The sequence below is a fragment of the Barbatula barbatula genome, assembly GCF_947034865.1.
Source record: "Barbatula barbatula genome assembly, chromosome: 18".
Classification (NCBI taxonomy): Eukaryota; Metazoa; Chordata; class Actinopteri; order Cypriniformes; family Nemacheilidae; genus Barbatula; species Barbatula barbatula.
The window spans coordinates 12,830,223-13,101,611 of record NC_136781.1 but is presented as its reverse complement, the minus strand read 5'-3'; the positions used below and the strand labels follow the sequence as shown (position 1 = coordinate 13,101,611).

Below are 271,389 nucleotides of genomic sequence, written 5' to 3'. Positions count from 1 at the left end.
TGTCTGATATTTGACCTGTGTTTTGAATTCCATAACCTTTTATGTTTTACTTATAGTCATTTTTTCTTGTACAGCTGCTTTGTAACAATGAAAATTGTAAAAAGCGCTATATAAATAAAGCTGACTTGACTTGACTTGACTAATGCACACCCTCCAGCCAATCAGAATCCAGTATTCAAACGGACCATGATATACAGTGGGTACGGAAAGAATTCAGACCCCCTTACATTTTTCAATCTTTGTTATATTGCAGCCATTTGCTAAAAACATTTAAGTTCATTCTTCAGAAGTTCACCCCATATTGACAGAAAAACACAGAGTTGTTGTCATTTTTGCAGATTTATTAAAAAAGAAAAACTGAAATATCACATGGTCCTAAGTATTCAGACCCCTTGCTGTGACACACATATATTTAACTCAGGTGCTGTCCATTTCTTCTGATCATCCTTGAGATGGTTCTACACCTTCATTTGAGTCCAGCTGTGTTTGATATTACTGATGGGACTTGATTTGGAAAGTCACACACCTGTCTACATAAGACTTTACAAGATGGCTGCAATATAACATAGAGTGACAAATTTAAGGGGGTCTTACTTTCCGTACATACTGTAAGTGGTAATAATGAACAGCATGTTTGTGTAATGTCACTGTGATAATTTTTTGGTACATTACGGGATTTACTGTGTATGAGTGGTAATAAATGTGTAAACAAAAAAGAGCGTGTGCAGATGCTTCAAAAATAATACATAATTCGATCACAAACATCCTTAAGATATAAGTCATAGATCAAAATAATTTTGGATATCATATTAACCACAACACATTATTTCTACTAAAAGTAACTTTGCAAGTTTTTATTGACTTCCAGTCATTAGGCCATTATAAAACTGTATCAATCGCTAGGCCAAGTGGTCTAAATATATTTGTATAAATAGATACGTATCGTCTGTGGAAGGCGTAGGACCAAAAAAACTATCGCCCGATACATTATTCATTTTCAGTTAACGTATTTTGCATACCACCTTGTTCACGCAGAAATGATGATGTCATCAGCGTGCTCACATACACTTCTGCATAGATACTTGATTCGATTTGGATGGATATAGATGACAGCGCATTATATTGCTTATACCTTTACGAATTATCTCAAAGACAGCATGACCTGGCGTCTAACATGGAACCATTATTTAAACAGTGATGCGTTATGCTTCACAACTAAAAACCACACAACTTGTGTGTTCATGTTTTGGAGGAGGCGTGGCTTTGGGTGGCGATCTGCAAGGATTAAGGCATCGTATGACTTCAGTAATGAAACGTTAGCTAGCAGGCCCGGCCTTTATATCTGCTAACACCTTGTTTTGATGGTTTTCCAAAAGACATTCTACTGACTATAAGTAAAGTCACAACTACATGATAACTTATTCTGCTAACCTCACATAGGCCTACCTACTTGCAGACTAATGAGAGTTAGTTAAACTGTTATCCTCAAAGATGATTGTTTTTTTAATGATCGAACATACTGTAATGAAGAATTGAATCAAGCCACAGGACAGCGCTACTTAACCCACATAAAACTGCAATCTAGCAGAGTATTACCCGGACCTCTCATAAACATTCTACAGCTGTCTAAGTTCACAGCAGAGCACTTACATTCCCATCAGCAAATGTCCCAAAATATTCCAGCGATAAACAAAGGAAGCAGGGCAGAGGTGACAGAGCTTAACCTTGGGGTCGTGGTCTATAGCTGCCAGCCAAGGGACATAAGCAATGCAGCACACTGAGTTAATTTAATCACATTTGGGCCATTTTGTCGGTGGCTTCACTGTGTGGGACCTCCGCTTCACACTGTGTTAGCGCAAACCTCACGCGCACCGCCAGAAGGTCTGCCCATGGCAGCACATACTGCACCTGCCTGATCGCGGTTTCTGAGTCTGGATTTGAGCCTATGCTGTTAACAACTTCAAAAGATTAATTTGATCTTACCGTGCATTTCACAAGCGCACCACGGTGCTTTGCATAAGTTGACACAGTATAGCCTTCAGCTTGAGAATTTGTGAAGCCTTTGAGCGTCTTTCCAGACTCGTCTTTTTTAATGTGTATAACAAGCTTTACATCATTTAGCGAGCCAAGTCATTGTGTGGATATTTAAAGCCGGAAATGTAAAAGTTTGGGCACTTTTGTTAAGGCAATAAATCTATTCCTTTCAGTGGGACTTTTTAAGGGCTCAGTGTTTTCATTCCATCCAGAATACAGAAAAGCATAACAGACGTCTTCGGTCAGGCATTCTGAACATCTATTACATATAATATATAATGTTACTTATATTATTAAATTACATGAACTGAAACAATAATAAATTACATAAAAAAACATTACCGTCATATTCAATCGTAATGAATTCCTACATGCTAAGATTCTCTTACTGGTGTACACTCGATAGCACGATTGTAATTCATGCCTGCCTGCAGTCTATTGTATTTTCCCACATGAACCGTAAACAAAAGCAATTTTATTTCCCATTTTACGAGTTTAAAAAAAATGTCTATGTTTTGATTAGGTCTGAGATACGTATTTAAATAACGGAAAGAAATGAAAATTAAATATTACTTCTGACATAACTGTTATTATGTTTTAAGTCATGGGGTTCTGGGAGCTATACGATATTAAAGCCAATCTCAAACACAACAAAGCTAAACTTCTGTGTTTTAGATGTTGAGAAACTCTTTCCATACCTCCATCACACATGCACGTCCTTGAATGTGAACTCCCCGGCATGGGTCCCACACGACCTTCATACAACATCTCACTGCTTGAGTCTCCCCGACCTTAACCCATTCATCGCCCTTGGCAAAACACAACATGTACACACATTAATCTTTTGCCCCACACAAAATAGACTTCACTGGCAGCCCTTTGACTAAAAGAGACTGAAACAAACTCTTAACTAAATATGGAAACGTCTAGATCCTTCAATAAGGGCAACAAATATGGGTAGCACTTTTCAATAATAACAAAGTATTTGTTAACATTAGTAAATGCGTTAACTAACATGAACTAACATTAAGCAATAGTTTTAAGCGTAAACGTTTGTTAATGTTAGTTAATGTAAATATAATAGGAACTAAGATTGATGAGTGCTTTATAAACCGCTAATTCATTATTGTAAAGTGTTTGGATCTAATATTCGGTTATATTCTCCACTAAAAGGTGAATTTTCAAAGCCATCATTTTGGCTTTAAGAACCCTGAATGATTATAACAGACTCAACGGTGATTATCTCCAAGCATGAGTCCAATTCTTTTTCACCTGACCTTCTACAATAACAGTCCTGGGGTTTGGCTTTAGACGGCCCTGAACGTCAATTCACGCGACACAGTAACAACCTCTGCGCCCGCAATATCGGTAAGTTTTAGACGTCCTGTTATAATTAAAAGCCAAGTTGTTCTTTAAGAAAATGGAAGAGATTTTACACACATCAATATAATAGGAGGGTTTGTCCAAAGGTCCCTTTAACTGACTTATCCACACGGTATATAATCCACCGAAAAACTATGCCTGCAATAAAAAAGAAAGTCTTGGGAAGATGCAATTAATTTAAAAGAGAATTATTAGGTATGATGTAGAGAGGGACAAATTCAAAGGCAAGTCGTGCCTGCCAGTGAGGGATATGATGCCAATGCCTCTGAGCTTTGCAGTCACACTCCAATCACAGGGAGCTGAGCAAAAGCAACCAACAACCTCTGTGACACAAAACCCTCTTTTATTGTGTTTCAAGCTCTAACGCTCTCGCAAAACATGCCCTTCACGCTATTTTGAGGAAAAGCACCTGGAACACGCATAGCCACTAGGAGAATAGGCTACATAAAAGGTGAATGTGCAGCATGGTGTGTTAAGCTCTGATAATCTGCTATGGCACAAACAAGACACACTGCCGTATAACTAGGTATCGCCGTGACCCTGCAGCTGGTTGGAATTTCAGATGGGTATGTTTTTGTAGGAAAAAAGCCAACGAGCCGACATCTTTCTTTTCTTCTGGTTAGAAATCAATCACGTCTGTTGACAAAGCCAAACCATGTCATTTATATCATATTCAAAGGCCTCCCAGCAATGTGAGTCATGTAGACGCTGAGAACGTCCTCCAAAACGGTCGGCGAGCGATCCATCTGCTAACAGCTGAGGCTCGCTGCAACGACAAATCTAAGAGCAAGGCTTTCTTCCAACACGCTCCCATAAGCTTAATAATGTGCCATGTGGAGAATGATGTAACATCAAGACAGAGCAAGACGCGCTACCGGCTTAAAAAGATGGACTCGAAGGAGATGATTACTGTGGATAATCTTGAATGCAACAAGCACCATCCAAATCTCCAGCGGGATTCTAAATAGTGTTTGACGACAGTCACAGAAACAAGAGAGGCTTTCAAAACTCTCTATGCTGCAGACGCGCAACAGCTGAGAGTGTGATCATTATAGCAGCTCCATAAGGCAAACCGATGGCAATTGGATTTGCTGAAAGTTTTTTCTTTTCGTTTTCTTTTCGTTGTCAGTTTCTCAAATCCACAGCTCTGTTCAACCCAATGTACCATTTAACTGAGCTGATCATAATTGCCAAATGCACCCCATAGGGGTGATAACAACACCATTTCAAAGCAGATCAGGGTCTCTTATCATCCTGAAGGGGTAATTTGCTATTATGATGCATACATTATTCAGATTATTACATGGCTACTTAACAAACAAGTAGATCACCAGACGTGAAATATAATTTTAGGTGAATTTATTTAGTATTATTTCAGAATGTGAAGGGATACACAAAACTACAATCAGAAAAATGTTGGGTTATTTCAATCCATGGTTGGGTCAAAAAGAGACAAATGAACATATGCTGAATAGTTTGAACCCAAAATACTGGAATGTTTTTACCCTATTCTTGGGTCGAATTGGGTTGTCCATTTCTGACCCAATGCTGGGTTAAGATAACCCAACATTAGTAGAAATTATAATAAAGATGAATACCCTTCGAAAATACATTTGAGAAGTTTAGAGTCTCCCTGCACATGTTTCAGATAATTCATCTAAATAACGTGTCACATTCTGTCAGCGGCTAATACGTGTGAGTGGGTTGTGAGCTTAATTCCCATCGCTTATCACATTTATTTTATCATAATACATACATCTCTGTTTTGATTTTCTATTCAAAACTATTCTGATGTGCAACACCCAACATTTGAGCTGGTCTTGTCACTTGATATTAGCTTTCCACAAGATGGCAACATTGACTCATCTTGCTCCTTTTTATAAGCCTCTAAAGAGGGCCGTCTTGAATAGCCCTGTGATTTTATTTTCCTTTTCCACCTATAGTTACAACAAACAGAAAATGATGTCGATCCATTCCATGTGTTCTTTTCACTCTGCAGCCAATATTTGTTATTCTAATTCCATTACAGGACACAAAACAGTGCTTTATGAAGATGTTGTGAGTCTACGCGAACAGACTTGATTCAAGCTAAATGTGGCCGCATGGATCTCTAGTATGTAGGTAACTCAATCACCAGTCATAAAGATCTGAAATGAAAGCACAAATTTCTCCCCTGTTTTCTTAACTTGTTCCAATCAATAGTTTGCAATGAATAAAAAGGTGCTTTTGAAAAAGCTGAATAAAAAATGAACATTGCAAGATACACTACTTGAGCTTCCCATAAATCAGGAATAAAAACTGCTGGTCAGGATCAGGCCTGACCCAAGTTAATATTTAGTCATTTTACAATTTGCTTTTAATTCTGCTTTAGTAGTTTTAGAAAGTGCAGAGTTAATAATTAATACAAATTCAGTCCGTACCTCTGCTTAAAAAATATTGATCAACCAAAGCTCCTTGAAGTCAGCCTGAGGCGAACTTTAATGCATCTGGATCTACTAGTATGAGGACATTTAACATAGATGAATGCCTAAATTATTCAAACAAAATGAATTAAAGAAATACATTTATACAATCCTTGAAGCTATGCGAGATCTGTGGACTTCAACAGACTGGACTTTTCACATTTACAGAGCACAAAAAAAACATTCGTCAAACTCCTCCCACACAACCTGCTAAACTCACAGACAGACAGACTCCACCCACAAATGCTCACGTCAAATCTTTTCAGTGACTTTAACATTTCCAACGCATTTATCCTCGTGACTCATGTTATCATGCTTGACAAAGGTTGTTTGGATGTAATATGCCCTTGCGTGATAAAATACTTTTTACATTTTTGCAAAGGAAGTCACAAAAGCGGGTCTTTGAAAAAAAACGTATGACAGCATTGATATGTAAAGCATACTTTAGGCGAATCTATACGTTATAATGTGGGTAATATAATATACAGTGAGTTGGGGTTAATCATATTGAAACCGGCACAGGATCTATTTTTGGCTTTTAAAGGAAGCCCACGAAACTTTTTTATTTTCTGTCACTTGCATAGTTTGTTGAACATCTAACCACACAGAACAAAGCACAATCATTTATATTCTGTTATACTACCATTACTTTGAAAGATGCTGATTTGTGCACAGGCGTTTGATTACAGAAAATTCTGCCAAGATCCTCATCACATGACATTTTGTTTCATTATCTTGTGCCTCTCAGGACAAAGGCAAAGACCGAACGCCAAAGCATTTCATTTTATGCTCCGTCTCATAACCTCCAAATGTTCACCTCTAAAACATTTCCACACAAACAGGTAGAGCTTAATGACCCGGACATCGCCTGGAGTCCAGGTAATGAAGATCAAGCCCTGTTCAGTTTTAATTGGGAGTTTAAATTGAGACTGCGAGCTAATGCTTTCCATGCATCACGAGTTTAAAGGATCAAGACTCTGGCTACAGATATTTTGTTTGTATGAAGACAGACCCTATTCGTGAACCGCACTTCATATAATTGTGAAGGGGGACGAGCTGTGTCAAAGAGGTGAGTTAGCCGAGACCACACATCATCCACAAAATGTCATCTTGACTCCATAAATATTCAGCGCTCTAAAATTAGACATCAGGGTTTTCATGACAAGCACTGGAAATAAGGGCTCATTGGGCAAGAACATAAAACACGCTTGCCCTTTGAGTCACGCTTGTTATTCCCCTGACTATTGACTGCTTTTTTGATAGCACAGTCAGACGCTTATAAACTGTTGATGGGACCCACGTAAAGGGTGTGTTTCTTCTCTACAGAGCTCATTGTCAACAATTTGGAAGAGAACATGACTGATGGTACAAAAATAAAGCAAGTCGGATATGTCCAATAATTACATGAAATAGTCGGATATGTCCAATAATTACATGAAATAGTGTGTAAAGCACACATTTCTCAAATCAACACTGTCCTACGTTACCACAGTATCTACTTACAGTCGGCAGTGTCACTCTTCGCTTCTCTTGTGCTTAAAGTCAGAAAATAAATCAATTAAATATTTGTTCTGAGTTTTCATACCATAGAAAAATGTGTTATTAATCACCTAACTACACGTGAAGGATAAAAAAACTGCAGGTAAATATAAAATGCTTGGTGGCTCCAGTTTGAATTGAGGAACTGTTAACATTGTTCACAGTCTTTGTTAAGTGTTTTAGCAAACTATTTCTAACATTTGTGAACCAGTTTACATAATCTGAAAGCTGAATAATAAAGCTTTCTGCTGATACTGTATATGGATTGTTAGGGTATGACTATAAATGGCGGAGATACAACCGTTTAAAACTCTGGAATCCGAAAATAATCTAAATATTGAGAAAATTGCCTTTGAAGTAATTAATCAGAGGCACTGTAGCAGGCCATCTCTCACAAAAATCTAGTTTTTATATATTTAGCGTAGGAAATTTACAAAACATCTTTACTTAATATCCTAATGATTTTTGGCATAAAAGAAAACCCATTCATTTTGACCCATTCAATTTATTTTGGGCTTTTACCTAAAATGTTCCCATGCTACTTTTTGTGATCCAGGGTCACATTTATAATGTGTTTAGATACTATTCTTGGAATTGTCTTTATATTTACTTAAGTGTTTTCCAATTGAAGTCGAAAAGTGTGTGTGGGGTGGAAGAGTGCAGTACATGTGAACATTCAAGATGGCACTTAAAAATAGTGTTCACATGTGACATAGTAAAATAAAGTTTTATAAACGTTACATTATAACGTATACAAACAGAGTGTCTTGATAAAAACAACAGGGCGCACGCAGTGTTAGATCCTACAACTCTTACCTCCGCATTTTTTCAACAGACACTGTATTTCCAAGAAGTGTGTTCTCTTCTATGATTTCTAGGGCTTTAAAAGCAGAAACCTAGGATACGGGGCATGACCCCTCTGACAGAAAATTAACGTTACACTTGTTTAAATTGCAAACATCTCTGGATTAAAACATTGTCGGAAGCATTTGGTATAACAACAGAATAAAACATAACATAACTGTACTAGTGGATTTGGAATTAAAATTTAATCAAAAGTCTTACATATTGCTGCTTTAATGGGACTTACATTCATTGCGGTCCTTCTGAAACCTTAGATCTCCAAATCACTGTTTTTCAGGAAATGGAAAAAAACACGATACTTTTTAAATGATCGAATTCTTTGCTGTCAAAGTTGCCAGCACTTTTGAATGCTTTTTATTGACTAGCCAGTATTGGAAAACCCAGTAACAAACATAAAGCATGACTAATAATAATGATTTATGGCAAAAAAATGTAATCCCAAAATTTGGAGATACAGGGTTTCAGAAGGACAGCAGCGATTTGATAACATTAATATATAAACCAACAAAAATAGGCTAAGGATTTGCATGGATGCTATGTATTCATGCAAATAACACAACACACATATACTTTAGTTTTAGTTTCCAGCTGCAAGTGTAAGAGAAAGACATTTACCCCTGAAATCACATCAAAAAGATCTGGAACATGTTCACCATGTTACTCCGACACAATCTTATCGGATCAATTGAGAGTACATTTTTCATAATGGCTTAAATGCCTCACGTCTGGGGAAAAATTAATGTTGAAAAACTCCTAGAAAATGAAACTCAATTTATCAAAACAAGAATTTCACAGCAGAATCCAAAGAGCCATCACTCTTACTCTGTGTCTGACAATCCTCTAAAGGCGTAATGATTGTTCCCCTTCAACATAAGCTCACAACGCAGGATTTCACTTGCTAGTTAAAGAAGCTTGCATGACAGGCAGCTGTTGATAACCCAAAGCCCAGATGTTCCTGCTCCACCTCTGTTCAGCTGTCCACAGTCGAGTCGCTTTGAACAGCCTATTACCTCCACACAGCACCGGGGAACGCAATCAGCACAACCAGAGCACTTCTCTTGGACCAGATGGCGAGAGAGATGAATCGCACCATTATTTTAGTGCTTAATAATTCCTCAGTTGAAACTAATTAAGCTTGTTCTCCTTTCTCTCTTCAATCACCAAACAAGGCTGACGGCAAGGCCACACCCTCAATGATTTTGAAAAACTGACGCTTCAACACAGAGGGTAAAACGGGATTTGACCCTTAAGCTCTTGGTGCGTTGGGTTTAATGAGGGCGATATTAAAGTTTCACCTGTGTGTTCATCAAATACATCAAGCTCGATTTGATTTGTGAGCCAAGTCATTCATCCCAGTCAGAAAGTTAGCTGAAATGTGTACTTTCTGCACCAACAGGAGGGGCAAAAACAGGGGACGGTTTCAAACTGTTAGTTTTATGCCATTGGTTGAAAAAAGACATAGTCCTGCCCCAAACTCCTCTTACACAAACAAAATATATTTTCCTTCATATTAGCTGTCTATATATGAAAACATTTAATATATATTTTAAAGTATGTAAAAATATATAAATTCATATTCGTACATTTAAGTGTGATTTGCTACCGCGCCAGTGACATCAGATTTAAGGACGGGGCTTCAGCATTTCTATGTTCTAGTAATTGTACATTTTATAACAATTCACAACGTACAAATTCATATAAATTGGCCACCTCGTAAAATACATACAAATTCCCGTTATATCAGGTTGAACAGTGTCACCTTTCGCTGCTGCTCTTCTGAAACCTCATATCTCCATATTTTTTGATTTTTATATTTTTCTGAATCATTACTAGTCACCATTTCCGTTTGTCACTGGGTTTTGCAAATAGCCAAGCAATAAATAATATTAAAAACGTCGACAACACAGTATTTAATCATTTAAAAAGTACAGTGTTTTTTCCATTTCCTGAAAAAAAGCTTATTTGGAAATGCAAGGTTTTGGAAGACAGTGACGGTGACATAAGGCACATTATTATGGATAACGGTCAAGGACAATTACAATCTGTAATTGCATATAACAACATCATACTTTAAAAGGTTAAAAAGCCTTTAAAATATGCTTTACTGCGGTGCACATCATGCACTCCTTAAATGTGAATCAATTGAAATAACAGAAAGCTCAATCAATCCTTTTAAATGCTTTATTTCTTAATGAAAATATTAGAAATGGAATATTTTGGGGAAAAACCTACTTGAAAGATTGAACCTGGATTGCAGTGCAATCTGTCATATACTAATTAGAGCCAAGAGATTCCTCATACTCGCAGTCAGGTACACCCCCTTTGTAAAATCCACAGCAATTGCCAGCACAGGTCTGGATAAAGATTAAAACTGCTCACTTCATTGATTCCAAGACCAAGCAAGCAATTTCCAACATTCAAAATAAAGCAATATTTATTAACATTCACACATTTGAACAAAAATTCCACTCCATTATCCCCCTCATGTTGGCAGTACTGAGCAGTGTTTAGTAACTGTGTGCTGCTTTAGAAAAAGCATAGGTTTCAATGCTTTCTCGATATGTCTTGAGAAAATGTCACATGTTGTGTGTTGCGCCAGTAACATGACCGCATAGCAACGCTGCACATCCTCGGCTGGATGTCAGACATACGGCTTGACCTTTTTCTCGCTCGAAGCACTATACTGTTATAATGGGCACCCAACAAAGGACGCCTGAGCTTACCTTAGGCATTTCAAACTTGTGCCTCCTGTTCCCCTCGCATTAAATCACATAGCAGTGCAGAATAAGCAGACAGCCGTATTTCTGAGGTGTATTAACACACACATAAAGTACAAAGCTACTAATAATAGTCCATTAGTTCTTAAGTGCTTGGAGACTGAATTAATTTGCATTGCAGTGTAAAAGCAAAGTACCTTTTCCTCTCTATTTTCATCACAATTCTGTTGAAACGTCTTTATTTCAAGTCCTTACCAGCCATTGATTTTTTTCCTCTTGCCTGGTATAAAGAGAGGTAAAACATGTCCGACTGTACAGCCACTGGATATGAATCAACGCTGGCAAAAGGACAACAGTAATCACATTCACCTAATCTCCCGTGACAGATTCAGGACATGCTTTTCATTATACCCAAACTGAATAACTGAGCAATAAGCACTGATTCAGAGTTTACTCAAATCCCGCTCCAAACCAGCAAAGAGATTGCCGCTCCTGTGCGATTGATGACACACGATATTTGCTCAGGTTCATGTTGAGAAAAGATGTGACCTTTCTTATTCATTCTCTCTATGAAGTAACTTATATCATATATGTGACATATCTTACTTCTGTCAATGGCAATACATTGTCTAAATATACTTAGTAATTATTCCTGTCTTGTCTATTCTTTGACAGGCAGAATGTTACTAAGGTTTACAGTAAAAATAGAATTAACCAATATGGCAAAAAAGTTGATGAGCTTTTTGTCCATTTCATGATGGTGGCGATGCAGCCACGGAGCACAGTGTGCATTATTTTCTAAGAATTAGACTTGCCAGAGTCCATTATTCCGCTTATACCACAGTTACCAAGTTGTTCTGATGTTTGCTGTCAAGACATTTTCAAGGTATTTATCCTGGAATGCGCTAATTTCTAATGGGTTGGGAATATAATAGGACTAATGGGCTAGTTGCACAAGATGGCGCTGGTGAGCTTTTTCGGCGCCAGAGTCCGCAGGCAAACTTCCGGTCTTATCACGTTGTTTTGGCCTTACGAAGTGCTCAGCAATGTAAAGAGGATCTGCCATCTTGCTTATATATTACTTTCTTCTTTTTATCCCCAAATCCTCCTTTTCCCATACAGTGTCATACGACCGGAAATCACACCAAAAGCTCACAGGCGCCATCTTGTGCAAATAGCGAATTTCTTACGCGTCTTATCTCAAGCCGTTGCTTGAGCCTGTGTGTCGTGAGAGTGAGGAGGTAAGACAGCACAGAGCATATGCACATCCGTTAGACAGAAATCCAAGTATCGATATTTAGTTATCGCAACATAGCACCGTTTTCTGTGCCAGCTCTCACAGTGCCATGGAAAGCTTGCTGCTGTGTATTTAAATGTTGTTTTATCTCTTCCACAGAACAATCATTAAACATATGTTGTTTTTTGTTATTTTCATGTTTCTAAGTATTATATTAAACCCACTGATTGTGTCATGTGGTTTGCCGTTCCCTTAGATATACGCTTTCGATTTTCATCTGGACAGTCTAGGACAGTCTAGCACAGCGCTGCTACCTGGAGTCGTTGTTGAAATTGTCATGCTGTCCATATATATTAATAGTCATTTTCTCCTCAGACAATGGAAATTACCTTTCATTTTGTTTGTTGTTAGACCCTTATTTAGTGGTGGACAGAAGACTACAGTATAACCTTATTCAGTTCAACTTGGCGCAGTGATATCGAACTGTAATTGGATCGAAAGATCTGCAACTACATCATAGGTGTGTATTTGACACATAATGCACACCCGTAGAACCTTTGTGAGCCAAGCAGAATGAAGCATTCCACAGTCCTGTGGTTATATATATATATATATTTACAGTATATGCTATTTGTGAATAAATTACTGCTGAACGCAAAGCGGAGTGCCAGCAACCCCTTTAGCCAATGTTTTTTCACTATCAAGCACTAGTCTCGAGAAAATTATTACTTTTTAAAATGGTAACCACACAATACAAATATTAAATCCCAAAAATATGTAGCAATGCAACTCTCATTAATTAAAATCTTTAAAAGTCTTCCTACCGCTGGAAAAAGACCCTGATCGACAGTGAACAACAACAAAATGTTTCATTTATGTTGCTAAGGGTGGTTGCTAAAGGTCCTTTATCGTGAATAAAACACAGCTATTGATCAATCAAAATCAAGGACTGCAACTGACTTTTATAGACTGTGAAAAAACATTTATACATATCTATTTCGCTCATTTATTTATAACTGGCATTGTTATCCAGCATGATAAATATACTAAATTCATTACCATATTTTGACATACTCTGGCTTGTAAACTTACATATGTTGAAATGCGGTCAGTGTAACTCATGATCTTCTCCAGAACTGTGCACGACAACCTTATTTGAAAGTCAAACTTGTGTTCAATAGATATACAAAAAACTGGATGCCACAAGCAGCAAGGGGGGTGTGGAAATGATTCATATAAATTGTGGCAAGTGGCATAGCTGAACTACTGGCACCAACACAGGATAATGTCTGAAAGTATATTTCACAGCCTACTGTCATTCCCTTATAGCCTTTAAAACAAGTTAAGTTCAAGTTAGTGACAGCTGAAGCCTACTGGCCAAACAGAAAATCTACCCATGCATCAACATTACAATGGTCTGAGAAGGATTTAAATAGTTTCAGAGATAACTGAATGCAAAGAAATTACACTTTAGGTGGTAAGAATAATTTGCACAATTTCCATAACTGTCTATAAATAATTTTACAACATAATTTTTATTTCATTATTTATAAGTTTTGTCATGAATTACTTCCAAACCTGTATTATTTCTATGTTCTGTTGAACACAAAGAGAGATATTTGGAGGAATGTTAGCAACTGAGATTTTACTTATAAACGTTCTATAAACTATAAAAACGTTCTAAATTTACCTAATATTACTAGACTTATTAAAATAACAAAAAATGATTCAAATAGCATGTTCCGTAGACTTAGCACATAAGGAGTGAAATCATCACTTACTTACTTACTTTTCTGAAAGGTGCCAGATAACAAAAAGCAGAGATCCTTAAGTGATTTCATAGTCTTTTTGACAATTGCTTTGACATTTGTGGGACGTTTATAAAAAAAATTTGAATAAAAGAGGTTACATTTTACATTCACAGTTTCAAGTGCAATTTAGCCTCAGTTTTACAGCCTCCCTCATATGTTCTCGTATAATGACAATGTGATTATAACAACAGCATAATAAGCAAGCGCATTAGAACTAATCGGGGGCTAGAGATAAAAACTGAGGTGTGTGAGGTATAAACTAAGTTCACTTGCCCTGCCTGCTGCATGCAGGATGTGCCGAATATAATTGCATTGCTGTAACTAATAATTAGAGAGTCCACATTTTATCTAATCTATAAATTCCATAAATGCCTTAAGAAAAGAAATCCAAACCATGTTGGAATGGGGTTGTGATCGGTCAGGGAATTCATTTCAATTGTACACAGTGGCACACGGTCTAACCTCCGGGGATAGGAGCGCTAATGACAATAGCTCATGTGATTATTTTTCTTGCAGCAGACTGTACCTCTAATCATTAAAGCCCACTACACACCATCTCAAATTAATCTCTCGGACAGGTGGCCAAACTTATGATCGTGTCCTGTTGCACTCTCTCAAGGGAAATTTGTAGACGTGTAACAAAAGTCTTATGCTTGGACACGCACTGTTGAAAGTTTCAGTGTATTTGGCAGACAACAGTGATCCAATACATTTAACACAGTTTGTATCAAAATGGGAAATGTTGCATGAACATGCAGTACTTAAGATCACACAAAACAGAACAGGTATAATAAATCACTTTGGGAAGTGAGCATGCTTCAAAGATGGATAACTCTTTATTTAAGATTTTATTTGTTGACATTAGTAAACTGCTTTAGATAATTTAAATGAATGAACAATAATTCTACAGCATTCAGCATTCATTAAAGCAAGTTTATGTTCATTTCGACGTTTACTAATACATTTTAAAAATCAAAAGTGATATTTGCTAACAATATTCGTAATCAACATTTTTACATAAATGAACAATGAACAACTGTAGGTTTATTAACTAGAATGCATTTTGAAATATATTGTTCATTCTTAGCTAATGCATTAACTCATGTTTGAGGAAAGTTCACCCAAAAACAATGTTTTATCTTTTTTTATTTATTCACCCTCACGTTGGAACATAAAAGTAGATACTCTATGTCGAGAAACGAGTCAGTTGTTTTGTGTCCAAACAATGGAAGTCAATTGGAGGCCAATGTTTTTTGGATAACACATTCTTCTTTTCTGTTCTGCAGAAAGTTTTGTAATGAAATGAAGATGATTAAATTATTTGTGACATTTTTTCCTTTTCTGTAATTTTCCTATTATTTGTGCCTATTCCTGCTAAAACTAAGCCAAAGTAAACTAAACATATAACTGTTATTGTGTGGGAAAGAGCTGTATAAATATTTTTCTAAATGTCTCCCTTTGTTTTTGACGGAAGAACATAGCAGCATGTGTGGAATAACAAGAAGGTTATACACAATGCAAATTGTGAAAAGCGCTATATAAGTAAAATTGAATTGAATTGAAAGGTGAATAAAACAGACTTTTCATTTTTGGGTGAACTGCTCCTTAAACACACTTTAAAATTCACCCATTACCATTCACATGAAAGAGAGTCTGGGACTTTGCAAGGGACATTAGTGCCCCGGACTCAATATATCAAGCTCAGATAGAAACATATGAATGGAATATCTAATGTACAAATAACGCTTTCCAGGTTCAGGCCCGCTTACATGCAAACCCCTTAGGCTTAAATTTACATCATTTGTGTTCTATAAGTTGGCACAACCATTAGTCTGGCTAAAGTTTTGTTATCTTACAAGTTGCAAAGCGGTGCCAGGGAGGACAAGCGTTTACTTACCTTCATATTTCTTTAAAACATATAGTTGTTTACCACAGTAGCTGCAATCCCCTCTCACTGAAGCAGATCGTGTCTAAGAATCTTGTCTGTAACAATTCCAGCACTCCTACATGAAATAACATCAGGAGACAGTGAAGACTTGCAGAATTACAGTCATTTGATCACCGGATCTAAAGAAAAAGAGCCTATGTCTGTCGATCAGTGTGCAGCAAAAAGCGTATAACTCTAGCCTATAACTGAACCATTTTGTCGTCATTATGTGCCAAAATCATTTGCATTAATGGTTCTCCTATGATCAATACCCATCTAGATATTTAATGCACGCAATTTGCAATATTTGAAAGCACAACAGAAAAGCAACTTTTTACATGCAGAGATTTATTTTTTATTTTGGCCCAGTAATGCTCCAATACATCTGACTGCCCTCTCTCTCCCCAAGACTAAATGAGCTTCAAAAATTCATAGAATATTGATCAGCTGGCAAAGTCAAACACGATATCTAAGATCACAAAGACTTGGGGCGAGATGCACTATCAGCTAGAAATAGTTGTGTCACACAGAGTACATATGAGAGCTTCAAATGAGACACGGATGAGGCCAAGTCAATGGTGTCCGCTATCAGACCTGATTTGGAAGGTCATCTCTGGGTTGGGTAAATGACTGCTGGCTCGCTTATGTTAAAAATTCTGAAGTTCATTTAAATTGATTAACTGCTCTAGTTAGAAATAGGAAAAACTACAATCTGTGTATCATTTTGGCACCTAGAGTTGCTAAACATACATTTTCACCTTCAATTTAAAATGCATGCTTTTTTACAACTTTGTGAGGCGAGTGGCTTATTTTCGGCATGTCACGGCGCATTTGTTACCTGCTCTGAGCTGGGGGACCCGCAATCTGCCTGATTTGTTCCTCGACGTCGCTTTGAACCAGAAGCAGCACTATAATTTCGTACAGATTTCCTCAATAGCTCGGAGTAAAAAATGGGTGCATTATTATGCGCTGGCAAAATAAATCTTGCAGAACGGATCAAAAATGATTTGTGTCACTTTCAAGCAGTGAAAATAAACAATTGGCTTTAGATTACAACACTCCATATGTTATCAGCAAGTGTGCGAAATGAAAGTTGTAGGATGCATGCAAAACACACAATCAATGCAAAAGTAATTCATGAATCAGCTAGACACTTCCAAGAGGGTATAATTTCCATTTCAATATGTGATTGCAAAGGCTGTTGAGTGAATTGGATTGTTATGTTGTCTGTTCAGTGTTGTCGTTGACTTTCTTCTCCAGACCAATTGTGGGGGAATAAAGATTTCAGTATCCTAGTCTTGAGCCGTGAAGTGGAAGTGTTTTGTCGTCACCAAAATAAAAAGGCCAAAAGTACATTAATCGATTGGGTATACTTGATGCAGTGAAGATCTTGCCTGTTGCTTATGTTTTCTTTTTGTGTTTATATGTAATCATATCTTTCATCTCTTCATCTATTTTCTTACAGAAACTGGTGGATGTAACTAATTCCCATCAAACAGAGTCTTGACAAAACAAACTTTAAATGCTAATTCTCTTCACTGTTTTGGTATTAAAATCGCATCCCGTTGACAGATTTATTATTTCCTTGAGATAAAAAAATGATAAGATAATAATAATAACACGAGCATGTCCATTCCGCTGTCAACTTCCATGCGGTGCTTTTGGCACTACTCAATTTTCTAGATGAGAAACACAGACAGCTAATTTAATCATAGCTATGCACACACAACCAAGACACTTTTCCAGATCAATTCTTTCGCTAATAGCTTCAGAATGAAAATGATAAGAAGCATGAAAAATTAGACAAAGGAATTTGTAATAAGGAATCAAAAGCAAAATGACACCAAGCGGTAGGTTGTGAATACAAGGCTTGATATTTAAACACGCATTTGTAATGCATTATAGAATACATACGGATGAAAGTAGCATGTCAAGGTTGGCCAATACTGTTTTTCTCCCAAGAAATGCTCTCTGGGGGAATGAGGGTCTTTTTTCTTTTCAAGCATCGCATGCATGAACGCAAAGGCAAAGAGAACATTTGCATGCATAGTGTAAGACTCGAGGCTCTTGAAATGTTTCAAACTTCCCTTGATGTACACGATACAACGGTTGTCCCGTTGGAAAGAACCAAATGTGTTCCTTTGTCACATTCCTGTCAAACACCACTGAAAGAAAAGGCTGTTTGATTTGGCTGTAATGCTCATGCAAAGAAACAGGTTCCTCTGAAGAGACTTTTATCTGATTCCCTATAGCAGACGGAAATGAGAGGCTTGACTCATTTGAGCGCTGCTCCCAACGCATAAGAAAGCAAAGAGGAGGGGCAGTTGACACAGCAATGCCAGCCCAATGAAATATTGCTCACAAGATTTCCAACATGAGTTGAGGAACTTTGTCGAGCAGCGTGAAAATTTGTCTGATGAAGAGTGTGAGATAAAATAGACCATTCAGTTGATCTGTTCGCCTGGTTTTAAGTGAATAATATTTAAATGCTCCAGGTCCCGGAAGATGGTCAGAAGCTTTTAAAAAAATAAAATTCATACCAGATATAAAACTTTGTGGTGCATTATCGTCAGAACTCATTGTTCTCAGGCTACTAGGCCATTTTTAAATGAACTGGAGACATTTGGACCTCAAGCAATTATTTTTATGTGTTTTTTGATGTGCTTAAAGCATTCAAAGACAGTCGATGATGTGATATTAAAGAGCTTGTAATTTAGCAGCTGAGGGACTCACGAGTGCGGACAAGGCCTGGTGACGGCGCCATGGCAAAGGCTATGCTGTCTCTTCCATTTAATTTTCCAATCCACTTCCTCCACGTAGTTAGGAGAAGTGAGTTTTGTTCTGGTTTGATACCCCGTCTAATGAGAGGTACTAAGAGCTTGTTGAAATTGTTCTTTGGTAATGCATTCTGAAGTCTAAGAATGAAGAATATTTCTTGCTATCTCCTCGTGCTGTTTTTAATGTATTCCCAAACTCTTGACTTCTGCTCTCTTTCAACTTTTTAAATCACCACAGTCTAAGTGGGAGAGATTTTACCATAAAATCCTTTTGAAGCTGTAGTTGTGCAATGTGAACGTGTTGAACTCTTTCGCTCAATGTGATGGTCGGCTTTTTGGAGTGATAAGTTCCCAGAATGTGGCAGGTAGGAAATTGCATTTTTGTAGTGTAAAATATTGTAAATGAGCATGTTGATTAAGTCAGACATGACATAAGTTACCATTCGATCATCACTGCACATTTCTATCATGCTTCGTTGCAAAACCTAGAATCCAATTCACAGTTATTTTTATAGCACTTGTCACAGTGCATACTTATTAAAGCAGCTTTAAAAAAACACATTTTAATGCTACCTGACAAAACCAATTGTATCAAGATTTTGAGACATTTAAGGAAAAGTAATGCATCCATAAATCATTATGGGTAGAAAGAAACACACTCTTAAAAATAAATGTGCTAACAGGTTCTTCACATGGATGTCAAAGAGGAACAATTTTGGTTCACCCTCACCCAAATAGCTTAATAACATTTAGAAATAGAGTAAAAAATGTCTTTGTAAGGCGTTCCAAACCAGTCACTAACAGTATGAATTCCTCTGGATGCTATTTTCAGCAAGACATCTCACTAGGTTTTGGAACAGAGCTAATATATTGTGTGGGAGCACACGTTTTATTTTCACCTTGTAGATTTGAATGTAGGAAGTTCTTTAATTTGCAGTTCATTTCCAATTACTTTCATAAAAGACAAGTCGACTTAGCGCCAGTAAAGGAAGACATTACAGAAGGAAATTCCTAAATAATGCACAAACAATGGTGTTATTTAAGTGAACTCCAATTACAATGCTGTGTTCATTTCCAAACATCTGTGGCTCTACTCCAAGCTCCTCCCGGGTGACCGAGCTTCTCATCCTATCTCTAAGGGATTGCCCAGCCACCCTGCGGAGGAAGCTTATTTCGTCCGCCTGTATCCGGGATATTGTCCTATCGGTCATGACCCAAAGCTCATGGCCATAGGTGAGTAGGAACGTAGATTGACCGGTAAAATGAGAGCTTCGCCTTGCAGCTCAGCTCTTTCTTCACCACGACAGACCAGTACATCGACCGCATGACTGCAGAAGCTGCACCGATCCGTCTGTCAATCTCCCGTTCCATCCTTCCCTCACTCGTGAACAAGACCCCAAGATACTTAAACTCCTCCACTTGAGGCAGGAACTCTTCACCAACCTGAAGTGGGCAAGCCACCCTTTTCCGACTGAGGACCATGGCCTCGGATTTGGAGGTACTGATTTTCATTCCTGCCTCTTCACACTTGGCTGTAAACCGTCCCAGTGCATGCTGAAGGTCCTGGCTTGAAGGGGCCAACACGACAACATGAAATCGTGTGTTCCCCAAACCTGACACCCTCCGGCCCCTGGCTGCCCCTAGAAATTCTGTCCATAAAAATTACGAACAGAACCGGCGACAAAGGGCAGCCCTGCCGGAGTCCGACATGCACTGGGAACAAGTCCGACTTACTGCCGGCAATGCGAACCAAGCTCCTGCTTCGGTCGTACAGGGACCTGACAGCCCTTAGCAGAGGACCACCAGCCCCATACTCCCGAAGCACCCTCCACAGGATGCCACGAGGGACACAGTCGAATGCCTTCTCCAAATCCACAAAACAAATGTGGATTGGTTGGGCAAACTCCCATGAACCCTCCAGCACTCTGTAGAGGGTGTAGAGCTGGTCCAGCGTTCCACGGCCCGGACGAAAACCACACTGTTCCTCCTGAATCCGAGGTTCTACTATCGGCCGTATTCTCCTTTCCAGTACCCTGGCATAGACTTTCCCGGGGAGGCTGAGAAGTGTGATCCCCTGTAGTTGGAACACACCCTCCGGTCCCCCTTCTTAAAAAGAGGGACCACCACCCCGGTTTGCCATCCCAGAGGCACTGTCCCCAACCGCCACGCGATGCTGCAGAGGCGTGTCAGCCAAGACAGCCCCACAACATCCAGAGACTTGAGGTACTCAGGGCGAATCTCATCCACCCCTGGAGCCTTGCCACTGAGGAGTTTCTTGACTACCTCAGTGACTTCGGCTTGGGTGATGGACGAGTCCACCTCTGAGCCCTCGGCCTCTGCTTCCTCAGTGGAAGACGTGACGGTGGGATTGAGGAGATCCTCGAAGTACTCCTTCCACCGTCCGACAACATCGCCTGTTGAGGTCAACAGCTTCCCTCGAGACACAACATTTCAACAGCATTTACTTATACATTACATAATATAAATATAGATATAGATTTATCAACAAGGTTGTATAAATGGCGAAAAACTATATTGCTCCTTGTTAGTTCATGTTAGCTATTGCATTTACTAATGTTAACAAACAAAACCTTATTTTAAAATGTTACCTCTGAATCACTTTTCTCCTCCACAAACCGTATAAAGGTTCGCGCAGTGTTTGCCCAAAAGTGCAAACCATCTATTTTTAAAAGAAGTAATATTCATTCGGTCCTATCAGATACAGTTAGACGTTTTATCTGCTTCAACAGGACCCCGGGCAATGTGCATTTGTTTCGCAGAGCTCTGTCTAAGCACTGAATTCGGCAATTGTGTTTTCACCTTGATGTCTGATTGGATCTTTACAAATGCGTGTACATGCAAATGCAGTAATATCAGTCTTGCTTCAGGCAAAATAAATAGAGAGCGGTAGCATCCTGAGAAAGGTGTGCCAACTCTGTTATAACAGAGAGAATGGTGTTTGGTGCAAGTTAAATCTCTTCACTTCTCCATGTGTATTCTCTCAGAGGGAAAATCGATAATGTATGTCAATTTCATCAAACATATATCCACAATAGCCTACATCTTATTCACTGTGTTTCGGAGAGTGGAGGATTTGAGTGGAGCAAGAGATATTTCTTATACAAACCATAGAGAATGTTTCTATACATTACAATGTTGCAGACTAATCTAGCGTAGGGCCATAAAGAGAATCTCATGTCAAATCTGAAATGTGTAATTTAAATGGAATGGAAAAAATAACGATTGTTTCAAACACATTTCTGCAAACACGTCTCTCCATCTTTGTTGATCAGACATACACCCTCCACCCATTCTCCAAATCTTCTTGTCCTCTAGAGGGGCCCAAACAAACAGTCATGTCCACAATTCTCATTCTAAATTTAACCAATGTTTCTATGTCTGCGGGTTGAGAACATACAGTATAAACAAAGCAATGTTTTCACAGTGCCACAGAGTTTACACTTTTCAGGGAAATTAATCTTAAAATAGCTTACATATTAAACTGGGGTATGAGAAAATATCTGGACATTGAAAAACATTACACTTTGCAAATGCAATCTGGGAATTAAAACACACAAAAAAGAAACCTTTTTTAAATCAGTATGTTTGTCTGGTTGCTCAGCAAGAATTTCCCAATACAAAAAAAACACCTGAGGTGATTTTCTTAATGTTTCACATCAAGTAAGTTAATTCTTCGTAACCATTGGCAAATAAAAATAAATCTAATTCAAAAAATGTTCTCGGATAAAAAGATTATCTGAGAAAGTCTTATTGTATGACACATTTTTGCTTCTCGGGTAAATTTCTGTTGTTTAAGAGTTAAGATATGTTTTTGTGTAAAACAAACCACAAAATTAAAAAAATACCCTTGAGCTTTGCAAATGCAATCTGGGAATTAAACAAATACACAAAAAGAAACCTTCTTATAATAATTACTTTTGTATTGTTAGAATATCCAAACATTCCCAATACAAAAACTCACACAAGGAGCAAAATTGCATAAAACATTAAGACTTGTTTTTTAGGGAATGTGCCAAGTGCATTCTTCTTTCCACATTAGCGCATCAATCGAATTCAAATACTTGTATTCATATTATCCTAGATAATAGTCTAATTATCTTACACATTTTAGCTTCTCAAGTACATGTCCGTTGCTTAAAAATGATATTTCTTTACTGGAAAATATAGCACGAATGAAAATTTTGCGGTCAATTATACTGGCAGCAGAACGTTTCTGCAGACCCTTTCGATTGTTAGGATGTAGACACAAATTGGTGATTCCATACCAAACCCTAGCTCACCTAACCTTTTAAGAACCTGTAACAAAACGAAGTTAATTGAAGTGTTGCTGACACAAAATCCTAGCAAAGACAAGCAGATTTCTTCGGAGGTCAGTGAAGCAGCAACCCGAAACGATCAAAGTCGTGCCGTTGACCCACCGTGACCCAATTTCGTAGCACGTAAGGCAACTTCAGAATCAAGTCACAGTTCAATTTGCTACATTTCAGCTAAGATGTACAGTCGAGACACAAAGCTCTATGATCTTTATACAAAAACAAATGCGTTTAACAAGACCGATCATTCAAACGTACAATTGTAGTCTCAGATCTGCACCTCCAGGAAGCAGAACAGCACAATCTGCAATCTCGGTTGCCCTTTACATCACACAAGCTCAGTGTGCACAGGGAAGGCTGATCTGTAAGATCTTCGCGCATTTGTCACAGACGTCTCTCGCGATTTAAGTAGCGATGATCATTCAGTAACACATGCTATTAATCTACCTTGACATGATCATTTGTTTCTGCTCTGTTTGGGGTTTTAAGTGAACTTTGCCTCCGCAGGGTTGCCGTGAAGCTCGCGCCGACCAAGCGAACAAGAGGCAGCTGCTCTCCGTTCGCTCTCTGTCATAACAATTGCATTGTTAACAAAGCAGAGAGGGGCTTCACGCACAGTGAGACAGCAATGCTTTTGACAAGTTAAGGAAAATGATTTGATTGATGAACAAAGTCATTTCCCACTTGTAATTAATACTAGGACGTGTGAAGTTCTGTTGAGAGCAGGCGTGGGGATATTATATTAATTCAAGGTTTCGGAAAAGAATGGGAATCCCACCAGACACAGGGGGCAGGATCTCATTTATCAAAGCACACTCTAAATATCCATGACATTATTAATGGAGTCTTTGTTAAAACGAGGCGAAATGATTAAAGGGATACTGCACCCAAAAATGAACGTTCAATCGTCATTTACTCACCTTCAAGTTGTTTCAAATCAGTTTAAATGTATTTGTTCTGATGAACACCGTGAACGTATATTTGGAAGAATGTTTATGCTGTATAACGAAATTATATCTATTTGTACTTCACTATTTCCACTCATGTCTGCAGACAGTCTCAACCTTTCTTTTCATGTCATTTTCTTGCCATAATAGAGCTATTTTGTGGCTCCATCCAATGGCAAAGAATAGGGATATAATGGCCTAAATTGTGTTCCTGATACAGTTGACCTGATTCAATTTACCAGACTAAATCTGACTCGCTTTCTCTCACTTTTTCCACGCACGCACGCACGCACGCACGCACGCATGCACGCACACGTAGTGAGTGTGTTGCAAACTAGTTCACCAACTTAACTTTTTCAATTACTGCTCTCCCACACAAGTAGCTGAAATAAGATGAACTGATTTTTTCTTCCTCAAGGACACTTCTATTTTCGATACAGATGTTTGCGATGAGTCTGCCTTGTGTCAGAGCTCTTACAATAAATACTTTTTATCTGAGCAGAACATTCATCATCAGAAAACCTGAATTCAGATTAGTGACCTTGAGAACAGCAGTATCTGTAAGAATTTAAGCTATAGACAGACAGACAGACAGAACATGTCTTGCTGAGTAAAAAAGTGCATTTACTATGTTAAGCTTAGTAAACACTCTAAAGTTGTTCTGAACGATAGCCCAATGTGCTTCAAATGGTTCCATATTGACAGGTTTTCAATCCAAGTATGATTTGATATGACTGAATTAACCTGCATATCGTTGCTGTCCTTCTGAAACCTTGTACGTCCAAATTCTGTGTTTTTCAGGAAATAACAAAATAGTTTTTATTGTTTAGATATTTACAAAACCCAGTGACAAACATTAAGGTTGACTAATAATGCATTTTACTCTTTGGCAAAAAAATTACGAAATATGGAGATACAAGGTTTCAGAAATGTAATTTTAACTACAAAGACATTTTTTTCACAATTGACATCATTGAACTTGGTGTGTTTTACTTCTGTTCTTCGCAAATACAAAACCAAATCTGCACACACATCATAGCCGTTTTCCTTTTGGTTGTACCATACCTTACAGACCAAGAATCACATTTTATCCACCTTTTCCGGTGTACCCAGGTCTTTCCAGCATAAAGTCAGCGCCTACAGTGCTGCATAATTTTGATGGCTTTGCACAAGCCAGGTTGGTGCTATGAATCATTGATTATACATCATTTTAGTATGCCGCACTGCAGACCCCACGTTGGGTTCAAATGGAGGAAAGGCAACCTCAGGTCCCTGATCAATATGAGCTAACCTGGGAGAAAGATGTCAGGTTCAGGCGAAGGACTCCCTCCTGCTTCTCAGGGCTGAGGACTAACCTTTTCAAAAGCAAGGTGATAAAGAAGCTCATCATTTTTAATGAGGAATTAGCAATGCTTTGGACATGAAAGAAGTATCAAAAGAGCAGTGAACAGACAAAACTGTCTGAACGATGCACGACACACAGCGTTTAAGTAAAGACATATGCTTCCAGTAAAAAAAAAGTGACAAAAGCAGCAATAGATGCATTTAAATATCTGGCAATTTAGTATGAGGTAATCAACCTACCATGAAACCTCCGATGCTATACAGCAGCTACAGCATTACATTTCTCAATGTCATGGTTCTATCTTACCCGATCGGAGGAAATAGATACGTTATTTAATTTCATTGAATGCACACCGCCTCACGTCGCACTGTATATTTCCTAGGAAAATGACAAATTGCTGCAATTGACAGAAACAGATTCATGGTTAATTAAAAATATAATTACATGCACTTAAGCCATTTAGAGTAAGATGAATGTGAAATCATTAGGCACACGTTGAAAACCAGATGTTCCTTAAATCATTTTATACTGGCAACACCATACAATAGATCGCTGGGATGTGTGTGCTCAAGGTACATCCTACTCCACAATATGCAATCAGGTTTGCTATCACAAATGGCCAATGCTTGCTTTTGGAAATGTATAAATTCACTATCTTTTATTTTATCTGTCTTGTTCACTAGCTCCTATCATACAATGCTACCCAGCTAATAAACATCTGAGAACAAAATAGAAAATGAAATGCTTGTCAAACGTTAACTTATTTTTCCTTAGTATCGCAATATGGGAGCAGTTGCTTTGGACTTGTTTATTTGTCAAGGGAGCAGAATGTCCGATGCGTGTCCTCAGACATGTGGCTCTGCCTGATGCTTATAATTATGGGTGTGTTTTTTTCCCTTCCTCAATTAGCACCTGCTGTTTAATTTATAAGGATGATTTAACAACTGCACAAAAAGTAAAACGTCGGACTGTAAATTGAAGCACTTGCCACGCAGAAAATCAAGGACACCGATGCAGGCAAAACAACAACTTCACCCGTTTGCCATGGGAGGTGTCGATGAGTTCAAAACGTACAGTAGAGGTCATTTATTTTTACTTGTGAGATTGCCGTTCAAACGACAAGCGAGCCAGAGTACTGCGAGCGCTGGAACGTTGACCTTCGGCGAAAAGCTAGCAGCAATCTATGCAAATATCCCGCAGGATTAATAAAACTATGATTACCTCTCTGTTTTCTTAAAAGATAAGATGGACTGTGCTAGCGTGCTGCTAAAGATCTAATATCTGTTCATTTGCATGCAGCACTGGTCGTTCTGGCTTTCTATTTTTGTAACTCGCTCTGTTCTCCTCTTCTCACTCCTGACACTTTAGCTGCTGACTCTGAGCTCATTGACACCTGTGTTATTATTCTCTGTCAAACACACAGGGTGTCTGAATCACACTGCTTTATTTCCTTTATAAAAGACAAACTGAGTAATTTAACATTTTCATGCTTTGATTTTAAGTTCTTACTACGGGCCCATATTTGCTCTGCTTTTACTTTTCTCGGCTTCCACATCAATAGAGCAGATTTGTGCTGTGGTAATGATGCAGAATGTGCACCTTCTGTACAGAGACCGAGGACTGCTTATAACAGTGTTAAAAGTTATTCTTGGGAGTAAATTATAATAAAAGTGGAGTAAATATGGACCTGTTTAGTGTTTTCTTAATTTTTAAATTTATGCTAACTGTTTTATTTACTTTTTCAAAGTTCTAATAAAATAAAACAGCAACTTTTAAGGATGTTCAAGTGAGGAGATGATCTTCAATTGCTCACAATTATTTCAGTTAAATGACTAAGTTACTAGATATAATTGTTCCAAAGTTTGTGGATTTGCAAGAAATTTCAATTTGTATTCGATTAAACTTTTTATGTTTTTCTCTTTGGGCTTTCATATAATACTTTTTCTGTTTTAATGTACATCATTTTGTTATGTACATGATTGACAGGGCTGGTCTCTGCAGAACAACGGGCGTTCTCAATTATTGGGACTATTTTAACCGTCCAATCAAAAAGGGCATGAAAAAATAATTTAGAGATTCACGATTTTGTGACCCCAGTCTCATTGCCAGAAACATTGGAAATATAACATTTTGCTTTCTAATTCCGGATTTACATTTTCTGCATTATGTGGTTTAATTTGAATGTTTGTGAGGGGTTTGAGCATTGCGTTTTTAGCGCAAAAGGTGTTTGTTCAATTCCAATGGAACACATAAGGTGATTATGGAGCGGTTTCCCGGAATGGGCGTAGTTTAAAACGGGACTAGGATTAGGATATTTGAATCCTTTTTTAAAACATTAGACTTTAACAAAAAAAATGTCTCGTATGCATATTGAGACAAAAGAATCGCACTGATATGTATTTTAAGACATGTCAATGCAAGTTATTTTCTATCAAAACAACTAATATTAAAGTTGGTCTGGGAATAGGCTTAAACCCTGTCTGGGAAACCGCCCTAAAATGCATTTATGTCAAATACATAAACGTAAATGTACTTATTTAGTTATCCCATTAATGTTTATGATTGAGTGCATGGCCTTTAAGCATTAAGATGGTGAGTATTTTAGAATGGGGCACGTCCATGCTGTTTCTATAAAAGTATGTATTTTTCACATCATCAGGAGCACAGGGTGAGAGAACATTTGTCACAGCACTGTTTTTTTTACGAGTGAACTGCAGTTTATAAAGCTTTCCAATTAGGCTGCTTCATCTTCGCAAACACCTCCGTGAATGGAAGGAAAAATCACTTTGAATGTAGAACTTTTATGTAGAACTTGAACTTTAATTCAAATCCTAATGTAATGCACCAGAAAAAAAAACTAGCAAATGAATCAATGAGGTTAAAGAATGTTACAAGAATTAATTAATCAGTATTTAGGTCCCCAATGTATGATACAAAGTTTTGAAACTATACATTGCCATCATATAAATCAGAAGATCTAATGTCTTCCAAAAAAGCACCAGTAGATCCACCAGTTTAATTTGATTTAACTTTTCTTGCGCATGTTGTAACCATAGCAACATCTAATTGCTCTATGTGATTCTTCACCTACATTTTCCAGCTGCCATGGCATCACAATTAAAATCATCTGCAGACATTGTAAGTCAATAAAAACTCTCTGGTCCTTGTCTTTGTCATCTTAGATCAAGCATAATATTGTCACTAAGCTAGACCGCTGGTCATTCTTTTCATTCTGAAAACTGTAAACGTTTGTTCTTCGTATCACAGACTAGCATAGCTCACCAGGGGGCCATGCATTTAACCAATGACGCTGTCTGTAGTGCATGTAAACTGTTGATCAAGCGCAATAGCAAGCAGGGATGAACCACTTCTGATTGATGACTAGATTATTGATCAAACAGAAAAAGTCCTTAAGCTTGTTTTTAAGTTCGGCTAGGCACATCTTTCAAACAAATCCCCAACCCATAAGACTTTGGTGCTGTGGGAGTCTTTGGCATTCATATTAGATCCTTTGAAGCTTTTTTAACCAATCGCTCTCATTCCTTTTTCATAAGCGTCCCTTTAAATATGTTTTTTTTGTGGTCCTAGTCAACAACTTCATTATTTCACGCAGAGCATCATTCATAATGCATTATTAACATCATGTCCCGCTATTGTTACATCGACAATCACTTCTCAAGATTAATGCAGTTTGTCAAGTAATAACCTTCTGTGTCAACCAATACACTCTGCAGATTAAACATTTATTACGACACGACTACCGACAGCATTACTTCACAAGTGTGACAAGGAAAACAGTAAGTGATGTTTACTACAGTGAACATAATGCAAAGTTCATCAGGCTTTTAAATAACCTCATTCGGTGCAGGTGATGCTTTTCACAATATCCGTATTCGTAGTATCCCATAAAAAAAGGTTCCCATCTAAATTCATCTTGCGCCCAGCACCAGCTTTCAAACACCATGTTTTTACAGCAGTTTTTTCCTTGATCTCAGATCATCTCTGATCTTTATGGGGACGGCAAGAGTGGCCATCACTAGGTGGCAATGTAGTGACACGGAAAATGAACAGTGTGCGTACTGTCTGAATGAATGTGGAGAGACCGGCGGTTCAAATCACAGAACAGCATCTATAGCATCTCCACTCGTTTCCTTAATCCAATCTGAAGCCTTTCAAAATCATTTGTCAGATCACTTGACAGGTTCCTTAAAATGATAAAAGAGCTGCTAGATTCAAAGATGCATGATACTTGTACATAAATAGACTACATAACTTACGTAAATGATATTTTTTCCGCATATGCCCGTAACATCTCTAATATTATAGAGGATCGCAATGTTGAATTTAATGACTTTCAATCCTTTTTATGTGAAATAAATAAAGATATTCATTTAATCAATGTGACTTCTAAAGTCTGGCTCCTATAGAAATATCTATTGACAGCTGGTCTAAGACATGGATGAGGTTCTAACACACCGTGCTTTTTCAATATCTCACAGAGCTGCTGTCCTGTCTACAGTGTCCAGAGCAGTGACAAGTTCTGGTACGCTAGCTGAACTGGCAATGCATTTCAGATCTCGCAGTGGTTTCTCAGAGAGCTCTTCCACATTAGCATTAAAGTGGTCCTTATCAAAAAGGTACAAACAGCCTGAAAAATACTAGTATACTTGAAAAGTGCATTATACGCTGTATGAAGTCTTTTAGTGGTTCAAAGACATAGATGGTAAAAGGTATGAATTTGATTTTAACAACGTTCTTATGTTTGATTTATTAAAATCAGTATGGATGCTTAGGATTCAAGGGAACAGGGACAAAGCGAAGAAACTACTACAAAACCGCTCATGCAGCAATGTCATGGCGGCACGCACACTTGCGGCATTAGAACCAAAGCCTCTTTGTGATCTGTGCATGGATGTCAATGTTGACAAGGGCCACAGACACCAAAAATCCTTTCCCTGAGGGAATATGCAAGCTAGGCACTATCATAAAGGGATCTGGCATAAAGTAGAATAGGGGTTTTAAGAAGGTTATCTTGAATACTTCCCCAGTCCATCACATTGCCTTATGTCCCGTTTCACAGATGGCACCTCTGTGAGGTTCGGAGACGAAAGCATTCTATTCCTCTCTTTTGACTGGAGCCAAGCCGTGCCTTTTAACATATCTGTGCTACTTTGCCCCCTCGCACTCTATGGGATAACACATTCTCCGGAATGAAAACAAGTAAAGCACATCAAAGTGCTTTAATAATGCAAATCCCACAGGACTCTTTCTCCTATACAAAAGAAGCTCACAAAATATGAGGTGGCAGTGGAAATTACTTCATATACTGTATCTGTGAACTGCTGCTGGTAATCATTGAAGCTAAAACACTCGAGCTTTCCTCTACTTAAGGGGTAGAAGGAGATTTCTTTAGCATAATGGCATTTATAGCATGGCTATATAGAATACATATTAAAAAAGGCAATGGGGCTAGTTGTCACACTGTTTACTTGATGAATATTTCTAAGGGTTGGAGATTTTGGGAATGTCAGTATTGGTGTAAGCACATACATTTATTTATACAGAAATACAAATATATTCCTCCAGTAAAACAATTCAGGTAATATACAAATTAGCTGTGTCTCGTTTCGGAAGGCTGCATCCTCCGGAGGTCTCATTTGAAGCCTGCTTCATCATCGAGGTTGTCTCGTTTCATAAAAGCAGGTAGGACACTACGTATGCGCCCATCTAATGCAATCTACTTAAATAAGAATTTGGAGGACACATGTTGTGTCTCCTTCGTTGCTAGAGATAACCCACAATTCTTTTCGTCGGCCAACGTCTGGTATTTGAATAAATGGCAGCAGATGCACATTCAATCAAAAACAGTATGTGGTGTTGAAATATTAACAGTTTACAATATGTGCTGCATTTTTTTCATCTTAGCAGGCATATGTAGTAAATAGGTTTACAAGTGTTTAGTGATTTTTAAACGTTTTTAAACAGTTAGGCAAAAATGGCACATTTGTTTTTAATCTTTTGGCTTTTTCTAGGCTAGAAAGTAACCAACTTTTCACCTCTTAAAATGATGTAGAAATAATTGTAATTAATTAGTCAGGTGTGCGAGTGCAACGTGTTGTCATAGCAACGTGAAACTTCCTGTTTCCTTTTCTGCCAGTATGTTCTAAGGACATCTTGTTTAATTCTAAGTTGAGGATCCTCTGTATACTGCATCCTCTTGAGGATATACAAGGATGCAGCCTTCCGAAACGAGACACAGCTATACATAAGAAAATAGCTCAACAAAAGTGAAACAGTTCTCTGCAAAATAAAATGTTTTTGTTGTTTCTTAAGTAGAGCACAAAAGAAAATATTTTGAAAAATGTTGGTAAGCAAAAAACGCTGGTACCCATTCACGTCTAATGTATGGAGTCAAAACCAATGCAAGTCAATGGGTAAAATATCTTCTTTTGTATTTTGCAGAAGAAAGTCATACAGGTTTGAAATTACAAGAAGGTGAGTAAGTGATGACAACATTTAAATAACCTTTAAATAACTAACCCTTGAATATATACCTTTTCACCCGAGAAATGTACCAATTAAAGCTATTTAGGATCAGCTAACTATGCCATTTCTCAAGGATTCAAGATTTCCATACATTTTTAAACTTAATTTCTTAAGTTATTTCTTACTTAATTAGTCATTAAAAATATAACTGAAATACTTTAGAAACAAACATGACAGACAAGGCACTTCATAACTGAATTGTGAATATACACTCACCTAAAGGATTATTAGGAACACCTGTTCAATTTCTCATTAATGCAACTATCTAATCAACCAATCACATGGCAGTTGCTTCAACGCATTTAGGGGTGTGGTCCTGGTCAAGACAATCTCCTGAACTCCAAACTGAATGTCAGAATGGGAAAGAAAGGTGATTTAAGCAATTTTGAGCGTGGCATGGTTGTTGGTGCCAGACGGGCCGGTCTGAGTATTTCACAATCTGCTCAGTTACTGGGATTTTCACGCACAACCATTTCTAGGGTTAGCAAAGAATGGTGTGAAAGGGGAAATACATCCAGTATGCGGCAGTCCTGTAGGTGAAAATGCCTTGTTGATGCTAGAGGTCAGTGAAGAATGGGCCCGACTGATACAAGCTGATAGAAGAGCAATTTTGATTGAAATATCCACTCGTTACAACCGAGGTATGCAGCAAAGCATTTGTGAAGCCACAACACGCACAACCTTGAGGCGGATGGGCTACAACAGCAGAAGACCCCACCGGGTACCACTCATCTCCAGTACAAATAGGAAAAAGAAGCTACAATTTGCGCAAGCTCACCAAAATTGGATGGTTGAAGACTGAAAAAGTGTTGCCTGGTCTGATGAGTCTCGATTTCTCGAGACATTCAGATGGTAGAGTCAGAATTTGGCGTAAACAGAATGAGAACATGGATCCATCATGCCTTGTTACCACTGTGCAGGCTGGTGGTGGTGGTGTAATGGTGTGGGGGATGTTTTCTTGACACACTTTAGGCACCTTAGTGCCAGTTGGGCATCGTTTAAATGCCACGGCCTACCTGAGCATTGTTTCTGCCTTGTCCATCCCTTTATGACCACCATGTACCCATCCAGCAGGATAATGCACCATGTCACAAAGCTCGAATCATTTCAAATTGGTTTCTTGAACATGACAATGAGTTCACCGTACTAAAATGGCCCCCACAGTCACCAGATCTTAACTCAATAGATGGGGTGGGATGTGGTGGAATGGGAACTTCGTGCCCTGGATGTGCACCACACAAATCTCCATCAACTGCAAGATGTTATCTTATCAATATGGGCCAACATTTTTAAAGAATGCTTTCACCTTGTTGAATCAATGCCACGTAGAATTAAGGCAGTTCTGAAGGTGAAAGGGGGTCAAACACAGTATTAGTATCTTGTTCCTAATAATCCGTTAGGTGATTGTAGTTCAGATCACTAACGTCTATTACAGATTCGTACATTGTCAGTTGACGTCAAAAACTTTGCGGCAACGATTCTGTAAGAAAATGTCTCAAATAAAAGAGCTAAGGAAATCTGTCAGACATCCGGTGGCGCAAATCTTTCAGTAATGGAGAGAAAAAGAGAGAGTCACTGATGCAAAGGCATATAGAGCTTGTACTTGAATGATTGAGGTTATGCAGGTGACCTCATAAACTAAAATCCATGGCAGCTTCCCAAGGTGAACGCTGAATTATGCTGTCATTAAAGGACAGACCCTGGCAGCCAAGGTTAGTATGTAAAACATAATCATCATCTTCCCTCTACCAGTCTGTCATTAGTTGTTCTTATGAAGCAGAATTTATCACACCTTCAACTAGCTTTGCTATTGCAAAATTGAAAAATGCTGAAATTGAATCTGCGGCTAGCAGTCATATCAGCTCGATGGTGGGTTCAAGAATGACATCTAATGAGACAATCACCAACTCCGTGCTCAGAAATTGACTTGCGATCAACTCTCAGCCCTTAACGTTAACCGTGAGGGACATTACCATCAAGGCAAAACTATTTGGAGACCCAGTCACACAATGAATTGCAAAGCTAGAGTGTATTTGATCTAGTCTGTAGCGTATGGCAAAATGTTCAAAGCTTGCAGACTTGATTTCATGTTACAAGCAATGCAAGAGGGACTGTGCCTCTCAGTCCCAGCCACTAAGGGCTCTCGTCCTTCATTGATCTTCCCTGCTGACTGCACTGGTAGCACGCTGCTGCTTCTCCCTGTTCCAAAGGCTTGCAAATGTGCTAATGGTATTGCCAACCCTAAATCTGCAGTGACTGGGAATGTGCCATCATGTTAAGCAATAATTCTTGCTGAGGCTTTTCAGAGGTCACACAGTGTGAGAGAAAATATTAAACATAAGAGTCCCGCGACAGCCGCAATAGTCTTTATTTCATCGGCCAATTAGGATACTTAGGATGCGTACACAACACTTACGTATAGCTACAGACTATATTATTTTCGATAATGAGCTATATGTCAAACTTTGGGATTGGAGCTGTGATTTGCAGACTCTGGAACAGAAACATTGCCAGTGTTCCTGTAGCTTAACTGATAGAGCGTGGCGCTAACAACGCCGGAGTCACAGAATCGATTATGAGGAAATGCATAAAATATACACGCGAGCAGCTGGCGTTCTTTTTGCACAACTTGGGGCAGAAAGCTTAGCTCATATCCGCCTGCAGCTGGCGATTTCAGCCAAGCTCCTGGCGTTTTCAGTCACGTATAAACGCCTCGGTGGACACAGCCCCTTAGGTACTATTTGGACGGAATCGGTTTCACATGGGGAGGTGGGTAAAAATAATTGGACCACGGGACATCTGTATTATTAGTAGCCAATTCGTTTGGCAATTCGTCGAAATCTACCCGAAGCGGTAGGTGGATTTCACACTGGATTGGCGTTACCTGAGATAATTATTCTCGAGCTTTTTACAGAAGGCAAAAGTTGCCTAATTTTTACCAACACTGTCCATAATTATACTAAGATGGCACATTTGGATGGATTGAAATTTCTGTGATGCTCCGGTTTTCCCAACCTCCCCATGTAAAACTAATTTAGGCTTTCCTGTAGCTCAGTGGTTAGAGCATGGCACTAGCAATGCCAAGGTTGCGGGTTCAAGCCCGGGGGATTGCATATACTTAGAATCAAAATGTAGAGGACAATGCAATGTAAGTTGCTTTGGATAAAAGCGTCTGCCAAATTCATAAATGTAAATCTTGTCCTAATACTAAAACATGAAATCATGTCGACAACGGAAAAACATTTTCTGTATGCTGCAATGTGATCTTTCAAAAATATATTTGTTAGTAATATGCTTGGATTATTCTTATTTAGTACTTCCAAAATAATACAATTGAAAAAAGTTCTAGTTACTTTATTTTCTTTGGGAGAATATTTTAGACAACAGGACCCAAAAATCACCTTCAATAACACAAAGCATCTCCAATGCAAACTTTTTGAAAGCATCCTCAATGTTCCAACTGGGAAAACCCATCGATTACAACTCAACCTCCACACTAGACTATAAACTCCACCTAGTTGTGAGGGCCATCTCCCGAAAGATAAAAATGGCGAGAAATGAATATAACAATATATCATGAGTCAGATGCTAAATTTATTTTTCATTTAATGTGCTTATGTGAAAATCCTCTACATAATCGCTCAAGGGTGAGTGAGAGGTATTACAGGAGTTTTGTAGTACTAGTATTAATCCACATAAGGAACACTTTCATTTACAAATAGCATTTGCTTTCTAGGTAACTAGCATCATATGCAGTCTTTGACAAATCTCCTTTTCCATAACCTCCAGTACAGGCTTCTTATTTTTTATTATAGCAATGAAATGAGGGTAAATTATGAGTCCAGTTTTTGCGCAAGCAAAACAACACGAATAAAGCAAGCAAACTGTCTGTCAACTGTAAATTTGACAGCGTTTTTACTAAAATATAAAAATATATTTTGAGAAGTTTAGGAAAGCAGAGAAAGTTCTGGGGAACCTTTGACTACCCTTTACATTTTTTCTACTATGATACTCAATGATGTCCCAGAATTGTCAGTTGCTAACATTTTTCTGAATATATTCCTTTGTGTTCAACAGAACTAAAGACATAAAAAAGTGCATAGAAACACTGTATATTCCCGAAAAGTATTCATTGATTCCAAATCGGTATTGTCAGCTTTTAACAAACTCTGCCGAAGGGAACCGAACTGATGACATTATTTTATGAATGATTTAGTGCTGAACTTTGCATTGTGCTGACACCTGAGATGTAATGGCTAAGCTGTGAATTAAGTCCCAAATCCCTTTGATTCCTTAAAGCTGGCCGCACATCACCATAACTGATTTTTTCTGCACAGAGAGCCACCACTCAAGCTGTACTATGTGAAAGTCCGGCTACTTGTTATAATCCTGTATAATGAAAAGTGGAATGTCACCTTGTCTTCAAGGTACCAGATAGCCTTCTGTAAAAATGTCATTTAGCTCAAGAGCAGATCACATTTAATTAGAAGAGGGGATTTAAATTGCCATGCATCAAACACTGTGGGTGACCGAATTGGGTTGAAAAATAGGCTTTGGGCCAGACTTCATGAGCTCTTCACAACCCATCAAAATCCCCTGTGCCACACAGGTCAATAAGCCAACGCAGAGCAGTCTTAATTAATGATGACCAAAGCACCGACAGAGCAGAATTGTAATGTTTTGTCAGAGAAAAGGAAAGATTCAATAAGGGAACTAAACAGGTTGTGTATTATAAAATGTGTCAAAACAGAGCTCGAGGATAATACCACACGCTTTACTTACAGGAGCTCATACGATCACGCTTTGTATGTTACCCGTGTCAATATAATCTTCACACGATTCGCTGCTTTGCTTAAAATGCATCTGTTTATCAATTCAGGTTCAAGAAGGTTGGGGGTGTTTTCAAGGTGTCTGTCAAGCACTGGCAGCTAATTTCTTGATGCTTGTTAACCTGTCAAACAGGGTGCATATTTTTATCACATATTACCACCTTTTGTCGTAGAGTAATTCTGCTTTCATTAATCTTCACTGTACAATCAATAACAACAGCCCAAGTGTCGGAGTCAGTTAACATGTATCTGTTTATGATGGAATATCACCTTCATATACAAAACAATGACACAAAGTGAAAAGGATCGGGAAAAAATGTATAAAGAACTTTCACTTGAGATCTACCACTATTTTGACATACAGTGATGTTATCGAAAAATAACGCCAGACATGTGAAAGACAAAACCCTTGAATCACGAATTGAATTAAAAAGGACAGGCCTCACTTTTCAAGATGCACTCTGAAGGACAATTCAAATGTACAGTATATCATTACTGTAAGGTAATAATCTGTAAACAGACAAGCATTTGAATCATGCAAACATTCAGAAAGAGGGTAAAACGAATAAAGGCACTAAATATCCAAGAGAGTTATACAACGCACGGTTACATCTCCTCACAGCGCATTTTTCTGAAAATGAAACTTAATTAAATAATATCATCTTTGAAAACAGCGCTATCTTTCAGGTGTATCTAATCCCTTTGATGCGTGGGAGTTTTTACTCAAAAACCATATAACTTCATCAACTTTATTTGCAATGGAGTGTCAATTATAGGAGCCCTCGCAAGCAGGTTTATATTGGCCACTGGACTCCTGCCAGTTTAACCGCATTGATTTTCAGAACATATTTTAATGGGAGAACAAAGATTTTGTCAAATGAATAGCATCTTAGCAGGTTTGTGACAGGCTGAAACACATGATGGTCCTTCTGATGCCATATGTTCAGATTTGTCATAAACCTTGATTTTATAATTCGTATAGATTTTGACGAAATTAATATATGTGATAGATCTAAGAGGCATGGTAAATTATGATTACCGGAAATCAGTTATTCTTTTACACTAGACTCTTTTCATATGTTTGCCACCGTTGTTGTAAAAAAGCAATAAAACACTGTTTGAGTGACTTAAAAGGGGGTAAACATACACATTAGCGGTGGTAAAATCTTCGTAATTCTGTATTTACTCAATGCCATTCCAGTTATCGTTCCAAACCGGTGTACGCAACTAAATCTCCTTGCAAAAACGTAACTATTTTTTACGATGTGGCAAATTTTGGCTAATTCGCATACTATATCATTCGTGTATTGCCCCAGCAATGTTAGGGTTGGGGCTTCAGTATTACTTTTTTTAGTAAACGTACGTTTTTCGTACGATTCACAGCAGGCAAATTCATACTTATGATTCATATAAATAGTTTCTATTGAAGCTGGTTAGATACTTACATTCCAGTTAGTTCAGGTCGGTGTACTTGCGTACTTTGTAACTTGGCATGTGTAAAAAACATGTCCTTTATCTGAATGTTATATCAACTTAATTTGTCTGAGAGAATTAAAAGCTCTTGCTAATAAAAGACTCTATTGCAACATTACGATTCTGAACTGTAAGACATAATAAGTTCCTCATGAAATCGTTTATTAGTTTTTTTAGAAAGTCCTCCTGTCCCTTTCTGTAAATGGAGGCAACATTGCTCCTTGGAAAAAAATTGTTCAAGAAGCCAATTTCCTTCAAAATGATGAGTCACTCGGTGTCGAGAGCTTCAACAAATGAGTACAATACTGTTGGCTGTCAGTGATTGCAAGTTATGTCATCTCACTTATTCAGAGGCCTCACAAGGACAGTCCGTACTTTAGTACCGAATACTTCCAATCTCTTGAAATGGTTGTATTGTATCGTACAGTATGCATCTATACATAAGTTGTTTGTTTTCTTGATGTATAGTTCTACACGACTACGTCCTCACAATCCTCAGGAAATGACATGAATTGAATGCTTGTTTCCAAAGGTAGGTAGTAAATGGCTTTATTTATCATAATGCTTATATCTTTGTTTTGTCAATATGACATACTTGCCTCGACCCAGAGGATGTGTTATTTTATACACCAATCAACTGACATTTTTATTTAAAAGAGAGTTAGAAAATGTGTAAGAGAAACTAGATACCACAGAATACTTGTTTGCAATCTTTAAAAACTATAGTCTGAATTGGAAAGATTTCTCGACTTTCGTTTGTCTTTTAGGTCTTTAAAAATGACCTTGTACAAAGTGGCATTTTGTGACTAACAGATAAAGGACGCTCTTTAATACGTGGACAAGCAAAAATCAGTGACAACAGGGTACGGTCAGGGTAAAGGTTTCCATAGCAACTAAAGACTCAAGACACCTTTCAGAAGAGGAAGAGAGGGCAAGTAACATGTCTGGTTTAGAAAATTGATTGCCATGGTTGAATAATCTCACAGCCTTGCAGAGAAAGAATCGAGTATGTCTATTCCTATTTATCTAGCTGACCATGACTACGTTTACTTTGTATTTCTCGTGTACCCAGGAGATGACATATTTTTCATAAGATGAATAAAACAGCAATGTAAGGTTTAATTGCTTGAAAAGTCCATCCAATATAAATCAAATGTCAATATTTCTAATCATTTGTGCACCACTTGCAATGAATTGCGAGCCATTGTTCACTTTAGAATCTGTTGGCCATTCACAGAAAATTGAAGCATGGGCTGTGTGAACAGTGACCTGTTCACTAGACCTGTTCTGAATGTGACATCTTTCAGCTCAGATATTTTCTCACATTTTACCTTTTAGAATAAAGACGGTAGAGATTGTGTGGTACGATTATAGGAATCTGTGATGGCTAAATAATGCATTTTCACAGCGTTCAGCTTAACGTCTTATCATTTCTCCCTTCAGTTCCATAAGATCAACATTTTCCACCATATACTGTGCAGTCAATCCAAGTTTGCCAAAATTTTAGAGGTGAAAAAACTACTTTTACGTACATTAGATATACCGCTTTTTCAAAGCACAAACATGCTACAGAGAGCTTTTTTATATCACACTGTGCTGTCTGCCTCGCATCTTAAAGATCTCTAGCGACTGCATGACTGTGGTAACTTACCTACAGGGTTCAGAGGGGCTTGTTTTCCCACAAAAATGTTTAACAAAATTGGCTTAACCTTCAGAAAACATTGTTTATCAATCTCAGAAAGTCAAACGAATTATTATTAGATTATAGAAGTTTTATTTTCTATTTACTGAACGAGGTTTTCTATTTTTGCAATCTTGATGCCAATTTTTTCGAGGTCTTAATAAAATGTAAACCTGTTTTTTGTCAATTTGTTATTTTAAAGACTATACATATTTAACAGGTTTAATTATGAAAAAATCTTGCCTATTGCTTTCTGAGGCATAGCTTATTTGTGACCAAATGTTAGTGTATATACTGAAAAACTTTGATTATAATTTAGAAAAAATTCATGTAAAAATTTCATGTAATAACTGAAAAAGTGGGAAGCTTTTTTACTTCTCCCACCATGATGAGATGTGGATTAGTCTAAAGGTGTAACAAGACCAGGTGGTAAAAGGAACGAGGACGCCAGCAGGTAAAATTCTTGGATTATTAATAAATGTCTTTTGAAATCATAACTGGTCAGTGTTTTCCGAAAATATCCGGTAAGTATCTTTGGAAACAATCATCAGGTAAGTATCAACAGAAGTCCTTCAGGGAATCAACAGCAAGGATAATAGTTACTTCTTTCATGGAAAGGTATCTTCAGGAGGTCGGGTTCAAAAACACAGCGTTAGGTAATCCACAGAACAAAACAACAGGATACAACAACACTCAACGAAGTCCTAGATGAAAATGTCCAACTTAAATAGTGTGACAATCAAACAGTGAATAGGTGTGCCGAATGTGTAATCAAAGATGGCGGGTGAAGTGCGTGGTGCCTGATGGGTAATGTAGTCTTCAAAAGTCCGGGATTGAGAACGGAGATAAACGGAATGGGGTGACGATCTCGGGGGCGTGGTCGGATGAGGTGGCGTGCTTACAAAAGGATGTTCACTGAATAATGAATTCCATGCAAAGGAACCTGCGGTGTTTATAGAAATAGCCCATTCTAAAGTAGTAAAAAACATAACGCTCCATCAAGGTCTTTATTAACACTTTAAAAATACTTGGTGTTCTGCGACAAAAGGGCGAGAAAATGATGTCAGAATTTATTTTGGGGGGTGAGCTATAACTTTAATGTACTGCAGCTAAAAGCTGGCACATTGTCATTATTATATGACATCATTCAATGCGTTACTGCTTGCCTGATTTTCATTTAATCTTCTTCAGCGATGCTTCATTGCTTACCCTTTATGGTCTCATTTTGTTTTATAGAACATGAATGGTGCCTCTCTGGAGATATTTTCATTAATTGTGACCATCAAGAAATAAAATGACCAAAGATTAATACACAGCGTTCGTGTTGCTTCTTACACACAACAAAACAGATTAGGCATAGCCGATGTCTGTTTCAAACTATTAAATCGGCCTAGTTATGTACATCTGAATTGTCATTATGCGACTTTGAAGACAAAACTCTTTTCTTAAGGATGCTCTCAGAACCATAGATAAAACCACGGAAAAAAAACAGACTAAAAGAAGACGGAGACCAACAAACAAAAAGCTATTGTGCAGCTCAACAGAGTGAAGTTACACACTGAGTGAAGAGCATAATCTAAATGCAGTCCTGAAAAAAGAAAATTGATCAGATTCTTTTGTGTCTCTGCTTCCTGAGCGAAGTCTCACATTTTCCCCTCTAAATTCATCTTACACCTCCTCAAGTACACCAAAAATAACTTCACATTCTTAACCACAGACTCATGGAAAATGGAAAGTGCATTTTCCTGTATGCCGTGGACAACAAAGAGAAGCACTAAAGCTTAACTATTAATACAGATTCCTTTCTTTGGCTCTCTGTTTTCAAAACAGACAATAAAAGTTGCTTTTGGTGACATATGTCTCATTTGTGATTGGTAAAACTTCATCAAAGTATGGTCATGGTTTGTACACTGCAGTGTTAAATAAAAAATAAGAAAACAAAACTTACGTCCTACTATGTCATTTAGCCCTATTATGATTTAATAATTTAGTCATTTTTTGTGTCTGGATCTCCTGAACCAAAATTAAATAAAAAATAGTTTTCTGCTTTCGCCATTTTAAACAACTGCCCCAGCGTACGAAACAAATCATGTTGAATGCATTGCAAACTTTAAACATTATGCAAGTATGCATGTATGCAGTATGCACCTTGACTGCACTACACCACTGCTGACACCAATACTGCATTCGTTAGCATTTCAATGTAAATTGCAGATAACTTATTTCTTACATCAACTTAAAATGTTACTATCCAAATGTACACCTTGAAATGAACGGTGATCTTAAGGCAAAATTGCATGACATGGTACTTTACATAGTACTTTACTGCATTGTGATGCTTGTCAGGAATGATTCATAACAATATCATTATATTTTTATTAGTTATTAATTAAGTCATTTAAAACAATGAATACTCATTTCTTTATTCAGGGCTTATTAGTTGAGGGGTAAAATGGACGAAGATATCGGTGCACAGTTTAATACTAATGAAGAAAATGATTGGAAGTTTTCTGATAGAATGTTGTTTAGGAAAGTCAATCTCACCAGATGGATGGAGTTTTTGAGAAACGCTTTAAGCACTTCCTCATGGCTGTAGACACTGGAGCATATGTTTAGAGATTTTTCTTTGTTCCTTTGAAAGATCTAATAAGTGCATCTTTATATTCATTCACAATGAAGAGTTACTTGAGTTGTAAGCCGATTGCAGTAGTTCTTTGTTTTCTTTAATGCTTCTTTTAATTTAAAGTTAAAGCAGCTTTCTGCTGGCTATTCCCTGATGGAGTAGTCTCAACCTCAGACATCACGCCACGGACCGTTGGCTAAACGTCTGATGCATAAGGCACACTTTTCTGGAAACACTTCAGCACCTTCAAAGTCGTCATCTGATTGGTTAAATTTCATAGGATTTCCGGGTGACGTACATTTCACGTTCTTCAACGGTCCGCCTGGAAACTACACAAACTCGTCTGATCTAAGAGGTAAGCTGTCGTGTTTACATCGGTTGCTATAAGAAAAAAAGTTTCTGTGGTTCACAGCAAAAACGTATAATCGTTGTTGCTGTTAACTTTTGACATATTCGTGAATGTATTTGATGTCTAATACCTTGGGGACATTTCCACGCCTCTAAACATGACGCGGCGCAAAACTAAACTTGATTGGTTGCTTTACCTGTCAGTCATATGACCTCTTGAAAGAGACGATAAGATCCTGACCTTCAGTATGAAGGACTGGCTAAGCAAACTACTGATGGAGTAATAAACTGTTTCATGTTTAAGATATTTCATATTTTGCATTCGTCTCTGACACAAAAGTTCCCATGTTTAAATTTTTTTGCAGCATGGCTATAACCGATGCCAAAGTATATACCATACCTGTTGACATCCCAGAAAATCTATTTATTTGCTATTGTGAGCATCCTGACAAATTACAGGCTTTTTGTATAATTATGCAACTTTTCTGACATCTTTATTATTCTTTTCCACTAAGAATCTGACCGTCTGATAGCCATTGTCAGTGTTTTAAGGTTTTCAATTTGTATTGCCTGAATAATAACTCACAATAACTTAAACACACTAAAGCTTTCACATTAGAAACGTTTTTGGTTGTATGTTTTTAGTTAGTTGAAGAAACTTTTATACCAAGCGACAAGAATATATTAGCAATATCTGGCCATCAGCTGTGGTCATGAGCTAGATTTTCTGTATATTTGTTTGAATATAGTAGGCCATATGCACACCAAATACTTGCAATATGCTATTTGTATTAAGATTCTGTTCATATTAAAATAACATCTGAAATGCGGGGAATGTCTGTTATAATAATGTGTGTGGGGGTTCAATATTAAACTCTTTAAATCCTTTTCAGGGATTCATTCAGAATTTATCACAATATGCAAATAGTGATTTTGCATTCAATTGAATAAATCTAATCAATTGAATTAATCGACGTGTTAATATATCACTCAAGCAAACTCGTTTTCAATACATATTTTATAGCCTCGGGCTAAATTCAGTTTCTCTGATGCTCAGCACGCTGTTGCATAAAGGATTATAAGGAATTGCGCCATTAGGGTGATGGAAACTGCTGCTTTAATCAAATACATCAAAGTTTAGCTGGTGCCTATTAAACATACATGTTTGTTTCTGTAGACACACAAAATATGAGCATATGTGGAAGGACAGTATAGTAAAGCATAATCGAACATACACAAGGCGGGTAATCCGTCTGTCTATCTGGACTACATTTCAGTTAAACCTCAGATCAACAGCTTATAAATGTAGCGGAGTCAGTATAATCTGAGCAAGGGTTGTTAAAAAACCAGACCGCTTCTTAAAGACTTAAAGCAAGAGATTGAACCTGAGGTTAAACACAACAAAAATACATGTTATTTAAGATAATATTAAAGAGATCAGTAAAACCAAGATAAAGTCATACAAATGTATTTTAAAACATCTTTAAGTTCATTTTTATACGTTCACCCAAAAATTTAATTCTGTCATTCGAGTTTTATCAAATGTATAAATGTCTTTGTGCTGATGAACACAAAGAAAGATATTTGGAAGAATGCTACTAACCAAATGGCTATTGACCATCATTGACTATCATAGTAGGAAAAATGACGAGGTTTGCTCTCCTACATTCTTCAAAATATCTTCTTTTGTGTTTGACAGGATAAAGAAATGTATGCCACTTTGGAACATGGGGGTGAGCAAATGAAGAAGGATTTATCATTTTTGGGTGAACTATTCCTTTAAGACTGACACTGATATTTTTGTTTATTTGTATTTTTTACTGATCTGCAGCCAATGCGCTTTAACATTATTCCTGCACTTTAAATAACCTTCATATATTGACTTAATTAATTTAGTTAAATGCTGAGATGACTACGTCTATTTACAAAGGCAAACAAATCTTTTTAAAACATTTTAATGATAATAATGGGACCCGTGTCAAAGAAACTTGCACAGAAAGCGTTTGTTTGTGTGTGGCTGTAATGCTTTCAGCGGCTTTCGAAAGCCCACTGTTGACCCAATAACAACAGAGATACCCTTTGAAACGACACATGGCCTTCCTCCTTAAAAGAGCATTCGCTGGAGTTTCTGTGCCTGCTCTCTAATGATTCTGGCAGCTGTGCAGAAAAAAAACATCGCCACAAATTAATCCTTTATCACCTGGCCTGTCTATATGTCATCTCATATGTGACATCACTTTGTGGTCTTTGATGAGCCACACATTCTCTGTGTACACTGCAGAACCAAACAAGAGAAAAGCCCCCGGATGAAATACTGCTTTGTGTTTGTTTTCGCCTGGTGCTGGAGGATCACATTGCTTCAGAAGATGCTGTCGCTCTCGGCAACAACATCTGCCTCGTGTGTGTGGGGCAAGTCCCTTTGGAGCAGAAATGCCATTTAACAAGACTTGAGGGATTTGAGTCAATGAGTGCTCAATGTGGTGAACTTCATCACAGCAATGAATCTCTCCAAAGAGCTTATGGTGATGGCCTTTTTCTCGGCTTGCTGACATTCTCTCATAATGGTGGGACATCTAACCCGTCACAGTGCGTTTAATTCGGGTCTGATGCCAGACTAATCCTTTGCTTTTTTTAGCTGTTTTAGTTTAAACTGTACTATAATTTAGTTTAGTTAATAACTGCACTATAAAGAGAAGAAGAGCAAAATTTGATGGAAAGTATGGAAATAACACATGCAATTCACATAAAAACATTCATGGTGTTTTTGTAAGGGCTTTTTACTCATTGCAAACATTTTTTTTATAAAACAGTATGTGCATAATTTGAAAAATGGTAGATAGAATACATAAATATATAGTGCTTTATACGATGTCAATACTTTCAATAGTTAACTGCAGATAAGGAATATATGTTTAATGATTGTTGTATTTCACTAATTTCCCTTTATGCATTTAGGAAAGCGTTGGTAACACGTTACAATAAGGTTCCATTTGTTAAGATTTGTTAAGATAAAACTAACAATGAACAATAATTCTATTGCATTTTTTTATTTTAGTATATACTATTTCATAATATACTAATACATTTTTAAAACCAAGTTTTGTCTGTTTAATGAATTTATAAACAACAATTATTACAACGAACAAGAATAAACAAAGAATAACTGTATTTGTATTAATTAACATTAACGTTAATGCTGAAACAATATGTGGCTTATTTTAAGTATATGTTAACTAGTAACACATTTTCATTAATGGAACCTTATTTTAAAGCGTTACCAATGTGTTAAATCTAAAGATTGAAGTTACTTTTTATATTTGTTTCTACATCAACTTGTTTGTTTTGTATAGCATGTACACATTCAGATGCATGTGTTTTTGTTGTTTGGTACAAATTAAGAGTTTGTTGAGATAACTCTGTTTTATCGCTTTTTTATTGTGGATTCCAATTAATCAAACTAGAGTTGGTTTGTTTTGAGTAAGTAAGCCATTATAACAAAAAATACAGCTAACTAACACCATAAAAACATGATAACATAATAAAAACATGATTTTTGAAAAATTGGAAAAACAGAATTATTATTGGAAACAAACTCTTCAAATATACAACAGCACCTTTATGATGTAACGGGTCTTTTTAAACCTTTACAGATAGTTTACTTTATCTGACTGAAGTTAAACATTTTATTGTCATTGTCTTGATTTGCTTTATTATTGTGGTAACCAATACATCAAAGCTTTTCTTCAGATACTGTATAGTACTTTTTACAATGCCAAACAATCAAACAAACAGCAGGAAAGAAGGATGGGAGCCAAAGAAGGAAATAAAGGAAAGAAGAGAAGCCAAACCCCAGAATTACTTTGGCAGTGTCATGTCCAGTGCCCAAGAGAGCTAAGAATGAAGTGTTCTGTACTGTATACTTGCATGTGCAATTACAAGCTCTGCAAACCATGTGAGTACGCTACTAAACTGTAGTCGTGAAAGCCTGTCCTCCTGCATGACATCACAACAGTACACATGTCACATGAGGGACTTTGAGACCTTCCTCAACTTAATGAGCCCCATGACAGTCTTAACCTCATTTTTGTTAAATTGGCTAATTAAAAAGACATTTACGACACAAATAAAACTAGTGTGCATTACGCGAATGCTGCTTCAGTGGATGTACCTTCTTTTAAACAGAATAAATTCACTTTTTTTGAAATCGTATAAATAGCAACAATAGGACTTTTTGTTTTATTTATAATTGCAGCGGTGCGATGATAGAAAACAAATAGAGAAACGTATTATTCAAGATAAAAGTGAATCAGTCAAAGATTAAAACTATTTGTAGCAATTTGTAGTGTGCCTTAGTTCGGTTACTTATGTTACGTAAGAGAGAGTCTCTGTTTGTTTCACATGATTCAATCTACACATGAAGCCCTGATGACATTAATTATACCAGAAATGCCAGGAATACTGTGAACTTTTTTCCTCACACTCTTCTCTATTGTATGATCTTTTAGCAAGAGACAATTTGCATTATGTGGCATTAGTGAAGGGATTAGGGAACATGATTTATGCCGGCAAGACATTCTTCATTTTCGCAAATGAGTTTCCATTCCCAGTTGAACAATAGAGCGCTGTCTGACCCTCCCTTAATCTCAGAGAACAAAAAGGGCTTGCTAAACCATAACTTTGGGACCTTGTTATTCAGACCGTGATTAAACCGGTGCTCCTAAATTAACATTAGGTTGGATCTCTATTAATTCGCTGTATTATCAGCGTTAATCACAAGTTAGCGGCCAATCACTAAGGAATGACTGAAAGAAAAATGACGGGCTTTTCAAGCATAGGCATCTTGCATTTAAAATGATAACCTGATAGCCAATTCACTGCAAAAATACCATGAACAATAGATGTATATTATTACAGATACTGTACATATGTATTATGTCCTTAAATATTATTGTTTGGGCTTTGCTATATATTGCTTAACTAGCTTTATATATATTGTGTTAAGGCAGATACTAGAGAAAGGACAGGAAATAATGGGGCAGAATATCGCACATGTCAGCCTTTTTTTCTTTTTGTTGTGTATATTTTAGTCTTAAATTATATTAATATAGCATAAAAAAATATGACTGTTTTGTGGTTCAGGGTCACCGGCGTCTCTTGCGTTCCGTGGAAGAAAGTCATACAGATTTTAAATGACAAGACGGTGAGTATAAGTTATTAAAAATATTCATTTTGGGGTGAACTATCACTTTAAACAAATACTGTAGGTCCAAATCATTGAGCAGTAAACGTTTGTGCTTCTTGGCAGCACCAGTCATATAAAACAAGTAACACTTTTATGTTATGCTTCACTTAATATGATTTGAACAATTTTAAACAAATCATATAAACATGTGTTATGTAAGGAACTGTGATTTAATGTGACATTTAATTCATGTCAACTGAACATGATGTTAAAGCTCAAATAAATGTTCCCTTGTACATTGAATTGATGTCAATTGAAAATGATCAAATTTAGGGGAAATATATGTATGTATACTGTATGTATACTGTATATACAGTAGATATATATATATATATATATCTGTGGCACATTGGAATATATATATCTGTGGCACACTGGAACTCCCAGCACACCCACTAAGCCACATAGCCCTGACAATTCATGCTGCTTTAAAATCGCTCATTCCTTTCTCCGTGGTCCTCTTGTGATGCATTAATTGCCTCAGGTGGACAGCAAATTAAGATGTTTGAACACATCCCCGTGTTGTTCTATCCAGTTTGTTAGGTGTAATCAATGAGGGAGGAAAGGCGTGAGAAGGAGTCAGAATGACTGGCAAGGCCCTGACTGCACCGGCCAGGTGCGGAGTGAGTAGGGACCTCCCTGTTAACACATGGCACACCATTCAGCCTGTGAGATTTATGGGTCTGACTGCATGGCAGTGGAGCGGCCAGGGATCAGAGAGTGTAATTGCGCCGGGGCAAGTATGGACATGGACAGCTGCGCATAGCAGGAGCCAATCACACCTCGTCATCCTTGCCATACCTCCAGTTGTTCGCCCCGGGTACGAGTATCCCAGTCCAAGGTGTGATAGGATACAAAGATGAGGATTTTGGGTGAGCGAGGAGGTGTTTTAACTTCTATCAGAAAAGCAATTTCTTGTAATAAAAGTTCTATTTTGGTTAAATGATTGCAGAACCACTTTTGTGAGTCCAGGTCATGTGTTAAGACTCCGGGAGAATCAGTTTCTGCTGGGATTCAAGTACTTCGGCAAAAGCTACAGTATGTTTTAATATCAGAGCGCTGCACAGAAACGTCGGGAGGAAAATCCAAATGTTTTCCGCATGGAGTATGTAGGAAATGTAGGTTGGTGCCTTTATAGATGAGCTCACGTGCATAATTGAGATTTTGCGTTTACAAAAACACTTTATTTATCATTCGAAATACATTTCTCGTTATAGATATGAGACATTCACAATGAATTTTTCAGATGCATAATGCGAAACCGCATTTTTGTCCCTACCGAGAGAATGTAACACCCTTCTCTTATAACAATCTGCCTCTTGCACTGCATAAACTGTTTGACACCCACATGATTGTATAATTTCGCTAAAGTCCTTTTACCGGTGACAGATGTTTAAGACAATGTAAATTCATTGGTGACATTGAGATGGCACTTTGCTATTCAAATGAGCTCTGTCTCTTTAATGCTAAACGGCCCCTGTATTGGTTGGAAATGTCAACGCCTTTATAAACAGCTGTGACCCCACGCAGGAAGTCAGACATCCCACTTCCTGTGGCAAGCTGTGCCGCTGGCTCTCCTGGCCAGAGATGGCTTTCTAATTGGTGTCCTCTCACCTCTTTATACTGAGATGCTCCTGTTTGACAGTTCTTGGCAGCGGGGGAAATGTCCTTGAAGAACAAAAAAGTCAAATCAGAAACCTGTTAAAGTAAAATACTTTGCCTTCAAGGTTTTTCAGGAGCGTAACTGACAAGGAGCAATGCTGGCAGCATTCTGTAGAGGGACAGAAGATTGTTGAAGTTTGTTGAGTGGTGAAAGTGTGGGAAAAAGTTGAACTGTCTGAAACGTTTGAATTTAAGATAACTTGGAAATTCAAATTTAGAAAAGCTGATACATAAGTTACCACCCCAGCAATAAAAAAAAAACGCACATTAGGTGTAGAAAGCACTTGTACTTGTGTGTCAATGTGTTATTTTCGATGTAAAACTGTTCTGATGTATCATCCAAACACTCAATAGTGATTAAACATTGAAATTTGATTGATCACTGACGCTGCTCTTTACAACCAAAATAGACGTTGAAGCTAGAAAGAAAAAAAACATGCAATAAAATACAAAAATGCAATAAAATACAAAAATGCAAAAATTAAACAATATTAAGCAATAATAAACAATAATATAATACAATACCATGCAATACAATTGATGTAATAAAATAAACTGTTGAAAATGCATGAGAATAAAAGTTCCCAAACATGTGTACAGATCACTGAAGTTTCGAACTTGTCATTGTAAAACAAATTCCCAATGGCAGCAGAGTTAAGATGAGGCTCTGGGTAAGAAGAATTTACACGTCACATGCAAAAGCCAAGATAAATAATTCATTTGACCCAGGCAAAGGCTACTTGAAGAGGTCATCATAGAGCTTCTAAGCAATGAGAGAACTGACAGCAAGCGGGTCAAGTGTTGTCCTCAAAACCTTGTTTTTTGAAAGGGTTATCCTGCAAGCAGCTGTTCAAGCAAGCAGTGAAGTGACCTGCTCACTAAACCATAAATAAGTCAGAGGAATATGCAATGACTTCTCTAAAAAAAGAGCGTTGTTTACACCTCGCGTTCAGCGGGACTTCACGTGGCGCTATTTGGATGCAGCCACCAAATAATTACTGACTTTAATTATGTTATGTGAAACTATAACTCAGACAATATGGTCGTAAAACGGTTTAGTCCTACCTTTTTAATACAGCAGTTAATGTCAGTCCTGTTGAAAATTATATAAAACACCTGTATCTTCATCAGCATTGCCAGATTCCCTTTTGAGAAGTCCACTTGCAAAACATCGTTTCACCTGTTTGACACCATCACATAGCGGCGGCTCGTGTCCATTGATTGCTTCAGCCTTGGTTTTTGTTGCAGTCTCCTCGGAAATGGAACAATCTGTTCATTCTTGGTAGAGTACTTTTTTAATGAAAAGCATAGCACTGCTGCCTAAGCTGTTTGGCAAGCCTAATTGTGTGTGTGCCAGAAGCTGCATTATGCTCCATTTTATACTTGAACAGCATTTTCTTGGCTGACAACTACAAGTCAAATGTAGACTCACATCAAATATGTCAAGTTCATAAAAAACCTTATGAATTTAATACTAATAGATCACTTATCATATGCTTCCCTAGGAGACTGCCAAAAAATTCAAGGCTGCCTTCAGAAAAGTGATGATATATAGACAAGAACATTGTTTTTTATGGTTTTATCCGAAGAGAAGCGATCTAGTTGTCACAGGTGGTATTAGGTTTCGAGTCAATTACACAAATTCTGTTTCATCCAGCACTGGTGTAGTTTAAATTCTTCATACATTTACCGATTTTTTTTCAAATTCTGTCATTTATTATATCATCTTTCCAGTATAATCACAGTTATGGAAACTACTGTACTTTTTTCACTGGTGTGACAACTAGCTCTGCTTTACCAAGACAACTTAATAGACACCCATGTAAGAAGAAACGGCCTCAGACAGACTGATCATCGCAGCAAGAAAATGGGTGAATGCTCCCGCTAAAGCGACAATTGTGAATCAATTTTATTTCTGTATTGACTGATGTGTGGGTGAGCGAGGCCACCTTTTTCTATTAAGACAAATCATTAGCCATCCCTGTTGGCATGTGACATGAAGCCCCTTCAGACATCTTCGAGAATGGTACGCAGAGTACAGTAAAAATTGACAGCTTTATTATTCCAGACAGGAACACAAATTACTTTCAATAAAGCGGAATTCTCTGCCGGTCGAACGTAACGCTAACTATCCCACCGAAAAGAGAGTAAGAGAACATCACTCCTTGAAAAGCGTACGAGATATTTTAGTCTGCGTATGCTTAAACCAAGATAATTCATTTTGTTGAAGGCAGGCTGACTGTCAGGAAGCACCGTTTGACAAGGAAACCTACCCTGACCTTCAATTAGACTCTGGAATGATAATGCTGTGGGGAGAAAGTAGAAAGCAGAAAAAAAGAGATAGCACAAAAAATCAATAGCTCATTTTCTTCTTTTTTGTATAGGGATTTTGATGTTTGCCGAGATAAAGGCTGACGAGACTTAGAGATGGAGTGTCAAGTGAACTTGAAAAACGGAGAAATTGTCACTGTCACACACGCATGGGGCTCAATATGTTTTTCGTTCACGTTTTTCAAATTGCGTGCAGCATTTTGCAAATGTTTCGCAGGGGTATTAGTACCAAAGGAAAATTGAATCTGGTTTATAATTTGATTTGCAATCATGTTAATGGTTTTTAAATGACAGATGTTTGTGTGGTTGGTTGAACAAAAAGCGCTGTTTCTACTCTATAAATGTATCCAGTTGAAGGATAAAAAATTTGAGTTCTACATTGCTTTCATATATACAGTAACAGATAATATGGAACATGTGGGCTTGTATATCTGAGAGACAAAGTGCAATAATACTAATAATGATACTAACACTATGAATATTATCATAATCCTTATTATTTTCAATATTTTTACAAATAAATGAAATTACAGTATTTTTTTATAGTGCAACATAAAAAATATTTTTGTGTCTTTTTCTTCTTATTTTTTATGTACAGTCTTTAAAGTGGTCCAAATCACGTCTGCATGTAAAGAAACCGAGTCTCTCAAGCATGCGTTCCCTATTTCCCTGATGTGTCTGTCTCTCTTCTGCTCTTCTGACAGTCCTGTTGCCTGCTAACACTGTCCCCACGGGCCAGTGACAGAGATATGTGTGTGTGTGTGTGTGTTTATAAGAAGAATCCTCAACATCGCACAAATCTCTACGCAGAATTGCAGGACGCATCGGTAGGCAACCATGCTGCAATCATGCCTCACTTTGCCCATGGCAATCAATTTCTCTTTATCTCTATACAACCTGTGTTGTTGCTTTTTTGTTTACCTGTTCTATCTTTAGGTGCATAAGCTCTCAGTATAAAAACTAAATATGGCAAACAAATGAGACGGGGTAGAGGAAAAGAAAGTGAATTGTGAAGGAGAGTTAAGATATACTTCAATAAAACTCAGATTGTCTACTAATAGCGCAAACACAGCGTTTGATCTGAGACATTGACGACATAAAGATTAAAACCCTGGTACAGATGCCACAGTCCCTAACCAGGCTGCTCGATCCCTAATGATCCCTAACCCTGTGAATGTTAAGTGGCATGTGTAAGGTCCCCAGGTACAGTTGTTTGCAGTCGAGGAATAGAGCTGAACTCCCCAAGCACCTGCTTCCTGACAGATCTGCACCTCCCATCCAACTGGAGGAAGCCGTCTTGTGTGTTGCCAGATCCCCGGTAAGCAGCTTGCGCTGCATTTTTAAATAAAGTAACGACACGGAGCAGCACAACAACATGGAAAATTAATCAGTGAATTTAAATGATTAGGGTGGTTAGTGTCTTCCTGTTGAAGATGAGGAAAGGTTTACTATACATGACGGTATTATGAATCCGGATTTGTCCAAATTTTATGCAGAAGTGCCTAAGTGCAGAAGTTTCCCCCCCTCGCCTTGAGCGCCTTGGGGGGACCAGGGACTGGTGTCACATACTAGACCGCCGGGAATGCATTTAACTTCCGGTCTGTGTTTGGCTAGTGTCTTATAATATAACTATTTATATTTTATTTTATATATGTTCATATTAATTAGAAATTTTATTTTATTGTATTATGAACTTATTAAATAAACAATTTGATGAATTTTGTTGTATTTTCATTTTATTAAATAAATCATTTGCTGAATGGGTCCTGTAGCATGGTCGCATTTAAAGAAACCGTATGGTACGTTGACATCAAAATATTGAAGAGACAAGTTCAGCCAAGTAACAGTTCTTCTCGGTTTCCTTTGCTTGCTATCAGAAATAATCAGGCACTCAATTGTTTGTGAATGTGTACCGGAAGTTAAGGGCAGCCCACAAACGTGCGCATGCGCAGTTACGTTTGTTTATGTTGTCACTTTAAAATCGTCTATAGGGCTGTCACAATAAAAAAAATCACTTAAGATTCGAGTAGGGATTAGAAAGAGAGTTTGTAACTATTAAATATTTTAACACAAACAGTTTTTTTACAATATTATGTGTAGAATAACAAAATATTGATGTTGAGGGTTTATAATATCACAATTATTTTCAATACTGATATATGGTGACAGTCAAATTCATGGGTCAAGGTTTTCCACATGTCCCACATGTCATATTCACAAGAGTAGTATATATGATTCCTTTAGTATTTTTAAGGCAAATGTTTTATATTTTTAATATCATTATTTCATGAATTATTTGAAAAAATAAGTATGCATCAAGTAGACTATATTGTATGTAGTTGGTTTACTAATATAAACACTGTATTAATGTGCAATATTTTAAAGTACTCGAAGTATTTTTCTTATTTCTCGATCAAGATTGAGTACATAGGCTAAATATACTTCGACTTTTCTGTCAATATAAGTGTATTTTAAAGCATATTTCTGATAATTACATTAAAGGTTGACTGAAAGTTATAATTGTATTACACCTGACTTGAATAATGTTTTATAATTATTCTTTGAATGTTTTCTGAACGGCTTTTAGTAATAGCAGGTAACCATTGTGACAACTCATGTCCTATAATGTGACAGCCCACTCTACTTTTTGGGTCAAGTTGCCTAATGAAATTATTATTTCAGTTTTTGGGCAGTAAATGTGGAAAAGACCAACAGCTGTTTGTAACCAATGGTTTGAGCGACACTTCCTTTTTACTTTCAAAAATCGCGCTGTACCATAAAAAAACATTCTATGGAATATATATAGCCTGGGTCACACACATCTAAAAACATCTCTTAATTTGTAATTTTTATGTCACGAAATTCTCTTAACATCTTTTCTGTCACCCGATGATTTTTATGGCTGGTTTTGTAGCATGATCAATAGTCTTCGACAGATCTGTCTGGCATCCGAGAGAAATGCATTTACTGTGACTCTCACGAGGGAAACCTCTGTCAGCAGATATATCTTTGAGTTTGTGCTTTGCAGCTGTGACACATGCCAAAACAGTAACAGAAATGTGACTATGGTATGGAAAGGAGGTGTCAGTTATTGAATGACCTCTTATATATTGGTGGAAAGGAATGAGGTGTCACAGCAAGCATTGGTAATAGACTGGAATACATTAAATAATGGGAAGGATCCATTGAGGTGGAACCAATCTGTGCATTCTTGAAGGTTCAGGGACCACCAAAACCTGACTGCATGCTGGGTATCATGATTGTGTGTTAGTGATTGTGAACGCATGGAGCAGACAGGCATCAGCTGTACCGTTGACGTTCACTCACAGTGTATAACATTTGGGAAGAATAAAATTGAACAGGAAATTGAAAGTTTTATTTCACATTTTTATCCAGAGATTTCTCACAAAAAATTATATCTGTTCTATCCATTTTTAACAGATGTACATATAAAAAGTTCTATTGTATGCACTTTTCAAATTCTTTTTTTTGGAAGAGGAAAAAATGTAAATGGCAAAGATGCTTGTGCTTTGCACACTGTGTTTTTTTCCATTTAAAACTACTCAAATGGCACCACTCATATGTATATAAAACAACAATCAGAATAATTTGCATTCAATATTCTTGCCATCGTAGTCCCCTGAACCCTTTTTTCAATAAATGTGCATCACTGCAGTTTAGTGAAAAAACAAAGAATATTTTCTCCGTGTGATCCTGTGGATTGACTTTAAAATAGATCCTTCTGGCACATTCACCAGTGAATCATCAAAGAGATTCCCTTTTCGCCATATCTTATGTTTATTTCTATTATAATGTCCAAGAACACCTCAAAGGTCTACTTAAACAACAAATCTTAATGCATCAGGGCTGTTTTGTGCTCCTTGAGACTGCTACTTTTACCCACCGATCCAAATAGTGAGTTTGGAGAGGGACAAATGTGTTGCCAGGGAACAATAATATAAAACTAAATTCAAAAGACCTCATGTTTGATATACTGCAGCAGTTTGCTGAAGGACTACACTCCACTCGCAGATATTGTAACACATATTTCATGGAGTGACAGGATGGCGGAGAGTGCCTAAAGCTCTCAGCTGGTAATCAAGAGTGTTATTTGGGTGGGGGTCCAAACACATGTCTACCACAGATTTCACAGTCTGTTAAACGAATACATTTTTGCACCATAGTAATTGCATTGAGAGTAGAGAAACAATTTAAAGCTTGATGGAATATACAAGATGGTCCTCACTGCAGAACACAAGATCCAGGGGGCGAGGTTGGATCCAGATCCAACTCCTCCCACTTTATCTAATTCCGCTATTTGGAGAGTAATGGCGGATTCAGATTGTACGCGTTGAGCGGTGGAATTGCCACGCTAGTTGAAGCGTTTTGTGCAGTCTAGGCGGTGCTCGCGTCGCGGTGTCGGGACGGACGTTGCCATGATGCAACCTTACAACAATTTAATTCAAATCTGTGTTTTTGTTATTAATTGTTTAATTTTACTTACTGTTTCAATGATTTAATAAACATGTTTCGTTTGGGCAAACTAATATTGCTTAAATCGATTTTCCCGTGGAGTGTCATCACTTGCTGATGTAAAGAATTTGTGGGAAATACGTATTAATACAAAATAATAATATTTTGCATCAGGTAACACATGTAGGCTTATCTAAGAAAGATTTTCTACGTATCGTACAGTTTTGGGAAGTCAAAAACAGTTAAAACTATCTTTTACTCTATCTTTTCAACGTTCGTCTACAAGATGAGTAAAATGTTCTATGATTGGCTGGTAATAATACGTTCATTGATTGGTTAAATATGACGCGGACGCAAAGAGCTCTGCCCGTGGAAGCGGCAGGATTTTGGTTACATGAGCGACGCCTCTACTCCGCCAATGAAACCGCCGCGTTTTGCTGCTTACCGCATGTTTCCCATTGAAAATGAACCGGACAAATGCGACTGCCGCTTACTGTCTGAATGGCTCATAAGTTGCAACTGGTGGACGCAAACATTTGCTCTTATCAATGTTATCATTTAGTGTGGCCTGTAAGGAATGATCACAGTTAAATATTTGTTAACCCAAACCCTTACCCTAAACCTGATAAAATACACTATTAAAAATACATTAACCTTTCACCTAAACCTAAATCTAAAACAATATGATATTAAAAATATCTTCATAAATAAAGTTTGTCTTCAGCAAGTTTGTTTTCAATGCGGAAATGGTAGGGCAACAACATGGGTATGACATGTGCTGTGGCAAAACTGCGGAAGTTAAAATCGGTCGACCAATCGAAATGCCATGGGAAGAGACTGGATCTGGATATTTTGCAGTGAGGATTTTGCAGTGAGGAGCTACTGGACTATATGAGTCATGAGTACCAATCATTTTTAGTTTCTTTGGTTATGAGGAATTACATTAAAGGAACAGTCCACCCCCAAAAATCTGTCTGCATTTACTCAGCCTCAATCTGTATACATTTCTCGGTTCTGGTGAACACATTTCATATTTGAAGACATTTTAGAGAATGTAGGAAACAAACTATCATTGTTATTTTTCCTACTATGGGAGTCAATGGGGACCAACTGTTTGGTTGCAAGCATTCTTCCAAATATCCTTCTCTGTATTCATCAGAACAAAGAAACTTGAATACAGATTTAAAACAACTTGAGGGTGAGTAAATGATGATATCATTTTTATTTTTGGGTAAATGGTCCCTTTAAATATTCTGATTTATGTATATGTATTTAATTTTAAATTAGCAAAACTGTCTTGAATTGAATAGTAGGATGGCTGGAATACTGCAGGTTATGAATGTAGGTCATGAAGTCAGACCTTCAGACTGAACCACTGCTACTGTACTTTGAAAGGCCAAAGAGTGCCTAAGAGGCCATATGACAGACAGGTCAAAAACCAATCAGGTTAAATGTTTGTGGGGCATCAGGTTTAGGGGCGTGGAAATGTCACCATAATACCAGACCAATATGGCTTATGATTTTCTCAGAAGTTTACAACGTTTATGAGTATATGCTGTGAACCTCTCATACACTGCAAAATCTAATATTCCAGCTGCTGGTGCGCCAAAAGAAACAGAATTTCTGTATTATGACATTGACATGTTTTTGTTATTTTACACACGACATAAACATTTGCGGTGTGTTTATGTAATATGACATTTTAACCGCTTTTCAAAAATGAATATTCAATACAATATATCAAAAATCATGGGCATTACGTCTGAGTAATTTTTGAGAAACAGCATATTGAAACATGTCCTTAGCTGTTTAATATTTAGAAGTTTATTGAATCACCTTTGTTTTCTTTTCCGTGCTTTCATACAAGCTGCAAGACTTAAGTTAACTTGTTAATGACAGCTTTGAATTGTCAGTGTGCCTTTGAATCTGCGTCCTTGGAGATGTGTTTTTGATTCTGCAGTCGAGAATGAATCTTCACTGGGTGAGAAAACTGTCTGTCTTCAATCTTCATTTACAGAATCCTGTCTAACTCCTGTCTAGGCGATTTTACAAAAACTCAACATACAGTAACAGTTAACAAAACACTGCCAACAACACATTAGCACGATGGCAATATTTGGTATTGCTGTTGCTGAGCCACCGCTGATAAAGATTCCTATTGTACCGCGATTGAAAATGAGTTCTGCTGGTGATTCCCTTGTTGAATCTCCACAAGAAGAGACAGTTCGCACTCCATCTGGACTGGCTTCCAAGCCAGCCAGATTTTAGCAACTCGGAGGCAGAAACTGACACTCCAAAAAATAACTCAGAGCAAAGACGCGATTAGCCAAACGTGAATATTAAACAATGCTCAGCAACGAGACTGATCTTTTTTATGACCCTCCCACGAGCAACCGAGAACAATATTTGGCATGATGAATATCACAGGTAATGAACTTTTCACACCCTTGAACAAGGTTACATTGTGAATCAGATGACACAATTAATGCACATTTTAGTGGAACAATTTGAAACTAATTTCCCATTCATTATAATTAAGAGGCGGCCCCGTTGCCGTCGTGGTATTAATTTTATTGCCACTGGTCCCTCTGTATATTACTTTACTTCCTGGTGATCTTAAATTGAAGAATCGTCTCTCCACTTGCATCAGTAAAAGCAATTATCCCCCCTCTGATACCACCTTTTCATTCCCTCTTCAGGTCTTCAGCTGTTTTTTTGTTTCAGTCTTAAGCAATAATTCAATTTGTATGCGAGAGCAAAATGTTGCATTTTAAGTTCATGCACTTCGGCGCAATATCGAGTGTCCTTTTGCATGTGTTCCAAAAAGCGTTTATTAAAAATTCTGTGTGAGACGTTTTCTTAATTTACACACTCTCCGATATAAAAGCCCCCTTTTCTGCTGCGAGGAGCGTTATGTTGTGTACTCTTCTCCATGCTTCCAGAAGATGAATCATTCTGGCTGATGCTATTTTCTCAGCAGCATGCAATGAGCCCATCATTCAGAGGGAGCGTAGTCTACATAGTGCCATGGCAACAAGCCATGAGCCTGCATGGGAAGTTATGTGCCTCACAAAGGTTATACAAGAGGGTCATCCTCCTTTAGGGCCACGGAGACAGAACTGCAATATCACAACTGTCTACCTTTTCTCACAGCCTCTTTTTCCCTTTAACTCTCGTGCCAAATAAATGATTCTCAGACTGGCATACAAATGTTTTGAAGATTTTTAAGGAGGTCACAGAGAGCACTGTGGCTGGTCATTAGCATAACGTACTGTAATACGATTATTTTCTTTCAACGTTCATGCTGATTTACATGAACATTTATCTTAGTAAAGAAATGGAGGTGGTATCTTCAGTTGCAGGCTGTTGCTATTGTCCTATATGTTCATATACACTCATTACAACAAAACAATGTGGAGATGCTGTGAGAACAAGACCTTGTAGAATGTCTTAACATATATTATTCACAACTCACTCATCAATTCACTTTCTAACCTTCATACATATGTTTCTGTCGTTAGATACTTTGTGTTAGATGTAAAGGCCCAACATTATATTGAGATCCACAGCAGTAGATGATAACATTGTTTATTTCAATCTGGCATGCTCCAATTTTATATTTTAATGCATCTCTAAATTACTTTATCTATCCACAAATAAATGTATTAAATTATTAAATCGTAATGATATTTGATGATATAGAAAGTGTTCATGCCCTAAAACAGTGGTTCTCAACTGGGGATCCGGGGGGGGGGGGCAAATGTTGTGGCAGTCAAAGCAATGTTAATTTAGTTTACTGAAATTAAAAACATTTTCATTGAAATCAAATAAAATATTGACCTTTAAATGATTGGAAAACCTTGCATTTGAAATGTTGCCTAAAAATAAACGGAAATAAGTTTAGCATATACAATTATAATAATAAACAAAAATGAATTAATCTTATGTAGCAACATTAAAAATAATCTAATAAATTATAAACTGACAAAACCATATACCAAAACTTCTAAAAAATTTACAAAAAATCTAAAAATAAAAGCTAATTTCAAATATTAACAAAACTAAATCAAACTAAATCAAAACTATAATAACTCTAAACATATAAAAATGTTTCAAAGGTTTCATGCAATCAGACATCAGAAAAATAAGACCACCAACCCAAATAACTGATGTTCCAGCATTGTATTACTGAATATGCTTTAGGTTTAATTAAAATTCTAAGTTTAAGACTATACGTTTTTATTTGGGGGGCCGCAAAGGAATGCACTCTTTACAAAGGAGGGCTTACAACGGAAAAGTTTGAGAACCATTGCTCGAAAACAAAGAATTAAAATCGAAGTATTTTTTAATTTTAGTCCATTTTTGCAACCCAGTGCAGCTGTGCGGCGACACATCGACATCTCTAGAAACCCACCTATCACAGCATCGCAAGGAGCTTCGCTGTCTCTAATTAAAGGAAATGTACGCATCATTATCCCATTGGCCAATTAGCATTATTTAAATCAGCCATTAATCAGCACATGCTGCGTTGACTTTCCAAATGTTGTCGGTCTGATTTTTGTAGCCCTTATTGTCTAAATCAAACACTTGACCCAATCCACAGCTCAGTTTGTGTATTTGGAAGAGAGCAGCTCATTTCTCATCGGCCCATCCACTCCTCAGTCTGAGTTTAAGAATCTTTGAGGTGGGTTTTTGTTTGCCCAGACACAGCCAATAGATCTAGAACCTGTGAGTGAATTCAAGGTCTAAGGGCACGTTTTGAGTAATGAACAGGAAAGTTAAACCAATTATTTATTTTCTTGACGGCGTGAAATCCATAAAGAAACAATTAGAGATATTTGAAAGTTTCTGCTCTTTCATTGGTTTTATGTTCCCTAGCCATTCCAAAATGACACCCAGATGTCCATAATCACCTTCAATAATTGAAATAGATTTTCTCCTTTTAAGACAAAAACATTCATGTTTCTGCTAAGACAGTTTATGAAGCATTATCCGTCAAGACTAAAAGAAATGATCAGCAACTTGTTTTTTTGGTGCAATAATAAAACCATAAATTGATAATACGGTGCCTTTCACGAGAAAATCCAATCCTGCCATCTCAGGCCGCATGTGCTTTAAATCCACTGTGAATGTGATGAGCACTTGCTGCGTGCTGGTCACAGTGCCCTCCTTTGCTTCTCGTGGAACAAATGAATTGGCCCATGGCAAGACAGGGGAAATTGAATCCCGTGTGTGAAGTAAGAGAGACTGGACAACATCGTGCAATTACAGTATCGGGGGCAAGGGCCGATGTGCATTGAGCCTAATGATTGAATTACTTTGACCTGTTTTTTTATATTAAACTCGGTGTCAGGATATGAAGAACAAATCTAGTTAGACCGGGCTTGTACACTGTGTGCACCCTCTAAGGGTTAACGCTACAACACAGCAACATCAATAAAACGTCTGTCTATGAAGAGTGAGTGATTGAATTTATCTTTACACTGTAAAAAAATCTCATGTTTTGGCTCATGGCGCAACATATAGCCACAGAAAAAATAAGAAACCATTCCAAATTTTTATTTAATAATCATTTCTAGATTTATTGTGGCCTTTCCAGTCAAGTGTATGTTGACTTCAACAAAATCAAACCTCAGGATTGACATAAAGTCATCCAACTGCAATGTGAAAGACTGACAGCATGACAAGACACATGAAAACTGTGATCAAAATCAAGCTTATCACATAAAGATTTTTTTTTACTTTTCCTAAATACATAATATTACTGTTGTATTGCTTAAAAGTGAATATGAATTAGTTTTCTTAGCAGTATCTTAGGTCTGAAAAAATACAAGTATATTTTCTGTTATTTAGACCTGTTTCTCCAGTTTTCAATTTATAATTATAAATGCATTATAAATGCGTATGCCCGCAATGCGAATGCAAACAAAACTTTTGCCCCCTCTTCCCCCCGTCTACCCACGGGCCGATGTGCTGGAGGGCCGATGTGAGCCAAAAAATCCAGGCCCTGCACATAACTATATAATCTAGCTTCTCGTTTTGTGCGACATGCGTCACGATAGATACAGTAAATTACATGAGCGAGTATTGTCTACAGTAAATACATCACGTCTTTCTCCATTACAGGTCTGTAATTCATTTCCCACATACAGTACTGTACTGCTTGAATACTGAATTGAAAATTCTTTTAAATAGTTCAGAGCGTGCAAAGTTCACTCGAGTAAGAGAGCGGCTGTCTCAAAAGCAATCTCTTGAATTATGAATTATTCACCAGATATTATTCCAAAGGTCATCTTCTAGTAATTAGTATCCTGCTGTAGACTAAACAGCCTCAAGGTACCTGATGGCCAGTTTAATTACAATTTAAAATGAGCATGCTGTTTGACACTCCCTATATGTTCAACCACCGGCCATGCAGATGGCACTTTGAAAACCAAGTGCGTCGCCGCTGAAGAAACATATTTGCCAAGTTAACAACTGTTCTTGAAGCCAGATCGGAATGAAAAATAAGAAGGTGTGAGTCGCTTGCAAATGGCCCCTTCAATCAATTTTACATTCAGAATATTTAAGGCGTTTATCAACATCACAGTGGTGTGCCTCATAGCGTTGCTTTGAGATCTATTTTATTTTTCTTCTGTTGCCAAGGACAAATTACAAACGACTTGCACTGTTATTCAATAGTAACTTTGTTATTATTGTGTCACTGCACCAGTCTCTGTTTGCCTGTTATTCCGTTGTGATTTGAAAACTATTGCCGGACGTAAACGTGGGAATGGGGCGTGAACCGTGTTTCTGTAATGTAAAGAGAGCTTTGATTCGGAGATGTTCAGCGGTGATGTGATGACCTCATCTACACGCTTCTGATGAGATGCTTCCTGCGTACACAGAAGCTCAACCGAGGTGTGGTCCTAAAGTAACCTCGAATCTAGCAACTCCTTTAGCTCAGATCGCCGCATCCATTGGGACTTATCCACAGAATGATCCTGTGGACTTTAGCTGCACAATCTGTATCAACAGGTAAGGAACAAAGCAGCCGTGCTTTCTGCAAGCCGCTGCAAGTTTTCTGGTTCTCGATTTGAGGCGCTATTACAAAGCAGGCTTTATTAGCTCTGTGCTGACCAGCCATGTTTCATTCATCTAATAAAATGGCCAGAGGGAATAACGCTGGTGAAGTGTGGAAGGCCTCCCTGCATGTGTGACTTTAAGACCCCATCCATAGCTTTTGCCTATTACCTTTTCTCAAGTTCCCCCATGCATATCAACCCATTGTCACAGCCACTTAGCATCTCTACATGCACTCCTCAGTCGCATAGTCAAGAATCGCAGTTTTTAGGCTGGCATTGATGCCTTTGTGTTTAAAATACCACTTTTCATTGAATGTTTGCACGCTTATTGTTCAAATGTACTTTTTTTGTATTGCCATCTGTGTAGCCTACCAACTATTTTATTTCTTTAATTGTTCCACTGCCGGGCACCAGATTTTATTGATCATTTTCATTAGAGATGCATCGAAATATCGGAAAATATAGTATTGGTCGATAAAATACATTTTTCACACTATAGGCTTTAAAAACAGCCGGCAGGGAGATCTTTCCAGTCAATGAAAATGTCATGATTCTGCTGCATCATGTCATGTTTCTCTTAGTGTAGTGGCAGGATCATGACAGAACCTCATGTTTAATGTGGAGAGAGGCAATTATTATGGTCTTACAGACACTCTCTCTGGTCTCGTCTTTTTTCCCATCGTCTCGTTACCCACGTTATTGATTAATGCCCTACACCTGTTTCCCTGTTGATTGGCTCCCTTACTTAATGCCCTTGTGTCTTCTGTCTTCTGTCTTGTGCTGGTTCATTGTGATTTGGTTGGTGAGTTCATGTCTTGTCAGTTTAGTTATTTGTAGTTCATGTCAAAAGTTAATTTAAGTCTTGTTTAAGTGTAGTTAGTTTTAGTCCTGTCCTGTTATTGTATCCCTGTTTTGTTCTGTTACCCCCACGTGGGTCTATGTTTTATTATTTATTATTAAAATATGTTATCCCCTTACCCGCTGTCTGCACCTGGGTCCTCTCTCCGTGTCTCACCACGAGAACCATGACAGAAAAGAGGACTTGAAAATGCAATAAATTTGTGCTGTGTATAGAACATTTTAAGACAACCATTGGAATACTTTATGGATTTATTATTTGTGTACGATTTAAAAACCAATAAAATAATGAAACCGGAAGTGCTGCTGGACCAGTGTTTACATATTGCAAAATACAGTATATGAAATGCGAGAACAAGAGCCTATATGATTTATACATTTAATCTTATCTTCATTTTTCATCAACTCTCAAACGTGGGTAAGTTTCTTCAGTAATAAGACATTTTTAACAAAAAGTGTGTTTTCGTCAAAGACATTGTCAAAGTCGGAGTCAGAAAGATCATCCAAACAGATTGTTTGCTTGTAACAGCGCCCTCTATTGTATAACAGTGAAAACATGAATTATCGGAAACACCAAGTAGGGCTTGTTGCATCATGCGGTGGATATCCAACCCACCTACATCAAAGTGTGACGTCAGTAGCCACGCTCATATCTGAGTGGACCGGGAGTCGTAAATGTATCTATTGGGAATGGCCGTGGCTTCTTGCGACATGGGCGTGACTTCTGACATCACACTTGGATGTGGGTGGGGTTGGATGTCCACCGCAGGCTGCAGCGAGAATGGAGTCGAGAGGAAAAATAAGTATAATTTAGATGACCTCCATATACAGTATAAGCGCATGCTCACATTCACATACGTGTGCATATCATTGAGCATCAAAAACGTGAAGCCAGCAGAAAAACTTCAGCTCATCGGTTTATTCAAGATGAACTCTATTGTCTACCTATGTCCTGATATGGCTGCAGATGCTCAAGCGATATTTTATTGCCACATGTCCGAAAATTCCACCTAAGGCGCAAAATAACCCAAGACACCCCTGATCCAGACGATCCAGACCATTTTGCTCGCATAGTCTTTTTTCATTTGCTATTCAAGGCTTCATTTGTCCCCCCCTCTGCTTTTGGTTCAGTCCAAAGCTGGAGTACTGGCACATTTGCAGAAGAGATAATGGTGGTTATATGCCCAGACTCACCAATTATTCTTGAAACCACCTAGGTGGCTTCTTCCCTTTCGACTAAAATCTCTCAGACGCGCTTACGAACTCCACCTCCTACTGAATCAATGTCTCTAACAGCCGCGTAACTGCTATTGTCTGCGCAGACAGACTTTATCAGAGTTCCCTTTGCTATTCCTGCAAACAGACACTATTTTGTATGCACGTTGTCGGTTTCCTAATGGAGGCTGGTCGAGGAGGTTCATAACCGAACCTTGTTTCTTTCTTCTCCGTTGTTAGTATTCTCCACCACCACCTGTTTTCAACATCAAGGCTTTTTTGCACTCCTTAAGGACGAGTTTTCAAATAACAGGACACACAACTGATCGTCTAAAGATACACAATATTTAATGGTTCAAGAAAAATTCAAGACAAGAAAACCATTACACCAAATATAAATGAGCCTTTTTTCTTTCTTTTTTGAAGCATCTTACAGGGGTATGCCAAGATATACAGTACTCGAACCGTTCAACAGTGCTTAACCGCCAGCACGTGAAAGCTCATCTCCAGAAACGAAACTGTGAAATACAACAAATGATATTTAAATTACAAGCAGATTTCATATATCAGCAGTTTTATATTCTTTTCAAAGTCTATACAAGATACGTAGTGTGTTCATGGCCAGCTCGGTGCCAGTATACATACATGCACACACACACAAACACGCGCTCACACATAGAATAATATACAGTATGCATATGTTTTCAATAGATTACAACAGAGATTGTCCTCTCATTTTTCATACATTTTGTCACGGTTGTCGTTTCATGTATAAATTCGACTATTTTCAGAAAGTATAACCACATTTCCTGTTGTTTACATATACGGTGTGTTAACATTCATGTCCCGGGGTTACTGTTAAGTATATCTATGTACACTTTAACCTTTCCGCATTTTTTATGGTAATGAACCGGTTTGATTTGTGCGTCGACGTGCTGAAAGAGTGTTGCCATTATGATCCCTCATTCCTGTCAGCGCTAGATCCAAAGTATAACATAACCCAAGGGAGATGACCGCATGACAGCACGGAGCTGCAGATTAGTGTCAGAGTGGGACTGGAGCGGCACGCAACACGAGCAGCCAGCAGAGGTCAACTAGAACCACATGCAAATGAAGATCCTGAGAGGATCTGTCATCCTATTTTCCAGCAATCCAACGTCACTAAATCGAAGATATCAAAAATATCAGAGGAAAAGAAACACCTCATTACCAAGGTTGTTTACATTGTAGATTGGGAAAGAAAGTTTTTAGAAAAGTACAAAAGTGCTAGGGGGCAGATTAATCATGCATATTGAGACCTTTTATGCATTTATTTATCACAAACACTCTTGTTTTCTTTCCTCTCTCTCTCTCTCTCTCTCACACACACACACACACACACACACATCTTTTTTGTCTTTTTTCTCGGTAAAGCTTTGGCACTAATGTAGCTGCTCCACTATTCCAAAGTGTCCATTTCTGACTTCAGTAAATGTTTATTTTCGAACTGCGTCTATCTTTGAGAATATAAAGGGAATACACAAACAGAATGACTTATTTTATAAGTTTTCTCTGTTCTTCTACATTCACTCTCGTTAATTATGGGGAGCTCCAAAATTCCTTTCATCCATTTGTAATATAAGACCATGCAAGAGATGTTCAAGCTGTGGTATGCAGCACGGAGGCCAAGGCCGACGTTAGTATATCGGACCTTGTCCTCCACGGTTCCCTGATCTATAGATTAGAAGAGCGAGAGTTCACTCGCCGTCCTTTCACTGTCACTCAATAATCTTGTCCGAGCGATACTGTCACAGCTAGCAGACGAGTGAGTCTTTCAAGTATACGACCGGGGCACAGTCTGCATCCCTTGATAGAGTTCCACACTGCAATTATTCCTCTTAATCAAGAATGTCTGACAGATTTTAAAAGCTACTGTTGTTGAGGGAACATCTGCCGGGGTGATTGTCAGTTCTCTCGCATCAAAGAGCAACACGTCGCGCTGTGGCGCACCGAAAGCAAACTTCCTGCCACTGCCACGTTCACTATCTTACAGTGAAGTAATTTTTTGGATCACTGACCCAAATATTTCTGTGTCATCAGTATATACTAAGTAAAAGTGTTGCTGAATTAAACTTTCACGGTGGTTTGTCAACCAGCATGGGTCTTTGTGGGATACGTATTTGTGGGAATCGTTTTTGAATGCGCATGATTTTTATGCCGATCTACAAGCAAACTTACATCAGTTATAAGTCTACATCCACACAATGCACATCTAATTTTTAAGGCTGTTTCTTTGACATCATTATATAGAAATTATACAAATGCTTGCGCTTTTCATGAGTTTTAAAAGAGTAGTATGCACCATTTATGTCACAAGCACGCGAGCACACGCACGTCCGCACACAAAATGTGTCTAATTATACTATTATAAAACAGCAGTCTGATTCTATAGCCTGTACGGTGATTACTGATCAAAGTAATTATACTATTGGGAGATTCTCGTAATTGGTTCCATAGCACTTATTACGGCGCAAAATCTGTATATATGAATAAGAAAGGTTGATATAGCGGAGAGAAAAAACAAAGGGTGTCTTTTTAGCCATCTGTACCTTCCTAGGTTCAGCTAATGAGATAATGTTGAAAATAAGTGGGTTGCTTATTATGGGAGACAAAGGGTGTCAGATATGTGGAACTTCAGAGGGTCGCTCAAAGCGCGTGAGGGAGAAAAACGTCAATGAATATATAAAAGTTTTTAAGTGTTAACACAGAGCAAGGCTAATTTTTACAGAGAGGCTTAGCTGTAGTCTTGACAGTGAAAGCGGCACATTCAGGGGACGGGGAAATCACAAGTGACTGGGGGGGATTTCCAGCTGCACCTCACCGAAGCCAAATAAATATTGCAGTCACCCAGCGTTCACACACAACACTTAACCTTATCGACTGTGTTTACATGCATCATAATATTCCGCATGTGGTTCTTAACCCAGAGTCGAAGTTTTACTGGAAATGAACTTTTATTGTTTGGTTTACGAGTGTGTACGAATTCACAGAGAAAGCAACGGTGGCTGGAAGTGAGCGCCAATTAAAACCACAACCGCTGAATTCAGGAGTATGCCGATAATGTGCATTAACCACATAATGTTTGCACATGTTTTTTTATAAACTAAACAGAACTTGTGCTTGAATTAGTTTATTTTTCTTAACTAAAAATGCATAATTAGGAATATTGGTGTGCATGTAAACGAATACAATGCTTTCTTTCAATAGCATACACTTCATAGTAATTCAATGTCTCGATTTGCATTCAAGAGGCGGCAATAAAATCATAATGTATATGTGAAGAGTTTGGTTCCAAAATGCGATAACTAAATTTGTTAAAAAATCATGTTTTTTTATTGTGCATTCCAATGAATATTTATCAAGCTGCATTTGGTTTGTTTTTATTTAAGCCACAGTAACTCAAACATACAGCTAACTAACACCATAAAACACAATAAATCACGAACATAATAAAAAATGATTTTCGAAAGTTATCAGTTACCTAATTTTGGGACCAAACTTTTCATATCATCCCGTTTGATCCACAATAAAGCTTAATTCATTTGCCACTATTCTGTTACTAACATTCAGACACACGTAATTTTTTTGTACTCTTTTTCTTTTTTTTTCTTAAAGAGCTACTTTGGTCTACATCTACCGTTTGTCTACTTAACATGTACTCAGCTTCATAGAGGATGCTTCTGAAAGCTTCTGTCCTTCGCTCGAAACCTCCTTTAATCCCACATTTAAAAAAACATCACGTCTCAGCTGTCGGAAAAGGTGACATATGCTAATAATCGTCAGAATCCGTCAGCTATTCTGTTTCAGCCGTGCTCTGAGGCCTCGTGCCGAGGCCGGCGTGGCGCTTCTACAGCTGATGCTCGCTCAGGAAGGCGGAGGAACCACCGCTCATGGACGTCTGGGGACTGGACGTGGCTGAAAAGCTGGCTAGAGGGATGACCTTGACGGGATCTTCTTTCTTGCTGCAGTGTCTCTCAAGTGTGTTGTAGAACTGGGGCCGGTTGCTCCCTTTGTCCAGATCATCTTTGGGCACTGACCTGCCGAGGGTGTGACGCCCATCTGCCTTGGTCCCCCGCATCCAGCTTTGCTGAAAACCGAAGGAGGGCAGAGTGGAGGCACCTGACGTCTGGAACTGGGTCAAGACTGGAGGCATCCAGCAACTGTCAGAATGACCCAGGATCAGACATTCCTGGGTGCAGGTCTCCGAGGCCTCCGCCAAAGCCTTCTGCAGGTTAATTTCAATAGCTGTGAAGGATGAAAAATGCGAAAGTTAGCTCAGTTGGAAACTGTACGCAAAATCAATGCAATTTTCTCTCATTGTTAAAGTACTTGAATAGCATAAAAGGTTTATAGAATAAAGTCTAAAAAGGACCTGTTAATGTCAGCTTTTATAGAAAAATTAAAGGCAGTGATGAATCTTTAATTCATCTCATAATGAGAAAAACAACATCGGTTCTTTTCATTTGAATAGTATTCCCATGGTCAGAAATGTTTACCTACAATATGCAGTGAATTCCCCGTGGTTTAATTAAATCTTTAAAAAAAGCTTGTGTTGTTTGTATCTGAGATTGGCTTTTTACAAATAAACAATTCATGAACAGCTAAAAAAAACCCACATTGTTTATTTTAATCACTGTCAACGTGCACACCTTACTTTCACTCCAAACCAGGCAATTAAGAGAAATCAAACAGAACTCATTCATTCATACTGCACCGTCTACTTGCTCGCACATTTGACACGTATTAGTAACGCGGCTGCAACAACGTGATGAAGAATGCGATCCGCAGGAAACAGTAAAGTACTGAACTTTCTTATCTCATTAAACCTGCTCTGACATCACATGTGAGATGTGCCAAGGAAAGGCCTCACTATTGAGCCTCAGTCATAAAAGCTGTCGACTCCAATAATTAGAATGTAAAACAGCGCTGGCGGAGGCGAGCAGCAGCCCTGCGGTGTCGTATGTATATCTTAACCCAGTAAAAAAAAGGGAAGAAAGCCCTGCCTAAACATCACTTTGCTCCTGCAGGCCTCCACCCCGAGCTGTCATGTAGAAATTATTTAGCATATTTGCATAAGTAACGATGTTAGAAATAATTGAAAGGGACTGGGTCTGATTTTCCTTCAAGTGTTTGGCATGCCTGGGTTATTTAAATTTTCTATCATGAGACAGTACTTTTTTTGCTGTTTTGCATTATGTTTTCCTTTTCAGTCCAGAAATACAAAGTTTTAACGTAAATATTTATTCATAAAAAAAGATATATATATCAATTTTAATCTAATATACTAAATATATATATTTACACTGAAAAACAACTAGTAGGATTCACTTTTTTGAGTCTTTGCAAGCATTAAGTAAATTTACAAAAAATATAAATACATTTTGTATATGTCATATAAACGCACGCATACACACACACACACACAGACACAACGATATCATTTTTTATATAATATAATTTCTATTTTATTTAATTCTAATTTATGTCTATGTATGTATTATATAATATACTCTAACAAAGCTGACAGTTAATAAGTCTCTCCTGTGCTCGTCATTCTCCTTTATGGGTTTTTGTTTTCTGTTTACATATATTAAAGTCCTTGTGTTAACCCCTTCATCCCCGCTGCCTGCTATTGGGTTGTTCCACCATGTTCATGACACATTTGTATGCATCTTTAATACAATATTTAAGCAAAGAGTGAAGAAGGCAATTGTCCAAAGTTGGACATCCTTTTTTAACACTTTATGGATGACACTGAATAAAAACAAGACATTCATACACCATGACTGTTAAAATCTTTGGAACATGACCATGTGATCATCCCCGTGGAGGGGAATACATCATACATCCACATATTTCTTTTAAGTAATATCCGATAAGTGTCTAGCATCATTTTCAACATCAAGTTTGAATACAATATACTTTAATATTATTTTTTTCCTGTAAAAAAATTACCTCCACAATTTTCTATTTTGTGTAGCATATATAAAGAAAGATAACAGAAAAATGATTAAGAGAAAAAAACAAGAGAGAAATAAAGAGAGAGATGTGGCTCTATCGTCCTGGTCTGCTGTGCTACTGTGTGCCTCAGAGCATCAGTGCATAAATCAGTGGAGCGGTAAACGTGTCACCTTTCAAAGGGTCACTAACTTCATTAAGGAAAAATGATGCTGCTCACTCACTCTCTGAGCAAGCAGAATGAGTCTTGGCCAGGTCGCTCTCTGAGCAGGCCGTAAATCAGCCCAGAGCTGCTTTGAAAATTGGAGGTGTCTTTTCTAGCCATTGTTCTTTTGAGGACCAAGCGCATCATGCAACACTGGACAGATTCATGCATGAGGCTGCATGTACCGTAGCAGCCCACTGCATTCACTCAGGATCACATCACCAGCATGTGTGTGTGTGTTTAGTAGGTAATAACCGCAAACAGCTGAGAGTGTGTGTGTAATTACATTATGTGAAAGGTGCTTTGGAACCGTACTACTTTCCGGCATACAAAGGCACAGCACGAGCTGTCAGTGGCACAGTGTCAACAGCCAGGAGAGCTATTTTTTTGCATGTGATATTTCACATTAAACAGCTCCAAAGATGCAGTCCATAGCCTATCAGTTTCTCCTCTGTGGGGACCGGTATAGCTTGACTGATGTGTATGACAGCACTGAATGCTTTCGCCAGCCGGAGGCAGAGACGCTGTTTAAGTGCTTTTTGTATTCAGTGGGAATCGCTACTCTCCCGTTGAGCTTTTAAAAAAGGATCAGACCCCACGCGCTCAGGTCTCAACACGCGTAAACGCTTGTTGGCAAACCTTGCATTTGGGGTGAAATATTTTTTAATTCCGTCACAAAGATCTCCTGCTGATGGCTTTGTAAAATTGAATGCCGCGTGGGCCAAATGATTATTTACCTTATCGCAAAATATACTCTTAAAATGTCAAACCTATTTACTCTGAGAGTAATAGGGGTTCTAATAACAGCTCGCATTTAAAGCAAATTGTCTGTAGATTGAAACATTTTGCAAAATGGCCAGCGGTTATTGATTCGGGCCTGGGTTGATTCAGACTTGTAATTACAGCAGTGCGAACGAGCTTGAAGATATTTTCAATCTTCCCCGGGAAACATTGTCCGACACTGTTGTCAGAGATTGGCCCACACACTGATAATCAGATAGCTCCCGAATCACGTACAGCAAAGGCCTTGCCTTTTGTTCAAAGACCTTAGTTTAATTGTTCTTTAAACAAAAGAAAACTGGATCTTTTTTTAACCTATGAAGTTAACACATTAGAAAGTGAGTATTTAAAGCTGAACATTGTGGAGTTTGTTAAATCTCGCTATCTGCCAAGTACCAGACTGCACGACAGTGATATCCTTGGGGAAAGAAAATAACAACAAGAAGTTTTCGGGAAAACAAACAATTTACACGAACAATAAAGACTAGTTCAGGATGTGACATATGGCATTTAAAAAAAAACACACAAACAACAGTATTTGAGAGAATTGAACATTTCAAGCCAGAAAACAGGATCTGTGCAAAATTTCAAAGGGCCCAAGACAAACATTTATTACAAGCGGGACTCCCAGGTCCAATACAGAATGTACTATATATAGACACTCATATTTGATTATGTTTTTGCAGCTAAAAACCTCTATAGCATAGAGGACCTTTGCATCATAAAGTCTGGAACAATATTCCTGATTGTCCCCCCGATGATAGCCCGACCGGAAGCTAGAATAAAACACACGACTTGTAGTACACTGACAAGCTGGCGTGAGACAATATGCACAAGTGACAGTTTGTGACAGGGCTGTTAAGCAAAGCAGCACGACCTGAATATATCTTGATGGGATTTACATCAAGGATGCCACAGAGATGATTACTCAAGTCATTATGTTAGCATGTGCAAACCCATTACTACCAATTAGAGGGCTAATTGCATAAATATAGAACATCATCTCTCTCCCTTTCGCTCGCTCTCCCTCGCCTGTCTAAACATTATCTGTTAGACTGTAGAGCTTAAGAAACCAGGCTCTGTACCACCTACAGCATGTTTCTGCATGAAGCAGTGAGCTTTATGTCACAAGAGGGAATTCTGCTTTGAATTTTAATGAACTAAATGTAATTTTCTTGCAAAAGTGAATTAGAGGTTTCAAAGGGCGTAGACACTGACAACCATCTTCTGCAAAGAAGAGGCCTATAGTCATTCAGTTTCAAAGGGAGTTGGCGCATACGGGCAACACGAGTGACAGTGACCCTTGGCAACGCAGTGTGGGCATGTCCAGCAATATGACAAAGTGAAGAAAAGTACAACTCTATGCAAATGAGGAGACACTGGAGCATGTGATCCAAGATGCTTTAGTAATTCAATGATACTGCGTTTTTATATTACATGAATTGTCTCTGACAATAGAGCATCATTTTATTATGTACATTGAGAAAAACATTTATTTTACCATTACTGTTTTTGAACCTTTACTGGGTATTACACAGTTGACAGTAACTTGACATTAGTGAACATATTCAACATGAAAGCCAAAAACTACTAGGTACATGGTATAGATATACTCTAAATACATTTTGAAAGGAGATTTTGACTAAAACTTACCTTAAGTCTTTTTAAATCCGTAGCCATATAAATGTGTGTAACACTGCAAATTCTAATGCAATATAAAGCCTTTTTGAAAGGAGTTTTACTAGTGAGGAGTTTTAATGGTTTTATGCACACACATACAGTATCACGATGAATTTTAACAATACCCGAATATCTTAAATATTTAATATAAATGTATACAAACTATGAAATGATACAGAATTACTACTGACGTTTTATATTTGAATACCGTTTTGTTTTTGTACCATGAAAACAAGCAATGATACCTTCTATTGAAGACAGATGAGATCCCACAATAGATTATAATTATAATTATAGAATGACCCCAATAAACTAATAGATTTCCAAAAGCTATTCATTGTGGCTTTTTGCATTAGATGGGAAGAAACTGTCTTTGTTGAACAGCACAAATGAAAGCTTCACAAGAGCTCATGGTAAGATAAGTTTAAGGGTTGTGTTTCAGAAATGCAAATTATCAAGTAATGAGTCCTAATAAAGTTCATTGAGCCAAAACATATCCACAGAGAGGGTACACTGTGGCATATTTGATCAAAGTTTAGTATCATTTCAGCCATGTATGCAAATTTTACATGCGTTTAATTGGCGCTCTTGATTTCAGTGGAGCTGTAACCCGTGGGGAAAGAAAAGGAACAAGACAGGATAGAATATCGGTGCTAAATTAAAGATAAGATTACAGTTTCACCATCCTACAACTCGCGAGCATCGCTGGACTTTCTCGATCCACATAAATTGAGAGGAATTGATATACATTAGACTGCATGTGCATATACGTCTGCCATATAGATTAAACAAAGGGCATGGGCTACAAACTAATCCAGTAGCGAATAACTACAGTAAATGAAATTTGAAAGATAATAATTGAGTTTGTAATTACATGGACTTCATCATTTCATTACACACCCACTCTGACTCTACATCTAGATTGGCAAATGGATGATCATTAATAATAATGGAGCTATTTAACCCCATGGGTGTTTTACAAGGGGAAAGATGCCATTTTTCACTCAAGGGTTGGACACAACCATCAGGTGAAATAAGAGCCCCACTTTTCATTCCCATGAATCAGGGAAAGGCCACTTACTGCAGGCTAGATGCATTTCATCACCAGCCCCACTCCAACAGCACTCTCATATTTCATCGCTGCTTATGAGTGATTTACACTTTTACTTTTGCAGAGGAGATCCGTATGATTTCACACTGCTCTCTGCTATTATATATTCATGAAGTCCCAAATGTACAAATGTACAGTGGGATGTAAACTGTGGCATGCATCGCAGAAATAAATTACAACCGGAGGCCAGGGGCATGCAACACTCCGGCGACTGCAATATGTTAAGGAAATTCCAAGATGCATGGAGCTATGTGACATATTTTATGCACCGCTGAGACTCCTGTATTTGAGCACCTGAAGTGCTAAACCTTGCAAAATCATTTTGATGACAACTACGTAACGCTTTGTAATAGTTTTAATTGACAAGTCTAGAGTCGAAAAACTGCAAACACTTTACTTTATTTGTTAAAATTAGTAAATGCATTAGCTAACATGAAATAACAATGAGCAATATGTTTTTTTGCAATGTGCAAATATAATTGTAATGTTAGTTAATGCCATTAGTTAGTTTAACTAATGTTAACAGACACAACGTTTAACTTAAAAAGATTTAGTGATACATGCTGAAATTAACATGGACTTAGTTAACTAATGCAATAGAATGTAACGAATCAAAAAAAATCTGAAAGCCAGCAATATACCGTAGTTCATATACAGTTATTCTTGTTTTATTTGTAAATGTTTCATGTTAGTCTTTTTCTGTGATTTAACATTTAAAAAATTCGCGAAAATCAGTTAAATTCCATGAAATTACAGTTTTTTGTTAGTTAATGTCAGCCAATGGACATACAAAACATACAGCATATTGTAGTTTTCTCGAAAATATTTTCAACATAATTTTGCTGCCATATTACACATCTGTTTTTTTAAGGTGGAAAGGAAGTGATGTTTTCAAACGTTACAATTTATGTTGTAACCAATATACAGTATGACATGTTAAATATTTTGTTCAAAACAGTGGAAATAGTAAAAGAAGTGTAAGAAACCAACGTGTTTACAATGATGACATTACTAAGAACTTGTATCTGTGTGAGTCATCAATTTTGCTAAATAAATCTAAAAGTAACACAAATTCTATAAATCATTTATCACAAATCACTCGTATATAAATTGTATAAATTATCTTGATAAAACACTTTCCTGACTTGCTAATCAGTGTAATTAATTACTTCATAAGAGCTGTGGAACTCTGCATACAGCAGAAACATGAAGGAAAATTCCCTTGTTGGGATGAAATAACTAATAGACAGAACAGCATGACAATTTCAGAAGAAAGCTGTGATTCACTATTGCACAGCTGAGTTGCTTTGGGGTCCAGCAGACGACAGAGTATGTTTTTGAATAATGGCCCCCCAAATACGTAAGGTACACATCCCACCATCTGTTACTCCGCCGCACTAAACTTCAGGGCAGCACATGTTCAGTTCCTGTGTTTGAATGAAAATCTGGCACAAAAGACGGATATTTCTCTCTGTGAAAAAAGAGCAACTTGCAAGCGGAAGCATCAACTTTTGCCTGGCGAATGTTCAGACTTGCATCTTCCCAATTCCCCACTTGTTTATCATTTTTCACACCTGCACAACAAATATAGTCGACAATACGAGCATATTCACAGCATCCAAGCCTACACAGGATTACAGCATTCACACTTTCTAACAATGTTGTCAAACTTTACAGATTTATCGTAACAACGGTGACCCAGGCTTTGTTACTGACAATAAGTACATTTTTTATTTTAATCATCCAATTATAGTGCTTGCTTACATTTATTCTACATTATAAAGTATTTTGATGGGTCTGGGAAGAATTAAGACTCCAAACCTAATTTTTTCGAACCTAATTAATTTAAAGGTATAGTGTGTACTTTTTTTTGGAGGATCTATTGACAGAAATGCAATATAATATACATAACTATGTCTTCAGAGGTTTATAAAGACCTTACACAATGAAGCATTATGTACAGTCAGGTACATAAATATTGGGACATCATCACAATTCTAATCTTTTTGACAACAGTTTGTATATGTGCCTCCCACTTTTTAAGGGACAAAAAGTAATAGGACAATTGGCTGCTCAGTTGTTCCATGGCCAGGTGTGTGTTATTCCCTCATTATCCCATTTACAAGGAGCAGATAAAAGGTTCAGAGTTCATTTCAAGTGTGCTTGAACTCTCAATATGACATCCAAAGAGCTGTCACTATCAGTGAAGCAATCCATCATTAGGCTGAAAAAACAAAACCATCAGAGAAATAGCAAAAACTTAAGGTGTGGCCAAGTCAACTGTTTGGAACATCCTTAAAAAGAAAGAACGCACCGGTGAGCTCAGCAACACCACAAGAGCCGGAAGACCACGGAAAACAAGTGTGGTGGATGACCGAAGAATTATTTCCCTTGTGAAGAAAACACCCTTCACAACAGTTGGCCAGATCAAGAACACTCTCCAGGAGGTAGGTGTATGTGTGTCAAAGTCAACAATCAAGAGAAGACTTCAGAGGGAATACAAAGGGTTCACCACAAGATGTAAACCATTGGTGAGCCTCAAAAACAGGAAGGTCAGATTAGAGTTTGCCAAACAACATCTAAAAAAGCCTTCACAGTTCTGGAACAACATCCTATGGACCGATGAGACCAAGGTAAACTGATGGGAAGTGATGGGAAGAGAAGAGTATGGAGAAGGAAAGGACCTGCTCATGATCCAAAGCATTCCACCTCTTCAGTGAAGCATGGTGGTGGTAGTGTCATGGCGTGGGCATGTATGGCTGCCAATGGAACTGGTTCTCTTGTATTTATTGATGATGTGACTGCTGACAAAAGCAGCAGGATGAATTCTGAAGTGTTTCGGGAAAAATTATCTGCTCATATTCAGCCAAGTGCTTCAGGACTCATTGGACGGCGCTTCACAGTGCAGATGGACAATGACCCGAAGCATACTGTGAAAGCAACCAAAGAGTTTTTTAAGGGAAATAAGTGGAATGTTATGCAATGGCCAAGTCAATCACCTGACCTGAATCCGATTGAGCATGCATTTCACTTGCTGAAGACAAGACTGAAGGGAATATACCCCAAGATCAAGCAGGAACTGAAGACAGTTGCAGTAGAGGCCTGGCAGAGCAACACCAGGGATGAAACCCAGCATCTGGTGATGTCTTGTCTATGCGTTCCAGACTTCAGGCTGTAATTGACTGCAAATCAACCAAGTATTCAAAAATGAAAGTTTGATTTATGATTGTTAATTTGTCCCATTACTTTTGGTCCCTTAAAAAGTGTGAGGCACATATACAAACTGCTGTAATTCCTACAGCGTTCACCTGATTTGGAGGTAAATACCCTCAAATTAAAGCTAAAAGTCTGCAGTCATTAGACATTAGAATTGTGTCGATTTTTTATGGACTTGACTGTATCTTTCCCTTAGAATGGAATGCCTAAACTGACAAACTGCTCTACAGAGTGCATTTCGTAAATGCATTATCTCCTTTGGCAAAGAAGCAAAAAGGCAATGACATCTTAGTCCTGTATCATACACCATAGTGCTTCGAAAGGGAGGGGCGAGCGGTTAGCCGTTGGTTGCAATTAACACCCTCACCGCTAGATGGCGGTACATTTCCTACACTGGACCTTTAATCCGTATGAAATAAAAACCTCAGTGGCAGTATAAGGATGCTTTATATTTTATGAGCTGGCTAGTATGAAAAATGGCAGCTCTCTCAATAAGGTGGAGTCTACTGACGGCACTTCAACACAGTTTAATTTAAGGTGCGTATTTCACATTGCGGCAATGAAAAAGTGATTTGTTCATTTATAGCAGTCACAATGGCTGAATCACAGCGGAGAGTCTGCAGGTCTTTTCTGTACGTATATCAGCCGAGCTCTCTCGACCAGGCCCACATACTGTATAAATCACTCAAGGAGATAAATGGCTTTTTCATTTTGAAAGTGATGTTTAAAGTTGAAGTTTCTATTATTTCGAATATAATGTTAATACATGTGCTAATAAAAATATTCTGAACAGGAAGGAATGCGATGGGCGAAATATAGCTGGGAAAAAGGGCGGAAACTCTGTAAGCTTGATGTCACTTCCTCTTCAAATTTAAAGTTAAAATATGTTTTTTTTTCTTACAAATATCTTCTTTCGCTGAATGTCTTACAAATCAAACATCTCGTGTCTCTTTTTCCTTTCAGAACCCCCACCCTCCTCCACTCCACCTCACTCTCTTCTCCATCCATGCTGTGTTTGACCCAATGCGATGGAAAGTAATTGCGGCCAGAAAACAACATTTAATGATTACTTCATCCCGGAGTACCGTGGAGAGAGAAGTCACAGGCAGGTAATTTCAACAAAAGAGGGAGACCTTTTTTCCGACACACCATTTTCAGACAACAAAGAATATTATTGACTAGGCTGAGATTAAAACAGCAAAACAAATAACAGAACAAAATCAAGGACAAAGTGACCACAGAAAGAGGTTGGTCCCCCAACACAGCGGGTCAAACTCTCTCCACTGTCTTCCCTTTTGTTAGCGTTGATTAAAAACAAGCATGGGATAAAAGATTCCATTCGCCGTCGGATCTGAAAATAATTATATAAATCTCCACGCTGCCACTCAAAGAACAAGACACCGATCTTTCCAAACATCCTTCTCTCCGCGTGATTTACGGTGGAAAGGAGAGGTAAAGAAAAATTGAAGCTGTTTTCGGTGGGGAGATTGGCCATGCTGTACTCATAGAGCTACTTGACTTTTTTTTGTCTCTCTCTCGCCGACTGATGCTCTTGATTGTTCGGCGTTCATTATGTCTGGTGGGGCTCCCGCTCTCATCTGCTCTTCTGTGTTCGGGCTTCTACTCCATTAGGAAGGTAAGATGGGAGGGGGGGGGGGTGTTAGCATCAACACAATCAGCACTGGCCAAACACACAGCATGGGTTGAATAGACGAGAGGTGCAAACACCATAACAATCAGCAATCAGCACTGATCATGATAATAACATAGAGAGTGCTACAAGATCCACGCTGCGCTTTGCCTCTCAGCCAAAAGGACTTATTGTGTGCATGGGCCGGCATGTGAAGAGAAACAATACATGCAAGCAAAATCTAAAAAGTGCATAAAAACATTCAATGAAGCCTTTATGTGATTTTTTGGTGCGTTATAATATACCTGTTTTATGCGCTCATAAAAGAGCAGGTCATGCATAACATTGCTTCTTTTTGTTTAAATCAACGTCAAGATTTTATGTTTAGGATGTTTAAGAGACTGTATTGCTAAGGTGCCGTGACTGATCATCTTCTCATTGTTTTTATTGTTTGTAAAGCACCTTTTTGCCTCCACTAGTTTATTTTTGAAGAGATCCTGCGGTGTGATAAATTAATTTGATGTTCCGAATGCAAATGTAAGTACAAATATTCCTCGTAGACGCTCAATTAATATGGGGTCATGAAAACTGTTTGCATAATACTTATGAAGTAATGAGCAAAACGCTTTTTTACATAGATTAAGTACAGCGTGTCAAACTTTCTGAAACTATCATCAGTCAACAATCCCAATAATTGTAGCCATAGTTTAAATACGGCGTGATGATTTTTTTATATGATAGAACATAATACAACATCGAAGGAAAATAGTGATCTCATATATAATGATGCATCTTACTCTTGTAAATATGTAACCAGGAACAGGTGCTGGAATGCATTATAAAAAACTTGTTATTAATGAAAAGATGCAATGCAATCCGTATCATAACGCATAAAGATGCTGTGTTAGACATCACATATACATGTTTTATAAAAAATACTAAAATAAATAACTTTAAAGCAAAAATTTGCATATGCAGACATCTGACAGTGGAGTGAAATGTTCAATGGGTAATGTGTCTTGAAATGTAAAAGGAAGGAAACAATTTCTTCGGGGTAAAATATCCGCCTTGTATACTGAGACTGTGCTCTTATGAAGAGATAACAAAGATGGATGAAGCAATATGTTTGAGAGATTATAGGAAGCTTTGGAGGTAAGGGCACAGACAGAGCCGCGCACTGTCTATTCCAAAACTCACTCGCCATTCATATCATTTTGTAAAGCTGGGATGTTCTCCACGGTGCCTGATTTGAACTCCGTTACCAAGGGTAGCCCTCAGAAATATGTTTTTAGACTTAGCGAGAACATCTGCGGATAGGCTTTAAGGTATACCGTTAGGGTTGTTTTTGATGTGTTTACCACAATGCGACGTTGCTTTGGGGAAATAAGATATCAAATACGAGGAAAATATCATAAAAGACCTAAAACGGGTTTAGACGTCAAATTCATGCACATTGGTTCCGTGTGATGTGCAGATGTATCGCTTTGAACTCCACGGCCATAGAAAAAGCATCTATAGAGGAACACCAAAGTAGGCCTTCAACTCACCAAACGCTCTACACCTTCAATGAATTCCTTTGGGATGGGAATAAACTATGCCTCTGGATGTGCAATATATCTGTTAGTCACTTGTGATTTGTTCTTTTTCCCTGAGCAATATATTTTGGTAACTGCCTCTATGGTCAGGCAGATAGTGAGTATATAGCATCAAAGGTGGGCCATCTTTTACGCCTTTACTGGCAGGACAGAAAGCCAGTTGCCAGACTCGCTCTATTGTCTCAGGAAATGAATGTACCTGCTAATGATAGAATCTGTAACAATGGAGATCCCTGAGAACTGGGGGCGGTTAATTAGCTGTTAGAAATATTTAATAAACAACCTTCCGAGTCTCTTTGTGTCTGTGATATATGCCCCGGAGTGATGCGCTTTCTATTCGACATCCGCTTCAAGGAAGGGCCAGATCCAATTCTTTGAGACGAGCTAAGAATAACTGCGATGCTGTGGGGTGAGGGCTTTTATTTGAAAAGGTTCTTGCATCTTCCAATAAAACATTACCTGCCGTATGGTAGAATACACAGGTCGGAAAAACGATTGAGCTGCTTCGCTGCACATCGCATAAATAGGCAGCATCCAAACCGTCATGGGATCTCTGGTGACTGATTTGGGGTGACTTACATTTGACTTAAACACGTTGCTGAGCTAACTGAGCACTACTCCAAGAACCAAAAACATGTGTACCACATTTTCAGTCTGATATTGTCATGGTTCTCGGGTGGTGAGACACGGAGAGAGGACCCAGGTGCAGACAGCGGTTAAGGGGTTAACATATATTTAATAAATAATAAAACAAAGACCCACGTGGGGGTAACATAACAAGGGAATATAATGACAAGACAGAACAGGACTAAAACTAACTGCACATAAACAAGACTTGAATAAACTGTTGACATAAACTACAAATAACTAAACTAACACAACAGGAACTCACCACACAAACCACAATGAACCAGCACAAGACAGAAGACACAAGGGCATTAAATAAGGGAGCAAATCAAGAGGGAAACAGGTGTAGGCATTAATCAATAACGAGGTAACAAGAGGATGGGAACAATGACGAGACCGGAGAGAGTATGGAAGGCCATAAGAACAATAATGTCTCTCTCCACATTTAACATGAGGTTCTGTCATGATCCTGCCACTAAATCAAGAGAAACATGACATGATGCAGCAGAATCATGACATAAGCCTCTCCTAAAGGAGCAGCAACCTGATGCTCCTCAAGGCACAAACAAGACAAGACAGACTGTGACAATGGCAACAATACAACATGACAATACAATAAATCAAAACGGGCAAGCACAAGAGTCCAAGGGAAGGGGCACACAAGAGTCCAAAGGGAAGTCCAAACATGGGCAGACACGGACTGGGTAGCTCCGGCAGACATGAAAACACTAGCCGGCAGACATGAACAGGATGGCCGGCAGACACGAACACGATAGCCGGCAGACACGAACAGGAGAGCCGGCAGACACGAACAGGATGCACTGGGCTGGAATGGCCGCATACACCGGGCTGGAATGGCCGCATGCACCGGGCTGGAATGCCCGGCTCCGCCAAGCAGGAAAGCCCGGCTCAACCAGGCGGGAATGCCTGGTTCCGCCGGGCGGGAGTGCCCAGCTCCACCGGGCGGAAATGCCCGGCTGCACCGACCTGGATGCCCGGCTGCACCGACCTGGATGCCCGGCTGCACCGACCTGGAATGCCCAGCTGCACCGACCTGGAATGCCCAGCTGCACCGACCTGGAATGCCCGGCTGGGGATCTTTGGTGGCCACAGGATTCCGGCGGCTTCGACCCTGGAGGGAAGACCGGCGGTCTCAACCCTGTAAGGCAGTCCAGCGGTCTCGGCCCTGAGCAGGAATCCGGCAGTCTCAACCCTGGTAGGGAGTCCGGCGGCCCCGACTCAGGAGGGAGTCCGGCGTTCTCGACCCAGGAAGGGAGTCCGGCAACCTCTAACCCTGGAGGGGAATCCGGCAGCCTCAACTGCTGCCACAACGATCCCTCTGTCTGCTGGGTCCGATTATGGCTGGTTCATTCTGTCATGGTTCTCGTGGTGAGACACAGAGAGAGGACCCAGGTGCAGACAGCGGGTAAGGGGTTAACAAATAATTTAATAAACAATAAAACAAAGACCCACGAGGGGGTAACAGAACAAAACATGGATACATAACATGACAGGACTAAGACTAACTACACTGAAACAAAACTTAAATTAACTCTTTGACATAAACTACACATGACTAAACTAACATAACACAGGAACTCACCACACAAACCACAATGAACCAGCACAAGACAGAAGACACAAGGGCATTAAATAAGGGAGCAAATCAAGAGGGAAACAGGTGTAGGCATTAATCAATAACGAGGTAACAAGAGGATGGGAACAATGACGAGACCGGAGAGAGTATGGAAGGCCATAAGAACAATAATGTCTCTCTCCACATTTAACATGAGGTTCTGTCATGATCCTGCCACTAAATCAAGAGAAACATGACATGATGCAGCAGAATCATGACAGATATAATATTGTTGCTTTCCTTGCGAAACCTCGAATGTTCACATTGACTCACTGTCAAAATTGATTTGTTGTTTTCGACTTAAAAATTAAGTTACCTAAATTTGATGCAAAATTGTTATGTTAGCTCATATTTTTAAGTTGAATTATCTACAAATTTTAAAGCAGGTGAGTCACTTAACTTTTTATGTTAAAAGAACAAATCATTTTTACAGAAAGGACAAAAAAACCCTGTAGTTGATAAATTATTAAATTAAGTACCTTTTATTAATCATAAAACTAATTCTTTATTGGTTAGATATTTGCAAAACCCATCGACAAACAAAGGATGACAAAAAATAATGCCACGCAAAGAAGAAGACGCCGATCTTTCCAAACATCCTTCTCTCCGCGTGATTTACGGTGGAAAGGAGAGGTAAAGAAAAATTGAAGCTGTTTTCGGTGGGGAGATTGGCCATGCTGTACTCATAGAGCTACTTGACTTTTTTTGTCTCTCTCTCGCCGACTGATGGTCTTGATTGTTCGGCGTTCATTATGTCTGGTGGGGCTCCGGCTCTCATCTGCACTTCTGTGTTCGGGCTTCTGTATGAACACGATCTTGTTGTTTACTTTCCTGTTGTTCAATGGAAGGTCGTGGGCTCGATCCCAGGGGATGGGATTTGGATAAAGATGCATAAATGTCCTTTCCAAAGTCATAAATGTAAATGTAAATGTAAATATGTCGTCACCCTTATTTCATCCTCAACCTCAGAATGATTTGCTAATCAAGCTTGTTGCAATGAATCTAAGATTGCATTGTCTGTTACTGAAACCATTCTGCTCATAATGCATTACAAGGTTTTGGAAGAGAGCAATCGTATCACGGCGACAAAGCGCTGATAAATCTGTGAATCACTCGGCAGTGTTGCTGTAACAAATAGGGAGTTGATTTTTGTAATGACTTCAAATGCTTTGTGACGGCATCCTGCAGTTTGAAGCTTGAATTATTAAAGATGGCCTGGGATACCTCGGGGGTATGATGATTTCAATAAATCAAATTGTAAAAAATGAAACTGTTTATTGAAAATGTAAGATGTCAACATTTCTGCTCCTCTCAGTCTCAGGAAAATAAAAGGCGAGGATTGTTCCTTTTTTTTCTTTTTTTTCCGAAAACACATTCATACCTGTTTCTGACCTAGCACTCTTTTAAAGTCTCTCTGTCTGCCTGTGTTCTCCAGGGAAAGGAAACTCTTTCAGACATCAAGACCGCATGCTATCAGTTTTGGAACGTCTGAATATGTTTTGTAAGTTTGTCATGATACTTTTCTTATTGGTATGGGTAATCCACACATATACGTGCCTTATTTCACCTGATTAGCTCAGGAAATGACTTTGCATAAATAAACATTCAAAAACATGTTTGTTTACGCTTCCACCCAAACAAAGCTGCTACGTGAGTCTCCCTGTGCATTTACAATTGAAAAATCACACCGCATTGTAAAATAGTAACCCAATGATAACACAATATCATTGTTTGTCTTTATTTATTGTACAACATAACATTTGCTTATATAAGACCAGCGTACTGAACACTTAATATCTTGAGATAATATGAATATATATTTAGAGTGTCCATACAGCTCACAGTTTCAGGGTTTCCATTTTCAAAGACATGTTTTTCTCCACTCTCTTCCCCTACACTCCACTGTCTACCTGTCAGACGCCTGTCACCTGCACTTCTGCAAGGCCCAGAATATAGATAAGATGTTAACCAGAATTTGATTTCTCACACTTAATCGCACAACAGGCAGCAAGTGTAATTCTTATTTCTGAAATACTCCATTTAATCTTTGGTTTTGTCTTTTGTGCCATGTGATATATTTCCAATGGTGTACATGCATGCAAGCCAGCACTCTCACACACATACATTCTCTCTCTCTCTCTCGCTCTCTCTCTCACACGCACACCAACAAAGCCACTAAGAGAGTTTACTGGGTAGACATCCAGTATGTGATAGATGGGAATAGAGTAAAAACATCACAACGCATTTCAGGGGGAAATTTTCATTTTGGGCCGTGCAATTGTTTGGGTAAAACTAATTCCAAGCCTGTATTTGGGTCAAGAGTGGGATATAATACAACCTTATAGCTTATAAAAATGCCTCAAGATGTTATTCACCCAAATGTATTACAGCCGTAATATGTATATTTGTTTTATTTTCTGCAAACCAGAATAACTAATTAGGGGTAATAAAAAATAAGAAATGAGCAGGGTGTATTTTTTGCATGTTATGTTAACAGTTAGATGTGTAATTTTATATAGAGATGCACTCATATTTCAGCCAATAATCGATATCGGTCGTTATAAGCAATTTTTCACATACACTCTTAAAAATAAATTTGCTTCAAGATACCATAGAACAGTGGTTCTCAGCCTTTTTTGGGCCAGAGCCTCCTATCCATTTCCAGGGCTTACAAATAAGTATTTCATGCAACATTCTGTTCATGCAAACTCAACTGTCGTATAATGTGCACACCGTTACCCACAGCAAATGGAGAATTTGTAGCCTATTTTCTTTCACATTTTTACACTCTCAATATTAAGTTGAATCCGCCCCCACAGTCAGCTGATGTCAAGGTAACATGACAGAGCTCTCACATGACAGAGGCGCTGATCCCAAAATGTGTATGATACTACATCAGTGTATTTTGGTGTGTTTGCCGCACTTGGCAAACTACATCAAAGCACCGCGAGAATGATTCAAAAGCTTATAGAGCAGTTTAATCTTCAATTCTCTCGTGTTGAATGCCGATCGTTCTGTGCAACTCAATATGTCAAATGCACCTTTTCTATTCATGGATGACTATGTTAGTGGTGAAGTTCTATAACACATTACGTTTAAAAACTTGCTCGAATTGCTCTGGGAAAATTAAGACCTCCAACATCCTACATGAGGATGTCGAACACCCAGCAGAAACATAAGTAGGCGCAACGCTTGTACAAACACATAAATTACTTTCACATTCGTGCACTGTAGAGAAAATGTAGAAATCATAGATATCGGTAGATACATTTAGTATCAGTCTATCACTAATTTTATGTATTTAAAAGTCACGAAATCACGCCTGCATCTTCCCAGCAAAATGTTTGACATTATTAATGGGATGTCTACTGTAGGTCTGATTGAAGCAAAACCTGAAGAAAACAGAGGTACATTATATTCCTGCAGTATTTTTGTCTCTCCTCTCAATATCACATTTATTCTTCCCTATAATGTCTCAGCTGCTGTTATTCGTCATTTGAAGCATCAGTTGAACCGAAGGACAAACGTTTCTTCGCTCCGACATTTCTCTGACTATTTTCATTATGCTTATCAGGGTAGACTGAAGAGCACCACATTCAGTCATGTCCTACAAAAGACTGAAGTATGAAATAGAAATACAGTATGGCGATCAATACATGAGCAAACTCAAAAGAGGCAGATACACTCCGTAAGTCTGAGATTTAAAAGCAGCAGACACACAACAGTTCTGGGAAAAGACACCCAGTCACGATGAAGGGGCCTCAGAAGGACACGACATCCAGAGAGCGCACAGAATAGAAAATAGCCAGAGGACCGTGTTCAATAGACTGCCCAAAACCTATTGACCTCATTGCCTTGAGTTTTTGTGTCTTGCCCGAGGCGACTACTATCAAACATTAACACCATACGCACTGGATTGTGTCTCTATCCACCTCTAGAAAAGCTCTGGTCATTTGTCCTGCAATGCCAGAGGAGTCGAAAGGCACGGGATGGGAGGGGCGTCTTGTTCTAGGTATTTTCTATTCCCCAGATAACCCTTTGTCTGTCGCATTTTATGCTTGGCATCTCTTACAGCTGTAATGTCAAGACACATTAGCGTGCTTTGGCGATGGCATGGAAAGACAGAAAGTCCACAGACCAAATGTCATATGCTTTTGTCATCATGTTGTGAAGCCATGGACATGGCTTAGCATCGCCACTTGTCATCAAAACCCATTCGGCTGCCTTCTCGAGCTTCCTCAAGCTCTCCGCACAACTCTACACCGAAACCGATATCATATGCATGATAATGATGTTTCGCCCCCGTACCGGAAAACCAAGACAATGAGCCCTATTCTTGGGTTTGAGGAGCTAGCAATTCTGGAGAGACGGGGGCTTTTTTATTACATTCATTATTATGTGGGATTTGTATTTCTGGTTCGAGGACAGACAGCACAGGCTTTAATTTGGAGCTAAGATTAGTTGCAATTGGTCAGCAAGAGGCTAATACATGACCAACCGCAATATTCAAGGTGATCCCTTCATCATTTCTCACTTTCTTGATCCGCGCTCTCCACTCAAATATTTCATAATTAGGTGAACCCATCAGGTAGACAATTTCATTTTCAATTAAAACTCCTCGCCCCTCGTGACCTTGAGCATAACAGGGGAGCGCTGCATATAGACCCGTGCCGGGTACGGACCGGTCCTGGCACCTTTTAAAAATACATTTTAATTTAGGTTGAACCCCTCAGCATCTATTCTTAATGCTTGTTCACCTTCATGGAGACCGCGAGGTAAATTCAGGTAAGAGCAATACGGGGCCTGTTATTTTGCATTTCTGGAAAACCTTAACATGAGTTGGCTACGAGCGCTATGGGTGGACTCATCCATTTGGATTTGGCCACACATCCCAGAATCCATTTCCAAGGGTTTGTTTTCAGTTAAACTTGTGTATATAGATTGTATGTGTGCCACGCTCCACTGTACATGTACACAACAGCTGTACATATAAAACTATTTTGAAATAAGCAAATATTTTTGTGCTTTGTTAAATGTTTGAGCTGCCAATGCACTAGTAGAATAAGACAACTCATTATTTTGGCAGTTTGTGTTTGCATTGTGAAATGTATGCAGTACATGGCCACAAGGCCACATGCACATGAAAATAAATCATTAGAGATTCATATGTGCTGATAAAAATAGTCATTAATGGACACAAATGGGGTTTTCATTTGATCAGATTTTCATCGTTTCAAATAAACACTACATATCAGTGCAATGTAAACGTGGTAAATATAGCATCTAACAACATAAAAGTGTTCCTGATCCCTAAAAAGCATGATGCATTCGTTTCTACGAAATGCCTAAATGTTTTGTAAATGCGCATAAATAAATCAAACAAACCTAAAAAAATGACTTGTGATAGTTCACCCCCAAAAAAGAAAGTTCTATCCTCATTTAATTCTGTCATTTCAAAACCTGTATGACTTTTTTTCTACGGAACACCAAAAATATATTTTGAAGAATATCGGTAATGGAACAACGTCGGTACCCATACACTCTCTCATTTGTAGTCTTTAATTTGGTGTTTCCATTGTGTTCATCTTCTTTTGTGTTCTGCAGAAGAAGGAAAGTCATACAGGTTTGAAATGACAAGACGGTGAATGAAATGATGACAGAATTTTCATTTCTGTGTGAACTATCCCTTTAATACAACATAATAAAATACAGGATTTCCCACTTAAGTAGCACAACTGTTCCACATACTGTATTCGCCATCGCCACACAGTCACCTATAGAATGAGTCACATATAAATCAACTTTAGCATTATGCCACAAACACATAATATAAAACCGCCTTGCAATCAAAAAATCCACAAACTCAATGTGGTGCCAATCATCTGAATGTTTATTCAGCAAGCTCCTGCCTTTCATTTGGAAATCAGCAGAGATGTCGCGGTGAATCATCAGTCAATTGCTCTGAGCTGATAGAAAAAGTTGATTTCTGATGATTCCCCCTCTCACCCTCCATGTGCCAAATACGCTGTCAGGCAATGCTGGAGCCACAGCCAAAAATAGCTATTATGTGCGCTAAAGCAGTCAGCTTTCGTGGGCCAACAAAGTATGAAAAATCCAAGCTCGGTATCAATTCAGCACTACAGTACGTTTATATAAACATTATTGTAAATAGACTTTGACGGGTACGCTAAAATATGCTTTGTGGGCTAATCTATTCAGAGATTTTGTTCAAGTTATTTGATTTGATTTAAATTATTTACATACAGGTTAGATCAGGAAGAAAAAACTCCACCCACCTGCTTTCTGCCTTTACTTATCTTACATTTCAGATGCCTATAAACTTCATTTAAACAGTGTTCGAGCGCAAAGAGATTGATGCTACAAAACATCACACTACTCTTTCTCTTCGGTGATTGTACCCAACAGACAAAGAAAAGGACAGAAAGAGTACTATCTCAATGCAGTAATTGACTATCTGAAAATTCGTACCATAGCACCTTCAATCAATACGACTCTCTCAGATAAGAGTCTTCATTTTCCATCCCCAACCCTGCGATAACATGAAATGATGTGGTTGCAAACTGATTGTGACATTAATTTTGTACAGCCTTTTTTGTGACCACAACGTCCATTTTAGCACTCAGATCTTGTATTTTCAGTTTGGAAGACGATCTATAGCTCTGCTCGATTCTCGTCATTCGTTTACATTGTGCGCAAGCATCATATAATCAGATACGATGGCCATTAAGATCTCGGCATTCTCTTATACGGCGGTTTGAAAATGCCGCACTGTACACTTTACCGAGATGAATTCATTGAGTTTGACATTTTTACTCCTTCCTGCCTATTTCCCCTCTCCGTTACCGCATTATGAGCCTTAAAGCTGTTACGACTAGTTCATGACCAGAATAATGGACTGATTTCAGTAGCTGAAAGCACAAATGATAATTTTTCTGGAAATGCGTTAATGTGAACTCATGTGAAACATGACGGTGTAAAGTCATAATAGACATTTTGCACCCCAGAAATGTCAAGAACAAAGAAGACAGGAGTGACAAAACATGGATTCTCTGCGGCGGTAAAATATTGAATACTGCTTCCCAGTGTTTTTATTGGATATATCTCAGACTGTCAGAAAAAGAACTCTGGGTAACAAGCGGGATAATGCCAAGCACTGTCATTACAGAGAGTAGAAAAGGAAGAAAGAAAGAAATTTTGCACGACACATCACATTTACAGGACATGGCACATTTTAAGATGGAGATTTGACAACTTTGCGGTTTGGAACGACTATCATCTTCCTTTTGTGACCTGTTATTTATTTTCTTGAGTGCAGCTGTTCATCCCAACGGTGTTCTTCAGGACTTGTGTAGGTTGACTAAAGCCCATCCATCTCTCTGGCAAGCTGCAAACTAATTTACTAATTTGCTCATGGCTGACCTGGGTCATTTTTATTTATGATCCATTAGTGAAATATATTCAGACATCAAACCTCACATTAAGGGAATGATGGAGAATTACACAGCCAAGAAGTGGAGAAAGCTAACACGATACCTAAACGTTTGAAGGAGGAGGCGTGGTGACAGACACCCTTTAAAGTTAAAGCAAAGGCCGAATCATTTGAAACGGGGCTGGCCGGCGGGAGCATTCGGGGAGAGGAGCTCGCAGAGGGGTCTCATTTATAAACTGGACTGCGTTTCATACAAGGCACTGTAAAGTAGGACAATTACCATTTATAGTGGTTGCACGCCCTTTGCAGTTTTTTCCCCTTGCCTTTTTATATGAAAAATACTATACATTTTGCTATTACCTAACATATTGAGTGAGGGACACTGGCGAGGTGGTGTTTGGGGTATTGAACTTTGTAAATGGGCACAGATTGCACCAATGCTTCAAGTGTCAGCTCCTTATAAGATGAGAGCCAAGTAAAGTAAAGTCATTAAAAACTGCTCCAACAGGAGTTTCATCTTCATTTATATCGAATGCTGTAGTTGATCTTTTAAGTGATGGCCTAAGTCTGTGTCTGCACCATGTTGTTCCCCGTTGATTTATGGAGCATCTGTTAGTTCATCAATCATCGTGCCCAGAAGTTAATGAAAATAAAACTGACAAATAACACGCAAACAAAATTAGCCTCCATATCTGCGTGTTTAGCAAACATCACTGGGCACGCTAGAAATGAACTCGTACTGCAGAGGATGACAGAGAACAGATCTGGATGGAGGGTCACAGCGAGAAAACCGTACACGTTTATAAATAGAAACCCAACCGTTGCCACCAGCCACGGATGCAGGAAGGAGCGTGAACGTACGATGTTATTAATTTTACGGAATATTTGAGTAGCATGTCGGTGTCTTTTGAAGACCTAAAAAGGCTTGTGAAGTGAATAATTCTCCTTTTCAGTTTAAGACTTTTTTCTGTCAATACAACTTGGTGTGAGGTGTTTCTCACAGTCTGCACGGTTGTGATAAGTGTCTTATTCCAAATGAATAGCAATTCACCACAGCGCTCTGTGTACAAACGTTCAACTTCAAATTGTTAATTAATTCATGCGCTCTTCTGTTTGCCTTTGATGTTTTTTTCCTCCGTTTTGAATGAGAATCCAGAACGAGGTGAGCGATGGACCAGTGTGCTGACTTACTGTCGTGTACCGGCCGATATATGTATGGATGCTGCATAGAGAAATCAAACAAGCCAAATCAATAAAGCTGAAATATGGAAAGTCTGATTCAAGGCGGTGAGTCTGTATATATGGTAAACATATCCTCCATATAGGGGAGGTTATATAGACACAATGTTGTTGTCTTATTTTTGACTGCGGTGGATATTTCTAAAGCGATCGAAAATTTCTATGATTTAAAAATAGAATAAAATAACAGCCCTGCCATTAAACAGCTTATTGCAGCAAACATATTATTTTAGAAACACCGTATCCTGTACAAACATACCCAATTACTGTTCGGTAATATCGAATTTACTGTATTAAACCTACGCTTATAAAAACAATTCATAACTAATTTGTTTTAAACCAGCATATAAAACAACAGGAAAAGTAAGCATATGTGTAAATACACTTTCAGCCATGAAAAAAGACCATTTCCATTTTTCATATGGACAATGACAAGGTCATTCAACAATAATGTGAAAGACTGACAGCATGACACAACACTTAAAAACTGTGATAAAAACATATCACATACAAATATTTTTTGAACTTTTAATAAAAATATGTACACATATCATTTTGCTACTGCTTAAAAGTGAGTATGACCTTTTCTGTTATTTTGACTTGTTTCTCCAGTTTTCATTTTCTGCAGGTAAATGCAAATATTGTTATTTATGTTGTTAGTTGTTCACATTATGTGACAAAAATTTGTGACAACTTTACCTAAAAACACACCTTTAAATAGTACATTCAGAAAAACTGTTAATGAGATATACTGCACCCCTTCTGAAGACCTGTCTGCGTGACAACTTGCCCCAGTCAATCTTATAAAGATACATATATAGCTTACGTACCTGACAGCATCATCTTCAGACAAGCTCAAGGACGTGTGGTGTCTGTGTGTATATACACACATATAGATCGCTATATACTGTCCGTTCTTCTAGCCTAACAAGGATGAGGGCTCTCTCCTCCACACAGCATGTAAAAGGCGAAGGCCTGCTCATACCGCCGCTCTGAGCTCTTTGATCAGTGCGTAGCTATTCCACGCCCTGCTGAGCCCCTCCAGCCAGTTCTCAGTTTGATCAATGAAGATGAGTTTCTCTCCCTAATGAAATCTGCACTGGATCATGGGTTTGTCAATGACCATCACGAAAGGTCAGGCCATAAAGAGGCTGTTTTCCTCCTGCAGAAAAACCATCGTCGCTAATGAGTTTACATTAATTTACGCGACACCCGACGCGAGAAACTCTATGAAAACGTATGCCTTCGGTTTTAATTAGGTCAATAACTTCATACAGTTGGAGAAAATCACTGTGCTAATTGAATTTGACCTATGAACTAGTCAAGTCATTACCACCTGTGTCAAAACAGCACAGGACAGACTCGGCAGCACACTTGGGGGAGGCGTTAGAGAAATTGCATCAACAATACTAAAACATCTGTGTTTATATTCTAATTCAACGCTTTTCTCTCATTCTTTCCATTTTTCCATGGGCGTGCAGGGCAACCATTCAAGAAGCAATTTAATAGTGACCCACAGAGCCTATGTCGTTTTTCCAATCAGTAATTTTTCCAATTCTTTGTTTAAAGATGTCTCAATTAGGTTGTTACATCTTGATCAATACAAATAGGTCATAAACCATTAACACCCCGAAGCCAAATCAAATTAACACCGATGTGGACGTTCACAGGTAACATGATGTGTCAGACACTTGCAATGCAGACCGAAGCATACAGTATGGAAATACTCTTGTTCTTTTTACATCCAGGGGTATAGAGGCCAGCAGTATATCTCCAGCTGCTGGCATTTTTGATTCCCGCAACATTAATATTTGATTACTAAAGGAAGAAATATTACAACACACGGGGAACAAAAAGGAAGCATCTCTCCCTACCAAAGCCGGGTATTGGTAAGGCAGTGTCAAGCAATAGCCTGCACGTCGAAACAGATATGCAAATACATCATTGTGAACTATATCCAGTACCGCCGTGATAACCAATGCATTTTTTTCTCTCCCCTCTGCGTGGAACAGCTGGGCGCATTGTGTAAGGGATCATTTTGCACATCTAAGAAAAGCTTCAAACTGTGAACACATTGATGCTACTCAACACATCTGAAAAGCTCAAGCCCAGAGCACCAAGCCGAGCTTCATCGCATCCTATGACCTTTCAACACACTCTATATCTCCGCAAGGTTCAGACGCATTGACAAGCCAATGTATTTTATGCGGTAATAGGGTCCCGATTATATGAGGCTGCTATCGCAGAAGAGAAGAAAGCAGACTCCAGCGGTTTTGAGTTAATGTAAGAGAGAGTACTATATCTGCAGGCCTCTAAAGGAATGAAAAGAGACGCCGAAAAGCTATTGATGAAACTAAAATCTCTCGATCGATAGAGCGGCGACTCCATGTACAGTAAACATGTATCATTCTTCATTATGTGGCCTTTGAAAGTGATCAAGCAAGTAATCTGTATTCAGCAACGACACAATGGTGGCAAAATGTTGTGCGACACGGAATAAGTGCAAGAAAAGGTCTTTGAAGTTTGTTCCTCAACTTTCTTTCTTTCTTTCTGAACTGCCTCATTGCTCTTTTGGATGGCCAGCAGAGGGCAGATGAAATCTCTGAAAGGATGCATCTTCACATTCACACACTGAATGTTTACTAGAGGCATTCGCTTCTCTACCTGTTCTTTGAGGTCCTGGAGGCAGAGAGCATAATAAACAAACAAATAGACATACAGCATGTCATTTGTCATTTTTAAAATAAATCCTAAAAAAAGGTAATTACAGGGAACCTGCAGAAGAAAGGTAAGAATGGCTACTGAAAACACGCCGGTAATTCATACATGCCAGCATAGGAGCACTGCTCCATTTGACAAAGTAATTGGCAGAAAATGATGTGCTGTTTCACATGTGACACTACATAAGATGTGTCCGAATACAACATGTGATCACTCACACACGTCCCGTCCGTGAGACAGATAAGCGTGTCATTCAATAGCGGGCGGACAGGCTCTCCTGTGACAGGTGAGAAAGGTAGCACAAAGCTGTAAGGTTGTAAGACATCAGTTAAAGTGCTGTGTAGGTAACAGTACACAGGTCTGTGTGTTTGTCTGCGATCACTGCGGGCCCGGCTCCACCACGCTCTAGTGCTGGATGTGACAGCATGGCCCATGGACGGACTTGGATTAATGGCTTGTGACAGCTTCGCCAGCCAGAATATGAAGTGACATCTTGCTGCCATTATGTAAGTGGAAACAGCTGTTATTTCAGGGGAGGTTTCGGCTGGTTAAGGTCTTCGGCAGACAGGGAACAGAGTTCAAACATACTTGAATTCTCAAAACAATCACGTAACACAAAAGAAACACAAATTTGTCTAAACGTGACATAGTGTGTTCGAAAGCAGAAAATGAATTAAACACGCTAACTTTATTTTATTTTAAATGTTCTTCGAGTTCCCTTTATTACAGGTTTGTGTTTGTTTTATATTTGCGTCTGTTCTGTACTGCCGTGTTCTCATCAGAGTAGCTTCCTTATATAATATGATAACGTTCATCTTTATTTGGTTCAAATGTAATTAATATAAATTTATTATTCATTTGATCAAAAATAGTTCGTACAGTAGATGCACTATTTCTTTCAAACACAAAACCCACTCCGACAAATATTAACAAAACATTAGTCAGTTGTTCAACAATGTGACAACTTGCACAGGTCTTCAGGTTTTTGCATAATTAAATGTTTTCATTTTAATAATGACGATATGCACCACATCTTCTTCACCACATTACGCATCTCAGAGTTCTTACTTTCTATTACAGAAAACGAGAGAGAGAGCGAAATACTCCAAATAAGAACAGAAAAGTGTGTCTAAGCATATCTCTGTAGTCCTTCTGAAACCTTTTATTTCTATTTTCTGTTTGTTTTCCCATAAATCATTATTATCAGTCACCCTTTATGTTTGTTACTGGGTTTTGCAAATATTAAACCGATAACAAGTTTTAAAAAGTGCTTGTCAACTTTGACAACACAGTATTTAATCATTTAAATGGTGCATGTTCTTTTCCTGAAAAGTCCTATTTAATCTTTTAAAAAGTACAATGTTCCATTACAGTGAATTTGGACATCCAAGGCATCAAAAGGACAGTGGTGATACGTTTGTACAGTATGTGGCTTATAAAGTATTGTGTACTATAGTGTATCTTCCTCAGACCACACTGTTCTGTGTCTATAACACAATAAAACACAGCGAGTGCCCAGGAAATGCTGCCTTATTACACCCTCTCAGTGTAAGTACATGCGCCTTGTGCACTGACTACTATGAAAAAATGAATTGTCTTTATAAGGGATTCAGTGACTGTGAGGATCAACAGAGGCAGTGCAAAAGTATAGCCGAGTACAGAAGCGAGCAGCGTCTGCAATTAGATACGCCATCTTTTCTCACCATTCACGCACGAGAGCAACTTTGATGCAAAACAATCAGAATTAGATACTCCATTGTCACGCTATTATGTTTTGACGGTAAACATATAGACTATCGCAAAAAAACACACACCCTGCTTTGCATCTTTCTGCAATGTGTATTACAAGGGCTTTACGTCTATTGTATTTGGGTCATTCATGTGAGGAGAATTGAAAGCTTGTGCGAGGAGTCACAAATTCCTATTTTTAGTGTGGATGAACAACTGAGAACAGTAATGATCACTCTCCATTCAAGCCTTTGCTTTTGTTCTCGGTAACAGCGTTCAGGGGAATGAGTGAGAATCATCAGGCAGCTTGTTGCATTGAGAACGTACTTTTGTACGAAGCAATCTACCGGCGAGTAGAAATCAGAGCTCTCTCCACATACTCAGACGGGAACTCATAAAACTCTAATCGTATGCACGGAAACACACGCACGGACATGTAAACACAACGTAGCATATTGTTGGGCAACGGACGGAAAATATATACGGAACAACCCCCGGAATGGGATTCTGTTCCAGCCGATGAATAATTTCTCATCAGAATGTTATCTTGGAGTTCAGTGTCCTTGCTTAGGATTCAGCAGATGGAACCAGGGGATGGAGGTTACCAGGCATCTCATCTCCCTCTGGACTGAAATTCAGTGGTGACAATGTGCTATGGACCCTAAAGGCTGACCATCTGCTGAAGTTTTCCCTCTCCTAAGGTGAGAAAGCCGGACAAAAACCTGGATGTTCGGGAACACATGCTCGGGCACACGGTGTTAAACGCAGACACAATATTATCAAAATGAATCCGAAAAAATAAATTGATAGCATGAGACGTCTTTAAAACCTTCTAAAAGGCACTAATGGCCGACACTGGTCGCATAGTGCCGAGTGTCAGGTGACAGAAATTCTGCAATGTTTGGACAAGATTAATTGCACCAATTGAGAAATGGCAGCGCGTTTGCAGTAAAAGTTACATTTACTGTGAAACAGATACCAATCTGGATGTCACTGAAACCATGGTAATGCAGACGTCAGGCCCACCAGAAAGAAAGAAAAAAACAAGGGAGTCAGAACTAAGAGAGAGAGAGGGAGAGAGGAAAATAGAGACCTGGATAGAAAGTTAGTTGACCCCAAGGATATAAAGCTCAGATATTGTGATGCTAACCTACCAACCTCCAGACGAATAGACAGGAAGTCATCACTCCCTATATTCTATTGGCAGAAAGATTTATCTCACCTATGACTCACTGTCTCCAGGTATTGCGCTTCACCTCAGCCCTGATTTTGGGAGGGATTTGTCATTGTTTGAGTCTCTCTTGAATTGAATGTATAAAAACGGAGGGACCTTTTCTTGTACTGGTTATACAGCAGCGGAGGAGGAAGTCTTGCCTTGTCATGTGTCAGATCTCAAAGAAAAAAAATCTAAACATTAATTTGTGGAATATAGTTTATTTATTCAGAATATTGCAACAATTCTGATCCAATACAAAGTCAGTATCAGAATTTCGTTCCACTACATTATTGCAATTGTTGTATTTGTGCCTTTTTTCTTTTTTACGCTTTCCCATTTTTGTGTTATTCAGCAAAATCACAGCTATTGCAAGTTAACTACAACAACAGCTTTGAAAGACATGTGCGCTGCTTATGACAGGCTCTCTCATGTGTTGTGTGAAACATGGTGTAATGAAGACGGGTACATCCTCCGTCTCACATTTTGAAAGAGAAGGGATGAGGAGGCCAAGAAAGGTATAAAGAACTCGGCATGAAAACACTTTTGCAGCACACTTAAACAAAAGCTAAATATACATCAGTAGACTGAAACTGATAGATGTTTCTTCGTTTTTGATGATACTTCAGTAGGCAAAAACTCACCCTGTTTCTGTTGTCTGGGAATAAAGAAAAACAGAATAAATGCTGTTTACAAATAGAGACTGACGGGTCGGATCATGTTTGCTGCTTTTACATGTCGAAGACTGACAGTGACATTTAACAGGCATTTAAAAAAGGCTTCATATTTGGATGAATATATGACCTTCACTGAAACACACCGAAAAATAACTGGACAAACGAAAGGAGAGATTCCTCACATGTCAAAAGTGCAGAAAAATAACTATTCGAATCAACCGCAATGCATCCAGACAGGCTAATGTGGTGGGATCAAAATATCATCGCTAATAAAATAATGTCAAACCAACCGCTAGCATTTACCCCAAGCTTAGCAAACACAATCTTGGGGGAACATGGTTAAAATAATTAGGTGTCAAGCGAACCCTGTCACATTTACACTGTGGGATAGTTATTCTTGTCATTCTCCAAAACATAATGGAACATAAACACAAAAAACCTTTTAACGCTCTCTCAAACCGTTGCGTGACACGTGTACCTGAAACTTCCTGTGTGCGTGTCATTTCCTGCTATTTTCATGCGGGATGAGACAAATTAAAAGAAACCAGAGAAGAATCCAAAGAAGCCTGGGGCCTCATGAGCTCGGCTTACGATGGAGGCAGTCACAATAAGGCTTTCTCCATTAAAAGCAAAAAGCAGACGCATGCCGAATGGAACGCATTACCGAACAACAACACAATTAAGCTATGAGTTAAGAAAGGATGGAAAAGATTTCGTCGGACACAGACAACTTAAAGAGATTTTAAATGACATTAATATGTCTGTCCATCGGACTCATTCTTTGTTACAATGGCTAAATAGCAAGCCATTAGTCTGTGACCTCATGATGGCAACTCGTCCCGTCTGAATAACAGGAATCGCTTTGGCTGAAAACATGAGCATTACTTTTAACAAGGAAAAAGAAACTCCATGTTTCCACACACTGACAGCGTCTAAAAACTAGAATTTAAAGAAGGTAAACCAGCTGGAATTGTCACGCTTTGATAAACAATAATTTATGAACACAAAACAATATTAGAAGCACAAACAACATGCTAGATTTGCTGAGAAAGAACAAAGCGTTAAAACTTCGAAAGCCCCTCAGATGTTGAGAGGCATGCACTGTAATTTTTAGTTATTAAGAATTCACACAAGTACTGTAATTAGTCTGTGAATGACAACAGTCAACTTGGTTAACTCTAATGCAATCACCCAGCCATGCAAAGCAACACAACACACCATTTCTCAGAGCAAAAAAGACTACACACGTAATCTTGCCATAACAACGCGATTTCTGTAATATATAAATAAGACCATTAAGATGTTTTTGATTGGGTAAACAGCACAGTGGGGTAATTATGTGTGATTAACCTCCATTAGCTGAGCAAACGCAGACCCCCAAATCTCCAAGGATTAGACGGATGAACGTGCATTCGTGTTTTTGAAAGCCGGACAACAACGCAGACATTCACAATCATCCTGGTTGTGAATCTGAAGCGAACCACCTCCTGTGAGGCAGGCTTTCCGAACTGATACACAGCGCAGCAAGACATAAGTCATGCGGAAGCTGCCGCATCTACCAAGCCGAAAAGGCTCGCAAGAAATACTGCATAGCCACACCGTACTCCTGCAGACAGATAATTTAGCTCATTTAATATTTATTATGAAACGCATTTTCAAGTGAGGTCACATTGGCTGAGACGTATTTACTACCAGAGTCAGCTTCAATGAGCCCGATTTCTTTACGATTGTGAGGAGCAACAGTAGTCGCAAGGTTTATTTTGTTTAAACACGACGAAATCGTCACACTCATGCACATTCTTTGAGGGTGAACCGACTGCATTGTTTCAGTTCGGCTAGGTGATGCAATAAGATAATGCAGTGATATATCACTGACATCACAGCTATCAAAGCCATGCATTTGGCAGGTGATACTCTAATCAATCATGTCATGACGGCTTTGTGAAAAGCCCGCTTAAGCCCGGCTAGTGTAGGTGTGCGAGAGAACATATTAAAGACGAGGATCAGAACGTGCACGAGTCAGTAAGAGTCAAAACTTGTACATTGGTTTGAAACAGATAAGGTCATTGAGCGAGTCCAGACATGTTTCTTGACATGTCTTTTAAAACAAAGCATGAATGTCCTTGAGATGAGATGTTTGTCCTCGTGGATGAATTAACAATGACGGTTTGTATGATGGTTTATGGAAATGATGCTGTAACACTTGAAAAAAGAGCGAAATTAAAACGAAACATAAAAGCAAAACATGTTTCTTTAAAGATCATTTGTGGGCTGTCTTACACAACACTAGCATTAATACTTACAAATGTCTATGCCCCATGGGTCCTTCCAGTTATTTCACAATTCCTCAGCGTATACCTTTAATTAATAGATCTTTTAACTACTGCCTTCCACAGTCCCTGATATTGTGAGTTTGGTGTGAATTTGGCAGTCTTTATTTTGGCTGCCTGCAGAGCATGGAGCTTTAATGATGAAAGAAGCATGACTTCAAAGAGATTAGCTCATCAGCTGATGCCAATAAAGGAACAATGCAGCACCATATTTCTGCTCGAGCATTGTGTATCTGAATACTGAGCTTTCTGTAAATGATTATATTGCACCATTCATTACGCCCTTTAGGACAAAGACTTGGCGAGTGACACATATTATGTCAATGTTAGCATAATCATTAAGAAAGGGGAGACAGGGGCTAGTTGTCCCACTATGCACCTCATGAAATAAAACAAAAGTTGGCTTATTTTTTTGAAGTTCACAATTTTGAAGGGGTCAATTGCTTTTTAGACATTATAGATAATAAACTCCTGATCATTTCGATGGTTGGAAAATACGAAAATAAACAATGCACGTGTTTGTGACAGTATGCCCTATAGCAGGGTATGCTTTCATACTATAAGGGATAAGTTAAAAGGGGTAAATCCAAATTTAAAGAGTCATTTATAAAATGCCTTAATCTGTCTTATGTAACATACTGTATGCTTTTGCAACAATATTGCAAATTCTGTACATTCTAAATAATTGATTGTATAACACTATGATATATGAATACGGGTGAGCAATTTGACCCCAAAAATCTGACAATCTGCCCCAACCTGACATTTCTGAAAAACCCTTGTCCTCTGCCTTCATTAGACTGAAGGTACATTTTGTCAATGCAATTCATATACAGATCCTTATCCAAAATAAAATAAAACATAAAATAACATGACATGACATTTGTGCCCCTAGACATCAAAACCAGTCTTATGGGTACATTTTTCGAAATTTAGATTTTGACATAATCTGAAAGCTGAATAATAAAGCTTTCTGCTGATATATGGGTTGTTAGGGTATGACTAAAATGGCAGAGATACAACCGTTTAAAATTATTTAAAAAAAAGAAAATATTGAGAAAATAACCTTTGAAATGATTAATCTGAGGCACTGTAGCAGGCCAACTACTCACAAAAATAAGGTTTTTATATATTAAGGTTAGGAAATCTTTACTTAGAATCCTAATGCTTTTTGGCATAAAAGAAAAATTTATCATTTTGACCCATACAAAGTATATTTGCCTTTTACATAAAATGTTCCTGTGCTACTGACTGGTTTTGTGATCCACACAACACAATTTATAATAATAAAATACACTGCTTGCGTTTGTGCTGAATATGTTTAGTGTTTAGTCCGTTCTGTACCATTCACCTTGTGTAATGATGGTTTCATTGAATAGGAAGGAGCCATTGTTTTACAAATACTTTTCCTTATCCCTTTTGGCCACTACTGTAAATATATAATAAACTAAACTAACACTAAGTGCGTACATTTTTCCATTTTAAGACCATCATTTTGGACTTACTGTCTTTTGTAATTTTGCCTAAATGTCTTATTTTACAAGCAAATGTGGAACAACGTAGATAATATAAATGAAATAAATAAAGCTAAATTTCAAACCTTATGACCATGTGGTGTTGAAAAGGCACGATGCAATGGATGAACGGCTCTGGTGGAGGTCAGCGGAGAGCAGCAGGACGTATAGTTTTTAGACACAAATGTGCAGCTGGGTCCCTCGTTCCACACGAGCCCTCCTTGAACCTGTGTCTCTGAGCTTGTTAAAAAGGCCCAGTCATGTGATGTGTTATTTTAACGGCTGTTCCCATAGATTGGCCTCAGTGGCATCATGAGGGGCCCGTAACGGCAGATTCATCACTCTCATTGTTCACAGAAGGCACGATGGCCCGAAATGAGCGGATTGTAGGTGTGCTAAAGTCACTCACCGAGAAATCTGTCAACACAACCGATGTCTGCTCTCCCTCCACCACTATATGCCTTTTATCTCTCACAGGACCCCACAAGACAGTCATGTCCTTTGACAGTCTTTAGAAATGACGACGTTTTATGAGATTTGTGCTATTCTTGCCGTGCTGAACCATAACTATAGCTAACTAGTGATTGATGGAATCAAAACCACAATGACACGTAATGCCAATAAAAAGTGACTGTGGGGCTTTTTCACTATACGCTTTTTATTTTATAACCTCTCTCTATCAGATGGTCATTAGCATTTGACAAGAGTTACAGCGTGCGTGATGTTTCGTGGTTCGAACCCTCAGGACGAATATGTTCCAGAATGAAATTTCTCATAAAGAAGGACGTCTACAAATCTTAACAGCTGAAGTTAAGTGTTGTGGAGTTAAGCAAGTGAAATTAAATAGCTCAAGGTGTCATAGCCATTTACTGTAAGGGTGGTATTTGTAATTATTCATTTTGTCCCGTTTTCCCCCAACCAAATAGCTAGGGCTTAGGCAAAATATTCAGTCACCTTATAAAAATGCATATTGTAAAAGTGTAAACTATTTTATATGCTGAATTCCATAGGGGATGGGAAAATGTTTCCTTGTGAGCCAAAAATAAATGCTGACTGAATTTCATCTGGTTTTGTGAAGACTGCAAGTGATCTCAAGTTTCAATTTAGAACAAAGTGTCTTTTATAAGTGAAGACGCAATGAATCCATACTAATATGGCTGAGGCTCACATCTTAGAATACTAATAGCACTTGACACAACGGGGATCGAAATAGTTTGTGAGCAGCTTCCCTCATTTCTATGCAGAAACACCACATTTCTAAAGCATGCATGTATAATGTGCCCCATTCATGAAGTCAATTGTGGGAAAATGATATAGAACTTTTCATTTCTAACTATATCGGAGTCAAAGCAGATCATCATCGATTCCTTTCTAAAACAAAAAATTCAGAGAATTTTACTTTTGTTTGATCATAACATTATGCCACATGCAATTAACATAGAAAGTATCAAACATCATTGTATGGATATTTTTCCCCGTCTATTTTCTTCACAGAAGTCATGTTCAAAGGCAAGCCAAAATCCATGTAAGAAGTTGTGTCTCCACACAATTTCTAATCTTGATAGGTGGAGGATTCGGAAAATGGATTGAGTCTGGATTTAGAAGGGAGGTGTGTCAGGCTGTCTCATTCCATTTTTCCCCAGCTCTCCACCAATTTCATATTGATGAGCTCGGCACCAACTCAAATTGAATGTCTTCTTTAAACATTTAACCATCGAAGAGAACGATCATATTCTTTACCGAAATCCCCCTCAAATCCAAATGCAAATCCCATTGCAATGAAAAGATCCCAGAGAAAGGATTTCACGAGTTCCATACATGGAATCATCACTTTTAAGATTGTTACACATAGTTTGAGAATGTTTCCTTAAGTTATTTATTATATTCATGTACATTTTTCACTTACAAGTTGCCTCTTCCGAGTCAGAGGCTTGAAACATGTTTACGTACTGTGGGGATGAAAAGGCATTGTGTTCACTAAGGGAAGCCAGAGAGGGTTTGCTATTGTGTGCTGACTTTACTCGAGGGAGTGCAACATCCAGACAACAATTATCCCATTCGCCTGTCCCTATTATAGCCCTACATGAACGTATCAATAGGGACAAAAAGAACCATCAGTCTCCGTCTGTTACTTTTTTCAGTAAATGATCTTTGACTACCAGCATTTGCTGCTTGTTTTGCATCATAAAATATAGACATTTTACATTAATATATGATCAAGTTTACATTTTTAATTAAGTGAAGCAGCATTAACAAATTATGTGGAATTTGTTTGTGCTGTACTTTTCATCAGTGGACCCCACTGTAGTTGTGGTTTCACTTTATTTTGCAGTACGTGTACCTCTAGCTTACATTAGAAAGTACTGGGTAATTTAAAGTAACTAAATGGGATAAGGTTAGGATTAGAGGTAGGTTCGGGTTTAGTACATAGTTATTACCCAGTTATAATATTTACTATAATAAGTACAAAGTACGTACATGGGAAAGAGGACTGTAAAATAAAGTGCTACCGTATTTGTATACTTTTATTTGTATTTGTACAGTATATATACACTGTATCACCATCTATCAATTTTCCTAAAATAAGTTTAATATTTTTAATATTTTGTATCATTCACACTGATGCGATTTAAATTTTTTAGAAAGTGTACCTTCCTTTTCCAGTTCATATCAATGCACGAACCTTCGATATCTTAAATCGTCAAGATGCTAGCATTCAACCATTTTGAACTCAAGGCCCCTTTGCTTTCAGAATCAAAAGAGATCTAAAAATCCATGTCTCTCCTGTGCAACTCAAATGATCTTTTTGAATGTCCTGAAAGGAAATAGCTCCCAAAGTTTATCAAGGAGCGTATAAAGAAATCTTTCCTGCCCCAAGCCTTCGGTCCTTTTTCTAAAGCAGCCTTTTGAAGGAACTCGACATTTTATCTTCCATCCTTTGCAGGAGATAACCAAATCAAATGGGTAAGGCAGAGGTGTGTTATCCTAAGATTCAATAAACTACACATTGTTTTTAATGTAAAGATATGAGTACCAAAACATTGCATCTTTTTTTTCGTATAAAAATCTTGTTTTCACAATACTGTACGGCATAATTGTGTAACAAGTCTATAAAACTACTGTGTATTTTTGTTGTGTTATGGTGTTCTGAGAGGAAATCTCACGCTATTGTAAAATATCTCCACACCTGATGGAAAATAATCTTCGAGCTTAGACAATTACACTTACAGGAGGACAGGTAATCGCTCTGATGGGGTCTTTCGTAACGATTTAAATTGCATTTTGCATTTTATTTTATTGGAGAAAGATGACATGGGACTTAGAGTTGCGCATCTTTACTCTCTGGTAGTGTAAATCTCTTCCACACTCATATTAAATAACCCGATAGAGAAATCGGATGAGTAAAAAATAGGAGGTGGAGTTGAACCGCAAGATGCAGTGCATTACTGCAGCGTAATAACAACTGAAACCCAAGAACAGCCATAACTATTAGTGGAGGTGGTCATCACTTCCACACACCTAATGTATTTAGGAGCAATCCACTTGAGATGGGCTAAACGCCACGGTTGATGCTATATCTCAACCTAACGCTTTGTCAATATTTATACACCACCGTGATGATCGTGAGCTCCTGTAGCTGCGTGTGGTCTTGGGCCTCCTTTAAGGATCGGCTCTCTTGTGGCACATATGTCAATTTGTCTGGTGATTTATGATGTTGACTAACTGAGCTGGTATCACCTAACTCATTCTGAGAGAGGCTGTACGGGATACTTGGCAGGCGTCCACATTGTAATGGGAAAAGCAGTAGGCAAGCTAACCCTCGTGAGGAAACCAGGAAAGATGAGAAAATAAGTGGGTCAAGCGCTGGGCGCAAGGGCACGAGTGCGGAAGAGGACCCGAAGTAGGAAATCAATGCCGATTTCTTCAAGAGTTGCTTTTGTGGGATATCGAACACTGGCAAATGTGTAGCAACTCGACAGCTGACAGGGAACGAGGCGATATCCTTGTATAGTTAGCTTGGATAATTTCATCCTCTCGTGATGGCAGTCATTTAAACACATAACAGCCAACAAGGTTCACACCGTGTCCCCTGCCATGTTATTCTTTTGCAGCCCTGAAGCGTGCAGAGTAATCACAAACTCTTGCTGTGTGTAGACTCTGGCGACGCCGGGCACAAAGCTGCGAGCATGGAGCGTTCTGTGATATCCCGTGCATTTTTACACACCGTCGTCGCTTTGCTTAATGGCACCACTGCGAAGCAACATTTGTGGCTTTAATGGAAACATTTCCCAAGATGAAATCCATTGCCAAACCGCCTCTGTTGTGCATTTGCCGCAGATACCTGAGATATCCACCGAACGGCGAATCTCTCACCCCGCTGACAACGTGTCACTGTTTCAAACAGGAGCAGCGCATCAAAGTCGCTGCATGCCTCTTCCTCGAATTGAAATCATTTATTTATTGCATTCTGGCCAGGGGCATGTTGCCACTGCAACTCACACCCCTAAATGCACTCGTAGTTCTGCTTTAAACATGTCACCGCTTACTACAGGTGTGTTTCCCCAAAGATAAGCCATTTTGCTTTAGGTTAACCTTGTTATCTACCTTACGTTGCGCTGTTGGGTTTATCTTGAGTTAGCGCTTCCTCGCTTGCCTTGAGGTCTCTCACAGGCAAAAAAAGGATGCCTGGCTCATCAACAGTTTTCTCTTTACACTTTTTTGTAAGAATACAACACAATAAAGACCAAGGCGCAGCTTGCGGGATGTTATCAAGCCTAATGAACATCTACATGAATCAATGGAATGGAACGAAGGTGTTGTATAGAAATGTTCAGAGAGAATGAGATATTGGTGATTTATTCAGTGCATCGCTGTGCTGATTCTTTTAAGTCTGGCTAGACGTGAAAAACTTCTGCCTGGTGCGAGCAATAACACTACACATACTCAATCGCATTGCTGTCTGGATAAATTATGTATATTTTATTGACAAATATTATATTTTATGGTCACATGTCTCTGCAAAGCAAAACACACACATTCATTGGATCAGATTCCAACACTTCACTTTACAAATGAAATAAACCTCGAAAAAATGACATCTTCTTTTGTGTTCAGCAGAAGAAAGTCATACAGGCATACAGGTTTGAAATTACATGAGGGTGAATAGATGCTGAATGAATTTTAAGGTGTACTGTAGGTTAAAGGTGAGTAAAAGCAGAATGAAAAAAAACATGAATGTATAGTTACAGAAACGATAGAAATCAGCTTTATTATTATGCGTGTAAAATAAGGACAGGCATCGCCTCAAGGATAACATACTTGACTCAACACAGCTAAAGGTTCAACATTAATGAACTCATCCAGCAAACTACCAACATTATTAAAAAAATCTAAATGTTTTATATCCACAGTTAACCCACTGAAACAATGCAGAGGAACTGAAGGACATCTTGCAATTGCTTCTGTAGAGGAGATGCCTGCAAGCCCTCTTGCATGATTTTAGTAAATGGTTTAATTTGATATAAATCATCACGGAGCAAGACGGGGGAATATCTCATTTACAAATTGTGTCCTCGTTTGTTAGTGGCACGGCACCTCAATTACCCGCCAAGCAGCTTTTTATTTATTCATGCGCACAAAGTCATGTATTCATGAGGATTAAGAAGCGCCTCTCACAGAGACTGGCAGCCACAGACAGCATATTTTAACAGAAGGGGCAAATCTGACACAGATTAAACTATAAGTAGATACGAGAGAATGAAGGGCCCTTGGCTTTGTGCATTCACAGGTCAGTGCTTGGTCAGTTTCCCAAAAAGCTTCATTCTCAGAAATCGTCCTCAATGAGAAAATAATTATTGCACGCACTTAAGAGACGAGACATTTTCTGTGAGAAATGAACCAGTCACGTGCGAAATGTACGGTATAATGAATTGAAGGGGGTGTTGATGTACTGACACTGTGTAGGAGAACATCGAGTGTGAATTGTTGGTGTAGCTATTTGTGTGACTGATTTTCGCAATAAACCACGCGAGCATGGTAAAACATACGGTACGGCTCGAAATGTGCCACAGGACAACACTCATTCTTGTAACTTGAAAGCGGAGAAAACCAGAATTCTCCATTTGTCTTTATGGCTGGCGCTGTTTATTGGGAAAGCAGCGGGAAATCCAGAGTGTTTTTTTCTCTCTCAGCCTTTACTCAGAGCCACATTAGACACATTTATCAGGATTCGGCAGCACCATTATGACAGGGTTTATCAAATTATCTGCCGGCACAACTGGCTGTGAGTGAAGAATTAGAAACACTAACTTCACTGAGGAATGCAATTTGCTTGGGTATAGCGTGTCGAATGCTCGTGAGCGTGGCGCGGGGCCCGCTGGAGCGTTAACAGAATGGTCGGTGCATCCTGATTGGCTGTCTGCTGGGACAGATGTCCTCATGTCTATCTGACTCGAGAGGTGGATGTTCCTGCGAGCCATGGCAGATGCTCTGAAAGGTAAAACAGATGGGAGTGACTACGGAAACGTGCGGCTATGGACAGTTAGGCTGAGGAATAATGGGAATAATCATTTGAAAACGCAAATCCACGAATCCGCCAGAAAGTAATAAGACAGAGAAACGCAAAACTCCTGAGATTGATTAAAAGCGTCTTTTAATTTTTCAGCGGCGCTAAAATCAGACGCTCTGCTTCGCTACACAGTATTTCTCCCCAACAGGGAAAAACAGGTGTGCACCATCATGCCGGGATCCAAATATGTGATCCAGTTTCCAAGCTCGAGAGTGTTTACCGGTGTTGTTAAGAAATGGAGTGTAAAATGCCTAATTAGATACACCTTGTACGCCCTGTTTGTTAAGAATTATGAATTCACAATATCTTCACCATAATGAAATGCCTACCAGCCATCTTAACAAGACGATTAGTCACAGGACAGGCCGGTTTGAAAAACGTCTGCTTTGATTTAGCGCTAAGTAGAACCATAACGCCGCATAATGCATCTTTCGGAGAGACCCACCCAGCTTTACTGATACCAATCTCCGGGTTGTGTTTTTTGCTCTTTCAGGTCTTCTCATCATTAATCCCACAGCCGAACATAAAAATGAACCGGCAACGATCGGGCGCATTTCTCTGAAATAAGGGCCATGGCATTCGTCGGATAATCGCCGGGGCCTGGTTTATGGGGTCTACCTACAGGTTGCCATTGGAGACACTGTTTCTCCTCACACACATGCATAATTAACTGAAACCGTAGACTGTGGGGGTGTAAAATAGGTCCACGGGCTGAAAAACATCAAGGCGTCTATTACCAACAGAGCATCTTGCGTCATTCAAATATCCTATTTCAAGGACAAACCGCAACGGGCCCCTCAGCCGGGACCTCCCTTCATACCTTCATTCTGCAGCACGCGACAGCCTAATGCCATGTTTCCGTCTGCATTACCACAAGTGCCCCAGCATGCCTTTTCTCGTTTGGAGTTGCATTTTTACTCTGACAGCAGGTCTGATCATCAATTATTATAGCTCACTGGGTCTAATGGGCATATCCCCCGGTGTGACACTTGCAGTTCTGACCACCGGCAAGAGAGAGAGAGAGAGAGCGAGAGAGAGTTAACCCACAGGAGCAGTGCACCTGCATGCACAGTGACATCAGGCCTCAAAGTGGCAGAGGCAAACGGCCATGCCGCAAGACAACATCTGCCTCCCTCTGTGAGAGACTAGTTAAGCCAACTACACAATCATGGACACACACAGCAGCTCTGCTTTATAGATTGGACTACAGAGAAAGCGATGCTTTGTACCAAAAAGGCTGAAATTGAATAATCACAGGTCTCTGTGGTAATGGTCATTGCTTGCCACAACTCCTTTTGTGCGAACAGCAAAATAAATGTGCGTAATTCCATATGTAGATCTTAATGAAATCACGGTGGGAGGATTAAGACCCGTGAGAGCGGTGTTAATGATGAAAGTTTATCAGAAACGCCAATTTCTGTGGTCAATGTACCTTTAATTACAAGCATGAGGACTTTAAATGAAGATTTATGTACAGTAACCGCAGGGTTATGTGCCATTGAAGTGAAAAAGTTACATTTAATTGTGAATGCCTTTAAAATAATTATGTTTCTGAATCTGGACGAAAGTTTGGAAGCCGTTTGTGCTGCTGTCTGGCAATATTGCTATCTGTTTTGATGGATTTGTTCATTTGTTTTCACAGTACTCCGCTATGCTACACATACTGAACTATCAGAAAATGTACTAGAGGAAATTACCTAATTGTGTTACTATTTATATCGCTCCGGAAAAGTTCTGTTAACTGGACTCATTTAATTATTCTGTTGATTTTTAAGCAATTCAAATAATCCCTTTTATTATTCTTTATTAAGAAGGCTATTATACTAAACAAAAACTATTAAAACATTACTGATGAGTGAAATTAAATCAATAAAAAATGATAATTACATAAATTGTTGGTGTACATAATTTTATTTAGATGATATTAGTTAAATTATTAAATAGTATATGTATTAATGAAGCAAATAAAAACATGAATTAAAACTCATAAACAGAAACATAACTGAATCTTATATAGTAACATAAAAAAACGAACAAATAAATATTAAACAGATTGCTGAAAACATGAAATCTAACAATCTAAAAATGTAAATGAAAACAATAACACTGAAAACCAAACTACAATAATCTGCTTTCTGTCCTCCTGCTTTCATCACTGGGACTTGGCCAATTTAGCAATATACAACATTTTACCCAAAAGTGAGATTTTCTCTCTTAAAGTCATTAAAAATAGCATCTATGTATCAACCAGAAAAAAATCTACATGGCGTGACAGATGTTGAGCAGCTGAAGCCCCTGGGAGTGATGACCGCCTGGAACGAGAGCAAATTGATGCAACCAAGCAGGTGCGTGAAGGAAGCGGGGCACACGGACACTGGTTGGTTGGTGGAGCGGCTACAGGCGTGCATCGGTGGCTCCTTTCGCCAAGCAACCGTTTGACTCTCCCCAGTGCTCGGCTGCCTGGGGGTCACACAGATGCATGGTGGCGGCATGGCCTGCGAACTTGACCGTGGCGAACGTGATGAATGCGGCTGCTCTTCTGCGCGGAGGCTACGCCACCGCCAGGGCCCGTGTTCAGTGTCGAGCCCTCAAAAGCTCCTGTCATATTTTGTTAGCCCAAACACTTCCTGCCAGGGCAAGTCTAATCCATCCTGTGTGTCCCAAATGAAATCCTTTTTCCTGCACTCAGCAAAGCTCCCTTGTTCCCACACTCCATCTGTCAACGTTACTGGCCCCAAGCTCTTTCTAAAGTCATCCATTTGTTTGAGAATACCAATTTATCAAAGAATCAAAGCTCACATTGATCACCGGACCACAGGGTGCCACCGAGTAATCTGGCTCCTGCATGCACGCGCACACACCCCTAGATTAGATCCCACTGACCTGTGCGAAGATAAAGGACTCGGAGCTAAAAAAGATTATTTATTCACATTCGATCTGCCCTAATATTAGCTGCTTTGGGATTGTCTCGCTTCTTTCCGTGATAAATTGGAAATGGATCGAGCGATGTTTTGCTTCGATTTAACAATAGGTGAGATCATGTCATAACTCTACATTATGGATGGCCCAGATGCCTTGGTTTATTGTAGTACGCTTCGAATTCATGAATATGCAATCGGTTTTACTAATAACAAACATAAACGGCTTTGGCATGTGTCAAATCTATGATTTACTAACTAGATATAAATATGACACAAGTCAATACAGTTATTGCGACCAAAAATACAACCCCTTAATATGCTGAGTCTGTTTAGCTTTAAAGGAGCATATTGACTCTCGGTTATTTTGGTCAATAAGCCTATCTAAGCAGAGCCGTCTTTATCCTTGGCACTGTCTGCATAAGAAAAATGAGAAAGGGGTAAGGCCATGCATTTTAATCAATTCACCGTGGCATATTTTATAGGCCTACTTCTCTGTGTAGACACAATTGTCCCAACATTAGATTCGGAGAAGTAAGCATGCATAATTCACTGTTTAAGAATGCCATATATAAACGCTCTGAACGTTATTAAGATAAACAATTAAAAATGTAGAGCAAAGCATTCATATTTATTCTAAACAAAATCTACTCCAATAACTTTCTCAGCTGCGTTAAATCCTGAAGTTGTAAGATTTGTAAGAGACAAAAACTCTTGTCAAGGCTATCTGTAAAAATGTGGCATTTAATAAAACATCAACGTATATATTTTTCATCGACTTTTCATGTATTCCTGCTGCATCTGAATGAGAAAGTAAGTCTGTTGGCAACCGTGTCCAATCGAGCAGGCCGGATTGTGCCGACGACTGGAAGGCGCATGTTACTGAAGGATGATAGACTTCTAACAAAATGCATTTGATTGATGGAACTGGAGTCTGGAATCTGTTTCTGTGAATAAAGAGCATGAAAAATTGATGTGTACCAAGACATGTATCATGGCACTGTAAAGCTTTGATAATGAGCTGCTGTACATATACCTCTGGCGGAAAAGTGTGTATGCGGTCAATGAAATCATGCCGTTTTGGAGAATACTCATCAAGTTGGCATTTAGATGATGAAATCTTGAGTCTCGAACAGAAGTGCCTTTGCAGATTTGGTCGTGATCTTGACCATGTTTGGGTCTGTACTCCTACATTACGCTAACTTGTTTAATTTGTTTATGAGATGCTGCAGGGTCATGAGTGTGGCGAAAATCTGCTTCTTATTTACTTATTACCGGTCACTGCTGCACTGTTAACAACATGTAATTTTTCAGAATTACAGAATTCTCTTACTTTCCACGTTCTGAATAATGTCAGGAACTGTCATTTTTCTTTACTTTTTTAACAAATGTCTGTTTTATATGGGATTTTTAGTATAAAGTATATTTGATTTAAAGGAGCAGTTCACCCAAAAACTAAAATTCTGTCATCACTTTCTTTAACAGAACACAAAAGAAGATATTTTGAAGAATGTTGGCAAACAAACAATGGCGATAAACATTCACTTCCATTGTATGGACTCAAAACCAATGCAAGTGAATGAACTTTCTTCAAAATATCGTCCGTTTGGTTATGCAGAAGAATGACAGTCATACAGGTTTGGAATGAGAAGAGTGTGAGTAAATAATGAAAGAATCTTTATTTTTGGGGGAACTTTCCCTTTAACTAATTTTAAATTTTTTGTGCAGATCCGAATCAATTCCATGTAAATTAGGCCTATAATAAAACAAGCCACTATTATCACCAACTAAAAAATCTTTAGCTCTATTTCACAAATGTGTGAATAACGCCAACTACATCAGAATACCGGGGAAAGTGTGCATATTTAAGCATTTTACCGTTTTCTCTATTTATCTATTTATCTAAAAGCCCAAAAAACAGGTGATTTGGATTATCAGAATCGCACCACTTGTCAGAAAAATGAGACAAGTTGAATTGATAGCCGTGCTTTCAAGCGGCCCGTTTGAAGTTTCCCCACAGAGTTCAGGATACTTCATGTGCAGATGCGATCAAACGTGACAGCTATTGATCCTTCCTCCAAATCAGACGTAAAACTTACTGAACGTGTTAACAAGCGCAGAATAGCTGTTTTAATTGTCAGTGCCTTTGAAATCCAGTGTGGTGTGCGGTGGCTTTTCAGGCTGTGTTTGGCTCTGTGCGGAAAGCAGAGCTCAAACGAGCCTCCAAATAATATCCAGAAGGACATTTTCGTGGAAATGTTGAATTAAAGGCAGTTATGGATATTTTATCAGAGAAAGGTATCTTCTCCTCATTAAAAAGTCATTTAATCCCTTTCATAAATGTTAATTAAAAAGTTAATCTGATGAGTTCTTCAAACCAATAAAAGCTTCTAGAAATGCTCTGTGTCCCAGCCCAATATTTCAAAGATTAACACTTACAATGCTCATTTTTGGAACGTTAGAATTCGTATCGTTCCCTGTAGGTGGAGAGGGTGGAAAGATCAGAAGTGGCGGCTTAAACCAAAGCCAAAAATATTCTGTTCAAAAACAGGTCGCTTGTGTTCGATACGTCATGAACGGCTGCTTAATACACTCTTTTGGAGCTTTCTTGCATGACACTTTTCCAAATCTTCGAGGGAAACAAAGGAGATTTAAGTGCTTTGACTTGACTTTCCAGATCAATAGATCGTCTCCCCAAGACAACTATCGATGGCATTTGAAGCAGACCAAACACAGATATCAGCTCAAAGAGTGAACTCTCTTCTCAAATCCTGCTGGCTCCGATGGATATACAGATGAAACCAATCAAATCCCACCTGACCTGGGCCAGATATGAGCTTGAGGAGAAAAAAGGCAAAACCGGAGGGATATACAACAAAAATGTACATTCATACTGGCGCTGTTTAATTGAAGCCATGCCTGTGTAGCAGCTGGAAAGCCCTGCAGCTCACAAAACATTTACTTGTTTGGTTTGAGAGAAGCCGGCTTTGCAAATAAGGTTTGGTTCAAATGACCATCCGAACATGATTACTCGCGTCCCATACAAGGTCCTAAACACAGAAATATTATAATAAAATATTCATTAATGCATGTGCCAAGAATGAGATAACATGCTATTATGTTTTTGAAATACCGGCATTGCTTTGATGCAGTCTTGTCATATTACAACTTAAGTTCAAAGTGGATTTTGAGGTATTTATGATTAAATGTCAGAATATTTATATCGTGAAAAAAAGGGACAACACAGCTAAAGTAGCTTTTTAAGCAGGAATCGAGGCACTTTGATTCATATTGGCTGACAGGCGCTCTGATGTGTTGAATTATTTTGATGCACCTATATATTGATGCATTTCCAGGTCTTTTGATCATATTAGGCTCCATATCAAGTTGCCAAATTAGCTGTTTCAGTCATTTCAGATATAGTGAGATATACAGTAGCGGAATAAACCAGAAAAGACAAAGACATTGGTATTATTTTCCTGAAAATAAGAGAAAAACACAAACCCCGTTGCTTAAGGTATTGTGTGGTGTAAAAATAAATGTACTTCTGTTATGAGTTTAAAGTGACGCTTTTTAAAATCAAAAACAGGGTTTTGGGTGACTCTTTGGCGATTAAAGAGTAAATATTCCATGATTTTTAACATTCTATTTTGGTTTATGTAATATCCAACAACAAGTTTACGTACATACAAGGTGTAAAAACACTATTATTTTGTTATAATATGCAGTTTTTCTTACCTTACTTGACTGACTCTCAAATGATTATTTCGGCGAATCATCCATCTAATCCCCTCCTTTCCGCCAGCCTACTCAGATCAGAGTCAAGTTTAGTCTGCTGTGATTGGCCGACCGCGAATGAGGCTCACAAGCTACAGTGTTTGGGGGAGAAAAGTGAAGTTTTCGTGGGCAGTCCTAGCAAAACGTAGGCAGGGATTATATGTAGTGACGTAAATCCGTGGCGGACAAGGGCACGATTCGTTTGCATGATTCAGAGTCAACTCCCTTTTTCCAAGCCAATAACTTTGTTATTCATTCACCTTTGGCTTTACAACTTGGCATACTGCCTACATTCATTTACTGCATGGAAAGTAATTTACATGATCTGGTAATATGTACTCTTTAGCAATAACGGCAAGAAGATGAATCAGTGCACAAGAAAGTACATAACAAAAGAGTATGCAACAAAAAAATGGTGAATGAACAAATAAAATAAATGTCTCAAATAAATAAATGGAGCTGCAGACTCCAGACAAAACTGTAAAGCTTCCTACTGCGGTCCTGGTCTTAAATATCAGCACGCCTCTCGTCCAATCAGTCTCTATGACCTGAATTAAACCTTTAATTATCATTAAACATTTATGTTTGTTTAAAATTGTATGATTTTTTTTATTTAATCCAAGGCCAATTTTCATTAGTACAATGGCCCACCATAAATCATTATACATACATTATTATAAAATATCGCTTCAGATCTCGGTTTTGCTCTCAGTCCTGAGCCAGACGTAACAGAGATTTATTTGCCAAGGTTCAAACTAGATTTTAGATTTTAGACTGTTCCCTTGGTGACAATTATTAATAATTTCCAGACAGCGAGAGAGTTTTGCAAGTCACCATTTTGTGTAGAAAGGTTTCCGGAGAGAATTTTGACTGGGAAATGGAGACGTAATGCAGTGTAATTAAGCTACACATTCATTACTGATAATTGAATAAAATAATAGGCAGACTGATTCGATTAAATAGAAATGTGTTTTACTCAGCGCTCCGTCACTTATGCAGTGTTTATAGCATTGTTTAACATGCTCCGCTTAAGATTATCCAAAAAGGCCAACCTAGCATCTGTTTATACAACTAACAGCAATAACAACTACGCTCTTCCAAAATGAAAAAGAGGAAGAGAGAGAGAGAGCGCATTTAATATCTGGGCTAAACCAAGTCCATGCACTGTTCTTAATACTGTAGAGGACAACAATAGCAAAAATGACCCGTGATTGCACTTAGGGAAAGTGTACAATAAAGCTCTTACTCTGGAAGCGCATGGACAACATTAAAACTATAATCTTATTATACTTGAATAAAATGGAGTGGTTTAGTGGAATTTATTTATTTATTTTTATGTACCAGATTTAGATCTTAGAAAGACATAGACTGGTCATAAGAGACCATATGCTACAGATCGGGAAATCGTTTATCTCTTTCAATGACTAATACTTCTCTAATGACTGGGAAGCAACATGCTTTTAGATAGAACAATGAAGACTCCCTAAGACTAAACCTTTTGGATTGCACGTGATATCGGAAAGCAACCAAACACGCATGACACACAGCCATACTGTATCTATTCAGCATGTCTGCAGGCATCTTTAATGGACGCTTGGTTCTCTCAGTCCCTTGGTGGTGGTACAAAATCTAGTGCATCACGGTCTCTGGTATAGCACGGATGTTATGGGTTTGATTCCCAGGGAACATGTACTGATAAAATGTTTATTCTGAAAGTCACTCTGGATAAACGTGTCTCCACCGGTAAGACGTCTACAGTATGAGAATTGTTAAGGATGAATATTAACACGTACTGCCAGGCTCCAGGAGGGTAAATTTATTAATATTCCTTATGTAATGAATCTGACTTATTTGGAAGGAAACAATCTAACTCATGCGATCATGAAACACACACCATTCCGCCAAATTAGCTTTGAAGTGCTGTGCTTACTTCAAAGACCAGACGCTCTGAAGGCAATGCTCACTTTAATGATATAAACAAAGATTAAATAAGTCGTTTGATTTACACAATCCACATCTAGAAATAAAATTAGAATTGTACACATGAGCGATGCACCGATACTAAATTTCTCCACCGATACCGATTATTCGAATGATATCTGTCTATGCCGATACAGATTCTGAAAATTAAATTAATATCTCTTAACTTTCAGATTGTTTTTAATTCATATAATGACTATTAATATTGAACATCAAACTGGAGATGTTTCAAAACCTTTTCTATACACAAAGCACAAAATCATTGCATTTTCTCGTCCTCTTTTGATTAGGATATATCAGCCCTAATCATTTGGGTGTTTTTAAACTATCGGCCGATAGCCTATAGTGTGAAAAAAAACTATATCGATTATTGGCCGATATATCGGTGCATCTCCAGTAGCTACACATGTACTATACATTTTGGAAAAATATGGAAACATCAATCAATTGTTTTTATAAATCCTCAGATCGATCACTCAACAAAAACACATCACCCGGTTTCCATGGCACTGCCGATATGAAAAAACATACACTCGAATGCATTATACTGTTCGATGTTCCAGTACAAAGGTTTGGCTGGAGCCTGAAGGGACAGCTAAAATTTGAAAATGTGAATTGTCAGAGAAGTTCCCTTTTCCCTCCTGCCAGCTGCTGGGAAGCGGGGTTGGAGAAAGGAGGGAAGTGGCAGTGAGACAACATCATCCATGCTAATTTCGCGACAGCAGAATTGAGTCTTTAGCCAATCGGCCAGGGGCCGTGACAAATTCGAATCACCCAGAGCAGTGTAACAAAAATGAGCAAACTATACTGGTGACAGTCTGATAAAGCAAGCCGGAGGAGGCGAAGCAAAAGGAGCCATAAAACGAATTGCCTCCTGCCTCATAAATAACGCTAACATAAATGTCACATGAACTTTATTTCCAAAGCGGGTGGTCTAATAAAGATGCTGTTTAAAAGAGGAGCGGAGAAATACATTGTCGTAAGAAGGCCCGAGCTTCTCCGCCTGCTGTTACTCAGCGCCGGCTGACACGGGAGACCTTGCCGCCCCACCTTCCCCACGTAAACCCTCTTAGGTCTTCTTTATTTTCCATCTTCCGTCACCTTTTCCCTGGGTCTGCGGTTCCGTCTCTCGATCTTCCTTCATCTTGCTCTCTCTCTCTCTCTTGTTCTCACTCTTTTCAAATTGAGACGACAAGATAAGCGATTGCCACAGCTACAGCTGCCTGCTGCTCATTGATAAAACCATATCTAATCCGTCTTGGGCTCCCTACGCCTCCAATGCTCCTCTCGTACAGTCTCACAGAGTGTCAACAGAGAGGGGATCTAACTCCCGTTTTGAACTCTGAACCACAACGTCAGCTTTTATCAGTGAACTTTTGGCGAGAAAATGGGAGCCGAATGAGGCCGCCGACTTCAGGGCTCGTCGGAGTCCTGCCGCGCTCGAGGGTCCGACATTAAACTTTTATAGCCTTTTCGGAATCTCAGCGCACACCACGTAGCTCCTGATTATAAATAAATGCTGTGATTTTTATCAATCCGGCCATAGCAAGTAATCTCGGGATGAAAGCGTGCAATGTTTTTTTCATTTAAGCAGTGCTGGATTGCTCATGTTTATTCATGAAGCAGCCACTTTGAAGGCTTTCTGTTTCGAAAATGCACTGGGTTTCTCAGCTCGTGCTCTGACAATAGAATAAATGATGTATTTTGTGTACAAAGACAGCTTTGCTTGAACGAAGTGAAAGAAGCAGCATGGTAACAAGACTGACTTTAGAATTCCCTCTTGCGGTATACCGTGACGATTTCTCCTGATCATTTGTTGTGTGTTGTACATGAAAGACCAATTTGGACTCCAGAGAGGAACTATATTACATAAAAAAATGGTGTCCACTTTGCCAATTAACCCAGATTCCCATATGACATTCGCATTGTGCTCCCATTTATAAGACTGATTTTATGAAGCCTGAGATGCCTCCATTGTAGAATATTAATGAGCCAGAGAGCAATCACTTAGCATATGCAAATGACTGCTAGTGTTGTAGTTTGTTACTTTCAACAGGATGCTGCACACAGGCAGCCTATTATCCAGCCTGTTCTCATGTCTCGGCATAAGAAAAAATCTGTGCACAATAGTCCAGACAGTGTCAGGGATATGCCAATCTGAAAATGTTCAAACGTCAACAAGGTGTATTATTCGTGAAGGGAAAATGGCAAAACTGTTCATTCTTCTTAGTTGCCTAGTGACATACAGTACTGTCTATTGATTATCCTGATGGATGTCAATTTAACATACTTGTATAGTGTTGGGCCTATGATAAACTGTAATGTTTTAAGGGACAGGTCACCTAAAAATAATTTGGCATAATTTAGTGAACTTTATGTGGTTTAAAACCTGTATATGACTCAATCATCTGTGAAACAAAAAATAGATATTTTGAGAAATGGAGAAGTGGTTTTGTGTCCATACAATGCAAGTCAATGGGAGCCAATGATGTTTGGTAACCAATGCTCTTCAAATGATTATGCAGATGAAAGAGAATAACACAGAATGATGTAAGGGTGAGGGAATGAATAAGAACCCAACATTTTTGGGTGAACTATCACTGTAAGGTTACCTTCTTTTTACTGTAGCCTTTTGGATCGCCACTTGTTTCAGTATTTAAAAACTGCACAGATGTATAAACAGAATACAACCAACAAAAATTCAAAATGTTCAACCAATTTCTAGAAATGAAAGTGTTAGTGCTTCTGGACAAGTGTTAACATCTTGCAAAGTGTTTTATATATCAATAACCATCTGTTACATGTACTTGAAAACTATTTTGTAGTCAATCATGCCATCAGATGTTACAACTATTGAATTGCAGTCAAAACATTTTTCCATAAAAATAGTGTGTTTATTTGCACCAACTGTATATAATAAAACTATGGTTTATTAAAAGTATATACTGATGTCAAAATGTATGGACGAAGCCAGATTTAAAGAGAACATCTTTAAATATCATACACAGCAGGCCAGTTTGACAAAATCTAATCTTGGATCACGTGTATGTAAATAGCAAAGCAGAGGGAGAGCCATAGAAATGCATTTATACTTCCTCCACCCAGCATCAAAGCCCCGCTACTGCAGTGCAGATGGGAAAGACATTCACGATTCGGCCAGTGACGCTATTGTCTCATTTACACGGCAGACAGCGAGGAAATCTGCAGGTCTATGCAAGCCAATTTAGTTCATCCTGTTCTTTTTTCCAACTCGTGTTGCCTCTGACAACATGAATAACGCTATGGTAATTCGTCCATATTATTGATGCGTAGGCCAGCGAGGGATGAAGAGATTCGTTGATCACAGTCAACCCACTGATTCCTGACCATCAGGCTGTAACAAACCCCAGAATCAAAGGATCCGCCAGTCACATGGACAGTCCTACTATATTCAAGCGTCCCAGGGTTACGTCCAGAATCAAAGACAAAGTGCGCTTTACGAGCTGGATGATGAAGAAGACGTGGCAAGCTTATGGTCAAACATTCCAGTCGGTCAAACTAATGGCCGATACAGAGTAGCCCAGCAGTAAATACAAACCAGCTCTTTTGCGCCTCATTAAACAATAACAAGTTGAGCAAATAAACACCCTCCCAAAACAAACATCATTTGCGTCGCAAAGCGCTATTATAGAGCGAAGCATAATGTTCACTTAGCAACAATGCTCCCTCTGCACAAATATAATATTGCGCATGAATAAAAAGAATAGGCACAAAAGGCACGGTAGAAAAAAGTCTATTGATTTTAGTATATAAATATATAAATAAACAAATAGAAATGGCGGTTTCAAATGTCAAATTGTGAATAGGCCTGTTTATTTTTTGTGTATATTTTATAATTTAAAAGGGTTAACACAGTTTTTCCCAAATAAATTAAATTGTCAGAGAAATATTGTAACGTTTTCAATTCCTCAGTATTAGTTACAACATTTTGTTTTAATGGCATCAGCACTCGACCTGGCAAGAGCCCCAAAATAGCAAAACCTGATGATCCAAGTAATCCCAGTGTGATTTGAGAATATTCCAAAGAGCATCTTGTATGCTTCAATGGAGCCAAAGAAAATCTGACCTTTCATGCAAACGATGTACAGTAACATGATCAATGTTCTTCGATTTATGAATACATGAAAATATGAAATATTCATTATTCAGTTTACGTCTCAACTTTTCTCATTCTTCATTTTTCAAAAACTTGAATGTGCCTTTCTATTCATTTGGTCGAGCATTACATTAGCAGTGGGAACACACATACTGAAAAAACACTGTAGGTCGCTTCCGATGAAAGAAATTGTCAAATGCATACAATAGTGTTTACAATTTACAACTAAATCAATTTGGTTCATTGGCTGTTTTCAAACTATCGGTAGTTAGAGGGTCATCTCTAGTATATACAATATTTCATACCTATGCACTTATGCTCAGGGGCTTGAATAATTTGATCAAACAAAAAAGGAGAACATTCCTTAGCAATTTGTGAGTCAAGGTTACTTGGAGACCCCTACAGTTGTATCTCTGTCTCCTCATGCTCAACTTTGAAAATGTACTGGTAAAAAAACAGAGGTCGGTACTCTGTACTCACTGGACTCTGGGTCGGAGTTCCCATCGCCCTCGGTGCGACTGTTTGGTGAGGTCTGTTCATAGTACTCTTCCTGAGGGAAGCCCAGAGGCAGAGGATGGGTGGTACTGGCGCCGCTGTTGGAGTCCTGCTCTCCCAGCCCGCTGTCGCTGCAGCTCTCCATCCGAGATCCGTCCGGGAGGTGAAAGGTCACACGGCGTTGCGTTTGCTAAAACACACAAATTCACAGAATTCAAACTGAGAAGTCAATAGCTCCAGGCTTTCAAGCAACAACAGGAGGCATAATTCAAAACATTTCTTCTCGTGCATCAGGACCACAGGTTGACCATTTTTTAAAAAAAACTTAAGACCACCATATTACTGTATCAAAATCTCGCGTGAAAAAATAAAATGAATATTCAAGCAAATTTAAAATCCAAAGCTTTGTAACGTAGAGTAGAAGTACGCTTCTGCCAACTGCCTAATTGGATTTCATTTATTTTATATTTCAACAATTTGTTATGTCAGGGTCCAATTGACCTCAAACAGATGTAACGTTGTTGGATCCGATAAGAGTCCCTTTCATTTCTGGCACACTTTGCAATACAAAGACGAATTAAATATAAAATGATTTCTCACCGCTTGGTTCTTATAAGGTCAGAAGAACTTATTAATCTAACATTATATACACATTATTTTTACACTCAGTCTCTGGGCTGTGCAAACATAAAAAGCAAAGTCAATCTGAACCGAACAAGATGGTTAACATCAGTCTCATGCATTCAGGTGTAAATGTTAGTTCTGGCGAGTAGCAAGCGATCAGAATAAATTACATAATCGTCAGTTACGAAATAACTGTCACCAAGAACGGCAAACTATCATTTGATCCGTTTATAAAGTATTTCCCATGACTATTTGAGACACTACACCGAGAGATAGCTGAATATTCCCGTCCCGGTTTCTCCCTTTAAGCATTGTGTTTCTGATTGATGGAGACTGCCCACGGTCATGCAAACTGGTGATTCTTTTTCACAAGCCCCACCGCGTTCGACCCACTGGCCCAATTTAGATGAGGGAGATGGATGTGGATCAAGTAGCTTTAACCAGGCAGATCTGGAAACACTATGTAGATTTTCTTGTTCAGGAGAGGAAAACCTCTGTCTCTATGGGGCTGGGATTGGTGTGTAAGGTGACCTTTTTGGAGTCTCTTTGCTGGCTGTAAGAGAATGGCCAAAGGCAAGCACAGGCTTTACACAAGTCCCTATAAAACAGGGCGCCTTTATCATCTTCTTCATCTAATATCATCCAAGACTGTAATAAGGCTGAAATCAATTTATTTGCTTTCTCATATTTGTCCCACGGATAGATGTTCGGATTCAGTGACATTATTATAGCTAGAATGAAAAGCAGGATATACAATTGTGGTCACAGTGATAAATTCAAGAAAAGCATTGATGTTGAGCTACGCAGCTGTGTGGTTGTTTACTTAGAGAATAATATATTTTATAATCATAAACAGGTTAGGATCTTCAGGCTATATTTAAACAGAAAAAATACATTCATAATAACAATTATAATAATAACATTTAGAATTATAAACAAAGCTATGTACCCCACATAGTACACACAGACAGGGAGAATATTTTCTTTTATTCCTGGAATGTACAAAGACACAAAGAATCAAAAGTTAAGCATGAACACATGCTCAAGAGCTCCGGGGAATATAAACCAGCCTTTTCAAATGTTTCTCTTCTGTCAGAAATAAAGGCCTTATTGCCTTATTGACAAAGATGGCTATAAAAACGCGCTGGCACAAATAAAAACAATGTGCTGCCAAAAACACACGTCTCCAAACTGCTTACCACTTCATTTAGGAACTATATCGGAGGATTGACAAAACGAACTGTGAACTTCATTATAGTCTGTGTTACTGCCACCTCGGAGCTGAATTCAGTGCTGAGAATTCAAAAGAAAGAAATCGCTGTAATTACAAGTTCTTGCCTACTTTAAAAAAACATCCACTGATCTCATACATAAGAGATAAAATACTGATACAAAATGCACCCTTAGACTTCTTCTTAGGTTAGAATGTATTATTATAGCAATGTATAATGGAAAGTATTATGTCTTTAAAGATAGAGTTCACAAAAATAATCATTTATTCACCCTCATGTTATTTAAAAATAGTATATAACTCTTTCTTCTGTGGAAAACAAAGGAAGATATTTTGTGGTATTTGTGGTTTTGTGTCCATACAATGGAAGTCAATGGGGGCCAATGTTGTTTGGTTACCAACGTTCTTCAAAATATCTTCTTTAGTGTTTTGCAGAAGACAGCCCGTCATGCAGGTATTGAATAACACTTTCAGGCTTTCAGAGTACGTGTTGTGTAGAATACTTTACAACAGTTCCACTTCCCCCAAAGTACTTGGTTTCAGCCATCAGTATTAATTCAACGTTCATTATGTTAGGTTTGTTGAGGTAATAAATTGGTGTAGGCTTTATGTCACACAGTTACTGTCTACTGTCAATAGCTATCATTTCATCCGCTGATCTTCGGTGAGGTGCGTTTCTCTCTTTAATTATAAAGTAAGCCAGTTCGCCTTTGAACCCGGGCCACAGAAGCAGCATCATGACTTTTCAATGTCATGTTAGGTGGTTCAGCTCTGATCGGAGATGACGGAACGACAGATTGTTGCTAGGGAATTACACTATCTATAATTAAGGGACCACGCAATTGCAATAAGGCCAAAACCACACTTCTCATGATCCTGTTAAAAGCACTGTATAAATTACTTTCATATCCCTCTGTAAACATTTCATTTGCAGGCTTTTGGAATGTTAATATTAACAGGCGGATACAATCACCCAACACCATCAAGATGCCCACTACACATTTAGGAAAAGAGGCTATAGGGGGTTCATTAGATTCCTTCAAAATCAAAGAGAATCCAAACTAATCTGGTTTGAATCTTGAATATGTTATTATGGACTGCCAAAAAAGATCCAAAGTCATTTTATCTGGTCTTATTTTTCTCTCTCCCTTTTGTACTGAATACTTTAGCTAATACTTCATAAGGATCTGATTTGAATTACCATTATGTGCCTTAAGGGAAATTCATTGCAATTTAGTGCTGTAAGGATGACAACAGTAATCTTTACAGAAGTACAAATGCACAAATATTACTCGAATGTTTCTAATTACCAAACTCATTCCGAATCGAATGCCATAATTGATTAAATGCAGCTGTCAAGGACAATTTGAGGAAGATGCGTCTGAACTCTCCTCTCCAAATGGACCGCAAGAGGCATATGAACAAAAAACAATTCATTTCTTGCAATCTGTTACTTTTTTCTGTTCAAACTAAACTAAATGCATACAAAATCAGTGTTCACAATTGTCTGCTTACATTACTCTGAATTGCAACAGTAATAATGATTTATAAGTAAAGCTGTTGGGTGTGATTTTGGGTTTAATTTCAGCTTACAGTTTGACTACATTTGAATGCATAAATGTACAAAAAAGTGCAGAAACTTGACATTTTATGTTTCAAACAGAAATAGCGATATAAAGGAGAAAGTTTAACAAGCTTAGGAACTTTACTACTAACGGTTGTAAGATTATTTATTGGTAAACAAATCCATTGTGAATCCTCATTTCACAGATCATCATCCGTTGAGTCATTTCATTTCAATTATAACCGAAAGTGGCGTTTCCAAGTGGAATAATAAATCTATAACCACTTCATTTATTTCAACCAGTTTAACCAATTTAGGCCAATCGGTTGACTAATTGTGAACATTATAGGAGGGTGTTGTTGCGCATTGACAGTAATCAGCCAATCAGAGCGCAGTAAATCCATTGAAGCAGTTCTCTTCCATGTCTATATATTTATACTTTATTTTTAGATTAGATTAGATTCAGCTTTATTGTCATTACACATAAACAAGTACAGTGTAATGAAATGTAGTTTAGGTCTAACCGGAAGTGCAATTAGCAATTGCAGGATATACAGTTTGAATAAATACAGAATAAAACTTCCGGAAATGCGCAAACTGATATCCAAACGCTCATGCCGGGTGTACGATGTTAATGCACAACTGTTCTGAATGAACAGACCCGAGATGAGCAAGAAAAACACTATAAATGCTAAAACTGGAGAGACGCTGAGCCTTGCGATGTTCAGGAGCCGCCATCTTGGTCTAACTTTATTTAATCTCAAATTTCAATATATTTATCTGTATTTAATATTTGTCCAATTATTTTTCATTCCTCAGAAAATCTGATACGGACGGAGCTCAACAATCCCCATCCCTCCATTCTCTGTAGGGGTTAAGGTGTGTACGTATTGTAAAACATTATCACTTGTTTAAAGACTCATGCCAGAAATCCATAAAACAAACACAAGCTGCTAGAGGAGATACCAAGACCAAACAAAGTCTGGCCAACAGGATAAAACACCGCCATCAAAAGTATGTGCATAGAGATAAAAACAGAGGAGAAATAAGCCAAGTTCTGCGACAAGCCAACCGCTGCCAAAGCCCCTCGCCGGTGGGGACCCAGACAATGTGCAGATGGCGCTGGATTGGTTGGCAGGAGAATTAGATGGTGCTTATACTAACATGAAGAAGAGAGAAGACGAACATCAGCCATCCTGCTCCATGGGGAAGTCACAGATCAATGCATCAGCATGTCCTTTCTTCCAAGCAAAGTCAGAGCGTCACTGTTATTCAGAAAGAATGCCAGGTTTTTAAAGCCAGGTAACTGTGGAGCAGCAACCCCATTTTGAGTAAAAAAGCTACTACTTGGGAATTCATCTTTGAGATTTATAAGCCAATGTCGCATATCTATAGAGAAGGTTAATAGGAGTTGTAACAGGAAAAAAAGGAAAAACTGTGAAAAAACTATTATGTGCTTTGTGTAACAACCATGTTCTCTGATGTGTGATTTCTAAAACTCACATAAGCTTCATATAAGGCTATACTGGGTATGTGATATATGGCTTTATTTAAAAGTTATCTGTTTATTTTGAAACTAGTACTAATAGTAATATCTCTCTTGAAAAATCACTTTTACTTAACACCAGCTTGCAAGTTCTGTAATCTTTTTACGCCTCAAAGAAAGTACACAATGTTTTTTCTATTTTCTATATATATATATATATATACAGCAAAGATGAAGAGTTCGGTTCAAAAATAAATCCAATAATTATGTTTTTTATTATGTTAACATGTTTTTATTGTGTTTTATTGGGTTAGTTAGCTGTATATTTTTTGTTATTATTGCTCAAATTAAATCAAAACAAACCAACTGCAGTTTGATTTACATTAAATGGACCGCACAATAAAAAACATGACTTTAGATGTCTTTGATTTTTTTAGTTATCTCATTATATACTGTATATATTAGTTATGATTAATCGATCATAAATAAAGTATAATAAAGTAAATATTTTAGACATACAAATACACACGTCTCAAACACAAAATCTTTATTTTGAAATTGTTCCATTGGCAATGAACTGTACATATTCAAGAAATATGTAATAAATATATTTGTATTCATACATAATGGAAATAGTTGTTTTATATATATATATATATATATATATATATATATATATATATATTGCCCTGTTCAGGGCAAACATATATATAATTATACAAGGCACACACACACATAATAAATAAACAAATGTTTATTTTGGAATCGATTAGTTGCGATTAATTGATTTGACAGCCCTAATATAGCCTACGTATAGCCATTTAAAGACATATATAGGCATTATAATGTGTTGGTATAGTTTACAAAATACATGCCAAAACATTTTTAAAAAGGAAATGTCCAGCCCAAACTTCCTGTTACAATATGAGGCACGGCACTCATCAAGCCATTTGTGAGGCCTTCACGCTTTTTAATTTTAAAACAACTGATAGTAGGAATGCAATCAGCCTAGAAAGTTTCCCAGCAGCTTCAGCGTTCTGTATTTTTGCATATAAATGCAGCCCAATTTAGCCTTTTAAAATTCTCATTTTTTACTATACTCATCTTTGGAATGGGAGGGGAGCATATTACTCGTTCCCATGAATAGAAAATGAGAGGCTAACAAATATGTAAGCGCTCACGCAGGGTGACCCTAAGAACTGGTGCAGTCTCTTCCAATCATCTTGGCTGTGCACATCCAGGCAGGGGTGATCTCCAACAGTGAAGTACCGTGAAATAGCATTATGGTTAATTTTCTCGTTTGCCACTGCTCATGAACCAGTACGGCATCTACAGGCATCTCTCCAGATCAACGCGTGGAGAAAAAACATGAGCCAACTCTCCTCATTTTCACTTGAACTGAACATTCGAACACCGCCACACCGAGATACTAATTTCTGAATCGGAAGCGATGTTGTGTTAACCCTCTGCTTTGACCCAGGATCTCAGAATTCGCAATTTCAACCAAATATATCATAAGACGGGTTATAAATAAAAACCACATGCTTTTTTCAACAGAACAAATGTTGTACGATCTGAAAATCATGTAGATATCGGTTTCACAGACAAATCACCAGGGAGACCAAAGGTCGGTGACAGACTTGTATGTTCTCATCAGCTGAAGATGAAAACGCTTTGTCTTTTTTCTCATTCTGTTGCCAAAGGGCTCAGTGAAGTATGTGAGTAATGACATTGAATTCAGAACAACTGAGATTAGTTGAACGCACGCTGCTTTCATGGTGCTGCAGCTCAGGTGAACCATTTAAACAATACATGACAACGGTGTTCAAGGGATTTCCTGGTTGACACGGACGGCCACCTCAAGAGCAACATAATTAACTAAATGCCGAAGATTACAGATCAATCTAATCATAACTTTGTGCGGGCTGACCTCGGGTTAGCACTTCATGATAATGAAAAGATCATCCATGCTCGGGTTAGCACTTCAGAAACAAAAAAGACAATCTCCAACCCTGTCGAAAACCACTTTCCACGCATAAAGATCACTGAATCACCAGGCATTTGCAAGTGACATTTGCTCAAAATAAATGGCTTTTGATGGAATGGAATCTGAAAACTGGTTGTTAAGTCTGTTGTCGTTCTGACAAAACAAATTTCGGGTTCATTACTGTGATGGTCACGAGACTGAAGTCATTGCGCTGTGACTATCCTGAAATTTTAAACTAACCGAAGCTGACAAATGAGTCTCAATTGTTTAGAAGAGCATGTTTCTTAAAACCAACATGAAGAACCTTTTGAAGCATTGTGAGGAGGATACATGCTGTTTCCTGGAAGCCTTGCTTGTTCATGATGATCTTAAGAGTGCATTGTTTTCTATTAAATTTGCTCTGAAACCGAAAATCTTTAGCTTGGGGGTGATATAGGTTTATAAATCTTTCATTCTTGAGTTTCCTTTAATCAACTGCTTGTGTCCTCACAGATATCACACACAGATTTGAACAGAAAGCTTATATTTCGAAGAAAAACATTCACAACTTAGTTCTCAATAGCTCAGTTTTTTCGCAACAATAAAAACAAATAGAGAGCAAATGCTTTGCTAAATATTTTCTGCATCTCAGATCCTGAGAAAAATATTTCAGAATCTGTCTTCTTAAGTGTTTAAGAGATCTTCTGTCAAACTGCTCACATATTTGAAAAGAAAAGTCTGAGATTTACAGCCTTTTTGACCGTTCTTCAAAAAAGAAAACATTCATTGCCACACATTTATTTTCACATTTATCTAACTCTATAATAATGAATTGTCAACTTTGTGGCTTCATTTAATTAAAGGGCTAGTAAATCCATATACAAAGTACAGACGTGGATAAAATAAATACAATTTTATTTTAATCATCATTTGTAGATATATTGTCTATTGAATTTCAACCAAAGCAAACCTCAAGAGTGACAAAGTCAGCTAACAGCAATGTGAAAGACTTGACAGCATGAAACTGTGATAAAAATCAAGGTTATCACATAAAAACATGAATTCTGAACTTTTCCTAAATATATGGAGGCCTGCAAATATTACCTTTGTATCAAGTGAATATGAACTTATTTTGTTTACAGAATTTGAGGTCTGAAAAAATAGCGAGATTTGATTTTTCTGTTTTGATCACAAATTATAAAAGTTGTTAGGCAGTCAATGTAAATCTATAACATTCTGTCGTTTGTATTCACCAAAAGTCTTACAGGTTTGGAACATGGGGCTGAGTAAACCATGACAGCATTTTCATTGTTTTAAAGGAATTTTATGAAAATAAATCTTGTCATTCCAATTCTTAAAAAAATGAATCATAATTTCCTCAGGCCAAAAAACTCTATAAATATAAACATTTGTCCTTTTAAACCACCACACAGTTGTTCAAAACAGAAGATCCGTTTTGATTTGCAAGAATTTCATCATAACTCTACAAAAAACAAGCTAGTGAGAAATGCAAGTTACATTCAAATATTCTTTGAGTATGTTCAGTTTACACACACACACAGACACACGCGTTTTAGCTTTAGGCACAAGAGTCACATGAAACTCAGTTCTTTAATAAGTCCAACTTTTTCAGTTCTTTTGAAGACAGCAGGTCACAGACATTTCTTTTGAATTTATACACACAAAAAATGCTGGATTATTTTCAACTCAGCGTTGGGTCAAAAAGGGAAAACCCCAGCTGTTGAGATAAATTAACCAAGGAAATGTTTATATTTGCCCCAACAATGGCTTAAAACAACCAAGAAACAACTTAATTTATAACGGTTGGGTTTGTCCAGATTAACGTTGGGTTAAAAATGAAGCAAACATTTTTAGATTTTTTATACATCCAAAGTACAAGGCACAGGGTATATGTTGGGCTCCTTAGTTTCTGTAGCTCAGACACTTTGGCAGCGGGGTTAAAATGATTAAGCTAATACTGTTAATGAGGACAGTTCTCCTGCGCTCCAATTATTGTCCAGTAACAAACCACCGTGTGCTTCAGACACCACAGTGTCAAAACAAGCGTACAAAAGCATTCCAGAGCTGCACAAGAAGGACTTTTACCATGAACTAATAGTTTATAGACTTGAGATACAGCTCCCAAAAATAGACCCGTACGTATCGATAAGCCACATCACACGTATTTACCTCTGTAAAAATGTTTCTATGGGTTCTGCATGATGTGTCTGATTAAGTATTGATTCTGGTGGTAGAGCAGAGCGAGTCTGCAGTCAGCTATGATTACAGCATTAGCAGGTTGACGGACCTGGCGGTGGTACACATTCTCTGCTGTGAACCTGAAATCGGGACTTCACAGGCAGTCCTTGACACAGAGATGAAGACTTTGGTTCATGTCGGAGGGAGAAGCGCATATCAAATGAAGCATAAAAAATTAACAATAAATAGTGACATGCCTCCAAAACGGGGAACAAAAGACGCCTGCGAGGCAGCAAAATAGCATCTTCTCCCGAGGGACTCCGTAATAGCTCAGGAAGAGATAACTGTGTTTAATTTTTAATCACAGATTGTGTTTTCTTTGTTTCGGGGATAATAAATGAGCAAGTCGATATTGTTAAGAAAAGTAGGATATTCTGATTTGTCAAAGATGGGACCAGCAAAAGATCCACAGAGGATTGTGAGATGAGAATGACGGTTATGTCTTTTGATTTGTCAGCGAATGATTTTCAAGTCTACAAATCAAGGAACATGGGCCACATGTATCCGCGAAAGGGGCTGGACACATTAGCGAAGGATTCGAGACGGGCTGACTGATGTGACCTGTCAGGTCCTCAAGGTTTCAAACAACAGGACTACAGAAATACTCAGCGCAACATGGGACAGAAGCGGCAAGAAGCGTTCCTTCAGATGCTAGCGACATAATTGCATCTGTCGTGGAAAACAACCGAGATTCATCAAGAGAATGAAATATTTTCAGAGAGGCCTCTGCTAAACCCAACTTCATAGATGGAGATCTCAACAAGCACAGCATTAATTCTTCTTACACTACTAGCAGCAAAATTGTTACTACAAATTTTGACATAACATAACATGAATGTGAAATTTTGCTCCATTAGAAAATAATTGCCGATTTGGTATAAGCCTAAACAGCATCAAACACACTTAAAATGCACATTGATATTTTTGGGTCAATAAATTATATTTAAAGGGATAGTTCACCCAAAAATTTTAATTCTGTCATCATTTACTCACACTCTTGTCATGTCTTGTCATGTAATATGCGCGGGTGTAAAAGGCTTATTTAATGCTATTGATGATAGAATGCAAAAAAAACGTCCACTGCTAAGGTACAAAACAGCAATGATAACGAATTGTGTTGCGTGTGTTGTATGAAGCATGAGGCTAAGGCAGAAAACATGTTTAAACATGTGTTCCTAGAGAGTCAGAGCGCAAACTACTAAACTGAGTTCTCTTTCACGTCTTCTTACTCTGAAACGGACTAAAATTCACAAAATTACGTAACAATTCCCATATTAACAAGGGTCCATGTAAAAGTAGTCCGTTTTATGAACGTTAAAAGTATACGCTTCACAGTATATTAGATCCGTATATCTGTATAGAGCGCTCTTAAAGGGGCAGCAGCATAATAAAGATATATGTTTATAATGATCATCATGTTGAGATTTACAATAAACGTTTTAAGATAAAATTGTTAATGCTGCTTTGTAAAGGAAATACTGTTGTAAAAAATTACATTGTTTGTTTAAAGTGTTTGCAAACCAAATCTTATTGCACTTTTGTTCATAGAGAAGTACTTTTAAAATAAAAGTGCACAATACACTACTTTTGAATTAATTTTACGCTTAACAATGCGATTAATCACGATTCATCACAGAAAAGTAATGCGATTAATGCGATTTTGGTGAACTATCCCTTTAAGAAAGTTGGGTGCAGAGCAAGTCCTCACTTGGCAGCGGATATCTCCCTAAACGGATGAATAAATAATGCTTTCACAGTGTATTGTCACCAGAGAAATATTTATTTCTGATGCCTAACAAAGGCATCCCTTTAGCAATTATTTCAAGACATTAACAACCTGCTCGCTTGCCCAATATCTGCCCACGCTGATTTATCCGATAGAGGGAAATATATATATCCTATTTGTTTTACAATTACTTTGACAAACACAATGAAGGCTTGTGTTTGTGTTGCTAAAGGCAGAATGCTTGTGTCCATAAATACAGGTCATCGACAGCCTGTCACAGAGGCGGGGAAGTTTCCCAGACACCTCTCTTTGCCGCGTCACAGATTGGATTGGTTCATCTGGAGTCATTGAGATATCTCAGCTCGAGAATTTATTGCCCTTGAATTATGTGGTTGCCGGAGAAGACAAACACTGCCATGCAACAATCCATCTTGAGGCTGAAAATAATAATCAACAAATTAATTAGCTCATTAGGTTAAGACCATGAATGGAACTGTGCCTTCACTGCAGGGAGGCCTTTTAGCGAGAGATGCATGTGCTGGGAGTTAATGTGAGCTTTGCCCTTCCACCGGGTGACCAGAATTTACTGTTCGGGTTTAATTGGGAGAATAATGCGTATGGAAATTGACAAAACCTGGTACATGCACTTGAAGGAAATGCGGTGTAATATTTCAGATATGGAAGCCATGCAGAAGCGTGGAGGTATGAGATACGGTGTAGCTGCTGAGGAGCCGAGGTGAGAATAGGAATTATTTTAAATGATTTCTAATAGTGCAGGCCAAAAGGGAACTGAATGAACCTGAATTCTCAGCAACGAGTGAACCCGAATAACTCTCAAATCTAAAAGCCCGGGGTCAAACGAATCTGTCCTCTCTACAGCGGTTCTCTGGACCAGTGTTTTCACAGGGTCTCCACATGTAAGCCTGCGAGGGAAATGTGGAGATAAGCGCATTTGTTTTTGGCGCTGCACTTCAAAGAGCCGGAGTGTGTCTCATCGAGCAATGGCAGAGAGGCGCGAACCATGCCTTTGATCATCCCCAGCTTTCTGATCATTAAAATATTGGATTAATAATTGATTAAAACACCAGGGTGTATTGTGTTGTGGCTCGGCATCCCAATTTATTTCAACCTTGAAATCACCTTTATCTTTAAACATATATATAAGTACATCTCTGAGACAACTTAAAACTTTCATTGTCAGAGATCATCAGAATCAAGGCATTCATTTTCCAAACACGTAGTGCCTAGTAGATTGCATTGAAAAGAGCGTTTAAAATATTATGACAATTAAAAAGTAAAAAGAAAGATCAGTCTTTCATTTATGAAATGACTACTGTTTACACAGACCAAAAGTTAATTAACATGATTTCTCCCTGTTACATATTCTTTCCCACTTATTACTTCAGGCTGAATTAAATACAGTACTTACGGCTGATAATTATTTTCAATAGTTGAATTAAAGACACATTCATTCTTTCATTTGGTATTCTGGCCGCACTTGAATAAATATGGGAAACACTCGTTTAGTAAGCCATATGTCTGAGGTGTTTTAAGTACTTGAGCCTTGCGGCACAACGCTGTTGTTTAAGATGTCCTTCCTGGGGTCACAGCCCTCTTGTGATGTCTGTGATGAGAAGGAAACATTCACTTTGGGCTCTCAATCCTCAATGGACTACTTGTTTAACGTTGTCCTTCAACCGCTCCCTATCACAAACCTGTCTCGGCGGATCCGCCGTGCTGAGGTGCCATTATGGGCTAATTTCAGAACCACCACCAGGCTGGAACTGCACCAATCATAGCCGGACTGAGTTCGCGCCCCAGGGATTTCGATTCCCAGCTCTGATTTAAACCTTACGTCTTCATAAAACCAAACTTTTTGGAAATTCACATGCATCTCAAAGCGCCAATGAACGTGAGACGCAACCTACAATGAGCATAGCAGTCCCTAACAGCAGTCAACCTAGACTATCTGTTCTGGAAGAATGATATTCCTCAGCGGTCACACATTGTACAAAGTAGAAATATATTGCTTGTTTGCAGCCAAGCTCATGCCTCGGTGAAGACAAAAAGCTCTTCTTTTTGCCCACAGGAATGAACAAACACAAGATGAAAGGCTGCAACTATTGGGACAGACGTATTTCCATATCGGGCCAATCGAATAAAAATGGCTGGTAAAATCTAGTTAGGTCGCCGTATATATTTACATTGCATATTGTCGGAAATAACATAACATCATCACATCTGTTCGAAAGCCAAAATGATTATGCCATGATGCAATCATGTTGTTATTGCTGTTTTAAACATGTATCTACAGTCACGACTAAAGATGGCCAATGTCCTGCACAGTTTAGGTCAAATGCTAACAAAGCATCTGCACTAATATTATGATTATATAACTCTAGAAAGAAATTGTATGAAAGAAATTTCGACATGTTTTTGGTCATTCCTTCAAACGAAATAAGAAAAGATGGGCAACAAGACAATGCACAGAAAATGCCACCATCAATGGACGCAATTCATTCTTAGCAAAATTCCCTTAAAATGTTTGTTAATATCATACAACCTATCATCTTTCATTGTCCACAGTTCACAAGTCTGAAATCTGACAAACAGCATTCTCCTACTATATCCGAGGCTTCAAATAGCTGCTATTATGACTCTGGACTCCTTGGCAGGAAGTGGCATGTTATGTGCTAAAACAGTGACAGGACGGTCAAGCACAAGCTGTCCTGTACCTCAGCCGTGCAGAACTGTCTGGGAGGCCTTGGACCTCCACCTCAGCTGTTAAGTAGAGGTGAAAGGATCACGTGACCTGCCATCAGACAGTTGCCCAGGGAGCCTTGTTTATGGGCCTGTATTTGGTGAAATACAGCACAGCATTCAATGTGTAATATCTCACCGCACCTTGTTCCACTGAGGCATGTGTACAACCGCCCACTTGCGCAGACACATATAGTTGGAGCATATGCACACCTCCAAACATAGCAACATTGTAAACAGTAATTGTAGATTGATGGGGGTGACTTTGTGTGGGGAGGAAGGTGACACTCGGTATCATGCCGGTTTCTCCTCCAGATGTAATCATCTGAGGAAAAGGTTTATGCCATTTTAGCAATCCCAGCATTCGCATTGCATCGCATTTCTGTCTTGATTTTGTGCTTGTGATTTATTTGCAATAAGTGGGCATGTAAGTCAACAATGTTTAGGAGAGCTTGATAAATAATGCTTGGGTTGATTGGGGACATAAATGTATCTAAATTATTCCTTGATATCACTGTGCTTTTGTTACCAAAGCAGGCTGTCGGGTGGAGAAGATGTTTATAGCACTTTTTCAAGATTTATTAAAATTTTTGTAATTTTATATTTTTTTAAATAACAGTCTTAGATTTTAACACATTTGATGACTGCATTCTTTAAATTCCTCATGATGATCATCATGATTTAGGAACTGTATACACATGGATACAACACATGTATTTATATTATTACTATTATTGTATAAAAAAGTAACACTTAACATATAAAATAAGGTTGTATATGTGGTAACGTTAGTAAATACAGTACATTCGCCATAATGAACTAACAATGTTCTGCATTTATAAATATTTGATAATGTAAATAATTGTGAATGAATGGTCATTGTACATTAACTAATATTAACGGTTATATCCTTGTAAACAGTCAAATTTATTAGCAAATGCTGAAATTAACATGAACTAAGAATAATTAATGATGTAGAAGTAGTTCATTAGAAATAGAACTATGCATTACAAAGTTAACAAATACAACCCTATTGTAAAGAGTTACAATATTATCAAGTACAGTAGTTGCATATATGTATTTATTTGTTATATTTACATTTGCATACTGTGATGAGGAAGGTGAGACGAGAGCCCTGAGGCGGGGCCGGTGGGAGCTTAAGAGGACAACCGGCAGGACTGTTAATGAGACAGGACCGGGCCCGGACATGGGTTAAGTTTGTATTTATGTTTTGTGGGTTATATAGTCCACTTCGCAAGAGATGCGCTGGTCCTGAACAACTTCATTTTTTAAAAGTACACAAACCTTTAAACAATCTGCAACAAAGGGAACATTTTAAGGTTAATACAAATTTGACCATCTTTAAGATTTAAATATAAATGTGAGATTTCAAATAATGACATCGGAAGTGCTTCTGGAGCAGTGTTTACATATAGCGAAGAGGTCTATAGTGTCACAATTATTAACTTTCAAAACTGAATTTAGGAAATGAGAAATAGGTATAAAATGTGACAACTAGCCCCGGCCCAGCCTTCGTCATTTTTCCTTTGTGTTTTAGGCTGTTTTGTTCACACTTTTAAAGGTCGACTCAGTTTGGCTAAGTGTGTTTTGGCACACAGCCACCATAGACTTCGCTCCCTCTCTGGGAAAATTGTGCATAAGGCGCAGAATGATCAATCCTGCGCCGCTCATTAATGTCTGAGGCAGCAGGAGTTTAAAGTGGAAGTATTCATGTGATTAATAACACTTTTTCTGCTTTCGGGACCGTGAGCAAAGCTGCACATATTTACAGCCGGCATCTGTTCCAAACTACTCGCTTTTGTTTGGCGAGCGAGCTGGGAAATACTTTAAAGTCGCGTACTGCAAGATCAGTAAATACAAATGCAGACTTTCAGTTCGTTTTAAAACTCAGGACACGAGCACATCCATCTCTGTAGATTAGCTGAGAACATGCTAGCGTAGCTCGATATACGGCGCCACATGACCGTAGCTTAATACGTTGCCACCTTGGAGTGACGCCTCAATCTGTGTTCCAGCGAATTTTCATTTAGCGCACACGGCCCTGTTGCATCAACTTATTACTATTAAGTGGTCCTTTTTTCCCTGAACAATTCCTACCCTACTCACTATTAAAGACCTGTATTGATCCTCATGGTACACACCATCCCCTCTTGATTTCATTAGGCCCGGTGCTGTTAATTACTCCACACTCTAACCTTTCAGTGTTTCATTTGGACCGACAAATTGGGTGAATTTAAAAGGAACTAAAAAACAGCGAAAAGCCAGACAGTGTGGATCCCCAAACTAGTATGTCAAATTCCCAAGCGGCGTAATAATTAAAAAAGTTCATCAATGTTCCCTTTGCACATCACATTATGCAGAGGCCGGGCTCACTGGTAATAGTTCTGGAGGATTCATTTAGGAAATTAGACCAGTTTGATCTGGTTCTTCATCAAGAGAGCAGTCTAAGTCCCCCCCAGAGGCTTCAGCGGGTAAACTGCCACCTTTATTTAGCAAAAAAGATGGAAAGCACGTGCAGCAGAATGCACAAAATGTTTTACCTGTGAATTAGCTTTTTGCTCCGTTGAAGCAGGTTGAGCGCAGCTGCAGTGCGATTCCAGTCAGTTCTTGCCATTATTCGACTATACGATAATAACTTCATCATAATTGGCTTTTGATGCTTGGGAGTGTTGCATGCTCATCTTCAGACGGGGATGAATTGATTTACAGCTTGATTTAATTACGCATTAAAATTCAATCAGGTACTTTCAACCAAATTCAAACTGAATTTCCGCAAGCCGTCCCCAGAATCGAGGTGGAGTTGAAGGACAGCTTCAATTACGTCGTTGGATCTAACTTAATAATCAGATCACATTAGAGAGAAGGTACACGGCAAAATGGGATATTTCCATTTAGTTATTGAAGAAACAACTTAGTCGTACAATACACAGTATCAGGCCCATGAAGAACACGGTTCGAGTGCTGAGGGCAGGGAAATGTTTCTGCACTCGAGAGAAAAGCCCATTTGGAGTCCGAGTCCACGTTCAACTCGCCACCAATCTGCAACTGTGCCCTCTACACTTCCCAAAATCCCTCATCAAGACTAAGGTCAGAACGCGGACTACGTGCGGCCTCTGCACGCACCTGGCTCCTGTCGTACCTGCTCGACGTGAAAAGAGAGAGCCGGAAGGTCACCCGAGCGCAGCGCTTTGATAGAAGGATGATAGGAATAGTAAAGAGCTAATATCTGCATCAACCTTCACTGTTAGCTTCCTCAGCATGACATTTAAATTGTTAATGGTTTGGATTGTTCCTTCATTGAATGACTTGACACATCCATTCATTCAGAGTGGCAGTGGCATTGTCCACAGCTGATAATGTGAAAGGCCCACTGTATTAAGGCTCATGCTGGAACAAGAGAAGAATCACTTATCACTGTCACTTAAGCCTCTCCTGGCAAACAAGACACCTGATGGTGACACTGATTAATGACGCTGGATAAGTTTGTGAACGCAGCGGGATCCCCGCGCAGGTTCCATCTGAATCATATTTAAACATATGGTCGCCATATGGAATTAAGTATTTCCAAAAATACGATGACCAACCACTGTGAATCTGCAGGTGTCATATTTAGGGCCCTTTTTTCCATGTTGTGCAAATACACACAGTGATTACTATTCAAATGATTCCACGCAAGGCAGAAAATCGCAACGTTAAAAATATAGCAGGCTTGTCTGTATCTCACAATTGCTGTTTTAAGGGAATTAAACGTTACGAATGTGCCCTTTGTGTTACTTTGTAATGCGTCTTAAAAGTCTGGGCAGCATTAAAGTTGTTGGACAAAGACATCCTTAAAATCCATATCTGTCACACGCATTAAGCACAATGTGTAAAATGCCAATTAAAATTATTTTAAAATCAGGGACGTGCACAGGTATTTTGAGGACAGTTGCTCTGACCTGAAAAAGGGCACCGCCCCCCCCAAAAAAAAAAAATTCACAGGAATTATGAAGGACTTACAGGGTCTTTATTAATATATATATATATATATATATATATATATATATATATAAAGAAGAAAAACACTGAAATACAGCACTCAATCACCTTAACTAGCACTAATAATAACACAGAAAAACCTCTCTTCAGTGGGCATCTTGGCTTCAAACAATCCCCAAAATAGTGATAGGATTTAGGCATTTAACCATTTTGAATAAAATAATTAATGTGATGCATTGCTTCCATCATTCATTCTTCTTGTTAACTCATGAAGATTTTAATTAATTTCATAAAACTTGATGATAGTTCGTTTGTTATACATCAAAAACTCACCTTTTCTGACAACGTTAAGGTGGCCACTTCCATAACACCAAAAAGGAGGACACTCAGCATTTAGTGAGGCAAGAATAATTGCATAGTGATTCTGAAACAGTCTTCTCTATTCATTGCCAGACAATTCTTTGAAAAAATCTTTGACCTGAAGATGTACCTGCAGCTCGTCGGTTACTTTTGTTTTTCTATGCTGGCATGTCGCAGGTCCCTTGACTGCAAACGTCCACTTCACAGCGACATCCATGAAAAGTGTCTCTACTGCTTTATGATATGAATTCGTGCTCTTTTGTCCATTCCGGATTAAATGAGGTCTCACGTTTCAGCAAGTTACCGTTATGATGTGACGAAGCCAGCACGTGGACTCCACTTCCACGTTGTGGAGGCTTGTTTACGTTATTAACCAATGATATATCAGGTATTTATTTGACACCTCTTTCAGCCAATCGTGTGTTTGACCAGAGATCTTACGGCGTCAGACGCTATGCTGCTGCGTCCCAATAAATGTTCTAAAGCGGGTTTTGTTTCGGCCGATTCATCACAACCTCCAAAAAGAAGGACAAATTAGTGTCCTGTTTGAGGCTGCCCCGCACACCGGACAGGGGGCTTAAAGTCCGGCCGAAATCCGGACATATGGCTACCCTAGACAACGTTGAGTCGTATCACCCGACAACCGCGACAATCTCCTTCTAGGGCCGCTCATGGATTACACCGGTCGCGTGCAGCGGCCACGTAAACAGAGTTTGTCCTTCCCCTTCTCATTTTCACTTTTGTTGCCCGAATATGGAAGTGGATGAGGCTATGAATTCTGCATCCATTGTACATGATGTTTTTTTTTTCACCTCGGAAGGGCAACGTGAGTTGAGAAGGGCATATGGGCAGTTGCCCGGGCAACCTGAGCCACCCCCCGTGCACGTCCCTGTTGAAAATGCTTAGATTTAATTGCTGACTTTTCGGAGCGACGGTTCTCAATGTGAACCTCTCGAGTGTTTATTTACACTTTTGATACACTTAAAGCTATTGACTCAGCTTTGCCTCTTCTAACATTAACAGCAATGGCTATTGATTGTCAGAATTGATTTTAAACCGAGGGAAATAGATGCATACCCATGGTGGACTTAAGTAATTTATACGGCGAGAGAAAGACAGAACGGGAGATCCTAATAAGCCCAGACTAATTAACTCAATAACAGTTACCCATGTGCAGCATTTCAAGTATTCATGGACCTTCTAAGTCTCCGCACAGGTCTGTTCGTATAATTTCTCTGCTCTTTTCTACAGAAACATAATTGCAGATGTCAAGCAAAACTTGTCTAGAGGCTTTTCAATCGTACAAATGAGGGGCAGCCTATCTGAGAATATCATGCTTTGATTGCACACAGTCTTTAAGAAGAACTGTCTCTGAATAGCAGGAAGATGAGACAGCCACTCACAAAGCCGAAAACAGTAGGACAAGGCCATGCGTTTTACCTAGGCATGAAATGAAAATCAAACTACAAAAAAAATGTAAAAACTACTTTATAGGGTGTCGAGAATACAAGGAAAATGTGTCCATCTCAGGTTTTGGGGCTTTTTGTAAGCCACATCATACCTCATCTTGAATCATTAAAGGTGAATGACAAACCTACAAGGACCAGGACATAAATTCTGCCATAAAAAATAGGGTTTTGCAGTCAAATCACTTCATAAAAACATTCCCACATTGGCCTTTCACTATGGATTTTCTATTCTAGGAACGCTAAGCACATGGAAGGGTTATAACAGACGGTATCTGATATTTTGAAAATGCTCTGTGATGGATGTGCTTTTATTTTGCTTGCCTGGCACTTGCTTCTGCTGTGTGATGTAGCCACGACTGAAGAATAGTCCTTTATATCCCGAGACCTAAGAGGTATCAACATTTTACAGCAGTCAGAGAGTGTGTCCACTAAAAAACATTACAGAATCACACGACTCACTGAAACCTCACGAAGGAGCAACCCGAAACGATGATGTCCCCCAAGGTGAAACCAAAAATCTCAACATTAGTGCTTTCCACAAATGATAAAACTGTTTATTTTCACAACTAACTAGGTATTAATATTCCTCGCGGATGAACATGACACAAATTGTAACATTCAATAACAGGAACGCGTCCACACATCAACAACGGCCCATTAAAACAAGCCTGTGACTCACAATATAGCCCATGTCATCAGCAAAGGCAACAAGGGAACAAGCCTAATGTAATTTCTATTCCAGACCACTCGCTGTTTTCTGGCTATGGCTACCAAATGCAACATATGCTGTCACAGTGAACAGCGCTAGAATTCTTTAGAGCTTGCTTCATCTGAAGCCTTCCAAAGCTTGTTTATATTGAGTGTCAGGCCGACTGCTTCAAGACCGGTAAACTACAGCCCCACACGGCCCTTTAGTTCACAGTCTACAAACAAATGTCTTTTAAAGATCTTATTATCACAAACCTTCTGCTGTATGGTGGAAGTTAACAAAAGCAATCGCAGCTCAGGATTGGATGAGCGCCATCTAATGAGGTCATCTGCTAGTTATAATGCTTTATTATAATTTTTTGTCTTCGTACGGCTAGCCTTAATTTCCCTTCCCGAGTCCCTGAAAAAAGTTTTTGGCAAATTTAAAATTGAAGTCAGCGCAGGGCTGTCATCGCTTCTTTTCCACAGAGCACTTACATCTGCTTAATGATTATCATACAGAGTCCTCTCCTAAGAAAGATTCCAATCTACGGACCAGAGCCGGGAACTCAGGAAACCATAAATTTTGCGTTTTAAACCAGAAATCACCTTTAAATATTCCCTCCTTGCGTTCGCCACCTCTTGGAACGGCGCTGGGAACACATTTAAGAATAGTGCACAAATCATTGCCAAACTTGACAGCCAGAGTCTCACGAATAATAGCGTGAAGACGAGAGGGAGGGAAAAGGTTGCGTGAAGGTGAGAGGCATTAATTTGCTTTTAAGCTTATGGGAGATTCTCGCACGCTACTTGCGCTTAGCCACCTACTGTAAAGACGCATCACCATTCCATACTGCCTGTGACACAGGATAATTAGCATCTCACCCTACATCAGGAAAATGACTATTTTCCACGGATGCATCATTATACCGCGTTGTAGGAAATACCTTATAGACATAAATGTGCATAGTGCCCCTGCAATAAACTCTCGGCGTGGCTCTTTTATTATTTTAGAGGACTGGCTTCCTTGTCAAAACAAGAATGAGACACGAAATGAAATGCGGAGCCGTACAAATCACGAATCTGCATGATTGATTAATTGCATGACACTTGGCAGCAGGAGTGCGATAAAATTGTCTGAAGACCTCTTATTCACAGATTAAATATGGGAAAAAAGTGATTTTGGAGCTCAGATATGAGTCACGTGGCCAACGCACACTGTTATTCATTCCTACTGAAATATTTAGCGCATGACTTGAATGACTTTGATCACTACGAAAGATCAGATAGGAGTTCAGTGAACAGAAGAGGTCTGGCATTATCTTGATGTACTGTTTTTCAACAGCATCACTTCTATGCCCTTATTCTACAGCACCATTATTTTGAAGCTAGTCTATGCGGTGCATGTGGTTGAACATTCATCTGTGTCATATGGGTACATACATCGATCGCTTCCGAGTGCCTTCAAAGCTCAAAATGTTATGCTCACGCAACACTGATTCATAATGAGGGCTGGTGAAAAAACCCACTGCTATTAAATGTTGTAATTAAAGTAAAAGGTGGTTTCCGTTTCCCTAAAAAACCTATGCTTCACATTCAGCCCCGCATGCTTCAGGAGGAAATTAGGTCTGAAGTCTGAAGTTTTCTCCTGGAGTTCCTCTGAGAGCTATAAGAACAAAGAAACATGAGAGCATTATTAAAAAGCGCAATATATGAACTAAATGACCCCTCGGTGCCTGGCGTCTCCATACAGCGCAATCAGCAAATTACCTCCACCTGAATAACTCGGAATCTTTCCCGAATTACACAAGAACGGTGCAAAACCAGATTACGCTTGATGCTTCTGTGTCACGCTAAAGGTGGTTGTTGTATCATGTAACATTAAATGCAATAACCGTGCAACAGCAAAAGTGAATCGTTTGAATCCTAATGGCTCTTGTTCTGTTATACTACATCATATCGAGCTTTCTCAGAGCAGTGCTTTCAAAAAATTAAGAGGTTAAGCTATGTAGTTGAGAGGCTAATGCATGGAAAAAGCCTTTGGACCCTAGCCAGAACAAAATCCGGCATGCACAATGACACCCCATTAAGAGTACTGAGGACACCAGGAATACCCGAATCCGAATGCTGAGCAGATTTCTAGGTGGACAGAAGTCAAGAGCCCTCAGGCTCATGGGTATGCGCGCTCCAGCACCTCCGCTGATTTGACAAATGATTCTATATCAAAGGGCTGCACACAGATTTGAATTAATTGATTGGACAGCATGCAGTGAAATCCCTGATTGGTTTAACTAAGAGAGCAGGAAACGTGCCATAGTTTAGAAGAAGCCGGTGACAAGGGAGGGAAAAAACGGCCTTTTAAGTATGACTGATTATTATTGAAATGTGTATGAAAAATGGGACGAATTAATCCCGTTCTAATGCAATAAATCATCCGATCCGTGTGGGTTTACGGCTGTGATTCCAGAGCTTGGTATTCCTTTCATCTCTTCATTAGCGGGGTCAACCACAGCCAGAGGACCTTGTGAGGGGCAAGTCTACAAATGCGGTGCCCCATGCACGGACCCAACTTTAATACGGCTGTAAAAATCAACATCTCTGCCAATTAAAGAGACACCACATTAACACTGCCTTTGTAATTACTACTTACTGAAGGGGAATACAGCCAAGCACAGGACTGAAGAAAGTATAGGCCAAAGTGATGTCTGAGGACATATTTGTGCAATATTTCATATTTTAATGCCCTCAAGTTAGGTAAACTCAAAACCTTAGGGGTATTTATTGAAATAAATATTTGGCAAAAAGGTAAACTCCAGCATAACAGGGAATATGGATTGTATATTGTTATTAATATTATGTCATGATACATTTTTATTAATATTATTCATGAACAAGCATGACTTCACCTTTAAGTGCTGAGAATTCATGAAATTTACTCACACTTCTAAATGTATTAAAGTATAAAAGCAAGTTATTGCATTTCTTAAAGCTAAGATATTTAAGACAGCTCGAGAGGTCTCTCAAGTGCTTAAAAGATGCCACTAGGGGATGGTGCTAAGGAGAAAGTGGGGTTTGCAAATGGAACCTTATCATTCCACGTTATATGCGCATCAATTCAGTACTCCCCTGCATGGGCGTAATTGCGAGTGCCACTTTTTTAAAGTATGAATTTGCGAAAGGCATTTATTAAAGAAACTACATTGACACATCATTTTTCATAATCTAATTTATACATTTAACAAACTTCTTGTGCGCAAGATAAAAGTCACATAGTCCGTACATGTCATTAATGCATTCGAGTTATGCTCTATAAATCATGAGTACTGTTGCTCGTTCTCATTAAGTTGTATGGATCGTCAACTTCTTATGCTCTATTCCAATCGATTGCATTTTTTGCGCGTTCTTGTTATGCTGTATTGTTCTCAATAATATGTGTGATTTACTAAAGCAAATAAAAACAAATTTCAGCACCGGTTTAAAACAGGTAATTTAGAAATGGTGGAAACGTGCATATCTTTTCCTTTTCAATGTCTAAATCACAATGTATTCTCTTGAAATGTCTTTATTGTCATATGTGTGTCGAGTATAAACTCCTTTTAGGAATTTCACTGTTCAACATGAATGTATAGGAGAATATTCCTAAATAAGGAAATCTATTCAGTGATTGGTCCATGTTGCAAAATCCTGTTTGCAGCACAGCAAAGTGTCGTAAATTAACCCTGACACTTAAGATTTAGTCCTATACTTTACTTAAATTATGAGGGAGATGCTTTATAGCGACTTTAAAGATTGTTTTCTTTACTCTTAAGTCAATTCTAAGCAGTGTTCTTGTGAGTCATTCTTAGAAGCTTGATAAATACGGGCCGAGTTGTGCAAAGTCAAACATCACTGAGCTGTATGGTGTGAATTAACCTGTGCCGAAACAGAAAACGCACAGCCCAATCAAGTCATAAAGCTAAAAATATCCCAAACACACACAACCTGCTGCACAGCAGACTCCAAGCGTTCCGGCAGCATGGTGTACCTTTCCTCTGTTTGACATGAACATGCTGTGCTAGCTAGTGACAGCCCCAGTGCAGCCCTGCGCCCGGAGGTCACAACTGACCTTTCATATTGTGAGTTTTTCCAGTTCTGATACATGTTTGTCTGAAGATGTCCGCCAAAGCGTCCGCAGGCACCGCGGTGTGGGTTCGGGCATTTTGCTGCCTGTCTCCCAGAATCACTCCCACTCTCCCCTGAACGGTATACTATCTGTGAGCGCTTAACGCAAAGCATGCTGCCTTGAGATTCGCATGCTACAAAGCTTAATTGCTGCATGACTAGCCCGCTGTTGGAATGCTGGAGGGATTTCCATTTATTATCTGCTATGAATCACTTTTAAGATGTGCTTACTCACCACAGGATCTTCCAAGTTCAAAACACCATTTCCAGCAGGAATGTGGAGGTGCGTGTTGTCAGAAGTGATAATTACGAAGCGGGAGGATGTGACATCACAGCAGGCTAGTAACACAAAATAGATGGCATCCATACAGCATGTGTTTGTATGGAGTGGGAACGTGGGTCACACCGTGCGGAGATGGCGGCCCGTGCCAGGCATCGCGCAGGGAGGGAAGGGTCAAATTCTGCTTTCCATCTGCCATCTGCTTTGCGGTCCTGATGGGGGTTCTCCGCGATGTGGCACAAGTACCGCTAGGGTTAACTCACCACCTCGATGAATGGACATTAAATACCTGATGAATATCAGCCGGGGTCGTCCATAGAATCTCCAGAACAGACGTGCCTGTTGTAATGTCAGACAAATGATCACTTCCCCAAAGTCAGGGCCACTTCATCAACGTTAAGCGGCAAGGTGCGCCATCCTTCACGTTCGGATGGGAGATGTGAAATTGGGACTTACTCCACATTCACTATTGACCTATTGTGAATAACAGTGCCTGGAATGAATTACGGCGGAGAGGAAAAATGCATAATGTAAGATATTATTTGAGAATTTAACAATGCTCAAGCCTCAGGGACTCTCACAATGTAATGTATGGCCTTTGGAGTACAATCGCTATGGCAACTAGAAGCCCCGGGTGACCAAGTTGCCCACCCACATGGACAGCCGTTAATCATCTTCACTCCAATCCTGGCACAGCAGAATTTGGCCAATGTGTCAAGCAGCAATTATGTATACTTAGTGTTCTCTCCACCCCCCTCGGTTCTTCTCTCTCTCGCTTTCGTTCTTTCTTCTCCTTCTTTATTTCTATCCCTCTCTTCTCCTTTCTATATAATCACTGGGCTTTTAAAAGCTCTCTGTTCATTAGCTCGCTTTCATTGCGAATGCATACAATGCCAGTGCAGTCTTAGCACCACACAGTACGCCATTCCTATTACAGAAATCATATCTAACCATTTAGCCATTATACTTTCATTCTGTGCTGAGTGACACACCAAATTACTCCACTGCTTCATTGCTTTCTTTGCATATTGGCTTGTGCAGATCACAGACGTTAATGGGAAGCGACGAGACAGAGATTATGTTCTGCTGGTCGCGGGGAAATGTTAACGCCATGGCAAATCGGTGGCATCCCTTCATTACCTCCATCCAGATCAGCTGTTTCGAAGGGGGCTGACAGCAACATGGGAATCGCGACGCTCTCCACATTTCAAGGACAAATACAGGCGCATCTGTGGTGTATAGAAGGTTTTTAATTGAGGTGATCTCGACAGGGGTGAACCGCACCGTCTCGTGTGAAGGACAGGTCAGCAATTAGAGCCCTGTTGTGTGCCAAGAAGCCCAGGACAAAGCTGATTGCCTTTTTGTGTATGTGGCACAATAAGCAGCAGTGCGGTTTCGTGTAATGCAGGGTGACATAAATAGTTTGCAGCTTTTCATGCAGCATCAAGTCACTTTAGACGGCAGTCAGTATATTAGAGGTTGCACACTTAATACCGCTGAGTTTGACCACTTGCTGACAGGCTGTCAGCTATGTCAATGCCTGCCATTCGCCGACTTTTTGCAAGGTCTTTATTCTTGACCTGCCCAGTCAACCAGAAAAGGACATAAGCACTTTGGCACATTTTGGGTTAGCGTGCCCACAATAGCGGCACGTTTTCCAATATGAAACATTATTGTGTTTCTCACGCGGAGGCACGATTTTACTGAAGCTGAGGTGCTGCAGACGGCTTTCAAGTATGAAATGTATTTTTCTTTTTGTTCATCTGCACAAAGAACGCGGCTGATTCTTGTCGGCATGTTGGTAAATCCTGAGCCAAAAAGCATGAAATCACAGATAATTCTACATCTGGTAGCAGTGGTATGGTTTAATTCAAGGCCTTGTTTCCGAGATAAGACACAATAAAGAGGAAATAGCTGCTGTCGTGCCTCTTTGCTCTGCTCCATGGCAGTGTCATGAAAAAAACGCTATTGTATATTTGTACAGTAGGTATACAAGTGGAAAAAAACATTATTCACAGATCTCCATAGATACAAGAACACCAATTAGGTCTTATTTACAGTGGTAGTCAACTGGTTTGCTTTCCTAAACCTTTATAGTGGGTGTTGAACAAAGAACATGGCACCAAAGTAAACAAAATGTTATTTTAAATAGACATTTTGCCGTTTCCCGGACAGGGATTAGCTTAGAACAGGACTAGACCTTGGTTAAATTAAGATATTTCGATTAAGACACCTCTAAGATTTCTGTTAGTCTGGGACTAGGCTGAATAATCCAAATAATATGTAAAATTAAATATAGATTTTTTTCCACATAGTTTTGCACACGTTTCTTTAAGAATGAGGTGCATGTCACACAACCTGTTCATGTTGGCATCTACCAAGTGACAGATGAATTTGTGCCAACATAGCACACAGCCTTGTGATGTCAACAACGAAAAATATTGAAAATGTTCACCTGTGCATGTTTCCTGCAAGGGTCAGTGACATGACATGCATATCTTTGTGTCTTGGGGGATAATTTCCATTTAACATGACTTGATACATTTATGACAAAAATGTTTTCTGTAAAACAGATTAAATTAATATATATATATATATTTAGGAATAAATAATAACTACGTTTTTGTACCTCAAACTTTTAAACTGACATTTCCAAACAACTATTCCAAACAAGACACAATGGCATTATTTTATGTTTATTATTGTATGTCCTATGAACAAATAACAGTAGTTTAAAAGACGTTGAGACAATTGAAAAACCGAATGAAAGGGTATGTAGATTTCTCTAAAATTCTGAAAAATAGCTACTTTTATGTCATATGTAGGCTGATACACTTTCTGTGTCAGGTCAGGTGGTACAACCAATGTACAAAAAGGAAATTCAATTTCATCAAACACCTTTAAATTGATATTCATGAACTGGGTAACACAGGCTTAAGCTTATACAGGCATCCCAGAAGAAGCCTGTTCAATGTAAACAACTTGCACAGGTCAGGTGATGCATTAATAAAAAGTTAATGCATTAATGTGGTTGTACAACCGGACATTTTTGAGTGGAGAGGAAAAGCACCGAAAACACTTTTTTACACTACTATTCCCTGCCCACCGCAACCCTATCAGAACAGACCTGTGACTCTGCTTTTGTTTGAAGCCCATCAGTGGAGAGCCGCACATTTACAGAGATTTGCAGGGTGAAAATACAACTCCTTTAAAGCAAGAGGAATAACCATTACTAAGATAAGTAACTTACCTTATGGGGGCAGGTGGCTAAGACAACAGGGAATGTTTTATCTGGCGTCTGGCTTTGGTTCTACAGGAAAAAACAAACAACCTAATGTTAGTTATTTAAGTTCAAAAGAAACCGCTTTATTCAAGTGTAGCTCCTATAAATTGATCAAATATAAAACAGTGTTTTGTAAAAAGATACAACTAAGTGACCTATTATGTACACCTACTTACACAAGAAAGAAGAAGAAACGGAAAACCAATTGACTGAATAAAGGTTAAGGTCATCAGTCTCCGTGAAATACACTGGCAACAGATGCTTACAGCAAGCCTCACTATGCAGGCCTATTCCTGTGTCCACTCCGCAAAAAACACAAGCTTCATAACATATGCACCGCTTCTCAAACAGCGTTTCATTAACCAATTACCATATTGTAAATATGGCGCTACATCAGACCGATACAAGAGAAGCAACACTAAAAAGGTTGCACGCAGGTAAGTCAACAAGGCAAAAACAGATGGTCCTGCTGTTTACGATTATGCATGATGCAAGGCCCCTGCACACTGACAAAGGTAACACAAGGGGAAAGGACCATCTCGAAGTGACCTCGCATACATATGAGGAAAAACAAACGGCCGAGCCTACGCGACGGGGGACAAACTTCTCGCCGCAATCCTTCAGGGGCGCTAGGTTGATTCCAAGCAGGTGCTGCCAGTCATTCGTATCTAGTTATCTTCTTTTTGTAGGACTAATGCTCTCTGACACTATTAATGGCTTCCTTATGGTATCACCAAGAGAGATGAAACATTGAGCGGTCCAGACTTCAACATCTATATTTCATCAGCACTTAGAGGAGTCAGCATTGCCTGCGTGCTAACCTTGCTTCACACTAGCTGTCTGGTAAAAGACAAACATTGCGTGGTCAGCCCTAGGCTTCTGAGATAATAGAAAGTGGTTTTGTGCCCCCTCTGTAAAGACGAGAGTCAGCATTGGCATCAGCTAAATAATCTTACCTACTGTAGGTTTGGAAAAAGACTAATCGTATTCAAAATCAGGTTTATTTGATGAGAAATGTAAATAAAAATATAGAAAATAAAAGAATAATTTTCAGCAGCAATAACATAAACAAACGTTACGTGGCCCAGACTTAACTTCTAATAGACCTCCGCAAAGAGTTTTAATTTAATACAATTAATATACAAATAAATATAAGTATAAAGTCATATTATAACATATGTGCATTTGGCAGACGCCTTTATCCAAAGCGACTTACATTGCATTGTATTATATACAGTACCTGTATCTGTTTCTGACTATGTGCAATCTCCTGGGATCAAACCCATGACCTAGGGACTACTAGCGCCATGCTCTAACCACTGAGCGATAGGAAAGCCACTAAGCTAAATATAAAATACATTTTAGCATTATGTCCAAAGAGTGGAAGTTAACTTGGGACCAGATACGTGCATCCGATGAAACCATATGTGGCCGAGATTTTGCTTTCCCATTTCAAATAACGGTGGATATTCCCTTGAAGGGGAAGTTAGCGAGCGTATCCCAACGTCACAGTTTGCTCTAGTACACACTGAATAAAATAAATTACGTATTTCTTGTCGTTAAAACAATGTGTTCCTGTTTACTATGTGTGTGCAGCATGCATACATTCCAAACATACTACATGAAGCTTGTTTTCATTGTCATGTGACTTGTATGTTCGCTATATCTACGACCATGAAAATCATTTACAATTCCACATACTGAAAGATCTCGGGAATTGTACTTATTTCTCTCACTGATTTTTGCATTCTGTAGCCTATAGTGTGAAATAAGTGATTTTAGTTGCAGATTATGTTTCTCTGGGATTTATCGATTAGGGGTCACACTTGGCTCCTTCGAATTCAAAAGTGACCGCAGCCTTAAAATGTTTTTGTTAGGAAAAATAATGTAATACATATTTGTTTTATAATGTTTGCATCAGAGTTATTATAAGTTTTTGGCATTTTATAATGTATTGGTTTATTTTGATGTTGCTATATGTTTTATTTAGATTATTCTAGCTTTTGTTTATTATTAAAATTTCAGTGCCTTAAACTTTCATCTTACTTTTGAGCAACATTTAAAATGTTATAATTAATAATGTTTTATAATAATTTTTAGGTCAATATTATTTGATTTGATTTCAATGAACAATAATGTTTTCAAACTTTTAATTTTAGTAAACTAAAACTATAACCTTGCTTTGCCTTTTTTGAGAATTTGATGATACTAATTCATATTTATGCAATAATTGTTGTCCATTTTTTACATACTGAAAACAATAAACATATTTATAAAGAATTTTTCAATGAATGGATTATTTTAGGTTAAAACTCTCAGAATGTTTTTTATTTCAGCCTTCTGGTTGGCATGTGTAATGGAGTAACCAGGTTCCAGTAGACCTCTCTTTAGAGGGAATTTGTGAATTCCCTAGTTATTTAGACATGACTTGTGCATTTAGACAATCTCAAAGAAGATTTTTTTTAACTTTTTGCCAATTATTTCTTCAAATTTTCAATATTTTTGGTTTGATAAGTACCAAGTTATGCATTATGATTACGGTCAAACATTTACAAGAAAGGGAACACATGGAAAGGGGATGGGTAGTGATAAATCGTGAGATGTTATTTCATTCAGTTTGGGCGTCTTCATTTAGGGCTCACATTTGACTCCTTCGCAGTCACACTTGGCTCCGGTAACTGGTACTAATAAATATGTATGCTATAACTATTATAAAATGTTTTTCTCCCGATTGAAAACAATAATGTACAATTTGAACAGTTTTTAAATATAATTTTGCAATTGATGCATAATTTCAGTTTTCAAAGCATAATTTATTTTTAAAACCCAATCTTTGAAAAGCAGATTAGTGCCATCTGGTTTAAAAAAAAGTTAAAACATGTAATGGGATAGTGTAACTTCTAGGTTCCTGTGTGTCGTTGTGTGTGTGTGTGTGTGTCAGAGAGAGAGAGAGAGAGAGAGAGAGAGAGAGAGACTTTTTTGTATTTTAATGTCATTTATTGATTTTACTTAACATATTCCCAAAATTTGCTCTGTGTGTGTGTGTGTTTGTGTGCATGAGTGGGTGAGTATTGTACACTCTTGATATTTTAGAGTATCACCCCTTGATTGCAGTTCTCATATTTTTTCATATTTCCATTTCATTTCATGTCGGTCATTTTTGACCGTGAAGGAGCCAAGTGTGACCAATTGTTTTGTGACCCTTTACCATATACCAATCACGTCAATACTTTTTGTGTGTTACAGAGGTAATATGAAAAAAGTTTTCTTTGACTGAACTGAATGGTTTAGAGCATGTCTTCGTTGAATCAAGATTTTGTGAAATGTTTATTTAAAATGGTAGTTTACCCAAATTTGTAAGATTTTAATTAAAGCATGACTGAGGATGTTATAGAGAAAAAACAATGTCCCTTCATTTACTTACTCCCATGTCACTAAAAACCAGTATGACTGTCTCTCTTCTGCAGAACAAAGATAAAGAATAAAGAATAAAGAATGTTAGTTACCAAACCTCTGTCCCTTTATTCCCTTACAAACTAAAACCCTGGTATAAAAGAACAGAAGGGTAAGTACATTTACATAATTTACATTTAGTCATTTAGCAGACGCTTCAATCCAAAGCGATTTACAGATGAGGTAAACAATGGAAGCAATTGGAACAGCATAAGGACAACAAAAAGCATACGTGCAGTCTCAAATAGCCTACCACATGTAGCCTACTGCAGTAAACACATCAGAAGTGACTTTAATGGTAAAACATTTTTATAAAAATAAACATTAACTTATGTTACAAAATATCTTATGCACATTAGACGTTTCACCCAAAATAAATGAACTTATAAAATAACATTGTTTTAAGATGTTTATTTGACTCCATGTTCAAGTAAAAAATCTCATGACAAATACAGTAAATGGCAAAGCTTGTTTCTAAATTCACATTTATATTCCTCTTGTCACTAAAGTAAAAAAATAAACAACCCTTGTTCATTTGTTACCTTCTTTTGTTGACTTTTGCACAATACTGTAGTTTTGTACAAATTATGCCGGTACTAAAAGACACGTCAATGAAATCTTAAGGAACCAGAACCAAAATAAATGAATGTAATCAAAATCTAAACCAAATTCTTTCACTGCCTTATCATTCCCTTCCCTAACCTTGCCTATTCAGTTCTGCGCAGTTGACCAATTACAGTTTCATTCCTCTCCACTTCAACCTGTTTTTGGCTCCCGGAGACAGTTTTCCCTTTAATGAGCCTGTTTTAAACAATACATGATATTGTAACCTGAGCAGCGCCGGCACAGGAAGTCAAGTAGAAGACTAATAAAGCGCACATTCTCCTGGTTGCAAGGGCAGCTCGGAGGACATGTTTATTCAGGAGAGCCGCTGTCAGCATCGCTCGCCTTGACCTGTGTCTGCTCTACTTCGGTAAATCGAAACATCTGTTTGGACCTCCATTAGGAAACTACGATTTGAACTCCATCTTGCTGCGTGAATTTTAAAGCTCCGTGATTTCTGCAGCATGTTAATTACTGACAAACGGGGTAGCAGCGGTCCTCGCCGCTGACACAAGTAATGAAACGAAAACACAAAGAGTACGAAACCTCTCTGGAAAGAATGCATTTGCGTTAATGCTTTATTTCCTGTTTAATGTTTTGCTCGGCCACGGTTAATTATTTAATATGACAGGTACGGTGCAGAGTGTATTAACTTGTCCTGCTTGTTTAAATAATATATGATCCCATTAAAATCTGACATAACCGACAGACACACAAGCGCCACTGGGGCTTATTTCATTCGCAGGTACTCGGCACCATTATCAGGCGGCGTTGACCCGGCGCGTTCGACGAAATGCCCTTTCTATGATGCGCGTCGAAACTACATGTTGCGCCGAGAGTCTTAACTATGCACATTCGCCATAACTACCCTGGTAAAAAGCAGATGAACTTGTGTCAGATGAACGCCCTTCTGTTATTTTACAGCGCTGTTAACTCCTTGAAATAAGCACGAAAGGAAGGAATGATTTTCAAATAGTCGTTTCTAAAAGAATCCTTTATTGGTAGGCCCATATTCCGTCCTTCTGATCTCGCCCCATTATTCATGCAGCGCCGGTAAACTCGCGAAAGCGAAATGTGATTTTGTCAAGGTTGTGAAGTGCAGTCAAATAAACATGATGGAAAACGCCACGTAGAAGGCAAATTTATTATCTCTTCTTATTACGTGTTACATCTCAGCTTCACGGTACACAGACAAATTAGTTTCTATCGAGACGCCAAATTGCTAATATTAAACCTCTCCGCCGTCCCTCCCCAAAAACAAGCCACAGAAGGGATTTTTTCACTTCACTGCTGCATTTCTTCCTCTCGAAAGGGTAGCATAGTGAGAATGGAGGACTGCAAAGTGCAGTAATCTCCTTGCCAGCAGTGTTGAGGCTGACTGACGCTCAATGTGCCATCGCTATAAAGGGTAGCTCTTTGAAATGACTGCCTCCCACAAGTGCATCAAGACACCGAGGCTTCTTGCGCCTGGTGTGCTCATTTGCTAAGCAGTGTGAAGCCCTTTCTTTTCAACTGGCCTTGAGTGCTGCGAGAAGTCTCAATAAGACCTTTGTAATAGGACATAGTTCGAGGCAGGTACGCCGGGCCTGCGCATACACAACAAGGTCGTTCGGCGAACGCACGAAACACAGCAGGTATTCGCAGATGTAGCTTTGTGTGTAATAAAACATAATACCTGTATTGCTCAATAGTACACAGTGCTGCGGGCTATTTAATAGCTAATTTGGAATTATATCTTTTTTATTTATGGTTGCCAACAAAGATAAACCCAAATTGTTCACAAACAGTACAACCAGGCGAGGAAATACGGTCTTTCTTGCTCACACACAAAGCGTTATCCCAAGGCCATAATGAGCTCGCTGTGTTTTAAAAGGATTAGCTGCATTAAAAATCACATTTCATTCACTAGCCGAGCAAAACAAAGCAGTTCACAGCAAACATGTTCATTTATTACCGCTTCGCAGGGGTTTAAACGCAACGCATGAATATTTCATCACGACTAATCTAATCTCGTCCCGCATGTGCGTGCATTTGTTGTGGAATCTAAAGAAAACGTCCGACTCGCGTGATGTACGCCGCACATGTCAAATCGACCGATCAATTTTCTCTGTATCGATGAGACTGGTCGGCGCGGTTCGTATAAGATCCTGACGAATATTTCTGTTTCTCTGCGTGCCAGCCCTCGTGAGATAAAAAGCCTGGGGCTGTGAATTGGCAGGATCAAGCGCCCGAGTACTTTTCACCCTAAAAGCAATCTTTAAGAGAGGCTCTGACGTCGTCAAATTAACTTGTCTTCTCCGATACACACCAGGTGGAGAAGACTCGCCGCTCTCTCAGATGACTCCCATTAAACTCGCAAACAAGAGCACTATTCACCCAAGGCGAAATAAGCCACAGGGCTTTTATTTGGCAGGCTGGCACAGTGAGACTGCGTTGGCCCGGTAACATTCTCCTCACACACTGGGAGACTTTGTACTTGTTACTTCCTGGCTGACACTCAAAAGCACTGAACATTAACTAAATTGCAACCATCACATGCTCTTGATTTTGGTGTCTCCATTTATGACACCTTTGTTGTTGTTGTTGAGAAAAAGGGCAGAAATGAAGAAACAACGGCGGTTGCATCTCTCTCCGTGGGTCTGTATTTCAAGGATTATCAGATGTGTTTGATCATGTGACTTTCATGGTTTTGATCGCGTGCACACACACACACACACACACACACATCTCTCTCTGGATCTTAGCAGCACATAATGTGAGAACATAGCGATGACAGGAAAACGAGGACTGTAGAAGGCCTGGAAACAGCCTAGTTTACAACCAAACAGTCACACTTGCAGTTGTCAGATGTGCCGTAATGCTGTAACGCTTATACGAGCAGCACGTCTGCTTTCTTGGGGTTTTCTTCCTACTTCCATTTTAGACATCCCCTATTTCTAAAAGAGTAATGGTACAGGGTTCCCGATGTCTCCACACACAACAGCAGATCTGACTCAAAGTCCCCCGGCACTGCTATCAAAGCGCTTCTTCACAGTTGATCATTAGCAATTTAGGAGCCTTAGGCAACTCTTAGCCCTCAAACTGAGCGGTATAATTTAGCAGCTGCCTCGGCCATACAATCTAAGGACCGTACCGTACATTTATCACATTCAGGGTTTTTAAAAAGAGAAACACAGAACATTTTGACTTGTGACAAAATGTGCGAGCGAGACTGACTTCTTATACACATATCCTGGGGAAAAAAACATATTTTATTGTTCTCCAGGATCATTTTCAAGTAAGTCCTCTGCCAGATAAAATCCTGCAACTCAAACACAATCATTTTGATGTGGCTTCAAGCGAAGGAAGCTTTCAATTTGAGTGGTCCACCTGAAATCGCGATAAGGCGTGGTTTTGGGCACAGACCATCAAAGAGAGACTGAATATCATTTTAATGGAAAAAAACTACCAGGCAGCCAAAAAACCCACCTGCCATATTATGAAATAAGTCCCGTCTTTCTTAGCCAGTCAGAATTCTGTATATAGATTCAGATAAATAGGAGGAAAAAGTTGTACTGTTTTTGAATTATTGGTTTGTAAATAGTTTATATGCAGTGCAGCACAAGGAAATATATATCACAATGTATATGATTTATCATATAATTAAAAGGTTCTTCACAGCGATGCCGTAGAAGAACCAGTATTGGTTCTTACATTTTTATAGAACACAAGGGACATTTTGTAAAACAGGAAAGGTTCTCTGGATGTTAAATGTATAGTTCACCCAAAAATGATATCATCACCTGAAGCAACTGAGATTTTTGGGGCTCCATTGACTACCATTAAAATGGTTGTGAAAAGTTGCCCCAGAATTGTTTGTCAAATATTTTCTTTAGTGTTCAACCGAACCAAAAATATACAATAACTATTTCTACTCTAGTAGTGTTCCCAAAATCTAAGTTGCTAACATTCTTCTATATATATTTTGGGTAAACTATCCCTTTATGATCTCTATGGCACCATTTAGACAAAAAATATTATTCTAAGGCTTCAAGAAGCATCTTTTATTTGGGGTGGTATTAGTTTAAGGCAGGACTAGGCTAAATTGGGACATTTAAGTAGTATTCACAAACATGTCTTACAAACAAGCATTACAGTTGTGTATCTTGAGACAAAACAATGGCACAGTCCAAGCAGTTTTCAGTTTAGACAAATCTAACATTTATTTAAGTGTTGGACTAGTCTTAAGCCCTGTACGGGAAACCACCCCTTCTCTGATAGCTATATACCTTTCACATTTGCTTTATCATTGTCATGACGTTAAAAACACAATGCAAGATCATCTTTAGATTCCAGTGATTCCATTATTAATTCAGTATGCAAATGACACAATGACATCATCGCCATTGTTTAGATTTTGTATGCCAGGCATTCAATAGGTGACTTTTCTGTTTCTTAAGAATCCATTCAACTCAGCTAGCACACATAAGACTGAACTGATCTATAAAAAAACTTTAAATTGGCTCTGTACGCCTGTTCAGTGAGCGATTCGAGTGGAATTAATTGCAGAAATTTGCGAAGAATAAGAAATGTTTGAGGAATATCAATACAGCGCTGCCTTTCAAGCCCCGTAATGATTTCACAGCAAAGATGACCGTGCGTATACTCGCCGTCTGACACTTCATCGTGAGACTCGATACTAATTTATTAACATCAAAGCAAATAATTTGGGTTTCAATCCATTTATACCTCCCAGAGTTCAAATGCTACACGCTCATCAAAAGTCACACGTCCTGCCCTGTTCCGTCGTACAAAGAAGAGTTTAATCATTTACATGACATGATCCTCAAACTTTTCAATATATCAGGTAGGAAATGAAAGGGTGGAAACAGAAATGTTAAGAGCTCTTGAGGTCCGCTATAGCACACACTGTGGCTTTAACACTCGCTCGGTTAACAATACGTGATGCACTGTTTTATTGAGGATTACAGCTGTTCAGTGACTGAGGATTTAGCGGTGCTTGCTCTAAAGATCTGACTGTGTTTGATGTATGACCGCACAACTGGAAATTCAAGGATGCTCGGTTGAACGCAATATTTCAGCCGTCTCGTCTGCCTACTTCATGGATATACTGAAATCGAGGGATTCAGAACTGAGCTGTACCTGATTTTTGTAGATCTGCAATTGAAGATTCCAGTTTTGTAAAAGGCATTTTTAGGTCTGTTTTGTACATTTTTATCTGTATTGATGTTGGACTTTATGGGTACTGAGGTGGATTTTAAAAGTCCCTCGTCTCTTAGCAATGCTTTGAATTCAAGATTATTTTGAATTCACAACAGAAGAATAAATGGGCCATTCCGTGCAAATGACAACCATATTTTTTTTAAATCTCGATTTTACCAAAGGTTTTCACCACATGGAAAAGTCAGAGGCCAATAGTCGGTGGTTTAAAAGCCCATATCTTAAAGTCTATCGTTTAAAGCATAGTTTTCCATAGTCATGTAAGTGAATTGTCACATCCATAAGGTCCATATTCCTTATAAATGGGCGAATGAAAATGAAAATAAATCACTTTTCTACGACGAGTCATCCGTTCTCCATCTGTTGGCTATTATTGCTTGTTTGTACATTTTAATAGACAAAAATCCTACAAAGTATGTCATCCCTCAAAAACGTGCATCCTTTTTGTCACATTCATTATACATTCATTTTTTCCTCTTTTAAAATAGAAAGCTTTTGCATATACTTTTTGATGTCTGGACTCATCAGGGGTTTAGGAAAACATAAACAGATTACTCAATTCATTGGTAACAAATACATTCTTTTAGAATTTATATTTTACGTTGACTGAAAATGTCACATCCATAACCCTTTTTTAACCTCCTTAGAGATTGTTTTATATCCAAGAAATGAATGCATTACCAATTTGTGTTTCATGTTAAATCTCACTAAACTATAAACATCATTCTTACTATGCATAAACACCCTTTACACCAGTCGCACGCACATATGAACCCTGCGGATGTTTGCTTTGCGTCTGTTTGTGTGCAGCTTGTCTATACTTAGTTGAGTGTGCCAATTTGGTGTGGCGTGTTCTCTGAGCATTTCTTGGCACGTGCTCGGCGGTGTCTCAGACCAATTTGTCAATCCAAGCAGGCTTTGTGTGTTGCCAGCAGTGAGACCGTGGTTGTGCGCAACTCTGATCCTGGAGGCACCAGGGGACACGGCCAAGTGTTCCACACACTCAACTTTGGGACAAATAACGGATTCTGCCTGCTGATCCTCGTCTCTGAGGGAGAGGAACAGAAGAACCAGATTTGCCTAACTTCTCTTTGCTCCGGAAAAGAGCTCATCTCTAGAATGTGTGTGACAAGATACAGCTCTGTCTGAATGGTGCCGAGTCTCTGCTGTCAAGCGGCGTCTCATTTTTGAAAATGTTAACTGGTATTTGGTCAAACTGAATAATTCATAGGCTTTGGAGGTTTATGAAGAAAACAATAGTCTTCTTCTGTTTTTGTTTCGAACAAATATTTTGATTCTGGGATAAGATGTGACAGACATAACAAGAAATAGCGCGTGTTGACCCATCTTCAGCATGCAGCCTTTAAAACGAGTTATGATGGATTTTTGTTTTGCTTTATAGAAAGCTTAATAAGAGCACTCCAAACACTTAGAAGCTTATTTTTGCTCTTTGTTTTTGTTATTGAGGCTAAGTGGTTTATGAACATATGGTTGTTTGAGTCATCTGTTGCTTAAACCATCACTGAAGTCTGTTTTACAAGATTGAGGAAAAGAAAATCTCATCGCAGTCAAATGCATGTCAGGTTCAAATGGACGAACAACCGAGGAATTTAAAATGCAAACTGATCATTACTGGGGCTATAATTCTTTGTTTTTCTACGCAGGGTGAATTCTTTTTTTCCTTTCTTTATCCGCTAAAAACCACAGTATCGTATAAAGACGCAAGCATCTGATCAAACACTGGCAGTCTGACATGTCTAAATACAGTCATTCCATGACACTTAACACCACAGTGGGCCAGATTAGGACACACAATGTCTGAAAAATTCAATTGCGGAACAGAAGAGAAGTCAAAATCTGAAGGGGAATTGGTAACCTCATATGCAAATTGCAAGCCTGTTTACTCGATTGCAAGGCAGTGAGATGTAGATGTGAAATTGTGATCTTTCTGCTGAGAAACATGAGTTCAGACCTCAGGGTTTTAATGGTGATACAGTATAACAGGGGTGAATAAAAAAAACAAGTGCAATGAATACCTTGCATGTCATGATCCTGCCCATCTTGTGGTTGTTTTTCTAGTTTGGAGTGACAGGATCGAGAAATTGTCCCATGTTTTGTGTTTGGAAGCACATGGCTATTGTTTGATTCTTTGAGCCATGTGCTCTCCTGTCTTAGCCCCGCCCCCTTGTTTCCAAATACATTATCCCATTATCAGTTCACTCCCACGTTATGCATCTTTTGTTCCACTCCTATTTGATGCCCTTGTGTTTGCTGTTTTTTCTGGATCGTTTGTCTTCATCAACCCGTCTTGTCCTGTTGCCCTTGGTCTGTTGTTAAGTTTAAGTCAAGTTTTATTTTGTTTAAGTATTTTGTTCATGTTTTCCCCCTCAAGGGATATTGAGTTATCTTCTGTCTTCATATCTAATAAAGTGTTTTTGTTGAGAGCTGTCTGTATTTGGGTTCTTTTTCATGACCCTTACAAAAACAATGTGTTCCCAGGTAATCCTAAATCCTAAAAACATTTTAAAATACAATTTCTACCTTTTATGTTGTATGTTTCTCTACACACGTGTAAACAAAAATCATAATAGCCAAATTTAGGCTAGTAATTAATAAGCTACCTATTGAATATGTAATCTACAAATCTGCATATCTCACATGAATGAGTAGCAAGGTTTTTTTTTACTTTATCAAGTTTCTTGATATGGAGACATAAACACATGAACTTAATCTCCAGAGTTGCTCTGTAAGTGTCATTTTTACTGTTTCATTTTCGAAAAGCTACTGTCACACACACAATGAAACTCAAAGGCCTTCGCAACGAAAACAAAAGTCTAGTTACTGTAACTTTATGACACACCCAAACAAAAAATACAGTAGTATACTTCAGAGCATCCTGCAGTATACTGTGGTATATATTGTACTAGTATAGTATTCCATAATATTATCTACAAATAAATACAGTAAATTGATAAACTGTAGAAAATACTGCAGTATAGTTTCCTATTTGGTTCAAAAAGGTTGGTTTTTGGTAAGGTAATGTTAAAAAAGTACCATAGCACCTAGGCATTTTACCACAGTCTACTATATTAAATGCTTAATAGCACCCTTTGTAGAATAAACTATAGAAAATTAAAGTACTGTAGTCTAATAATAATAATAATAATTAATATTAACAATTCATTACATGTATATAGTGCTGTTCTGAGTACTCAAAGCGCTTTACATCGATGGGGAGAATCTCCTCAACCAATGTACAGGATCCACATGAATGATGCAACGGCAGCCATAATGCGCCAGAACGCCCAGCACACACCAGCTTATGGGTGGAGAGGAGACGAAGCCACTTAGTACAAATGGGGATGATTAGGAGGCCATGATGTATAGAGGACATCCTGGGATTTTCAATGACCACAGACAGCCAGGACCTCGGATTAACGTCTCATCTGAAGGAAATTGCTTTTATTTACAGAAGCCTATACTGTCCCTGTCTCTATACTGAGGACCCACGCAGACCTACATTCTACTGTAGTTCACATTTACATATAATCATTTAGCAGACGCTTTTATCCAAAGCGGGTAAACAATGGAAGCAATTGGAAGAACATAGGTACAACAAAAAGCATAAGTGCAATAGAACTGGTCTCAAATACAGTAGCCTACCACGGTATACAAAGCTAATTTTCTTTTTTGATAGAAAGAGTATAAAAGAGATAGAAGTCAGAACTGTTCAGTCAGGTGCTGACGGAAGAGATGTATTTTCAGACGATTCTTAAATATGGCTACAGCATCGGCAGATCATTCCACAAATGTGGAACAGATAGTATAGTGCAGAGCAGTGCAGTGCAGTACAGTATGGTACAGTATAGTATACTGTTTATTAAATGATATTATTATTGAAGGTCAACCCAGAATTTAGTTCTGTCCTATATTTACCCAGCATGGGTCAAAAAACTATTATAGCGTGTTTTTCATGTAGGCAAGTAAATTACTATTGTATAGTAAACAAAAACCGAAAACACGAAATTTTGGGAAAAAACTATATGGATTTATTTGGGCTCAAAGAATCACATCAGTGCTGGATCGTTCGACCTAAAAATCAAGACGTTTCCAGGAGAGTGTTGCTATTTGTACATGACAAGCGTCTTGTTCTATTTGATTAAATGATTTGTAATATCCCATGTCTGGTGGAATTACACGAAATAGCCCAAGACGTTTCTTGTAGCATATTACAAATATTGTATTTCAACCGCCACCCATTTACCCACACTCATTTCTTTCTCATTTCCTTTATGTCTATACAAAACAGAATTATCCAAAGGCTGTTGTGATGTGGCGTGGGCTCCGAGGACGGCACCACATGCACTGTGGCGATTGTGCACAGCACAAAGGTAAAGCCAATGGAACATGTGGTCGCTGGCAGCCCATGGCGCTCTGGATTACAGCACCCTACAGCACTAATAAAGAGGCTGTTCGAGAAGACAATGTCACGTCGCCTCCATTTACGGCTACGTCCTTCATGATGATTAAACCAATTCTAGCAGCATGCGCTCCTTAATTCTGCCGTTCCACTCAGGGCTATCAAATCAAGGCCTGGGCTCGGTCGGAAACAGGGCTTTGAACGCTTAAACACGTCAATGCTTTCGATACAAGCTCACGAACAAACAAGAGATGGTCACCTGGGGAAACAGGTGCGCCACTTGTTCCACAAGATGGTGAGCTTATAGATTTAGATCAGGATAAGAGGGGGCTTGTGAGCTTCGGTGGACACAACGGATCGAATCAGGTTGTTACGTCACCGAAGGTCATTCGTGACCAGGGGCATGCATGCGGTCTATGTTTTAGACGAACCTCTGACATATTTCAGAGCAGGTTGTTATATTGATTCATGTTAACAATTTCAAATGTCAAATATTGCTAAAGGAGAAAAAAGGTTAATTGTTAAAGTAGCCGCTAGTCCAAACTACCCTATGGAAAAATGTATGTCACTGTTAGACATGTCAAACAAGACGCTTGTTGTGCCAACCAAGAACTGTGTATATTCATACGTACCAAAACAGCGGAGGAGCAATATAACCTTATATCCCATATTCTCAATTTTCAATCTTTGTTTTCGGGAATGAATTTACTTTCTGATCTCTCCACAGCTCAAGTGATCCAGAAGAGCGGAATCCAGCGCATTACATCTGATGATGAAACAATGTTTTCATAAATCCCACCTCCCAAATAGGCCACGCAGGAGCAAACCCAAATACACCCCTCGCCGTGCGCCAGCGCCCTGCCCTTTTTTTTCTTGATTATTACAAAAGAACAATAGAGGCTATGTATTAACAACATGTTGAGATTTATTTGTCTTTGGCTGCACCGCTCGTTGATAGACGCAAATCCTTAATCCACCACCGAGATAATAACTATGTAATCCTCATTCCCAGATGGAGCCGTTTCAGGAAAGACAACCCGATCAAGCCAACACTGAGTCCGTCCAAGATCAAGAGAGGTGAGCTCATTAAAATACGGAGCAATGAAAAAAAGGTAACAAAAATACTGTCCGTTGCCAACCGTATGCGTAAACAATATCATCATATTTCTCACAATATGCATAATTGTGAAAATTGAGAAGCTAACCTACCAAGCGCTGCAGCATCACCCCGTCGCCCCGCAAGACGACCCGTGTGTTAATGAGCATGTTCCCTGTATCTCTCCAACCTGATGAAAGCCCATGTGAGAGGTGCTTGGCTTGATTCATTTGCTTGACATTATTCAACATTGTAATTAAGAGTCTTGCACAACACCGCACCGCGATGATTGTATTCTGCATCGCACCGGCTAATAAAATCTCGCTGATTGTTATGCAAATCCATTTAAATAACGAAGATAATCAAAAGACTACGAGAGACGTTAAGAAAGCGAGCGCCTCCTGATTCCACTACCACGGAGTCTATTATAAAAACTGGCTGGGAAGTAAATAGCATCGCCACTCTGCTGAGGCAGGGATTCTGGAGCTCCCGGTTTGCTCGGAGTGGGCCTGAATGATGGGCTGTCTATCTATCTCCTTTATTTCACACTCGCTACCCCACACACATATCGCTGAATGTGAAAGAGGGCCAAGACAAACCTCTCTCCCCCCACGAGGCAACCGCTGCCAACTGCAGGCTCCAGGCCACACCTCCCACCTTCCATACAAGCGGACTCCCCCCCAGCCCTGGGGACTGGCTGAGGAGAGAATGGCGAACAAGCCGTGCCCACCCGTGTGCCATTGTCTTCGGGGAGGCCAGCTCGGAGCCCTTGGCTGCGAGTACAGAGTGCTACACTGGAGTGCTCATTACGGCTCTGCGGGGACTGTACTCCAGGGTATCCAGTGTGTAGCTGAGGAGCTCATTACGGAAAGCTGCCTCCGAGCTTTTGCACCTAGAGGCGAGGAGCCTCGAGAGGAGATAGCAGAGAGGAGGGTTGCCAGATTAAACTTAATCAGATCCACCTGTAGCCAGCAGCGCTGCCTCCTCCTCATCGTCGTCATCATCCTCGCTGGTGTAATTACGGCAATTCTTTTTATTTCCACCGCTAGGCACAGGCCAGCGGCGTAATGAGGACGTGTCACTTCTAAACCCCTAATGTAGATTTTAAACAGAATGTATAATGGCAATTATGCTTTTAGCGTGACATATTCCCTCAGGTCTCCTGTTTATCGAGTATTTTATGGAATTCGACTGGAATCTTCTTTACAACACGCTCTCGCAGTAGACACTTCAAAGAGAAATGTTGGGTGATGAATAAATAAACAAGACGTCAACGGGATGGTGAATGGAGACATATCGGCATTGTGAGAATGAACGTGATGCAAGAATCAATTAGTGAAGATAAAACGAAATGCTGATTTATTTCTTTATATACGCTTTCCTTTTTTGATGGTTTGTTGTTTTTGGATTGTTTGGAGGCGATTTTACGCATCAAAACCACTGGATCATTTTATAAGGAACATCGCTGCCCCTTATTTGACTGTTTTCATTAAAGGACTAGTTCACCCAAAAAAATGCATATAGTCATTATGTACTCACGCATAAATTGTTCCAAACCTGTATAAATATCTTTGTTCTCTTAAACACACACAAATTATATTTTGAAGAAGGTGAAAATCCAAACAGTTCTGGGCCACCACTGACTTCCATAGTAGCAGTCACTTTCTATGGTAGTCAATAGTGCCCAAGAACATATCTTTGTTTTTGTGTTCAACGAAGGTTCGGAAGAACGTTTAAATAATTACAATCTATTGTCTATAATAACTTGAGAACTGAGAAATGAATTGAAGTCAATGAACCATGTGCTATTTATACATTACATGACGTCACAAATATAATTTAGTCCAAGAACACAGCTAAATACTTTGACAGTAAAATGACATTGTCAAGCTTCTGTATTACCACAGAGCCCATCAAAACGTCACACAGCTATCCTTTTGAGACTGTCATAATTTTTTGCACATTAAGACATTGATAGATATATTGGAAAGGTTTTTTTCTCTCTCTTTCTCTCTTCTGGTTCTGCACAAGCAGTTTGCAATGTTCAAGCGGGATTAATGAAAACAGTGTGATGTGATTTGCATAACTGAATTGCCTCTGTGATTTCTCCTTCCTTGCACACCTCCCCTCAGGTATTGAAACATTTTGAAAGATTCTTTGAAACAAACTGTCAAACGGCTGTCTACTTACAAGGAATACAAAGAGCCTGCAGAGCAACAGTCTGACATGCTCGAAACTGAGGATATGCTTCTCCACCGCAGAAAAGCGCTTCTGTGAAGCTAGCCTAATACAGAATTAGCATTTCTAAATGTGTGTTCAATATAGTTCAAAGTGTTTGTTTTGCAATAGAGGTAGGATTAGAGTTTGTGACACTTGAGAAAACGTTTATAGGCGTGAGAATGTTTGAATTGCATTTGAAGGGCAGACAAATGAGCTATTTCAGCATTATGGATGTAACATTTTTAGTCAAAACATGAAATAAAAATCCTCAGAGAATGTACTTATTACCAATTGAAGCATCTTTTTACATTTTACAAAACCCCTGATGAGTCCAGACATCAGAGAAATATCAGTCTAAGTGCAAATTTTCTATTTTAAAAAAGGGGGAAAATGAATGCGTTATGGATGTGACGAAAAAAGGACACACACTTTTGAGAGACAACATACATTATATAAGGTGCAAACCAGAAGCAATAATACCTAAAAAATGAAGTAGGAATTTTTCTTTAAAAAGGTATTAAATCGTTATTTTATTTACATTTTCATGTGCCCATTTATGAGGAATATGGACCGTTATCCATGTGAGAATTCCATTATGCATGTCAATTCACTTACAGGACTATAGAAAACTATGCAAATCTGTATTTATACTCCCAAATATTAACATCTGACCAATCAGTATGTTAAAAAACGTTAATATAAGTTAATACTATAGTTCACTGAATATTTTTTTCATGCGGGCAAATATATAACTAACTATTGTGCAGTTAAAGATGGAAAACACAGAATGCAAAAAACGGATTTCACAGGGCCTGGTTAATACAATAAAAAACACAGTACATGTCAATAAATGACTTTTTATTCATATCGGCTTTAAGATCTGCCCCCAGTCAAGATGTTTTCTATTCTAGACAAATATTTCTAAAGTATGTCAATATATTCCTCCTCAAACATGGTTTCATATATCCTCATTACGCCCTCTTTTCGAAGCTCCTGCTGTCACATGACAAACCACGGATAATAGATGTAAACAGGTCTGATCTAACTACCCGATGACACAAACTCTGTGTCTTTTGCCCTGACGTGGTTTTAAATGTCACATTTGCGGTTAATATAAAGGTTAAAAATATATTTCCCCAAATTAACATATTTCTAATGCTCCGCTCGAACAGAAAGAGTATTACATCAGCACCATCCTTCCACTTCCTTGAGTGGAATCAACAAACACATTAATTACAGGCTTCTAATAAATGAGTCTGCACTGGTGTTGCCCACACAGGCACAGGCAGAAATCACTATTTCAAAGCGTCTGTGCACTAAAAAGCTACAATGTCTCCTACACGTCGAAAAAAAAGTCGTTTCAAAAGGTTTTTTTCTTCCCTTTTCCCTTCAACAAAAATACAGAGATGAAGATACACAAAGCATTGGTTTCGTTCTCTGTTCTTTCCGTGCTAAAGAAGCTTAGCGCATTTTGTTTTGCGTTTCGCCTGCAGTGAGGAGGCAAAAGGTGACATGAAGTGAAAAAAGTAAAAACAGATGCTTTTTCACTCGCTAAGAAACATTGTACTGGCAACCTTTTCTTAGGCATGAATGGGGAAGTGAATCTCTAGAGTCTAACTGACAGTCACATTTGATGGCTCCCTCATCTCTCTTTTGTTGAGAGAGACAGCATTAGTTGCTTCGCCGTGCTGCGTGGGAGTCCCTTTAAAAATGACACATAATATCTTATCAACTCCACAAAACCAGCAATCTATAGCGCCGGAGACCTTTGGTTTCCCATAATCATAAACGTCACATCAAGGTTCTCATGTGGGTGATGATTACAATCTGATGCAAATATGGTTACGGGCTAAACAAATTGGCAATCATTTTTCCACGGATATAGTTCGCATATATTGCGCAGTTGCCACTATTAACCGAATTATTTTGTGTTGGATTTGCATCGAACGCAGGTTGACGCTCGATGAGACAACAAAGACCTTCGTTGACTTCAGTGATCCTTATAGATGAATCCAGGTCAGCTCCCAACACGTTTCTAGACAGATGGCTTGCTCAAAGCCCTCGATGACCCTTGCGGGGCAGACGGTGATAACATGTCAAAGAATCTAACGTTTTCAGCAATTCTAGAGACACAAGCAAAAAGACCACGATGAGCTGCGCCAAAGATTATCCATGCTACATTTTTTGTGTTAAAGAAGACATGGCTTAATCTAGGAGAGCATTATGTTCATGAAATGATGTGCGACCAACAATAATTCAGTAGACCTAAGACTCTTTCGAAAACTAATGCTGCTTAACCTAATCATTTTCTACCAGTCATCCTGCCAATGCGGCACCCGCAGAAATAGTCAAGCGTAAACACAAAATCTCTGTTCTTCAAAAAATTCACACACACAACAATCAACAAAACCACCGTAACGCTAAAGAAATTAGTGTTATCTGCTAAATAGAGGTTTTAAAGGAAACTCTGGATTAATCAACCTGTCAGCCGCGAGTAGCCTTCGTATAAAACACGGTTCCCTCTGTCTGATGTCGAGCTAAAACATAATGGTGCAATACCAACAGTCATTATCATTACTGTTTTATTAAGGCGGTGGATGCTGGCAGCCTCTCCTGGCATTGTTGAGGAAGTTGATGAGGAGCTGTGGGAGGGATTTTTGCTTTAATTTGGGTCAACGCTCGGCCCGCGCGGAACGGAGTGACAGACCCCTACTGGATTGAATGGGGAAAACGCATATGTTTAATCGCTATCCGCACAAAATAATTGGCCTAATTATTCACGATTCAGAAAAGCGACGGTTTGTCAACTCGGGCCCGCAAAGATTTAACTCCGACGCGAACATTAAGGTGCATTTAGCGAGATGGAGGCCACCTGTCAGGTTGACAGTTTAGGCCCTAATTGCTTTGAATGGGAGTACATGCAAATGCATTGTGGCGAGGAGAGGAAAGAGAGCAGGATGGACACAGGGGAGAGCAGGCAGTCGGGCTAGCCCACAAACATGGAGGCTGAGGAGACAGGCGCCACAAACGAGAAGCCGGCCAAGGATACCTCACCGCACCACTCATTTCATAGTGACAAATGTGTTCCCTTAGCAAATACACAGTAGAAGAGTATACAAACAAGTACTCTACATGGTGTTTCTGTTATGAAGTACAGCTCATGTACCCATCATCATGTTATTAATATCTATGGTGTTATCAGTTTTGCCATGTCTTTCAGAGCTGCAGTATAGGACAAATACAGTTCATATTTAAATATTAAAGGTGTTGCCAAATCTATTATTAAATACATTTATAAATGTATTATATGTTTTGGGGAAATATTGTTTATGAAAAATCACTGTTTCTCAACCAGGGGTGCAGGGTCTACTAGGGGGTCACAAAAGTTTCCAAGGGGCATCAAGATGACATATATATTTACAACAGGTTTTGCCATATTCCTTAAACTACCAAAAGCCAGTTGCTTCATGACATCATCCTTCAGGAAGTTTGTAAACCAGCACAGGCGACAGCAGGTTTAAAGGAATTCAGTGAAAATCTGTTTTGTGGCATTAACCCATCTATTTAAATACACCATATAAACCCATATGATACTATCATCATTTCAAAGGCTTTTTAAAAACAATGTTAAATTGACCTTCAAGCTGACATCTTCCTGTAAGCTCACTGAGCAATGACTACCTTCAGCCCGGTAATACATCCTGTTAATTTTCTTGCCATTGTGTAAAAATATCAAGTTACCTCAAATAAGCATATATTTAGTCTAGTACATCCTTTTAAATGAATCATTCCACAATTTATAAAACAGGCATATTCATTTTTTTTAAGTTAGAGAGCTTAAAAGCCCTTGCATAACACATAAAAGACCCTGGAAGTACTCTGATCGGCGCTTATTTAATGATTCCATAAAAGACCCACTTATGTCAGTGGAGGAAATCCAAGATAATATTGCTTCATTGTTTATTATGTAGTAATTGCGAATGCATATTGTTCAGATGCATGCACACAGTTTAGTCTTTTCAAGTAGTTTGAACAGCATTCAAGAAAAGAAAAAGGTTTACATATGTAATATTGCACTATTGTTAAATATTCACTCACTTTATGCTTAACTGGTTAAGTTAATAGAAATTCAACTCGATTTATTCAAGTGCTGATCAATGGCATGCAATCACTGCACTTTATGCATTATGCATTTTAATGAAACGCACTTGTTCCTACACCGCGTGGCACTAGGTTAACAGTCCCAATAGGTAGACCTCTCCAAAGACCGACTTAAACTTAAAACGTTGCTTTCTCACATCGCAATGAAAAACACCTGAAAAGTGCTGCAGCTTTTCCCTGTGAAAAAAATAATTACTTCTCCTCGCCCTCAACCCGGAATTAGGATGTTATCATTTTAAAAATGGCTAGAGCATTTTTTCAGCTTTTTTCGCACAGGACAAACACAACGGGGTTTCATAAGCAACATGAAAATATTGGCTTGTGTGTCAGTGGATATTTTTAACCACACAGTTGTTACAAAATAATTGTCACTGCTGTTTTCGGATTATGTCGTGGAAACCAAATGTTAATACGAGGCTTTATACTGTCGCAATACAGTGTAAATCATAAACCTTTAGAGAAAATCTCACCATCCAAGATCTCGCCACACCAGCAGTAAGTCACTTATAGATGTAATATTGTCCTTAGCTCATTAGGGACACAAGATGTAAAACTGGTTGAAAATAAAGAAATGATGTCTCTATGGAAACACATTTTATATAAATTAAGAGATGAAATCTTTTGTGGATAATTTTATAGTTAAGCGAAAAACCACATTATAATGTCACGTTTTTAGCTAAATGCGTGTGGGCAACTTCATTCAGCAGGTCACATCAGACCAGATCCAATGTAGTTACAAAGAAAGTATAATGAATAGGAAAATGGAAAACATATGAATGCAGGACGTAAGATAGAAAGCAGTGAATTTCAAGGTTTTAATGACCAAATGCCATTCTAACAGATTTACAAAGTTGCCCACCTTCCTTCCTTAGAATCTTTTATTTAAAAAAAAATCATTTTAAACTCCTCCTGTATTGTTAATTCACCTTTAAAGGGATAGTTCACCCAAAAATGACACATCTGTAAATCATTTACTCACCGTCTTGTCATTTCAAACCTGTATGACTTTCATTCTTCTGCAGAACACAAAAGCAGATATTTTGAAGAATGTTGGTAACCGAAGAACCGCAGTACCCATTCACTTAATTCACTTAGTTAAGATCTGATCTCCGGCTCTAGACGAATAACTGAATAACGAAATAACAAAGAAATGTATAAAGCCATTTTCCTATTATGGTAGTCAACAGTGGCAATGAACCGTTTGGTTACTAGCATTCTTCCAAATATATTTCTCTGTGTTCATCAGAACAAAGACATTTTTTTAAGATTTGGTACAACTGTAAATGAAGACAGAATTTTCAATTTTGGCCGAACTGTTCCTTGAACCTTATTGGTGTTTTTTGAGACAATGTTGAAATGGCCATTTGAATATGATACCCAGCAGCCACTATATATGAATCTAAAATGTGGGTGTTTTTGAGACAGTGTGAATCAGCATTTACCCACATTCACACATCTGCATTACGATGAGTCACAGATGGAGAATTAATGTAATGTACAAATGTAATGCTGAAAACAGAAGAAACAATTAAACATAAGTAGATGCTTTCAATATGTAATACTATCCTGAATGTAAGCAGCCGTTTTTTTACAATGCTGCATTTACTCAACTATTGAGAAATACCCGCTAATATGCTTCTAGATGGTGACTGGCAAAATGCTAGCTCAGATGAAGCATGAGTGTCGAGGGCAAAAAACTGTTGGAAAATCACTTAGTCGTCACTAAAGGTCCCAGCTGGAAATGGATGTAAAAGCTGTAAAGATGCACTTGTCTTCAACACAGCTTGAGCCTCAGCCAACCATTTTAGCTGGCGCCATTCGTCTACCCCCAGGTAATGCAATTAGGTGCCACTAATATATCGAGATGCTCTTCAAACTGCTAAACATCAGACAATAATAGCCTGTGACAGCGCTCAAAATCTCCATCAGAAAAAAATGTATTTTTGATTGTCTCAGTTGATTGGGCCTGGAAAAAAGGCTAAAATCATAACAACACAATGCAAAGACCATGCAGACAGACAGCCACGTTGCTAGGCAACGGCTTCATGCCTGAACATATACTGACTTGCAACCAATCAAGTGTTTTTCGCAACTGACGTAATCTGAAAAGCGTTCGAAAATGTAACTGTGGAAGAAAAGGACTAAGAATTAAAAAACTCATAAAACTCACATTTCTGACAATCAAATTAACAGGTAAATGATTTATCATTCTCTATGTAACTCTGCAGACTCACGGGCACTTTTCAGCCTTTTAAATTTCAGCCGAGCCACTAACAACAGGCCATGAGAAGAGAATCACAATGAGGAAAACAGGAGTTCATATTCAGGGCAAGATGGAGAAGCTGTTAGAACGGCAGACCCGATAGACCTTAGCACATCACTTCACTGGCTGCCAAATGATAGGCCCTCAGGCCATTATCTGAGTGAAATATGCAATGTTCAATTTGTTTTCGGAGGTAGAGAAACTCGTCTTTGCTTCTCTAATTTGATTGGATGTGTGACGTTACAACTGTGCTTACATTTCGTATAAACGGTTTCAGTGGCAACAACATAACAAATCAAAGAAACGTAACTTCCGGTAAACCTCCGCAAAGAATCGACACATGTTGAGTAGTTTTAATTTAGTTTAAAGGGGCGATAAATTAAGACACACATTTTAGCCCGAGTTATTGTAAGGGGTAGTCGTATTCGAGCGAACATCCTTTAAGTGTCAGAACTGAAAACGCCCTTGTTACTGAAATGACAACTGTTATAGGCCCAGCGAATGCACCTACCTATAGGCCTCCGCAGAAGAATATCAATGACTACTTCTCTAGCCCCGCCCACAGGTTTGCGAATGACAGTACTGAAGAAACACAAGTTGGCACGGCGAGCAAGCAATAAACATGCTGTTAAAAAGATCGCTTAATATTGTGCAATGCCTGGTTGTGGAAGAATACAGTCGCTGCATAACCTTCCTTTGGATTCGGATATTAGGAATATGTGGTTAAAGTTTATCTTTAAAGACGTTTCATCTCTGGGTTTGCGGAAACACTAAAATTAAAAAGCAGTGCTGTGCAGTCAAAATCCGACAGGAATGTTAGAGATCGCAGGATATGTCCTGATAATGTGTGACCTAATGTTACGTGTTTAACCAAATTTACCGAAGGCTCCAACTAAGTTTAACTGCAAACCGCTATCCAATCATAGCAGTGGGCGTTTACTTCCAAGTCTCCAATGCGGCACGCCCATAAAACAGAGCGTTTGTCGAGCTGGCCTCAAAACCCAGGTAGAAAATAGCCTATTACTTATTGATTTTGATGTTTTCAAATTGAAAAACTCTGCAAACTTCATAAGTAGACCTCAGACAACAGTATAAAATAATACATACGGCCAGTCAGGACACCTTTTATACTTTACAATATACAATAAAATATTGATATTAATATGAATTAAATATAAAAAAAAATGTTATAATCAAACACAGACCGGAGGTTAACTTCAAGCAAGCACGTGAGTGCTGACGGTGCGAAAAATCATAAAAAAAATCTGCATCATTACTTGGGATTGGTAAAAATATTATCTGATTCTAATCAATTCTCAATTTAATTAAACCATATTCCCGAATCTATAGATAAAGAAAGATGGCAGAATCCGGTAGAGATAAAGGCTTTTATGGACCTGTTTTGAAATACTTAGCATTTTCTTCTTAAACATGTTTCCAGTTGGTAATGAATTTCACCACTTTTTAATACATGGCTCATGATGCGAAACAAAACATTTGTGATGAAAAACATATTTTAAGCAAATGTAGTCATATTTGGAGGTAAACAAGATTATCACTGTTCTCACTCAAAATGGACGAACGCAGGATTTCCGAATTCCATCTTTTGAATCTCATTGGTTGCCGCACGTCTTGTGAGCTTGAGATTGACAAATCTCAAGTTTTGAATCTCATTGGTCGTTGTGTCTTGTAACCACAAGATCCGATGAGATTGAAAAGAATGAATTCGTTGAGTGTGCGTTCGGCCATTTTAAGTGAGAAATGTAATAATCTTGTTTAAATTACACGTGGCTAAATTAACTCAAAACTATTACAAATGTATTTTTGTGTGTCATGAGACATGTTTTAACTCTGGACATGTAACCCTGGAGCCGTATGTATTACTTTTATCTTAGATACAGTATATGCGCTTTTTAGAGCTTCAAAAACTGGGTCTCCATCCATTTTCATTACCAAGCTGGGAAGAGCCAGGATATTATTCAATATAACTCTGATAGTGATCTGCTAAGATAAGGATATACAGTATAGTCATATACATCTGGGACAGCTTGAGGGGTGAGTAAAATATAGACTTGGTTTTTTGGAAAGTGAACATCGGAGGATTCCAGTGACCAGCATTTATATTTAAATATGAATTTACATGATATGTGTCTGAATATCTTAAACATAATCTATATTGAATCTAATCAAAACATACTCATATGAATACCATATAACTGACAATCTAATCACCAAATTGGTTGTAATACCTAGCTCGAAAAAAGTTCGAAACAAAAGTGCAACTTTGTTGTTAACTTAACGTTTACAGATATTTTATAGTACAAAAACATAATTAGCAAGTTATTACTTTTATATTGCTTAATTACATACTCAAGTGTGATTTTTCAGATGCAGTTCTGAAGTCTGCATATATATTTTCTTCTTTATGAGTGGGCTAGTTCATGAAAAGCAGCATTCACGAGCGTGTTAAAATACATCCAGGAGTTGAAGTGTCTAATCTGACATTACAGTAGTTGTCTCTCCACACATTTTTCACATCTGAGCCAAACACTTTAGTGTTCTCTGTAGAAACTGTTAAAATGACATACAGTCACAATGCTTCCGTGCCATCAAGCTATTTACTAAACGGCGATTTATACACTGTCAGACGCACTCATTAAGAGTTGTGTACAAATGTAGACCACGTGTGTACATGAGCAACAGCGCCGATGGGAAACACGGTGCTTCCTTTTTCCGCTTTCTCTCTGTATGACTCCAATTATGACATCACCTTAAGAATATTCGCTCAGACATGCGAGAGCGAGCAGGAGCCCGTGTTCATAGAAAGAGCATAATCTCGAGTTAAATCGTTTTACTTGAAGGATTAACTAGAATATCAAAGAGCAAAATGTAATATCACTAAACAAAAGGATAGGGAAGCCAGATAACAGTTGTGAATTCAGCCGGAAGCGGGAATCTGTTTTCTTGTTCTGTTCTCCCGCAGGCAACTTCTGGGTAAGACTTATAAAGGATTACCCCCGTCAAATAACGTTCCTTTTTCCTGAACATTGTATGCATCTTTAGACACAAATTGATGCATCAGATATTCATGGATGGATGGACATCTGTGACAGAATAACGTGCCCCTTGACTTACATTATCCTCCAATCTGATAAACGCACCTCATAAACAATATTTACATAAAATGTTTCTGCAGCATAGTGTGCTCTGGCTTCAAGCAATTTGAAGGAATAACTCAACCAAAAAATGAAGATACGTGTTCATTCGCTTGCCGTCATGTAGGTTCAGTATGACTTTCATAAGACTTGGACTCACACAATGTGAACAACGGAGTTTTTATTCATCGCTTTTTGGGGGGATACCTCAACATTAGATGTTTGCAATGACTGCACATGAATCCTTGGAGACATCTTTTAATATCGAGAGCTATATTTCCACAGACACCTTAAATTGTCATTTTGTGGTGGAAATTATGTTTTCGGATTAAAATAGAGAGCATTAAATGTATCTATAAATACATTTTAGAAATGACTTTAAATAAATATGTACCTTTCACATTATATTTAGCTTGATTCGACTTCACATCTTAACTGGTATCTCAACGAGGTTTCACACTGACACGGTTGTCTGCTTGGAGAATCCCAATTTGTGTGTTTTTGTTGGTAATAGGCAGCAATGAAAAACAAGATTAAAAACATTTTCACAAACATTTTCCTGAAAGGGTTTAAGGAGTAGTTCACCTTCACAATTAAAATGATGTCATCATTTACTTAACCTCTTGTCATTTCAAACCTGTATGACTTTCTTTTTTCCGTAGAACACAAAAGAAGATAATTTGACTAATGTTGTTAACAGCCCCCAATTCACTTGCATTGGTTACAACAGAACTCTATTAACTGCATCTACTCATCTATTGCACTGTAACCTCAATAACTGCATTAACTCATCTTCTGGACTGCAACCTATTATTAACTCTTATACTGCACCGTAACTTCAACAACTGCATTAACTCACCTATTGCATTGCGACTTTAACAGCTAATGTCAATAATCTATGCACACTTAAATCACTTGCACTATTGTTTAGTCTAAATTATTATCTGCTCATATCCACCTGTACATTAATGTTCATAGTGTTAATGTTCATAGTATATAGTCATCTGTATATATTGTTCATAGTATATACCTACTGTCATATTTTCATAGAACATACCTACTGTAAAATATTTTCATAACTGTATAATATTTTATCAATATTGTATTTTGTATTTATTCTAACTGTATATCCTGCACTTGCTAATTGCACTTCTGGTTAGACCTAAACTACATTTCGTTACACTGTACTTGTATATGTGTAATGACAATAAAGTTGAATCTAATCTAATCTAAAGAAGTTAATGGGGGGCTGTGCTGTTCTGTTACCAACATTTTTCAAATATCATCTTTTGTGTTCTGCAAAAATAAGAACGTTTGAAATGACAAGAGGAAATGTAAATGATGACAGCATTTTCATTTTGAAGATAAACTACTACTATAATTGCAAATATTCCCTAAAGACATTTCAGCATGCAACAACATAAACAAACAATATGTGGACCAAACTGAACTTGAACTTAAGTTTAAGACCTTCGCAAAGGACCATTTAACTGCTGAGCTGTAAATTGCAATTAATATACAATTAAATATGAATGAAAGTCATAATAAATATAAAAATAAACGATTACATCAAACACAGGCCACAAGTTAACTTCTATACGAATGCAGCTTTTTAAAATTAATATTTAGGTTAGGGATCAGAAATGTGACTTTTATGACAATCAAACCTTATTCCATTTCAAAGGCTGTCACAGTTTACCAGTAAACACAAAGCACCCATCATTTCGTTGTTTTATACCTAAAACATAATTTGACAGAAAACGTTGCCATTTTATTGTTTACAGCCTAAGGTTGCCATGACCTGTTCCCTAAGATTATTAAAACATTTTGTGTCGTCCCATACTAGTTAACAATGTCAGTGATCTGACATCATGAATTGTTTCATCGAGGCATCGAAGTCTTAACTTTGCACGGCACATTAGGATTGTCAGCCATACTTTGAGGAAACTCATCAGCTCAAATCGTAATTAAGTGTTAATTATGCAAGCTGTAAGGAGACCAGCATATCTGGTAATTATCTTTCCGAGTCGCCACATAAGTGATCACAGACTTTGGTGCCGCTCGTGATGGTCACCGCGCATCGATTTCACAGGGTTTGGTGGAGATCAATTGTCTTCGCTGAAGCAAAGAGTCATCGAACGGGATGTGATGGGTCTTGAATTACTCAGGTCAGTGATTAAAACATGACTGTATTCATCTTGTCTGCATCCAACAAAAGTGCAAGCCACTGCTGTTTGTCTAATGGTTAGTCACTACTTTGTTCAAAGCAATGATATTCCGTTTCTGTACAAAAGGGACTTTAATCAGAGTTCTCTGGGTCAGGAGTAAAGACAGACACAAATAAGTTCAGACATCTAACCAATCTAACAAACAAGCCAAAAATCAATATCGCTCACGTAAGCTCTCATACGACATTCGTATTTAAGATGGAAATTCCTGATATTAAGTGTGACATCACTGTAACGCCAGAACACTTGCTCACTTCTGGTGTCATGCCTCTGAGCTTTCCACCGTAATAGTTTCTACTGCTTATAAATTCTCGGGCTTTAGCGGCCTCATGCTTTTACTTGGCGAAGCATTGATCTCCGAACGGATCACAGATCACAAAGTGTTATCATTCAACCATTCTTCACAATGCAGCGCCAATACATTAAAGTGCACCGGCACTGTCAGATCAGGGCTGAAGGAAAGGCTCGAGTCAAAATAGTATGTGCATATCTCTGTGAGAGCTTAATGTTGAAAGGAATATCACCTCTATGGTATAGCAGTAAACAATGCTGTAGCTTAAAGTATGTTGATGTATTACATATCATCTTCAGTTTCCTGATGACACGGTTATATCAGATCACAAGATTCGCACGGAAATGGACTAGCTCTTAAGTTAAAAAAAGCTTGAATCCAACCGAATCCTTAATTCATTTTTTTCCCGCATGTTTGGGGCTAGTTTCACGACAGGAAGAGTTGCGCAGCAGCTATTAACATTACAAATGCACTTGTCGCAAATTGATTTAGGAAATAGTTTGGGTTCTGAAAAGCTAATTGCATTTTCATTATGCAATGTCAAACATGAGGACTAATATACCAAAGGACAGAAAAACACGAAATCGTTGATTCTAAAAAACTGCTTTGTCCAGCTTTGAAGTTGCAGAAAGTGTGTCTCCATTCTCAGCTTGAGATGTTTAATTATTCATGCGTTTTAATTCATTTTAGAGGCCGAGCCAGCTAACCGGTTTATATGAAGTGACAGAAAGAATGAGTCAGATTAAATTATCCTCTTCGTGTGATTTGCTGCCTTCAGAACCCCTCCCCCTTCAGGTTCCCCTCCCACTACACACCCCCATCTGCCGCCGTCTCTGAGCCGCAGTCACACGTCTTTGTTTTAAAACTCTCCAAGCCTCAAGCGCATGCAAATGAACTTGCCGCCCGACGTTTGAAGCGTAAGATGAAGAAAAATTCCCCAAGTGCAAAATCAAATAGATAAGGGGCAGAATTCTTCACTTTGCAGGAAATGTGTGTGTTTTGACTCCCACTGAATGTCATGTCATCATTTTATAATTAAGCAGTCAAGGACAGTTGGTTTTGAAGACATCTAATTTGCAATATCAAATATGCATTGATGGATTTCTGTACCTCCATTAATGTGATACATCCGGCTTGCTTGGCAGGAACAGCTAGGGGACTGACACTTGCGGCTTTACAACGGAGCGAAACAGTCACTGCCAACTTTTATTAATGCCCTTGGTATTTGGCAATAACAATGTTATATTGGTACATAATACTTGGTATCAGTATTTTTCACATTTATTTTCTCTGTAGGGAAAATACAGTTAAGAGTTCTGAACCACAAACTGTGAACAATGAAATCTCCCAGATGACAAAACATTATAAACTTTAATTAGAAACAAAAATGTTACAATGTTTGTTCACATAATATATTTTATGACGTATTGAGGTAAGCATCCCATGCAGCATTTGAAGGGATTGAAGCTCAATGAAGATTAAAGGATGAAGAAAGGATGGCAATAGCGAACATACTTGATATAATGTTGAATCAATGTTCAAACTAACCAAAATATCACTGATTCAACATCACCCCCAAAATACTCACCCTTCTTGTCATTTCAAAGCTGTATGACTTTCATTCTTCTACACAAAAGAAGATAGTTTAAAGAAAGGCGGTAACCAAACAGCACCAGCCCTACTATTGCATGGACACAAACCCAATGCAAGTGAATGGGTGCCTGATACCAACATTCTTCAAAATATCTTCTTTGGTGTTTTGCGTAAGAAAGGAAATCATACAGGTTTGAAATGAGATGATGGTGAGTAAATGATGACAGAATTTTCATTTTTTGGTGAACTTTCACTTTAAATCAATCATCTTAGCTACTGTCTCTAGAATTACAAAATGATTTTGGAAGTGAGCGGTTCCTTTTAGCTGGCTTTTATGTTAGCATATTTTTTCTCAGTGTTCATGTTAGGATTAATCTTAAAAGATTAATATGCAATTGTTAAAAATACATTTAAAAAAATTGAATTCCCCAAAACTCAAACCTTCAGAATTTAAAATTGCTACCGCAGATAAATAAGTGACACAGTTCCTTGAAAATAATCACAGTTGCCTATTCTTTCATGATTTATATATAGCCTGCCACCGATCAATGCCTTATATAAAACCTGACAAACAAACTAAGTTATACTCTCTTATCATCTGCCAGCTGAAAATCAAACTTTGGGTGTTACAGTAGTTCCGGATACCCGGCTGGAACTGAACCCGCGCTTCTCAGCTCACATGTTTGTATAGTGCTAGAATGGTTCGGTTTCTCATTGACCTATTGTGCATGCAGAGAAAGACACAGATTGCTCTGTAATGAAATGACGGGATCGCTCTGAGATCTGTAGATGCTGAGAGAACTTGCGAGGCGCCAGAAGAAGAAGCAGACGACTGTTTGCACATTTTCTCAGCCTGGAGGGGTGGTCATGATATCACGTTACCCACAAGCATTAGGGCGTCATGTGCCATGCCAATGAGACCCTAGAAAACAAGACTGCATTGTTTAATTATTGATCACATGGAAGAGGTCTTAAAGTGAACAAAATGAAATCGCATCGCAAATATTTTTGAGTTGGCTGGTTTGAAAGACTGTACAGTATATTATGACAATAAGCAGACCACAGTATAGAGAATAGCACTTGCAACGCCAAGGTCAATGAGTTTGATTCTCAGGGACACATGGGCTGATGATAATGCAAGTCACTTTGGATAAAAGCATCAAATGTATAAATGCATTTTTCTAAGACTGAATATGCATTTTCTTGTAGCATCAGAATAATCACGGACGTCAATAAGTTGTCCTACATGTTGCCAACAGCGGCAGGGTAAAAAGTGCACAAGTCATCTGTTATACTACACCACAGAGCCACACAATATTGGTCAGCGGCGACAGGGCACTTTAATGTTAAAAAAAGCTGACTTTGACGCCCCGATAGGGCACAGAGAGATGAATTGAGAGTAGACTCGATGTTGAAACTCATAAATCTCACCTTACAGGCCATATTCAGCAGGGAACGTTCAGAATGTGTGGCTACATAGTGTCTTTTTTCAACAGCGACCATCTTACTAATTACTCAACATGCCGGTTTTAGCACTGTGGTCGTGACTGAACGCCCGTCCTTGGTAAGTAAGTAAGCTGAATACGCTTTAAAATCCTCCCGTGTGTGTTATCAAGCTGTCAGAAAATAGATTTTCTGAGAAAAACTGCTACAGGACAGTTCCTGCCGCAGAACCTCGCCCCCGAAAGCCTGATGTTTGCATTGTGAAGAAACTACAAAAGAGTCTCCTGTGAATTGGAGCCGTGGTCGATGTGAGCAGGGGGTCAAGCAAATGTGGTGTGTCTGGGTGACCTTAATCACACACAGGTTCAGACGGACTCCGGTTTCACTTGTGGGCCTATTTTCAGGTCACTGCCTCAAAGTCAAAGGAGGGCACTGTCATTATCTCTCGCAGGCGAACCCAATCATCCAGACAATGAAATGAGCTCTGTTCTCACAATGCACTCAACTGTTGTCCATCTCCCTGGGCTGAACACATGTATTCTGTGGACGTGCTAATCTACCAAGTGAATAAGGAATGTTTCCTGGTCTGCTTGCTGTTGCCCTTCACACAAAGCTGATTTACAAGCCAACAAACAGCATTGGAGTCAGCGTCAAAACCAGCGGCTGGATCTAAGAGTGTATTTGTAATACAAATTTGTATTTGTAATATTGTCGGATATTAGAGCTAAGCAATGTGTTTGTATCTGATATAATGTATACGAAAAAATGTATTAACTTAGATGAGTGTGTCGTGATATTAGATATTCCCTACATGGTTACCGCGAGCCAAATAATTCACGGTAACGATATAAATACAACATCTATTGCTTTCTTATAATACATTTGTTTTTATTTTATTTTTAATAAATCACATCACATCAAAAAATGAGTGTAAGGCTTAGAGAATTTGTAACTATTGCAGTGATAGCCACAGTGACAGTGGTGTAAGTCTATTGAAAAGAATAGGCAGATCAGTAATACCAGAGATGTGTCATTGTCATTTGAAGCTTGTTATTTACGTTGGTGAGTGACACTGGAGTTTGTCTTCTCCTTTACTCACCAAGGCTGTGATGTCTGTTCTCCTCCATAGAGCCTCAGAATTCAATATTCTGTTTAGACTTGAATCGGGCTTGATACGTTTTGTTTTTGCACGTATGATCGACAGGGACGACAGATCTCCGTTCTATTGTGCCTTTCAACTGGAGCACACACACGTGAAATTAAAACTTTAATGTAGATGTTAACACTATCTAGATCTTCCCGTATGTCCCATCGAGTGCTCTATGCGTCATTCACCATGTAGCAAATAACTAATGTGCGAACAAGTGGCTGATTTTTGATCGGACTCTAAAGCGGATTTGATTGGACAAGAACAGTGACGAGAGGCTGAAGTGTAGGGTGATGTCATGGAATTTCAAGATTTGTTTGAGCGATTTGTTCAGTTTTGAACGGTTATGTCATGATTGCGCTATCATGTCATGTTTATTTTTGGTCTTGCAGCGGAGTCATGGCATAGCCTTAGGTTTTGTGTGAGAAAGCCATGTGCTTTCTCGTGTCTCGTCTGTTTCCCGCCATCTCGTTTCCTCGTTAACCTTCCCTGAGTGTTTCAGTACCCGCACCTGACCCTTGTTAATTATCCTTTGTCTGTCTCCCTTTAAAACATCCTCGTGTTCATTGTCTTGTGCTGGTTCGTTGTACTTGTTACCCTGTCCTAAGCCTTGTTGTGTAAGAAACTTTAAAATCTAGTCTTTGAGTGTTCAGGTTAGTCTTAGTGTTTATAGTTGAGTTCTTGAGTCTTTGGTTTTCAATTTGTCGTGTTTTGCTATTGTGTACTCCTTTGTTACCCCCTCGTGGGTTTTTGTTTTTCTGTTTATATATATATATATTAAAGTCCCTTCTGTTAACCCCTTCATCCCCGTTTCGCTGCCTGCAATTGGGTTCTCCCCTCACGATCATAACAGAACGAACCAGCCAGCATCGAACCCAGCAGGCTAAATGGAGGCCAGACGAGCAACCCAGGCTCATCGCCTCCTACGTTTACGCCAGGGGCACTCTGATGTCCTGGAGTTTGCGGACCGTTTTTTTGAGACAGCAGGGGAGATGGTCCACAATGAGCAGGAGCAGATGGTCCTGTTCAATGGCGGCCTCAACCAACCTCTAGCGGGGTGGGAGATGAAGATGCTGAGACCGCTGGGCTTCACTGACCTGATCAGGTATGCCATGAATCGGCCGGAGCCCAGTGTCTCAGCTCAACCCAGCCTTTCCCCCCCGCTGGCCGCCATCCCCGAGGGTCGTACCATGCAAATCAGGGTTGTGGGCCTCTCCTCACCCTCTGTAACCTCCACCTCATCCACCGCACCACGTCCTACAGTCTCCCCACCCGCAGTCAGCTTTGGTGGCAAGCGTGGGAGACGGGAATCCTGGGGGTCCTCGTCCGAGGCCTCCAATCCCGAGCCGCCCGTGCCCTTCTCGTCATTCCTTCAGCCGCCCACCAGGCGGGTGGCTCGGCTGAGGAAGAAGAGGCAACGGAGGGCGGTCTCAAGTCCGGTGGTCCCGTCAAGTCCGGTGGTCCCGTCTGCACTCAGTCAAGTGCCAAGTCCTGCCCAGGCGTCCACGCAAGTGCCAAGTCCTGCCCAGGCGTACACGCAAGTGCCAAGTCCTGCACCCAGTCCTGCCCTGCCGGCCTTCCAGCCGGCGTCAAGTCCTGCACCCAGTCCTGCCCTGCCGGCCTTCCAGCCGGCGTCAAGTCCTGCACCCAGTCCTGCCCTGCCGGCCTTCCAGCCGGCGTCAAGTCCTGCACCCAGTCCTATCCAGCCGGCCTTCCAGCCTGTGGCTCAGCCGGCCTTCCAGCCGGGAACAAGAACAGTTCCCCCGAGGACTTCTCCCATCAAGTCCCCGGGGATTCCACGCTCGCAAGCGCCCCCGGGAACTAGGACTGTCCCACCCTATCCCTACCCTCTTGGACACTCTCCCGTGAACTTTGTTGTTCCCCCACCCCCCCCTCCCATGTTTATTATTTTTATTGTCTCACCCCAACCCTGTGATTTTGCTTGCTTGTTTCCCCCTGATATTGTTTTCTTTGTTTTGCCTTGTATTGTCGTGTTCCCAGTCTGTCTTGTCTTGTTAGTCTACCCCTTGATGAACACCTGGAGGTGTTCATTTAGGGGGGGGCTTATGTCATGATTGCGCTATCATGTCATGTTTATTTTTGGTCTTGCAGCGGAGTCATGGCATAGCCTTAGGTTTTGTGTGAGAAAGCCATGTGCTTTCTCGTGTCTCGTCAGTGTTTCCCGCCATCTCGTTTCCTCGTTAACCTTCCCTGAGTGTTTCAGTACCCGCACCTGACCCTTGTTAATTATCCTTTGTCTGTCTCCCTTTAAAACATCCTCGTGTTCATTGTCTTGTGCTGGTTCGTTATACTTGTTACCCTGTCCTAAGCCTTGTTGTGTAAGAAACTTTAAAATCTAGTCTTTGAGTGTTCAGGTTAGTCTTAGTGTTTATAGTTGAGTTCTTGAGTCTTTGGTTTTCAATTTGTCGTGTTTTGCTATTGTGTACTCCTTTGTTACCCCCTCGTGGGTTTTTGTTTTTCTGTTTATATATATATATATTAAAGTCCCTTCTGTTAACCCCTTCATCCCCGTTTCGCTGCCTGCAATTGGGTTCTCCCCTCACGATCATAACAGGTTATATCTCCTAAATGCTAAGTTTTTCAGAGCTTATCAGTTTATTGACGTCCTTAGGGCTAACTCATTGTTAATAAAAGGAAAAACAACTTTCGTTTTGATTTCACTGGATCTTTAACGTTCACAAATAATAATAAAAATCACTGCGCTCCACTTTAGTTTGTTGCGTAGATCAGTCAATAACATCAATTTCAAGAATAGACCCGCACCCGCTATTCTCTTCTTAACAAATTGTAGAGGTCGGATCAATTCTTTGTAATAAAAGGGACAGTTCATCCCCAAATTTTGTCATCACTTACTCACCCTCTTGTACGACTTTCTTTTTTGCACAGAACACACAAAGAAGATATTTTAAAGAATGTTTTTAACCGAATAATGGCGGCCCCATTGACTTTTGTATCCATATAATATACTGTGCATCCAACTTTCTTAAAAATGTCTTCTTTTGTGTTCTCCGGAATAATGAAAGTCATACAGGTTTGAAATGACAAGAGTGAATTAATGATAACAGAACTTTCATTTGGGATGAATTTGCCCCTTTACCACGATAAAGATATTAATCACTACCTTTAATATCAAGTTTTTTGTCCATACCAGTATAGTGTGACACCCCTGTAATATATAGATGTTATGTATATGTTTCTTATATATGCTTATTCTTTAGTACTGCAACATTGAAATAAAATATACTGCAAGTAGTCAAATATATTCAGAAACATTTTTCGATTATTCTATTTAAAATGTTCACATGTAGATCTCGGGTGCCATCTCCTGCTGTTTTCTTACAATTAAGATTTTACTTCATTTACATCATCAATGAATTCATGAATTATGGAATTAATGACACCAGGGTATCACCTCCATGCGTTACATCAGCTATATTATAATATTTTGTCACCCTATTAGCATGTCATATAAACCCAATGTCATATAAAATCACTGGTAAAAGAGTTTGTTTTGTGTCAAGAAACAGTGGTGGTTATATATGTCTATGCCATATGTTTCAAAAGACTAAGCATACAATTCAGCACTGTCCATCAAACCTGTAAATACTCAGTCTGTGCATGCTTTCCCAAGCTCTTTTTGTCGTGATTTACAACCGTTAGGCTCTAAATCAAGTTAGACAGAGCTGACAGTCCGCAGGCACCCCGGCCTATCTGTTTTAATTAGTACAGATTGACTTCCCTCCATCAGAGTTGCTAAAGAAGAACTACAAATAATGCCACGCGGTTCCCTCATTGATTTTAATATCGCTCAGTTCCACAGTTTTTTTTTGCGTCAACGTGTCCTCTTTACACCTGAGATCATTGGCATGCGAACAAACAGGAAACATGCACTTGCAAACATCAAACCCTTAGAGGTTGACAGCGCTTAAGTCAGACTTGTGAATACAGGAAAATGATGATCCGTTCTGGTGAAAACTGAGAAAGAGGTGAATATATTTTACCTCAGAAGATAAAAACAGCCAAACACTCGGTTTCAGTAAATATGGCATCTGCAGAAATGGCATGTATTGTAATAAATGATCAGTTAAAACGATCTATCTGCAAGATAGATGCTGTTAATGACTGGTTCTTGCCAAGGCAAGCATAACCTTTACTATTGCTTATACTTAACGTAAGAAATCTTTTAAAACATTGAATATTTTTAACAAAGTATCCAACCATGTGCTGTTTATGCGGTGAACATGAATGATAGTTCAAATCATGCAGCTTTGCTTTTATTTGTATAAACAATAAGAGCAATTTTTTGTCAGGAAGACAGCAATGGGTGAAAACAACACACAGATCTAAATAAAGGACCCCAGAATATCAAAACATGTAGGGGTTGGCTTCTTCTAAGGTCCCGTAGAATAACTTTGCAAGATGCATGGCAAAGCCCGGACAACCACAGCTAGGATCATGGCGACGACTTCTTGCGCAGAAAAACCCTGCTCGCCTTTTCTTCAGAATGTAATGATCTTAACCAATTACTATATGGATTCCATCTTTTCCCAGTTTTTTTTCTAACAGTTTGAAGAAATTTCACTTTATTGCGTGAGCTCAGCTGTTCATTTAAGGGACAGTGGCTCAATGATTTGGGGGAGGAATAACATTATCCGTCCATGTGCTTGGCTTCAGCTTATTGAGATTTATCATTCCCACCATCCATGGCACTCCAAAGGCAACATCCCATGCAGACAGATTGCAGAACAGCCAAAGCACATTTGCATTTAAACCCCCTTAAAACATGGCGGTATTTAAAAAAGGAGAAAAAAAGATTTGAACGTGTACTAACACAAAAGCTTTCATCTGGCTATAAAAGCAATAAATAAAGACACGGAAATACACAATTTGAAACAGCAATGACCATGAGATTTTAAGTGACGTCAAAAACATCAGTCAGCTCTGAGAGTAAAACACAGAGGCGCTTTGGTGTAGTGTTATGAACACAGAGTTTGTTGTTTGTTAGCGTTTCAAAATGTGATCCAAGCTGTTCTGTTCAAATATATTTAAATCTCAAAGACTTTGAAAGCTGCGCCTAATAGGTGCGCTGCATATGTCTGCAGTACAAAAAGTTAGCTGGGTTTGAAAACACATTTGTTTCGTTACGGTGTTGAAACTTTCATAAATGTGCTTTTTTTAAAGGCGCTCCCCAAGCCATTTATCATTTATTGCCTCTTTGTTCTATTTATTTGGAAAACGTATACCATTTTTCAAGCAGCCATCAAGTGTGACAAAAGCCACTAGTGTCTAGATGGAGGGAAGTGAAGAGTATGGCAAGGTATTAAACAATAGCTTTCAAAGTGCTTACTAGGCAAGAAGAAGGCATCCGAAGGCATGCCGAGTCCACAGGGCAGCTCTCTAGGGTCGACAATCTGTACGAACAGTATGTTTCCCGTTCTACTCTCATTCCCCTGAACAGCATGCCTGCCTCTCTTACATTCGACTGCCTGCAGCCAGATTTAATATAATGAACGCATAATAGCACAGGCACTATCCTATAATGAAATCTTCTCTGGTCTGTTTTGCAATGTTATACCGAGCTGACATTTTGTTGACATTACAGATCAGTATTTTGTACTCACAGCGGACGGCTCCGAAGTAGTACAAAGTTTGGTTGTCATAAATATGTAATGACCCATGCTATGAGAAAGCAAACTTAATGGCACACTTTCTACTGCGGTATTGACATCTGCTAATAACCTGCGCCGGCGACTTAATTCTGGAATAATGTCAACACGGGCCCGCTTAAAATTCAACTTCTTTGTCTCCTAGAAACTTAACAGACTGTCCAGTCTCATTTGCGGCGCTCTGGAGCCTGGACGCCTGCTGTACGGACCGTGGAGAAGATGCATATTAAACGAGAACACCGGCCATTCAATCCGGCCCCTAATCATGCATTTTCATCTAATTAAAAGAGGAAGCTAATTGAATTAGATTCCATTTTGCATCATTTGAACGCCGTATACGATGTTGATCTTTTCTGTTACCGATTTCTTTCCTAAGGCTAGTTGGCCGGTGCCAGCGAGTTCACCTTTAAAAGAGCTTTATATGGTCTCCTGGCTACATGACATGTGAACGCCATCCACTCCTCCTGTTCTGAGCACTAATTAGTCAATTCTCTGGACTAATTAGAGAAATATGTCCCGGCTGCGCTTGTTGTCCAACCCCTGATGGAAGAGGACGTGTGGCAGAGGAGGAGGCGAGTTAAAACCAGGGACACATCATCTAGTGGTTTCATGTTTTGGTGTTTACCGAATTTAAATTAAAATAGCTGCTGCATAGCTTAAATTGAAAGAAAATTTGAAGAGTTTGGTTTCAAAATGAGATAACTCATGTTTAAATTAATATCAATCAAACTGCATTTGGTTTGTTTTAATTTAAGCCGTAATAACAAAACAAAACCAGCTATCTAACACAGTAAAACATGATAACATAAAACAAATCATGATCTCATTTTGGAACCAAGCTCTTTATATGACAATAAGGACATAACTTAACAATTTCAAGTTGCAATTCATAACTTAGATCAACAATGAACAAACTATTAAGGTACTCATTAAAGGATGATGCAGGAAAACAGTTATTTCAGAAGGCGTCCTTTCAAAGAATATGTTGACCTTGTCAAATAACGGCTATGATAGATTTTTGTTTAAAATATTTTCTTCCTCCTTTTCTTCTTTGCGTGTATATATCCATATATATTTATTTACTGACTGGAGGCCAGCATGTATACATTTTTATAATTCCTATCTAAAATATTAGACAGCATGAATGCTACTCTGGGAGTTGGGGGATTGTTAAGTTTGTATATATTGGATAAATCAATCAAAAATCTATAAAAATATTAAAACCAAAATAAACCAAAATAAGTTAATAGCCAAAAATCTATTTGCCATGATTCACAACGATACGCTTATAATGATGATTTATAATCTGAGCAGTGAGGATCTGATTTGTGGGAAGTGTTAGTTTAGCTTATTAATATGTTTGAAACAGGGATGGCAAAAGCGAGGCAAAAGTTGTGAATTGCAGAAATCAACAAATAAATTATTGAGCTTGCAGATAAAAATGCAATAGGGGGGCTCAGAGATGACGTATTTTTTTTAAAACCCGGACGTGAGTTAGCATTTTCGGACTTTCCGGTTCCATCGCTTCAAGCTCTATGGGTTTTTTTAATGGGATTTTGGTAAATTGCCAGAAATAAGGTCAGTGTTAAACAAAACCTCTAAATATGTTCACGTTTTATTCTATGACATAAAACACACCAGTTATAACCCGCTTGTTGTGCAAGCCTTGTTGTGTCTTAAAACGGCAGTTGCTATCAAGTCACTTACTTCGGGGTTAGCCTACAAAAATACTGGATTGTCTCCTTAGCTTAACCTGAGTTGCAACAAAAGTATTACAATAAAAATGTATTATTTCTTAAAAACAATATTGATTTCTTATAATCTGAGATATCTGGTAACTACACAAGATGTCATTTGACTTCAACCAACGTAAAGAAAACGGCCCCAACTTCTGGTTCACAGGACTTAAAAATAAAACAGAACATGGATGCTAAAATATTCCAAAATATTTTATTTTAGAAATCATTTGATTTCTTTCATAAAGTTAAATTCTACAAATACAGTATTCTCTTCATCTTTTTAGACTAGTCTTAAGATCCAATGACTGTGTAACATGTACGCATCATCGAGGGACAGCTCTGTAGCGGGTCCATTATAAAGTCAACAAAGTAACAACACCTATACGAGCAAATTGCTTGTCCATTGTCTGATCAAACAATGTTCAGCGCAAGGTTCAAAAGCCGGCCCTAATTGGGTCACACTCTGGAGACACACACTCACTTGACAGCTATGTAAACCAGCACAGCAGAGCAGAGCAGAGCGGAGCGTGTCTGAGACTCAGTGATTAGCGCCCTGCCCAGTTAATTTTAGCAAGGTTTAAAACAGAACTAATCAGGAATTAAGAACCGGCATCCGCCCTAAACCGCCTTCTTTACGTCGGCACAGGGGATACGTTCGGTACGGGAAAAAGGCAATTGTCTGCCCTTTCCGATTATCCCCTGGAAAGCCTATAATCTTTCTGAAAGTACTTAAAAGAGTCAAGAAGCAAAATAAACAACATTGATTATCGTCCCCTGTTCCTTTTATTTTTTTGTGCTCCTTTTTTCTATAGATGGATGTGGAAGGTTGGTGCCTCCAACCCCCATCCCTGCCATCTGCTTTAGCAAATGTTATGGCTGGGTAAATACCGCAGAGTCCTCTGTCCAAACCAGATTACCAGCTAGTCTAAGAGGCCAGGCTCTTAACGTCTTCCAATCTCTTTTAAGGACGTAAATCAAGAAATCTGTGCTGGATTACCTGGATTACAGTGGCTCTGAATAGTGTCTTTGAGTCAACGCCTTCCAACCCTGCTTTAGCCAATCTTCCGCTTCCCACTTAGTTAAGATCCGATGCAAATTTGTGCCAACACCCAGCTGGTCACCTGTAAACCCTGAAGATGATGGATATTTTAACTAGCCAAATCAATTGTGCAGTACACAACTGCACTGCGAAACAACTATTCTTGACTAGGATGTATAGTCTTGAGAAAAATGGTCATAAGAATAAGATTAATCTACTCGAGAAGCAACAGTGTACAGCACATTAAGACTTAAAATAAAAGCATTTTATATCAATGCGCTGGTAGATTTTTACTTGTTGATTCTTAAAAGAAGTGAAAATATCTGGTAGCAGTCAAACAAAAACATCCTTTGACAAGTCTTAAAGTAAAAGTTCACCCGAAAAATGTATATTCTTTTATCATTTACTCACCCTCGAGTTGTTCCAAATCTGTATAGATGTCTTTGTTCTGATGAACACAGAGAAAGATATTTGGAAGAATGCTTCTAACCAAACAGTTTGTGGCCACCATCGACTACCAAAGTAGGAAAAATGTCTTTGTTTTGTCGAACACAAAAGAAGATATTTTGAAGAATCTAGGAAAGCAAACAGTTCTGGGGCACTTTTCGCCACTAATTTTTCCAACTATGGTAGTCAATGGTGGCCAGAACTGTTTGGTTACAAGCATTCTTTCAAAGATATTTCTCTGTGTTCATCAGAACAGTGAAATGTATACAGATTTCAAACAACTCGAGGGTAAGTAAGAAGACAGATATTTTGGGGGGAGGGGTTAACTATCCCTTTAAAACATATGCAGTGTTGTTTTTTAAGTTAGTGTAACTTGTTGGGCATTTCAAAGATTTTAGTGAAAAACAAGTTGATAATTTTCATTCGATTCTTTTGCAGTAAATAGATTTTTTCAGTATTCATAATTTACAAAAGTGCAAAATAAATCCCATAAACCACTGTGTCTGTCACAATCAGCATGAACATTACAATAGGCTACTGGAGGAGTCGTGCAAACATTAACCTTAATTTCAGTATGTTAACATGTATTACACCGCTCAATAATGCCATGCCATTTCCTAATACATGCTGTATTGTGAATGTTGTGCCAGCGTGAAAGACATGACGTACAAAAGTTACCTTGCCACGATGACTATGCAGACGAAATGAAAAACAAGCTCTGGAAATTGATTTTTGATCCCTTGTTTCAGAAGAATGTATCTGCAAGACAGCCTCCTCTTAAAGATTAGTGTTAAACAACGTTCTTCGAATGAAATTCAAGAGCATTTAATCAGACAGCAGTGTATTTGAGCTTTTTTATTTTACATTATAGAATTTTTTGTCCTTTTCGTTTGAATAATAAGCGTAGACAACCCAGCAATCCAAAACAAGCAAAATGACAATGACATTTAAAAGCAATTCCACATTCCCCAAAGCCATGAGAAAGCAACATGGCTGTATAGTTTTTGACAAATAGTAGAAAATTCTAAAGTAAAACTATTTTTTCCGAATAGAGAGTAATGATTCATATTCAGCTTTGATCAATAACATTAATCTTAGCCACCTAACAGCAATTGTATGTAAATCCAAGCAGCCTAAAAATACTCAACAATGAAGCTCGTGAATATTTATAACGTTGTGTATTTAACCGAAGGCAACATTTTTAAAGGGATATTTTACCCCAAAATCTCAATTCCCTCATTGTTAACTCACCCTTTTGACACTATAAACCTGTGTGACGTTCTTCTGTAAAACACAAAAGAATATATTTTGAAGAATGTTGGCGGGACCAATTCACTTGCATTGGTTTTGTGTCCATACAATAGAAGTGAACACCGCCGTTGTTTGGTTACCAACATTCTTCAAAATATCTTCTTTTGTGTTCTGCAGAACCAAGGAAGTCATTACAGGTTTGAAATTACAAGAGGTTGAGTAAACTATGAAAGATTTTTTTTGGGGGGGTGAACTATCTTTTAACAAGCCACTGAGACGACTAGTTTGGTTCGAGATGTGATATCCAACATACAAATATACACAACAGCTGCACAGGAATGATTGAATTATCCAGTCTGGCATAGATTTGGCAGCAGGAGTGTTCGGCACTGCCTCGAGAGCAAATAATAGTGCAAGACCATCTTCAGGTGTCCTACCCATGCACGGCAAATGCATAAATAGCACTACATAGAGATAATCAGTAAACCCCTCGGGGCCTGGACGCAATATTCTCAGTCTGCAGTAACCGGTAATTCCCCTGTGTACCTGATCATTTATAACGCCGTATGACTCTCCCGTACCCTCAAATCCCCGGCCCCATTCTGCCCCCGCATGTGATGTAATACTGAGGACACAGGATATGATCAATATGAATTATAAATACCATCTCAAGACACATGTTTTGTTGCACTTTCTTAGCAATATGATCCTCGAGATACATTTTGTCATTGTAAAGTCCGGATGATTTATTAATTCATGAGCTGTCTTTTGATGCAATACTCCTTTAGTCAGCACCTGCCAGAGAGATACTTTCATAAGCGTTCAGACTCCGAGCGAAGTAATGCAATTCCATACCGGTTCTACTTTCAGTGTGCTGTGCCTTGCACTGCAGCATCACGTTTCCTTAAACTGAACACAATTAAATGCAACTTTGTATTTATTTTTAGCGATAATTTATGTATTTATGCAATTATTCTTCCCCTCCGACACAGACTAAAAATACAGAGTAGCAGGAAAAGCAAAAGTTAAGCTAGAAATATATTTATTTTTTGAAGACTTTTGGAATCTTCGAGTTTTGATAAAGTGCAATGAAAGGGTACCAAACTGGTTATTGAACTGTGCATTCATGTTAATGCATTGAAGGGGTAGTTCACCTGGAAATAGAAATTCTGGCATCATTTATTCCCCCTCATGGCGCAGTCCATGCCCAGACCTGACAAATGTTGTGATGATAGAGCTGATCAAAGGACGTGGCGACTCTACAAAATTATTAATGATAATCTTAAATCTATTTATTATTTAATTTTTCCTTGTTGTTCAAGCAATGTCGAGCTTGTGCAGAGGCTGCAGCTTTTGCCAGAGGGGAACTGGAATCCCCTGGTTAGGCCTGGTTTCCCTCTGAGGTTTTCTTCTCCTTCAATGGAGTTTTGGTTTGCATACTGTTTAGCACTGTTTGCCTGGCCGGGGGGGGCTGCTCCAATTTGATAATTTTATTTAATTAACACTACATATAGGAATGTATAGTCTGTCTGATATTTGACCTGTGTTTTGACTTGCATAACCTTATATGTTTTGCTTATAGTCAATGTTTTCTTGCACGGCTGCTTTGTAACAATGAAAATTGTAAAAAGCGGTATATAAATAATGCTGACTTGACTTGACTTGACTCATGTCCTGTCAAAACCTGTATATGACTCTTTCTTCTGTGGAACACAAAATAATATATTTTGAGAAATATTTTATTGACTTCTATAGAATGGACACAACACCACTATGTTATTTGGTTACCAACATTCTTCAAAATATCTTCTTTTAACATGAGGGTGAGTAAATTAAGGAATTTTCTTTGTTGGGTTACTGTCCCTTTAACATGTTCACATTAGTTCCCAGCGCCACCTCTTTTACTTCACCTGTTACTTTACTGACTGGGTTAATCAGTTCTTTTATTCACAATCTTATGAGAAAACAAGCTAGGTATATTTTACCTCCGTGTGCAAGATAAGTGGCCATATAATCCACACCAAGCTAGTACTTGTAGTATTTCATTCAATGGGAATTCTCATTCTACTCAACGCTGTCAAACAAATGATACATTTCAGCTCAATGCTACAAGCAAGCAGTGCCAACACAAGAAACTCTGCCGAGCTGTCATAGAACATTTGAAGAATAAATTACATTCTTTAAGAAACCCAATTCGCCAGATCTCCAGATGGATAACATTCTGTTGAATGATTTTGCCCATTTTAAAAATTTACAAGACCTAATAGAAATTATTTCAAGGCCGTCCAGAACGGTTAATTCTGATCGGTCAATTATATTTGTATAATGACCATTGTCCAACGCAACGCTTTTCACCCGTATGTATAATTTCATGCATCATTCTGCAGCTTCTCACGTAATACGATAATTTTTCATCAAATCTCAATAATTAATTTCTATTCATTCATTTATTTGGCAGGTAGCCGTGCTGTAGCAGCAGCAGTCTGCTGACTGTACATTATCACTTACATACTAGACATACAGTTGTGTGTGTGCGGTCCGGTGTATTTACATCACCTGAAAGGGTTTCATATTTATCTTAAATGCTTGCGCAAGCTGAAATAAGCAGTGAGCAGTGTTAGTCTCATTATTCAGAGAGAGTTCTTAAGGAAAAGCGCACATGTCAACACACTCACGAACGTACAAAGATTTTAGCACATTGAGAGTTTACATTGCGGTATTAATAGCAGGCTGACATTTGCACATTCTCTCCGAAAAAAAAGAGATACAAGCTAACTGTAATGCATGTGCACCATTTTCTCTAATCACCAAGGACATATTTCCCTCAAGGGAAATGATTAGCTCTCCAGGCTCACAATATAAAGTAACTTTGATAAGCAATTAAATTGTTTTCCATTGCTTCTCGTTTCTCTCCTCTTTCATGTGAACTTCTAGAACAGCTGCTTTGAAAGCACATTCAATGGAACAATGGCTGACTTTTGGGCCTGCTTACAAATGCACATCGAGAACTTTCCTTTCGTGATCAAGAAACGCTAAAAATCGTAATTGTTGAGTCTAATAAAAAGGTGTATTTCAAAAGATGTCGCATTCAGTTTTACTAGCTTTATTTCGCGAGCACACCAAAATTGTTGATCGTTGATCGTACTAAAGTAAACAAATACCGGTTTCATGCTCTCGACAGCCAATGATTCACGGCACAAACCATGTTTACCCGTGCTGAAAAGAAAACCTGTATTTATCATCGTCTGGGTCATATTATTATTATCTTTTGTGCCTTGTGTAGTTGTGTTTATGGGTTTCAAAAATGAGAGCATGTCACCCAATCTGTTCATGTTGACATCAATCTAATTTGGCTAAGAAAACATTTGAAAAGCAATTTCTTCTCGTTTTTAAAAGTTGAAAAGGCTATTAACTTTGTTATCCTAACTATACACAAATACATGATATAAAGTATTAAATTATTGTCTTTTGTTTATTGTATTCATTAGTTTTTTTCCTGTCAATACAGACCGGCAACCAACCAGAAGTAATACCCATACATCCGGATGACAATTATCTTGAGAGTTTAAAGGGATAGTTCACCCAAAAAAGGACGATTCGGTAGTCACCTTCTTGTCATTTCAAACCTGTATGACTTTCTTTCTTCTGCAGAACACAAAAGAACAGTCTGAAGAAGAGAACGGCGGTACCCGATCACTTCTATTGTATTGACACAAAACCAAAACAAAAAGTTAATGTGTACCACTTTTATTTCGTCTTCTGCAGAAGAAAGAAAGTTATACAGGGTGATAAGGTGACAACAGGGTGGGCAAATATTGACAACATATTAATTTTGGGTGAACTGTCCCTTTAAGAAAACAATGCAGTCAAAAATAATGCAATATAAAACACATATTTAAGTTAATAATAAACTGAAATTATAACAACTATATAGATTTGAAATTGCTAGGTTAATAAATGATGCATGGAAATGTGCGGTAGGTACAATGCAAAAGACTTTAATAAACTTTCAAAGCTCAAACATACATAAAACAGCTATATACAGTTTACTTCACACATTGGCAAATCAAAGTCAATTACAAAGATAATGTAAGGTGCTTTATATTTAATGGAAGTGATGAGTTCATCTCTCTTACATTAAAAACTCCTATTCTTTTTTCTCTCCTTTGTCTATCTCGAATATTTAGGCATGTCTAACTGTTTCCAGCACAGTGCTGCATTTCTATGAATGAATCATTCTTTGTTTTCAACTATGTAACATATCGGACACCAATAAGAGGTCAAAATACACTTCTGTAAATCAGTCCATCGACAAAAAGTGTAAATTACTGCTTGAACAAAAGTGCTATCCACTGTAGCGATTTATCAATGCTGTATTAAAAACGAATAGTTATTCCGGAATCGTCCAAAGTTTCACAAATGTGAGATGCTCATTATCAAGACTTTAAAGTGCTCGGTGATTCATTTTTTAACTGTTTAACTGTAAATTTATTGCTAAATATATCTGAATAGTCCACTTAATCGTGCTCGTTATTGTCTACTTCATATTTTTTTACATGTTGTTTTCTCGGTTGTACTGTACTGTATGAATACATTGCATGTCAGGTTATACAAACACCCAGGTGATGTAACTACAACCTACCATCTCACATAACAGATTGCCGGAGGCTTTCTATTCAAAATCAGTAAAATACATCTCACAGGTTATATTGGCTCTGGTTTTGTAAGCGGACTACAACAGACGACATATAAAGGTCAGACCCGGTGTCCCTTTCTAGACAATTCTTTGATTAGGAACCAGGAGAGCTGTCCCCTATGATTGCAGCTTAGCAAAGCATTAGGGTTTAAATAAAATCTTCCACATCCCAAGTTCTGAGGCAATCGGTGACACAGCTAAAGCCTACCGTGGCGTGCTGGTGCCCCCAACGGAGGGCCGTGCATTTTAATGTTAGGTCTAATGACAGCGGGACAGCGGCGATAGGTGAGAAAGTATTGTATCACGGCCGGTGTGGGACGTGAGGTGAGGTGGTCACAAATTCGTCTCTTACATACGAGCACAGAATGAACAAATTAAACATTTACAGCAGGTGAGCAAAAGATATATTTTTGTAAAAATAAAATTGAGAAACAAGCACCAGGCACATCAAAGTTTCATTTGAACTTTGTCTAATGTGTGAAAAAAAAATATCAATAAATAAACATAAGGACTGTGCTGCGTTTACATAAATACATATCTACATAAACATCCTATACAGAGGTCGTTTTCATAATCCATTTGGATAAGTAGAGGAGTGGAAAAACGCTACAGGCGTGTCTTGTGCCCTATTCGGCGAGGCCGGTGAGTAAGGACGACAAGGGTTTTAACAAAGCATTTCAAACCTCCTACGGTTCGCGGGCAGAGTTTCCGGACAGTCAATTTAGTCTGGCGTTTCACTCCGGGCCTCGATTGAGGCTGGAGAATCTGTACAGTTTGTGTTTTCACCTCTTCAGTGAGGGCCTTCCTCTCCCTCCCTGCCCCTCTTTAGGAAATGGCAGCTAGAGATTGATTTTTATCCTGTGGGAGCGAGCTGTACCTGTGCCACAGTGTGTGCCATAGAGTGGTGGGTTCAGTGCCGTCTCCTGTAATATAGAGAGACAGACAGATAGGGGAAATTGTAGTTATAAAATCATCTGGCTAGCTAAGCTGTGTAAGATGATAATGAAGTCATCTCTCTCTGGACACATACAGCGTATGTGCGGAGAGAGAGAAAAGCATTCTGCAAGGAACAGGCGGTTATTTCTGTGATGGTGGTAAATTTACCTTGAAGAATGCTGGGTGTTAAGTGACTAGTCAATGCATGCAGGTATACCAAATTGCTTTTTTTTTGCTCAGAATGTGTCGTTTCATCCACCACACTAAAGCAACACTCATTCATTGATGACAACAGGAGGCTCTGGATAGTCACAGTGGTCCGGCATAATTCATAAAAAAGGTGAACTGTGGTATGTGCTGCGATAAAGGTCAGATATTAAACTTGCTTTTCTCATTACCCTTATTAACCGTGATGTAATAACAGCGATATCAAAGGAGAAAGCGAATAAAAAAACGGCTCTACCTCCGGGCGAAAATATTAATGGAGAAATTAAATTTCACTTACGGGGGCGACATATTCAGACGCTTAAAAAAGCACGAGGACATATTCAACAAAGCTTAAATGAACATGCAGATTGCATTGCTAAGGAACGACGTGCCGGAGAATTGCTGATGGGCTAAACGCAGTAGAAAACGCCTGGAGTTTGACACGACTGGAGATAATCAATAGAGAGAGAGCGAGAGAGAGAGAAATCCAAGAGAAATCAATCACTTCATGTTCAAAAATTTTTGCTCTTTTAGAAATCCAGGCACATCTGGCCCATACCCGGCGAGAATCAAAATTGAAGTGGAATCTGAATTATTGAAACTCTGGTGGGTGAGAGCACAAACTGTGGACTCAAGGACATCCTCTACCGTATTTTATGATGTTTTTTGAAATATTGAATGTACCGTGAAGCCTGATGCAAAGAAAATGTTTTGGACTGCGAGACCCTGTAAGTCCGTCGAGGCTGTATTCAAATCCAGCTCTATGGAAAAGGGGTTAGAACGCATCGGGCAACATAAGCTTGCATAGCAAAACTACTGACCTCAAACACACCCCTGCTCTGAATATAGATGCCTTATAGCTTTTGATTATACTAGCTTTCCTGCATATTCATGGCCTTGCCAGGGATCAGTCAAGTACGGTGATATTTTCTTGATCTGCACAACTAAAGTGTGTATTCAGACAGAAGGCCCATCACCAGCAGGGCGGGCTGACCTCTAAAATCACTGTTTGAGAACATGGAGAGCGGGAGATGAAAGACAGGCGGAGATAAGTGAAAGAGACGGGAGCGAGCTTTTGGTGGTGCACGCCACGGAATGCGGCATGAACGCTATTATGAGCCATATGGCCCATATATAAGATGTTTTTGACAAGCTTTTTTTTGCGATGCTGACATCATTCCAGCTTCCCATTGACCTTCATCCGCGAGCGTTTCCTGGGAGAAATGCGTCTTTTAATGGTCCTATGAATGTTCTCGCTGGACCATTCATCATGGCAGATCCAGACATGATGCGTTTCAGTTCGGATGAGGTCGCGACATTACGTAATGCTAACAGTTGTGTTGTTGCTTTATGGCAAACATTAAACATTCCAGTAAATGCACCAAATATAGGGCGGATGAGTGTGGGACGTGGTGCGATTCAGCGCTGTGGTATCTGTCCGGTATCACTAATGGCTCATAGCTGTCGTAAATCACAACTGCTTTAAATAAAAGACATTTAGAATGGCCGATATGTGTTTCAAAAATAAATGTTGTTCAAAGTACGCAACAAACAGTTTTATGTAGTGTGCAGTAGACTGCCCTAATATAGAAACGACATAAAAAGCACTCTACTTAGGAGTTGGAGATGACTCAAGACTTCAGAGCTTCTAAATGGATCCAAACTTTAGAGCTTCTACATTTCAACTGCCCATAATGGGTTTATGTCAATAGTGTATTGCTGTCAAAGCATACCGGCTACCCTAAGTTATTTAAAAAACGACAAACACATGAATAAACAATTCTGTGTTAAACCCAATAGAAATCCTTTTCACACACAGTCTAGTCTACATTTGTCAAATTCAATTCGAACAGGAGGCTCTTATTTATCATATCCCTGTTAATCAAAATTGACCCTTGTCATTAAAAGAGAATCCATAAAAAAGCTCTCTGTAGACTGAAGTGCGGGATATCGGTCGGGATATATTACAGCTTTCTTTTTTGGGTAGTAAGTGTAAACGTTACAGTAAATGAAGTGAGAGGTAGTGATATCATGTTTAGGGCAATAAGATGCTATACATTATATAGCACAGAGAGCTGGTGTGATCTAACAGCCAGCTAAATTCAGTGAAAAAAACAATAACAAAAAATAAAAAAACAAAGAACCGAGAATGTTATAGAGTGTTTAAGATAGAGGTGCCACCTGGGAAACTAAATGGGATTGGAATCTACAGTACGTCTTACTTACAAACATTCCCACAACAGTCTGATGCAACATTTCAAAACCTTCCTCAAATATTTCTGCATATTTCAAAACAAAGAATCAGCAGAAGCGTTGAAAGCCAGAAGGACAATTTGGCAAGTCAAATTACAAACATAAACTGAATTACGTGTCTCTCCATAATCTGGCTATATACTGTAAGTAGGCTTATGTATAATGTGGCGTGGCAGAGCATTGCTTTTAACTGCGTTGTAAAATAAAGGCCTCATGGTGTAAAAGGCACATCAGCTATGTGTGGGTGTCACCTTAAACTACCATGCGCACAATGTATCTGATTGGATATAGAGTAATTTGTAAGGAATATGCATTGGGGGGTTTTCTTCAATAAAGACAAGAGCTCTGAGTGGATGACATGATATAATAGATGTACAAAACAAAGGACCAGCTAGGACTGAGGACATTTTGTAAAGTGAAAAAGGGCATTTTGAGAAACTTGGAACAGATCGTGTAGATACAGTTCTGTCACAAAAATCACGGCAATGAAAGACTTACAGTATGACCTCAGTCCTTCCACCGCAGACTCCTGCCGGTCATTAAAAAACACGCATTTGATAGGTAAGATTGAATAGTGTTTCAAGCTATTAGTGAATATGTTTCTATTTAAATCTCTCGGTCCCTTGGCTCTGTCTTCACCTTGATCTCTCCGACCTACAATCGCACGGCTCAGTCTTCCACTCAAGTAAGACCTGTCGCCGCAGTGAGGCAACCTCTCCCTCCACCCCAATTTACATTTCCGCCCCTCACCTGCTTTTATTTATTAGCTATTTTGCATTTGGCACATCTCTTCGGGAAGCACAAGATACAATGCTGGTATTCAAATGAACTTTCTTCTCATTAATGCCGGCAATTTTCCTCAGAGACAACTTATAATGTTTCTTTTGGACTGACTTCTGAATTCTATTTAAAAAATAATCAGCCTTTCCTACTATGCTGCAAGTTTTAGCCCTAATGAGTTCTATCAAACATTTCTGTGGGAAACAATTGTTTCGGCAGTGTGCATCTGTTCAGTTGTGCCTGTGGAATGCAACCCTATCTTGTTTGGTTTTCTGTCAAGCATGCTTGGTTTTGGCATGTCAATCAAGAACAAACATAGCCGTAATCTCAATGCTGCGAGCTAGAGCTCCTGTTTCTCTCTCTCACACGCACACACACACACAAATTGTTTTTCTAATAGCGCCCCTTTAGAATTGATGGTCTCATTGGGAGATAAAAACATTCTGTAATCAAAGCTATCCAACGCTGTCACTGTTTCCTTAATATATACAGCGTTTCTTCAGTTGATTCCTTATTTGACATTTTTCCTTCAAAAGAACTGAAACGCTCATATGAGCACACGACCACACAACAAACAACCGCCCACTTTTACGTTTTGTGTGGCACGCACACAACATGCAGCTGCCATCCTTCATTCCACATCTTTCTAACAGAAGGACAGTACAAATGGGAGCTGGAACAGCGAGTGGTTTAAGAATGGAAGTTGTGAATTACCTGTCTGGTGTGGATTTGCCCAGGTGCCTTGAAGCCCCCTTGACAGCTGCACTCTGAAACGCTGTAGGGGTCAGAGCTGCTGGAGGAACATTTGGAGAGTGAGTCGCAGCCCACCACGAATGTGTTGTCCAGCGGGAGTTCCTGAATGACGTGGTGTTTCTTGGGAGCCACGGGGGTCTCTGGTTTGATCTGGAATGTTGGTTGAGGAGACGCCGACTTGTAGTGCTTGGCCAAGTCGGGGCTGTCGGGTTTGAAGGTAGTTGGTGTGGTCGCCCAGTTGTACTTTCCCATCGTCTGCTCCTCAAGTTCGACAGGGAGGTCTAAGGTGCCATTGATGTGCTCGTGGGTGGGGTCGTCACTCTTGGGTTCCTCGATGGTGACGAAATTTAGCAGCAAACTTTTCGGCGACCTCTTCTTCTTCTTCTTTTTCTTTTTAATCTGACGGCCCTCCTGGTTGGGCGACACCCACTCGCCGCTCTGTTTGCTCTTTTGGACGACTTTATGCCTTGGCGTCTGTCGACAGCGCACCAGGGCGGTGACAAAAATCACCAAGATGACCGTCATAGTCCCAGCGATTATAGCAATGACGACAATTACATAACCGTTGGTTTGAGGTATCACATCGTTGTCGCCAACATTACGGTCCAATGGGGTCTCCAAGCTCTTGCGAAGTTGCTCCTGAATGAACGTAGCATTTGAGACAGTATCATTCACGAACAAATGAACTAGAGCAATTGCATATAAAGATTCCGGTTGTCCCAAATCTTTGACCTTTACCACCAGTCTATGGAGACCTTGGTCTGCCGTTACCATTTTCTCCTGCAGAGTAATGTTGCCTGTCGTTTTGTCAATGGTGAACAATCCTCTTGGCGAGCCTCCAATGATACTATACTGCAGCTCGGCATTCATTCCGGTATCATTGTCAATAGCAAACACTCTTGTCACCACAGACCCAGGGCTGGTGGTTGAAGGAATCAAATCATAGGAGTAGTTTGAGGAAGGGATTACGAACACCGGACGATTGTCATTTACATCAACAACATTTATGGTGACCTTGGCATATGAGGTGGTTTGCATTGCGCCCGCATCCACAGCCTTAACGACAAAAGTGTATGAACTCTGTTGCTCCCTGTCGAATGTGATGTTTGGTTTGATCACCCCGGTTTTGGGGTCGATGATAAAATTGTCCTTCCCGTTAATAATTGAGAGGGTGACGACAGCGTTGTCACCTGCATCCGCATCGGTCACTGTGATCAACCCCACTGTCCCGTAAAAAGGCAGGTTCTCCGGCACGTAGAAGTTGTACTCAGGATGGGTAAAAGCTGGACTGTTGTCATTCTGGTCCTGGACTATTAGCTTTACTGTGACGTTGCTTTGAAGAGGGGTAGAACCGTTATCCCTGGCAATGACTGTGAATGAATACTTCTCCTGCTTCTCTCTATCTAGCCTTTTGATAACAGAAAGGATTCCTGACCGCGGACCTACGTTAAACCCTTCCGGGGCATCTGGGCCAAGACTGTAAATAATAAGAGCATTCGAACCGCTGTCTGCATCTGTGGCACTGATTTTTATCAGCTGTGTTCCAGGGTCATTGTTTTCCGGAATTGACAGCTGGATTTCCGGCTGTGGGAAAATAGGGGCGTTATCATTCTCATCCTTGATTTTAATAAGAACCATCGCCGAAGTGTTCAAAGGAGGTTTTCCAGAATCAGATGCGACTATCCTAATTGCATACTCACGAGTGGTCTCATAATCTAAGAGTGCGGCAGTTTCTAGCAAGAACTGGTCGTTGAAGACCGGCTTTAACCTGAAAGGTACGTCATGATCCGTGTAGCAGGTCACTTTCCCGTTCAGGTCAGCATCTCTATCCGTCACAGTAATCAGGGCGATTTTTGTGTTCAGCGGGGCATTTTCAGACAACAGCACAGTGCCATTAACAAGATTCATTATGTAACGTGTATCTATAGAGGGGACGTTGTCATTAATGTCTGTTACGTTGACTATAACTGTAGCCCTTGAAGGGGTAGAGCTTCCGTCACTGGCCAGCACTATAAGCTTGTGGACAGGGTTGACTTCCCTGTCCAAAGGCTGTTTGACAGTAATCAGTCCAGTTGTGCTGTCAATAGCGAAATGTCGTTTGGTGGCAGGGGAGATTTGGTTACTGAAGGAGAAGTGAATCTGAGCATTGGATCCCAGATCAGCATCTGTGGCGTGAAGGTGAGTGACAGATGTTCCCATTGGGGCATTCTCGGGAACATTCACCTCCACTTCACTGTCCTTGAATACCGGCCGATTGTCATTCACATCCGAGACGGTGACCTGCAGAATGGCTGTGCTGGACTTTGGAGGGGTGCCACCATCCTCTACTTTAATTTTCATCACAAAGGTGTCCTTAGACTCTCGATCTAGGCTCTGCTGGACGATGAGTTGGGGCCATTTGTCTCCCTCTGGGGTCTCGATGATGTCCAGACCAAATTCACTTACGCTCTGAAAAGAAAAGATAAAACCAGCTTTAAAAATAGTTTGCAGTATATCTGACAAGAGACAAGATTTAAAACGTTATTGTTATTTTTAATAGCATTGTGATTAGAGTTTTTGTATTTGTATGTGCAAATGTATGTTATATGAGAAGTCATCATTAGCTCACAGAAAAAGGAAAGACATAAACATCCTGATTTCTTAGAGTCAATAAGTTTGTTTTAACTTTAAACACATGTTTGCTCCAGCATCCGACTTTGAAAAGATTATTTTAATCCTATGAGAAAAGGCAGAAGGTCTCCAAAAGCCTTCAAAAGAAAAAATATTTACTTGGATAGCCTGTCCGGGCGATACGATCCTACAAAGTAAAGACCTATCCAAACATTGAAACCACACACAGAAAACAGGCACTTTCAAAACTTAATTCTGTGGAACATGCAATGCACCGGCCGCTGTTTCTTTTTCTATAACGTCAATAACTTGAAGATGCTGTAAGCAATAAAACATTTGTTTGGTTGAGAGGAAATTACTGTGTGCCATTCCATATTTGCAAGGGTGAACATAAACCAATGCACATATTCCTGTTTGAACTATTACAGCAAGACCTTTATTGACCTTCATGAAATATTTAAAAAAAATTCTCTATCTGACATTTCCTGACTATTTATTTACTTTAATAAGCCTGCTTACTCTACATTTTCTTGAAAATGTTAAATAAAACCTAGCAATTGTCAGTTTGACAGGAATTTGCCATTTTAGCATTCAGTAAACCATATTTTTAACATTCAGTGTAAAAATTTGCAAAAACAAAGCCACACCATAGCAACTCATAGCAGAACAGTAATAAAACAACGAGTCCCAGTTCTATCCTCAGGTGAATTCTGCTTTGCTACACACAAAACGTATTGTTTCCCCTGACTAGCAACACTCCGAATTAGAGCACCGAAGTCTTTCAGAACGGTTTCCACTTCACATGTGAGCAAAGTAGCTGAAAAGGGAGCGTAAGAGATAAGCTTCCATTTTAAGTATAGTGCAAGACCACCATATATTAAAAACCTGAGGAGTGAAACAGCTTTCCCCCAGCAAGAAGCTAAATCTAGTCAACGACGAATCCTTAGGAAAATGAAAACAAATGCATACTGTATGTAATCCCCATGAGAAACCAGCTTTGACTGTTTAAAGTAATTGCCTTCCTAGCGAAACTAGCCCTTATACTGTATTTATGATTACAGATCAGGCTACACGGTGAACCTAAACCCTGCACGTGTTCTATATTTCTGAGTATGGGCGAGACATGGAAATGGTGCCTGAATGAGAGTCAAGCACATTTGTGAAACAAAGAGGCTCTTTGAAGCATTTTCAGTCAAAAACATTTCCATGCTAGAACAAGAAAAAGCGACTTCCTTAAGAGATAAGCTTTCTGCTGCACGAAAAGCTGGGAAGATTACTCTGTCTAGGCACATATTTCAAATGTTGTTACGATATATGCGTTTCCCTTATTAAGGGTAATCTTGTTTTATTGCTTCTGGCACTAACAAACTGTGGCTTATTGGCACATTGCATGCAGCCACCTAATGGGAAAAGGCAATTTAAATAGTTTGCTGACAAAGCTTTTGTACACGCTAAAATAACGTAACATCCACCTTTTGTTGGTTTGTGTTTCCATAATTTACCGTATGTCAGTGCAATGTGTATAGTAGCTTGTGTAGTAACACAAACATGCATATATTCAAGGAAGTCTATAAAGAATATATAGAATTTAAATTAAGTGTAAATATTTTCTAAACACGTCTACATGTATGTGTATGAGTTAATCATTACAAAATGAATATACACAGACATATATTTGTTTGACGTTAACACAAACTTTTATTCTGGATCTGATGAAATTTGACACCCCTCTTACAAGTACAATAATAAGCATCGAAATGAGAAACGGAGCCTATTGCCTATTTATGTCCAGTAGCACCTGCATAACATCTCTCTCTCCTTATACAGGCAACACTGACTGGATGTTTACACGAGAATCAACAAGCAAATCTCAACAGATGATCTCTGCCGTGTGCTTTTAAGGACATGCTATGGAAACGTTTTGAACCAGAATCCTAAACAAAAAGCTGACAATACATGGTTTAGCTAACAAGTCTGAATGCTACATGCATTTGGTTCTAGCCTTGCACATAGAAAATGAAGATGGGGAATTCTTGCCTTCAGAGAGACCCAGGTAGAGTCAAAAGAACATGAATCACGCACCCAAGGGAAGTGACAATTGTTTGAAATGAATTCACATGGTGCGTATAAATCTACATATTCATACGAAATGACCCGTAAAGCGTTAGGAGAGACACGTGGGGGAAATCTCATTTGAACTAGTAAATGACTGACAGAGGATGATACCGGGTTGAGAAAAAACACACTTAAACTCCATTGGCGCAATTAAGAAATATACGCAAAACCCAGTGTCAGTTATAAAAACCCAAAGACAGCAGTATCTTAACAGAGGAATTTAAAGCATCAACGGAGTTCATTTTGCATGGTGCAAGCCGGGTTTCTCAGAGCTTTGCAGCCCGGGTAAAGTATCTGCTGTATGAATCAATGAGATGACCTTCTCCAGAAACCCTTTGGAATGAACTCAGTATCAACAACTGAGAATCTCTGCAGAATATTTTAGACTCCTGCACCACTGCAGGATGAGACACGGTTGAAAATATTAAGTAGAAAATGAGTAACTTTTACTATTGTCGGAATATTCTGTCACCGCTGTAATCAGATTTTGGCTATTTGTGACCAAAACACAAGAGCCTCCTTCTCACTCCGACTCTGGCTGAAGAAACAGTTGACAATTAGATACAAATTGAACCTGGGAGCAAATGAAAGTGATAAATTTGATTAGAATCTTTTACAATTTCCCCAGCCTCCGCTATTGTCCAGAACGCTAATAGAAATTAGTTAGCAATTTCCACTCGTTGCTTTGAAGTTGATGCACTTTATACGTTTGCCCAGACGATTTCTCAAGGGTGTGCAAATGCTAAATATTTAGTTTTAATGAGAGTTCATTGGCTTTGATAGCTTGCTCTCACAGGCAAATTGCTATCATTATTGTTGTTTTATAAAAGTTATTTTATGAAATATAAATGTATAAACACACACATACCACTTTGGAAAACATAAGCAATGTTTATTGAACGCTGGTCCAAAATAACTTTTCAGTTTTTTAACATCACACCAAATTCACGTTTGAAGAAAATAATGTTCATCAAATACAACAGATGTTGGATCAAAATGTAAAACTAACTTGTTATATTTAAAAATGAAATGTACTTCTAGACCAGTGTTTGCATCTCGGGAAGTGATGCGAGATTATGAGATAGATAGACACGTAGAAAGACAGACACTTTTGATAATTGCGACATCTCATTCTCTCACTGTCTTGCATTGAAAAAACTGAAAGGCTTTAAAAGCAAGAGCTTAAGAAACAAAATAACACATTTGCTAAATTATTTAAGTTGATGTAGTTTCTTCACTACATCAAATCAGTATCAGACACAGATGAAATAGAAAAACTCATGAATGATTAAAACAATAATGACTTCAATGTTGACCTTGACTTCCGAAATACCTAATCCAATGGGGACCGTGGCCAAATGAAAGCGCATTTGAAATCTCTCGAATGTTCGGTTGTATAGCAGATCTAAAATGACAGTGGCAAAGGTCTCGGGTGATTAAAACACACAAAGGAGAAGGCTTTCAAAAGGAGAAGAACTGCTTTCTTAATGTGAGGTTAGAGTGCTTAAATGAAAGAGTAAAAATAACAATGAACTGGGTGGAACCCACAACAGAAAAGTCAATATCCTCATCCCATGAGCCTGATCTGATCCACATGCCTGCAGATAGGACTTGTAAAGAGGTTCTCTTTAAGTGATAAAATCTCTTCTAATGGAAAGCACTCCTTCAGCCATGCATGGTATTACTTTCTGTAAGCTGACCTTGATAGTGTCCAAAAGTGCTTGTGTGCATCGTTCCAGGTGACATGGCAACACTAATGCTGATGGAACAATTAATATGGCAGTGCAATTAAAACCGGGGTAGGCAATAACGGCCCTCTGTGTCATAAGCGAGGGCTTCCTCCTGGGGTGACATGACTTGAATGGGTAAAGAGCAGAAGAGGGATTGCTATCAGAGCTCTTTCAGAGCCCAGTCTCTTACGACAGGCGCGGCAGCTGCGGCCCGCAATGCTAATCGTGCGGCACCATGCCGAGGGTGAGCCAGCCTGAACTGTTACTGTGTGGGAGATTCGGATTCGTACTCTCGTGGGACCGCAAGAGAGTTAGATTCGCAGCCAGATGCTGATCGCGAGACGCATTCATCAACCCTGTCTTTCCGTTTCTGTTTACTCACCAAACCCGCATATATGATTCATAAAATGCAACAGTGTTCTTGTAGACAAAGAATAAATTGAATCGTCTGAAAGGCGATAGCGCCTGTACGTATTTCTTGTAATTTTATGTGGCCCAGCACTGGTCACTTTCCAAGCACAAGCAATTGAGAACGCCGCTCCCGAGACGTCTTGGCATTGAGAGACTGTTTAAAAATGCAAATTGGTAACTTAATCAGACGTGGAAAGCAAGGATTTTGCTAATTCTCAAAAGAAAAGGTACAAATGACTCTTTCACACATTAATGACAGTCTTGGGTTCATTGTTTCACACAGTATTTGAATTTCACACTGTATTTGAATTTTAATTAAAATACAGCGCAACCTTTCTAAAGGGAATACTTGTTCGTTCATTGAACTGTGTTACGTTGTAATCTTTTGTACTGTGACGGACAACGTGGACGTATGCAAGTACTCTTCGCGAGATTTGACCCCTTGTGCTCACTGGCACCTTATAGTAAATGTAAAGGAAAATTAAATTTACGTTCAACTGTATATAATTTAATGCAGCGCATAACAATATCATACTCTTCAGTTTGGGCTATATTAAGCCGCTGAGGATATTACACTTGTTTCCCAGAACACATCAGTTTAAAAATCCTTTTCTATGCAATATTCGCATCAATCTCGGGCAATTACCGACTTACCTCAAACAAAGAGTAAATTCCTTTCAAACCCACAAGCCAAACACATTGTTATTCCACATGGTGTTCCTGTACTCTGGACATTAAGGGACCAGTAAATAGCAAAGCCTTGTAATAAATCATAGCTGAGTGTTGAACTCACCTTGACAAGCTCATAGTGTTGGATCCCATTGATTCCTATATCAGGGTCAAACGCAGAGGGGACGGGATAGCGGCTGTTGATGGCTGTGTTTTCAGGAATGGAGATGTTGATGACCGTAGACTGGAACAGCGGGGCGTTGTCATTGATGTCTTCGATGAGGAAGCGGATCTTCACCAGACGAAAAATCTCGTCGGGTAGCACGGCGACCTCAATCTCGTAAAAGCAGCGCTTCTCGCTGAAGACTCCAGAGCAGAGCTTCTCGCGGTCGATGCGGTTGGCTGTGGTGAAAATCTCTCCCGTGCTGGCTTCTACTTTCACCAAAGGCACGTCACCCGTCTTGTAGACGGGTTTAAACTGCAGCGCAGATGACAGTTTAACGTTCGGGTCTAGGTTCAAGTTTAGGTCTTTGCGCAGGTTTCCGATGCGCACATTCTCAGGCTGCTCCTCTTTTACCGTATAGTCCTTCTCTTGAGCCCGGCTCATCAAGAACAGGCAGGTGAGTAAAACCACCAGAACATGAGCCTCAATTGCCAAGTCCATACTCAGAGTAGGTGGTACACTCTCACTTCAAAGATCTGCAAGTCTAGTACAGAAAGACAGGAAAGAAAGAGAAGGATGAACATATTGACAACTATAAAATATAGTAAAGATGCAAATAGCTTTTTAGTCACATTCTTATGTACCATTCTAAGCAAGAGAAAATTATTTGTAAATCTGTAAAACATTTTACACTATTCAATACGAAACTGTTGGTTTTGTGAATGTCACAAAAAAGTTCTAATAAAGTTTCTGTATTAAAGAAATAAAAGCTTTTCCATCATATGAACACAAGTTAATTTGTACGTGTAGACAATCTGTAAACTTCAGAACAGACATAAGTTTTATGATTAAAGTTTTAGTAAGTAAAAATGATAATGATTGTCATTATACCTCCGAAGACTAGGACAAAGCCATAATTCAAAAGCACCAAGACATGAATTATGAATCAGCATTTCACTGTTTGTTGCCAACGTGCTCGATGGCCATACAAATCCTGTCAGGGCATTATATAAATAAAAGTAGCCAGAGGGCTGAAGCTTTTACAATGTGCCAACAACTCAACTAGGTCACTGAAAAGTGGTGGGGGAGATGGATAACACTTCTAGACTCTCAGTATTGTTAGTGTTCAGAGCTCTTCATGCACTGCTATTCCTTTTTGAATACATTTGAGCATTCAGCAATGTCTGAATTCACACGTATAATTCCAAAATGACGTACTAGAAAAGACGAAAATAACAGCATATTTTTAGCGACAAAATGTTTTAATTTGCTTATAATTAAAGGGATAGTTCACCCATTTCATTCAAACTCATGTCATTTAAAAGGTGAACGACTTTCTCTCCTCGGCAGACCACAAAAAATATGTTTTGAAGAACGCTGGTGCCCCAACAACACTGCACCCATTGACTTCCATTGTATGGACACAGAGACATTTCTCAAAATATCTTCTTTTTTTGTTTCTCCATAAGGTTGAATCAATGACGACAACATTTTTCTTTGTAATTTTTAAAGTAGGAATATAAAACATACAAATTATTTACAGACACAGCTGAACTAAAAACTAAATTTTGTCATCATTTAGGGCCTATTCACTCCCCTGTTGTTCAAAACCTGTATCAGACACTTTCTTCTGATATTTTGAGAAATAACTGTAGTTTTGTGTCTTACAATGGAAGTCAATCGGATTGGATCGGATCTCAACGTTCTCAAAATACCTTCTTTTGTGTTGTAAAGAAGAAAGAAAGTCATACATGTATGGAGTGACATGAAGGTTAGTAAATGATAAAATACTTTCATTTTGATCTCTATAACTATTAACTAGTGCATGTTACTGCAGTGTTAAAGACAAATTACACCTAATCATTGTAAAATGTTTTTTAAGATGAGACATCCTGAAACTACTCTTCCCAATAACATACGCATTTTCAGCTCTTAATAATGTAATCTGTTTACGCCATCGGGGCGTCTGTTTAAAAAACAGCTGAATGTAGCAGTGATACATGGCCACGTGGCACGATTCCCTTCGTACATCAAAAATGTATCACAAAGAATGACTTCCTTAAACACACACAGAGTTAAAGGCCCCAGTTTTTTTAGCCGTTTGGCAAGTGCATACTCGAGTCTCTTCCGACGGAGGATGTTCTGTTTTTTACCGAGAGCACTCTCAAGCTGGACTGCAGGGACTCATTAGAGGTTTGTTGGGCAGACGAGCACCATTCACAGTATTTACATGACAGTGATCAATGGCCAGCGTGCTATCTGCACATATTCACAGACTGTTATGTTGTTCTAAGAGAAAAAAAATAAGAAAATTTCCTCTGCTTTCGCAATGGCACCATTTGTTTAAGAGGAGAGCGAAGCCATTACTATTCACCTACTGTACTCTGATAAGCTCTGAAGGGGCCAAGGCTGAATCCAACAACGCATAATGAAGAGGACTTACTGGCTATGAAGTGCACTGCAGAGCAGTGAATAAAATATGATCTACATCTAAATAACCCAAACTGACATTAGGTGTCTATATGAATAGGACATTAAACATGTAATAAGTGCGACTTATATTGTGTTGCATCTCGGCTGTCATTGTCAGTTTACTGTGGGCAATAAGAAATTGCAGCATCCCTATGAGAACGAACGCTGATGACCCTGTACAGAACCAAATAGTCTTCAGAGTGTGAGCTACAGCTGACTGTAAAGGATGTCTGGCGTTTCCTACAGAGCCCTGCTTCGCAGGGACACGGTGCTTGGATGAGACAATTCCGCACGGGGGCCGGGGTGTCACTCCTCCCCATATTTAGGACAGTTTATGTTGTTGTGCGAAATCAGAGCCATTTTGAGATTTACTCCTGGGAACGACTCATCGAAAAATTATGCTCCGGATAGATTCGCAATGCTTTGAGTTTCAACTTTGCCAATCTTCCAAAACTTCCAGTTTTTCCACTGAATAGAGAGAATTAGGAAAATTGTGCTCACGGGTATCAAGCGGGACTTCTTCCCCAGCATGCACAGTTTTTCAGTGATCTATTCTGAGCAGCGGACCATGGATTCCACAGAGTATGCAAAAGCTGTCCTTCCCTCTGGAACAAGCAGCGAGAAGCGCGCAGACGTTTTAAATGACAATGTGATGGACAGGCCTGCTTGCTTTTGATTTTGAGCTGAGCTGTCAAGGAGAAAAATAATTTCACATGCCAACTGCAAGTTTTGACTGAATCTCTGTCTATGTGAATCAGCGGGGACTCGCATCAGCAACACGCAAACGGGACAGATAAGAAACCTCAGATTAACCAAGCAAATTTAATACAAACGTTAATTAAACCAGAAATGACATTTCAAATAATTAAGGGTTCCTATAGAAGTTAAACTGGGACAAGCGCCTGAAGCATGTCACTTAACTCTATCTTATCAGAAATCAAGCTTCACTCTTCGAGGTTTAAAGGAACCCCATGTGTGCGTGATTCTTTGACATTTCAGTGCATCGTTTGAGTTGCCCTCCGCCTCCTGCCATCATCAGCTTGAAACCCACTGCACCCCCTGCCAGCTGTTCGCCTGCATACCTGCTGTCCTTCCTCTGTAGTCAGGATGTCGTCCTTCACATCTACAGGGTACGTGCCTTAATAATTTATCCAGCCTTCATGTATCATGTATAAATCTCTTGCAAACATCAAATAAGTGGTAATGATTGAGTGGTTATGAAAACATATGGCTATATTATTAGATATTATTGCTGTCAATATTATTGTTGTGCCATTGTTCAGAAAAACAGTTAGAGTAACTCATTCCTTAGATAAACTTGAGCAGGCCAGGCTCCTATTCCTCTGATCGGAAGATGCCTTAAAGTTAGATTCCCACTGAATATTGAGAGTCCTGCAAATACCCAAAGCTACACTAATCCTGAGGATCAATAAACAATTGAATGATCAATAGGGAGGTATTAACATAGCAAACATGTTGCCAATAGCAATAGATAAACACACGAGTCGATTTTTGTCCGTCAACAGAAATTATGCATTCACTCATGTCTGCCATTAATACCATTTCATGCAGTCGGATGACAAAACAACATACGTCTAAATTCTGCCTTCACGTCATTCAGTGCTTTTGTTCACGTCAAATGGTCCGCCATTAATCATGGTCAAGTTATTCTGTTCTGCTAAATTTGGACCATAAATAATCATAGTAAAACTTTCATTTAATTCTTCAGACCAACATCAGGCAATTTATAGCGGGCACTTTCAGTGAAACAACATGTCATTCGGTCATACATCATTCTCTGAAATTGATTTTAAGTGTCGCAAAGTGTGTAACATGCCAACAAAACATTAAATCTGAAGCTGAATGAATGTGCTAGTTAATACATAAAGGCTTATACATAAAGATTATAAAGGCTAAGATTTGCCCTGTGATGTAGTGTTTACTCTTAGCGGTTAAACCAATACGCCGATCTCTTCAAATAAAAAAGTGAACGTATAATGTCCGAAGGTTATGAGAAGAAATATAATAAAGTCTCATTTTTCCTTTTTCCACTATTTCCAGATGTTGTAAAGTTGGACGCTCATAAAGTATTTATATTTTTAAAGAGCGTGTACAATGCAGTTCGCCGCCATTTCAATCATTTTAACTTTAGCTGGTAAGCATGATGCTTGTCCCAAATAATGCAGCGCAAGATATAAAAATAAATAAAACTGCCAATAGAGGGCACCTGAGTGGTCACAATAAAACAATTAACAGGTAGGCCTCAAAATATTTTGGGGTAATAAGATTAACATCGACTTATGTGTTAATGTGTAAAGTCATAATACAGTATCAAGTGTAACTAACCACTTTAACCACTGTTGTAGTTTAATTTAGGCATTTGGGCAAACCAAGTCGTTTTCTGTTTTATATTTTTGTAAAGTGTATTACTTTGATGCTATTATTATACTTGCTGAGGATAACTGTGCAATGAATATAACATAGCAGAGCCACTCTAATTTGAAAGTAATTGTTTTTCCATATCAGTAATGATATCGGTGGCTAATAAAACATCACAGAACCGTTCACTCCTATAATTAATTGTCCACGGCTTTGCCAGTTATGCATTTTGGTTTAGAGACAACAGAATTACAGCCAACTGCTCCGTGTCATGTATAATTTAAGTTTAGTTTGTGACTGTACCTTTCTGTCAAGCATGATTAAAACTTTTGTAGGCTTGTGCTTCATTAGCAGTGCAGGTGAGGTAAATGCATTCACTTCACTTTGACTGATTATAAACAATGTGCTACTAACTCAAGTAAGTTGTCCTGTGAAAATTCAATAGACGAATATATTCCACAACTTCCCACAGACCTAGGAATTTATTTTGCATAGACTGTAGTGATAATGGAACAGTCAATAGTCAGAACTGCATAATGTCATTTAAATTAACGCAGAATACAGGCCGAATACAGGCCGGCGTCTTAAACGCAAAAAGTGCTACAAGAATTTAAAGTGTTACTATTGCACATTTTTCTTTTCTTATGTAAAAAAATTACATTATTTGTGTATCCATGTAGCACTTTTCACACTTTAGTAAGAACTATTGTGACTAATACAATTAGCTTATTACAGTCAATGAGTTAAAACGAAAGGCCTGTTGCATTGCATTTCAAAGAGTTGCTCAGCCCTCAGAGATGTAAAATGTTGCCCTAAAGCTATGCAGAAGTGTTAACTCTTTTCCCCATTCATTTTGAAATTAATGAGATTTGACACTGTATAGCAATGGTCATCTGACGATTGCATGTATGACGGTATGTTAACAAAGTAGCAGAATGGACTATCGTGTGCACTACTGAACTTAGATTGTGGAGCTCATCCTATTAGACTGACCATTGTCTGCCAACATAGTTAGTTACTAAAATGAAACTTACACAATGCCATTTTCGATCATTTATTTTTTTTATTACAGTGGTGGCAAATATTAAGTAAGCAAAATATCAGATTTTAATTACAAAAATAACTAAATTATTCTGACATGTTAGAGATGCCGATTCAAAATCTTTCAGCCAGCACACCGGTTTAGAAAATGACGCATCCTGGAAAATCTCTCTTGCATCCGCCGGATTCATCTACTGAGATGCTGTCCACAGAGCTCGATACAGATTTGAAGGTAACATGCGATGTGCCCGTCGCCTTGACGGAGGCTATGGGGTATTATTACATTTGGCTGCCGGATTCTATCACAAACCAGAATCCTCTCACATGTTAGTTAGAAGTTGCAGGATCGGAGAGCGGTGCACGGATTTTGAACAGTTCTGACTCACGTGTTGGCCGTGTTCTCTCAATATGAGGCGTCTGGTAGAGACTTTACCTTCGCGGAAAACCGAGAGCACGACGTTTGCACGTTAATACTTTTATGTGTAATATCCAAGTCGTCATCCAAATTGCCAAACCGGAGACTGCGCGTCTTCAAAGCGCGGGGTAAAGTCAGGCTACACAAAAACCGTCGTTCGTGTCTTTTAAAAAAAATATGACATGAATGCAATTTCCATCAGCTTCGAAGACGGCAGGGTAAACTTAGGACTTTACGAGTGACAATAACATCGACATTTTGCGAAAATGCCCTTTTAGTTTGTATGTATTTCCTTCACACACTGCGAGCATACAAACTGTTTAATATAATTTCCGTTAAGACGCGTAAAACGCAAATTTGTCCCTTTTCATTCGTAAACTATAAACCGTAAACGAGCGTAAAAGAAGACGCGTCTTACCTCGGATTTCTCTGTGAATACGGATGGAACTCTCAATTCCCCTCACGTAGCGGCATCACTGCTGGAGGAGATGAAGTGCCGTGAAGCAGACTGAAGAAAATCCCAGAATCAAACAGCTCAACGTTCTGACCGGTCGTTATCCAACTAAAGAAAACGGTCCATGTCCAAGCAAAAGTCCGCGGTCCGCGCACGGAGAGCGAAAAACACTTTTTGGAAGAGACGATGTAATTCCTCCTCGGATGTCTCGCGCTCGGATGATGCTGTTCGAATCCCACGCGCGGAGAGACGGCGGTGCTCCAAATGGCTTTTCGATACTTCTTACTTCAAGTCAGTGACACAGTCGTCTTTAAAAAACCCGGGAAGTCTCCTCGTATGCGCAGAAACTGTTTTAGTGAATTTGTTTGTTCCCTCTCTGAGCGTCAAATGCGTTTGCTTAACTTCACTGAAAACATCCTCTAACACGTCATTTAATGACATCCACTAGTTTGCCAGAGGGACACGGGGAGGGAAATATCTATTTTGAGAAAACATACAGTTGTGGACTGTCAATTCTTGCGTTCCCCAAAGGAGAAGGAAGGTTGACAGTGCGCCTATAGGTGCAGCATCACTCACACGCACACGCACTGAGATAGGCGTTTTGTTGTAGCTGTACGCAGAGCTCTGGCAATCTATGTTGTATTGCCTGAACTCAGTCCCTTAGTACTGCCCACCTCTCCACCTCCGATTGACATCATCGCGGGAGGAGGAGCCTCCAATAAATTTCACAGCCTTCATCATCTTAAAGCAGCACTGCTGCCGGAGTCTGAGCCCGGCTCAGATCCACCGTGGACTCATATCTCACCCTTGCACCACGCCGCTATTCGCCTGCGAAGAAAAGGGGGCAGTGTTCGCTTTAGTTACAAAGATAACTGTCCGCCTACAGTCTAACGTCGAACTGTCTCATTACTTTACTAATGTGTAAATTAAATATCCCCTATGACTAACATACACACATTTGTTGCCACCCCCCTCCCTTTCGCACCCTTGCCCAAAGATATTACACCTAATCAAGGATATAATTGAAATGGGGGTCTTTTGATCATCCCCAAAAAGTGGGGTGATGAATGTAGACATTTCTAAAAGTGGAGAGGACATTATACACCCCCTGGCAGTTATAATGGTTGCTATGCCCCTTACCTACAGTAATGCATAATAAAGCAAAATTAAAGGGAGCGCACTTACCTGAAAAGCACAATCATTTGTCAGCAGAATCCAACGCTTTCCCTTGCCGGCGATGGCTGGAAATCTTGCAGAGTCTCACATTCAATAAAGGTCACTCACACAACATGTACACATTGATCTCCCCATTAATTTTTACACCGCTGCAATGTTACAAATCACAGTGTTTGACTGCCACCCTCAAGCTAGATTTTCTTACCAAAAGCCATAACCTTAGTAACATCAATCAGGCCGTGACGCCTCACCTCGCTGCAGTTTTAAATGGTCACACTTTCAATTGAGCGTGATGTGTCCTTAGGGTTGGAATGTTTGCATCTAGTAAAACATATTTACAATTCCTGTGTAAAACTGTTAACAGTTAAGATCAATTGTTATTTTAAGGGAAATGTGTTTCAATCTCATCACCAGGCATTGTTTTGGAGCAAGGAAATATCTCTTCAATAGGATAACACACAGGTATTCATTTAGACTAAGGATGCCTGTATATCTTTGAGGAATTTGGAGTTTCCAGGGAGCTACTATACCCCAAACCAGTAATGTAGCTATCTCAGCGCTATACCTATAAGGGTTTGATCCTTTTATATTTTTAAGATTCCTACTTCATGTCACAGAAGGACTTCCTCGAGGCATGTTAAAGAAATGCAAATCTGAGAGCCTTAAAGCAATATGAAAGGCACAAAATACCTCATGAATTATTCAGAGGGCTATTTTGCCACCCTCAAAATGAACTTTTAGAGAAACCAGCTATGCATTTCTGATAGGTCTAGAGAATCCACCAAATTCACAGAGCAGTTTAAATGTCATGGTGCCCATCTAATCTTGGACATTTGCTGTAATGAGACAGAGAGGGTTAACGTTTGTCAAATAGTATATGTGAATTACATCTTAAATGGTTAGGCAATACAGCTAAAATTGTTACACTTAAAACAAGTTTTGTTTAAGTAAAGAAACTCTCAGCTATGGTTGTCAACTTTTACAGTGAATAATGTTTTACCGGCATTAAAGGATGGATTTTTGAGTCTAACTGCATTTGACATTAAATGAAAAGTAGTGACAAACTTCTGATATTTTCAGAGGGCGGGATTTCATTTTCCGGTTTAATTTCTAAAACGACTTAAAAACAACTTAACAACGATGAGGAAACACACATTTCTGTCCAAATTTTCTTGTAATAAATTCAAGCTGTGTCAAAAGAACAAGCCGTTATTCCACTGGTTAGATGAATAATCTCACGTTAAGCATTTTTTCCATCATAGAAGACTATTATAAGGAAATAGCTCAGCTCAAGAGAGCACAAACTGAGAACATTAAACTTTTCTGATATCATGCTGATGTTTGATATAGGAAATTAAATATATTTTAATAATTTTGCGTCCCTCGTCATTGTTCAGGTACGTGAAACCCTAAGATATACAGTACCTTATAATGGACTCATGCGGTAGAATTTATTTTTACGTGACAATATTCACATCTGTGGAATAAGACCTAATTTGTTTGACAGCGCCAAGTGAGTGGCTTGTCACAAGTACAATTTGACAGAAACGTGGTTTTCCCCAGTCGTTGTTTAGGTATTGTGACGTAGAGGCAGAGACGGTCGAATCCATATGCAGATGTTTATTAAAGGTGATGACAAACTGAGAACAAGATGAGGGTAGCTCAAAAGACGTCAAGGGTAGTCCAGAATCAAAATCGATTAAGCAATAGACAGAGGCAGGCAGCAAAGGTTCACAAAAACAAGTTCAAAGTCCAAGTTCAAATACACGAGATAAAGACAAAGCACTGAGTAACAAGAGATACAAACTGAGACAGAGGTTTGGTAAAACAATACTTCACGAAAGGGAACAGAACAGAGCAGTCCAGATAAAGGGTAGTTGAGGGTGCACAGGTGAGACTGATGAAACTATAATGAGGTGATCAGGGACGCGCACCATGGATAATGGGATAGGGAGTCCTAGTATGCAGGAGAGAGGGACCTAATGACACCAGGAGGAGGCGTTGTCGTGCGTTCCGTGACAGAGCCCCCCCCCCCCCCCCCCTACGAGCGGCTTCGAAAGCGAGGACCTGGCCGACGACTGGGTCTTCCACGGGGTCTTGGAGCAGGTTGGTCTGGGTGGTCCTGGTGGAATGCAGCAGTTAATGTGGGATCCAGTATGTCCTGAGACCTGACCCACGAGCGTTCCTCGGGACCGTACCCCTCCCAGTCAATGAAATACTGCAAAACCCTGCCGTGACGTCTGGAGCTCAGGATCTCTCGCACCCGGAAAGCCTCCGCGCCGTCCACTTCAATGGGGGGAGTCTGAACTGCAGTGACCTCCTCCCGGTTCCTCTCACTCCTGGGAGTAATGGCGGGTCTGAAAAGGGACACATGAAAGGTGGGTGAGATCTTGTACTGGGCAGGGAGTGACAAACGAAAAGAAATCTGACGGAGTATTTTGAATGGTCCAATGAAACGAGGAGAGAGCTTCTTGCATGGGAGCTTGAGACGAAGATCTCGAGCGGAAAGCCACACCCATTGACCTGGTCGATAATTAGGACCCTCACGCCTCCTTCGATTCGCCTGATGCTGATAACGGCGAACGGCGCGCTGTAAATGGACGTGAGCAGCATCGCAAGTGGCCTAGCTGCGCCCGAGCCAGGCATCTACTACGGGGAGGTCGGAAGGCTCCCCTGCCGATGGGAAAAGGGGAGGCTGGAAACCTAGAACACATCGAAAGGGAGTAAGGTTCGGGTGGCAGAAAGTTCTCAGGAAACGAATTAGGTCCTGGTTAAGGCGTTCAACCTGCCCATTGGCCTGGGGATGGTAACCAGAGGTTAAACTGACATTGATGTTTAACTTTGCACACAATTCTCTCCAGACACGGGAGGTAAATTGGGGACCGCGGTCAGTCACAATGTCCTCGGGCAGGCCAAACAGACGGAAAACCTGATTACTTAAAGCCACTGCAGTTTGTAAGGCCGTGGGCAGGCCGGTCAGGGGAATGAAACGACAGGACTTGGAGAAACGATCCACCACGGAGAGGATGGTAGTGAATCCTTGAGATGGGGGTAGATCCGTTACTAAATCCACAGCGATGTGAGACCAAGGACGTTGTGGTACTGGCAGGGGTTGCAGCAATCCTTCGGGCTTGAGATGGGAGGATTTCACAGTATTACAGACAGAGCATTGATGCACAAACTTGATAACGTCGGAATGAAGAGAAGCCCACCAAAAGCGGTTTGAAACTAACTGAGTGGTAGCGGCAATACCTGGATGACCCGCGCTGGGAGTGCAGTGAACCCATTGAAGTACACGGTGGCAGTGGTCTGGAGGAACAAAGAGACGATCAGCAGGGCATTCTGGTGGAGCGGGATGTTGACTCTGTGAAGTGGTGATCTCGGAGATGATGTCCCATTGAACGGGAGCCACGATGAGAGCAGTGGGGATAATGGGCTCAGGCTTGGAATCTTTGGCTGGGTCATCGAACTGACGAGAGAGGGCGTCAGCTTTGCCGTTCTGGGAGCCTGGTCTGTAGGTAATCCTGAAATCAAATCTTGAGAAAAACAGTGACCAGGGAACCTGGTGGGAATTCAAACGTTTGGCTGACCTGATATACTCCAAATTCCTATGATCCGTGAGCACAGTGAATGGTTGACGGGTTCCCTCCAGCCAGTGCCTCCACTCCTCAAAGGCGGTCTTCATAGCCGGAAGCTCGCGATCACGCACGTCATAATTTCTTTCAGCAGAATTGAGTTTGCGAGAGTAGAAAGCACAGGGAAACATCTTAGCTGGCTCACCATGACGTTGTGATAACACTGCCCCCACACCCGTGCTAGAAGCATGCACCTCCACGAAGAATTCCCTCTCTGGATCTGGGTAATGGAGAATAGGAGCAGAAGTAAATGGTTGGGGCCAGTTAATCACAGCTCTGACCTTGTTGTCATCCATAAGGACAAAGTCCGCACTGATGACATAGCCCAGGAAGGAGATGCGTGTCTGATGAAATTCACACTTGGACAGCTTAGCATAGAGTTGATTTTCAATCAGGCGCCTGAGAACTGCACGAACATCTTGGACATGTTCTTCAAGGGAATCAGAGAAAATTAAAATATCATCAACGTAAACAATAACTTTACGGTGCAACATGTCCCGGAAAGTCTCGTTAACAAAAGCCTGGAAAACGGAAGGACTATTGGACAGGCCGAAAGGCATTACCCTGTATTCATAGTGCTCGGTTGTAAAACGTCGTCTTCCATTCATCTCCACTGCGTATGCGAATCAGGATGTAAGCGTTCCTTAGATCCAGTTTGGTAAAATAGCGGGCAGTACGGAGGGTCTCCAACGCGGCTGGGACTAGAGGAAGGGGATAGCGATACTTGACTGTTACCTCGTTAAGACCACGATAATCTATGCATGGCCGAAGAACACCGTCTTTCTTCTTGACGAAAAAGAATCCCGCGGAGGCTGAGGTAGAAATTAAACCCTTTGCCAGTTGTTCGTCAATGTACGCCTTCATAGCCTCAGTCTCTGGTTGAGACAGCGGGTAAACTCTTCCGCGTGGGATTACAGCCCCAGGTAAAAGCTCAATAGCACAGTCACCAGCGCGATGAGCAGGAAGTTGAGAAGCCTCAGTTTCGCTGAAAGCCAGAGCAAGATCATGATACTCAGAGGGAATTTTCAGAAAATCCACTCCCGTAAGGGAAGTGTTCTGGTGTTCAGTCCCTTGGACAGCTGCCTTGCAATTGATCTGGCAGAATTCGGACCACTGGGAAATTCTCCCCTCAGACCATGACATTTGGGGATTATGTCTCTTCTGCCATGGAAGTCCTAAAATTACTGGATGCCCGGGTGCATTAATTGTGAAGAACTGGATGGCTTCAGAGTGCTGTTTCCCGAAGCTTAGCGTGACGGGTTGGGTGATGTACTGAACCTCTCCAGACCCTAAAGGGTGCCCAGCCAGAGCTTCAACGGTAACACCGGACTCACATGCGAGGAGAGAAACATGATGAGTTTTGGCAAAAGAAAGATAGATAAAGCTTCCAGCAGCTCCCGAATCAATCAAGGCTTTTATGTTAAAATATTGTCCATTAATTTCTAGAAAACTTTCCACAGAAAACAGTTTAGAAGAGCAATTAGAACTGACCGCAGATGAATTTTTGAGAGCTGGATTAACCGGGCAGGTAGCCCGCAGATGTCCTGCTTCTCCACAATACATACAGAGATGATTACGACGTCTCCTCTCCCGCTCCGTCGTGGAGAGGCGTGTGTAGCAAATCTGCATGGGTTCCGACTCCGCACTTGAGAGTATACTCAAGAGGACTGGATCTGAGAGGTCTGAGTCGTGCACGTAACAAATTGTCCAGGCGGATAGCAAGCTCCATAATTTGATCTAGAGTTTTACCGTCGTCGCGGCATGCCAGCTCTCCTTGAAGGTTCGGGTTAAGTCCCTTGCGATAGATGAGTGTAAGAGGTTCCTCCCTCCATCCCGTCTGGGCAGCCAGGGTACGGAAAGAGAGCGTGTAGTCCGCTGCGGTCGAATTTCCCTGGCGTAACGTGAGCAGTAGTTCACCTGGATCCTTTCCTCCCGCTGAATGCTCAAATACCTCTCTGAATTGAGTCAAGAATTCGTTATAAGATGAGAAAGAGAGCTGACCACCATACCAGAGTGCAGTAGCCCATTCCAGCGCACGACCAGTGATTAGGGAACATATGAAGGACACGCGGCTTCCATCAGTGGAGTAGGACTGTGGCTGCTGGTCAAAATACAAACTGCACTGCAACAGAAATCCCTTACAAGCAGAGGGTGAGCCATCAAATTTTTCCGGGAGAGATAATTTGGGTTGAGAGGAGTTGTTACTCACGGCTGGTGGTGCAGTTGAACTAGAAGGTTGATTCACAGTCGCGTCTGGCTGCGATAGGGATTGAACAGTTCTTGCGAGCTTCTCTGTGAGAGTGGTTAATTTTACCAGCTGTTGCTGATGGGCAGTGAGAACATTAGCTTGATGAGATACCTCGGAGGTCAGTTGACTGAGATCTGCTGGATCCTGAGGAGGTGAAGTATTCGGTGACGTAGAGGCGGAGACGGTCGAATCCATTTGCAGATGTTTATTAAAAGGTGATGACAAACTGAGAACAAGATGAGGATAGCTCAAAAGACAAAGAAAGTTATATATTTATATTTAGAACTAGTCAAAAGTTGGGAAACGCGTGACTAATGATTTCTAATATCTAATATTATTTCTAATAATTAGTTTCTAATGATATTCAAATTCTTTACATTTCAAGGTGTATAAGTGCATTTCTACATTTGTGGATGAAAAATCATAGTGCTACATATCGATTTCTTTGATTAGAATTTTTTTTATTTAAACATTTTATGAATACATAGAACATAGTTTTCATTTATTTCAGATGCTTTTAGTCACAACGCAATTCCCAAAGTTACAATTGCCCTCCTCAATAGTTTTGATTAGTTTATTATACTAAACATATTCACACATACTGATTTTATAGTTTTATCTTATTAATGCTGCATATATGAATTTATAGTTTGTCTGATATTTGACCTGTGTTTTGACTTGCATAACCATATATGTTTTGCGTATAGTCAATATGTTTGTCACGGATTAGGACAGGAAGAACCCAAGTGCAGGCAGACACGGGATAACAAGAATTTATTATAAATAAACAAAAAACAAAAACCCACAAGGGGGTAAAACAAGACAAGATAAATAATAATCAGGACCCGGACTAACTAGACTGAGAAAACAAACACTAAGGACAAGACTACACTGACTCACCAAATTACAATGACCAAGCACTAGATATTGAAAACACAGCATACACGACCAAGGTACAAAATACAATGAACGAGCACAGGACAATGAACACGAGGATGTTTTATAGGGGAAACAAACACAGGATAATTGACAAGGGTCAGGTGCGGGTAATGAAACACTCAGGGAAGGTTAACGAGGAAACGAGATGGCGGGAACAAAGACACAGACCAGAGAGAGAGCATAGAAAGCCGATAGCCAACATCTCTCTCTCACATGAAACACAAGACTTTGTCATGAATCTGCCTCAAGACCAAGAATAGACATGACATGAAGGCAGATTCATGACAATGTTTTCTTGTGAAAAACACATTGTAAATTGTAAAAATGAAAATTGTAAAAAGCGCTATTTAAATAAACTTGACTTGACTTGACACATCATGTAATATCCATAAAAAAATGAAGAAAAGAACATCCCATCACCTGGGCGTGTGCTGTGTTGGGGGTCGGGAGGATTGATGTTCGTGCTGTAATTACACGATCACCTGTTAACATCGGTGCATTTGTACAGCTCAAACCATAACATTCAACCAAAGTAGAAAAGCAGAGTCAAAGCCCAACTCACATAATTACAATTTGTGTTTCTTTGCATGCGAGTAACTGGCAGTTTTATGTAGAGGACCAAAACGACTCACTTTACATATTTAAAAATTTTTTTTTAACTTTCATCCGTAGCAATTTAACAGTGCAAATGGCCAAATCGAATATTGATAGAGAAGCATACAGTAATACATTTCAACTCAAATGATAACATAATACCTTCCAAAAACGGAGTTCTTCCAAATTCCTCATGCCAGCAGTAGGCTACATTCTCAATATTGTTCAATATCTCAGACTTCGTCTCTCTGGAACATTAAAAGCAAGTTTTACAGCACTGCTTACAACATTTCAACCCGTGGTGAATAGTGGTATCCCTTGACATAAAACACATCAAGCTGTAACCTCCCATGGGCAATCCGATCGAAGCAACACGTGTAATCAAGATGAGGACCCACAGTGTGTTAATTACACCTCTAGTAGTAAAATCTACACTACTGTTTTGCTCTTTCACCGCTTCTTTAATGTGATACAAAGGTTTTGTGTACAATACGAAATGTTGGGACTTAAACATTTCGAAATGTCTATAGTCTTGCAAGCACCCTAAAGAGTTTAGTTTTTTTAACTGATATGATCAAATGGGGTTTCCTCTATTCATCCTTTAGTCTGCATGTGACCGCCCCCCCCAGGATCTATGACTCATTACTAACGGCATATAGAGAAGTCATTGGAGAATAGTAACACACTAATATACCTTATCAGTGTGGACCAGCTTGGCGGGGAATGGCGTTGAAGACTGGGGAGGTAAATTGCAAGGTGTGCCTCGGTATATTAAGATTCAAGTTCTTTCAGAAACGATTGATCTTTTTCCCCATAAAGCATGACCATGCCTCTGAATTATCCTACCTGTCTTTAAAGAATAACTTGTTACTTCATTGGATTTTCATTGGCCTTAAAAATCCTGTCATGCTATGCCGGTGATTCGTATTATTCAGGCAATCAAAGTCGCTTCCCTGTTGGCATACTGATGGACACCAGCCGAAACGGGCTTGTCGGAACTCATGTTTAGAGCACTAACCATGAACTTGTCATAAGCCGTTATTAGTCTATTAACCTTGTCCCGCCTGTGCATGCTATACGTCTCTCCATCTCTCTTGCGATTTCCAATTAGATGATTGAATTATCAACTGTAATGGAATTCTTTGATATGAGAAAATAAATCTTTCATACACATCAAGAAGTCCCTATAGTAATGTCAGCATACAGAGACCGGCTTTTATCCTGCTCCGGCTAGCCTACGTCTTCCATTGAATATGACCAACAAAGACAAGGAGGCGTTTGAGGTTCAAACGAGGTCTCTTATCTTGACCTTTGCTTTCAAAACATACAACATTCATGACCTCTATTCAACCTGAAAGAAAATATGGAGTGAGGAATTCAAAGGAAAACGTCCTTCAGGCATGATGAACGCTGAGGTATCCTTCCACCGTGGTGGAAAATGGCAAAACGTAAACAAGTGCGGCCGGTAACACATCCAGGTCCATGAATTATGAAGGCTTTTGAAATCTAATGTAATATGTACGAATTTTGGACCATCTAACCGGATACTGTGTAAAAACGTGAAGAGGAAGGCATGAATACAGACAGAAGGCAAACATGTCTGTTTTTTCAAATGTCAATGACAGCTACCGTCAGGGGTGAGCATTAGGGCTACGGACCCAAATATCAGGTGATAATCTGAAATAAATGACTTCGGGTTTTTATACACACAAGCCTCACAAAGCTTGCAATTATTTTCAGTCCATGTCTCGTAGAGCTGTTGGATGACTCGTGGAAGAGTCAATTGCACAGGCCATGGGGTTTCTCGGTTAGATGAGATGAAGGTATTAACTGAATGCTGCCGCCCGGCGAATCGCCTGGCATGAGCTGGTCAAGGTGAAGTATAGTAGTTTGTTTGTTTGCAAGTCAAGGTTGATTGCAATCATGGACTGGATCTATGCCACGTCCTTGGGGAATATTAGGAGGTGACGGGGCCAAGGAGACATGTGACAGCCAGGATACATCTGTCCCGAAGCCGCCTTCCACAAACCCAAACCACTCTTGTGTCATGTTGGATTTGTTATATGATTTAGACTTTGAGGATACCGTAAAGTGGCTCCAAGAGATTTTCGATTGATGTCTCTGCATTTATACGGGACCAATTATGGCATGCCGAGGACACCTAAGACCAACAAGTACAGTTTGCTGGATGGGACTTTAGTGAGAAAGAATGAGACAAATAAGTCACTTGAATATATTTGTTTTGTTTCTTGTTACAACTAAAACATACCAGCATACCGACTCTTGCTCTCTGATTGCCTCAGATTTTTATTTGCTGTTTACTTAAGCATTACATCGAAGAATATGCTTATGGCAGAGAAGCTGACATATTCTTATAATACACTTGAAAAAATCGATCCAGTAAATGGAGGATGAAAATGTAGAAAATGTCTGACTGTGTCTTTTTTTATTAATCAAAACATCTCCCAAAGACGTATTGGCTAATATAAAAAAATCTGGAGGCATATGCAGAACGATAAAACAATTTAGCGCGTCACGCAGTAAACATTAATCCTAATGAACGGGAAAATACATTCTGTCAGAAATTACTAGTCTTAAATATGTGTGCCTTTTGTAACAATACAGTTGGCTGGCAGAATGTGTGATGCATTAGTTAGTTCATACATCAAAATACGGCTTATTATTGTTTGCACATCTTGCCATGAATGAGAGACACTGTTTGTCCTCTGCATTGCATTTGAATAAGAAATGATATTAATGTACTGTAGTCACACTGCTCATCCACATACATCACTGCATGCAACATCTGCTTTCTGTGAGAGAACAGAGCAGGATCAATTTGTTGTGTGCATGCATAACTAATTTATCACATTGTTCCCCCCTGTAGATCTCGGCTGAATGCTAGCAAGCCGTACACACACTCACAGAGGCATGCACACGCTCCAAAAAAAAGAAAAGACAGAGAGAGAGGGCGAGAGAAATATAGAAAAAGAGGGGTTACATTAAGATACTTTTTGTCTTGATGAATCACGTTTGAAAAATCACGTAATTTGGTTGCGGAGGCTGTGAGATGCAAAAATACAACTGTTTAAACAAAAATCCCCGTCTCTCTTTTTTATAAGGCATATGCTTTGTTTTTTAATTTCGTAAAAACGCACATTGATGTCCCTTTTATACCATCTGTCTACATTTGTGTCTTTTGTTCTTTCTGACCAATGGACCAATCATAAGTGAAATGCTTTTCTTTCTCCGAGGGAACTCATGAATTTAAAGAGATCAGACGGCCGTACTTAACTCCCACCAATAATCATGAGCAAACGGAGGAAGGAACTTTTCAAGTACCCCTTGACTAAATTATAGGAGACAGAATGTGGCTTAGACGGAATAATTCAGTTGCATTGAAAACAATAGACAGCATACATATTAATTACCAGGCTATAATTAACAAACCGTTCAATTTTGAGTAATTTCAGACCGAGAACAGTTATGTTATTTTGCATTTATGTATGTTTGTCGGAGCTTTTACTGCTTTCACAGTCTAGTTACTCTAAGTTACCTGTTTGGCCTTAGGAAGGACACAGAATTGATCTGAAATACATATTTCTGATCTTAATGACTAGCATGAGTGAGGTTAGGGATTAGGCCGGCCTTGATGGTAGCAAAAACTGGTGAAATGAATGGCACCCGGTGTCAAGAGATCCTCCATCAACTGAACCTTCGGCCTGGCAGGCCTTTCTGCGTGTGAAATTTTAATGGAGCTTTTTCTTTGTTGTGCAGGGCCGGAAGAGAGGACTACGGACACACAAACAGCTGCACGAAAACATCAACGCGTGGAAATATTTCTCCTTGATGCCCTCGTATACTGGTAAAAACAAAACACGCATTGCTGGTACAATAAATGACTGGTCTTAATGTGGCGCCCAGATGGTCCGACGCTTGATGTTCAAATCACGTTTTGTTGCATTTTCCAAAACCAGAATGAGCTGAGTACACAAGTGTTGTTTGAGGAGGAAAATTGAAAGCATGTCGTGTAAACTATCATCGCCTGATGCAGGAAACAAGGCGGTTTGTGTATCACACTCCGCCTCCCTGACGCTTGCCTCTAAGTCTTGGTTTTGCGTTAATGATTGCGAGGCATGCTGGGATTGAGAGAAGAGATAGATGAGCGTCAGGATGAGGACTCAGGTTTACATGGATGAGACAATTTCTCTTCAGGGTTTTGGTGTAATTTAGGTTAAGCGATGCTCCTCCTCTGACAATTGAAGTGAAGGCTCTATGTAATTAACCTAGAAATAGGATGGAAACCCCAACTCAACTCTCCGCTTCGATACAACACTGCCATCATCTCTCCTAACAATTCAATTTCCTCTACTCCCTCTTCCTCCATTGAATAAACAATTTAATGAAATCATAATTAGGCTACAACTCTTTATGGGGTCAACCCTTTTAGTACCGGCTAATATCCCTCGAGTTTTCTGCAAATTATTTGATTTTGGGCCTCCTTACGTAGTGCAATTGCTATCTCTGTGTATGATATATACTAAAAATACATGTGATGTAACAGGCTATTCACGCAATGTTCCAATAATTCATACTTACTAAGACATCTTAATGCATTGCAACTGCAGCCTGGTACTAAGGAGCAACAAGATCTGTATTATTGAAGTAATACAAATTATTTGTTGATTCATTTCACATGCATGAGTTATACATTATAGATGAGAGCATCGTCAGAGATGTTACTGCTAGACTATCGATTTATTATTCCTGCACCAGTTGAATTAGCATCTAAGAACAAGTCTCAAATCTATTTTCCATTCTCCTGTTTTAAATTTTAACATACTTTGCACATTAGCAATCCAGAAACTGACAGCCGGTACCCTATATGTATGCAAATGTTTTCTTTGAACAGAAAGAACGCTCACACACTACCCTTTTTATATGGTACTGTAAAACCAGACTTTCTTGTTGTTTTGTGTTTGTGGCTTCTGGGAAATTGTAAACAGCGCATCCACAGAAATGTCCCGTACAATGCAGACATTTGGAAGCAGGGCCGCTGTAAATAGTCTCTTCAAGTGTTTCATAGTGGGACTAATCCAACAAGTAATTTTGCAGATCAAATAAGAAATAAATATCATAAAATATCATTAAGTTTCACTAATAATGATTTAATTAATAATAATTAATTATTATTCGTTTAAGAACACATTAAAGCACAAGACTCATTAATCTCATCATAAATTGTGCACTTTTGACAACATGACTTCCTCTCTTCATACACGCTTCAAGCTAAATTCACATTAGGGATGACTGATGCAGAACACATGTGGATTGACCTACAACTGTGCTTCTAAACTTCTTCCCAGTTTTTACCCCATTCTGAATTCATTAACACCTTCAGGTTTACTTTGCTGGACCCAGCTGTTTACAGAATGTTGATCCTCATGCAAACTGACTGATTCAAAGCATACTTTACAGTTTGTGAAGGATGCAGTCTTTAAAAAAGCTCCAAGCTTCTACACCAATAATTGTGAATTTTCATGTATTTTACAGTGAGGGTCAGTGAGGTGTTGCACGATCAAAAAAACGTTGAAGAGAGGACTGCATTCCTAGCATACAGTTCTAGGATAATTCCTTATAGAACAAAATACATGTATTTGTATATCGAATTTTGTACCTTTATCCAAGGTAAAATATGCATTAACATCAACAATTTAAACTTAAAAACTGTAGGTCAAAAGCTGACTTATTTAGGTTGAATCAAAATCTAGTTGTATTTCGACTTCATTTTGTTGGTTATACAAACTAAAACAAAATTGTAAAATCAAAAAGTCACTTTAATATAAGTTCAATGACTTGTGAAGCCAATTTGATTTAATAAAAAATATATATTTGGAGATTTGGTTTTATTTTAATGATCCTTAAAGAAAAACACATACAAAAATCAATGATGGGTTCCTTATGGTTACATTTAGAATCACCCATATCAGGGTGTCTTTTATAAGAGATTATGTGCATTAGTTCACCTGAACACATCAAAGAGAGAAATGAATGTTGTCATTCCAATAGAAACAAACTGGAATGGAATCTTTTTAGCCTTTGGTGGAAGGTTGATAAAAATTACCCAGATTTTTCCATTTGGAACATGGCTTTTTAAGACCCTAGGAAGGTGCTGCATGACAGCTTCACTGTATAAATGAAAACATGGATGACAAAGATCTGGGTGGAAGTGCGACTACCTGTGGCACAAATCATAGCTCAGCTTCAGTTCATAAACTAAGAACAACCATTGGCCAGGTTTAAAAAAACAACAAAACAGCAAATTCACCTTTCATTTCCTCTCTCAAATATGACAGCTTATCCCACGTGAGGCGACTGTCCAATTATTTCAAATCAAAGCTCTTGGAACACTAAAGTCACACGCCGCGAAGAACATATTGGTTTTAGAAATTCTAAGCCTTTTGATAAAGATGAAACTTTTACAATTATTAGACACAGGTATGCATAAGACACATTGGAAGCACTCTCATTTGGCCAACCAAAACTAATGGCATATTGCTCTCTCATGGTCTGCAGCACAAATGAATCTTCGCATTAAAACTATAGACGTGAAATGATGTAGTTAATTTTCTTGCTGATGAATGCATTATCGTCTGTAAAATGACCTTTTCGAGATTTTACCACAAGCTTCAGGTTTTCCTTTAGTCTGTCATTAGGCCAAAGGGGCGATCGGAAGGTTAAGAAGACATACATGTACAGCAAGAATCACATCTGTACCGGGCACATTACGACCCCTGAAATGGCTTAAGGCTACGTTATCAGATTCTCGCTGACTACACAAGCTAGTTCTACTCCCACACTTTGTATATGATCTGGTTGATAAGCTTTTATTGGAACTTCAACAAGGAATAAGCTAGTGTGCAGTCTTTAGATTTCTATGTTACATCCTATGTGTCGAGGTTTCCTCCTTGAAGGATAACATCCAAGAGATTTTAAATCTGATATGTGACACATCCTCCCCCAGGAATTAATGAAATGAGCCCCTGCGTTCCAGAAGCTCAGACAGTGAGCTGGTGCAGCAAGACTGTGAACAATGGTCACAACTACGAACTGCATCTGTGTGCTCAACCAAAGTCCTACTTTACCTGGGTCTTCTGGGACTGCTTGTCTTTTTCTTGAAATCACTTTAGCCTCTTTTATGTTTCCTTTGGCTTTTAAGGCGCAGTCTCGAGTAATGCTCAAAGGAACGCTTAAGATGACATTTTAAATCTTTCACAAGAGCCATAGATGTACAGTATACTAAATAAGTCAGTTTTAAACAGATGTTCTTTACAAAAACATTGCATTCATTACCATCTCTGTTCTTCCAGCCTCCAAACATAAACATATTTATTTAAAACTTGCAAACCACAGCATCCAACAAACCAAAAATATCTTCACCATACTTTCATGTTACCTACGTTGCATAGCTACCGGTAACTGTAGCCTACCCTTGTTGTCAATTCTAAAGCTACATGGTAAATGCACTATTTATAATATGATCTAAAACATTTAAAAATGTCAAACAAAAACCTAATCTATAGCCCTATTCGCACAGGATTAGTATTTTCTGTGGACCTCGTGTGACATAGAAATTACCATCTGTATTTCATGTGGTGCATTCGCACGGTATAAGTGAAGCTTGTGATTCTACAAAAATTAACAGACTTACAGTATTTCCGGGATATTTGCTGTTATTCTGCATAACAGTGACATTTTATCAGATAAATAGCAAATATACTACGGTCAGTTCCATACGTATAGTTCACTGTAACGTTACCAGCTTAATATGTAAGGAATAATTGACGAATTTGGCGTCTACTTTTTTAGAAGTTATAAGCAAAAGTAGTTGGGATGTGGCTGCCTACTTGAAAATATATTCAGAATATGAGTAATCGATTCAGAAAAAAAACTTGTGTTGATTGTCATGATGACAACAGTTAACGCGATATATAAATACCCGACGCCCTCAATGATGTTGTGAGACATTTTTAATCAAAGGCGGTTTAAAAAAACTGCAATTGTTCAATGTGTTAAAGCATATGTATTATTGAGACAACAACAATATTTTTTAAATAATATGTAATTTCTTGTTTTACACAAGGTAATATAACAATGTTGAATATTTGTTATATTAACCTTTGCACTAACTATGCTCTTAACCTGAGTTTTTGATTTTAGAAACTAACATCAAAAGATACTGAGAAAATCAACATGTTTCATCTTCAGCATAATTTTCTTGTTGATCCGTCCATCCGTCATGTTTAACACCTGAAAAGTCCAAAATATAGTAGAGTCTGGTTGAACGATTTTTTCCCCACTGTGTCCTTATCAGCAGCTGAATGCACTGTATTGATTTCATGTCGGGTGTGACCATAGAACGGACAGCTGGAAGTGATGCTGTGGCTCAGCATCTCAGCGACACAGGCTGCACTTGGCAGCCGTCAGTCAATCTGTACAAAGAGCATATTGGTACAATATCTATACATTAAATAAACAATGACTACTTTAGGACTAATACACCAATTACAATTGTTGTACATAAATAGTGTGAATTAAAATATTTGGTCAAGTCATCACTATCATTGCTTTTGTAAAATTGCAATTAGATTAAACTATTAACATTACAATTATTTTACTGGCAAATCGTTTACTTGGCATATGATATAAACCTTACTAAATTTTCTAGGATTAATGATTACCAAATATTGCTTAAGAAAACAGTCTCTGAAAACAATTTAGCAAATCTTTTTAAGTAAATTCTTGTTAACTGCAAAAGAAGATGAAAGTACTCATTAGGAAAAGGATTTCTGTAGTCTAGTCATATTCATAATCGAATTACAAGCTTTAAATGTATTTAACCTGTTAAGACTTTGTCTGTTTTTGTTTATGAACTTTCTGTTGCCCAAGAATGGTATTAAACTTCACATTCTATTATTACAAAGGCCAAAGGATTTATCACGGCTTCATGAGAAGAGTAATATCTTAATTTCTGACAACATTTCTGCATTCTGACCTGGATAAGATGAAAGTCCTCTCCCAGTTGAACCATGTAAATATCATTACATTTTACTAATTGAAACAGTATTCCTAATGGCCGTTTAATATATTTCAGGAATGCCATCCATGACTAGATGAATTTCTCCCTTTCATTGGGTTTGTTTGGTGTGCTGCATTCTCTCTATTCCAATTCACGAAGGCTTATTTTGACTCAATGTGATCTGATTCAAAAGCCTTTCAGATCGTGACCGTTAGCTAAATACGAATCCTTCTTTTGTTTTGGTCAGCTGTGGTAATCTCACCATCCATTCACCCGTCATCCGTGTCCGACCCGCCCCTCTGCTTCTCATACGAGATGTCGCAGAATAATCGTCTGTCACAGTCATGGAGGAATGACCTTAAGTTGTTTTTGTACTTAGTGTCAACGCTTCGCGCAAATGATGGAGATCAAACATGGCAGAATGGGCCTGTTTGTTTCACCATCAAAACATTTGTTTAAAAGAATGCAAATGATTCCCTGTCTGATGATGCGTTCCTTGAGAGCGCTTTTGTATGGCTATGTTTACAGACGAGCTTCTTAAGTTGTCCCCTCTAGCTTGTACGAGCAATAATGGAACTCTTCTCAATTTTGTCATCAGAGAATTAAATGGCTTCTGTTTGAAGTGTGTATTTCCGAGAATGAGGAATGGGTTTGTAACTATGTTTTTGGTGCAGAGATTTGCATAAAAGCCCCTCAGTCGGGTAAGTTTCGAGCGGATTGTGGCTGGAGAGGAGTTACAATGTGAGACAAAATGCAAGCCTCGGGGGAGAAGGTGAGCTTCTGTATGTCTGGCTATGAAAGAAGTAAATCCGACTTGCTTGGTAAACAGAGGCTCTGGGGACTGCTTAACTATTACATGTGCACTACCGAGGAACAGATATGGCCCTCTGTGAGTCTTATATGGAGAGTGTGTTTGTTAAATCCAGTGAAACAAATGCTAATAAGACATGAGCAGTGCAAACACATTTGTTGGAGTGGTTTAAAGCAAAAATCACATACAGAATCAATGAGAAAGCAAACATTTGTATGATATTTGATCATCTTGATATTTTGATACATTGTGTGACATATACTGTACTGTGCGTACGTGTGTGTGTGTGTGTGTGGAGAGGGTTGTTTATACTGTAATATCTCGCATACTGTAGGCTTATTACACCATCTGCAATATGCTCTACTAAGAGAAAGGTTATAGTTTGTTATACAAGTTCACAACCATGGTTGAAAGTTAATGGTTTAAAACAGCCTTAATAACCTAAAAATTGCCATTAGCTACTTACATTTAGATTCAAATTTATCTTTCGTGATTCCATTCACCTCTTCATCTCTCCATCGGATTTGGTTTACACAGTGGTTGATTTAAAAGCAGAAAAAAAGAGAACGAGGATGCCTGTAAATGCTGTACATATGTTACACATGGCCGCAGCATGTGGAACTGACAGCTTGAAGAGATAAACGTGTGACTTGTTGAAGCTTCTTCCCGCTGGGATGTTTCAAACCATGCAGTATAGACCTGAATATGAAGACAAAAACAGGAATATAAACTTGAACAAACCACCTCTGTTGTATCAATTGCATTATTCATTTACTGCTAGAATACTCAATTTCCCGCAGTCAGATATTCATCAATAACATTTACATTAAGTGAAGTTGCACTCATCCAGTATGTTTGCTAGGTAAATGTGTCAGGTGATAAACTAACAATCATATTTCAAATCAATATTTCGTTTTTTGAAAACAGACCCTGCAGGGTGATCAGGACCCCGACATGGGGCCATTACATATTTTCTGTAAACACATACCATCATTTTTTCAGAGTTATGATACATTTCATTGTGTTCATGGGAATATTCTCAAACAATAATCAGTAAATGAACAACATTGACAATAATTCATAATTCATTTATGGATAATAATTCATGATAAAATAACATCACGAATCAACATACACTTCTGAAGAAGGTTCTTTAAAAACCAGAGCATTGTGTTTGATGTTGTCTCGCGAAAAGCACACCTGTAATTTGTCTTCATCAGCCTGTATGGATGTCCCCGGTTACACACAGGCTAGCATGAGGAGGATCAAATCAACTCCACAATTTTCAGAAATGACAGATCCAATTTTACGTACCTCCCCGAGGCATTCCCTAACTGTTGCTGTGTTGACCTCTCACCCGTTCAGCGGTGATCTCCGCGGTACAGCTGGAATCGTGTAAGATTGTGCCGGATCTCGTGTAAACTCTTTTAGGTTTGTCAGCGGCGTACATCTAACAAATAAGAACCGACAATATCAAAGCGGCCAAGCGGCCCTAGATCATATGCAAATAGATCAACTATTTGAATTAATTACTTTGATTTGAGTGTGATTATGAAAACACGCTTTGTGTTCGTATCGATTTGTGTCATCAGTGACACATTTTTTCTCTTCCTTTTGTTGTCTCTCTTATTTCTTAAAGTAGCCCTTCTTGATCACGAAGACGTGATTGCTATCCCGCAGTATCGGTCACAGTCACCTCCACAACCTCATGTTATTGCTGGTTCATGATAAATTCATCAAAAAATACCCAAACAAGTGTGTTTGTTGTAAAGTCTTCCTTCAGTGCTGTTGTTACCAGACCATGACTCTCCGAACTCAAATTATTAAACCAAACATCACACACTAACTGGCATCTGTACTCGCGTTTGCTGTTGTAGGCTAGAGTGAGTACCGCATTAGTTACTTGTAGAAGTTTTTGTTGTTGTTTAAAATTGATCCAGATAATCAGTTACAGAAAACAAAGCAACAAAGAAGAAAGTTTTCCTTTTGGGACAGCCGACTCCATCAGGTGAAATAGTGCCCCAGATTTGATGGTGAGACTATTTCGCACTTCTCTTGGCAAATCTCACGAGACAACATTCTGCAGCAAACACTTGTCAAATGACATGTAATAAAACGAACGGATTTGCTTGGGGAAAACGGACACCTTTTTGTTTTTTATCAAATCCTCAGATTATTATTTGATGTTGTACGAGGAAAGAAACTAAAAAAGGTGTATCGCAGGCTTTCACTGTGCATCTTATAAATCAAACCCTACATGATAACACAAATTGTTGTTGTTTTTCTTTTCTGCACTGATTCACAAATGGACATTCGCACTTGCGTAACAGATCGCCAGAGCCTGTATACTCTATATAGAAAACAGCAGATGAGCGGCAGGGCTGTTCGAGAGCACATGTCAGATGGGACATGAGGCACATACAGAAAGCAACAAAAAAAAAAACACAGTGTGATGGCACTAAAGCAAACATGCACCAAGAGAATGTGTCAAAGAATCAAAGTGCTGACATGTTGAGGGGAAGGAGTCAAATGCAGAAAACACACAGTATTGCACAGAAAACAGAAGGTGGAAAAGTCAAGCATAATCTAATTCTCTGTGATATTTTGAACTTCTGCCCACACAAATGTTAAGCGCTAGAAGTAGGTATCCCCTGGTCATATACTTTCTCAAAGGTTACAGTCATCCCTCGGTTCTGACCTTTTTTAACTGTTTCAACATAGTATCCATTTACTCTACGTATAGCTTGGAGTTATCAAGCTATACCATTATTTGTTTGTTTGTTTAATTCATTCATTGTTTCTGACAAAGGTTTATTTACACAATGCATTTTCCTTCTAGCGCTACAATAGAAATGAAAGATAATCTGTCCTCATACAGCATCCTTTGTTAAAGAATGGAAATTCATGTTTCGTTGCGGTTGAAGTCATTGGTCCTTGGTTCTCAATGACACATTTTATGTGTAAACCCTTTCTTCTCAAAGTCATCATCTTAACAATTGTATGTATTTACAACAATATTATGTGCATTTCATTTATTATGTTTAACTGTTGTTTTGGTATTAGTCAAAATATTAGGCCATTAGTCAACAAATTGTCAGTAAACACACTAAGTTATGGTTAGTAGGCTAATGATGATGATTGGCAGAGGTGCAACTTTAACATGGCTTCTGAAAACTGTCCGATTATGACTGTGTTTGGCATTAAACAACACATCAAAATCATTTAAGTTCAGATTTAACTCCGTGGTTAATGTTTCCATTTCTGCCAGTTTACTTTGACTCACACTGGCTGATTTATGATACCGACAAGAGTATTCTGCCAATCACAGTGTTTAGCCATTCCCCCTTATGTTCACATCACAATGAGAGCACAGTAAGTTCACAGAAAATGTTTCAATTTATTTTTTCAGTATTGACTTATTTTCAACCCATCTTTTGTTTGAGAAGGCAAAACCTCTCTTCTCCTCTTGGAGAAAATGGGCTGAGGTACAGCTGTTCAAAGCATCCTCAGCATTTCAATGCTTGGAACCCAAGAGAAGATGGTTTGAGTTTCTCTATGTAAAAATGCCTTTGGAGATCCTTTATTTGCCATGCACTGAAGAGCACGCTGTTCACCGTACTAACCTTATTCGATGTGTTTGTGTACCCCGTGCTATGAGAAGTGTACAACTGAGGAAAAAAGGTTGAGTCCTCTTTTTGACTTTATAGTAATCAGGATTTACATTATATGTATCTTGATTCAGTTACGGATCTCTTTGTTTTTGAGTAAGTTATTTTGGTCAGTCCTCTAGAAAAATAAGGGCAAATGTGAAGGTGACTATTAAGATTGGTACTTTAAAGAGTCTGCTCATATGGCACGATGTACGGTTACAAAAGATAATGAATCATTTGAAATAATCTGGATTTCCCTGGTGATAACTTCTAAAACATGGTCTGATTTTCCGGTCTCGCATCTCCCACGGAGGATCACAAGAGAGGTTCGACAACAGGGAAAGGGAAGGGAGGACCAGCATTGTTTATGTTTGCCGGTTATGTCCTTCCTTTCTTTTATTGAACCGTCTTACAATCGCGTTGCGTGATTCATTTAAATACCTATAATTATCCCATAGAGTTTGCATCTGAGGAGGAAACTACTACAAATGCATATGCAATAAGGTCAGTCGCAAAAACAACTGCCACGCGTTTTCAGCCCAAATTTTCACTGCGTCTCTTTAGGAAATCCTGACAATAATTTTTTTATGCTAAAAGAGCCGTTTGCGCTGCCTCAAGCTGTTAGTAAATCTGGCCCTATATGGACAAAAGTATTGAGGCCCCGCTTTTAATAACATGTTCCAGTAATTGTACTCAAAACAAATATGAATGTTATACCTTACAATAACTTCTTTAAGGAATTTTGTTTCCGTCTTTGCTGCAAAAGTTTGAAGGCTCTTTTCTGTTTTGTAATGTCTGTATGGTTGTGCTCGTGGAAATGACTAAAGTTGACAAATCTGTTCATTACTAAGGCGTCCCAATGCTTTTGTCCACAAAGTGTACATTTTTATTAATGAAGTTGAGGAATCATTTATAATTTCTGGCTGGAAGAAGCCCTTATACAGTAGTCCTATGTTAACAACTTTCCCAAAAGCTAATTGGAGTGAGGTACTGTGCGGGGCATTTAAAAGGTGACATGCCATTTAAATCAAGTCACTGGTTACTGAAAAGTCTTTTACTCTCAAGTAATATTGATTTAGTTTCAAAGTATTCCCTAGAGATCACGTTTTCTTGCAACTGTACTCAAAGCACTCACGCCGCATCTTGCTTTACCTTTATGATCATCTGATTTGATTCATGACACAAGTCCGGAATTGTTTTAAATTGGTAGTTTCTTAAAATAAAACAAGGAGCATTCTACACCATCTTGTAGTATAATGGAGTGTGAAGTGTGTTCACATCCAATAGCATGAAGAGCACCTCACGTGCCCGGTTGATGCACTCATCCTACTAAATATATACAGAGTGGAACATCGGACACATCATCAGGCCCGGATTAAGAATTGAGGGACCCCTGGGCACAAGTGTCTTATAAACATCCCCCCATACACTCTACGTGTACTACGTGTAGGAAACACCTCTATCTTATTCAGAATTACATTGCCAAGTTACAAACTATGATCACAACCTGAAGGACAATATCAACGCCTGTACACATTCTTCATTGTAAAGGATTTACACAACATGATTGCAACATTGTTTCCATGGACCAGCAACAGCAATATCAATATGTCCCCTGCATACTGTAACTCACTGGCATTTGAGGCAAACACTGCCTCGCCTCTACCTAGTTCAGTTCTATCAGTTTTTTACATAATTCACACACAAACACGCCAGCATAACAAAACTGTTCTTAAGAGAAAATATAAGAACTTTATTAAGATAAATTATAGGACCTTCTTAAGAATAATAGTCTTAAGTGTAATTCTCAAATATTTTCTTCTATATTCTTTCCAAGAATAAAAGGTTACACTTTGTCAATGATTATACTATAAGAGTAATTTGTCCATTTGTGAAACTTTATTTGTGTAACAAAGCACCTCGCGACTCACGTTCTCATGTAAGCATGCATGTGTAAAGCGGCATTAATGAAAATTATAGGAATACGACCTTAGCCTATATGTTTCTAGTCTGTGTAAGTAAACATTTTGTAAAGCACTCTGGATTTTCTAATAACGAAGGCAAAAAATTTGGTAAAGTATGGCAGTTAGTCCTGATCAACATTATATCAAAATGATTATTGGCGAAGAATCACCACAAAACTCGTAAAAAAACTCTTACCTTATGAAATTAGAATTTAGGTTTTAGATTATATTTACAACAATAAAGCCATTCTCATCTACATATTTTCCGTTTCTATTGTCAGCTCTGATTTAACGCGACATCTTCTAACACATCACTATGAAAAGCGCAGATTTTGGCTGTATTCTTTCACACTGCCCCTGTCCAGGTGACCATGTTCATATATACAGACGACATGTGTTCATGTTTATAGTTTTAAACAGTCGATAAAAGTCACAGGTTGTTGGAAACGCTGTTTTGTATTCATTTCATTCAGGAGTCACCTGTGGAATGTGCTGCTTCTACCTGCGGGTGGAAAGAGAGACCTTGCGCCTGCAGGACAGCACTGGCGACACATTGTTTTGTGTGCGCACTTGCATGTTTGTGGGCCAGAAAGGCACACAGAATAATTACAGCGAAAACATTGTTATGTGAAATTTTCTCCCCTTTTCTTGGGCCCCAAGCGTGCAGGGGCACCTGGGCATGTGCCCATAATGCCCATTGGATAATCCGGCCCTGCACATCATGCACTCAACGGATGCAGTTTTGCTTACGCAGTAGAAGAGAGGCTGGGGACTGCGGAGCTTGTGTACATGTTGATTTGCATTGTGTTATGCATTTAATGTCACCAGCTCCTGTCTGGGTAACCGTTTATACTCTTGGTTAGTAAAAAGCACAGATGCTAGAGTACATAGTGTAACGTTTATGTTAGACCATTTAAGGAATAATTCAACAAAATATAAAAAAAACCTTTCTAATTGTTTACTCATCCTCATGTCATTCCATTTCATATATATTAAAATGCTGTCATATTATCTTATATTGGACCCAGAATGGTGAAACATACTGTACATCCTAGATGAAAGTAATCCAAATGACTTTACTAGATTTATTTTTAGCTTATTTAGTAAACAACTGTAAACAAGCCAATCTGGATCGATCACATCTGGTTGAAAAGTCATATATAGTTCATCTGTCATGGTGAGTAGATTATGAGAGAATTTTCATATTTGGGTTTACTATTCCTTTAAATCTCCTCAGCTATGAAAGGCCAAGCGTTAAACTGGAATTTTCCTCCAGGATGTTTGCATTTCAGATGCCAGTTGTGGCCAGGCCTGCCACTGAAATTCATTTACCTCATGCCGATCCCTTTTCCAAATGCGCAATCAATTCAATTGTCATGATCGTAGGCCTTTCCTTCCTCAGTGTCCCTCGCCGGACACCTTAATATTATTCAGATCTTGCCGCTGATATTTATACGGCAATATGAAAGTCAATGATATTTTGGGAAGGAAATGATTACAATTAAAATTCAACAGAGAGGAGGAGAAGATAATGATGGCTGAAATAAAAGTTATCTTTGCCAATTACTCCAAGCTTCCTTATCATGGATAATATGAGCAACCGGCTCTCTAGAATGCTGATGAGATGACGGCACATGTCTTTGTTACCCTTGTCTTGTCCTTCTGTTTGACAAACATGTAAACAAAGCCTGTACAGTGGCGTCCAACAAATGTATGTCCCGTACAAGCTTGACCTTGTGTTTGTTTCTTTAAAACAAAAACAGCATTATTTGATTTGTTTTATATTTCTATAACAATTTACTGTACAAAGGCGAGTATGTGTAGTTTGCTTCATTGACCCTGAAGTAACATGTAAATGACCTGCAACATTTCCCTAAATTTGTATAATTCCTAAGATGGTGTGACATATTTGTTTATAAAGGCCGTCGCCTCTGTAAGCCTCATGCAAATCCGGTTTGTATTACGTTAATGTTCTACGCTGGCTGTAATCATACAGTTGACCGAAAATAAACGTAGAGCCACCTTAGGGCATGGCGGTGTAAAAAATGATCTTTATCCCAAACACGGGGAGGGTTACTGGTACACTACAGGTATGTAAGAATTATATAAAAATGTCGGTGACTACACAATTACGCCCCTCTGGCAAACAGGTCTTTTTCGGCCTTGCTGCTGATTATCACATTTATCTAGATGTCTGTGAGCACCGGGGGAAGCTGGTCCAGAAGTTTACTACCTGGCAACAACCTCTCATGGGACATCCCACACCTGCTGGGCCCCAGATGTGTTCCCTCATGTTTTTTAGGGTTCTGGCCTGCAGAGAACTCCCACCGGGTTTTCCCATTACTGCTGAGAGAGAGCAAGAGTGTGTGCTAATGTACATCTCCAAAAGCGGATAGTGGAATGCCCAGCGTGGGGCGTTAAAATGTTCTTAGATGTTATAGTTATTATTTCAGAGAAATTCACATCAGTGTGCATCACGGAAGTGATTCGTAATCATTTGAAGTGCGCCTGCTGGCGGCGGCATTTATTCCAACGTGCTACCTGTGCTGTTAATTATGCAAATCAGATAACGCTGCAAATGCGGCCCACACAATTAGTGCTGAAAGCAATTAACACTGCACAATTCCCCGTCTCACAGGCTGGTTTGGAATCGATTGTGGAAGATGCCGCAGACCGAATTGTGATACGGCATATTTTAGCAGGACTGTACAGAATCTCTTCACCACCTGAACTGGATCTTTCTAATGTCCAAATATAATGCTACGGATGATTATGTGATGAATAATCGCAGCCATGAGGAACAGAAGTGTTCTAAATAAAAGGCACAAGCTATGCTATGATTTGCATAGAAAGGAGGAACCGGCAACAATAACAATGGATTATTTTAAATAGTTATGGTTTTGCATTGAAATCACAAGAGTGCACTGATATACAGTACAAAAAACACAATGTACTATATGCATTTATGTATTTTTTTAAATGCACAATTTATGACCCTCATGAAACAAAAACATGTACATATATTGGAAAATGTAATGTAATATATATATATAAAAACTGTATATATATATATATATATATATATATTCTTTGGCAATTCCTCGTGTATCATTCACTACATTGTAATATTATAATATATTATTATTCTTTATATTTATAAATATAAATATATATCAAATTATTTAATGTATAGGAAAACACATTTTCTGCGCAAAAGAGGGGAGGTGTGGATTCGTTCTTCATCTATCCACGGTAAATAAGTTCACACATGATTTAGAAAACAAGAGTTGTATGTCTAAAATGACATCACTGTGATATGCATATGGAGCTATGACTATGCTTCAATGATTGCAGATGGCCATACCATATTTATTAAATATCCTTTGATGATTTTAATGAAAATAAACTTTTATTCAGGAACCTTTGGATATTCAGCCCAGTCTCACGGCAGTTTGCGTCATAGTCATGAAATTTAGTGTTCTTGCAAACACATTTTCCCTCACTCAGCATGGCTAAAAAAGCTTAAAACTTGTATTGAACTTGTGTAATGCTGCCCACACAATCGTTTTAATACACACATAAATGTTTCAAATAACATTTGACCAAATGTTTAAACACAGCATCATGTCAAAAGTTGTGCATATTTTACAAGGTGGGTAAGCCACCCCTTACCCCACCTCAAACCCTAAGCACAAAGGTTTATTTTGCAAAAACGCAAAATTTGATGATAAAGGCCCACCAAAATCAAATCATAATAAAACGTACGAATGAGATCCTACGATTTCACATGAATGAGCCACCTCGTAAAATGGGTAAGAATTGTAATCAGATTGCGTTGATATATTTATACAAATAAAAGATACTTTGAAATGAAATACATTAGATTGAAAGTCATCCTGAGTGACACGAAAAGGGGAAAATTGTATCTATGAACACAAATCCTTAGATTAAATTTCATGACTATGTCACAAATTCCCGTTGGAATATCAGAACCAAATGCTTTTAGAATTATGTGCATTATATATGTACAGTCTACAATGTGTTTATCCAGGCCAAAAACTTACACTCTAGCTAAAAATCCATCCTTTTCAAAAATACTAGATGTCAGACATAGCGATCACACGCTACTAGAATGTCAAGCCGGCTCAAAATATTAAAATACACAGTTTGAGTGTAAAATGTCAGAGTTTAAGCATCACACACAGCAATTTTTCGGTGATATCTGTCAACTCTGGCTGGCTCAAGTTCATGTTGTGTTTTTTAGCCTAAAGAAGCCTAGAAACAATTTCATGCAGTGGGTAAAAGTCGATGTTCATGTCAATAGAACACTCATTTAATAGGCTCATGAAGTATTGTCCGATGCACCTCTTTCCAAGATGACAACAACATAAAACAGCTAATTATTGCTGTTGTAAAAGGGAGTTTTCAGTTCAAAGCATTACAAATCCCTCCAAGGCATTTGACTCGCATCTTGCCGTATTCTCTTCTTTCTGCATATAATCTTCTACACTTGAATGACACAGACAGGTTCATATACACTCAGCCCAAGGTGAAATGATTTCTGAGGAGAATTTAGTGAAAACTGAGTAGGGCGCTGATAGCGATCAGAGGAATCGAAGCGGCCGTCTGCAAAGCTTCCTGATCGCATCTGTCTCCTGATGAGACGGGGCTCGCACAGGTAGACGTGTGTTGGTGACTGGCCTAATGTTGGTTCTCTGGAGTTCCGCAAGATGCTAAGAGAAACATCCAGGGCCTGTCATTTGCCACGAATGTTGCCTACAGCGACCCAGAGGCTCTGCTTCTGTAAGACAGACATTGTGCCCAGAGGCCATTTTGATTTCCCGCTATCCCCTCTCATTTTATTTTAGTGCGAGATCTAAAGTCTAACGCTTAATAAGTTGTTCTCGCAAGTTTTCCTCGTGCGAAGCTTTGTGCTGTTGAGGGATGTTTCTTTGATTCACCTTGTATTTTGCGAGGGAAGTAGAAACAAGAGATGTTTATAGGCAAGCAAATAAAAAGTGTTCTCTTTAAAGGTGTCCCTTGTTAAATAAAGATGGTACATGCCTATTGGAATAAAGCAGTAAAATGTAAAAGTACATGCCAGGGTGTTGCAGTGAAGCTGCTGGGACGTTCTGGTGGGTGGAGCGTAACTTGGTGGATGCTTAGTCACCAACACATGTCAACCAAAATCAAAACAGGCTTCCCATAGTTCTTCATAATAACCTCATCCATAGTTATGGCTTGTGTCTGTTTTTGAAAGCTATAGGATTCCTTCAGAAATGTTTCACGTCTATAGGATTTATTTTTTATCACCTGCCAGGACAGTCCAATCACTTAGAAAAGCAACAGCAAAGCACATACTTTGAAGAATCAATGCACTAATGTTTACTTAAAAAATGGACAAATGGAGGATATCGAGTAAATGTAATCGACACAGAAACAAGAAGTTGATACCTTACAAAGATCAACACAAGGTCACATTGAAAACAAGTTCCAGGGATGCTTTGGTGACAGCTGTGGTCCTCAAGAAATCTCTCACATGTTATAATGTCTGTACCCATGCTACATGAGCACAAACACACATACAAAAAATACTGCATGCCACGATCAAAAAGCACATCTCAGCAGTGAGGCAGAAGGAGGGGAAGAAAAAGAAGGATGAAGAGTCTGCTTTGTTGGTGGCTTGCAATTCTCTGAGTGAATTGTAAGCAGAATATGGAGTCAGGTAACTTGGTGGTATGAAGCTCAGATAAGTTGTCAAACTGTCGTGAAACATGATAATGTTAGAAGGTCCACTAATGAATACATATAAGGATTTAATCAGATCTGACTTATGTGAAAATCAAAGGAATAGTTAATTTTGTTAACTCCAATGCCACAAATCCATATGCTGTCATTTGTATGTAAAACACACAAATGCTGAGAAAGTCATAGCCAATTTTAAAATGAAATGTACTACGCTTTTGAAAACATTTCCCTTTTTGTGTTTAACATTACATAAGCCATTATAGCATAGACAACATCATACAGGTTTGGAATGACACAAGGATACAGAAATCCAAGATAAAAATTTCATTTTGGATAAACCATTCTTTTAACATTCACCTACAGTATAGTAGCTCAGAGCCGTGTGAATGCTGATATATTCATTAGGGAAAGCTTTTTTTATCATGTTTCATGAAATATGGAATGTCTTATGATCTTTAGATCACAGACTTTTCCACTGCATCTCACTTGAAATTCACAAGCGAAGCGAGTGACCAACCCTGCCCACACTAGTAACTTAACACTTCTCAGCCGTGTGTCAACAGCTACTGTATGTTGTTTTCAAAACACTGTAGCTCCACCAGTAACAAGCAATCTTTCCCAACAAACAACAGTGCAGCATTATTCAGGTTCATGTATTTATTTTGTATTAAAGGACCAGTGTGTGCTATTAGGAAGTATCTATTAATAGAAATATCATATAATAAACATAACAATGTCTTTAGAGGTGTATAAATATGTCACATAATGAAGCGTTATTTTTTTATTATCTTGAACTATGAGCTTTGTCTATACTTTCACCCCTTGCTTGTAATTCGCCATGTTGTTTCTACAGTAGCCTTAAACGTATAAGCTGTTCTACAACGTGCGTTTCAAAAATACTTTATATCTTTTGGGAAAGAATCTTAGTCCTTTGCAGCCACCGAAGGGCTTCGAGAGGGAGGGGGGATTGAGCCGTTGGTTGCAATTGGAAACCTAACTGCTACATTTCACTGACTGATCCTTTCATTTATTTTTGTAAAGATCTGCATTTAAAGAGACAGTATATAATTTTTTATGCAAAAAGGTTGCATATTTAAAACAATGACAAAGCTGTACACTCATGATCATCAGCGAAGCTGCACAGACCTACGGTGATGGAGCGACTGAAGCGACAATCATGCAGCTTGTAAGCACGGCGAGGAACCGACGTTGCGTAAGTATCCGAGTACGTTGACTATCGATACTTTACTCGTACTGAGTAGCAGGACGCTATGGGGAACCAATACAATCCCACCGTGCTACCAGAGGAACGAAGTAAGTCCAAAGGCAAAGGTAGAGCTCTTCAGAGCTCTCAACACCATGGGAAGATCCCATAAAGGGATGGTAGAGGGGCGAGGAGGACAGAGCCGCCTGGACCATTTTAAGAAACGAATGGTTTGGCCTGCTATAGGGATGCGGGAATCCAAAATGGCTACCACATAGACCTTGAGTGCGGAAGGGGAACAACCCTTTTCCAACAGCTCCTGCAGGAATGACAGTATTAATGATACGTTGCAAGATTCCGGGTCTGTGCTGATGGCTGCACACCAGGCTGAAAGACATACCACTTAAGGCTATAGAGTCGTCTCATGGACGGTGCTCATGGCCGGGAAGACAGTAGGCTCTGATCGAGAGGCCAGAGGTGCAGAGCCCACAGTTAGGGCTGGGGTGCCAGATGGTGTTGCCTGCATGAGAGAGGAGTTCTTGTTTCAGGGGAATAGGACACGGGCTGACACGAGTAGCTGAAACAGGTCCACGATCCAAGGCTGGTTTGCCCATAGCGGGACTACAATAAGCACCTTGTGCTCCTGATCTCTGATCCTACTGATCGTCTGCAATAAGAGAGCGATCGGGGGGAAAGCATAGAGGAGCCGATTGGGCCAAGGCTTCCCTGTTCTTCGAAAAGAAGGTTGGGCAATGAGAGTTGTCTTCTGAGGCAAAGAGGTCAACCTCTGCCTTGCCGAAGATCTCCCAGATGTTTTTCCCCTTAAACAGCAGGTTGCAGAGCGGGCGTTAAAACTGGCCCAACATTTACAACATGGCATAAACACACCGTTTCGCTGGCACCCGGAACAGAACTGGATGCTTGGGCGCTGAAAAGAGCTCGCTTGGAGGGAGGTCCAGCGGCAGCGAGAAACCCCACACGAGTGACATGTACAGAGCGGTAGGAAATTTGCTCAGAATATTGCTATTTTAGAGTCAGGTAAAAGACCGGTGGTGCTGGATAGTGAATCTGCTGTAGGTGCTTTTCGATGGCAAAGCAATCAGTCCCGAGGAGCGAAGGTAGAGTAGAGCTGAAGGAGAAGAAATCTGAGGACACTGCAGCGATGTGTCTGCTTATATACCTATAAGCCCCGTCTCCTTTGGCGGGCTCCATCGCCATAGGTCCATGTAGCATCACTGTCATTGGTTTTAAGTTTTACTTTTCACAAACCAATGGCCGTGCAGTTTCACTGCGTTATTGGAAAAACTTCAGTCATCTGAGAAAAAGTTCTCCCCATAGCGTCCTGCTACGCAGCGTGAGTGAAGTATCGAAAGGGATCCTTTCTGTTTCACAAAACCTTAATGATGAAAAAAGGTTTTTCAGATTATAAAAAGGTAAGAAAGAGATGGTTGTTTGTGGAACCAAAAGTAGTTCTTCTATGGCATTGCTGTGAAGAAACTTTATAGCACCTTTATCTTTAAGAGTGTAGCTTGATATTCCTTTTTAAATGAGCATGGAAGTATGGTTGTCTTAATCTGACAGGATTTACAATTCATTTTATAACCGCATCATATTGCGCCTCTGCATTTTTTCATAAGACTCACTGAGGTGTGTTTGACTGTATGCAGCATTGCGCATATTGAACAGCATAAGAAATCAAAGGAGCACAAGAGCATCTCATTAGTACTGCTTTTGAATTGCTCTTGTGATACTTTAATGTCATACACTGATCAGTCTGCGCAACACCGCATGAAGTCGAGCATCATGTTTTCTATGAAACCGAAAAGCAGACACCGAGGACAACATGGACATGATGCCATTGACAGGCGACATAATAAGGAGGTATGTTACATTTCTCAGTATCTGAACATGTATAACACTGTACTAAGGTTTTTTAGATATTTTAATGAATGTTTACAATTCAACTTTCATCATCTGAATGCTTACTAGTCCAACTGTAAACTAGTCCAACTAACCAGTCCAGCTCATGATAACTAGTCCTACTCATGAGACAGTATCATTGCCATAACTTAAATCCTAATGGTTTCTATATGACAAGTGATGCTCGTTTAGTAAATAAAAGACATAATCTGAGCCTTTCATTTGACATTAACCTGTTTGTAACGAGATTCAATAAGAGGAAGGAAGGAGATAGGAACCGGCAAACATTTAAACATTAAATGAATTAATAAATATAAACGTAAATAGACACACACAAACCAAAACTACAAGCCGGGCCTGGTCCTCTTTCAATGACGATCCGGTCGCTCGTCCTCTTATGCTCCCGATCTCCTCTGCGATATGAGACCTTCCGGCTCTCGTACCGCCTACCTTCCTACACTGTTTTTTTAGCATTCAAAGTTTTTTTTTAAGTTATGTGTAGCTTTAAAAGCTTTACAGTTTGAATATAGCAAATTTTGCAATACTGATCCAAACTATTATTCAACCGATAAAAAAGAGAATATATTTAGAATATTTTTTCTGTATCTTGTTAAAAATTTGAAGACTGAATCCAGAACCGGCGAGGCATCACATCCTGAATGTGAAGCACTTAGTTAATGGCTCTTTAAGAAATCTATGGGTTACACTTCACCGTCCTCATCATAGTCACAGTGCATGCGCTGTGTTTTACGGTTTAAAAATGGCAGTATTTTAAAAGCAAAATGTAGTTTTCTGTCCAGGAGATACAAAGAGATGTACACTACATGCAGCCTTTGTCATGGTTGAAATTTTCCTATGACCAGTTATAAAACCACAGATCCAAATCGGAATGAAGGGTCTTAACAATGTCCATGTGACATCTAACTAATGCACAAGTAAAGTAGCACCACGAACAAAAAGCAATGAGCTGCTGTGGGCAAAGCCTTTGCAAATGCCGTTGATGCATAATCATCTTTTCAAAAGCAAACGTGTCTGCAAAGTAACATTTTGTAGTCTGAATCTGAATACTGAACAGGCGGTTTGGCCTTTTTAATTGTAGTGATATATCTGAACTTAGAAGCACTGGTGCACGCCTTATTCATTTGGTGCTGGGTACCCTGGAGCCACTTGAGTGTTTCATTAAATAAATCATCCGAGCAGGATTCCTGTAGCCTCAGTTAATAAAGGAAAAGTGTAACATTGTCAGCTTTAGGATTTCAATGAATATGCTTTACATATTGAACGAGCCCTACAAAGCCAAATGTTTACAGCAAGTGTTGTGAAAAATCTCGAATTTGGACACTTGTGGATGCCGTTCCTGACAATTACTACTGACAAGCTTGCTTTTTACCCTGCTTCATAAATCACTTCAGAAAGAAGGTGATCATTTCTAGAGTGCGTTCCCTTTTAGATCATTTTGTGATTGGTTCATAGGAATTTTTCATGGCAGAAATGTCCTGTTAGGCACACTTTTTTTTCAAATGTTAAATGGTTTTACCTGATTAACAAAACATCGTGATTTTTCTCATTGTACATGACTATTATTCAACCGAAAACAAAACTTTTGAAAATACGGACACTAGATTTGGACCTGAAAATTCACCTGAAGCTCTTTTAAAGCTATAGTTCACCCAAAAAGAAGGTATTTAGAAGAATGTTGGTAACCAGTACCCAATCACTCGCATTTGTTTTGTGCACGGCTGGACTGGAACTTTAAAACGGCCATGGACTTCAAGGTGCATTCGCCTTGCCTGTATTCGCGTTTTTGCCCATGTTTAGATGCGGCCCACCGAAAAAAGTCCAGATTGACTGCCAATGGCCTGTCCGCCCCTGGTTTTGTGTCCATACAAAAGAAGAAAACGGGTACCGCCGTTGTTCTTCTTTTTCTTCAAAATATCTTCGTTGTTCTGCTGAAGAAAGTAATTCAGGAATGACATGAAGGTTAGTTTTCATTTACGGGTGGACTATACCTTTGAAAGAGCTTCAGGTGATGAAATAGCGCCAGGTCCAAATCCAGTGCTGAATCTTTGCTGTGCCCCCATATATTCTGTAAATGCTACATGAATTTATATGTATTCCTCCTGCATAAATGACATTCACCCTGTTAGATATTATAAAAAAAATTTAGGCAGTGAGAAATCTTTGATGGTATCATGACAGCTTAAGTCAAGTGGGCTGTGAAAAACTGCCATCTCTGAATCTTCTCCCACTGGTAATCTCCACCATCTCACCAGGCTTCTTCTGAAGCCGTTTCGTCCTTTTGTCATTCAGCATTTCTTAAAACAGAATGAAATTTCCTCTTTTTTCTTAGACTGTCGCTTGTTTTCTACCCTGCTATCACGAACGAAAATTGTTTTGTTAGAAAGTGATGCTGGCATTTACAGAATACAATCTTCTGGCAATATGCTTAACCAACACTATCGGTGTATTACAGACAGACCGTTAGTTGTTGCTTCAATTATTGTCTTGTGTGAAACTGATTAATGCAGAAGTTATCATTTTTAAATAGAGGTGACAAATAGGGTTATTCGCAGAGGTGCCATAGAAAATAATTTCTGATTCCTTAAAGAATTCCAAATTTTTTATACAAAAGTATTGAAAATCAGAAACCTCAGATTGACCCGAAAGCATCATTTAGGCAATCTTCTAAAAATACTCAATTGTATTTCCAAACATTAAAGCGATACTGTCATCGTTTACTCACTCTCCTGTCATTTCAAACCCATATGATATTTCTTACCACAGAACAGCAGCGGCACTCATTCACTTGTGCAGACACAAAACCAGTGCAGTGCCGGTCAACAACATTCTTCAAAATATCTTCTTTTGTGTTATGTGGAAGAAAGAAAGTCATACAGGTGAGTGAATGATGACAGGGTTTTCATTTTTTGGGTTAACTACCACTTTAAGTATTGGAAATAGTCAGCAAAAACACATTTAGTTGTTAAATAAATACGTGAAAATAATAGTTATGTTACTAGTTATTTTTATATATTGTTCCCATGCCTTCTGCAAGTAGAGCATGAATGGCGTAAGAATCTGAACAATCTATCAGACTCAATAGCTTTCTGTGGTTTCTGTATTAACTCAATATGGAAAACAACTCAGCAATCAAAAAATTTTACATTTTATTTTAATATATAATTATTTAAATATTTTACGCAAATATCAGGTAGGCCTAGGTAAAGTGTGAGTAAAAACTCAAATTAAAATTAAGAATGTCCTTTAGTTAAAACACAGTAGTCTTGTGTCTAGCGTTAACAAGATACAATTGTGATAAATGTATCCCTAAAAGTTTTTGTCCTTATAAACAGCGACAAACAATGAGTAACCAGACTGTGAATGCAGGATTAGGAATTCAGTGACAGTGTTTTACACAAGCGTATAAGAGAGTAAAATGGTTTATGAACAATAGATGCATAAACAAGCTTCTAGTAGTTTCATGTGGTTCTTTATACGTCACACACAATTGGTATTTATATTCACACAGGGATTGGTATTCAATATTCATGCAAAGCACTTGGTGAATATTTGAGAAGGCTTTCGTACATGACCCCTTTCTGCAGCTCTGAATTCTCACAACATACTTCTAAATAATTGGAATTCTGTTTGGTGGTAAAATGATACCGGGTTAATTTCCCAGATATCATTCATATCTAGTGTACAAAATCATTCATATCTAGTATACATATCTATTTTATAGTGGTCCAAAAAAGATTGGACCACGTGGGTCTGATTCAATCTTGGTCCCAATATCTTTCAAGAGCCACAGCTGGGAGAGTGTAATGTTGTAATTTTTCGTCCTTCAATCATGAATGATTCAAATGTTTACAACCTAAAATGACATATTTATAATTTACTTTTGGCAACAAAAACATAGAAAATGAAGAAACAAAAACAAACAAAAAACAATAAGACTAGTTTCACTTTTATCTGTTGTCTTTCTATATCAGCATTCGATCTAAAAGCAATGCATTTCTAACATTAAACAGAAAAGTACTTTCTTCAAATGTCTCGAGGCTCACAGAGCTCTGCTTCATGCAGCCATTCTAATGGAGAATTTTACTTGGAACTTTAAAAAAAAACTGGATGAAAGTGAAAGCTGTTTTGCTTCACAGACCGCTGCTCTCGTGGGTTTACCAAGACATACGCATGCTGTTTTTTTGTCCGTTGAAATCTTGCGTGGGCCTCCATCATTATAGCTGACATGTGATGTAAAACAAGCAAATAATTTGCACCACTGTCTCTCTAGTTCGCAGAGAATCTAATATTAAAGCATATCCAGCTGTTGGATTCAGGAAAGCAACTTTCTTAATTGTTTGATTCTTAGAGAAGTGAAGGTTCTGGTTCAAGCTTGCTGGAGGTGGTGGAGGGGGTGGTTCTGAGGTGAAGAAACATATTAACCACAGATGCTATGTAAAGTTTCTACATTTGACTCCCTTGATCTTTTGTATGAAAGTGTGATTGGATCATTATCTACTGTGCAGATTGTCTCCGCTGCCTTTCTGTTCTCAGTGCAGAGATGATCAAATGAGCTTTCTTCCAGCTTTTTGCTCATTATTGTCACATAGCTCCAATTTACATTTTGCATTTTGCCAGTAATCTTTAAACAAAGCAAAATATTAATAAATAATCATAAATAATCATTATTATCAGGATTTTTGTCTTGAGTAACAGAACATATAGTGCCAATATGTCATTTTTACAAACATAGGAAAATAGTAAAATACTGTAAAAGAAGCTAAAAGAGCCATCTACTCTATTTATCGCAAATACTTTTGATATGTACATGATTATTTGAACTTACACATTTAGCGATTAGTGCAACTTTTTTGCAGGGATTTCACAAATCGAGCTCTGTTTTGATAGGAGCAGTCAATGTGTTTCTCTTTTATAAACAAAACTGTTGTTTCTCAGTTATAGAAAACAATAAGAAAACGTTAAGATGCACTGCAGCTGTACATCTTCCTCCTTCATCAGCAGTGTCATCTAGCAGTGTTTCACAAAAACTACAGTATACATTATTATGTATTCTAATGTATTCTATGTTTTATATAGAACACTTTAGAAAAGGTAAATGCTGGTCCAGCTTCCTGTTTCAGTTTTTTAGCATGACACAAATAAACAACCAACAGAACCTTTATAACTGAATCACAATGTTACACAAATGTTTGTTTAATTACATATGTAAGAACCAGTGTTAACATTTGACAAAGTGGTCTATACAGTATCTATTTTTAACATTAACCTCTGACTACTTCTGTTAGTGCTATCTATATGTATGGTATGTTTTGCTGTATTGCAATGATGCAAAATTGTGAAAAGCGCTAAAGAAATAAACTTGAAATTGAGTTTTTGATCATGGGGCTGTTTTTTATTTATATATATTTATTCTCATTATTAGGTATGCTTTTTTTTAAGTATTTTGTATCTAGACATGCATGATGACTGTAAAGATACTCATTTCAAATGTATATTATTTTGTAATTCTTAAATGGCAGATTTATCATTGACATGGTGGTTTTAGCTGCTACAGTGTGTTATGGGAAACGTATTTTACTTGGGAATTCTTGAGCAATGAAGTAAAACAGATACAGAAAACAGATGTCGGATACAGTATACTGTATGGTTTTTGTCCAATAAATAATCAAATTTGGCAGCGCTACAGCACCTTAAACAATACAGACAAAGTATTCTTGTCCGCTTGATTCGCGCAATGATGAGCCAGCTTCATCAAACCAGGTGACAGAGCCATCTACTGCTCCGCAGTGATAATGTGGGTTAGGAATGATTATAATTGTAACAAGTTGAGATACAGCACATCAAAAATGTGTTAAACTCATCGAAAATATGTACTGATGTAAAAGTGGAAGTTGGAATAAAACAGAATACTCCAGTAGAGTACAGATACAGCCTTTTAGTACTTAAGTACAGTAGTGAAGTAGTTCTACTTCGTTACTATACATCTCTGAGTATCGCTGACTATTGCTAACTGCTGTCGTCCTCACAGAGCTTCCCGAGCAAGGTCACAAAACAAGCCATTGACTTCGCTGAACCCCGCAGAGGAGCCTTTGTACATTTGACCGGCTTTTACCGAACATTTAAAAGGGCCACATCCAAACCAGAAAGAGCAAAATCTACTCTGATCAATTTAGAAAGAGAAAAGCTGGACAATATAGCATATTGATACAATTGCCAAGCCTGAAAGAGTATGATAACCAGATCCTGGGCCGTTTTAATAATGCCCGGATGAAATGTCAATAGACATTAGGTAATTTTATCATGAAGGCTTTTATTAAATTTGTGTAAAAGCCAGTGTGGTTTCAATGCCAAGATTTTATATGAATAAAAGTCCTTGGGGAAAACAGGATAATCTCATTTCTATTTTCATGTGTTAAGCTTCTGCCTTTGGTGTTTTAAAGGCAGCCAATGACACTGAGTCAGTGGCTTGAGCGTTTGTTAACTTTCCTATTTGAAACTTCTTTAATAGGTTTTGTGAAGATTAATGAAAATGTTTCAACTTTGAAGCCTTACTGATATTGTTCTCTGAATATATGTACAGTAAATTACAACAGTGATGCTACACCATGCAACGACATTACATTTGTTTGTCTTAAATCTTATCTATTCCATTGTGATAATGCCTCTGCAAAAAAAGCTTTACCTATTCCAGTGGAAGAACTTTGCTGGCCTGCACAAAGACCAGGCCTGAAGCCCATCAAACACCTTTGGAATAATTGCAGTGGTGACTTTGAGCAAGACCCCATCACCCAACATTAGTGCGTGACCTCGACTGATGCTCTAATGTCTGAATGAGAGAAAATCCCTGCATCCACGTTTTACATCTAGTGGAAAGCCTTTAACAGCAAAGAGAAGGATTACGGCTTTAGAAATGTTATGTTCAACAAGACACAAGAGCATCGGTGCGGTCAGGCTCTGATGTTGGGGGTCTTGCTCGCTGTTCCTATTCATCCCAAAGGTGTTTAGCAGGGATAGCAACAGCAATAAACACTTTATTCATGCTGTTACATGTTAAGCTTACTATAGAATCCTTCTTTTGAGATTGCGGCATTGTGACGTTTTCAGCTGAAATTGAATCTGTGGGAAAGGGAGACACAGTGCCACAGAGTTCATTTCCATACAGGGGCTTTTGGGGATTTACAGTATTTGTAATTCACGATCAATAGTGGTTTTAGTTCTATTTGGTGTTGTTGATGTTGTATTTTGTAAACAGATGTTTGGTTTGATGTCATTATTTCAGTGATTAGTGTTCCCGTTGGTGAAGCCGATTCACTTCGCTCACATTAATGTCTTTGTTCTTAATATAGATTGATAGCGTATCATTATTATAGTGACTCTGGGTTTATTCTCTCATTGAAACAAGTTGTTGTGTCTAACAATAGCAGCTTGTTTCTGACCTAAACACAGACTCCACTCATCAGCGCAATGGTAACCCCCATTACATAATTACTTTGAGGCAATGCATTTACTTGAATTCTCTGAGTGCTTTGAACTTGTCATGGTTGACAGTGGAAGACATTCTGATCATCACTTGAAATGGGAAGGAGAGATATTTGCATATTCATAAAACACGATGAAGTGATTGATAAACTTCAATGACAGTATATCCGACATATTCCTCTTACTGTGTTTATTGTTCACTTAACTACTTACTTAGTCCACCCAAAAATACAATTTCTGTCATCATTTAATCACCCTACTTTCGTTAAAAACATGTTTAAGACTCGTTCTTCTGAGGAACACAAAAGGAGACATTTTAGGCAATGTCTCACTCTTCAAAATATCCTCATTTGTGTTCTTCAGAGGAAAGAAAGTCATACAGGTTTGGAATGACATAAGGATAAAAAAAGATGAAAGAAATGTCTTTTTTTGGTGAACTATCCCTTTAATCAATCCAAAAATTCTGTTTCATCATCATGGCAGACACTGAATATTTAGGAATGAATAAGGATATTGTGACCTGTTCTGTATAGATTTTATTAATCTGTTTATATTCTCTTTCAACCATATATCCTAAACTCAAATATCCAACCACATGAGGATGATTCATTATTGAGATGTTTATGGCTATTCATGGGACCATTGATTTATTCATCTGACTCTTTTTCATCTTTTATAAATACAAGCCATTCTTGAACCTTGGGGACATGTGATGCATGGTAGACCTGTCTCAGTGAAAGAGAGATGTTAATGTGATGCCGGATTTATGGCGGCAACGATAAGACACAATAGGCATCAGTGCCAGTACGGCTCAATGCTTATGCCCATCCACCTGGTCACTGCCATGAGCCAATGATAGCAAAGCTGGACCACAGATGATGTGGTAATGAAGAGACATGGTCCTTCATCCCAAATACCAAAAAGCCTGAGGAAGCATCATATACATTCAAATCAAAGTTTACCTTCAGAGGACTTTTAATTCAAGTATGTTTTCAAGTTTTTTTTAATTCACAAAAAAGCCAATACTTTTTACTCCATAAATTAATGTAATTTTAACCTTTGAATGAAATCTTGTACTTCATCACTTTTACTCAAATAAGATTTTGAGTAAAAATACTTGAGCAAAAGTAAGAAAGTATTATAATTTTGTACTTAATGCACTTAAGCATCAAAGCATTAAAACTAAATAAATGCATAATATAGTGGAGTACAAGATATTACATGTTTTGTAATGTAGTAAAGTCATCTTTTTAGTAAAGATTTACTAAAAGTTATTTTTCACCCAAAATTGATCTCATTATTTACTCACCCTCTTGTCATTTCAAATCTGTGTGACTTTCTTTCTTCCGCAGAACCAACAAGAAGATATTTTGAAGAACGTTGGTAGCCGAACAGCTGGATCTCATTCACTTCAATTCTATGGACACAAAACTGTCCAGCAGATTTATTCTAAATGCCAGGTAAGGAATCGTTCTGTTCTATTTATGTAACTATTTATATATAACCATAAATGTTTAAATTTGACATTTAAATAAAAAAGCCATACACAATAACAGCATGGCAGAGGCACACCCATGAAAAGTAAACAGGAAGACTTCTGAAAATGGTCCATAACTCTATTAGTATCTAACCGGAACTGGAAATTAAATACATGAGAAATCTCTCCCATTCTGCTGTCCTCTTGAATACCACTGAATGCTATTCAATCCAACTATTCTCCTCTAATGGTGTTCTACACGATCTCCAGGATCAACTATTTTCCCATTACAACAATGCTCTCACAACTTAACGCTCAGATAAAAACAGATTTGGTTTCGTCTCGTCTAGCATTTTCGTCTTCATTTCGTTTTGTTCCTTCTAGCAGGCCATTTTACCATTAATCCCTTATTATTGTAGTGCTAGGGGAATAGCAATGATGGAAGATGATGAAGAAGTAAAAGAGACAAGCAAACGTGAAAAAAAGAATATAGAGTGCACATGACAACATTTCTCTTGGGCACCCACTCAATTCTTGAGTGCTTTGTTTGGATGGCAAAGTTTCTATGGCAACACATTTAATGCTATGATGATGATCCTAGTCCAAATGTCTTTAGCCTGCAAGTTACACGTGAAAACGATGTTTTGAGATGTATACAATTGTTATTCATCCAACTTATTTAGTTCAAATCTCAACAAAAGGTTTAGCCAAATTTACATGCAGAATTCTTTCTAGGTGGTTCCTCCTTCAAGGTCCAATGTGTATATGACCATGGTGCTTTGAAAGGGATGGGTGGATTGAGCTGCAATTTTCAACCTCATCACTAGATGCCGCTACCTTTCATACACAGGACCTTTAAATTCAACACAGAGAGAATGATCAGAGCACAGGTGCAGTCAAACCCAACGGCACCTCCAGACCAGATGAGCATTAAGTGCTTTGCCGGCGGGCAAACCGGCAGTGGTCACAGGAAAGGCCTGAAGCGTAATTCAAACCAGAATCTTCTAGGGCACAGTATACAGCTGTTCACACTGAGCCACCTGCCCCCAATGTACACAAGACTAGAAAACAGATAAAAGTCGATTAACTGTAATGCAACTGACAGATGATTGACAGGGCGGGTTCACTGTCCAGTGAAGGATCCATCGCCCTATATAAGCTCATCCTCATCTCCTCGAAACTCCTGTTCACATGTACTCTGTTTTCACCCTTGAGCCATTGTATTGCAGGATATGAGTTTATGAATTTGTGATACATTGCAGATAAACCTCAGTTTAAGAAATGTAATAGCACATTCACCTCTTTTCCAGTTACCATTGCCCTGGCCTGCTTATTGCCAAGTGCTGCCAAGAGGAGGGGTACAACAAAATACAGCTGGCAATGTGAATGAGAAGCACCTGATGCCTATTAGGCCACGACTCAGGTCGAACCTGTTGGGTCATTGGTATTTTACAAGCTAGTTTACCAAGCGGGTCATAACTGGTGTGTTTTATGTCATAGAATTAAACTTGAAAATATTTAGAAGTTTTATTAACCACCTTATTTCAGGCGATTCACCAAAAACCCATTCATAAAACCCATAGAATTTGGTGCGATGGAACCGGAAGTCCTAAACTGCTAACTCGCTTCCGGGTTTCGCATACAAAATAACGTCATCTCTGAGGTACTCAATTGCTCTTATAGCAAGAATATGTATGAGTTCTTCTATTTTCTTCTTCTGAACACATTTAGTCTGACTTTCAAGGCTGACTTTTGGGTAAATTGATTACTAAACTTTAGAATTATTAGTATTTACAAAAAACGCAATAATAAACACCACAGTACAGTACAGTACAGTACACTATACACTTATGTGATCGGAGGGTGGAGGAGGGATGCAGAAAAAAACGTAGAGCGAAGGGAATTTGTAAGGGTTTTCTCCAGAGCTGGTAGGCTGATGGGTGTGTTTAGTCATAGCAAGCCAGCAGGGTTAGTTATCCGCACCCCTCCTGAACTTTGTTAATAAAACAGAATTTTATAAACTACATCACTTGAATCGTGTCATACATTACATTATCATGTTGGTTTTGCAGAAATTGCTAAATGTTGTAAATTGGTTAGACCAAACATGAGCTGTAAAAGTTATACTGTACTACTGTAAGTAAACTCTACGCAGGTAATTCTCTACACATGTAATTCTTTATTGACCGCAAGATACACTTTAACCAGTGCTTACATGGAGATATATACTGTTTACATCCTCTGTGTGTGTTGAGTGCGAATTTTACAGATATATCATAGTGGTGACTGAGGTCTGTTTGAGTTTTAGACAACATATATGGAAACAATTGTTAATTTTGCTTATAAAAGTGCAGGACAATAGGAAAATAGCATTTGCATGTCATTGGTTTATTTTAGTTTACATATGATATAATTTAACAGAATTCGAGGATCTATGAAACTGAACCAAGTACATTCATGTTTTTGTTGACATGAGAAGTGGTAAATATATCTACGTTAATTTAATTGTCTTTTTTTGTCAATTGTTTGTTTAGATGTCATTCGAGAATAACACGCTTTGGGGTTTCAATGAAGCAAGAAACTCAAAGGTCTAAAGAAAAGCAATGCTATGTCACTTTTTTCAACTTGATATGAACTCATGTAAAGCTGGATATGCACTGTATGATTTTGGACATATTTCTGTTGTCTGCAGTGATTGTTTGGTGTCGCATGGACTTCCAGTTAACTGGCTCTGTGATGAATCTTAGCCTCTGACAGGGTCAGACATTTTGAGTCACAGTCGATCCTTTTTTATTCGGGACCAATGGGACCAAAGTCTGGTTTTGGATATTGTGTTCCCTTCTTTTGTGTGGCAAAACACTGTTGATGTCGTAAAGTGTGCCATAGCATTTTCCCGACCATTTTACTGGGATTATTGTAGGATTGTTTGTAGTGTATGTGAATTATAGGAAAAAGGCGTATAATGGTGTATCCATATACATCTAGGTTTTTATTTGTGGGCTGATTAATATGTATAAAAAAGGATTTCATAAATATTTGATAATTTTGACCCCAAAGAAAAAACAAAATAGTTATTTTATGTTAGAAGCGCATGAACTCTGGTTAAAATAGTGTTTTTAAACTTAAGCATGTTTTGTCCTCAAGATTTCAGGAAGTTATAACTAAACTACTATTTGATGACTATTTTGCAACACTGGATGCTTTCATTACGTTTTTGATTTTGCACTGGCACTTCAGCCTCACGCCTCCACAGTCTACCCGTCCTCTCACTCCGCATCTGTACATGCAGCATCAGCCTGCTGTTATTATCACAATCAGCGCGCGTGTTGTTTTCTATCAGCTGTGCATGTGAATTGACAATCAGCATTCGAGTGTATGATACGTTGTTTCCCCTTAATTGTGATTTGTGTGTAAATATATGCATGCTACTTCTATGCATTTACATGGCTGCTTCGGCAGACTTTTCTTCATGGGTTTGGTGCTTATCTACATGTAGCGTAGCCTACAGTATTTCATTTTTCTGGTGTCATGCCATATTCACAGTAAAAAGGCCTAATGACAGCACTTAAGCATAGCAGGGTTTTTAATGAATCTCTTGCTTGCAGATATTTCCTGATTTGTCGAGAATTTCCGAGTGTCTTACAATCCTTCACACCAGGGCTCGGAAATCAATGGTGCATATACTGGCCATTTAATAATGGCCCTCAGTTCTTTGCAAAGACTTTGTGTGTGTACTCAAGCAGTTATTTCACTCGTCTGAGATCAGTCTAAATGGTGTATTATTATTAGCATCAGACATGAGGTGACAAACGTTGCCAAATTTTGTATTAAAAATACAATAAAGTTGTCTGAGATGTGTTGCAGATGCGTTTTAGCGATGGCAATTACCACGGCCCAGAACTGCCTAGTGATAAATAGCCATTCTGTTTGTTGAGCTTGTGTCTATGTGTGTCCCCTAGGTGACAGCTTTATGTGTCTGGGTGAACTGCTCTGCTTTGGAGAATGTGAATCCGCTGTTTTCATTCGAGACAGAACCAAGCTGCGGTTTCTATTTAAATGGAAATAGTAATGGTAATGCTAATGACAACGGCTTCTTTGTTTCAGCCCTAAATTACTGTATGTGTGAGCGGTTGCCATGATTATTTATGCATTCACTGAATTAATTTTTTTTTGCCAATTAATATGGTAGTTTTTTGTGCGAACCTGCATTTTGTTCTCTTTCATAGTTGAGATCCAAGATAATTAAGAACAATCTTTTCCGAGCACAGTAATGTTACCTGTGGCACCCATTACCAGACAGTGTCGATTTCCTTGATGATCACCTTTAGCTCAGAGCCCAGAGAAAGCATATGAGCTCTCACATAAGACCATCTCACACCACGTAATAGCTCCTTAATGACACCAGAGGCTTTACGGGCTGATGTAATTAGAAGCGGCGCATTTATTGAAAATGAAATTAAACATTATCACATCATAGCTGACATAGTCCATCAGGTACCCTGAGATTATCAGCGACTTCAAGAATGATAGGAATATATGTAAAAGTAAACGTCTGTCGTGTTGTCTTTGTTGTCACTTTAATTGCTCATTTCACATTCCCGTGTGGGGCCTGCGAAGCGAATCCATTTTATTCATAACGTGATAAAAGGATAATTCCCCCACTCCATCCGCATCCCTTTAATTTAGTTTAAATTGATTTATCAACACGGCGGTCGCTAAAAGAGCACTTGTTGAATTTTTTGATGCGCGGTGTCGTACTGCACCTACTGAGAGCGCGAGAGCTTTGTTTTACCTGTTTTTCCATCATTAAATGGCAATCTATCCCCGCTCAAGTGGAGAAGAAGTAGTCAATATCACCTTGTGCACCATATAGAGTTTAAACTCAGATTTGCAGGTAGACATCAGCCGATGAACTGGCCCTCCGAGGACTAACTCATCATCCACGGCTAAGGCACAGAAGCAGAGAGCGAACGAGATTTCTGATTACTTTCAAAAGAGCTGTTCTATCATTATAGGTTGAGATTCTGAGGTGTGGGAATTAATTTTACACCAGGCGGGTATTAGGAATTGTTATTTTTTACTGGTAGTGTTTTACAGATGTAGTGTTGTAATCGCTGATGTTCTTATTTCTTTCAGTGCTGGGTTAGTTGTGTTCAAGATGTGCCAAACAGTTTACGAGCTTGCAAGCTAGTGTTGTATAAAGAAGATGAGAAGAGTTTCTAACTTCCCAGCTCGCGGCGTAATAATAAAATGTGTCTCTGCACAGCTCGTGACTATATGTGCATCACTTTATATCGTTGCAGCTCGTCTAAAGAAGACAACAATGTCATCGTCCATTGCGATGTTTCACTGTGGACATCGTCCGATGCCAATTTGGTAGACTACGCACAACGCTAATCTGAATACTGGTATACTGGATGTTACAAATGTCAAAATGTTACGAATGACTACATGCGACCCCAGTGGTTGAGCAAAGCACATGGCAAATATAGTTCTAATGTTATCGACCCGGGATTAAATCTATCTTTTGCCAAACGCACTCTTCTATCCGGCTCCATCACATATAAGATCATAAAGGCATTTATTAAAAAGAATGAAGATATCTGAAAAGTAGCTGACAACATTTGAATAATAGTGTAGAGCTTTATTGCCTCAATAGTTGGCGTCCATTTTAATTAAATATACTAGATGTACACCTCATTATTGTTGTACTCTGTTGCATAATGTTTAATGTACATCAATACTGAGGTGCATCTAAGTATTAACAGCATCTAAGTACTATTTACACTTCCAAAGAAGATCCAGAGAAAATAATCCAGCATATTTGATTTAGTGTAATATAATCTATTGCTATTTGCATTTAGTGTAAATAGCGTCTAAATAGTTAAAAAAGCATCTGCCTTATAATAAGAATAGTTAATTGCATATTCAGTGCCGAATTATGCATGTAACTAGCAAAATCACAAACATACTGTAACATTTTCACTCATTCATTCATTCATTCATTCATTCATTTTCTACCGCTTATCCGGGGCCGGGTCGCGGGGGCAGCAGTCTAAGCAGAGATGCCCAGACATCCCTCACCCTAGACACTTCCTCCAGCTCTTCCGGGGGGACACCGAGGCGTTCCCAGGCCAGCCGGGAGACATAGTCCCACCAGCGTGTCCTAGGTCTTCCCCGGGGTCTCCATTTTCACTCACTGTAAATTAAATCTATTGCTATTACTCTTGTTTTTGCACCAACAATAGATCGAAATAGCATCTAAATAGCACACATAGCCGCTGCCTAATAATAAGGATGGTGTATTTGCATATCCAGTGCATTGAAGGATTTATGCATGCATGTTTTGTAAAATCACAGACATACTAAAGCTTTGTCAAACCGTTTTCTGATCCCACGGTTTGATTTTATGTTTGTTTGTGCCGTATGCAGCAGTGATCTGGCAAACTGCACATCATCCCTTCACTATGATCCAGGAACCTGAATTAGCCCTTTATATTGCAGAAAGTATCATTGACTCCGCCGTTCTTCTTTATTTGATCACCATTTAATAAGAAACCCTTCCATGATCAATACCAAATGTACACAAACATAATTTTTCAAATACTAATTGAATACTTGCTTTCTGCAGGCAGTAATAATGCAGTGTTAATTGCGATGGAAAAACATAATGCGTTTTGTGACTAAGACACATGTGTAATTGACACAGAAAATGAGTTGAGAATACTACACTAAGATTGTGCAAAAGCTAAGTGCACTCACCCTAATAGATTTAATAATTTTTATATGGTTTTAAACTTCAGCGATTGTGTGAATACAACGCATTCACTTTAAGTAAAAACAGGTTTCTTGTTATCGTGAAAAAAAGAGCATTGAAAGCTGAAGTCAGAAATCTCCTGAAGTTAGGGAATTGCCCTTTGTACTGTATTTAATGCGATTTGACAGCAGTTAAGATGCACAATGACGTAGTCTGCACTGGTTAAGATGTCTTCAATCAAAGAGTTGATTTCCGTAGCACGAAGCTTCATCTAGGGTTAACCAGAAAGTATTAAATGCATATTCAATTAGACTGATAAAAGACTGAATCACGTTATGGCGTTGCTGGTGGTTAATGTGCTGCAGGGCTCTGCCATGAATTTCTGCAGCCCTGCATACATGGCAGGGACGATTCCCAGCAACCAATATCACAGTGAATTCTGTCCCCTAAATCTCAAGATAACTCCTCCAGGACATATTACTTTAATAACCCATATTCGTTTAGCTAATCAGAGCATGCACGGACATTAGCCCGGAAAGGCAAATGGTGCTATTCAACTGCATTCAGTGTGAAGTTGAGGATGGATTATTCCGTTTTGGCGTCTTGCACTGCACACTTGCGGGACAAACTGGCTGTTTTTACTTTGACAAACTGCTGATAATGGTAGTTTTATGGTCAATTACATTTGCAACAAACACAGATGCCTAAAGTAATGTTTTAAGGTGACTAAAATGCAAAGACACATCATTTTTTGCTTACTCGAATAAAATAAATGAGCTTGGATGGTGGGCATTAATTTTTCATTACTGATGCAGATAACTTTACAAGATCGCATCATGTTTCTGTACAGTTTTCTTTCCTGTTATTGACAGACAGTGTAAACAATCAAACACGGAGATCCACAACTGCTTATGCACCTGCTGCATTAGCATTGGTGTCTTTTTTGGTTGCTGTGCCAAATTTGTACAATGACAGATTGGTCCTCATAGACATATTTACATATAATACACTTATTCCATTTTTTAAGTATTTACATGCAAGAAGTGCATTTTAGAGATGTAAAGATGTATAATTTTACCAAACATAGTTCAGTTAATAAATGTACATCTTTTTTTTTGTGAGAACAGAGCGTCAAATATTATTAGATTTTTCACTTCATTGTGAGGTTGTCTGGATAGGAACCTCAAAACAACTCTATCTCTTCCTGCCTCACGAAGTGTTAGCGCACATAATTTAACAACAATGCCAAGACATACATGGGGTTTGACAAGCGGGAGACTGTCTCCTCTTGCTTTGTCTGTTGTATTTCACACTGCGCAGCGTAACTGGAAAGTGAGAAGAACAGTTACAATGAAAATAGGACTGAAGTGTCATGAGCAGCGTGGGTAATATTTTTTTGGTCAAGATTCAATAAGCTCACATTGGTTTCTCGCATAATGTCAAATCTAATGTCTTCTTCATTACGTTTATTTGTATATTTTGCCCAATAAAGCTTTCAGAATTTTTTGTTTTAGAAAACCATCCTTGATTTCAAGAGTACAGCGCTGCCATTGGAGTTTCAGTGTTCCTTACGTTGAATTAAAGTGACAGTTCTCTTTTGATACTCTACATGGATATTAGTTGACACCTGAGTTGGCATTTTCATTGTAAAACCATAGATGTGTCTTATGGTGTGCTGTGTTAACATACTTTTTCGAAACTTGACACTGATCAGGAGATGCAAAATGAAAAGGTGAAAATAAACTATTTAAAGTAGATCAATAGTAAAATAAGACTCTTTACATGGAATGTAAGGTCGATAGTTTTTCAACACAACCTGGTTGATGATTTGTTGAACCAAAGTAGTGAGGTATTAAACAAAAGACGAGGAGCTTTGTGCTAGTTGGAGCTATAAAAACAGTGCTGTCAGGCATAGATCTAGCAAACTAATAAGTGCATCGTCTTTTAAAAGGAAGAGGAGAGAGCGCTTTCCATATCTTTTGTATTCTTATCATATTAGGGTATTGTATCACAAATAGTATTTTATCTGCCAGATGAAAAGCCAGATGCCAAAATGAACAGCTTGTGTGACATACTTTTATCTAAACTAAAAAACATGCAAAGATTGTTTTTATATTTATATAGTTGTCCTTAAAATAATTACATAAGTATTTAATTGACAGTCAATTACAAACGTGGTTATATTTTAGTGTTTATCTTGCAATGGAAAGTGTACCCAAGAACATAAAATGACTATTGGACAACAATGGTCGGACATTATTACCCAGAGCCAGTAAACTGTTAAGCTCTCCAGACTCTTTTATGGTGATGCATAAAAATAAACTCAAGGATAGATTTACTTAAATGCACAATGTTAATTATTTGCTTGATAGTACCAGAATACTTGCTTTCAGTTTCCCTCTTGAGCTTTTACTTTAGCTGTACCGAGTTATTACGCCCCATAGCACATCCCATGAGTATAGAAACCAACTGGAGTGGCTGCTGTAATTATACTTCATTACTATATTTAAGTATTATTTTGGGGGACTTGTACCCCGAGTACCAATAAAACATAATACCTTCGCTCAGTTAGAAGTTGTGGATAACTACTGGTCATCACAACATCTTACCCTGTATTTAAGAATTACCAGTGAATCCCAGAATTGTGCAATTGACCTTTTGCAAAGATCCACCCCCTTTAGCCAAAGCGCTCCCATGGCAGTAGAAATTATTATAATAGAATAATATTTTATAATTTCAGCCAAAGCAGAATGAAGGTCCACAATATGCATTCAATGTATAGATTCAAGATGTGAAAGTGACTCGGAATGAAGTAAACAAAGTTCACAGGCTAGCTACAGGTCAGATATAAGAAATATTGGCGTTACAATGTAACTTCCAGAGAAGAGATCATTGAGTATAAGGATCTAATTGTATAGTGTCTGTATAAGGCATTCAAATAGGTATAACTGTTGGGCATGGTCTACATTGCTGATGCCTTTTACTTCAGGTGAACATATGTTATTCAATCATCCATTGAATGATATACATGATTTAAAAACCTTTTTTTCTTCCTTTGTTGTTATTTTATGCCTTTGTCAATATGATTCTTGTCATTGCTATAAAGTGCATGCTAATATGATAACACAAGCAATCTCTCTAAACCTAAATGTTACACTGACGGGTGTCAAGTGAAATCTGTGTGTTAGCGAAAAAAGGCATAATCAAATTGGTTCAGTGAACACACTTGGCATGCCTGTGTCAGGTGTGGAATATAAATTTGTTTAGCGTTTGTTTAGTCCTCTGCAGGCGGATGGACAGGCAAACCCTCAGGTTGACCTAAAGCAACAAAAGAAAGTATCAAATTGCCTAGAGGCGAGTCTGCACTCGGATAATTAAAATTCACTAAACGGAGAACATCGCTTCACACTTCTCCACAAGACTGTCTCAATCTGGTCAGTTTAGCATTTCACTTGGCATTTTCTGTTGCAATACTCCATCTATCAAGAGCATGCTAATATCATCACAATGTTATCAACAGCTTTTCTGACAGCGATTCAATGCTTTAAGCATTAAAACAACATTCAACATAAAATACGCTGCCAAGGACTGCTATCAGTATATGTGCACTATTATTACAGTTTCTGACATTTGGCAAGAAAATATGCCAAAGGCTTGTCACAAACACCAAATAATATTATCAGAAAATATCCGTCATCAAATTGTGTTAAATGACGATGTAATGCGTTATTAAAAGGTGAATTTTCCGTCGAATATCAGGCTTGCTATTCATCACATAAAATTGAGTGCAAGGCCCGGGTTTGTGCCGCAGTCTGTTTGTGTTGACTATCACTTCAATTTCGGGAAATCTGTGCTTTTGTTCTCGCAGTCAGGTAACAATGAAGGGAAGGGAGGGCGGATGAATCGTGCTACTTACATCTCTGAGTAAAAGACCCATCAGTGTGAGACTGCGGATGAGCACAGTCACAGGTGAGACTTGTTTTGTTTGACAGATTCATTTCTTCTCAGTCAACAGAACTGTGCGAGTCGTGTCAGGAACCAGCAGGAATTAAAGACAGGCTGATTTCTGGTGTTAAACTGCGCGATAGAAACAAACAATGAAAGATCCCTTTTCATTTATATTCTCCGTCACAAAACGCTGGCTTTGTAACAATCACCTGTTGTCTGCGGGCTTTACCTCGACAGAGGCTTTCGCCGGCCGTATAATCTGTTTTTAATTGCAAGGGTGGGTGCCGTTATCCTCTTTGTGGTTCTTCTAAGCTTAATGCAGCTCAGGCTTTATTTGAATCGAATGCTGCTGAAGGCATCAGCGTCTTTTGGTAAGAGGATATTACTGCGTACATGATA

General features: G+C 38.8%; 1 protein-coding gene across 2 annotated transcripts; it reads right to left on the bottom strand.

Annotated features, from left to right (window-relative positions):
- Positions 1-66,055: 66,055 nt before the first annotated feature.
- pcdh11 (protocadherin 11) lies at positions 66,056-218,976 on the bottom strand. Of its 2 annotated transcripts, XM_079479921.1 has the most exons (6): positions 218,305-218,976; positions 211,541-212,123; positions 203,843-206,329; positions 150,767-150,826; positions 122,930-123,134; positions 66,056-70,006 (listed from the first exon to the last, which is right to left on the bottom strand). In XM_079479921.1, exons 2-6 carry the CDS (start codon positions 212,078-212,080, stop codon positions 69,609-69,611), a joined length of 3,690 nt encoding a protein of 1,229 aa, XP_079336047.1. In that variant the 5' UTR covers positions 212,081-212,123; positions 218,305-218,976; the 3' UTR covers positions 66,056-69,608. The 2 variants fall into 2 exon arrangements, with proteins under 2 accessions (XP_079336047.1, XP_079336048.1); XM_079479922.1 differs by lacking the exons at positions 66,056-70,006; positions 122,930-123,134; positions 150,767-150,826 and adding an exon at positions 198,234-199,875 and having other exon boundaries at positions 218,305-218,974.
- Positions 218,977-271,389: the final 52,413 nt, after the last annotated feature.

Bases quoted from the DNA above. Each gene is read 5' to 3' on its own strand.
- pcdh11 (XM_079479921.1), bottom strand. From the start codon at position 212,080: ATGGACTTGGCAATTGAGGCTCATGTTCTGGTGGTTTTACTCACCTGC. The intron at 123,135-150,766 runs GTAAGTTACTTA...TGTGTGTTTTAG, and splicing joins TAGCCACCTGCCCCCATAAG to CAAACGCAACGCCGTGTGAC. The intron at 70,007-122,929 runs GTGAGTACAGAG...CATCCTTCACAG, and splicing joins GAACTCCGACCCAGAGTCCA to CTATTGAAATTAACCTGCAG.